Raw genomic sequence first — 288,358 nt, forward strand, 5'->3', positions numbered from 1 at the left:
GGAGCTGCTGAAGGAAGACACCATTGGACAAAGACTGGAGGATAAAAATAATTTATGTTCTGGGTTTTTTCACCCTGTGAATGTTGATCATACAGTAGCAGGGATAGTTTTTGGGAGAATAGGACTTCAATGACAGAGAGACAAGACAAGGAATGTATTTTACTTCAGGGCTTTTGGTTCATTTGTGAAAAACTAGAAAATAAGGACAGGGAAGGAGAAATTGTAGTTGTCTTTAGGGAAGATGGTACAAACTGGCCCTACCTCTTTGGCTGCGATCCAGGTGTTTCTTCAGACAGACCCTCTCAGTCAGCACAAGTCTTGTTCAGGCAGAACTGGAAGATTCCATGCATTTATCCAGGACTTCATTTTGGCAGATAAACAGCTCAGTGGGACAGTACATGTCAGAAGCACAGTGCTTTGGTCCAGGAAAAATTATTAATTCCTCCAGAAGGACAAAACTGCCAACAAAATGCACACATAGAGGCATTGTTAGAGAATTTTAAGAGTGGTATAATATATTAGTATACAGTGATACTTTAACGGCAAATTGCATCACCTTTTCTTCATGTTTGGCTTTGGGCACTGAGAAGCAAAGTGTGACATTAAGAATAACAAAAAGTTGGCGTTATTGGCAAATTCCTTAGTGAGAACAAGTTGAGAGCACTATAGCGTAACACCATTCAGCTGGTAACATAAAACTGTAAAATTACCCAAATATTAGAAGGCAGCAAACTGTTACCTAAAGCTTTTTGGAGGGAAGGAAATACAGACAGATTTATTTGAGAAGTTTTCTGGAAGGAAGACACCAAAAACTACGAGTGAAATTCAGAGGAAATAATAAGTAGGTGTGTTCCTGCTGAATGCCAGTTGCTCGCTGGGGTGGAATTCCCACCTATCATATTCTAATTAAGTGGTATTATTGCATGCAGCTAAAGCACTTTGAAGATGAGCAAATTAATATGGCTTTGTCAAAATAAGTTTGAAAATAATTGTATCATTTTCATCAGTAATAATTTTTATTAGAGGGTTTTTGGGGGAGGAAGTACAGTAATTTCACGAATACAAGCCGCACCAATTTGACCAAAATTTTGGTGGAAACCCGGAAGTGCGGCTAATATTCCGGGGCGGCTAATCTATTAACAAAATTCTAAAAGCTGCCAACACGGAAGTGAGAGCCCGCGGCAGCCCCAAGCCAAGCTGGAGCCCGGCCGGCCCCGGCAGAGGTGGGAAAGCCTGGCAGAGGCGGGGCCAGCAGTGTCGGGGGCGGGCGGCAGAGCCTGAGCCAGCAGGGCGGGGCAGGGAGGGCGGCAGAGCCTGAGCCAGCATGGCGGGGGAGCCCGGGAGAACTGGGGCTAGCAGTGCAGGGGAGCATGGCAGAAGCAGGAAGGCCGGCGGGTGGGGCTGCCTGGCAGCGGGGGAAGCCCAGCAGAATCGGGGCCAGCAGCGTGGGGGAGCCCGGCGGTGCGGGGGCCTGCAGTGCCGGCCAGGGCGAGGAAACGCGGCGGCGGTGCAGACGGGAGGGGGCGGCCGGCGAGCCTGGTGGCGGCGGCGGCAGCCCTGCCGGCGGGGCGAGCGAAAGCGGCGCTCGCGAAAGCGCCGCCGCGAGCCGCGAACCGCGAGCCGCGAACCGCGAGCCGCGAAAGCGCCGCCGCGAGCCGCGAACCGCGAGCCGCGAGCCGCGAACCGCGAGCCGCGAGCCGCGAGCCGCGAGCCGCGAACCGCGAGCCGCGAACCGCGAGCCGCGAAAGCGCCGCCGCGAGCCGCGAAAGCGCCGCGGGGCGGGCGCGGCGCGGGCGCGGCGCTCGCGAGGCGCGGCGCGGGGCGAGCGAAAGCGGCAGCGGGGCGGGCGGCGAGCCCGGCGGCAGCAGCCCTGCCAGCCGGGCGAGCGAACGCGGCAGCGGGGCGGTGCTGACGGGAGAGGGGGGCCAGCGAGCCCGGCGGCGGCGGCGGCAGCACCACCCGGCCAGCCCCGCCGAGCCGTGGCGCTGAGCTGGGCCACCCGGCCCCGTCGGCAACCATGAGCGGGCCGAGCCTGCCTGGCCCCGCCCCGAGCCAGTAAAGCCCGCTATGCCGCGATCCTGTTACTAATTGGCCAATTTGTGAAAGCTGCGCACGGATTCTCGCGACGAACGAAAGTGCGGCTAATATTCGGGGTGCGGCTTATCTATTGACAAAGACAGCAACATTGTCGAGGCACCGGGGGTGCGGCTTATAATCCGTGCGGCTTGTATTCGTGAAACTACTGTATGTTTTTGTACAGGGTCTGTTCCTGGAGGCGGGGGGTCAATTCCACCAAATCACACATTGCTTTGTGTCCAGACTTCCTCTGAAGGCATCTGGCATTGAACAAGCATGATAAGTGGGCTAAAAAGGGGCACACAGACTGATATAAGAGTGAGCATACTGAGGAGGAACATAAAGTTACAGCAGAAGAGGGACAGGAGAACATGGGTGCCAAGGGCTATGTACAGTCATAACAACTGATAAAAATCAGCAAAAAACACCACAAAACCCAAAAACACAGTGATGGGATGAAAGAGTGGAAACACAAGCAGTCTTGAGGCCCTGAAATGATGTTATCTCAGACAAGACAAGACAAGTCAGTAAATTTAATTATTTGCTGCTGCTTGGCCAGATGGCCTGGAGTTGTATCAAAAATCCCTCCTCATCACATTCTCCATAGGTCTGGATTCCAAACTTTTCATCTATCTGTAAATGCTTATGTTTTCAAAATAAAGTGATGTACTTAAACTTTTACAGCTCCAGGAAAAAAACCAAAACCAAAACAAAAAACAGAGGTCATCAGTGCAAGAAGGAGACAGAGCTGCTACAAGAAAGTAATTTAAAAATGTGCACTGAGGTGAGTTATCTAATGCAGCTTTGGACATCAGGATCCATCTCCAGGACAAATGGCTCAGCCCTGAATTGAGAAGACATCTCTGGCCTTGAGATGGGAACCAGACTTCCACAACCTGTTGTTAGGTATCCTGAGGAGGTTGTTCTCTGAAAAATCTCTTTCAGTTGTTGACCTTGGATAGTTTCTGGCTTATCAGGGGGTGAACCTTACTAATGAATAAAAAGCCAAGGTACCAAGCACTGACATTTGGAGCACTCTAAGAACCCCATATATGTAATTTTAGCATTGCAACACTTAAATCGCAGGATTTCAACTCTTTCTTAATTACTCTCCAACAATTTCTTCACAAAAGAAGTGATTTCAGAGCACATATATTTTCATGATTGTAGCTATGGAGAAAACGAGCTAAATACCCAGAGAAGATTCTCCTACATCTATGGTCTAGGATTATTGCTGATGTTCTTATTCTTTGTTATCTCATTTCACATATTGGTAAACTGGTAGTTATATCAAGCTTACACAATCAAATCTCATGCAAGCAGGACATGTGCAATTCAGTGAGAAATGTCGGAAGAAAGGAAATCTGTCTGAGGGTCTGTCACAACTGAGGTGACAGCAGGTACATGAAGAGGGATGTGTCTCAGCATTTTACACTAGGTAGTGGCCAAGAAGAGTTAATGACTGTAGCCAGGAATTTTCTTGGAAACACTGCTGGTTTCTGTGCATAGTCATCTACAGTGACCCTGAAAACATCCTACTGTACCTGTAATGCAGACATTTTGACAAAACTCAGGGTTCTTCATTTTCAGGAGACAAAAGAAAGAGAAGAGGCAACCTGAGCAAGTGAATAAGAGCACTACTGAGGTCTGTACAATCACACCCGAGAGAGCACAAGTACCTAACAACCAGCATCAGGAGACAGAAATCAACATGCTAAAAGGAGTCCAGGAAATCTCAGCCCAATAGCTGACACTGGCCATAATCAACATAACAAACTGCTAGTCACACACATTCCATTGTAGCACCTTAAGGCAACATTGTGCTCAGTGACACCATATGCCACAACATCAAAAGCAGCAATATTTGACTCAACATCAATATGATGGCTGAAATTTGACCAAGTACTCTTGGCTTGCTGCTCTCCATGACACAACGTTACAAACTTAAGACCAATCTGCCAGTGAATATTCTCTTGTTTCAGCTAAACTGCTCCTGTCAAACCAAGTTCAAGTGCAAATGTGATGACATTTTGCCCTAACTTGTCTGCTTTTTATCTGTTAACTAGCTTGCTAGAAATTCATTTCTGTGGGTCGCTGTATGCTAACAGTACTGAAATTTCATGAAAAGTTACTTGAAGAATGTACTAGGACACAGAAAACTTGACATAATGGGTTGCCCTAAGGAAAGTCACGTCCTTCAGAATCTGAAATGTGTGGTTCTGTCCTGCCGAGACACAGCACAACCTGCTGCTCCGTGTTTGGATGCTCGGCACACATGCTCACCCGGGGGATGTGTGTGCAGATGTAACATTCCACGATTCACCTCCACACACCCGGCAGCGGGAGCCCTGGATTCTTGCATTTAACATTATTACAGAAGGTGTGTAACAATTAACAATTAATACCTTTAGAGATCGGAATCTATTTTAACTTGAGATCAGCTTGTCACTCTGATAGTGCTCTACAGGTTTCAGGAAAAGTAAATTGCTGCTGGAATGTGTGTAATTTGCCTCGGATGAGACTTGCTTCGTTGAGAGAAGCTGGAGCACCGTGGGGTTCGAGCACCGAAAGCAGCGCGGTCCAAGCAGCTTCCCACGGCCGAACCGGGCTGGGGCGATGCAGCCATCCAGCACCTCGGACCGTGCAGCCATCCCGCCCGGCGTCTCCCTGCTCCCCAGAGGGAGCAGCCCCAGCTCTGCCCTGCTCTGACCCGAACCGGCCCGAGGGGCGAGCGCGCTGCGTTCCGCGGGGTCTCTCCACAGAGCTCCGGGCGCCCGTGGGCGCGACCAGGAGCCGCCCGGAGCCAGGCGCCCGCTCCGCGCCTCTCGCCGGCCCCGGGCAGCGGGGGCGGGCGGGGGCCGCGGCCGGGGAAGGGGCCGGGCGGCGGGGGTGGGTGGGCCCGGCCCCCCCCGCGGCCGCGCTGCCTCGTGGCGGGCGCAGCCGTTGCGCCGCCGCTCAGTGCGGGCAGGCGGGCGGCGCGCACGGAGGGGCTGCCGCGCCGTGAGGGGCGGGAGAGCGCGGCGCCGAAGCGGGGAGCCCCCGGCGCGGCCCGCCCAGCATGCTGCGCAAGGTAAGCGCCGCGCTCGGCGGAGAGGCGCGGAGAGCGCGGGGCCGCCGTCCGGCTTCGGGCGCCGAGCCGGGCGAGTCCGGGCGGGGACGGGAGCGGGGCAGGGGCGGGTCCGCCGGGGCCCCGCCAGGTGGCGCCCTGGCGCGGGGCAGTTGCGCCAGAGGGGCCGGGCGGGGCGCGGAGCCGGGCGCGGTCTGAGGGGCGCGGTCCCAGGTGCGGGCAAACTTTGCCTCTCCGGGCGGGCCGTGCTCCGACCGGAGTTGCCGTGGATGCCGGCGGTGGCGGAGAGCCGGGGCGCGGGGTCTCTCCGCAGGCCGCCGCCGCTGGCTGCGATCGTGGCCGTGGTGGCGCGGGCGAGTGCGGAGCGCCCGGAGGCGCCCGGGGCTGCGGGCGGGAGCGGCGGCGGGGCGGGCGGCCGGCGGCTTCCCCGCCGCTATTGTTCCTTGTACGGCGGCAGACGATCCCTTGGCTGCGAGATCTCGGGCACGGATAGACTGGGGCGAAGGGAACAGCTCTCCATCCACGCTAGGCAGCGGCGCTGGTGCTGCTGCGTGCAGGCGAGCGCAAGGCTCTCATGACAGCCGAAAGCACTGCTAAAGGTGTAGAAAAATAACCCGAAGCTCTTAGCCGAGGAGAGCGTGGCACCCAACCAGACCCCACCTTGGAACTGCTACCAAAGGCTATTAAAGTCACTAGGGATCCTTTTCCTGATATCCAGCTCCAATCACAATTTTCATTCCTTCCAAAAAGGGAAGCTTCCCTTCTACGTAGACTTGGGCTGCATCCTGAAACAGGCTGTAAGAGGATAGTACCAGTGTAGAAGGCACGTTATCAAAAGAATGAATCCCGTAACTCAGGCTTCTCGTCCTGTTGTTGTTCCTGTCTTACTCCCATTTGGTGTGATCTTTCCAAATTTTGTTGTTACATCCTTAGGCCCATTAGCCTAAGTGTGCGGTAGCTCAGACAACTGGAGTAGTAGGACATCTCTCAAAATTAATGTTAAAAGCCATGGCAAATCTCTTCCATCACTTCCTGGTGAATGAGGTGATTGGAGCCTGGGATCCTCTTCAGCTGTTCTAACCACAGATCCTGGTTGCAAAGGCTGTGCTTGGTTTGGCAGAGCCCAGGAAACACAGAACAAACAAGATGATTTCTCTTTGTTTTGGGAGGGACTCTCCATTTAGCTGGACTCCCTAAGCCTAATATTGCTAATCTCTTTTACAAATAGCTGTATTTTACACTTAGTATTAATTATTGTGTGTTTGTTATATGGTTTGGACAAGCTGGTTAAGAGAAAGCTGATTAATTCTATCCTCTCATAGTGAATAATGTGGAACAAATGCTATATTTGAATTTTATCTTCTTCTACTGCCCATCACAGTCCTTTGCTTCAAGGAGAGGAAATGCAGATATAGTCAAGATTTGAAATTAAGGGTTTATTAAAGGGCGAAATTACCTTGGGGATTGTGGATGCAAGGTATTTGAGCCTTGCTTCTTTTTCATACCTGATTCTATGGCTGTTCAAGGGCTGAATCGGGCTTTGAGGGTTGATTTATGCTGTCAGCCTGTTTTGTGCTGCATGTTTATGAGCTGCCCATCATAGCCTGACCTCCGTGTGAATTATGGGCCACCTGCACTAAATTCCTCTGTTGTACACAACTAGAGCATTGCCAAGAGATATTAAACTAAGATAATTTTAGTTTAAAGGGGTAAAATTTTTAATTCCTAATTTTTAGGCAACACCTTAGTGCTAACGAAGGCTACGTAACAAATCATCTGAGAAAGGAAATCTCTGTTTAGACAAATGGAGCAAGAAATAAAAATAAATTGCAGCTCTCGCTTTGAATCAGGAGTACTCTAATTCTACTTCAGGCATCCCACTGGGCAACCTTCCTCACTGATGTCATAGTCCTTAGCATGTCTTGGAAAAACAGTAGTCATGTGGGGGAACCAACAATAAAATTGATTTCATGTTATGGCTCTCTAGGATGGAGTAGGAAACTTCAGCATTGTTTGCTTTGTCTCCTCTTTATTTTCTGCTGTTACAGAGGATTTTCTACCATTTCCATCTTAGCATCCCCTTTTTCACTTTTATATCTGTCAGAAAGAGAACATAAAACACAGAGAAACCTCCGTTTTTCTGTTGTTCCCCTGTCATGTGATTTTATGGCCAGCAAGAGGAAGCCTGACATTTGAGATCCCTCTGATTTGCTGTTCCTAAATGCAGTTTATGTTTCAGTGATTGCTTCAAAAGTAAGTAAGTAAATAAATAAAAGCTGGGCCACTGAGTTGGAAAGCTCAGGCTTTTGCACAGGATTTGGTATGGGTCAAAAACTTTGTGTCAAATCTACACTTTCCATTTGGTTCATGTTTTCCAATGCCATCCGTGCTCATAAAGGAGCAATAAGTAAAAGAGTTGTTTTGGGTGCCTCATTAACATAAAAAAGCCCCTGGGGTTTGTGGCTGGAGACATGAAATAATGCCCTTTCCCTTTCTGTTTGGGGTGTACTGAATTTCAAGTGTAATGCAGAGAAAATGGGTCTGTGAAGATGGGTGGAATCAGTGAAATGTTGGTGCCCCAGGGGAGCTGCTGTTGAGTTGTGTGGATGAGTTGGGCTTTCCCTAAGCTGAGCCCTTGGCTCCCCAGGTGAGCTGATCTCCCTGAGGAGCCTGCCTGCTCCCTGCATTTCAGTCACTGAAGTGGGATGAAGTCTTCAGGCACTGATGACCTGAGGCCAGCAGTGGTATACAGAGGCTGACAGTCCTGGGGCTTCAAGAATGACACACCAGTGCTCTGTGCAGCACCTTCTGCACTTTTGCTCCTTGGTCCAGAAGAACATCTTTTAGGCAGACAGCCCTCCATGTGTTCCTCCGGTCCCTGCTGTAGTCTGGAGGAAAGCAGAGCAGTCCCGGCTAAGTGAGATCTGGCACTGTTTGCATCGGGGCTGTGCAGCATGGCACAGTGAGTACCATGGACAGGGAAGGACAGGCAGTAGCAATGCTCTGCTAGCCTGCTGCTTTCAAGATTCTCTGCTGGGCCTGGAGCTTAGCTCAATAGCTCTTACCAAGTGCCTGTCTCTGCTTACCATCCCTTCTGGCTTCTCCAGCTGCTTGTGTCTAATCTGTTCTTTGCAAAGGGAGCACTTTCTAAAATCCTTGGAGCACTAGTGAGGTCATTGATTATTAATTGTCCTAACACCGTATTTGAGATGTTTTATAGGAGTTTGATCTTTCCAGACAGATTCTTCCCCTTTCCTTATCTCTATGGACTCTTTTTAGACTCCAGAAATGTGATAGCTGTGTGTACAGATCCTTCTGGCCACCACTGCTTCTCTTGCTCTTCAAACTGTTCAAAATAGTTAGAGATGACATAGATAGCAGAGACATATCCAAGTACTTTCTTGCTTGTATGAACCCTGTTGTGTACTGTGTCGGTGCTGCAGCTGGGTGTGTAACTAATGTCAGCTGAGGCTGGTGCACTTGATTTCATTCCACATGAAAGATATGATTCTTTTTCTTTCACATGCCCCTCTTTTCACTTAATTTCTTATTAGTAAGAAAATACTAATGTATATTAGCAGGAGGAAGATCCCTGAGGTTGTTTTCCTGTTTTTGCATACCTCCTCCTTCCTAGTTATTCAAATACAGTAGACTGGCATTGTAGTTAATGGAGACAAGCTGTCTATTAGATATTGCAGGAATGTGGTAACAGAGAGGACAGACTACATTTCCAGGTAACAGATGGAAAGCCAGTTCTCCAGACCTCAACAGTCTTGTCTTTTTGGATTTGTTCCTCTCTGTTTCTCTTGCCAGATGACCTACCTGTCTTAATTGACCATATTAAGAGTTAATTTAGTCAGTCTCAGCAATCTGTCACCAGATCATTGAAGTACATATTAGTTATAAATTCTCACTTATGTCTGCTTATATTATCTCTCTGAATACCAGCTCTGTGTACCTTGCTCATTTTCACTAGGATAAACAAATTCACATGTCAAATACTGCCGGTGCTATTTCTTCAGGCAAGATGTACCTACACTTGGAAATTAATGAAAATCAAATCTACCAACAAGAAATTAGTATTTCAGAGCAGCAAAAAGAAGAAATTAGTATGAGCAGGATATACTGGAAATCCAGGCTGGGCTAAACCAAGTCTGTAACAAAGATGAAATTGTGTGCTACTTCTGTTTTTATTATGTACCATTTAATACTCTTAGATGGGTTTGGGCTCTGATACTCAATAATCAGTAACTAGTCTTGCAAGTATTTATGGGGAGGGAAAGGAAGCAGTCTGACTTATTAATGTTCTGTTTAATTCATAAGGTAGTGAGGAGGGACATATATACCTTGCCAAGTACGGAACAGTGCTTACTGTAAAATTTATTCGTCAGATGTTTTGAGCAGAATGAAAGCTTTATTTTTTACCAAATTATCATTGTCTGGTCTTTACAACTTGTTGGGCAAAAACTGGGACAATTTGTGCTAATGGGAAAGAGTGGAACTGCAGCTCTGCTGGGGAAGAAACGTGCCCTTTTGTAATATTTATTTGCTCAGAAATTGCTTTCAAATAGTATATAATACTGTCAGTCAAAGGCTAAATTTCAGGGTTGAGGTAATACAGAGATTTTCCTTTTCAGCTGTTTTAGAGGCTCTACTATGTTGACTACCCTCAGGGAATATGAAATGTGTTAGCAATTAAATCCATGACAACAGATAACTTACTTAAGCATTAGATTTAGCCGAGCTAACATGCAGTCAGTTTAACTGGGTAAGACACAGGCTACCCTGGCATGAGGGAGCACTGAATAAATCCTGGCTCCAAACACAGCAGAGTGGTAGTTCAAACAGGGGGCTCTTGCCTTCAGGAGAAACAGGACAGACAGACAGTCGGAGATTTCTTCTACTGTTGGGCATGCTGTGACAGGCATGATTTTAAATGGATTTTAGTGAATTTGCAGTGAATTTAGGTGCCTGCAGATGTTTAAGTGGCTAAAAGATCTCATGATGTGCATGAGGATTTCAGTGGGAGATCAGTGTCGGTTTTGAAGGACTGGAGAAGATTTCCAGCCTTTACCTCAAGCACTTCTCTTTGCTAAGGAGTTCATTTTTCCAATCACTGCTTCTGCTGTGGTTTTTTATTGTGAATCAACTGATTAGCAGCAGGATTCATCTCTTCCAACAGTGTCTATGATGCAAAACCAGATCAAAATGGGGTCAAAATTCTCCAGCTTGAAGACTTGAAAGTGGCAAGGATATAAAGGGGACCAAGGCAATGGGGCTGAGACTTCCGGCTTGGCAGTGATGTGTGCTGGGGCAGACAATAGATGATGGAAGGATATTTCATTCTGTTCAGCAATGTAAAATATTATGTTTTAAAGATACGGTGAATTTTCTGCAGTTTTCAAGGTCTTAAGTTGGAAGTGGCATTGTGGTGTAAAGGCATGTCAATGGGCTATCTCAGATATATCTACCATCTACTTAAAAATCTGTCCTAAGATTTATTTTCTTAAGATTCTAGAATAAATTTCTTTAAGGGTGGGCAATAAGGAATCAAAATGTAATGGAAAGTCAATGTATGTTTATGTTTATGTATCAAAGTCCCTGGGTTTACTTTCTAAAATGGCATGTTAATGACTGATGTGCTTTCAGCTTTCTTGTATTTTTATCTGCCACGTCTGTTGATAAGCAGAGAGAAGAGCAAGACATAAGTGACATAGGGAGGAAGAATCAGAAAGTGACTCTTCAGTCTCTGTCAGCAAAAGAACTGGGGCCATCAAATGAAACCATCAGGCCCCTCAGGTTCAGAGCAGAGGAAGGGGCTCTGCATTTAGCTATGAGATTCCTGGCCACTGGGTGTTAGGGGGAGCATGAGTTTCTATGGATTCAAATTCACATAGAATATGCCCCTGAGGATAAAATGAACACTGCTGGCTCAAAAACCCCTTGACCTGCCGATCTTCAGCAGCTGGGAAGTAGTCTGGGGAGCAAGCACTACATGGTTATTCTAGTCATGGGAGTCTTCCCAAGACATCCACTCTTGACCACTGTTGCAGCCAAGATACAGGCATGGATTTAATATGAACCACTATGTTCCTTACCATCTAGTAACACAGAACTGAGCTTTGTTTTCTGCTGAGCTTGCTTGTGAGATATTGAAACTGTTAGTCATACCCTTGATTAAGCATGTCAGCTGAGAAAAGTTTTGAGTCTGTGTTGTCTCAGGGAACACGTGCATAATTTGAGATTGAAATTGTAAGAAAAGAAAGGGAGGAAGGCTAAGATGTCATAAACATGCTGGCTTCTCTGACCTAAACCCAGAAAGTTTTGATTAAAGTACAATAATTTCACGACCATAAAGCGCACCAGACTATAAGGTGCGCCCCCCGGGAGTTGGCAAAATTCGCAACTTTGTAGATCAGATAAGGTTCACTGAACTATAAGGCGCACTTTTTTTTTGCAGTGAGGCTCCACCCCCAGCTCCCCCTTGCGCGGTTGCTGGCCGAGGCCCCGCCTCCACCCGGCAGCCATGGGCCCCCTGCCCCGCCTCCAGCTGGCTGCCATGGCCCTGCCGGCTCCCCCCACGGCTCACAGCTCACACTTCCAGTTTGGCAAATTTCGCAACTTTGTCCATCAGATAAGGCGCACCAGACTATAAGGCGCACTTCCGGGTTCGAGGGAAAATTTTAGTCAAAAGAGTGCGCCTTATAGTCGTGAAATTACTGTAATTTCTTTTGCTCAAGATTGCCATTCAGGGCAGGGTAGCTCAGTTGCACGTTTGTCAAAAGCTTACCTGTGCCAGGAATGAACATTTCCATTTCCTCTTGTTCTGAGGAGGAAACAAAGCACCTTCTAGCACAAAAGACACAGAGAAGGTCCAGTTAACATCTTTTCCTCTCTATATTCTCCACTGCTGGAATGTTGTCCTACTGACAAGACAATTAAATCTTAACTTCAAGAAACATATATGAAAAAAATAGGCATGGGGGGAAAAGGGAGGGATGAGCTAATTGAAGAGTAAGTAAAACTTCCAAAAACCTTTGATAGTCTCCAGTTGTAAGCTTAGAAATGGCTAAAGTTCCCCTTTTCTGCCCTGCTACAACATCTGGGCATATCTTGACAGATCTCATGAGGACCTTTAAAATCAGGACACTGGCTCTTTGGTCACTGTTTTCTTACTTCTGAGCAATTGATCTTAAGCCATTGTATTTAATGTAGTTGAACCTGACCTTGAATGCCAAAAACTGTCATAAAAGGAAATGCTTCACTAGCTCATACTATTCTTATCAAAGCCGTATAAGTAGAAAATTAGGTTTTTATTAAAAAAAACCCAACAAACAAAAACCATAAAATGTATTTCTGAGGAAAATATTATAATTCCAATGAAAAGTAACCTCTATTTGAAAAAAAAAAAAAAAAGGCGGGAAAAATGGCTTAAATCTCTTTATTCTCGAAGGGAAATCAAAATCTTTTCCAGGAGAAAAAGAAATTTCCCATGCAGCAATACAATATCAATGCTTGATAGTTTGATTCAGATATTCTACTTTTTGTCTTTTTATTTCTAAATCAGTTAGTGTTTTGGGTTTGCCTGTTTTTGTAGTTGTTGTGGTTTGTTTGTTTGTTTTATTATTATTGTTCATCTTGGGCATTTCCTAGCACACAATTATTCATACCAGTAGTCAAATTTGCAAGTCTCCTAGTAGTTCTCAATTTTTTTCAGGTGTCCTAAAAACTGTTTTGTTACAGGTTCTCTTTGTCTTTTCTATTTCTAGACAGATGAATAAACACACTTTTTAATGCATTTCAATTATCTTACTTTTTGTCAAGATGTACTTTCAGGTAATACAATTAATTAAAACTCAATTAACTGTTTAAAAATGACATATCCCCTGGTGGCAAACCTTTGGTATTGGCCTACTTGAGTTAATGAGTATGAATGGATGTATGATAAATACTGACTTGCTCAAAAATAAAGGGGATTTTTTATCCTTTTGCTTGCTTTTTATGTTTAAGCCTGAAGAGGTGTACTTTCCATCACTCTTTTACCACTTAGATTCAATCTGTTTGGATCTTCCTGAGAGTTAGAGTCTGTTTCACAAACAGTGTGGCCAGCAGGACTAGGGCAGTGATTGTCCCTCCATACTGAGCACTGGGGAGGGCACACCTCAAATCTTGTGTCCAGTTCTGGGCCCTTCACTGCAAGGAATACACTGAGGTGTTGAAGTGCCCAGAGAAGGCAACAGTGAAAGGTCAGGACAGTGGGTCATATGAGGAGTGGCTGAGGGAGCTGGGGGTGTTTGCCCTGGAGAAAATGGGGCTCCAGAGGGAACCTCATTGCTCTCTGCAACGGCCTAAAAGAGGCTGTAGCCAGGTGGGGCTCAGTCTCTTCTCCCAGGCAACCAGCGACAGGACAAGAAGACAGAGCCTCAAACTGTACCAGAGGAGCTTCAGGTTAGAGATAATGAAGAATTTCTTCATTGAAAATGTTGTCAAATATTGGAATGGACTTCCCAGGGTAGTGGTAGAATCACCATCCCTGGAGGTGTTCAACAAACAACTGGACGTGGCAGTAGTGATATCTTTAAGTTGGCATGGAGATGTTTAGTCAAAGGTTGGACTCAATGATCTTTTCTTTTTTCTCTTCCTTTCTCTGATGTTAAAAGCAGGGCTGGTTGTCAAGGCTTTCAGTGCCACTTGCTGCTGCCAGGTCAACAACTTGTCTGGGCAAACTGTGCTTTTATGGCTTGCAAAACACCTGCAGAGGAGGGCAGCTGAGCATGAAACTAAATTAATGAGGGAAAGGAGCAGGGAAAAGGTCCTTCTGAAGGGTGATAAGTGCTGTATTACATGAATAAATTTCAGTTTTTTCAATTACTGGGGAAAAGTGTAGCCGGAGAGCTTTCTAGGCTGCAATCCTGTGTGCTGTCATTGCAGAAATTGTGTAGAATGAGTTGAGGGTGTGAAGAATAAAATATCCCTAGCCCTGGGTGATAATAGAAGCCTCAGTTTTCTGATAGTTATTTATCATTCATTCTTTTAATGTGTGATTCAAGAGGGTTTTTTTATCCAAGAGTAGTTTTTAGCTTGGTCCTACAATGGGTGACTTGTTTCAACTACTGTTTTTAGATTCAAAAAAGTAGGAGTAGAGATTTAGCAACCAAGAATGTGTATCTACATATATGATACTCGGGTAACTCATGCATGTTGAGACAAAAATAACAGACTTATATCCTAATACACTGGCATACCAGTTCTAGGGGTGGGACTGAGTAATCAAAACTTTTGTACTTGGCACTTCTGCTGCCAGACTACAGAAATTGAGTAACTGAAGAAAAAGGTGAAGTTACTTTTATTCAGTAGTTTCTTACAGAAATACGGCACTGGTGGAGAATAAAGGAATCTGAAGTCTCTGGTAATGGATAGTAATCTAATGTAAATCCCCAGGCAAGTTAAGTTAATGTATTCTCGGCATGGTGCCTGGAGTAGGATGGGGGGGAGGAATGGGAAGGGATGAATCAGCTCTGATGTTTTGCAAGATCCTGCCTTCTAGTTCAATATTGTCTTGTTTTCTTTGCCTAAATTTATTCCTGACAGGTGGCGACAGAATGTTTTCATTAAAGAAAAGTTTCCTAGAATTGCAGAAATCATATAAAGTCTCCTGTGGCAAACTAGCGTTCAGACTAAAAGTGGCCCTGGTCTCTTTTCCAGCTCTTAAAAGCTTTGGAATTCCTCACTGCTGCCTAAAATCCCCTTTTTCCCTGGGCCCCATTATCCTGCAATGCACAGAAGTGCAAGTCCTGCTGCTGACCTGTGCACGGAGGGAGAGCAGCTGCCTGCAGGAGTCCTGGGCAGCTGCAGTCAGGTTGAACTTTGTCCCTGACACCACAGTCACCGTGATCCCAGGTGGGCTCGGGGCAGTGCTAGCATGTGCCCTGACCTGCTTTTGCACTGCTTGATGTTGAATTATATGGATCCTCTATGACATTCTTTCACTAGAGCCTCTCAGATATGGGTATACAGTTTTGGAACTGCTGTCAAGATGGGGCAAGCTGGTGCTTTGACAAGCTGGGCATAGGAAACAGTTCTATGAGAACACTGCTGTAAGGAGAACACAGGTTATTAGGACTTGTAAAGGGTGCTTGTGCCTCCTTTGTGCACAGCTGCTGTGGTGGAGCCACAGTAGATCCCGATGCTCAGGGGACAAACCCACGACTGTTTGGGTGGGGGGTTGTTGTGCCTCACTTCATATGTCCTCGAGAGCTGGTGGCTCGAGTTTATTGCAACCTGCCCTGCCTGCTCTGGTTTCTCAGTTGTAGTTCCTCAGTGAATTAGGATGAGAATGTGTGATCACTGTCAGACTGTGGCACTGAGGGGACAGATGAAAAAGACTATCTGTACCTGAGAAGTCACAGAGAGAGTCCCTGTTTCCAGCTCTAGGTCCAGGGACTGTATGTGGACCAGGTTTCCATGGGTGAGGTGGGACAGGGGAGAGGAAGAGATGCTGCCTGATGAACCAAGTGCTCGTGTAATTATTCTCAGCAATGCTGAGCACACTGGAGGTGGTTTTTGAATGCTGGGTCTGGTGTGTTGATCCACCACCTCCAGAATAGCCTGCCTGTAACAAGTGCCCAGGTGGTCAGGGTGTTCTCAGTGATAACTATATTTATACAGAATACAATTTAGAAATGAAAGACACGAATCACCAAATCAGAGGGGATCATGGCATTGAAGAAAATGAAGAAAAAAATAATACTTTCCCCAGTCAATTCACTTGTTTCTTGCTTCTGGGGTCTGTTTTGATTTCATAAACACATTTTCTTACTTGGCACTTCATCTGTAGGAATTTATAAAGTATGTATGTGTTCTCAGTGCTTGAGATCAGTGCTGTTAACTTTACTCATTTGCATGATTCAGTCCCCTGGGCCTATACAGTGGTCCTGCTGCTCCACAGGACAGATTTTGGCAAACAGCTTTAGAGCTGCTAACGAGGATGGTGGAAGAGGAGAGATACCACATGGCTGAGTGTGCACTAAAAAGCCTTTGCCTTGATATAACTTAATGCTTGTAGGACTTCTCATCTTCAGAGTGCTTATGAACAGTAATGAATCCTCATGACACCACCATGAAGTGATGTAAATATGTATTATCACTACAGTACATGGAGGGCAAGAGAGAAAATTTTCTTGTGCAAAGATTGCCAGAGAAACCAAGGGAAAAACGTTTTATATTACTGTCTTATCCAAGACAACTGGAAATTGCCTTTCTAAGTTGTGTAGGCACATGCATCAGTGCTCTCCTGCACAAAGAAATGTTCCTTAACTAGTGCTTGGGAAACCAGTGCAGCTTGGAAATAACTGCAGGGAAAAGCTGTGAAATTTTTGTATCTATTACTGAGCTTACTAAGGGCTTTTTTTATAGCTTGTTTAGCAATTTCAGACTTTTCTCATGTGAGTTCTCCTTCCCCATAACTCAGTTTGAAAAGAAGGATGAAGGAGAGGGAAAGGGACAGCACCTTCAGAATATGTGAGGAGTGGGCCTCGGGTCTTTGGGCAATATTTGGGAGGAGAGAGTAGTTGTGGTGGGGGGTGGGGTGGGGCTGAGGATGCCTGACAGAGCTGTGTTGTGACAACTCAGCCATTGGAGGAAGCAATGCTGGGACCTTGGGGACTCTTCTGCTAGTTCTGCTGGAGCATCTGTCACTTGTAGGTCCTGGTCTTTGTCCTCTCCTATTGCTTGCTATTGTCACACTTCACAGCCAATGCCATTTCAGTGTAATTCTACCCTTGCTGCATCCACCTCCTCCCACCTGTATTTGTTCTCTGCTCCTTGGCAGCTCCTTGGCAACCTGCCACATGAGATATAATCTGCAGCCTCACGCAGAGAATTACTGTACTCTGACCTCTGCTATGTTGCAAACTACTTCTGCTTCATAGGTCTTAATCCTGCAAAGAGCTAAACTCAACTTCAACCAGGCACCCCTATGGAAACTGCCTTCCCATAGGTGGATTTATGGTTTAGAGCAGTGCATGAGTGGAAATACATTGACCACTAAAGGATAGAAGTCAGGATGATGAACTGAGTTTTCCAAGTGAAGTCTGCAAACTAATTTTAGCTGTATAAAATAATTTTCTTTTTGGAGGGAAGGATCTTCTACGGCAAAAATGAAAACCTAGTGAGGGTTATTAATGCAAACAGCATAAGGTACAGTAATTTCACGATTATAAGCCGCACCATTTTGACTAAAATTTTGCTCCCAAATCGTAAGTGCAGCTTACATTCAGGAGTGGCTTATATATGAACAAATTTTGGAAATTTCCCAACCCGGAAGTTTGAGCCAGCAGCAACCCCGAGCTGAGGCAGAGCCCGCCCGCCGCCAGGTGGCGGGGCAGTGGCGGCGCAACAGCAGTGCTGCCTGGCCCTGGGGGGCGTGGTGGCGGCACCGGCCGGGCACGCCCCTCTCCCTCTTCCTGGCGGCACCAGCCAGGGACGCCCCTCTCCCTCTTCCCGGCGGCACCGGCCGGGCACACTACTCCCCTGCCTCCCGGCGGCAGCGATGAGTGGGGCTGAGGCCACTCCCTGGCGGCCGCCCCGAGCAGGGCCGAGCCAGTAAACCCTGTGATCCTGCAATTCTGTTACTAATTGGCAACTTTGTGAAAGTTGCACGTGGATCCTTGCTGCGAACAAAAGTGCGGCTAATAATCCGGTGTGGCTTATATATGGACAAAGAACAAAATGTTGCCAACACCCAGACCTGTGGCTTATAATCAGGTGCGGCTTGTAATCGTGAAATTACTGTATTTCTTTTACTGGTAGCACTAATATTTTCTGATCACCTTTCAGTAAACATAATTCAAGACTTTTATATATGTATTTATATAGCATAAATCCGGAGAGTCATGTGGAGTAGTATCTTGTAATACAAATACTGAGGTATACTGAAGAACTAGGACACAGATAATTATGTTTCTGATCAAATTAGGTATCTTCATATTGAAATATCCATAAAACAATCCTTCTGAGGCATTTTAAATAGCATAAAACTCACTAGCTGTATCCCTGCTGATTCTGATGTACGTTTCTATTCAACTTCTCTGAGCTCTACAGCCTGACAGTTCAGTTTGTTCAAAGGCTGATCAAGTTAATTTGCTCACAGTAACATTGTTTCAGAAGCTATAAAGGGCATTTTTCCTGTACCTTAGGTAGCTCCATTATAATTTTTTCTGTGGGCATTTCCCTTTCTGCTCTCCTTCCAAAGGAGGTGCTCCCACAAACTCTGCCTCCCACTTTCAGTCATATTGCTGTCCTCTTGGGGTGCATCTACCAGTGCTGCATCCTTTCAGGATTACCTCCAGGCTCTGACTGGCTTCTTTAGCTCTGGTCCCCATCTCCTGCTATGTGAAGTTTGTGTAGCTCTTCCCAATTCCTTCATGGCTTACTCTCTGGTCCTCTTCTCTGGCTTTCACTGCTGCTCCATGTTCTCTGCAGTCAGTGGGCTGAGGCAGGTATCAGATGTTTTCTTTCCCCTTTGTTTCACTGTACCCCACTTGCCCATTTCTTTCCTGCGAGGCCCCTCAGAGCTATCATCTCTGCATGGCCTTGTGAATAGGACTTTGGGTACAGGTCTCTCTCAGCTATCTTTTATTGTTAAGATGCTCTTCAGATAATTAGGTGTGAAAGAGAGACAAAAATTACTCAAAGTGCAGAATTAGATTAATGTATCCCCTGTCTTCCTACAAACAAAGGGGCAGTGAGAAAACAGATGTCCCAGTTTTCATAAACGCTGTACTTGAGAATTTTCTGTTAGCCAGGGATACATGCTGCATCCCAGGAACAAGATTCCTGTGATGCTTTGGCAGTTGTGAACCTTCCTATACTTCCTGTGGGTGCTTCCCAAGAGGATGGGCAGGTCAATGAGTAAAATATTTGGGTTTCCCTTAGACTTTGGTTGTGTGTCTTATAGTGAGTCTATTGCCTCACAAGAACTGTTGTGTACTTCTGTGTTTGGGGTAAACAAGTGGGATTGAATTCATATTGAGAACTTCTGTGAAGTCCTCACCATTATCTAGAAAAGGAGGTATATGAACTCACATGCTGAACTTACTCTGTTTAAGTATCCTGCATTGCTACAACAGAATGAGCATCTGCGTGTCACATTTTTGTAGTACTAGTTTAAACCAATTGAGCCATGTATCGTTTGCCTTCTGGACTTTCCCTCTTGTCAAAAACAAGTGGTGATTAGTGCCCAGTGTAAATTAGACATGACTAAAATGTTGTTCAGCTAAACAGCTTGAATAACATAACAAAATGGTGCCATTTTGCATGCCTTGTTGGAGCACAGAAAATCATTCTTCTTCCAAAGTTGGAGCCCTACCACTGGATTTGTGGCTTTCTAGAAGTTTCTGACTTAAAGCCCAATTTACCTTATAGTTACCATAATCATGCTGTCCAGCCATGAGCGTGTAAACTGCACAGATTATGTTCAGGAATTACATTGTGGAAATACAGACAGGTGTGTTTAATGAGGTACAATAACTTTTTGAATGAAATTTATAAACTTCCATTATCCATGAGACACAAAGGACAAAGGATAATTTTGATAATCAAACTTTCCAAATATGGCAGGAATATTCAATATGATGAGCATTAGGAATCATGACCTAATCTGGCATGACACAAAGCTTGTATAATTGAAGTGCTTCTATATTGGATTCAAAGGACTTAATAGTATTTAATGTTTGGTATCTGCTGTTAGTATCCAACTGAAAAAGTTCTGTAAAAGTCAAGTAGCTCCAAGAGCTTCTCAGTGCCAGTGGTAGTCTTCAGTTAGCTATGACTGGGGACAGAAGAGAGAATTTGGTAGCCTACTTTTTAAAGAGAGCCAATGTGCCATCTTTCCACAGTGTACTTGCAGACTTAAAAAAAAAAAAAGTCTTGCTTTCTCTAAAAGTTGTATTTTAAAGTTTTAAAGAAAAATACTTTTAAGGTTTGAAGCTCAGAATGTTTTGGAATATTTTTCTTGCTCATTTAGAGAAAATCCCCCTTCATTTGAATTGATTACTGCTCCTATAGCCTATAGTGATATTTGAAATAAAGACTATCTTGGATGATCAAAATAGGAAAAAAAATAGACTAAAACTCATCGCATGAACCTTGCTGGTACAATCTTATTAACTTATTAACTCTGAATGCTGGTATTCACAAGTTCATCCATCCTTCTGTCTCCCACTATCACTGTCTTGTGGTTTTTAAATGCGCTGAAGGTTTTTCAGCCAACTGTAGTTGAAATAAGCTTCCCATTACCTTGCCAGAATGGTAGGGATGAACTCAAAATCATACGAGTCACTACACTCATATGGGATCTGTGTTTACATTCTTGGTATGAAATAGCCTATTCTCCCAATTGAAATGTGAGTAAGGTAATGGTAGTGAGAACATCCTCATGTAGATATGTGTGGATGGTGTCTCTCCAGGTGTTTCACTTAACTGCTTTGCATTCTGCCAGACTCTGTATTGAGTGTGTCTTCTGCTCCATGGGCAGAGTGAATAGATGAATCCAAAGAGATACAGCCTGGGTCAATTCACTGGCAATTGCACATCCTGGAGTTGGCTGTAGTCTGACACTGGTTCATCATTCTGCCATGTGGTTAACTTGGAAACAGGTCTGTGGCCTGCCTATCACCTCACTGGCTTTTTGAACACTTTGGTCCATTGGTTGAAAGGGCACTACTGGGATGTAAAGTTAGATCAAAAGTAATTGTAGAAAGAAAATATCTAAAGCTAAACTCAGAGAGTTCTGCTGTCTCTCCCTAATGTGTTCTTCTGCACAGCATGTGGTAGCTGGAGGTGGGTGAGCCATACTTTGTGGTGGAGACTGCAAAAATAACAGTGGTTTAAAGATCTGGCATTGTTCATAGTAAAGGACTGCCTCAAAGCTGAGGAGTTCTTTGCAGGGCAGGAGACTGGCTGGAGACAGAAGATCAAAGGGGACCTAAACTCATGGCCTTGTTATTTTCAGATCAGTTAGGCTCTTACATGATAACCCAACAGAAGGTTCTGCAGTCGGTGAGCATTTATTTTCTGACCCATTTCTTTTTCTTGTGCTATGTAAAACTGCCACCGTACCCTGTCACAAAACTAGCAGCTGGTTCTCTGTGCCCATGGCATTTGGAGGTTCAGCAGGGTCCTTATCTTTGCATTCAGGAAGTTTGTTAAGATTTACACTCTTCTAGTATTCTCTCACAGACTGAACTAATGTCAGTCTTTATGTCCCTTCTCAGAATTCATTTAAAATGGTGGCCAGGTCTAACATGAAAGCAAATCAATAAATATAGGGTATCTCTGTAGTTCATTTTACCATAACCACTGAGAAATTGCAAAGACTGTTTTTATTTGACAGCTTGTCCTGCACATTAGATGTGAACTAGAAAATTACTTGTTTGATGTGTCTTTGTTGGCTGTTGCCATGGACAGAGAAAGAGCAGAATCTTTATGGTCGTACACGCCAGAGGTTGTATAAATAAAGAGAAGATGGGTCTGGCTGTTACATCCACAAACATAAACTTTGAAATGGGTGTTGCAGTGCTTGAACAAAAGTATCTGAGAAATTTTGGTTTTCAGAACAAAACGTAGGGATTTATGAGAAAATAAATGTGTGAAAATACATATGCCAATGATGTGCACTCTCACTGTATCACTGAGGTTTCTGTACTATGACTTGATTCACTTAAATTAAAAGTGGGAACTCTATGGGGTTTTGTAGAGCATAGAAAATGTTATGAAAAATCTTCTCAGGTAATGTTTTAAAGTACTGCCACCTTATGGTTCATTTCAGAATAGAGATGTTTGATGTCCCACCCTTGCAAAACATCGCATCTGGCTGGGGTCTCTAACTTTCTTAGATGGTCACTGTCTGTGTTTCTGATCAGGGGGTAGTGGACTATACCTTTCACTATCAGGACTAATTACAGAGAAAAAATGCAATTATTATCTTGCTTCTCAAAGAAGAGCTGTTCTCTCTGTACAATTACCTATGACATTGCTCTCATGGGCAAAAAATTGTGCTCGAAATCCATTCCTCCCAGATTCCTTGTATGGCTCCCTAAGGCTCCTGTTGCATTCCAGTCCAATGGCACAATCTATCATCTTGGTAGCTGCAGCCCATATTCATCATATCTCGTCCTGCAGTCCTGTCATTCATGCGATGGTAAATAATTTCTAATTGGCCAAGAGCTTTCAAATTCAGCCATCACTATTGCTCACCTAAATTGAGGATCCCTAAGCAGGTTGGGTTTCATAGATCTGATGTGATCATGCATCCAGGGAAGATGATCTTAGAAAAATCCTTGCAGAAAAAACTGGTCCTCTCAGTCTCTTCCTGCTCTTGTTCCAGCTTGTGGCAGGAATAGTTGCTGTCTGGATGCCAAAAGCTTGTCAGAGCTGCTTGCTTGTGTGGCTGCTCTGAATTCCCTGAGAAGTCAATTACGTATTGACGTATGCTCCTGTGTTAATTACAACTACTGCTGCAGCTTGGTGACCTCTCTTGTCTGCAGTAGCCATAACAGTTTGCAGATAATTCTGGTTAGCCTGTGAGAGAAGTATCACTAAATTATAGGAGAAAAAATCCTGGACATACTTTAATTAAATTTTAGGTTTAAAAGTAGCCATTTCTTCCAAGAGCTGCAATGCAGAAGTCCCAGAAGTGGTATTAAGAAATATGGGTTTCTTTGCTGCCCTGCTGAAAGCAGAAAAATCCATTTCTTATGGAAATTACTATTTGAGCTGGAATGAGAAGTGGCACAGGGATGGATGTGTTTGGAGCAGCTGGGACTGATGTTCAGCTGTTACTGCTCTGCTGCTCAATGCAATTCACACAATTATCGCCACCACCAATCCTCAGTGTTAGCCCACCACTGGTTGCAATGGGGTTAAAATCAACCAGGATCCATTAGTTAGGTTTTGACTCTCTCTGTTGGGCTAGTTTATACATATACAGACTGTTCTTCTTTCTTTTAGGCACATAGACACTACACTGCATCTTTACTGAGCATTGTGCAGAGATGGCCAACTCAGCATGGCTGTTAAATTCCCTCAGATTCCAGCAGCAATCCTATTTATTATAGAAGACAACCAAGCTTAGTAATAACAATCACATCATTAATATTAGCTTAAATACAGCAGTTGCTATAAATTTATCTTGTTCACAAAGGTGTGTATGTCAAGTCCTGTGGCTACAGAGAATACAGTGCAAACTCAGTTTTCTATGGTCTTGAGTCTTCTTGTTCACAGACTTTGAAAAAGTAAATTAAACTACTATTTTCTGGTTTTACCATGTATTCTATACAGTACCCATACTTTTTCTTACAGCCTTTGTTCCGTCAAATATTTTGACAGCTACATGCAGGCTGCCTCATTAAACTTAATTGGCCAACAAAATCAAAACCTTGGCATCCTTCACTCTGGTATTATAAAATACACACAGAACTCATCATATTTGAGATCTCCAGTATCTGTCTGGTTGGCCTGAAATCCACATTAGAAGTTTATTACATACATGTAAACAAACTGATCCTGGAAATCTGATTTTCATAGGGAGCTAGGCTAACTAAGTCAAGTCAAAAGTATTACAGCCAATGTATGATGACAAAACTGAAAACTGAAAGAATGTATTGATAGAAGAAAAGAGTCTAAAAGTGCAGGTGATGCTACACCAGCTGCCTTGGAAGATCATGTGAAACCCTTCCCCTCACTGCCTTCCATGATTCAAGGGATACCGTAACATTTATTTCTGAATGACCAAACTCACAAACTTGGGTCAGCGTTTTCTTGGGAACAGACGGTTTCAGCGACAGGTTCAATGCCAGCCCCATGCTGTTTGCCAGCTGAAGGTGAGCACATTTTGGACATGTACCTTCAATTGTCTATTTTTGTAACGCTTGTAAAAACTGTGCTGTTCTACCTCAGGGCATCCATAGCAACTTTAATACATGGTATTGGTTTGTCAGACCTGCCTATGATTTATACTTCTGCTTGACATTATTTCTGTTTAGTTGATATTTCCCTTTCATTGTAATAAACCTTTTTTTCATCAAACAGCAACTGTATGTGTTATACAAAAATGAGAGAACTCACTGACATGGAATTTAATCATGTTTCTCTGTGCCCTTGATATAATCTTTCAACAGCATCAAACACTTTCAACAGTGTATTCACACTCCAGTGCATGATGGGTTTGTTGGTGTGACACAAACTACTAGATACCAAAATTATATGTATTTGGGAAATAAAGTAACTACATTTGGAGCAGTTTCTGGTATGTAATTTCAAGGCCAATCTTCAAGGGTCCAGATTGAGGAGACTTTACACACATATGGTAGGTCATGAAAAACTTCTGAAATATCTAAACCTGCTGTGACAAGCTGGTGTGGTGATTGCATGGGCTAGATCCCAGAGCTCCCTGCTCAGCCAGGAAACCTTACTCAGCTAAATAGGACTCTGTGACTCTCTGGTGTATAGTGCTGATCATGCTCAGCAACATGTTTGCATTTATGCTCTCTCACACTGCATTATAAGATGAATGGAATTGTTTTACTTCTCCAATTCTTTGAAAGAAATGGGTTTAAGGTTTAAAAAATGCTTACTTCTAAAAATAAGTATATTCTCATTAGAAGTGGGATATTAATGGACTAATTATTATAGCTTTGTTTTGAAGTCTCGTTTGACTTATAATTCTAAGAGTGTAAATTTGTTGTATGTATTTTTGAGACAGCAGTTACTAGTGTGGCTTTTGTTTTTATAAACATATTTTGTGGAGACAGAAGGTTAATTTTATAAAGTATTTCTTACCTGTAGCATTATGTTGCTGAATTTGAGAGACACAGAAAGAAGCTTTTCGAAGATTCTGCCAGATTCTTCAATGCCAGCCTTTTATATATGAAAGAAGACATTTAGAAAGCATTCAGGATAATACAAGTAGAGAAAGTGGTTTTTGGATTGCTGCTGAAGAGACAGTTCCTGTGGCTCTACAACCTCCTAAGTTCAGGAGGGCTTACAGCTGTAGCAAGACTCATATTGCTGTCAAGGCACCACATTCCACAGGGTCTTCTAGTGGTTTTCTTCTATCTTTTCTATCTCTTCCTGTTTTTTCTTACATCAGAAAGAGGACCTTTTATCACAGTTGTTTGTTGTAACATTCCCTGGCATCAAAGCATGACTCAGGTATAAAGCAGCAACACAGTAGTTCTCCAGCCCTCTTGTTGGTGTTCATGACCAGGTATAAAGATGGGTTGACCTTTCCTTCCCTCCATCATCTCTGATTGCCAGCCTTGGAGGTTTGCTTACACTTGCATACAAGATCTTACCACTGCATGTGTATCTGAGTATTAGTTTATTTCTCTGCAATAGAAAATTTCTCAGCTTTGTGGGAGGTGAGGAGAGACTGAAAACCATGTGATGCCTTGCTAGGGGCACAAATGTACAATAATTTGCACAAAGTGATTAAACAGCCAAGTGATTAAACTAGCACATCACAGAGAGTAATGTGCTCTCCATGCTTTTCACGTGAGGGCATTTTGTTTCAGTTACACCTCTTGGTGCATCCCCTGGAAAATTATTATGGATGCTACAAGCTGTGGGGGAAACGAGGTTCTGCTAATGGGCATGGGTAATTAATATTATCAGCTTTCATGCTTGTATGGATCCTGCTGCAGGATCAATGCGTGAATCTGGGTGAGCTGCTCAGCCTATGAGGTGGATCCACTGGCATAGGGTCCAAAATGTAACAGAATGCGTTGTCTTGCAGTTTGTTGTTCAGGGCTCTGCAGTAAATTCTACCACTTGAATGCTCATTACCTGGTTTTGTCTTTCTTCAAAGCCCTGCTATGCTTGACAGGAGTTAGGATGGAGCTTTGGATAGTTGAGCTTTCAGCCTTCTGCTCTGTTGCATCCTTCCAACATGTGCTGCAAAAGAAAAAGAAAAATAATTGTTTATGAGGGAGATCTAGTAGCTGGGCTCCCTGCAAGGGACAGGCTAGCCCTGTGTCCTTGCAGAAACCAAGCCTATCACGTCCTTCACCCTAGATTCTCCAAGTACAAGTAGACCAAGCTGCCACAAGCTCTGCATCTGCAGTTGCGATCAGTCCCATTTGTTCTTGTACATTCAGTTTTCTCAGGTTTAGATTTTGAACAACTGTTGCCCTCTGAATCCAAAGCTTCCAGAGAGCCGTGAGGTACCTGATGACTTCAGAGGGCTCTAGAGCTGCTGTTAAATCCTAACTTCACTGCCTCTAAATGGTTAGATGAATTTATTTGGAAATTGATACATCAGCAAGATCTCCATGCAAAGTACAACATTTGAGTCCTTCTGCTTTACCTGTTCTGAGAGTTATTGCCTCCTCTCAGATTAAGGGATGCTGTTTTATACCAAAGTTAGTTTGTGATGTAACAATGCAATACAATATTCTACTTTGGATGGATGGATGGATAGAGTACATGCTCTGTGTAGATATATAATTACAGCAAGACCTTGGCTACTGAAAGACCCACAGAAGTCAAATGGAGTAGTTTGTTCTACCACTTCTAATGTGGTTTCAGATTAGGCTCTTACAAGGGACAAGGGCTCATGGTGTTGTTACAGGCAGGTTCCGTGTGGACTTTCAGGAGACAGGCTCTCTGCATTAACTTTTCTGTGAGCACTGAAGATGGCAGACAGGTAGATCCGTGTAAGGTTTAACATGCGTAAAAGGAGAAATAAAGTGCAGATCTGCATGTATGCTGCCAGAAGACACCAGTGCCTTCAGCTGGCCAGGAGTGTTTTCTAAGACTTTGGGGGCTTTGAAATGAAGCTGGGATGCTGGGAAGCTCATGGAGCAGAGAGTTTTGCCTGTATCAGCTGCAGTCAGTTCAGGCAGGTGCTGCATTTTGACTTCCCGAAAAATTCACTTCCTCAAGCTCTTGCTGAGTGTGAAGCTCACCTGGGCTCACCATGTTGCTTACAGGTACTTTCTAGACCTGTTTTTAAGGGCAGATGACAGTATTCAGAGATGTGCATATAGATTTTCATTTGAGGTAATTGAGCATGTAAATTCATGCTTTCTTAAACTTTATGAAAATAACAAAATCACGTTTATTTAACACAACAATAAGGATGCACAGACTGAGAAACCTGTGTGTTGTGTTTATAAAAAGAGACCACAAACTAACCTGATTAATGTAACCATTCCCTTTTCAGAAGAGCTGGAGCATGAGTGAACTGTAACTATATAGCTTTGCCCTTGAAACTAAAAAGATTAGTAAATATTTGTTTTATTATTTTAAAAAATCTTACCCAGTAGCACAGAATAAAACAGAAGTTCTTACAAGGAAATGCAGTGCCATTCTCTAGATTAACCAGTGGGATTGTATTATGTTTTTATGACAATTGTAGCTGTGGTCTCTTCAGATCCATGTTGACACCTCCAATATCAAGGCTGTATGACTATGGAATTCAGATCCATCTCCGTAACCAGCAGCAAGAGGCAATGAATTTTGAGCCAATTCTGTGTTTCTTCCAGTGTTTAGTGAAAGTCTGGACTCTTTTTTGTCTGATACTCAGGTCTCAGTTACTGAAGGCCAGGTCTTGTCTTTATACCCCAAAGAGTGGCTGGTGGTCTGCAATCACCACAGCCCTCAGTCCACAGAGCATCCTGAAGCTCTGTGACTTTTGCGGGGGCCATTGCAGTTTTCTGAGGATCATTTGCCCTTCCCCTCCTGCAAAAAGGAATGCCACTTAATGGACTCTGCAAGATATTTTGGCATATTTTAATGCAAAACAATCTGCAGAAATAGAAGAAGATTTGTTTACATTTAGCTAAGGCTAAAACTGGATATTTCAGTTTCACTTTGATGATGCAAAATTACAGGATTGGTAAGGTATGACAGAATAAATCTCCAAAGATCATCCAGTTCAAAGATTTATTTTATACTGAACAGCTTACATCTTGTGAAAGATTTGTTGATTATGATTGTTTCTGAACCACTCTATCCAAACTGTAGATCTAATCTATCTTTAAGAGCATAAGGCTATATAATTCTTTTCACCTACTCTTGCAGTTGAAAAGAGGATGCTTCACAGTTGCTCTTTGATCTGATTTCAAGGTCTGCCACAATGCAGAATTTTTTCCCCTACCTCTGCTAAAGACTCATGAGAGTTTTTTGAGCTATTGTTGCTTCATTTGAACAAAATAACAAAACAACCTTGAGGTCCAGCATTCTTTTCTGGAAACTATTCAAAGTCCATTAAGTCATTAAATAAATCAGCACCTAGCAACAGATTGCTTAGGATATGTATGGATGAAATATGATTCAGTAATAAACAACTTGGCAGTATATATATTGCCAGATATTTTTTCCTGTGCTACAGGACAGCAGGGCCACTTCAACATCTGTGGCTTGATTGTTTGAGTTACAGGTGGGCAGCAATTTTAATTTTCTATAGTTTGTGATGTTTCTGCACAATGTGAAAAGAGGAGGATCCCGCTGAATCAAGTTCCTATTGTGTCACAATACTGGTAAGTCATAAGAACTTCCTGTTGTGATGGTGCAGTGCCCATTTGGGTGCTGCTAAGTTACCTGCCAGCTGGCTTGAAGTGGAGGAGGGGTTGATATGTCTCCTTGTTTACCATTGATAATCAAGTGTTTAAGATTTTCAGAAGGTAAAGTGCTAGAAAAGGGCGAAAAGGGCAAAAAAGCATCGGGGATTTGTCCCTTCCCCTCCAGTCTTTGGCTGAAGAATTTCTCTATGGACAGTAGCAGTGACCAGTCTATCCGGGAAGAAGTGGTTGCTGGCCTTGGTTCACAAGGTGGATCTGACAACTAGGAGTACCATGAGCTGAGCTCACCTGTACTCCAGACAGGTGGGTCATCTAATTTAGTGCAGACAGAACAACAGGTCATCTCTGTCACCCTCAAGGCACTTGTGTAGTTTCACTGTCTCTCTTCCCCCACAGCAGAAGGAAAAACAACCACTGTCCTTGGAGGAGGGCTGGGAGGCCACCCTCATTACTGTTGGGAAAGACCCATGAAATACAAGTCAAAATAGCATTTGTTGTCTTTCACATTAGAATAACTCACAGTCAGAACTTCCTTCTAAAGAGAACTGTTTATTTAAAGATGTGGTTCATGGTGATGTTCTTAGCATGGTTTTAAAAGGACTTGCTTGTTCCTGTTGCAATATTTCTCAGAGTATTTTTCTCAGAGTGATTTAGTGAACCAAAAAGAGGAAGCTCTGAAAGCAGCTGTATAAAAATTGTCATCAAGAGCACAAAATAATTAAAAAACCAGACAGGCTCTGCTACTCTTTGTTAGCACCTTGTATTCCAATAAACCTAGTTGCTACAACTGTGGCAAGTAAAACCATGATACTTGTGTGTCTCTAACACAGTATTTCTTTCCCAAATGGTGTCTGAGAGGAGCTGAAGCATTTTATTTCTTTGTAGTATATATGACTTAAATAGCCCTTTTTTAGATAGCAAAGGTGATAGATTCCATTCATGTGTTTATCTGGGGACTGTTTATTTGGTTTGTTCTACCAAACGATCTAGAAGTAAGAGCTCAAACCCCTGAAGATACAGCACAGTATTTAACACAACAATATAGGAAGAAAATAAAGTTGCAGTGTGTATCTCAGCATGGTTATTGTATACAAGATGAAATATTATTTCCATTTACAAGCATAAGAACTAGTTTTACGAAATATGCAACATTAACAGTCCACAACAAGGGGCAAAATACAAACATAAGATTGGAGGAAAGATAAGGGAAGGGGGATGTTGCAGTGGACTAGCATCCTTCCTCATAGCACCAGGAGTGCCATCAGCTCATTATTCCTGAGGGTTGGTGCTGCCTCTGATTTTCTGCTGCCAGTTTATCTTAGTTTAATTCCTTCATGGAATAAAACATAAAGTTAAGTTAATCAAATCTTTAGAGATATAAAGTGGAACAGATTTTCTTCCTCGAGATAAAGCAGATTTGATGGCTCTATCACATTTCATATGAATGAGATGCTAGTCAGATTTTTTAGTCTGAAAATCCAAGATATAACTGGTTTTCTAGACACCTTATTTTGTTTTATTTTAATTAAATTTAAAATATTAAACAATAATGTATGATTTTGTTGAGAACACTTTGAATTTTTTGTTTTGTTGGGAATTTATAAAATGCTTGTTTTCACTTTGTAAATTGTCTTGAGGGGTGGGAGAAAAGTATCAATCAATTTTTCACTTACCAAGGCCATCAAGTGCTACAGCAGTGATTATTCTTGGTATTATCTTGCTCAAACGGCAAAAGCTGATACAGGAACAAATTTTACAGAATTCTGTGACAGGTGAAGTCTCTCAGTGTCTTTCAGTATCAGTGTCCAGAGCTGGCTGTTTTGAAAATCATCCCTGGGTTTCTGAAGAGCCTTTTCATGAGAGCATTAAGCAGAAAGTATCTAAGAAAATCAAGATGCACCATGTATGTCCCTGAGATAAGTGTGTTAGCTGCATCTCTTTGTTTTCAGCTCTTCACATTGTGTCAGCGGTTTCACTTCCTTTTGGTGAGCACTTTTCAGAAGCTACTGTCTTTGTTATGCAAGTGAATCAAATAAACCTAATTTAAAATGAGCATCCAAAATGACATTTCATCTTCAAAGGTAGAGCTCTGGTCTTCCATCAGTGCTTTAACCACAGGCCTGAAGCTTTGGAACAGCTCCTCCCTTTCCTGCAGAAATCAAGGGAATAAGGTTTCCTATATAAAAATGTCATATCAAAAAGTTCCCAGTTACTATAGTCTTGTGTTGTTACCACTGTGTGTGCACTGATAGGAGAGTTCATAAACAGCTTTTGTTGCATTGTATATCTTAGTGCAGCCAAACATGCTGCAGTGGAAATGCTGTAATAGCAGAGGGGAAGGAAAGAGTGTTGCCTTTCTTGTGTGCAGCACATGCAGGCAAGCCCTTAGCTGCTTTTCCCTTGTAATTTACATATCTCCTGGGTGTTGAGAGTCACACAATTTTAGTCTTCAATTCTAATTAAGGTGAAGGAAAGAAAGAATGGGATGAATAGCGCCATCAAGTTTCTCAGCAATGGACTGTATGACATAGGGTAACATTTTCTTCTTGCTGACAACCAGAAAATAAAATATATCAGGAAAGGTCTGAACAGATCATATTATCTTAAATAAATTATCTAAGTTCTGCGTTTTAAATGATTGAAGCTAAAAAAATTAATTCACCCATAGCCTTTCTTTTTCTGGAACATTTTTTAACACCTTACTTTTGAACTGTATCATTCTGTTTTACAAGAATAGTTTTCCAGTTGTTAGTGCTAAGATGCATTTCCTGATATCTTACTGTGTTTTCTTGTGTTTCCTTACAAAACACCTGGAATTGTATCCTGAGGCACAGGTTGTTTGATTTAAATTTCATGTTTTTTAAATAGTTAACTTGCCCTCTTGCTTTAACTGCCTTATGGTAATTGCTCCCAGATTCTTGGTATAAACTCTACAAGTACCTCAGGAAATAGTAAGCAAAGCCCAACCTGTGCCTTGGAGAGGACCACTGTGAGAGACGGACCATTATATGGGGCAGTGTCAGGAATGTTTCTTTATCACTGGAGATAAAGCTGTACGACTGTATGTTTCTAAGCCACTTAAATCCAGGGTTGTGTGGGTAAAAATACAGCTTTTAAAACTGGCTATTTTAATCTGAACCCATTAAACTTGTGTATGTGTATAAGCTCCAAGACATGCGCAGGGGATGTTCTGAACAGGCAGATATGTCAACAGAGCACATTCACCTTAAGGACTCATTCCTCATTCCTTTGCCTCCTATAGGATGTTCTTTTAATGTCTATGTGTAGTGAGTGATAGTGTTTCATACTGATTTTACCCAGAGCAACACAGTCCAGATTTTGAGAAAGTCCTTAGGCTGTCTTAGGTAGTCTGGATGTGTTATCCCACTTGTTGTGGAACATTGTTTCTGTTTCAAGCATGTATTGCTCTAGACAAACAGAACCCATCAAATGACATATGTCTTTAAGTATGTTTGTACCATAGGGACTGGAAGGGGGGAGGTATTTTTTTTTTCAATGCATACAAATTGAACTGTCATGTCCTTTAGTACTCCCAGATTCTACTGATAAATAGCCAGCACCTTCATCACCCTTCATCTGCTCTGCAACAACAAACACAGCAACACTTTTCTGGGTGCCAGGTAACGTTGCTGTGAATGAAGCTGAAGGAGTAAAGGGTGCTTGCTGTCATCTTTCTAAACTACAACAAGGTGGCAGCGTGCCTCAGGACATTGCTGATGCAGCTGGATCTAGCTGGCCATTAGCTGTCTGTTCTCTAGGACATTGTGGGGATATGTATATTCTGCATCTACTGCTGAAAAAGCACCCGTAGGCACTCAGGAGTCATGAGAAGAGATGCTATTGATTATCTGTCTGTGGTAGAATAATGGTCATACCAGGACACACTGGAAGTCTCTTGTGGCAATCAGTATCAGATACTAGAACACAGATTTAAACATCAGGCTGCACAGGTGTGTATATACAAGTAGAGTTATAGGTACATATGGAAGGGGTCACTGCTGCTATAGCCCTCATCAGTTGTTAGGAGAGTGTCCTGAGCCAAAATCTACATCCAAGCTGCCATTCTTACTTGCTACTGATTCTCACAGCCTCCATGAGGTTTCCACATTTTAGCCCCTTTATACTTTGGTCCTCCAGGCCATCACTGCCAACAAGTACCACAGTTAACCTGGGTCATGCAACAGGGGTGGCTTTTAACGACAGGAAGCTGGTGCAGTTAGAGGCAATAGATCAAAGTGGATGGTGGAGAAAAGTTTGTTTAATTGAGCGCTAAAGCTGTTGTTCTGTCTGCATTAAATTAGACCAGCAGGAATCTTAATGTTGCATGTTCCCTGGCTGCTGGGAAGAACTAATTTAGATGCCATTAAGGAGCCCTCACTCAAATCTCCGTGTCTGAGATCTCAGAGCATCTCAGTGTCACATCACATTTATTCCTCTCATCCATTGCTCACTTTTCCCACATGCTTATCTCTGCTCAGAGAGGACCTTTTTCCATATCCTCAGCTGAAGTCCTGTTTGTGGTTCTGCATGTACCAGCAAGGATGCACCAAGCATGGGGACTTCTGACTCTGTATGGAAAGATCTCAGGGCAGGAATGAGCATGTTTGTACCTGTGTGTGCAGACCATGAGCAGTGCCCAGTACTCCATGGGAAAGGAGAGGAGGAGATCATCATGTTGCTTTCTTAACAGCATGTGTTGCTCTGGATGCAGCATGCTGCTCAAGATGCAGCCACCAAAGTAGCACAACAATCCTCAAGAACTGCTTTGGCTTCTTGGTGGGCATAGATTACTGGGATGAGACATCCCATAGACCTCCAAGAAAAAAGGACTCTGATCACACCCCACAAAAGGGCTTCTTCATGCTTTCAGAACTTCCTTGCGCCTTGGGGTTGTCTTTCCTGGCTCTTGAAAACTCATTTCTTCTCAGCAGGGTGCCTGAGGATCCTGCTCTGCAGCTCTTTACATGGAGTTTCACTTGGCAATGCTGACTACAAGTGAGCTGCTCAGAGCTGGCTCTTTATTGCAGTGTCTTGTACATATTACGACAGATGAAGGTCTAGAAATCTACCTGAGGCTGACACCAAGGTGTGTAAGCACTAGAGAGGTGAGAAGTATAGAAATGTCTGCACCCTTCCTGAGGAGATGTCCTCGTCTGTGTTTTTCAGAGACTAAAGTAGTCAGCTGTTTTTTGTATTCAGATTGACTTTGCTTGGCTACATGTGGGCCCAGAGATGTAGCTCTTGAGAAGACTGGGGAAAAGTAGTAATTTGAAAACAAGATAACAAGAGGATAATAGGCATGATTTTAAGAATTGTAAATTGGAATGCAAATACACCTTTCATATTTTAGAGATGATACCATTTTCATATTCTTTTGGAATAAATTTTGGTTGTGTTTTTTTGTTGTTTGTTTGCTGGTAAATGAGCTTTTTCCTTTTTATTGCATCTACAGGATCCTGATTTACAGCCGTGTGGGAAAGTAGTAGTGACACTTGGTTAAAGCAAGATTCTTATCTGAGGTGTTTTTGCCTTCAGACTTCTTCTCAGGGTCAAAACATATTCTTTCCACTGGAACTACATTCTTGTGGTAGTTTCCAGCCTAGTTCTGTCCTTGGAATGAATTTGGCTATTCTTTTGCAATCAATACAAAAACTTACTTCTTCTGTTATTTTTGTTGAGATTGCTGTATTTGTTTTTCCCTTAGGACAGCACATGGACAGACACAAACTTCTCAAATGTACCTTTGGAATGAAACAAGCTGAAACTGATGACTCAGTCACACTGCTTTTTCTGGTATTTTTAAAGATCTTTTTCCTTAGGAAGGGGTCCTGTGGCTTCAGAAGTAATGATTGCAGAATTGGATTCAGGCTTGAATTCCTTGCAAGGTTAATAAAGGGATTATTAACAGCTGCTTCTGCTGAGAATTCTGTAAATTCTATCACAGAAGTTTGAGATTTTGTCAAAAAGGTGACAATTTCCTTTGCTAGAGTTATCTGAGGGAGATAGCCCTGGCTGGGAAAAAGGTGAGGTAGGAGCAAAAGGTTGAGTTCCTGTTTACCTGAATATTTCAGTAGTTTGCTCTAAAGGGATGCAAAGCAGAATTAAAGCTGTCCTTGGCTCCTCTGAGAAGATCAGATGGCAAAAATGCTACCTAAACATTCTCAAGAGAAGTGTTTGGTTGGTGAGTATTGATTCACTATGGAGCATTTGTCTTGAATTTTGATTTGTATCTCGCCTGCAGACTAGTGGTAGATAATAAGAATATGCAATCCTTGACTGGAACAAATATCTGTGACCTGTCTGGGAAGATGGAGAAGATGGAGAAATCGATCACTAGGTGACAAGTCCTGTGTTTGTTAGCCGCAAAAAGTATTTCACTGCTTGAAACTGCTTGCATAACAGCAGGGAGTAGACTCCAACTCTGAGGTTTAAAGTGTTTACCCTGTGAAAATCCTCTGAGTTCAATTTTCTTCAGATATTTATGATCCAGTGAAAATTAAATTGTGGTAGAAGGTTTATGAAGCGTGAACATATACATAAGAGAATGTGCACAGTTGGATATTCACATCTGCACATTTTCCATTAAAATCCTGACTGCCTACTTGGGGGAAAAAATAATTGGCTCAGAATTACACAACTGAATTTAGTTACTTGAAGTAATTAGGACAGTGTATATGGGTTGCAAAGGGGCCACAAGGGTGACTTTTTGTATAGAATCATAGCTTCTGACTTATTAAAAGACGAAGTGTATAGAGTATCTAAGAGTCTCCCTTGTTTTAATGATCTGCTGGGACTTGGGACTAATGCAACTTGTGGAACTGCAACTACAACTGCTCTGCAGTATGATAGTTTTTCAAAAAGAGCCTCAGAAATAATATTTGAGTCTATCAGCTTACCAGCTACTTTGGAGATTGTGTACAGCTGTGAAAGAGGGAGCACACTGCTCTGAAGTGGTTTGCATAGAATGGGGTATGAAGGGGCTAAGAACATATAGTTTTCTTCAGTAGTGTTTGTGTACTTTTTCACAGAAAATAATTTAATCTTTTGTGGCAATAGATCCTTTTGAAAATACCTAAGTATAGCATTCAGTCTGCCTTCTGTCCTTTTCCACTTGGGGGGTAACGTGTGGTGGTTATCTGTGGTAACATCTGGGGATGTTGTAGTTTAGAAATACTTACTTTTACCAATTTTTATTACAAGTTTGTTGTGTGGGGTTTTTTGATTGTTTGGTTGGTTTTCTGGTGTGTTTTTGGTTTTTGTTTGTTTGGGGGTTTTTGGTTTGGTTTTGGTTTGGTTTTGTTTGTGTGTTTTTTGGGCTTTTTTGTTTGTTTGTTTGTTTTTGAATGCTATGTGGAAGATGCTGTGCATACCATACATAGAATGGTAGCAGAAGATAAAGTGGCTTGGATTTAAAAAAAAAAAACAAATAGTCTTGGGAGAGATATAAATGCTAATTTTGAGCTAAATTGTAGATAATACAGTAATTTCACGACTATAAGGCGCACCCTTTTGACTATAAATTTCCCCTGAACCCAGAAGTGCGCCTTATAGTCCGGTGCGCCTTATATGATGGACAAAGTTGCGACATTTGCCACCCTGGAAGTGGGAGCCGTGAGCCGTGGGGGGAGCCAGCAGTGCTGTGGCAGCTGGGTGGAGGCGGGCCCAGAGGCCCTCGGCACCACCCCTCCCGGGTTCAGGCGGGCCTGGGGGCCCATGGCTGCCGGGTTGAGGCAGGGCCTCGGCCAGCAAATGCGCAGGAGGAGCTGGGGGCGGAGCCTCGCTGCAAAAAAAAAGTGCGCCCTATAGTCTGGTGCGCCTTATCTGATCTACAAAGTTGCGAATTTTGCCGACTCCCGGGGGGGGCGCCTTATAGTCCGGTGCGCCTTATGGTCATGAAATTATTGTAATTTCCTGGCATTCAAACACATATCTAAGAACACCTGTTATTATAATTCGAGCTTTATGTTCCAAGTGAATAGAACTCAATAAATACTACATTTTGTTCTCATTTTTGTATACAGACTTCAGTTTCAATTTACATAAACCATATACGGTGGAGTGTTTTTCTGCTTCTTCTATTTGTTCTGTATATTTTTATGCACATGGCAACACATCGAATAGCTTCGCTATCTCTCTGAGGCATACTGGATGAGGGGTTGTATTCCCCAGATCTATTCTCCCAGTGTCACTTGTTTTAGTCTGTAAAGAAATCCAGCAAGCCTAAAGCAGGATATTACGTTTCACGTTAAAGATTATGACAGTCAGGTGACTCGGCAAACATACAGAGCCTGTTTGTTCCATGCCTGGTGATACTTGTGTCGCCCTAGGATTCTAGACTGTGTGTCTTTGGTCAAAAAATCAAAATATCATACAAGTTTGTTCAGTCCATTCTGTGTTTTTGAGTGCCTCAATCTAGCATTTTGTGTAGTGCTGTGACAGGCTGGGAGCCTGAAGTTAGAGCATGTGGTGCAGATGGATAAAAATATTTGAAAGTTGGTACTACTGCATTTTCCCCCTTTCCTGCTATTTCTAGTTGTTTGTGAATTGTACTTTCCTACTTTTTCAAGTAATCCTTATTAATACAAATATTAATAGGTTTAAACAACCAAATGAGAGGATTTTAAAACTGGATTTTAGTTTCTGCATTCACATCATAATTTTGCAATTGCAACAGGGAGGAGTCAAATATCAGATTTGTTAGCTGTGTGAAAAAGAACTTTTGTTTATCTTGTGTTTTAAAAATGGCCATAATTAAATCATTGCTAACCAAGAAAACAAATTAAAAGTGCTTTCACTAAAGTATTTAATTTGCAATGTTCATTTGCAAAAACCCAGGGGATAATGGGGATTGATCCTGTGATGGGTGCTTAATTTGATGCTTCTGGCGCATGCAGTGCTCTAATCCTAATGACTTTCAAATGATGGAAGAAATGAGTTGTATTTATCTGCCATTGCCTGAGAATCTGGCTTGCATGTATCAAATGCTGCAATTAGTTGGGAGGACAGATAGAAACTGACAGCACATAATCTCATTCCAGTGAATTTATGTGCTCCCAGCAGGTTGTTACTGGGTTTCTTTCAACACCTGTAGATTTTGCACTTTGATTTTCCTGTTTTCTAGTCTTTCAAACTCTCTTTCCCAAACCCCTATCTCTTATGCAGACACAGACTGCTCGGCGATTGATGTCTTGCTATTTCAAGAGGGAGATTTCTTCTGTTAGAGTTTTGCAAAATATCTCTAACAGAGAGAAAAAGTCCAAAATGGAGGGAGATTCTTTGGTCATGTAGCTACTATACCATACATGCCAAATGACTGGGCATGATTTGATTAGTGGGAAGGAGAACTAGGGAGAAAAGGAGTGAGAAACCTTGTGGTCTTCCCCTTTCTCTTGTGTCCTATGGAGCAAATATTCAGCCCATAGCCATAAAATCAGAAATTAATTCCTTTTGTCCAGTTGATCAGAAATTTACTGCTGGCAACTACATATTCAATATGCTGGTTTGTGATGAAGATTGAGATCCTTTTCTTTGGCCTCCATGTCAAACTGAAGGAGAGATGGTTTGTGCTTGTCCTCCAGCCCAAGCTTGTTGATAACTAAGGACTTGGAGATCAGGATGTCTTTGTAAGCACAGTCCATTCTCAAGGCTAAAATGATTCTTCTCTTATCAGGCAGCAGTATCTGAAGCAAACAAAAACGGGCTCCTGAGCCGGGAGATATCTTGTATGACATGCATGCAGACAGAAATTGCTGTGACCTCTGGGTTACCTTTGCTTATGTAAGGCAGGGGATGGCAGAGCAGGAAGAGACTGCTGCCAGCCCCAGGGAACAGTGTGGGCAGGGCATACTCTGCCTGCTTCTAGTGAATTAAAAAACTTCCTCAGTGCAGAGTGGCCTTAACTTCCTACTGGCATTGACATAACATTATATCTGACTATCATAGCGTTTATGCTGTCTGGTCAGAGACAAACTTACCTTCTTCAGACATTTCCATAGCATTCTGTCAGCCTGAGGAACTGAGGTTCCTGAACCGACACTGTAACCCATTTCCTCTGAAGACATAGCATTTCCAGGCACTTAGTGAGCTGAAACCATTGATATATGGAGTATCACACAGTAGGAAAGAACTATGGGTATTTGGTGAGTCTTGTAAGTTTTTGACCTACTACTTGAGTCCAGCTAGCATGGCCCCTGTGAAATTCCATGCTGCTTCAAGACATCTGTTGCTTTTAATTCTTTATTGGTTTTTTGTATGTTTGGCTCATATTAACACAAAAGGATAAGACATGCTTTTATTTCTGTTGGAGCTCTTCTGGGTGCTAGAGTTGCCCATGAGCACATTTGGACTCCAGGACTCTCAGGCGCCAGGAGTTCTTCAGTTAACAGGGACTCTCTCCTGCCACTGGCTTTTTTTTGCTCTGTCTCTGTAAGTACACAACTCTTGCCTCTCCTTTTCCCTCTTAAATGATTTATTTTTCTTCTTGTCACTTTAGAGTAGAAGTTGTAATGTTACTGAACCACTGCTGTGCCTCTCTGTCCATTCTGTATCAATCAAGTAGTGGGACAGAGGCAATGCCTTGAAGGTCACAGCCTCCCCTTTGTTCTGCCTATACCTTGAAATAAAGGGTGCAGGCAAGAAGGAAATTAGCAGCGCTTTTAGTGGGGTGATCTGAACTCTGCACCTCAGTTCTAGTTCTGATGCTGGCTGTCCATTTATAAATTGCATTTCCCCACAAGGGCAGTGCTATGTGGTTGTTAAAAGAACTGGGATTCCTATAAAATAAAATTTCCCATGCTGCAATATGGAAAATCTCATCTGACCCATCCATGATGCAGGACAAGTAATTTGAATGGAAATCTTGTGGAAGATGTAGCATGGTGACGGATCCTGAGCAGTGGCAGAGAACTGAAGCATAAAAAGCCTGAACTAAATGCAACAACCCATTATTTCTCTCATGACATATAATTTTCAGAGTTCTTTTTTTGTTCACCCTGCTGTAGTGTTTTCAGAGAAGTGCCCAGGCTTGGTGCAGTACTCCTGCTGAAGCATCAATATCTACAGGTGAAACAAATGTCTATAGATTCCAAGCTGAAGTTTAAGAGTCATTGTCATTTGTTTTTCCAACAGCATGACAAAGACAGGTACTACTTCTGATACGGTATAATTTCCACATCTACCCATTTTCCATGTTGCATTTGTGCAACTGATACTTTGCACGTACGGTATGTTCATATGGTGTTATCATCTTATTTCAAGCCCATTCCAATAAATTTAAACTTCTCAGTCTGTCCTCCCATGTATTTGCAGTCTCTTCCAGATGCTGTCTGTACTGTGCATAGAAAATGCATGTTCTCTGTCTCAGTTGAGCCCTAAGTGAGTATCACACAATACAGCCTTTCTGTTTGGCAGCAAACCTCTGAGAAGGATATTCTGGTTTTCTATTGTGAAAGAGCATGAAAAAGCTGTGTATTCATTGAGGATGTAGAGCATCTCCTACTTCTGTCTTACTGAAAGGCCTTTTATCCTGTCATAGGAGGAAGAGTGGCATGATCTGTCTCTGATAAATCCACATTAGTACCTTTGTAACATTCTATAACCTTCTGGGTGTTTGCAAAGAGAGAGCTCATTTCCTCTCCTGTTTCTGTGTTTCCTGTGAACTAAAGTTCAGCAGGGCCCAGGCAATCTCTGATCAGTCAGCATTACTTGTTGCTCTCACAAAGACAAAATTTTCCACTGAATGGAAGTTCCCAAACAGAGTCTGCCTCTTATGTGGTGGTAGCTATCATCTATTTAATTTTTATTTTCACAGCATTTTTACAGACACTATGTTGTCTATCTATACTTTTGATGGAAAATTTCTGGAAAACTTCCTTTCAATAATCACTGCTGAATATACTGTCCTTTATTTGGAGAATTACTATGGCGGTGGAAATTGGGGCAGTCTATTTTCTGAAATAATTGGAGTTAGAGAGCAGAGTCCTCTCTCTGATGCAAAAGCATTGATCTGCCTGTAGCTGTTACTACTGGGAGACTGAGATACATTAGCCCCAATTCACTCCAAAGAATTTGAAGCTTTTAAATGACAACTCATTTCTCTTTGCCCAGAATATAGAAAGTGTCTGGGATAGTTATTTAGGTGCCACAGATAAAGAAAATAAGTCAGCTGGATGAACTTGGGCAACAGAGAGTAAGTAAATGCACTTTGAATTCAATTATTTACTGCATGAAGTGATGCAGTCACTTGACCTCCTGCAAAAAACATGGTTATCTCTCTAAAAGGGGAATGGCTGAGAAGGACTCCTTTTGTTTACAATTGTGATATCTAAATGCTGAGATTGAAAAACAGGTTGATCAGACAACTGATTTAGATTGTGATCCAAATTGCACTAAAATTAATGCATGGACTGCAACTTCAAGAGAGCTGAACTGAGATCTAATAGATAAAAGAATTCACTAAACACAGAATCAGAGAATATCCTGAATTGGAATGGACCCACAGGGATCATTGTGTCCAGCTCCTGACCCTACACAGGACCATCCCCAAGAGTCACACCATGTGCCTGAGAGTATTGTCCAAAGGCTTTTTGAGCTCTGTCAGGCTGGTGCTGTGACCACTTCCCTGGGGAGCCTGTGCCAGTGTCCAGCCACCCTCTGTGTGAAGAATCTGTTCCTAATATCCAACCTAAACCTCCCCTGACACAGCTTCAGCCCATTCCCTCATGTCCTGTCATTGGTCACCACAGAGAAGGGATCAGTGCCTTCCCCTCCTGTTCCCTTCACAAGGAAGTTGCAGACTACAGTGAGGTCTCCTTTCAGTCTCTTCTTCTCCAGTCTGAAGAGACCAAGTGACCTCAGCTGCTCCTCACACGGTTTCCCCTCAAGGCCCTTCACCATCTTCATGGCCCTCCTTTGGATGCTCTCTCATAGGTTAATCACAAGACACTTCAGAATATTTTTCATGCTATTTAAAAGTTTTATTTAGTTTTAAAATTTCAAGGTTTTTCTTAAATAAATATCTGCCTATGGTGACCTGCAAATGGCTGCTCTCATTACAGTGGAGCAGGAGTTAATGAAACTTTTGTCTGTTCTCATCTTTCCTCAAAATTTTCAGCTTAAGGTTTTTTTCTATATCTGAACCTGACCAAATATAACATCTTTTGACTGTTACCTTCATTACTTTTCACATTAATATCTTGCTCAATTTCAGCTTGCTAATTTTGGGGGACAGATTACAGAATCAGGTGGGCTGATGCCTCTGTTTCCCCCTCCTGCTCAACCTTGAACCAGTCACAGTGTCACTTCTTTGAGTGTTTGATACTGATTTGGTAGAAAACCAGTCTGAGTGCAGGCAGGAGGGGGAACATCACTTCCTGTAGCCTTCCAGCAAACATTTGGGATTGAAGCCTGCCATGGTACTGGCCTCTATCCCTGCTGAGCTGCAAAAATCCGTTTGAGGAGACCAGAAAAGCCCAGAGGAACTCTAAGGGCTAGGAATAGAATTAAAGGTGACTCTTTTTTTGCCACCCCACTAGGGCTTGCTTCTTACAAGATTTGCCCTCCATATTTCTCGAGGCTGGGCCCACTTTGCAGCAGTGGGATGGCAGGTAGCTGCCTCTTCCCCTCCCTGCTAGGATATGGCAGTACTGCAGCTCACACTTGGAGGGATGGAGGCTGCTTTTTCCTCTTACAGCCTCCTGGAGCTATGTCAGTAAACCATGTGCATTGTGTTTTGGGAAATATTAAATGCAGCAACTTTCTTAGAAGATTAAATTTTTTTCCCCTTGGTAAACATTATGTGAATATTATTAAATAAAATATTAGCTCAACAAGTTGCATGTATTACTAGCAGCATGCACTCACAGGGATGCTCATTATACTCTGCTGGTTTTAAAGGGTCTTGTTTTCGAAATGGTAACAGTTCACTTCTTGTATTTAAATACCATTTCTAGTTTCTCAGTCTCTGGGATAATATTAGTATTAAGACTCATAAACCAGAGGAAAAAAGCTGTAAAAGCATACAATCTAACATCTCCTGGTTGTTCTCTTAAAACAAGGTCTTCAGTCCTGGGGATTCTTAGTTTTTAAAAATACTGAAATTCTGCTTTCACTAGCCTTGCTCTGCAGCCTTGTACCTTCCATGCCCATTAAAATCAGCCTTGGTTTTGGTCTCAAAACTTGGATATTAATACTGCTAATTAACTTCTGGCATGGTAAAATGGCAAGAGTATTAAAATGTTTTTTAGTTTTGTGTCCCTGTGTTGACTGATTGGATTGTTTGGTAGTCATTAGGCTACTTATTTATAGCAAGAGTATGAGCAAGGCACTATAAGCAGAGGAAGTAATTCCTGGCTGCTTAGCTAGAAGTTCAAATGTTAATTTTTGTTAGTGTTTAAATTGAATGAAAGCATCATTTTGTCCAATTCTTCAGTATTCCAAAGAAATCGATTACACAAGTGCAATTTAGGCAACAACCTTAATCTCTCCTTTTATTATACAAGTTGACAGTGCCAGTATTAGCCTGCAGTCTTCCTGACATGTTTATGAATGTTGTACATTGCTTTGTAGTCACTTAATAATATTAAATTTCCTGGAACTGGAGAGAAACTGTTCAATTATTTTTAGAATAAGAGGCCAGATATCCACAGCATGGAGATAACAGTCATATTTTATTTTTAAAATCCTCAATTGAAGGATATATCTTGCAAAAGATGCCCTGATGGAGATAGTGTTTAATTTTTCTGTTGTCTCTGGATTTCATGTACATGACTGAGTTCATGATTCAGCACACATGCACTGTTACCACCCTTGCCTTCTTAACCACCCCATGCATTAAAAACCCAATACTTCCTGACAGGAAAAAAATTTAGGAGCAATCCTTCCCTCCTAGCAGAGGTCTTTCTTATAGAGTGATGCTCTTCCTGCACCAGAACTCAATAAAAGTCTCTTTTTTTAAGTCTAGCTCAAGGACTTTACCATTTGTATTGATTTATACCTTGAGAACTGTGTGTAAAACTTGGGATCAGCTAGGGAATTTGTTTTGTTGGGTCATTCTGTCATGATTTAATAGCTGTGGAGCTCTTCTAGCCTCTCTGAATGGAGCTTGCAAAATCTCCAGGGCCTTTATACAGTCTTCATGACTGTAGTGTTTATTAGAAATGGTCTTTGGCTGCTCAACAGCCTGCAACTGAGATAAGAGCAGAGTATCAGCCCCTGTAGTATCATTTTGGTTGTGCATCTCCTATTTCTACCCTAGCAGACAGGGCAAAGCTCATGCCTGGCACTTTTCTAGTCTCTGTAGTTTTGTGCCCTTCCAGGTGCAAAGTATACTTTGGGTCTGCCTTCAAGCCCAGTGGGTCTAAGACTAAAGGACTTCTCCTGAGCTTAACAATGACTGAAGGAGGACATTGATTTAATGATTCTGGTTTGTTAGATATATGGGGATATTGCTGCATGTTAGAAGCCAAGGATAGGTTTTAAGTTTGGGTGGGGGTTTTTTGAGTTATATTTCTTAAGGTTGCCTACTGATAACAGGTGGACATGCAGATGTAAGCTCTGTATGAGTAAACTGAAGAAGACCATGATGCCATCATTGATGGTCCATGCTTTGGTATTAACTGGCAGTTGTCTTAAGTGTTGAAAAGAGAGAGTGTTCTGCAATGTTAATAGGCAACTGACAGAAAACAGTGCAGAGAATGTATTTACAGGAAAAACAGCTAAAATTATTTTTTAAAAAGGAAACTTAATAAAAAGGAAAACAGATTGAAAGTACTGGTGAGCTAAGCACTGCTGGTATCTTTTAGCTGTCCCTCAAATTTTCCTCGTCAGGGGCTATGGTTTGGTGCAGGTTGCTGGTCAGAATACCAAGCAGTGCCCTCAGAAAGCAGATCAAAAATCTGTAAATCTGCTTTTAAAGCATGCAGAGAAAGGCACAAAAAAAATCATCCTCCTTTTCTCTATCTGTAATAAATGATAAAACTGGAATGGTGCAGGATGATAAAAGGACTAAATGAATGTGCTTAATGAATGCCTGTGTATAGACTTAAAAATAATTTGATGAAAACAGAAAAGTTCTGAGGTTTACTTTGGCTGCTGTTTTGCAGTTCAGACTGGCTGATGAATATAACAGTCTTGCTGGCCTTAATATTCATTAATTCAAATCATGTCAGTCATTATCTGTTCTTTTTACTCTTCTTTTTTTAGAAGAGGTGCTCATATATTTGATTATGTAGTTCTTAGTGAGGTTGCTCCATTTGATTTCTCAGTATAATTGCAGTTTGTGCACATCTACAAGTAGCAATTTTGAGTTTTGTTTTTTATTGTTTCTTGTTCCAGTAAATCAGTCACAGAAGAAAATTGAAGTCATCTGAGGGGAAGATAGCCTACTGGGCTATCTTCAAATCAGATATCTAGCAGACTGGATGGAAAGAACAACACCATCTGGATATGGAAAGAACTCTTAAGATGTTTTTTGCATCACAGAAGGTTATTGACAGGGTAAATGTGCAGCAGTAAAAACCTGCCAGAAATCTGTGAGCTGGTCCATGAGCTTTCCAGCAGCAGTGGGTGTTAAAACTTCCTGGACTAAAAGCTTGCAGCTGTGCTTTCATTAGCTCCCTGTGAATTTCAGCTCTCACTGAAGTTCAGTTCCTAGCTGTTAGGACTACTTGGGGGAAAAGCCCCTCATTTGATTTATTATTTTCAGTTCCCTGGTATGAATCTACCCTAAAAGTTTTTTGTTGTCAATAGATGAAACATAGTGTTTTATCCAATCTAAACTAGTGATAACTTATAAAGTATGTGTTTAGCCATCTAAAAAACCCCAGCTATTTTAACTAAAACTGTTCTTAAAGCCTAAAGACAAAATTTCTGCTCATGACAGTTACCAGACTTTTCCCTAGCAGGTGTTAAAATGTCTTCTAAGGAATAAGCCTTTGGAGAGTTGCCTTCCACCAATAACCTAGCAGAAGCTGAGATGTTACTTTAGGTTAGCATGTCAAAGGCAATGGGTGTCACATTTGGCTGGATTACTTCTATCAAGATGGATAGCTATTACTTACATGAAGATGCTTTGGAATAATGGGCAACTGGAATAAACTGCGCTTTTAGCTAGAGTGAGCTGCCTCATCAAGTCCACTCCTGTGATCAGCACTTGTTACTCATTTTAAGGTCTAAATCAGTATTTTGGTGGGACTGTCAGCTAGTGGAGCTGTTTCTTCAGAAGCTCTCTCTCCAGGCCTAGAGGAAAAAAATTATCCCTCTGATTTGAGGAAAAATTATATTGCATCCTGCTATTCACCTGCACTCTCTCAGCACACTTCAACGACTGTCTTGGATTTGGGGAACTGTAAAGGATGCTTTCAGTGTATTCTGTTAAGCAGAACCCTTTCCAATAGCTAACCGAATCTAAATCAAAATGTGGTGAAAGTGAAGTGGAAAGAAAAACGGCTTAAAAGCCAGCATGTGCTGTAATCACCCCGTGAACCTTTCCCCTCTCATTTGAGTTCATTATCCTAACCTGAGGAAGCTTAAAATCAGACTGAGTGCAGATGTTATCAAATACGACTGCATTCTGTATTCAGAGCTCTGTGCTGCCTCCTGACTGTGCTCTATTTTTAGCTCTGGAATAATGTAGCACTCGCATGATTTATTACACAAAACATTCTGGCAGCAGAAAGGATCAAGAGTAGGTGGGGCGATTATAGCTGTTATCTAATTCATTTTGAATGTTAGAGAGTATTTAGAAAAAAAAAAAAAAAAAAAGGCGGTGGGGGGGCTGGTTATGTGTGCTCCAGGATTTCCATTTTGTGTTGAAAAAGGAGTGGATTATTTAATAGCTAGTTGACCCTCGCTAAACAAGGTAAGATCCAAATGCTGGAATTCAAAACAAGAACTCCCAGTAGCCTCAGGAGGGGCAGGGGTTTTAACTCCCTTAAGTGTGACTATGAAAGAGACTTCTCCCCCATCTCTGGAGGGTAGCCTGGACATCTCCTTTCCCAGCCTGTGCCTGCATTTGTGAGACCAGAGGTGGTGCTGGAGGAAAACAGGCACTCCCTCCTGTGTCTCCTCCTGGTGACTCCCACAGCAGACTTGCCCAAATCTACCAGGATCTGTGGTGTGAGGAAGGAGGAGGAGGAGGTAGGTGTGGACGAACTCTTACCTTTTTAAGAAGCCTCTGCAGGCTGTAGTGAGTAAAGGACAGATAAACATGGGAGCATGGGAAGTACTAGCAGCTGTCAAAAACCTCATGTTCAAGCACAGCATTTTTTTTCCCAGTTGAGAGACAACTCGTGTTGGATGATGCAATGGGCCACTTGCTGTCATAAGAATAGGGAACTATCATAGCCCTGATCCGTGGGTTAGGTAGTGGGACCTAGGACAAGAAAGTGTCACCATCTGAAATATCCTCAGCAAGGAGATAGCCCTGCAGCCCCTCTCCTCTTGCATTGGATCAGGTGGCTTGAGGAGACTGTGTATCGCAGCAATGATCTGTGCATGCTACAAGTGCCAAACATGGCAGAGGGACCTGATAAAAGAGGGGTGGTGAGGTGGGAGGCAGCATGAGCCTTTCACTCAAGTGCTGTGTCCCCATGGTTCAGCTCATGCAACCCACAGCACCTCTCAGAGGCAGCTAATGCAGAGAGCAGGAATGAACTAGCTGTGAATAGTAGATCTAGAATATTTTGGAAAACTAGCACTACAAAAAATCCAGAAAGATGAGCTGGTGGTTGCACTTCTTCAGCAAAGCTTGCTCTGCAGTGCAGAAGCAATGAAGATTGCTTTATTCTTTTGTTTGATGAAAAAGTTCATTAATAAAATTATTTGGTTTATTCTTTGGCTCATTCTGCTAGCCTGAGATCAAGACATGGGAGAACTTAAGTCATCTACAATCTGCGAGCACTCTGGTCTGTTCAACTTTAAGCTTGATTGTGTGTGACTGTAGGGAGGAGGAACAATGGCTTTATTTTTCTTTTGTTGGCCTTAGTAACCTTGCAATGAAAAATCAAACCAGTTTACATCTTTTTATAGGATTTTAATGTAGTTTATAAAGAAAAAGTACATAATTGGAGAAAGAGCAAACCTAGGTCCTCCTTGCAGCTTCTGGTTCCTGCAGAGTCTCCAGCCTGTTCACTAACATTCGGCTATTAAAATTCATCCTGTAAACATTGCCCACATCTCTTTGGTTAGAAAAAGCAGCCTTCAGAAACACTGTTAGCACCTCAAGCCCTCCTGCACCTTCTATCCATCCTGGACAGACAGGGTGAGTGCAGTGCAAGCGGCTTTGCATTCATGCAAGAGAAGGAATCATCTAGTTTTGAGGAAGGCTCTCAGTCTATCTTTAACAGACAGACAACTGCTGGGTTGCATTTATAGAAATAGAAACAACCTTCTAGTCTGACTTCAGTGTTGTTGAGGTCCTTGCTGCTAAGCTCACATTTTCACTTCTCTCCAGGGATAACTCCTACAGCTGCTACAGGAAGGCAGAAACCATCTACCTCTCCATGTTAATGGTAACTACTTAACTGTTCTCAGCTTGTTGGGAGAAATTTATCATTCTGGTTTGCTTAGGGAACACTGTTGGCTCCCTGAGTACAAGTTAACTGTATTTAGACAGTGCTGTTATTTGCTTTTCCAACCAGGACTAGCTGGTCAGCTATGGTTGCAGTCTGCGAGTAAAGATGTTGTACAGATGCTCAAGCACTATAGTTTGATTTATGTCTTCTGCCCTCCCGCCTCATTTCCACAGCAGCTAGCTGTGCTGTGCATGTACTAAACAAGGAGTAATCAGCTTGCAGAGGTGACTGTTAATGTAGGATGGAGTATTTGTATCCTAAATGTCAAGAGTTTGGCAATAATAACTATCAGTGATTAATTAGATGACATGAATTGTATGTGATAATATCTGTATTTACCGGAGTTGTTGTACTTTTGAAGTTTATGAAAGATCAGAAAATAGGTTAATCAGTAATTTTGTAGTTCTTGTTTGCAGTTCTTGCTGCAACTGCTATTGTAGTCCTGTCATTTAATGTTAAGTAGTCATACAAAGAGTGGGGAGTTGGACTTGATGATCCTTTTAGGTCTCTTCCAACTGGATATTCTGTGATTCTATAAAACTTAGAATTATCCTTCATTTTGCAAAAACAGGGAAAGACTTGCATTTGCAGTGTTCCAAATATACTTGTCATGTTCTTCACTCATTTCTGGTTTTACAGGGGCTCGTTTTAGTTTTCATTGGTTGAGTTAACAGTTGATTCAGCTTATGACTTTAATATCATATGCTTGTGAAAAGTTGACCAGGAGATCACTTTCACTGTTGGTGACTCAAGTGCTCACATACAGAATTCAGTGGTATAAATGAGTTGTATAAATTTATGAACAGTACTTGCCTGTTTTAGCAAGTATTAATTTTTAAAGCAAATTAAATCACTATAAGTTGTCATCTTCTTTTCTTTAAAAGTCATATGGTTTTCTTCTCTGATGTAATAGCCAAGATACTCTATACCATAAGTGTATTCTTACTGCATTGTCTGTTAGAGAAGGCAACAGAAGATTTCTTCAAAATAAGAACTTTCTTCTGGATTTAGTAACTCTTTAGATTCTGAATAGCAGTTGAGAATGCAATAACCTGCCATTTCAATGGTGCAGTTCTTTTGCACAATAGAAGACATACCCTGAAAGTGGAACAAGTTTGATTTCTCATAATTATCCTCTGACTGTGTGGTCATCTGTAACAAATATATTTTGTGGCTAGGGGAAGGCTGATTTTTGTAAAGCAAACTTCATTAGGAATAGGAGGAGTTTACATGAGCAGGATATGTACAGAGAGGACAGAAAAGAGCTGGCATTATGTGGGTAAGAGATGGGAAAAATGAGCTGGGAAAAAATACCAGAAGTAGAAAACAAAGAGACAAGCACAATAAATTTTTTAAAATGTGTTTTTTGATTATGTTTTTTTTGTTGTTGTTTTGTTTGGGTTTTTTTAATGTGCTAAGCAGTGCAATGCTGGGAGATGGGCAACCCCCTGGGAATTCCCTGCCCTACTGTGGTGTATTTTGGGACTGACTGCCTGGCCCAAGGTACTCCTTGCCTAACTACAGATATCTGAACCTTAAATAGGGACAGCCCAGGTCAGTCACCTAATAGCCAGTGGCAATCAAAGGGCGTTAAATATACAAAAGCCACCATGCAGTGATGTCAGCAAAACAATTTACAGCCTGTTTAAAAGAAGATGATTTATAGCCTTTAAATTGTGTAGAAAGACACACAGAAGATATCTCAAATGATGAGGTAAAGGGGATGTGTATGACTGGTTTTCTTCTGGGACTGCAGGATATTTTTCATATTATTGGTATTTAAGCATCAGGCTCAGCTCACTGGTGAAAACCTCAGGCACCTCAGGGATACTTTGAAGAAAGGCCTCCTGCTAATGCTTTAACTCTTCTTTGGTCCATGGTGGGATCCCCAGCGAACATTTCCTCCCTGATAGATATTGCTGTCGTTAGTCTGTGTTATGTTAGCAAAACAGATGTTGCTCCTGTCAGTCCGTGGCTGTGCAGTGTCTATACAGTTTGGAATCTGGTGGGATCTGTCCCTGCAATACGATGCAATGCTGTGCTTGGGAGCACACAGGTAGAGAGGCCCAAAGACAGATCCTAGACAAACTCATTTTTGTTGGTTCATCTATCCTATCCTGTTTAATAAATGGGGGTATTTAATGACTGTTGCGTTTGTTGAGCACACTATGATGGTATTTTGCACTTTTTTCCTACGCTTTCATTTTTTCAAATGCAGCTCTCCTGTGGTGCCACACAGAACAGTGTCCTGACATGACCAGGTGATCCTGTTAGAAGACTGCAGAAAGCTCAGGTTCCACAGAATGGTATATCATCATGCCCTTGTTATAAAGATAGCCACTCAGGGATTAAATGCATGGATTTCAGTATCTTAAGCCAGCTCCTGTTCAGATCACTTTATTCAGTGTATCAAGTAGGAATAACCTGGGAAGTCAGTTCCAGAAGATGTCTGTTGGTCTGATTTAGTAGTTTTCTCTGTGCCTGCCTGTGAGCTGGAACACAGTGAGACTTGGGCTTGCCTTCCATGTTTCATCCACTCATGTATATGTAGCTCTCCATATGTATAGGGATCTCAGGACAAGAGGAAATTGCCTCACGTTGCATCAGGGTTGTCAAGCGCTGGCACAGGCTGCCCAGGGAAGTGGTTGGCTCATCATCCCTGAACATATTTAAACAAATGTGTAGATGTGGCTCTTAGGGGCGTGGTTCAGTGGTGGACTTTGCCGTGTCAGGGTAGTGGTTGGTCTTGATAATCTTGGAGGTGTTCTTCCAACCAAAATGATTCTGTGATTCTGAGTACAGGTAGTGCACTGCACCTGTAGTAAGGGGTCTTTTTCCAGCATTCTGGATGACATGCTAGGGCTCTCCTACATCTGCCCTGCAAGAAGGAAGGCTGCAAGGTCTCAGTTATTTCTTGGGTCTTCCATTTGTTTTCTTTGTAGAAGGAGAATTAAGAAACAACATCTCAAATCCACAAAAAAGGATCGTTAACCATAACAGAGGAAAATGCAGCATGTGTGTTAAAAACATATAGGTAAAGGGAGGCTCTGAAATCCTTGGAGAGAAACTAACCTGACTTGTGTTTGAACTTAAAAGTAATTCATTGTAACACTGTCATCATAGCAAATTATATCAAATATCAATGAGCAGTTGCTCTTGGCTTCCTCTGACTTAACATGATTACTCTTGAGAACATGAGACTGTAGCATTTACTTCCAGTTCAGTTTTGTCAGTCACTCCATCTGAAAGGCAGCAGCTCCCAATACGGCTTTGGAGCCTTGTCCGTGAAACTATTCATCTGTTCATGCCTCTGTGGGAGATAGAGGTATGCTGGGTTATTCTCTAGCCTTCTACTACTCAAAATTGAGATTCATGTAATGATGTAAGTCACAAATAGCAGAATACTGGAAATTTCAACTTCTCCTTGCACTTAAGGGCCTTGGAGAATCTGTGTTGAAGACTGAATTATATTTAAGAGAGTAAGAGGTTGGGACACAAAGCATGAACTGCATGCCCAGGAAGGACAGGACTTGATTCTTGCCTCTCCAATCTACCCTAGCGGGGTAAAAAGAAAAATCCTGAATGGAGGCCAATTTTAGTGCAAATCATAACCATGCTTGGAATATGCCTCTTCTATAAGCTCCTGAGGTCAGTGTTTGTTCGTGAGGCTCAGAAGTAATTTCTTCACTGCAGGGATTTCTGAAGGACTTCTGTGTCCCATATGGTGCAGGAGATCAGAGTTGTGTGTTGTGGTGTTTGCTGACCTAAAATGTGTGTGCTTCAGTGAATGGGAAAACACCAACAAATGGAGCAGTTGTTTGTCAGAAAGGCCAATGGACTGCCTCAGTGCCGAGTTTAATGCAAACCTTTGTCATGTTAATTAGATGTTGAGTTCAACAGGGGATGGAGTATTAACCAGACCTTTGTTGTGCTGTTATTTCTTTATTCAGTTAATGTGACACCAAGTCCCACAACACAGTTCACTCCATTATTAATGGCTTTCATCGCTAAACTATTTTTAGCCTTGTCAGAAAATACTTGAGAAAAAGAAAGGCAGATAAATGTGAATGCTTAAACAGGGCTTTCACCACAGCAGTTTCTTACTGCCTTCATTGCTGGCTACTTCATGTGTAGGGAAATAGGTCTGCATGACTGTGTCCTAGCTGGTGGCGCCTTCCTGTGAGAGAGAATTGAATTAGATGATCTGGCAGTATTGAGGAGGAATGTTCTTTTTTCTGTTAGGACAGGAAAAAATTCAGTAAGACTGAAATGATGACGTTTCTACCTCTGACACCCACTTGAATATGTAGCTGTCTTTTGGAAAATGAAAAACCTGATGGTGTCAACCACTTAGACCTTGTGAATTTACACTAGTCCTAAACTGTAAAAAACACTGCTTTCTTCTTGTTTCCTGGTTACAGGCTTCAGGCAGTGTTGCACGTACTTGATATGACTTGACCAACTGATTGTAGCACTTGTTAATCGGGGAGGCAGAAAGAGAGAATTTTATAAGAGGAATGGAGTCCACTTTTTGGAGAAGCAGGATTTAGTTGATGTTGCTAATAATAGTGATTTTTCTGCATTCATTGGCTCTGAAAAAAATTACTCTGCAGTTTTCATTATTTGAAAGAATGGAAACAGAAAAGTAGGGGGATTGTGATCCTTCCAGACCATCCGTCATCATGGTCCTTTGATCCTTTTGTGCCTTCTAGATAAGCAGTTTCTAGAAGGTAGTGGTACCTGTATGCACTTATAATTTATCAATATGACAGATGCTATGAAAGTGTTCAGACTTCTTTCAAAATCTCTTTTTTCTAGAATGTCTCAGATTATGGGGTTTTTGTTTAGTTTGGGTTTTTTATCTGTGGTAGCACATGAAGGTTCCCAAAACCTTGAAGATATTTGATTGTATCTTTTTCTTTTAAATACCAAATTATAGAAAAGTGACTTACTTCCTGTTTTTTTCTCAATTCTGTGAGTATTGCTTTTACAGATAGGTGTGTCTCTGTGCAGTAGTGTGGGTTGGGTATCATTACCTCCAAAAACAAGCTTCTACCACACACCCTTGCTTTCATGCACTGCTAAGCTGAAAGTTATGCACAAGTACTTGACATGGAAAATAATAGCATGCATGGCCTGAGGAAAAAAAGAATCATATGTTTTCAAAATTTGGAACCAAGATTAAAGCATTTTGGTCACTTTCTTATGTCTTTCCCAGACTGGATTCCATTTAATGATCCTTTTGCCTTTACAGAATGGTGGATTTTAGGTTAATAATGTTAAGAGATACAGAAAGCCTGCTGGATCATATTCTTCATCACTGTGAGTTCACTGTGAATTTTCCTACGGTCTTTGTGGCTCTTTTCACATTGTTTCAGCAAAGAAGCCTTCATCAGCTGCCTAAGGAAAGTGTCCCACATTTTGGTAGATCTTTCTGCCCCAAGGCTCATGCTCTCTCTCTGTCGGAGCCCTCACTCTTAGTTACATCCTGTGCTGAGATTGTACTGTATCTCATTTGGAAAACCTGAGCCGACCTTTGATGATGCAAACTTCTCCATGGAGTTTGTTTCTAGGTTTATTCCCTTCCCTTTCTCAGGCTAGCACAGGTCAGGGTCTGCCTTTGCTGTTTAGTAAAAGCAGTTGCCTTGGGCATTGGAGAGAGGGTGAGTTCTGCTTTGATCTTCCAGCAATACTTGCCAGAAGTGAAAACCTATGCACCAGCTGTGATGCTTTTCTCTTGTATTTCTGTCTTCTGGGCAGGGTGAACTCCTACTAGCACAGAAGGGAGAAGGGATCCACTCCCAAGCTAAATGACCTGAGTTCCTTCTGGCTGTAGAAATAACTGCTGCTGTTACCATTGCTAATTTCAATATAAATGTAATTTGCATGCTTTAAAGAGCAGCAGTAGGATCAGGCATTAGGCCACAGCTCAAAGTCTCATACAGTCAGGCCTTGAGCACTTTCAGGGAATGGGCAAGGATGTGTTTTCCTCCCACAGATGTTCTTTCAGGGAATTTAGAACAATCCTGCATTTTACTGGGTATAATATCCACACCGATGTCCTCCCATAGAGCTGTAAGACCTCGCAACCATTCAGCAATGCACTTCTCAAGAGTTTTCCTCATGAGTAAGAAGAGCAATGAGTCTGACTGAATTGCTAGGCTTGTATATGGAATGTCCTGTATTAATTTCTGGTTCCAGAAATTATTTTTAACAGCTTGGAAACTTTTTTCCTGTTTTATGAGTAAATCCTCCTTTGACAGAGAAACATGACTTTTCTACATAATGTTTTTCCATTCAGTTTTTATCTCCTATTCTGATCCCAGGTTTGTATCTCTTTCTTTACATTTATTAATCAGAGTAAGTGAACGCCAATTTAATGGGTTAGTCTCTGCTATTAGTGTAACCTGACTCTCCAACAATAAACTAGATAGCAAAGAATATTTTTTTTTTTACCTAGGAGATATGAAGTGGAATGAAATAAGAGTAAGTGGTGCTTTGTGGTGTTTGTGTTCCATAAATCACATTTCTTACTCTGCTAGCTATGAGTCCCTTCTTGTGTTGAGAGATGATTTCTGCAGACAGCTTTGAATGTGATTTGAGGGCAGGCTATGGCCCAAGTCCTGACCAAAGCCGAGGGAACACCGCGGTCTCTTCTAACAGTGGTCTTGGCATAGAAGAAAAAAACCACAATGTTCTTTTTTTTCCTGTTTCAGTAGTAGATAGGACCACATAAATAATTTCTGCTTATGAGAATTGCCACATTAAATTAATGCAAATAAGGTCCTATAGGTGCAAGAATGTTTGCAGGACAGTGCTCATAAGGAAAATGGCTCTGGCTCCACTTACAAGATGCAAATATCCTACTTTGTAACAAAAAAGAATGGCTTTAATTGAAGCGTGACTTTCACTGGCAAGTTCTGGTTTTGTTTTCAATATATGCTATTGTGCTCAATGAGGGGAGAAAATTTTCCATGAGCAGAATTCAAATGTATTCTTTTAAATTCATGTAATGGAAAAAGACCTATTAAATATAATATGGAAAGGACTACTAGGCATATTTTGAATTTTAGTGGGCACAGAAAGGGGAGTAAGGTTAGCATGTCATTATTATTTATCTGCTCTTTCATATTTATGACTAGCTCCAACTGTACTCTATTTCCTTTCTAATTTTTTAGAGTGCAGGTGTAGTTATGTTCTATACAAGTGATATTTTGGGGCAAATAGCAGAATTGCTGATGTCAGCTGTTTGAAAACTGATACTGATCCAAAAAAACCAGTTTTCCTCATTCATCTTATATTGATTCTTGAGCTATTGGATGCACTGAGATCCCATTTCACATTTTCTCTGGGAGAGCTAAAAACTTTGGCATTGTTATTTTTCTGCTGTTTATCTGATGACACTGATCTGGATACTGGGCCAGAAGTTATGAGAGCTGGAATAGTGTGTTGGAAGGATTAATATTAATAAGTTTGCAATCCTTTAAATGTCTGAGTGGAGATGATAATTCTGAATATCTGACTTGGGCTGAATTGTTTGTCTAGAATCTGAAGGGGGGGGAAAGGATTAATCTATTTTGAGGGCAAGATTAAAGCAAGTAGTTTGGTCCTCTCTGCTGGATTTTGACAGTAGGCTGGTGGGCAGCTAGGACTTGGTCTCTTTCTAGGAAAAGGAATAAAACTTTTTGTAATAACATGACAAAATCATTTTTGTTCTTGGAAGGAATGAAAGATGTGGCATGTGACTGATTGTTTTGCCTCCTATCTGACAGGCTTGGGGAAGGGATTTGGCTTCCAAGTTTGCCTTCAGGCTCTCTAAAACACAAATCCAGAAAGACAAATATCCATTCACTCCTTGTCCTTAGTGCTGGTGAATCTCTATTCCTATGGGGCAGCTAGGCACGAGATGCTGGCTACCAAGTGACACACCATGCTGTGCTAGTGTGCCTAGCCTGGGAGAGGGAGGGCAAAGATGCCTTTTCTTTGGGCTTGCAATTAGCTCTAGACCAGGTTTGAATGCAAAAGGCAGATGGGTGGGAGCTTTAATTCTGCGAAAAGCTTAAGCATTAAAAAATGTTTGAACAACTTAGCCTAGGGCTGACAATCACCAAGACTTCCCAAATATAAGACATGGGAATTCAGTGGGCCAGACTATTCCTGCTTTCAGAGAGCTTTCTGTCTTCTCACAAAATTTGTATAGAAGAACTGTGTGATCTAACTGGAAAACATATTGATTAAAGATGCATTTTGAATGTATTAAGTGCTATGAAAGTATGAAGTGCTGTGCAAAATGAAACCAAAATTGGTGGATATTACAGCACTGTTATTTGTGTATCTCATTTTCCCTTCTCTAAAATCATACCCTGCAATTTTCTAATGCATTTACAATAACTTTAGAAAAGCTTGAGAACTGTGGGATTTTGATGATCCCACAGTAACACCCTTGCAGAAATGCAGCGTACAGGGGCTGGAAAGTTACATTATAAAATAAGAAAAACACAGCTAGAACGTTAGATGGATAGCTATGGCAAGTGCCATTTTCTTCATTCAGGTGAAGGCAATAATTTTTTTAACCATTGCCCTTCTTTTCCATACCCTTCAGCATCCACCAAAAATACTGCTTTGTTGGTGTCTTCTGACCAAGTTCTGTGCAAGAGTAAGCAGAAGTCCAGGAGATGTTTTTTTTTTGTTCTGGGAAACATAGCAGAGCATGGTCTGCTCACCTAGGCAAAAGAAGTGGCTTTTCAACACAGATTTTATCCTGCTGCTCCCAAGAGTGAGGATGGCAGGGAGAAGTGTGGACAGCCAGAAAAAATGTGTATTCCAGGATGTGCTTCTTCTGGGTGCAGCTGAGCTTCCTTGTTTCAGGACGTGATTTCTTGCTTCCTTTTCACTCTTTGATTTTCTTTTTGCTCCTTCTCTGAGAGGGCTGACCATTCTCTTGTGTTTCAGGAGCACTCTCTTTGCCTAGTTTCCTGAGAAATGCACTTTGCCATTCTCTCCCATCTTTGACTGACCTTCAAGGTCTATTCAAGCCTCCCTTTTCATTCCCACTCCTCCCTTGTATGGTCTCTGCCTGCCTGTGGTACTTCCAGCTCTGTTCCCTTCCTCTCCTGTGCAAAGAGTGCTAAAGGGCACTTTTAAACCTTTATTCTTTGTGCACGCTGTGTCACCATGATCTGTGCATGTTGATGCAGCTTGGCTGTAATTACAGAGCACTCTGACCTGTGCTTGTTGAACCTCTGTTGGTAGTTAATGAGCAGCTCTGGGAAGAGGATTCCTGATGTGGCAGGTGAATCTGTACTATGAGTTATGAACTGTGATTTTGTTTTAGCCTGCCAAATCCTGTAAATGGAGGTCTAGCATTGTGGAGCCCAGTGTTGGCCTCTGAAAATTACTGAGTAGTCTTATTTATAAGTACTTTGGCACTGGTGTTCATATCAAGGGCTATTCAAAATAATTAGGTACTGCAGCTTTACTAATGGTTTAAGAGGTTCTCCTTGAATCTCACTATGAGGCTGATCTGATGCAGCTATCTTCTTGATAGTATCCAAGAGGTTTTTTTTCTTTTGCATACATCTTGTTCTGGCTCATTTCAGAAATCTGCTCTTAGCTCCAAGGTCTGCAATTGGTCTGCAATCTGTTGGCCTGTAATTAGTACCAATATTACAGTGCTGTTACTGCACTGGTCTGAACTGCTGGCTATTTTTAGCGATGACATTGTTCAGGATTTTGTTGCATGGCTAATTTCTCTCATCATCAATCAGCAGCATGCTGAGTATGAAATAATGCTGGTTTTTTACAACAGTTAGTGCACACTTCTGGGGATACCAGTTAGCCAGTATTTACACAAACTTATCTTTAGGTGGAGACTGTGGTGCAGTCCCAGGCTGAAGGGCTCTGGTCAGTAACTCCTTCTGGTAGCTTGAAATGCTCAGTTCCTGCCCTGCCTGTGGGCCAGGGAGTGAGTTTACATTTAATCTGCAACAAAATCAGATACTCAGCATGCTAACAAGTCATGTAGGTAACATCTGCCATAACAGAAACTGTGAACTCTCTGTCAGTAAACTAAATGCTATTAAGGTCTTATTGAGAAAGAGCCAAACGCATGCCTTATGGAGGACCAACAGGAAGCTTGATTTAATGAAAATTTTGATAGAAACTAGGACATGTGCTGTGTCTGAACCATGCAGCTAATGTCTGAGTTCTCTCAACTTATATCCTCTGTTTGAATAGTACAGCTTTAGCCCTCTGGTGGCAGTAGTATCATTGAGTCCCAGTTAATCACAGATTATGCAGCCTAAGTAAGTGGCAGCTTCATATTTCAAAGATATTCTTTGAATGCCATTGAGTTTTTTCACAAATGAAACTGTTTTGTCTTTTTCTTTCTCAGCACTATCATTAAAGTTAACTTGCTTTCTCTAGATATAAAAATTCACTGAGCGCGGTGAAGAAAAACCATGTAGCTATTGAAGATCCAGTCCTTGATTCTGAAGGAGAAACTTTTAGTACTTTAAAATCCCAGAGAGCAAACTGGTCTACTTATAGATACAGGTTGAATGAGAGGTAATTAAATCTAAATTAGAAACTTTGGCAGTTTTCATCTTTTAGAATCTTAGGAAAAACTTACATAAGGAAGAAAAGGATCAGGGAACAGAACTAGAAAAATAGAAGTCAGGACGTTACCTACAATATGAACATTCACTTCCTATGCATATTAAGCAAGTAATCACAAAGTAGGATAGAAATAGGATCAAAAAACCGAATGGGAATTCACTCTAAAATAAAGCTGGGTCTGGGGAGAAATTTTCATACTGGGAGTGTGAGCATAGTGTTAACCAGTTATGATGTTGCAATTAATTTTAATTATTTTTTTTAGTATTTGATAGCATTCAGAGGTATCAATAAATGAGGAGGATTTTTTCTATTAAATGTGTTATTGTTTTACTGGCAAACTAATTTTTGCTTAAATCACAGGAATATTATGAAGTTTAATTCATGTGAAAAGCTGTTTTTAGAACAATTAGTGCAGATTTATGAAGATACCAGTTAACCAGTATTTATGGCTGAACATTGTGACGTTCACTCAAAAAAGTCAAATGTATTCTAAGAGATCTGGTGAAAATGCAGGCAGGACAGTCTCCAGTTATGGCAATCACAGTCTCATTTCTCTGAGTGTGGAGATGAGCCTTCTCCATGGGTAAAAGAGAGACATTTATACCACTGTTAAGTGTCCTGTGGTCACTCCTGTAGAGGCCTGAAATACTGATGTGGTTTTTCACCAGAATGAAAAACAGCCTTTCTTCATCAAGGAACTACAGTTAACAGAACAAAAACCTTTATGAGGTCAGTTTTCCACGCTGATTACTGAGCTGTCTCCCCTCCACAGGAAAGCAGAAGAGAAACCCTCCTACAAAACTTGACTAATGGCTAAATCAAGGCATAGGGGCCTTTTTGAATTATTTTTGGAAATATCTCTTCTCTTTAGGGAAATAAATAACTTATTATTAACCTTGTTAGGAAATACTGCTGCAGATCATAATCTCTTTTTTTAATTTCTAAATTGCATAAATGTGAAATTTCTAGGCCTCAGTGAGATGTCTGAGTCAGTAGTTAATATAACTTCTCATTTCCAGTACTGTACAGCCTGCTTACCTTATGTTTGCTGAATCTGCCAGCTTATTTCTAAATTTTTGGAAGTTGTGTACACCAGCTAGGGTATTTGTATATGTATGTACACAATATATATGTACCCCAGCTGTCAGGTATTTCCAGACCTCATGCTACCTCATCCCCATCTCTAATTGCAGCTGATTAGGGCTTGTATCAGCAATAGTGTGGCCAGCAGGACCAGGGCACTGATTGTCCCTTGTACTTGGCACTGGTGAGGCTGTCCCTCAAATCCTATGGCCAATTCTGGGCTCCTCACTGCAAGGACATTGAGGTGCTGGGCATGTCTGGAAAAAGGCAATGGAGTTGGTGAAGTCTGGAGCACCAATATCGTGTGGAGTGGCTGAGGGAGCTGGCATTGTTTAGTCTGGAGAAAAGGAGGCTCAGGGGAGACTTTATCACTCCCTAAGACTACCTGAAAGGAGAGTGTAGCCAGGGGAGGACTGACCTCTTCAAAGTAAGAAGCAGTAGGTTGGGAGGAAACAACCTCAAATTGCCCCAGAGGAGGTTTAGACTGGATATTAAAAAAATTTCTTTAATGAAAAGGTTGTCAAACACTGTAACAGCCTGCTCAGGGAAATTGAGTTGCCATCCCTGGAGGTATTTAGAAGATGTGTAGATGTGGCATTTCAAGAAGGGATTTAGTGGTGCACTAGCAGTGTTAGTTCAATGGTTGGGCGTCATGATATTAAAGGTGTTTTCTAATCTGAATAAACTCTGTGATTCTGTGATACAATGAGTGCCTTTGTTCCCTTTAATCTGCTTGTGTGTGTGCTGAGGACAGAAGAACAAGGAGGATTTCATGGGTATCACATGTGCATCCTGTCACTCCTCTCACTGTGCCATGTCCCCTGCTTCCACCTGTAGGAGAAGGTGCACAGGGCAGACACCTCTCCTGCCACAGTCCTGCTGTGGCTCTACTTTGAGCATTTAAAGTAATTTTATTCCAGATCTTGCATTTTGGGCTCCTGGCTTTCTTGGGCATTCTCGGACATCATGAGAAGGTGCAGTATATGAGGAAACCAAGAGCCTACTGGAGTGTTTTAGGAAATGAAAGGCTGGTGACTCCTGTTGGGGTCCTCAAAGCTCCAGAATTGAGTACTGGGCACAGCAAGTCAGTCTACCTTTGTCCTGTGGCAAAATACAATTTGAGGATTAATTTAATACTGTGCAGGGAGACATCTCCAGCTGCTTCTAATTTCCTTACTAGGAGCCCATCTGTCTAGCTGTCAGGATGTGATACAGTTGTATTACTAGTTGCATTGATTCATATTCTCTTTTTCTAATGATGCATAGAGATCTATTACCCATGTGTTCTTTCCAGTGACTGTATCTGCCTTTCACAGAGTCTCTCCTGAGGGATTATTGGGAAATGGATAGGACTCCTTCAAGCAGACTACTAATCTATGAAGAGATCCTGAGGAAGGAGCTGGGAAATTGTTTCCCTTCCCCATGGTCTTGTGTGATATATGTGCATATGAGTTCTCTCTAAATGAGTTTCCACTTCTTTTTTTTTTCTTCTTTTTTTTCTTCATTCAAAGATGTGTCACACGTATCTTTGTCCTAATTCTTATGCATCTGAGCAAGTTCTTCAATATCATGTCAAGACTAGAAAATAGTGTGTTGGCTAATTCGCAGTGCAGATTTAAAAAGTCTGGGGAGAAATATATTGAATATGCTTGTCTCATTTACATCAAAGCAGTGGTTGCACTCATGGGCTACTGGGGCCTCAGTTAAATGCTGAAATATGGCAAAGAATCAGCATCGGCTCATATATGTATTTATTTCATTTGTGTTCATTTGCTACCATTTGCTGTACTTCTACATTAGAGATGTTTGCAATGAATTGTATTCTTAGTTGTTCCACTAAGGACTAAGCAATGTACAACACTGTCAAATGGAACATCTCACTTCAATCATACTATACTGTGTTTTGCTTTCTTACTGAAGGATCTTGACTGTTCATTAGCTTTTTAAAATACTGATGTTAACCCTAAGTGGACTAGGATCTGCACAGTGAGAGAGAAATCCTCTCTCAGGCCGTATTGCCACAAACAAAACATACATGTGCTCAAGCTCATTGTTTTTATTGTTCAAGAGAGCAACTGGCTAGATCTGCTGGACCATTTGCTTGCAGTGGCTAGAGCAGGATGGTGTGTGATGGGATCCAAGATATGGTGTTTATCAGTGAGGCTGCTCACCACTGTTACACAGCCTTATATCTTCTGGCTTCAATAACCTGCTGATTGCTAGATTAGAAAAAGGCTTCATTACACTTGTGACTTTTAGTATGCTTATTTTAACTGGACACATTGGCATGATAGCAAGCAGGACTTTCTGTACAGAAATGGAAAGTTAACATTCTTTATCTCAGTTTCTCTTTGCTAAAGCAGAACCATGACACAGAACTTAACTTTTACAATACTTGGACTTTGAGTATGCATTAGTTCTTACGTACATGAAACTTCTGTATGTGAAAATGTTCTCCCTTATTCTCAGCAAATATTTAAAAATGCTTAGTTCTCCCCTGATTTCATTTTTCTAGAGTTCTTACCACAATAGAATCAAAGAATAAATCTCATTGGCAGTGTTGCAACTCTCCTTATGGTTATATATGGTTTCCAGTCGAGTAAGAGACGACAGATACTCACTTATTAGGCTTGTTGGTCTCTTTTAAAGGAACTGAATTACTGTCTGAGGCACACAGAGCATATCAATAAATAACATTGCTGTCTGCAGATATTTCTGGGGTTTGGTTCACTTGCTCTTAGTTGGTTTTGTTTTGGGTTTGGTTTTGGTTTTTTGTTTTGTTGGGGTTTTCTCGTTTGTTTTTCTGTATTTATTACTTGTAATTAATGAAGGAAGCAAACTACTTAAAGGCACATAGGAGTTGCCAGTTTGGATAACATTGGTAGCTCACTAACTCTAGTTATGATCACAGCTAAGGGCATCTGAGAAAAGTATAATAACATATGCAGCATGGAGTGTATTTCACAACTTGTCTCCACAAAACAAGCTTCTTAAGCTTTTCTGTCTGCTTCCCTTCCCTCCTCCAATGCTGAGGATGTACTTTTTAATATTACTTTCAAATTTTATGTTTATAAGCTGCTATTGTTCCTAGGTTGTTCTCATACAGAATCATTTGTGTCCTGCTCATTCCTCTGTATGAAGCCATTTCTTAATCCTCCAGGTTAGGTCTTGACCATCTGGGCAGGCTGCAGGTGACAGCTGATCCCCAGGGAACTGTGACAGTTATAGGATGTCCAAGAAATATGTGTGAAGGAAAGGGGAGATATCTTTAGGACAGAACAACACCCTGCAAGAAACCTAAGAATAAGTAGAATCAACATAGTGAAGATAGCACATAAAAAATTGGGCAGGATGGAAACTTCTTTGTGAGTTTTATATTGTCAGAACACAATTCTGTCACGTGACAGAATGTCTCAAGCTGAGTGGAAATGCTTTTGCTGCCTGATATTCTGTGAGAAATCCGCCAACCTCTGGTGAGCATTTTCTTGCCAGCTCACGTTCACCACTCCTTGCTGCACTACCTGTGAGTCAGGAGCTCAGAGTGCAGTGTTGGCATTTCACATCATCCAAGTGAACTTAACAGACTTTAAGGTGCTTGATCTTATCCAGACCATTCAACAACTGAACATAGAGGTCATGAGCTTCATTTTCTCAATGCATCAGGTCTCTCTTTACACAGATATCAATAAATACCTGTAATGTGTTGAAACGTGCCATGTAGGAAGGCATCATCTGCAAGAGATGAGCCTGGCTGCATTGTAGAGACTGTGCACTTCAACTAATCCAGCTAGGAGGGGAAAAATAAAAAAAAAGCAATGGAATCAGGTATTTTTGTAGATTCTTGTAAATAAACAGAATTCTATCAGTCAGGCAGTAACCAAGGGCAATATCCTTGCTCACATCCCCAGCACTCTGGGTGATTCTCTAATGCTTCTGAAAGCTGCTTCTGTCAGCTTCTGCTGCACTTGTTTATCTGTGCTCAAGGCTTCTCAATGCATGGCTGGAGAGGTACCAACCACCCCTCTAGAATTCCATGCTCAGCAGTCACTCAGACATTTCTGACCAAATCACTTCTCTGCAGAGCTTTACCATTCAAGGTTAAACAGCCTTTGGCCTTCCCCAGTCTGGGATGGGAGTAGGGATGAATACATACATCTCTGTCAACAAACATCTGTCAAGCTTGCTGGTGGCCAGGGGAGCACTTTGTCACTTTAGCTCCTTCATATTTATTTACATTGATGTGAATTTTGGATTTTTTGAGTTTTCTTCTAATTGTCTTGGGAGACTAACTATTTGCTCATATAAGGAAGTGATACTACTGTCCTCCCACTGGTTTTGTGGAAGGTGTAGAAGTTTATTCTGACTTACCTGGAAGACTGAACACTTCCAGCCATAAATACTTTAAACTAATTGCTTTACAAACACCTGATTTTATTAAATTCAATAAAAACCTTTCAGATTATCAATTGATAAAAAAATTATTAATTTTATCCATTTCTCATCACTGTTATGGAGACACTGCTCTGGAAACATGAAAAGTGTGGGCATCTGTCAGAGTTTCGGTTTTATTAGAAGTGTTGAGTACTATCTGTTAAAACAGGAGATTTGTGAACTCTCATTAGAAACTCAGAAGCATTCACTGAAAGGTTAAGTAAACTGGTACACACAATGTATTTCCCTTCCCCCTGCTCTCTCCTGACTGGAAGAAGAGATGGATGTTATTTCCCAGACAGATGTATCTCGTAGATGAATCCCTTTAGAAATATTTTAGAATAGAACTGTGGCTTACAGTGTCTTGAATAATATTGAATATTTTTCATAAATATACAAGAGCCTGCTTCCATCTTTGCTAAAGATATTTTCTAGAGTCTGTAATGGTGTTGCTAAAAGCTATTTTCATTTAAATGGCCTTAAATGAGGCAGTTTGTATAATGACCAGAGAGCAAGAAAACCAAAAAATGTGCCATTAATACATACCCCAGACACATTCATATAATCTAAAGATATTTCAAGGATCTAGTTAGATTTGGCATCTTTTAATTAGAAGCTTAACATTGATCTGTATTCGTGCTGCAATTAACTTGGACTGTTACTAATGAATTCTCTAAACAGATTTTTGTGCAAGTTTGTTTCTACCCAAAGGCTGGGAGCTGGGGAGTGCTGGGGAACTAGACAAGCAGTTGCAATAATAATGTCTGGGACTAATTACCTCTTAGGGCTTGACTTTGTTAATTGCTTTGTTTTCATCACCTTCATTGTTTTTATTTTTTTTTTACCAGAATCAGAGCCAGAAAATACGTAAGCAATCAAGTAGGTTTGCTTTGGTCATCTTCAGCCTGTGCTGAGGCAATGGTATCTTTGGGCTGCTGTAGAGTGAGTCCAGTTCCTGCTGTAGTTGAACTTTATGATTTGAGTGAGTTGTTTCTGCCAGGACACTTGACAATATTAATTAATTTATAGCTACATCAAAGTTTGAGGGCAGGATGTACAACTTCAATACAGTATTCAGCTGTACTGCCTCTTAGCCAATTTTTGTACATAGCAGCCATGAATCAGACCTTCCGAAGTAGTGAGACTAAAAACAGTGACTTTTTTTTCTCATTGCTCTGTTTTATGAGGTGTCAGATGACATTAATGACAGTTTTTAGCTTTGTAATCACAAATTTACACTATTAAAGAATATGGAAGCTGAGAATCTCAGTTGGTTTCATCATTGCAGGACTGGGAGCTTTGAGAAACACTAAATGGCAGGAAATTTACCTAAAATCATGCTAGTTGCTAGGGCTGTGATGGGACAGTAGAGCCCTCCCTTGGTTCTACATGCAGGCCTGCTGGAAGGCTTACACACCTCTCCCAGTGCTATCAAGGGATCACAGTCTGTCAAGTGATCGAGGCTTCCTGACCCAGGAACACGAGAGGACACAAGCCCGTGGCAGACAAGTAAATGACACTTAATAGACACACACCTTGAGCATGGTCCCCTTGGACCATGAGTAAGCCACTGCTTACTCTTTTCTCTCTTTTTGCTAGCTGTTGATGGATGGGGAGTTGAGGAAGCTACCTACTTCTCAGCCATACACCATGCCTGCCAAAAACTGATCACTTAGCCCATGTGCAGCTGCACTGTAGAGACAGCTGGTGCCATGAGAGCTCTTACTCTAGTGCAGGAAAGGTCATGGTCTGACCTAACCTTTGTCTGGACAGAAGTGCAGTATTTCTCTGCCCTTCAAGAAAACAGAAGGAAGTAGTATCTGAATGTCCTCTCTGGTAGTGAGCATAGGGGTTTGTTCTTCATGGAGAAATGTGCAGTGTTAGAAAAACACTGTTTATAAGACAGAGCTCCTGGTGGCATTCAGAGTTCTCACCTGCTTATTGAAGTGACTTCAGTCTGAGTAAGGGGGGCACAAGAATAAAACCTAAAATTAGTAATAGTGGTTTGTAGGTGCATACAATAGCTGCCTACAATGAGGAATTGAAACCATAGGGATGCTGTTAACGTTGTATAATTCTTATGCAATGGCCAAATAGGAGAATGATTGATTGATTGATTGATTGATTGATTGATTGATTGATTGATTGATTGGAGAAAATGTCAAGAGCGAATTACTCTTGCATTCCACAGAAATAAAGTAGAAAGTTGTTGTCCTCTTAATTTCCATGTTTGCATCACATTTGAAACTGGTATTTCCTAACACAATTTAAATAGGCTGTGAATATTCTTATCTTATTTAAAAACCTGATTATTTTATCCCAAGGAAGAGCTGTGCATCGTTTGAATGACACATGTTTCAAAAGCTGCCTGTGTTCTGCTGAAAAGTCATTAGACTAAGGATGAGGAATGGCATATATTAGAAACTCATGCAATCTTTGTACTCTAGCATTGTAAGTATATGCAAGAACTCTTGTCATGGCCTTTGATGCTGAACTTCAGTCTAGGTCCAGTTCTTGAAGGTCCTGACAGTTTTATGTTAAGAGTTTCTCAGCCTGACACATTGCTGAACCTCTTCTCTGTAGTCTTGCTATGCAAGATGCTGCTACCCTGGGAGGATTGTGAAGGCAGTTGCCTAAAGAGCATGTGTGTGAAAAAGCCATTTCCTTTATGTGTACTGCAGTCTCACTTCCTTAATCTAGATGCATACGAGTTGTCAGGGTTATGTGCAGAACTCAAATGCACTCTCTTCAATCAACCAAGCTGAGACTTAATAACATGTACTAAAAAACACAGCCCCAACAACCAGGTGTCTGTCAGTTTAGGCATTTTGGTTATGGTGCACTCTTTGGTCTGTCAGGCATGTGGAGTCCACAAGCTATGTTCTGGAATTAGAAGCTGAGACATGAGCATTTAGAGTCAGACGTGTTGACTGTTCAGAAAGTTTGATTTCCCCACCCCCAATGACACTTTAGCTATGTATCAGCATGTGCTGTTCCTGACTCTCCATCGACGTGCTGCATGCCAGCAATCAGCTACTGTGTGGTTCTTGTGGAAGTGGGCTGCATAGAGGGAAGGATGTCAAGGAAAAGAGGCACATACTGCATTTGACATGCAAAAAGGGCTTGAAAGGAAGTGGCTGATCATTGTCTTCTGCTTCTGTACTGTCAGATGTGCCTTCTTAGATGTTACTTTTTTTTTTTTCAAAGCTACTAAATTGATAGAGTGATGAAAGCTTTAATATTACCAAGAAACTGAGAAGATCTGAGCCTCTGCTGAGATATGCAAGAGGTATCATATTTAATGTATGCCTGGAAGATATTTTTGTGGTGAATTGTCTTTTCTTCATATTGGATCCAGTAGGAATGCTTGGAGAAGATAGTTCAATCTGAGAAGATTAAAGAAAGTCAAAGAGAAAAAGGGAGAATTGGGCAAAATAATGGGAAATTCATCAGTCTGAATTAAGCTGGCTTTTTCTCAAAATTTAGATATCTTCAGGTAAAACGAGGAATCTCATACCAAACTTGTTACAGGTAACTGTTTATTTTTGATGTTTTATCTGACATGGATTGTTTTTAAAGGGTCTGGCACAGTTGTCTCTGTATTTTCTAAATTTTGCTCAAAAATAGTTATAGTTCACGATATTTGTGTAACTGTTTCCCTTGAAAAAATGGGAAAATACTTAGGTATTTCTCCTTATGGATTTGATTTGTTCATGTTAAGTGCAAGCCAGCTCTCCTTGAGGCTGATTATTCTACTAGAAGGGCAAATACTTGTCTGTGGATTTCATCAGATGAAGATGCTGGGAAAAACTGGTGTACTACAGTCAGGTGAAGGATTCTGGTTGTCTCCCTATCCATGCCTAATTTAAAGACTCAGGCAATTGGTAAACTGGTGACAACAGATATTTCAGCAATGCAGATTCCAGTTATGATTAGAATAATTCATGTCTAAGTGTGACATGCTGGTCTGCATCAGAGAGGTGCTTTGTGTATGTGTCAGAGTCTTGTTAACAGGTGACCCTGGGCTGCTCTGGTGGTAAACTTTCCTGTTGCAGCAGCAATCCTCAGCATATGGTATAAAAGTAGCCATAGATGGCCAGTGAGTCTGTGGGTTTGAGATCCCTGAGGAAGCAATTGAGAAGAGGCTGAAGGCAAGTTTAGCTGCTGTGGAACCCTTTGTTTTGACATTCGAGTGAGGAGCCTTACAAATGCTCTGTTTGCAAAGGACTGCTTTGTAGACTCCAGCCTTCTGCAGGTCAGCTAAAATCTATCAGTCTATTTTGCCTACATATCTCTGCCTTTCCTCATGCCTTGGAGAGAGTTTTTACTAGATAAGAAGCCAAGTCACAGACTCAGACTTGCAGGTGAATTTTGTCATTGACTCATCATATGCCTATTGATAATCCATCTTCAAATAAGATAATTTTCTGTAATTTGGGGTGTCTCATCTAAAGACCTCATTTTTCAGTGCTAAAAAATGGGATTAATGCAGATAACACAAGAATATTGAGTAGAAATACTGTGTCTAGCTATTGAAAAGCTATTTGCAGTGTAGTGTGCTTCTTAATGGCTAATTAGCATTATTTAACAATACTTCCAAAATTATTAACAATACTTCTAAAAATTCCATTGTTCCAAATCAAGCTTTTATTCTAACTTGCACATAGAGAATATTTTCCAGTTATAAGTGTGTGTAACTTGCCACATGCTCTCATCTGACCCACTTATTAACTCTTGACAGTGAATTTAGTCTTATCTGTCTCAGCAGCTCAGATGTTCCTAGACTTTATCCTGAAAACCATTGCACACAGTTAATGTAGTAAAAACCCCACTTTACCAGAGCAATTGTCCCATATCAAGCAGTTGAGGGCTGAGAGTCCTACTCAGAAAGCAGGGGTGCAAGTTTAAAAAACAGTATGTGCCATACTAGAAAAGAAATTTTCTTGACTGGTGGCAAAGGGACTTGATTGATTGACTGCTCAGGCAATGGGTCACCCTTTGCAGGTATCACAGAGATGCAGAGAGCCTTTCTCTAAAGAAACTACCTTCTTCGTCCGTTCAGATATACCCTGTAATGGCATGTGCTTCATCTCTGCATATATCAAGACACAGTGAACTAGAATAGCACAGGGTTTTCCTTATTCTTGGTTTCAGTGGCTGGAGAAAAGTTCCTTATTCATTTACTTAGAACAAATGACAGAGCAGTCTGTGGAAAGTAGTACAAAAATGATGATCATTATCTGTAATTTTCCTGTGCTGTTTATCACTGTTTTCATAAAAGTGATTTCTTTTGTGAGACAATTTCATGCCTTGCTAATTCCTAATGTGTCTTCCTGCATCTTCAAATGTACAATTTTAGCAGAAATTTCTACAAAATCCTTCACAGTTCCCAAATTTTAAAATATTCAATATACTCCAGTGTGAATGTCATTAGGCTTTTGAATCTATCAATCTACTGCATTGTCTTTTAAATTTGATTTTCTAGAAATACTCAGTTCCCTATATCAATAGGTGATTGATGATATTTCTGCATCCTGAAAGAATCCAATTACTTGATTTAGCACAACTTCACCTTCTGAGGGGGGTCACACTGGAAACACATACTGTGAGAATGAGTTTGGGGCATTTCCCCACTTCCTTCTTCTTGCACATACTGAAGTGTTTCAGCATTCATTGAGCTGTGCTGTCTCTATAAGAAAAATTTCTGCTCCAACTTTCCCTACCCAAAGCTGACATAGAGCATGCTGCCATTATTCCTTTCATCCTCCTGCCAAGTTTTTTTTTTCAGTTCAGCCTGAATGTCTGTTGTCTGATGTTTCTGCCATGGGATGTGTGCTTTGGAGTAAACAAGATTTGTTCATATTTCTCCAGGATAAATTATCTGTAAAAAAAATTAAATAATTGTTTGAAAAAGTTAATTGTGCTTAGTCAGTCTAAAACGCACCAGGTAGCATATCTCATTTCAGAGCTGGAGACGTGTGTGAGCCCCTTGCTCTGCTCTCATGTCAAAGGCTGTCCCTAGTGAGTGCCTCTGGAAAAGTGTATCTGTATGCTCACATCTGATACTAATCAAATTTCTTAGCAGTTCTGAATGATGGTGACTGAAAAGCTAGAACCCCATGAACCTAAATGTCCTTGTATCATGGGTAATGCTGCTAGACGTACCTTTAAATTTAATAATAGAATTTCTTTGTTCACAGATGAAAACACACCTTCCTGCCTATCTGCTCACATTGTACTTCTAAGTAGGAGGAATCACGAGAGACACTGTTAGATTTACAGTAACTCTTGGCTATGCACATATGATGCAATTATATGTCGGGCCAGACAATAGCTGTATTATGTCACCCCAATTAAAAAATGGACTGTCATATCAACAAGCTACTGCCTATCATGATGTCAGTCTGCACAATGCCATTGATTTGGCAGACAACTTAAAGAATTATAACCTCTTTCCTCTTGATCACTTTATTAAATCCAGACTGATCTTTCATCTGAAATGTCAAGGAATCTGCCAGCAGTTTAGCAATTAATGAGAGTAATGACCTGCTGTAAAACAAACAGCAGTGAATTAAAAGTATAGGTCATGTCTGCATTTGCCAACAAGATAGTTAGCTTTTTTTCAGTTTTTTTTCCCACCTGTTCTTAATGCTCTTGTTTTAGAAAAGACACTAAAGAGGTTCCTTTATAGTGCTCAAAATTTTGGCTCATAAATTAGGACAGCTTATGTTAAGTCTGCTGTAGCAATTCTGGCCCTAAGCTTTTTACTGTGTTCTTCGAAGACTTCTGCCCCTGCTGCTAGGATTGCTTGACTAATCATAGAGCAGTTGCAGATCTACTTAAATCATAGCTAGAAAGACCACATCATTGCTAGGAAAGATCAGAACTGATGCCATTTTACATTAATTTGCCACAGTGATACAGCATCATCTTCCCTAGAACCTGACCCAGTCCTGTAAGGACGGAGACAGGCATTTAAATGGGCAGATTGTCAGAACAGAAAATTATTTTAAGCCTTTTTAAGCTCATCTATATCTACTAATGAGTCAAAGGCTTTAATTCCCAATGAATTAAAAAGATAATCTGAGAGGGCTAAATTCTTAAAAATACTCGTTATTTTGATGGTAGGACTGAAGCCCCTGAATCACTCAGGCTTTGCAGTGTTGGATCTAAAACACTGTACTTCCATTAAAAATTTGATAAAACTCAGTATCTGTAAAAACTTTTCACTCAAAAAACATGCATACTCTGAGTGAATGTACTGTTTCCACTTCACATTTATAATCAAAATGATTTTAAAGGTTAAACACTTTACATTTTTTGACAAATAAGGAAGTGAAACTTTTAGCAAAATTTTATAGCACTTCTACTTTCCTTTCGTTTTGACACATGCCACAAGTTAGATTTTATCTGCATAAAAGATAAGAAAGATCCCTATTACAGTACCAGGGAAAATGGGTGAAAGTGTAATTTTAGTCAGAGGCAAAACTCTTGCTTAGTGTAGTGAAATCAGACTTTTCCTAGTGTGTTTAAGAATATATTAGTTCTTTGCAAAATAATTCTTGTTCTTTCCTTTAGGATAAAATGCCAGAAAATCTCCCACAAATGTGAGGAAAGAGAGTCACTGTACTAGGATAAGCCTGTAAACACCACTGGAGACATTATTGCTTGAATAATATGTGATTATTAGCTTGGATTACTCAGCATCTGAAGATATACTGGTTGTTTCTCTTAGGTGTATTAATATCAAAGCCAAAACTAATGTATGTTAGATGCTGTGGGGGAAAACCTTGGAGCTCCTTGCATATAAGCTGCAGCTTCTTGCTTGTTCTACAAGAGAATTAAAAGGCCTTTTTCATTTGTTTCTGAAGTACTCAGCCTTTCCTGTGCTATCATCTCAGACTCCTTCCAGCTGGTGGCACTGTCAGCATAACCCTTGGCTCCCAGCTGTTTTCCTCATCCCATATTCCTGTTGCACAGCCCCTCTCTTGAGGTGCCAAGGAGGGAAGCTGTGACTCTTTTAAAACTCAGTTTCTTGGTCAGTACCTTCATGACAGTTCAGAAAGATCACAGAATGGTTTGGGTTGGAAGGGATCTTAAAAATCATCTGGTACCATCTAATCCTCCTGCCATGGGCAGGGACATCTTCTATTAGACTAGGTTTCTCAGCACCTCATCCAGCCTGGTCTCTTCCAGGGATGGAGAGTCCAAACTTCTTTGGGCAACCTGTTCCAGTGTCTCACCATCCTCATTGTAAAGAACTTCTTCCTAAGTATCTTATCTAAACCTGCCATCTTTAAGTCTAAGAAGAAATTAGGAAGATGTTATTATCTAGGGATGTAATGGTCAATAGCTGTTTTGGCTGTAATGCTGGACCATTTAATCTGGTGCTCTATCCCAGCTGTGAGATTTACAGGGGTCTGTGATCACCTTCAGATGGTGCTTTTCATGCTGCTTGTATCTGTTAAAATGCTGTATGTTTTGTGCTGAGACATTTCCTGACTACTCAGTAGAAGTATCTGATTAATTAGATATCATTTGGATAAATATAGTTAAATACAGAATACAGGTAATTGCTTCAAGGATGATGCTTGCATAAATAATTTTTTCCTGTTGTTTTTCTTTCTCCCTAGTTCAGCTGTTAAAATGCAACTTGTTCTTTGTTTTGCCATGGAAAGACCCCGCACAAAAAGGAGACATAGCTAGAAATCAATCATCCACAAATATTGTCAAATCAAAGTGTGAGAAAATGAGGAAAAGAAAATAGTTTTTTCACTACCTTTTTCAAATCTAGTAAAGGGTCCCTAGTCTGGTAAAGTTCAAAGTTGGCCATTTACCATAGAAATAGAACACTGGGGGGAAAAAAGGTACTTCTAGCAAGGAATTTCTGTAATTTCTCTTTGTATATGTGAACCTGCTTCTCCTGAATAGATAGGATTTTGGAGATGTCCAGTAGTAACTTATGCCTGGTTTGTACCTTATTGTGTGGAGCTTCATATCCAGTTGGGTTTATCTGGTACATTGTATTTAAGTGGTGTCTGTGTTTCATTTATCAACTCCTAATTTTTTATGCACAAAAGCATGGTGAAAGGCATGCCAAAAGAAATATCCACATTTGGATTGAAATGATTCATTAATATGAAAGACCAAGATATATCAACATCATTTGTATTCATGCATTATTATGTGTTGTGTATTATGGCTTCCTGATTCTGAAATAATTGCAAGGCTCAGCTATAGCTGAAATATTAGTTGCGGTGCTTTAGGTCTGCAGAAACATAGGGAATATATAGACTGTTAATGTGGTGTGGGGCAGCAGTGGTGGAGATAAATCTGTGGCTGTGCTTATTATTCACCTTTCCAGACAGCAGCATCCATCTTTTTGTCAGTATTTGCACCCATCTACCTCTGTAAAACTGGGAAACACTATTAAAATCAGATTCATGTTTTCACTAATTTTTTTAAAATGGAAACCATTATATTATTTCGTTTTCTGTGATGTTATGTGCCACACCCATGCTCATACACCCTGCTGTCCTAATGCTTTCAGCACTATTCAATACTGTGCGTGGTAGGACTAAAATGTGCCAAAAGCAGTTTGTTTCATTATTCTGACTATTTTGCTCACAATTTGTTTTCTTTGGTTTTCTCAAAATGGTTAGCACTTACAGCTTCTTTTTTTCTTTTTTTTTCTTTTTTTTTTTTTGTCTGAAAATTGCAGTGCAAGTAACTAAAATAAGAATTCAAATAAGCTTAAGTACTTCATTTGGAAACATTTGCCATTGACTCATTCATAGGTGATAATCTGAGCAACTAGTATTGTAGTCCCCACCAAAACCTATGATAAAATTACCTTTCTTTTTTTAAGGAAAAAAAAAAAGTATGTTTCCAAATGAAGATAAAAACCTTCTAAGTTTGGAGAGGTTGCTTGGAAGTCACTTCTCACCATACCTTAAAAAAAAAATGAAGGCCATTGCACCCTGTCTTAAGCAGGGGACAGCAGAGAAAGGCAACCACGTTCTTGCACTTTGTGTTTTCAGCTGCAGCATTGGGTCACCAAACCTGCTAACTTGCCATTCAACAAAGACCTGAGCTACCTTTGGCTGCAGGATTTTTGCTGCCCCAGATAAACCTGAACACTGGCATGGTTCATTGCCTGGGCTGTACCATTGAGCATGGTTTTTACCTTCTGAAGAATATATCTAAGATAGTGTCTGATCATATAGAATGAGTATTTTTTTTTTATTTTTCCCTAACTAAGGAGAATTTATATTTTTAGCCTTCCTACCACTGAATTTATTAACTTTTTTTTTTCTGCATTAAAATTAGTAGATGTTCAGCTGTAGCTTTTACCCAGAGAACTGATATTAATCATCAGTGAATTACATGGTAGTGATTGAATTTATCAGAGTATAATGCCAGGACAGCATGTTTCATAGCTTTTTTTTTTTTTTTTCCCTTTCACTTTTCTGTAATGAAGGATAAGAGGAATATCTGTAGGTGGCAATAGTACTGAAGCTGTAGCCATATGCTATTTGTGGGTTTTAATGGGTAGGTAATCATCAAGTTAGCTTTATGCAATTCTGATTCATTAAATTGCTTTACTGATGCTGTAGACTGGGGCAGTGTGGTCCCTAATATCCAACTGCAAATCTGAGTGCCAGATTCTCCACACCACCAGCAGTATCTACCTTAGGCAAAGTCATCAATGGCTTTCAAAATGTCAGTGTTTGTCTATGTAACTATTTATTTATTTATTTATTTAGAATCACTGACTGTAGACATTGATTTCTAATTACAGCACTGTGACATTTGTATCATTAGCATGATGTTAATGTGCAGTACAAGAAGCTGCAATAATAGCCACAAATTACAGATTTTTTTCAATGAATTGGAAGCATAAAAAGTGGTGTGTACCTAAAATAAAAAACACCAACCATATGAAGCCCAAGTTGTAGCCTGCACTTGCTTTTCTGAGACGAACTGATGGTGCTGATGGGTAGCAGCAATATCTGGAGAGTGTAATGGTACCTGTGCAGTTTGGAGGATAGGTGAGGGAAAAAGGATGCCATGAGCATGAGCAGCAGCACAAGGCACCGTGTTTGTGGGCTCGTCCACTTTGGGTTTCAGTTGTGCTCAGGACAGACCTTAAACCTCTTATATATGGGCTGCTGGAACATGGAATTGCTGGAAAATACTCTTGGATGTGCAACTGGGTCTGCAGCTAATGCATTTGGAGCAGCATGACGGGTGTTTACAGGGCGTTCAGTGGGTTGCCAATGCCTTTTGCAATTCTCTTGCTGAGTAGGGGGCAGCTAAAGTGTCAGAAGTAGCTACTTCATTTGGTCATTGCACTATGATACACTGGATTTCCCATTGCAGTGGATAAAGACATGCCAGGGTTACAGAAATATTGCAAACAACTGCACAAAGTAATAAACAGTTCTTAATTTACAGTCTAACAATTTTTCTTCTGCTTCATTATTACTTGGGTTATTGGCCCACTGAAAATTCAGTAAGGTCTTTCTTTGACACAAGTGGTTTCCCTCAGATGAGGCAATGCTCACTGAATAGAAAAACCTAAGTTCTGCTTATGGTCTATTATCTGTGGTGGCATTTTTATTAAATTCCCCACAAAATGGGGAAATGATAAATCATTCAAAATTCTAGTTGCCACTAGATTGACTCTTTGTCCAGAATATTATTTTCTAGGGGAGTGTAATGTGTGCATCCCTATTACTTTGCTGGCTAGCAGTAGTTCAAAATAAAGAACATTTTGGCAGAAATGTAATCATTACATTTGGTTGTGAATGCCCATCGCTTGGAGAAAATTGTCCCTGTAATTGTGCTATCATGTTAACTGGTATTTTAACTCTTCTGCTTATCAGGGTAAATCCAGGGACCATTTGTTGTGCACCTGAATGAACTGCCTAAAATGTTGGGAAAATAAACTCTGTGTAAAATGTAAGAGAGTTATTTGAAATAATAAAATAGTTCCAAGTGCCAAACTAACATGTGAAATCAAAGCAAAAGTGAGTCAGCCTGTTGTGACTCTGGGAGCAGCAGATGAGGTGGGGACTCTGTGACCTACTTTGCTGCTCTGATCTATTACATTAGTCATCCCAGTAGCCAAACCCCAAAATTCCACATCTGTTGGTGTTATTACCCAGGTGATAGTAGAAGAAAGTCCATTTCAAGCACATCTGTGATTTCTCATGGTATGATTCACTGTACCTGACTAGACTCGTTCTAAAAGGTTAGCATGTTGCTGTCCTCAACATACTTCATCCCTGTTTTTTTCAAATACTTTTATTCTGCAGCCTCAAATAGTCCAAGCCTTTAGGAAAACTTTTATGATAGTGGAATTCAGTTGTCGTGTAAGGAAAAATCTAGCAAAGACTAAGCCTGTATGTCTTTTATTTAATTTCTGATCCTAAATTATCTGACCTACCTTGTACCATAGGCTTTCCTTCTCAGCAGACTTAGAGCTCAGGCTTCTGAAGGAACCACGTTACAGCTCCAAAGGTTAAGAAAAATAAGCATCCAACACACATAAGAGGAATTTTATGACAGTAGTGGTGGGTGGAAATGAGGTTAAAAACCTTACTGTGAACCAAAGATCAGACACTAGTTTCTGTTGTCAGGTTTCGAACTCATTTATAGAACTGACCTCAGCTGTTCTCAATTACCTTGTTGCATAATGATCATAAAAAAGGGAGAGTCTTGAAAACTGTCTTTGCTGTCATTGCTGGGCAAGGAATTACTGGATTATTCAGAATTTGAGGCTGACCTCTCTGTGTGTATGTGCATACTTCAGATCTGTGCTATTGTGTTTGTCGGGTTTTTAATATGATGACTTAAAGGTCACAGGACAGTTTAAAATCTTGACTGAATTACACGGATTACTCAACTGCTGAGGAGCCTGGGTGCCCCCCAACCCATGCAAATTGTGCTGCACAATGTAGATAAATGGTTTACAGGCCAGCAGTGATGTTCAAAACTCGTTGTGCCTTCTCAGTTTTACAACATGGGCTGATTGTATGCATAAGCTACAGGGCTCGTAGGGGACATCAAGACATCTTTCAGCAAGTTACAGACTTCTGTGTTTTGCTGTGCTGCCACTTTCCAGCTTGTCCTGCAGCTCTCAGAGAGATGGTCCTTCCTGGGCTGTGGTGGACACTGGAGCCAGGACAAGCACTCTATGAGGTGTTGCTCCAAGCTTTCTCCATGGCAAGCATCTTTGCCGTGCTACAGGTTATTTAAGGAAAGGATCAGGAGATTATGTTACAGCTGTTGGGAAGGACGGCACAGTCCCCTGGCAGAGCTAACCAGCCTGTGACACAGCTGCTCAGTTTCCACCTCTGCATCTGAGCCATCCTCCAGTTATGGTGCTGTCCAGCTGATGGAGCCTGCAGCCCTCTGAGTGCTGCACAGCCCCACTGCCATCCCCAGAGGCTGCCGACTCTGCAGGGCAGCCAAAAGTGACACTGGGTGCTGCTGCACGGTCCACTCTGCGTGTGCCATGGGCTGCTGCCATGTCTCACCAGCTCCTCTCAGCAGCCCAGGGAGCTCAAAGCAGGAGCTCTTCCCCAAGAAGATCACAACAATGATAATTGTGTACATAAAAAACAGTGTGTTTTTTGCTTTGAGGAATGCAAGCATAAAGCCACTGCTCAAGTTTTCCTTCTCTCTTCTCTTGCTCTTCCCATACTGCTGCTGCCTCCCCTGTGCTATTCCATGTGTTATCACTTTCTCCTCCCCATAATTCCAGATCATTGTACGAGACATGAGTTAAAAATAAAATCTTCCAGAGGAGAAATATGTTTGCAACAATGGAAGCTAATGTAAACAAAAACAAATAGAATGGTTTTCTGGTCCATGGTTTTATTATCTTTAGCTTTAAGGGGATTTGTGATTTTTGTGAGGTAAATGACATGTTGCAGGCTACACAGACATTTCAAGTTAAATAAAAATATTTAGGCATTATACAGTGTTCATGAATCCTCCTGTTGCTTGGGATTGGAAAGGTTACTGAAGATTTCCTTTCCTGTTGCTATGCATTTTATTTTCATTGTTGGGAAGTGTAGATGAAAGCAAAGGTAGCAGCTATTTCAGGAGGCCGCCTGTGAAGCAAAAAGTGTTTTAGATACCTTCTTCCATTCTTGTTCTCCCGTGCACAAAAGCAGATGCCAAGTACCACATGCTCCCCTATTTTGTCTGTCAGGTGCTTACGTAGGATGAATCTCTGCTTTTGTGTAAAGGCTTCCAAGGAAGTCTCAGATGCTGAGCTGAGTTGATTCCTCTGTCACCATCCCCATGTCCATTTTGTCAAAACGCATCTGGAGAAGCATCATCAAATTGTATGTGCCCAGGTAGCTTCCTGTGACAGTCCCTGGGGTCCTGTAATGTGAAAATGTTTGAAAAACAACAGCAGTGAGGTGGAGCTACCTGTGGTGCACCTCTTTCCCCCCTGAGATGAACTGGTAACACTGTTCTTGCTGGGCGTATATCCAGGGTAGCTGGTGTTAGAAAATAAGTCTGCAGGCAGATTTAAACAGAAAAAAACTGCTTAAAGATTTATCATGTCAGTGGAGGCAACAATGTCTCCCAGCAGAGTTTTCACCCATTCCATGAGTGGACAAAGAAGGATGTGCACCTGCAGGTCAGCTCCCCTGAGTACATGGTAGGAGAGATCTTCCACCCCAGGCCCCTCATCTTCTGCTCTTGCTGGCAGAAAAATAAGACTCTAACTCCAGACTGAAAGTTTGCTGTCCCTTGCCCAGGATAAAAAACCAGAGTTTTTACCAGCACTGCAGTCATAATGTGCACTACACACTGGTTTCAAGTTTTTAGGCTTCCAGTGATTGATATGCATTGAGAAATAAATTTTTACAAATATAAGCAGATTGTTTACATTGAGTCTTTTCATCTCAGAGCAAATTTGAAACATGGCACCTTTACATCACAGCATGCCAACAGCTGGGATGGATTATTTCAGGCAAGCTTTTGTGTGTCTTGCAGTATCACCTACACAGCAGATTGCTTAGCTTTGTTCCCATGTTTAGCATCAGTTATAACTTTCTCAATGCCCATGTGCTTTTAAGTTCCCTTGAAAACTGGCTGCTGCCACAAAATAACCCCATTTCTGTTATAACATTTAAATGACATAGCATGGCCAAAACCAATCTATATTGAAAAGAATTTCCATCAGTACACAGCTGAGGCATCAGCCTTCAGCAGAAGTGTCCAGTTAACAACACCTATCTTTCTTGCAATTTATTTCAAATTCAGCTGTCTCAGGCATCCATCCACTGTCTTTCATCTTTTAGAGAAGTTGACAGAAATGTGATTAGTTGTAAATTGTCTGAGGAGTGAAATTCATCCTGTTCTGACAGTGCAAAAACGCATGACAATACACCTGGTGGTGATATGGAGCTCAACACAGCTCTCGAGAGTTTCTGCTCCGAGGAGAGGATGACTGGGGATATGCTTAGCAGTAGCACTTTGCTGTATTTGTTTAGGTTATACTAAAGCACAACTGCTTCAGATAATTTATATATATAGTGAAAAATATCCTTCAGGCTTTATTTGAAAGATCCCTGTACATATCAAATCTTTCAAGTAAACCACAAAATCCAAGGGTGTAGAAAGATTGAGGCTGAATGTTAATAAGAGGTTGCAGCAGAAGGTAGGCCTTTCATACTCCCTGTTTATCATGTTAGTACTGGGGCTTTGTCTGAAAAACTCATCTGGTGGGTTTTTTTTCTGTTGTTTTGCTAGTGCCTCACCTTGATACTCTCCAAATCTCTCTTGAGGAAAGACATTCAAAGTGAAGTGAAAAGACCAAGTAGATTTAGACAAATGGTGCTTGTACTATAGCCCTGTGTGATGGATAATTTTGTAAAGTATCAGTGTGCCTTTGAAATAACCTTACGGAATAGCCATTGGCCATAAATTAAGTCAATGACCTGTATCAGTGCATTCCTAAATTCTCAGAAATGGTTTCTATATTCTATCCATGTGCCACATGACCTGAGAAGGTTATCAGATTCTTCAGTGTCTGAAGGGAGGGTGTCAAGAGGATGAAGCCAGACTTTTTTAGTGGTGCCAAGTAGTAGGACAAGAGGCAATGGACAGAAACTGATGTACAGGAAATCCCACCTAACATGAGGAAGAACTTCTTCACTGTGTATGTGAAGCACTAGAGCAGGCTGCTCAGAGAGGCTGTGGAGTCTCCTTCTATGGAGATATTCAGAAGCCATTTCAACACAATCATGAGTAATGCTCTAGCAGACCCTGGTTGAGCAGGGAGGATGGACTGGATGACTTCCACTGGTCCCATCCAATCTTACACGTTCTGTAATGCAATATTTGCATAAACACATGGGCGTCTGCAAATCTACATGCAATCTGAAGTCCCAAAAATTAGTCCTGAGTATCCATTGCAGCAGGTATCTCACCTATGCAGTAAGTTCTGCCCTAGCCTCTTCAGAGTCTAATGCTGACCAGTACTGACACCATGATCTAAAAGGTCTAACTAAATTGTGATGTGTCAGGGGTAGAAATCCTCATTTGTCAAAGCAGCAGCATTGTATGCTGATCAAATCCTAGATGATCAAAAACAGTTTAATTACTGTTGGTAAATTTGCATCAGGAAGATAACATACATACAGAAACATAGAGACATATTTCTGAAATTTCTTACAGGGAAAAACTGTCGTCATGGATATAAACCTTAGGTAGATTTTCTGCACTTATTCAATTAAAGCCTACTAAATGGAATTAGGAAAAGCCAGCTAGAACAAATTATGTATTTCTTCCCCCCTCCTGAGACACTGTTCTGATAGAAGTGCTCCTGCTAGCTTGCAGCCCAGCTAGTAATATGAAAACATAGTATCTCTTCAGTCTTAAAACTGCAAGAAAACTTCATATTTCTGATTCAATAACTGATACTATTGCATATTCTTTATTTTGTATATAGCTATCTATATATGTATTGGTGCGTTTATGTGCACACCTATAATTTATGTATCTAAATTCTAGCTTGATACACACAACTAAGTGTAACTGAGAGCTCCATATCTAACATTCAGAGGTATCCAAGTGCAGTGGAACTTGTAGTGAAAAGCATTTCAAATTTACTAGTGGCTGAAAACAGGATTTTAATGCACATCTGCAGCAGGACTGTAGTAATCTAGAGAGACCAATGCTGTGACTTCTTTGAATGGTTCTGCAGAGCATGAGAAGCACTTGCTCATTCCAATTACTAGACTTGCTTGCTTTAATGCCTGCCTTTAATGATTTATAGAATTGTCCATACCAGATTTGAAAGGGTCCTTAGTTGCTGAAAATTGATAAGGTTCACAAAAATCTAAAGGTTTATCACAACTTCATGACATTTTAAAAATCTTTTGCAAGAATTGGTTAATAAAAATCAGCTCAGAAACCACTCCAGTCAACCTGTAACAAGCAGAACAAGTCCACTTACTATTTTCTTTTTAGGGGTAGAAATGTACCAAGATTGGTACATCCTTTCTCAAAGGACCTCTTCATTTTCTTCCCCCTACCCTGTTTTCTTGTCCATCCAATAGACTGCTCCAACAGCAGCTGAAAACTGCTCAGCCTTTTGGAAGACTGAAGTCAGGGCTGCATGATGTAGGTGTTCCCCCTGCCCATCCTGCAATGCCACATGTAAACTGCTCACTCTGCCTATGAAATGTTGTAAGCGCCAGGGAGGCAAAAATTTATAATGTGTGGTTATACATATACATGTCTGTAGAATATCTCATGAACAAAGAGAAGGGAGCTTGAGCAGTATATTTTTAACCTCAAAGTTTTCTGTCTAGTGTTGTTCTTCTTTCTGAGTTTGCAGGGCAATATGAGGATGTTGATGATAGGCATGAAGGGGTTTGTTTGCTGAAGTGTCATTCACAACTGCTGAGGAATACTGAGAAACTAAGAGAGTGGGAAATGCTCATGTGCATGTATTTGCCCACACATATTTGTACGTGTGCAGGTCTGGAAGTTAGAAAAGGAAACAAAATCGCAGAATGTTCTGAGTTGGAAGGTATCCACAGGGCTCATGGAGTCCAGCCCATATGCGGGTCACACCTGTGACCTTGTCATTATTACCACCACACTCTGACAACTAAGCTAATCTCAGGGTCAGATGGGTTATGTCAAGAAGTTCTGGGGGATTCAAGTCAAAAAAAGGTTTGCTGCAATGCAAACAAGCTGCAGCGAGTTCGGATCTGTGCATGCAAAGAGGACATAAAAAACTGGCTCTAAATACAGAACACACCTTGTGGGGAGAAAACCTGATGATGTGGGGTCAGTTAATCTCTTCTGATCTTAAATTGCTTTATAATTTTGATTGATGGGTAAAGATGTCATGCTGAGAGTTACTGAACATTTGTTTTTATTTCCATCTCAAGATGATTCACTTCAAGCTATTTGAATGCTTAGGGACATTGTTTACCTTTTAATGTTTATTTGCTGTTGTCTCCATTCACTACAGAGGAATACAAGAATTCCCTGCTGATTTAGTTGAACTTAGCTACTTCTTTTCTCCATCAGTGAAGCTGAGTTGTGTATACATACACCCTCATTTCATACTGTTGGATGCCTTAGAAAAATAAATGCATTACAGTTTTGGAGACTGACCATATGAAGTCCAAATAACTAAAGGAAATTTATCAGTAGCAAACTTACCAACATCAGAGGGGAAAGTTTGTAGAGATTAGTGAAGCATCTCCTGGAGATGACTCATTCTTGGAGAAGATGAGCATATTTCTGTTGGGTCAGCTATTTAGTTATATAGAAAAGTTTTTTGTCTTTTCTTGAAAACCAGATAATTGTTTATGTATGATGCTTTATCTCCACAGATGTTCTAATGCCACATTTGCATTTTTGGTCCTTCAGGCAGTTCTGCTAGTTTTCATCTTTCCCTCATCTTAGTTTCAGCAGCTGGTATTATGATATTCAGATATAACTGCTGATCTCAGCTCTACCAGAAAATTCACACTGAAGCTTCTTGCTAGGTTTTTGTTTGGATGAAGCTGTTTGTTATTTTTCCAAAGCCTGGCTGATTCAAGCTGTTATTGAAGTTCTGTTAAGAAAAAAAATTAGGAAAATAGTTTGTTCTAAAGGTTTAATAGTTCATTTTGGAGTGCCCATGATTTTACAAATTTTCATTAACTAATAGATGACTTAACATTTGACTCCATGTCTTTTACACTGAGTCTTTTAATACACATGTACCCTATGTGCTATGTCACAATTAAAACTTTGTCAGCTAAGAATGTAATTGCACGATCAGCTTTAGTTTTTACTTCTGACGTCTGCTGTGTTCTGCCTTTTGCCTTCAGGCATGATTCCCTGCCCACTTTCCTGAGTCAACACCACAGCTTGAATAGATGTGCCAGTACAAGATAATTTATTTTGTGTTTTGACAGAAATAGCTCTCACCTGGACCAGCTCTCAGAGCAGCTCACCATTGTTGAGTCTAAATTACAAGCCAGCTTTAAAGGATAAGATTCTAAACTAAACACAGGCATTAGGGGTACATTTCTTTGCCCTGATAATACATATACACATAGCATTACAGGCTACCAGCCATCAGTTCTACATACTCACTCTGAAGCTGTGTCAACCAAGCAATCAGTGGTTTTTGTTGCAGCTTAAGTACATAGTCTGAATACTCCTGTGCCCAAGTTACTGCCTTGGGCAGCTTGCATGGGCTGCTTCCACACTGATATCACCTCCCAGGCATTTCTTTTTATGGCCTCGAGGCCACAGATACCTTCCCATGGCCATAAATTCAAGGAGGCTGATGTCAGCTGGTGGCTGTGCTTAGGAGGCCCCACCTGTAGCTGGGATCATCCTTCATCTAGGAAAGGGGTGTGTGTGAAGAGGGCTCTTCTGCAGCTGCTGGCTGTGCACTCAGCAGGGCTATAGGCGTGTGTCCAGCACAGCTTTGCTCACCAGCTAAGGCAGAACTTCAGGCTTTCAGCTCAAGCAAATCCTCAAGCCATGTCTAGAGGTTCAGTGTAACAAAACAGAACTGCTGAAAAATGGTAGGTTATTTTTGTGAAAACTTGTGGCAGAAATGAAAAATAATTTTTAGTAATGCTTTCCTGTTAAGTTTTCAGACTGGGTAAGGTTTATGACATGATATGATATCTCAAAGGACAGAAAATGTGAGGTAAATATACTGTTTAGTAAAAAGACAGACTTTCATTTTAAGAAATGCCAGATTTTGGTGAGTGTAAATGAAGACTATGCGCTGTTATTTTGTAGTTGTATCAGACCTCTGTGATTGAAATGCTGAAAGTCACTGCAATTGGTGAGGGCCAAACTTGCAAAGTAGGACCTGTCAGGTCCCATGTATTTGTGATACCACTTTTTTTCTGAAGGGTCTGCAAGTTAACGAATATTAAATATTAATTAATAATTAATTTATGTAACAGGAATTTTTCTTGGCTGTTACTTTGTTGTAACTTCTATGTGCCTGCACCCTAGAACTCTTAATTACTGTTAATATATGCCTTGTTGCTTTTGTGTTCTTTATACTGCTGTTAGTTTATGTACTGCACCAATATTTTCTACTGAGACTCCTAACTTACAAGTGTTCCAAAACCTACACGAAATATTCTGTATTAGTGAATGAACAAGCTGAAGCATTACATTTCTCCCCTGACAATACTTAGAGTTGTTGATAAGGCCGTGTATTTGTGTGAGATAGAGACACACAAACACAAATAAATTTAAGGGAACCTGGTAAAAGAACACTGGTAGGCCTGTAACTTTAACAGTTTTTCCTCTCCTTTGATATATAAGTGTCTGAGATTCTTGTTGATAACATCATGCTTTTATTCTGTCCGGGCTTGAAAATTCTGGTATCTGTAAAATTGTTAGCCTGGGGTGGTTACAAAACAGAAGCAGGGAGCTATTTGTAGCTCAAGCAGAGGCAACTACTTTGCATCCTTCCTTATCATTCCAATTCAAACCCTGCTGCCAAAACAGATTTTGTTTGATTTTTCTTTTTTAAGGCAAGAAGAGGGGCAGCTTTGTTTTTCAGTGACACTTGAGGCCAGCTGGTGATGAGTACATTGGTGGGCACTGAAAGGGAAGAGCGTTTCAGTTTATTCCAGCCCCAGAGCAGCCTGTCTACTGCAGGTTGTCTTCTCCTGTCCTGTCAGGTGTCTTTGGACTCTTTATTTTTGTTGCCTTAGGATTGCTTTATGTATAAATGCTTCATTGACATAGCTGTATTGGTAAGGAAAAATAAATCCTGCCCTTCATACATATAATTCTAGTAAGAAAAAATAGGTTACAAATACACTGGGGATAAAGGCATTAATTTTGTTCCAGAAAATGGCATTACTATGTAGCAGAATAGGAATTTTTATTGGGAATTGTGTGTCTTCACTGTTCTGTTTTCTAGTGATCTCATGCTCTAACATCTTCCAGTAATGGAAGTTCAGGGAAAACTCCCTCTAAAATACTAGGACTCTACTGTGTTGATACAGCTTCCAAAAATATTGCAAAATAAGTTTCTGCTTATATATTCTTACTAAACTCAGGTCTTAAGGATAAGAAAATGGTATTGTGTGATATCTCATATAATTAATTGTTTTTAAAAGAATGAAACTGAAGACTTCAATCTGTCAAAAACTGTCCCCCAAATTTTGCAATGAAAATACCTTATTAAATCAGGATTTTAAAATTCCTAAAGAATCATTATGAATATTGTTTAAAAAACGTATTTTTTTCTGCTTAACTCTCTTACAGACTATTCTGAAGCATCTAATAGCACCCAGATAGTTAAACATAACAATCATGTTCTAACTTATGGCTTGCCTCCACAGTCAAATAGTTTCATGTCTAAATTACTAAACCTAAATTCCCATCTAAAACATTATTTCAGTACTCAAAATTGTATAGTCAAGTGCAGGAACATATGCATCTAGGTGTTTCAGTTTTAACAACATGCAGGAAGTTATGAAGCTCTGCTCCTGTCTTTGGAACAGTAGTAGTGAGTAGATCTGCTGTGGGATATGCAGAAGTGTGTTATAAAGGCCTGGCATACTGAAGCTAGTGGCAAGACTTTGGACCTGTATTTTTGCCATAAAAATTATAATATGAAAGTAAAATGTAGTATCTGTTAGCAATTAAAAAAAAAAATGAAGCAAATACCACAAATATTTTATTCATTGAAAACTATTCTGTAAAATGACATAGTAATAACCCAGGAGTGGCTTCTCGACATGTTACTCTATTTAGATGTGTAAAGGGAGTATGTTGGTGGATACTTATAAAAAATGGTTGATAGCCATGTACTTGGCATAGTAGAAATATCTATGCTATGCTCTGGAGTGTTTTGTTTGCAATTTTTTGCCTTTAAAATATTTGTTTTTAAAACCAGGCACTTGAAAAATTTCCGCAGTTAGATGAGTTACAGATGATCACCTTTTACATTTGAGTTTCATGACCCTGTAACTTGCATCTCTGTACATAGCGAGTCACTGTAATAAAACTCAAAGGGCTATGTTGCAACAATTCTTACCAGGAGAAGGTGTAGGATTACTTGTATAATCATTAATTTTTCTGTCTTCTCATAACCCATCTGTGTTTTCTGGTTGACTGGTGAGTCCTAATTCTGGATTCGACATTGTCAATTCATATGGAAATAATTGATGTCACACATTTAGCATGACATAACTTATGCAGAGCCACCACCATGTACTTCACAGACAGAAATCACCAGGTTCCTGTCCAGTACTGTCTGCTATCTCTGTGTGCAGCCCTCAGCCACAACCTGGCCACAGAACAGTAGGGTGAAAGCTGTAGTGTATTAATTTACAGAGCCTTTAGCAGCTCAGATGTCAGCTACCCAGCTACATGCCACCTCAGGGGGACTTCAGGCTCTGCTGCTCACTGAGGGGGTTAGGGTGGCACATTGCAAGAGCAATTCTTGTACTCATGGGCTATGTCAAGTGTGCTTGTTTTAATTTGAAATAAAATCTTGTCCTGATATAACCACGAGAATATGAAGTAATAGGAGATTCAGGCTGGCTGTCTTCTGGCAACAGCCTGAATGGCTTGGATGCAAGTTCGTATTTGTGTTTTGGAAGGGAGTACACCTCTATGTGCCAGCAGGCTGCAGCTGTTGGTCTTGCAGGCCCTGTGACAACGTCAAAGTGGCTGATTTGGGACAAAGAGGCTGCATACATTCATTCTCAGGCAGCCACAAATCACATACTGTGAGGTAGAAGAAAATTTGTAAGCTGATGAGTAGCAACCATTCACATCGGTAGAGGGAGAATTCGGTACTTGCCTCTGCAACCGTGGACTATCTTTAACGTAAATAGCTGGGCTCCAGGCAAGTTCTTGGGTATACAGAACAGCTGGCATTTCAGTCTGCTACAAAGGTGGCTCTTATTCACAGTATTTGAAATGCAAAACACTGCCACCATCCTGTAGGTACTGTTTGCACTATCACTGTCACTCAGCAGCAGCAGTGAGGACTTATGTAACTGAATTTTCCTAGGTTGTATGAGAATAAGGAAGGGCCTTGAAATTGCCTCTCATTGCACAGCAAGGGACATACAATAGTACACAGGGAAAAGAAAAGGAAGGAGAACTGTTACCCTGAACTGGAACGTGCTTGTCTATACTTCACTCCCTATAAGTGCATCTCCCTAATACATGAAAATCTTTGTTTTACAGTTTTTTTACTGTATAGAAAATGCATACTCATAGAATGTCCAGAATGTCTATGCATACTCATAGAATGTCTATTCTACTGTGAATGCACATAAAACATTTTTTAATCAGGAGAGGAGAGGGGTTAATTTAAAATTTTACTTCGATATCTGAATGTTTATCAAAATCTTCTGAATGCTTATCACAACTTAGCAATACAATGTTCAGGTATTAGCTTGTGCTGGGTACAAACAAGCAGAATATCTCTTTTGCTGTGGGTGTGAAAGGCTCATGCTTTGGCAGAGGAACTGAGAACCATGACAGTGCACTCAGGGTTAACTGCAAGACCAATGCCGCTCAGGCACTATCCCACTTGCTCTCACACTTGGCAATGACTAACAGTCTCTTTTCACGTAGACTCTTTCCCTGGGGGTTGGTTGATGAAACCTTTTGGAAGAAATATTTGGAGGACAAGTTAAAAAGTCTCTCAAAAGAAACCCCAGTATCCTGTTTAGAGTACAGATGTTACCATTGTGGGAAAAGGGACCTTCGTCTTCTTCCTGATTGTATCTTTGCCAACATAGCTTTGACATCAGATATTTAATTTCTCCCCATGAACATTTAATAATAGCACTTTTAATTCTGGAGGAGCTCAAGGTTCTCCACATGAAAAAGATTTGCTGTGCTTCTCTTTTTACAGGTAGGGTAGTGGAAGTCTAAAAAAGTAAAGTAAATTGCCAAGATTCAGATTCATGATAAAACTGGAAAGAGAATGGGGCCAAACCTTCATCCAACATCCAAATGAAAGAGTTTCCATGTTTTCCTATAAACGTTTGTTTCACATTTTTTTTGTTACTTCCCAGTGTGTGCGCATGACACCATCTAGAGGATTGCATTGTGTGGGAGTTGGATTTTGTTAGGAAATCCCACAAGTGCACTGGCACTTCTGCTCTCTATGGCCTATGCATAAGTCAGTATGGATAATTTATGGCTTGCAGGTGGGAGTGCTGTGTCTTCTGTGCAGGCATTGCACATGGTCATGGGACAAAAAATGGATAGCAAAGATGCAGTTCCTGAAGAGAAGAGTAAGACAGGAATCATCTCAAGAAAGCTCAGGCTCCAGCTGACAGGCCTTCTTTGGACAGTGCCTCTGCTCCATCTCCAGAGATTTGATTTTCCTAAAACATGGCAATACAGGCAAATGCAAAATTGATGTCTGTCCCTCTGAAAACCAAATTCAGTGGTGAATACTCTTGTACAGTGACCATAAGTCTTTACTAGACCTTCTGTTTCTAATAGGCATCACTCTTTAAAAGGTCACATTAAAAGTGTAGGCAAAATAATGTAAATGTTAAACACTGTGGATCGTGCCAGCATGCTGAAATGAGGGGAAGGACTGGAAAATAATGGGCACTGACATCTGGGCACTCAGTAAGGGATTTTGAGGTATTTGAACTTTAAAATTGGCAGAATTGATGGACAGAATGATTTAACATTTTATCACTAATTTAGGTAATAGAAATTAATTTTTAAAATATTTTCTGAAAAGAGCAAAGGATGAGAGAATGAATCTATGGATTACCATTTCTGTCTATGTTACTCTGAGTCCAGCCTCATGCTCCTGCCACTTTCTGGAAGAATTTGCTTTAGCGGAGTTAAGGTTCAGTAGAGAGAGCAGGTGCAGTGTGTGGGAAGAACATTTATTTAAACTCTGTGGGCTTTAGAAAATAACAGTGAGAAGTACCCAGCGAAGCTCTCAGTAGTACTGTGCTGTGCAGTATTCTGCCACATTCAGGGCATCACATCTCTGTTTAGGAGTGAGGAAGGAGAGCTGTACAAACCAGCTGTGTGTGCAAGAGGGGGGCAAGTGGTCTTTGTTCAGCCGAGCCAAATGAAATGCATTCTGCAAATGTGCCATAGGATAAGAAAATGCTCCTGCTCCAGCTCAGGAAGAACCTAGTGGTCTGTGTGAGAAGGAAAGATAAAGGGGGAAAAGAGCAGCCTTTGGTCAGAGAATTGCATTGCACCACAGTTTGACATAAATTCTGAAGACACAGATTATTTAAGTCTAACATATGAAAACAACCATTTCTTGAGATGTGGCACTTGCAGATACTGTAAAAATGACAATGGCTCCTAAATCAGCTTTTGGGGAAGGACCTTCCTGACCTGTGGGACAGACACCTCCACCCAAGCAGGTATTTATCCTCCACTATAACTTGCTGCTGTGTGCAGCAGTTGTTCCAAATTTACTGGTCTGCTCCCAGGGTCACAGCTCCTCCAGGAACTGCCCAGTGCCAGGGCTTTTGCTGCTGGCACAGGAGCTGGGAGCTGTTGTTTCTGGTATGCACCACTGAGAGCAGTGCCCAAGCAACAGATCCACAGGCTTGGTTGGAAGGTGTGACTACTGCAGCACTGGGGTCTTACAAGACCAGCTGGATTATGTTCTCTTCTTAGAGGCTACATTAGGACAGAGCTTTCTTTGTAAATTTAGTAGTATGTATGTTGATACTACCTCTAAATATATATTGCATATTCCTGCCTCTTTTTAGCTTGAAGAGAAGTTTCGCCATTTTGTGGCTAGTCTGCTGGTACTATTTAAATAAGGCTGATACGTAAATAAAACTCTTAAACTTTTGAAAAAAGTATGATTTATAATAAGCCTTCTATTACTAAAACATCAAGCAGTTGCAGTGTTTTATGTGTCCCTATTCCAAGTGCTTACCCTTTCTATGCTTTGATCAACTACATCTGGCAAGTCTTTAAAAAAACCCTGAAAGTTTCTGAGGAAATAAGGGTGTTTCATCCTAGATGCTGAAAACCACTCATTCCTGTTTGGAAATGTGCAATTATTACTTCATGAAAACTCCAAGCCCCACAATATTTACCTATTTAATTTTTTACTCGCCTTTCCCTCTAGAGTTCTTCACCCTCTGGCACATGAATTAGTGTTCATGTCTGAGCTGAAGGACTGAAAAAACAGTTTCTATTTCTGTTTTTTTTCCCAGCAATCTTTTAACTTCAGACAACTCATTCAGCTTCATAAGAGGTATAGGAAGGGTGGCAAGTCACCATCCATGTGCAGTACCTAGTGTTAGTTTGATACTTTGAATACTGCATTAGGAAAATAGTGCTTTCTTTAGTAAACCCACTCATTGTTTACTTTGGGATAACTTTGTTAAAACTGATGTTAGAGTTGAAGAAGAAACACACCTGCCAAGGAGGTGAGGCCTGGTATTTCTTTGTATTTTAGACTTCCAGGTCTTTCATTTATGAAGACTTCATGTTTTGAAAACACTATCAAGGTCCTCATGTCAGATATTTAACCTCTGTACTAAGTACTAACAGTACTAAGTACTAACAGTACTAAGTACTGTTACGTTGGAACATACAATTCCAATAAAAAAAAAACAAACGGTGACAGGGAAATATTTTTTTAAAGCTGCAAAGTGCTCCTAGGATAGTTAACTATGTTGATATTTAAGTATGTTTGTATACCCACATGCCTTGGGACTGTTGCTGTCTCCAACTAGATAAAAAAAGCAGTGTGACTCGTGCATGAGCATGAGAAAACTCTACCTAAAAGGGGAAGTCCTGCTACTCCTGCAAGGGAGTTGGCCTGAAAGAACTCCAGATTTACGTGTGTCTTAATTAGAGGTGGTAACTCAATAAGTCTGTTTATTTCAAAAGAGAAAAGAAATACATTTCCCCTACTACTTACTGATTATAAAACAGTGTTTTACTTGCACTTTTCAGTGGGTTAAAATGTGTTAAGTGTCACTTAAATGCATTCCTCAGCATAGAAAGTCTGAAGATAAATGTGAAGATCAGTCAGAAACTCGACTCCTCTTAGGAATTTAAGTGCATTGACATACGCATGCCCTGGAAACAAGTTTTCCCTGAGCTTTCAGAAGTATCGTTTGAAGATCCCCTGTGCCAGGATATTGAAGTATTTATCTCACATACGGAATGTGCAGAAAATGGGGCTGAATTGCTTGCTGTGCTCCACGGACCACTTTGGAAAATGCTGATTATTTAGCTGGTTTGACAGAATGTTTATACCATCACATTGTGAAAACTTTTCGGTACCAAGGGCTTTCAAGCAGCAGTGCTCAGTTGAGTCCAGGATCCCTTAGGCTACCGAAGTCAAAACCTTACAAGTGAGTGTGCCCAAAACCGACAACACGATATTTCTGGTTTCTTCCTTTCTTTCCCCTTTGGACTTCTGAACCTTCAGGCTATGCTGTGCTTTGTGAGGTTTCATTGTAGCCACAGGATTTAGGTTTGTTCTAAGGGAAGTCGAGATTGCTTGATGGTAAGTCCCTCCCAAGACCTGGATCGGACCCAAACCAGCGGCGGTCAGCAGGAGGAACTGTCATCCCTCTGTTCAGCCATTCCTCTGGGAGGGAGATCATCGTGTCCCAGCTCCTGCTGTCCCCTCAGACACGACGGCCTTGAAAATTAAACAAGCGAAGGCACTTCTGGCCAAGCCCCTCTGGCTAAGCTGTCTCCCACCTTCATCCGCTGTCGGGAAGTTGGAAGGAGGGGGCAGCCCAGGCGCGGCCCCCCCGGGACCGTGCGGCGGGGCCGCCCCGGTGCGTGCGGGCCGGGCAGCAGCGGAGCGGGCGCGCTGCGGGCGGGGCCGTGCGGGCGGGGCGTGCCCGGCGCTCCCTCGCGGCCGCCGCGATCCCGATCCCGATCCCTGTCAGTCCCGCGGCCGCGGGGCTGGTGCTTGGGCGGTCCTGGGCGGCAGCGGGCAGGAGCAGCAGCGACAGCAGCGCAAACACAAGCTCAAGCATGCCGGGCAGCGACACGGCGCTCGCCGTGGACAGGACGTACTCGGACCCCGAGCGGCACCGGCGGCGCAAGACGAGGGTAAGGCGTGAGAGAGAGCGATCAGGCGAGCTTTGGGGTTTGGGTGCCGAGCTCTGACAGGCAGCCGCCAACCTGCGGCACGTTCCCCGTGAGGTCTCCACGTTTGCTAGGCTGACGATGTAAAAGGAAGGGTTTTTTCCTGCGTGATTCATTCATGGTCGTACTCTGAACGCTTTTTGGTATAGGAAAATGAAATGAAACTGGATATTGACTTCATAGAAACCAGTGTTCGAAGTATCCCCTCAATCGAAACTACAGGGATACAAGTGTAATAGAGAACTTACTCACCCGAGTCAACAGCGCCGATGATTTAATGCCATGACTCCGTCTCGATCACAGCGGTGAACACAAGGGTTTGGTTCTGTTTTTCAAGGTTTGTTTAATAAACTCGAGCAGGTGATTGTATCTGGCAGCAGAGAACTATTATGGTTCCTTTTATGAAGTTAAAAGAGGGCTGTGACAGGAATGGAACTTAACAGAAAGAATGCACCTGTGTGTTCCAGGGATAAAGTAAGAATATACCATATATCCATGATGAATGGCTTTATGAAATAGTTTTTCTTACAGTCTCCTGGCAAGTTCATATTTCTTTATTTTTATGTTTTTATTCATATGATATATGTAAACTTAAACATGTATAGGCAAAGCTTGTGATCCTTTCATGTATTTAGTGGCTTTAATAGTAAGTGTTCTGTTGATGAAGGCACTTGGCTTTTTAGTTTAAAATTCTTACCTAAATGCTCAACTCAAAGATGTGTAAAAAAGTGGCCCTTTCTTCCCATGCACTGCAGGAAATTAAAAACGAGGTTGCTCTAGCTGACTTGGGATATTGGCAGAAATTCTGTTTTCTATGCTGAGATCTTGGGTCTGACAACAAATTAACTCTATGGTTTGAAGTGTAAGGATAACTATTTGTGAGGGAAGATCTTTCCTAAGTGGTGACTGAGGTAAAGTTTTTGGGTTTGGGGGTTTTTATTTTCCTGTGCTGCACATTGGCAGTATCCTCTATCCCTCCAGCCCATTAATTAACAGTGATGAAAAGGAGATGGCGTGATTCAGATTGCCTCAGAATAATGAAATGCTTTAAAAATAGGTAACCCTATACACTGTGACATTACTACTGGGATCTACAATGCTCTTCACACTGTAAGGTAGACGGAGTTAACAATCTTGAGCATTTCTTTTGTTCTTCTCTGTGGAAAGTTGAACTGATTAATTTCTCCTTCATTGATCTTGCTGTAAGAGTAGTGGGCTCTCTACCTAAGCGTGGCCATGAAGAAAAGTTGCATATCTTCATAATTTTTAGCATATTTAAGGGTTAAACTCTACTCTGTAATCTAGTTGATTTGCTTAAAAGTATAAAGCATTGTAGCTAATGCTGTGTTGCTTACTGTACTTGTGTATTGACTTAAAAAAAAAAATTCCCGCGTTTAAGGCAATTTTATAAAAACATTGGTCTTCTGTCTGATTTTGGATTTCTTTTAATCAGAATTAGTGTCATCTTCCCTTCCTGTGACCATGAGGAATGGAAATGCAACTCTATACACCTGTAGAATTGTATGTAATTGTAGTGCTCCAGGGTTTGGGCTTTACAAGTTGTGTCAGATATCACAGAACTTGTAATATAATTGCTAGGTATGGTAGCAGCATGGTGTATGTTCCAGATGATGGTAAAACCTTGTATTGAATCTGTTTGTGCTTAGTCCAGACAAATTGGTATTGGTATCCTGGGTGAATTGCCTGGATAACTTCAACATTTCTCTTACTGCCTTAGCTGTAGGGGTAGAAATGGTCACGCACAGCAGCAGCAAGAACTGACGGTATTACGTTAAAAAAAAGCAAGAAATTAGAATGCTGTTTTTTATTTAGAGACTGAATAAAAATCATCAGAGCCGCTGAAGTTAAAGCTGCTATTCCCAAACATGGATGGAAAATAACAGTGCAGTGCATGAACACAACAATGCAGAGCTGGTGGGGGGGATTCACAAGAACCTGAGCAGTCTAGGGAGACTTACTGTGTGAAGAATGCCTTGGAGCTGCATTTGGTAGCAGGATAGGACATGTTGTAAGTAAGCTGAGATCCATTTAATAAAGTCTGGGGAAAAGAGAGATGTCAAAGTAGAAGCTGAATCTCCTAGTCTGTATAACATAGGCTACTAAATCCAGTTTTTATGTGTGTGGGTTTTAAAGGAATTCTCCAGCCTATAGGTTGCTGCACGTATCTTTTAAGCCCAGCTAAGGACTTCCTTTATGAGAAAGTGGCACCTTTTCTCTGGACAGGTAAAATGACAGTTCTAAAAGTGCTGCTGTATATACTGTAGGAAGGCATCATTAAATTCAGTTTGCAGAAGCACTAGAACAATTTACTGTGAATATAACCTTCTGAGTTTGCAAATGGTAGAGTCTGAGGGAATTTAAACATTTTTGCTGCTGCCGAAAATCTTCTTCAGTGTATAGCAACAGGTCTGTTCAATACCTTCTCCTTTGAGGCCATTAGAAGTATAAGATATTGTGTGTTCTGCTAATAACTCTCCATATGTCACCTTTTGTGTGAAGTTCCAAGTGACTGAAAGAGAGAAAATACTTTATTGAAGTACAGTTGGGTCATTCTTAACTTAGGAGAGTCACTACTGTTGCTGAAGGCAAAATATTTTGAGGGAGAGGCTGTTCTATCTTTGTGGATGTTCTCTTCCTTGGATGAATCACAAAAAAGTACAGCTATGCTGTGTATGGCAGTACTGAGTGGGGCATAAAACCACTATTACTTGAAGTGTAATGGAATTAGTGCCTTACAGTTCTGCTTTTATGTGGTGAGTATAGATTTATTGCCATGTTGTTGCCTTAATGCTGGAAAATCACCCGTCTCAAGATTTAAGAAGGGTGCCCTTCCAGGAGACTTTGCCTGCCTCTCCTTACCAATAGTACCTGGTCACTATAATCTGGATTACTGCAGATTGCTCCTGTGATGCTGGTAGAATCCGTGGACAATGCAGCCGTATAAAATGTTTCCGGTCCTCTCTGCTAACACCAGTTGCTGCAGCTTCACTGTGCATAACATCCACTACTAGCTGATTCGTGCAACACTTCAAATGCAAGTCTTTGAAAAACATTCAAAATCAGGACATAAGATATGAAGCAGAACAAGATTCGGGAATAGAAGTTGCAATTTTAGTTGCCATAAACAAAGTACTGCTCTTGCTGGAATGTAGTTTGTGGGATAGTTAAAAAGTGTCATAGTTCTTTCTTCAGGGACTTGATTTCGCAGTAAGCATTGTGGAAGACTAGGGTGTTCAGATTCTGGCTACACTGTATTTCTTGCTCAGTAAATCCATGCAGAGGTCTATGCAATTACAGTAGTTAATATTCCTCATGCTCAAACTAGCCTGGCTATGCTAACTCATACCTCACTTTGTTGACTTTTGCTTCAAGAGCACTGTGTCAGGACTGCCTTTCAAGGCTCTATAGGGGTCTATTAAAGCTATCCTTTTTTTCAATCTGCTAATCTGGACATTGCTCTTCACTCTTGATGTCTTACCCATTACTGAACAAGAATCCTCCACATTCCATCAGGACTATAAATTTATATGTATAGCTTTGGAGGAGAAAAATCCTTTTTCAGTAAAACCAAACCATGTGAATTCCTTTACTGCATCCCATCAGAAGTCTATGTAGAAGTCTGCTTGCTTTTAACAAGTACCAGATGCATAGAGAGAGACACGGGAAGTCCCAGTTGATTTCTTGCACATTGGAGCCTGTTCAGAACTTTCTCTTTATTAGTGGAAAGCATACTTAGAATAGTAAGATTTCTTCCTCTATGTAAAACAAACAAACAAACACAAAAACCTTACCTGGAACAGGTGTGGTTTATTTACTAATGAAAAGAGAAACTTAATTTCAATCTTCTTGTTCTTTCAGTCTTAGTGAGACTAGCAGCAGAATCACTGGTTTTTTGGATGATTTAATTCTTATGTGATCACACATGTAAAAGGCTTACACTATTTAAAAAAGCAACAAACAAACAGAAATTCACTTGCTTTCTACTGATGAAAAAACATTCTATGGAATGTCTCTTCTCATTTTCTGTGTCTCTCTTATGATCCCTCCCATTCATCTTGTCTATAGGCAAGGCAGACTTTAATAATCCCTCCTCACATGTGTGTCTTTCTAAGCCTCTAATCACTTTCATCATCTGTCCTTGAATTCCCTTTATTTCTTAAAATCTTCAGTTGGTTTTGAGGAAATGACATAAAGGAACCTAAAAAGATTAAAAACAAACGAACAAAAACCCCAAACAGAATACCCTACTAAAGCAAACAAAGCAAACAAATCAAACAACAAAACCCCACCAAGTCTAACCAAAACAAAAACCCACCCCACCCACAGTTTTAGGAGATTTAATCTCCTGGTGTTCTTTTAAATACAAAGATGGCTGTGGAAGACATACTTTTGGACTTTTGTAACCTGTAACCAAGCCTCCCAATATTTTGTGCTCTAAGACCTTACACACACTTTTCCCCACAGTTCCCTCAGGTTTGGACATAAGGCGAAAATAATTTCATGAGACAAGTTTGCTAGGACCTCCAAGCTTTGGTTTTAAATCCATGGTGTACTTAGAAATGTGTGAAACCTGCATGATCCAGGAGTACTGAAAATAAGAGAGAGAAGCCAGAATTATAGTACGAACGCAAAAAGACTGACTAGTTTGTTAGAACTGAAGAAAAGGCTGGTTTGTTTATTTAAGACAGTAAACTATTGATTATTTTGTCCATTCAGAACTGTTTTAGAAACCTACTTTTTGATTCCGTAGTGCCAGAAAGGAAGTTTCCAAAGTTGGTATGTTTTTTTCTTTTTTTTTTCAGGGGGTGGGGGGAGGGGTTGGGATTAAATACATCTAAAAGCTAAAGAGCAGTGTTAGGTCAGACAAAACAAAAGGGGAAATCGTTTCTGTATGGTTTAGTTTAACATTACTGTGCTCCCCTGATCCTGCAAGGTGAACCTCTTTGGTAGACTTGTAGGCTGTAAAGGTTGTCCTTACCCAATTCATCTTTTTCCTCACCCAAGAAGACAGTTTTAAACAGTAAGTTAAAGGGGGATGCATCTTCTTTTTAAACTGATTTTACGTTTGGAATTTTTATGCTTAGACCTTTCATAATTTTTTGTTTTTACCAGGAAAATTCACGTCTGAAGATTGTAGAGTCTTCTTTGCTGTGCTGTTGATCCATCCTCATTGCAGTGGATAGTATTACTCAGGACTAGGGAATTTTTATCCCCTTTTAAGTATTAGATACATGTATTTTAAAAAGTCATTGGGGAAAAATTGCCAGCCTTCTGATTTGCTTTCCTTTTGAAGGGTGTGTAATTGTTCTTCTGCTAGGTTGCCAGCAGTGAGGCTGTGGATTGGCAAGAGCTCTAGATCTCTGCCTGGCTTATTGTCATCATCTCCATAGGTAAGGCTTTCATTAGGCACCACCAGTCACAAAGTCTGCACAGAGGCTGTGCCTCCAAGGTTTTGGTGGATTTGACATCTAATCTTGTCCTAGCTGAAAAGATTCCCACTGTAATTATCCCATTTTGGTTCTTTTGGGAACATTAAAAAGTGTGCAGCTTTCATCTTCACCCCACAGTTAAGTATGATTTTGGGAAAGACTTGTGTGGTAGGTGAATTTCTATGTAGTGTTGGGGAATGGTGGAACATAATTTTCCCTTTTCACTTATGTATCCAGGTGGAGAAACTTTACAAAAGATCATTGCAGTATTTACTACTGAAAGTTTTCTGGTTTTCCCTTAGGCTGAAAGAGGGATGATTAATATGCAAAGACAAAAATTAACCTGCTGATCTAAAGCCTTCACATATGGTATCAAGTATGTAATAGAATGTCTTGAACCTTACCAGACACTCAGCAAGTGAGAACTCCACTAAAGCATTTTTTAATATCGTCAGACATAATTTGAGCTTTGATTTAGGGAGGAGAGCAATTTCTCTACCAGATAAGGTATGAAGAATACCTACAAATTGTGAACCATGATACAGTTACTCTAGAAAGCTGAAATGAGGCTTTTTGTTTTCAAAAAAATTACAGCAAAGCTTAATATTGAGAGCTTGCTCACTTCATTATAATTTTGTTTAGGGGTAACAACTGGATAAAATTCAGGTGGAAGTTTTGGTAGTAATATTTCCTCACTTACCTCTGTATTAGTGTATTTCAATGGACCTTTGATATAAAGTATTTAGCATCAATTCTTGATAATTCTCAGTTAACCTTTACTATAGTAGACATATTTTCCTTCATTTTTCCTATTTGTGTACAGTTTAGGTAACAGTTCCCTTCCTTTGTAAATACTTGTTTCAGTAGCTCTGGATGAAGAAGTTATGCTGGGATGCGAATAATTGACAGTGTACTATTGAATTAAAATGAAAATGTGATGTAGGTAGTGCTGAATTAATTGGAAACTTTTGACTGACATCAGGGGCCTATGGAACCAATCTGTAATGAATTACAACAGACTTATGAAACTTCGCTATATGTTAAGTGTTCTTTACAGGATGGGAGATGCTGCTTCCAGTTGATATGACAGTCTCCTTTAGCTTAAACCAGGATGGCATAGGTGGGTTCTTTACTTTGTTTTTGCTTTGTAAATAAATGGTCTTGTAGTGGGTTTGGCTAAAAATGTACAGAAACCTGTTTAGTTTCTTAGCAAAGATTGTGATAAGAAGAGCAGCCACTGTGTGTGCATCTAAGGACTGCAGCAATTAAACAGTCTATGTAATGTGATGTTTTTTTTTTTTGTCATATCTATGTCATGTGATTTTTGTTAAAGTTTATAGAAGTATGACTTACAAAAAGGCTACAACATGATTGGCATCTCAAGCACTAAATAAGGGTGGTTTTTTTAATTGACTTGCTCCTCCTGTTAAAAGCAAGCTTTTTCAGTTGATGATGAAGCATTATGATGAAAGTTGGTGTTTTAAAGACAGGGAAGATGACAATGCTCTGGAGTTAGTTTATGTATTCAAGAGGTGTTGATTTATAAGGTTAAAAAAAGCATTAAGTAGAGCTGCTGGAAATTTAAGACTTCCATTCTTAAATAAACAAACCAAACCTGATATTGCCTACTGCAACCTAAAAAACAAGTAACACAGCTTACAGGAAATGTGAGGAATCAGGATTTTGAGGTCTTGGGATTATTAAATCTAAGGGAATTTCTAAGTGGGCTTTAACTGCTAGACTACAAGAATTACTGTTACAAGAAGAGAAGCCTTGTCAGGGTAAGTTGATGTAGCAGGTTTCTCTGGTTTTACAACATTCACTCCCTTTATTCCAAGTTATTCCAGTACACGTAATACAGAAATTAGAATTCAGCTAGTGCTCATTGTTCAAATGCAAAATGATATAAATATGCAGAAAATGTGCTGCATTATACCAGCATGTCTGTACAGGTGAGTGATGTGCAAAGAGCAAACTGACAGACCAAGTACAACTGGCTCTTAACATTTTTCTAATTCAGGGCAGTAAAGCTTAGTGGCATACTGTACTTTAAGCGTGCTGATGACTTGCTAAGATTTACTGCTTCACCCTCACTTCCTAGAAAATTAATTTGTATGAAATGGGAGCTGACTGTGGGACTCCAGTGGCCACTGACTGTGTTTTGGATTATTACAGACAAGAAGCTTTGGTTGAAGATTGCAAGGACAGGTGGAAGCTTTGGAACTTAGTAGGATCAAACCCAGTACTAGTCTGAAAGAGACATTTAGTGTTATGAGAATTAAATTAAGAGATCTTGTTAGTAAGAGTTGCCTAGGTCAGGTGTAAAGCACTTTTCTTACCTAAGAAAGACCAAAGAAGAATTGAATGTTCCCTGATTCATGGCTGCTTCTCCAGGCTGTAGCACTGCAGGGTGCTGCTTTCACCCTGACAGCTTTTCCCCAGCTGCTCAGAGCCGGCTTGTACTCAGCCCATTAGGGGCACCCAGCCTGGGCTCCTTCATCCTCCCTGTGGTCATGCTGTGCTTACAGACTCTGCACAAGCCCGGTGCCATACTCCCTCACTCCCTGTCCTGGGGCTGTGGGGCAGGGGAAGTGTCGGTGTGAGTGGGCAGCCGTCAGCAGCTTTGGACATGTTCAGGGCAATAGCAAGGAATGGAGAAGATAGTAGGGAAACATGATGAAGAGAGGAATAGAGGTGGGATTCCATGTGCTTAGCCTAAAATGGATACACTACCCAGAATAAAGCTCCCTCCAAAGACCAGATGTAATTTTCTGTTTCCCCTTCTTTAGCCCACACAAGCTGACTTGAAAACAAAGTATTTGGTATTACTCCAGCTACTGATTTGATATCAATTTGATATTGATTTCAGTATTTGATATTACTGCAGCTACTGGTAGATGTGCATAATATGGGATTGCATGGCTCTTACTATGTTAGGAATCTTGTTTTACTAGAGGTTTTGCCACGAGTAACACAATCCTGTGGCATGGTTGTCCCTGGTATGTTTCATCAGAACAGCAAAGTGTCTCTTCACTTTATCAGGTTTCTAATTTATTTCTTCTCCCATTCCTGACATGTCAAGGGAAAGAGGCCATCTTCTTCCATTCCCCTCTCCTGCCATACATCTTGTCACCTGTATCCAGTACTTTTTTTGAGCAAATTACTAAGTTTCACTTTGATGAGAAAAAGAATTACAGCCTTCTCCTAAAATAAGAGTTAAAGGGATGTTCTTAGTTCTCTCTTTTAAAGCCAGATAGTAAATGTCAGCAGGCTGATTCAAGCTGCCAGGCTTCTGGTCTGCTAAAATGGGTCCACAGAAGGTTTACAGCGAGTTTGCCATTCTCTTATGTTGTTGATCTGATCAGCTTTTTGTGCAGGACCTACTGTGGAACCCTTTCTTCACATGTGAATTGATGCAATGGGTGACTGAGGCCCTTGTGATACACAGCATCATCACAATCAGGTATTGCTGGTTCTGGTGAGGGACTATGATCTGTACCAGAGTTATGCTCCTCCTCTCATGTGAAAGGGGTGTCGATTTAGCAGGCTTTTGTACCAGAGGCATAGGAAGGCTGGGGATAAGAGAGAGAGCAAAAGCGTTTATAAACAAAATCTGAGGAAGATTTAAGAAGAGGGTAATAGTGAAGACAATGAAAAGTTTGATGATCAGTGAGAACTCCTCTGGTTGCCAGTAGTTATATGAAGAAATTCTGAGACTGTACTTGTTGACTCTTGCATGTTTTGTTCCTATAAACTGTATGGGTATGGTTATGAGTAGTTTGTCTTGGGAAGCACCAAAAAGCATTACTGCCTGTAAGAACTAGATGCTTATTGGTACTTATAAAAGGAAGTGTGCCGTTGTCAGGTTATTCCTTTGTGTCTTTCTGGTGCTAACTCCTATGGTATCTACTCTCTAGTGCAAAGAGAGATCTTATTGAACTGCTGAAGTGCTGATATTTAAAAAACTGGTTTCAATGCTTTTCTACTTGAGGGACATGATTGTGTCTTGCAGCATAAATTTAATGTAGAAAAATGTGCACCCTTATTTTTTATGAGCTTTTATTTTGCCTGGAAGAACTCCATTTCTTTTTTCTCACAAAGTAACTGGAAGTGCCTAAATAGCAGCTGAGTTCAGGAGGGATGAATAAGACATGACCTAACACAGCTCAGTTTGAAAGTGATAGAGGGAAGTCTCTGGTGACCTTCATAAAACTTGGTGTCAAGTTTTGGTTTGTGTTTGTTGATGCCGGAAGCTATGATATTTTTGGGGGTTGGGAAGCTGGACTTTGAGTGCAGGAGCTTAGAAATTTTTCTTTAGAAAGATGCTTTGACCTATGTTTGCCCCTTTTCATGCATACTTTAGATGGAATTTCTTGGTTTTTAGTGACTATGTATATTACTACACTGTAGCCTATGTGCAAACTGCTCTTTAATTTTTAAGAATTTCACTTGCAGTAAAGATATACCCATTTGTGGTGTTTTGGAACAAATAGCCAAGCCTTGTTTGAGATACTCTTTTTTGGACTTGAGAGAGTCAGCTAGAATAATCTTTGTGTGTACTGTGCCATTATGCAGTGTGGCACTTAATGTCAGAGAAGGATGAAGTTCAGTGATTTCCTTGAAGAAAATCTGTGTTTTGAAATGAAGTCTAGAGCTGTGGTGACAACTCTAGCCTAAGGCTCTGGTGACATGGGCTCAGGCTACTGTGTCAGCTCTCAGCCCTTGTGTAATGGTGGGAGTCATTTACAGAGTGTGGTTTCTCCCAGCATGCACAGGGGAGAGGATAAGCACTGTGAAGGATACATATTTCAGAATCATTAGCCATCCAAGTGGATACTTGAAGGAAAAAACACCTCTTACTATTTTTGGGCTTCTAAAAATATACTGTGGGTGCATATCTTCTTTCTACATCAGGCAGCTTTAAGACTATCTGCCATAGGTGCTTCTTCCCTCCAAATTGCGTAAGTCTTGTGTAACTGTTTGAAATGTGGCATTTTCTCTTAAGGCAGATGTGCTCCCTTCGTAGTTGAGAGTGGGAAAGCACTTGCAGTGATCTGTCTAATCTCTGTTGATTTTGAAGAAGCTCATGCTGCATCACTTAAAGCTGCATACCTGGAACTGGACAAGACTAAATCTAGTGTAAATAGCTGTGAGAGTGAATATTGCATACACTGCATAAAAGATGCAAGTTTCACTATTTTTCATGCATTATAGAACTAGATGCATGTACTGAACATCTAGACATCAGACATCTGTGCCAAATTGCTCTTGAGTGGGACTTAAAGTTCTTTCTATTAGGCAGAAAAGCAAAAGAATTTTCTGGCTCTCTCTCTTATACAGTGCATTCTTAATATTACTGATTCTTCATTTCACTTATGCATAATAGTTTTAGGAAAACTTAAAAAAAACCCCAACACTGTCTTTTTGCCAGCTTTGCCATTATGCAAAAAAATCATTGGTCTCTGATTGTTCAAAAATTTGGCAGTACAGGATGTTACCTTTCCTTTCTCATTGCTTTTTTATATATAAAGGAAGAAAGGTGAAAAAATACCAATATGTGACTTGGACAAAAGGAGAGGACTCTTAAATTTACCTTATTGTAACTGCAAGGATGTCTGGTTTTAGAAGAAGAAAAGCCTATGATTATTTTGTAGACCCCCTGATAAGATAGCTTTAAGGTGTTTCCGTTGTGGTTTAACCCAGGCAGCCACCAAGCCCCAGGCAGCCGCTCATTCACCCCCCCTCCAGTGGGACTGGGGAGAGAATTGGAAGGGCAAAAGCTGGAAAACTCGTGGGCTGAGATAAGCACTGTTCAATAGGGAAAACAAAAGCTGCACACAGGCAAAGCAAAACAAGAATTCGTTCACTGCTTCCAATGACAGACAGGTGTTCAACCATCTCCAGGAGAGCAGAGCCCCACCAGTTACTTGGGAAGAAAAATGTCATCACTCTGAATGTCTCCCCTCTTCTTCCCTCTTCCCCCGCTTTATAGACTGAGCGTGATGCCATGTGGAATGGAATATCCCTGTGGTCAGTTGGGTACAGCTGTCCTTCCTGTGTCTCCTTCCAACTTCTCATGCAACTCCAGCCTCGTTGCCAGTACAAAAAGCAGAAAAGGCCTTGGCTCTGTGTAAGCCTTGCTCAGCAATAACAAAAACTTTGTTATATTATCAACCCTGTGTTCATGACAAATCCAAAACACAGCCCCATACCAGCCAACTGTGAAGTAAATTAACTCTACCCCAGCCAAAACCAGTGCAGTCGCATAGAGTTAAATTCAGTTTATTTATGTCCCTTGCACATTGCGATTAGTGTCTTAATTTCTAAGAGGAAACTTTTCTTTCTGATTTCGTCCAGTATAATTTGCTAATTTTAGAGCTGTGAACTCCTCATGGTTTAGTGAGACAAAATTTTAATAGCTGTGTCTGAATTATTATTTAAAATGTATCACTGTGTGTTTCTATGTAGGGCCAAATATATTGGTTATGATGTGGCTGTTTTGGTGACTAACAGTTTGATGGACTGATAAATACATATTTTAGTGGAGGAATGGTTAGTGAATTGGAAATGGAAATAAATTCTCCTTCCAGTATGATTTTCATCAAGCTCATGTCATAATATACTGAACCATTGTATTGGTGTGGTTTAAGGTTGCAGAGCAGCTTAGAAATATTCTATTTGAACTGAGCTTCTGAAATTCCAATGTAAGGAACAGTGAACTTTCCATATATTTTATGAGCCAACACGTGAAGCAATGTCTTTACTGTAATAATCATTCTTAACTGAATTTGGGGAAGCTTTGATTTTAGAGTGTAATGCCTTGTACCATTCACTGCTGTTATTAACACATTATCAAGATCCGGTTCTGAGACTTGTGATAAACTTGCATTGTTCTCTTAAATGTGTTTTCTTCCTGGAGCAGACAGGTCTATCTGTTGTCATTATCTTCAACAGCAGTAAGATTTAGGAGACTGTCATATTAACAAAGGTACAAACTGTCGTCCACTCAACAGCTCATTTCCAAATGCAAAAACCCCTTGGCATTCTTACAACACATGTGCTTGTGTTTTTTTGAATGGTGAATGCTCAGAAGTATTCCTTAGACTAACACTATGTTCAACTTTCTTCTGTCAACACTACAAGCACCATAGGCGATTCAATTTATGAGACTTCTGGTTAAAATCATGGTGTTACATGCAAGAGTAGAATCCATCTGGCCAGTGAAATACAAGTGTTTTGAATAAAAATAATTAACATGTTACTATTGTAATTTATATTGGCCAATAAGTCCCAAAAGACGAATATCCCCTGAGCCTGTATCAATGTGGTAGGTCACAGATGAACAATTATTAACAGCAACTTCCTAATCTTCATAGCCCTTATCTCTGTTCTACCAATTTTGTTCTTTCATAATGATGTTGATAAAGTGCAATATCTCTACAAATTTCCCCAGAGATGGAAAGGTGCAGGGACTGGTATGAAATGAGGTCCCAGAGAAAAAGAAAAATAATACTATTCTATGTGTTTCACATGGTGTAATTTAGCAATATTTTTTCCCCACAATCAAAACACTGGAGGAAAAGATTAGTCAGATTTGCTAAGATAAATATAGTATTCATCCTTCTGTTCTGTTTGTGCTCATTTTTGTAAAAGGAAAAGAAAGGTTGCATACAAATAAAGTATGGAAAGGGTATAAATATTTTATATGCTTGTGATGTATGTCACCTATGTTCCAATAAAATAACAAGGAGGAGTGGTTGGGTGTAGAAGAGAAAGATCTAACTGCAGGTAGAGAGAGTAAATCAAGATAAAATCTTTATTCATAGTAGTTTTCGAATTACTTTCCAAACTTGAGGAACAGCAAAAATGCATTACTCCCTTGGAAAGGAAGCCTATTAAGTTTATGAATGTAATTTAATGTTAGGAGCAAGGAATTTCCTTTAAGTCTTTTGTTTCTCTCCTGGAAAATATTTTACATGTTTCCTGAGGCTTTTTTATCATTTAGATTTGTTTAAGTGAATTATAGTCTGCCTAGTAAATATGGCAGGAGAGTAGAGGCTTCAAAGGTAATGAGCCCAGACATGTCATGAAAATGATTTTCATGTGTCCTCACCAGGCCCCTATCCATTCTTGTAGGGAGTGGAAACCAGAGACAATTTTCCTGTTATCCACTGGCTGGCATGCCAGTCCACCAGCAAGCAGACAGTTTAAGATTATCTGAAGAATATGCTTTCTTGCCCATTTGTTGGGCCAGAAAAGTTTTGCAAGGGATGCTATTGAAGGTGAAGCCACTATAATGGACAATTAAGGACACTGGAGCAAGCAAAAAATACTCTATAGCATTTTGGGGGCATGAAAGAATCTGAGGGGTGGGCTGAGGAGATCTGGGAAGGTGCTGCTGGTGTTGTTGCTTTAGGAAATAAATCTAAGGTCCATATGTTACCACATTTTATTGTTTTTGCTGAACTAGTTTTTCTGTGGGATTGTGAGGGATTATGCAGCAGACTGTCCTTGCCTCTTCTTCTCTAGCAATTCACATGTGTTCAAGGGAATATAACTCTTCTGTTCAAGCTGAGCTAAGGCTCAGATCTGTGAGTGGTGCCTGTTCAGGTGTAACATGTGCCCTCTGATCACAGAATCATAGACTGGCTTGGTTTGGAAGGGACCTTGGAGATCACCTACTTCCAACCCTCCTGCCATGGGCAGGAACCTTTCACTAGCCCAGGTTGCTCAATGCCCTGTGCAGCCTGGCCTCGAAGTCCCTGATAGGGTCACTTTGTGTGGTGCTTGATGTTACTCAGAGTGCTTCCTGCAACAATTGATGGGCAGCATTAATCCTGTATCCACTCCATTTTGATGTGCCTCTTTTTTTACCTAGTCATTGCTCTCTTCATTGAGAACAAGAGCTGTAGGAAGTGCTTATGTCTTTTTGACCATTTCCATGGTTGCATTTCTTGCTTGAAACTAAAACTTTAGTGTTTAGTTTTAAACAATTGTTGGTCTGGATTTTTTCTGTCCATGTTTCATGAGCTAATTTAAGATTCACAGAAGCTAGTGTTAACTAAATTTGGGAATATATTTAATCTAGTAAATGGAAAAATCTTGTCAATCTATACTTTAAATTCTTTCTCCAAGAATACATAGTATTCATTGCTGTCTAGTGATTTGTTTGATTTGGGCTTTTTTTTCTGCCAGTAGATGCATTTAATTCTGTTTGACAGTGTTTCAGTGTCTTCAGGTGCACAGTATAGTAATGTTCCTGATAAATTTTTTTGAGAAACTGGATTGTTCTGTGCTTGTGGACACAAATAGCAATTGATATTGGTCAAATATTTGAAATGCCTTTCTCCACTGCTTAGCTGCAACACAGTGTGGAAGAATGGCCTTCACTGAAGTAACTCTGGTTGCTGCTTCTGAAACTCTTGATCTAGAGGTCTTGACAGAGCTCTGGCATTTTCAGTATGCTTCATTCCTGTGCATATTTCATTTTCATGACCAATGAAGCTAGAAAATCATAACTGTCATTAAAAAATTAAAATTTTGGGGGTTTTTGGAACAGATTGTTATGTGGTATCTTACCAAATATTAAGTGTTTTAACAGTTTGCCTATACTTTGTGCATTTTCAACAATAATAATAAAAAAGTGCAACATAATACATGTTGGACTTTGTTGCATGCAGGGCTGGATACTGCAGGTAATTTTTTAGCTCTGGTTTGGTTTTTGCTTGCAAACTTTAGACATCCATATTAAGATTCATAACCAGAAGAACTGAAGCTTCAGGTGAATAAATAACTTTTATTTTGAGAATTTTCCTATTAATTTTACCAATACAGAGCAAGCTTGTCCAATAAGATGTACCAAAGGATGTAACCTATTTTGTGCAGTTACTTGCTGTGCTGTCTACTTGATGAAAATCTCTTTCATGAGTATATTTAATAGAAAAAACTTAAAATCAGTAGAGTTATGAAAGAACATGAAGTGTTCAACCAGAACAGTTAAAATTGTAACCAACAGTTCAAGTTCTTAAATATGTAAATATACACAGAGGATCTCAGCCGAGATACAAGCTCTCATGGCTTGATTTCAAACTGGAGAGCCATCACCTCTCTTCAGTGCTAAATTATTCAGGTATATAAGCCAGTTCAGTCTACCATGATTTTAGAGGTCACTAGATGCCAATGATTCTATTATGTGTTTGCTGAAGATGTAAGAACAATGTTTGGAAAGCAGGTTGTGCCTGCAGTCCATTTAAATGCTCTAACTTGCATGCAGGACTTGCATGTTTTCCAGGTTGTTGTTATCAATATTAAGTAGTTATGGATGATTTTTTTATAAGCTCCATTCATATCATGGCTGGTAGGGCATTACAGCACAGTTGCTCTTTTAATGGGAGAGATGTGTGGCTTGGACACTGCTGATTAATAATGTATTGAAAAATGGTCCAAAATAATTTTTTACAGGAATAGAATAGAAACTAGACCGAGCATGTGTCGTGGAAGTGCTGCAGCATAAGTAAGCTGCTGCTGAACTAAAGGAAAGGAGTCTGTTGGTGACTTGAATATTCCCTAACAGATTGTTTGCTGAGCTCCATGGGAACGTGCATTTCTGAAGTGTGGAAACTGACTTGAAGCCTCTGTGTTTCCTGAGCACAGGTTGGTTCCTGCACTATATGGGATCAGGGCAGCAAGTTCTCTGCTGAATAATAAAAAAAGCAAGCCCAAAAATGCAAGGCAACATGCTCTTGTGCCCTCCTGCATTTCTTCAGAACACATCTGTGGTATGAGAACAGCTTTCCCTCTTCCTGGGGCATGTCCTTGTTGTCTTACTATCATTTGTAATCTCTCCACATATCTTGACCTCCTGGGGCCCTGATTCTTTGGGGAATGTCAGTGTCTTAGCTCACAGTTTTGTGGTTGGGATGTCCGCCTTGAAGCCGTGAGCTGGGATAAGTCTAAGCTGAAGAGAGCTTAGAATCCAACTGTTCCTTTCTTAATGGACAATCTTGGCTGATAAGTAAACCTACTTCCCCCATGCCTTTTGCTTGAAGGCACATATGACTGAACATTAATTCATCTGTGATTAAGTATTTCTTCTCCACTGATTTTTGCAGTGAAGTCATGATACATTTTGCATCTGAATTGATTCACCTGGCAAGAGATTGTGGTACCAGTGCCCTCATTAGTGGACTATTATGGAGTCATTGCAAAGGAATCTCTGGAGGAAAGGAACAAGTTATTCAGGAATACACATTTTAAAGTATAGGAAAGAAAGGAGAAAGAAATCAGGAAATGACTAAGTGCATCTCACTTGGCAAAGAGACATTTATTTTAGTACAAATTCTTCAGACTACCTGTGTTAGTTCTCTTGTGGGTTATTTAGAATCATGACTCTGTTTCAATCAGATGCTTTAAAGATATTATTACTTCTTTACAGTCTTTGTTATTTGAGTGTCACAAAAGAGAGACAATTTTTTATTATTATTATTATATAGGTATCACAGCCCTTTAATCCTATTAATTTCTGTAAACTAAAAAAATGTAAAAATTGCAAAATTGCAATAATGTCCCTGTCCCACAGTATCTATAGCATGGTGCGCTGGTAACTTAAAGCAGATGTTTTTGCTTGGCAAACAAGTGGCAATCTGGATAGCCTCAAAAGTAGATTGTGTCTGAAAACTTAATACTTAAGCTTTCCATACTGGCCTATGTTTGTTTGTGTTTTGTTTGTTTTGGTTTTATGTATGATCCTTTTCATACTTTTTCGTGTTTCTGAGAAGCAAAGACACATACATAAGAGCTTAGAGAGGAAAGTTTCTTCCAGGCTTGTGAGGATTGCTGAGTGACAGAGCTTGCTACATGGTTTTTGGAGATGCTTGTTCTGCTTTTGCACTGGTTCGTATTCCTGCAGCTGCATTGCATTGCTGCAGTTAATATTAGACTCCTAGAGCTCCTCTTCCTTTCCTTGTAACCTTGTGTAACCTGAAGAGTATCTTTACGTTTGATAAGGCATCTTTTGAGACACTAAGAATGACCCAGAAAGATCGTGCTTGGATAGGGAGATTATTTTCTTCAAATTTCCCAATGTCGATGGATACTGATATGATATACAGGAAGTTGTACCACTAGAGACAAATTATATGGCTCTGATAAAATGGTAAATCCTAGCTTCAAAACCCCTTGTCTCTCAGGTGAGAAAAATCTAAATTGAATCAAGAAATTTTTGGGAGTAGGTAGATCTTACAGTTCAGCTTTCAGCTACCAAAGTGGCTACCATCATTACTCATAAATGCCAACCATGTCATGCATAAGATACAGTGAAGATATAAGAGCCTAAGTTATGATTTTTAGGTAGCAGTCATTATGTACAAGGTGTTAGATTGCTGTGGTATCAGACTGGGGATGAAATTTCACCTGAAGTGGCTGTGTGGCATCTAAATGTAAGCACAGATCAAGTATCTGTAGTTGTCAAAGACATACTTTATTTACTTTAGGCCCATCATGAGTCCGTGGATATTTCAGCATGTCAGAAGTTGTGGAAATTGCTCTTCTGTGGACAGGTGATCAGAAAGTCTTGATCTTAAGAATTTATGCTGAATTGAACTCTCTCTCCACCCCCAAAGCACACTTAGGAGGAAACACTGACCAAAAAGGAAATAAGTAAATCATGTTTTAATACTTAGAATTCATAATTGGTTTGAAGTAACAATGTGATAGTTAGATTTTTTCATCTCTGGCTCGTATTGCCTGTCAGTGTGTCGATGTGCTTTGGGGTGGGGAAGGAGTGAAATTCCTGTGGAACAGATCACTGAATGCACCTGGCATGACTATCTCAATGCAGGCTTTGAGATACAGTTTGTCACAGGAGCTTCTCTTGCAACTAGTAGAGTTTTTCTAGGATTTGCCTTTTTGCACATCAGAAGTACAGCTCAAATCATTGTGGCAGTTTGTGCCAGAGACAGGTATCTAGAACTACCAGTTATAACTTTTGAATTCCTCTGGGAACAGTGTTAACTCTTCAAATGGAGATTATAGACTTAAAATACCCCAACTCTGAAAATATTACTCTAAAAATATTTTGACCTTACTAGATTTGTTCACTGTAATACTGGCAGGCTGCCAAGTCTGTGGGAGTGATTTTATGTACATTCATATGTAGTAGTCTCTTAGAAGACCAGTCTGTTAGTGAATCTACTGAATCCCTTACGCTGTCTTTGAGTTACACTGTGAGATTTTGTCTGACAGCAAGATAACTGCTTGTAGCTGGGTCTCAGCATTCATGGCAGTAACATAATTTCCCTGGTTGTTGCTACGTGCAAGGAAACTATAAACCTTCTGAAACAATGTTCTTTCCAATAAGTACTTCCAGGATAATTCCTTTCCTTTCCCTACAGATAACAGTAAAACTTGATGAAACTTGTGATCAGTCCTGACACGTTTCTTACGTTAGATAGCTAAATATCACAATATTGTGATATTTTAAACATGGTAAGAACTTCTATTATCTGTTACCTTATGTGACCCAGAAGCCAAGTTCTAGAGAACTTGAAAAAGCTGTATTAAAATGGGATACATTTTTTTACTATACCACATTGTAGGTGTTTTCAGCTATTTACATGCTGCTAACCCCCACCTCAGCTTTGCATTCTAAACAAGGATGCACTCACCATGTTGTGCATGAATCTTTTAAGACCTGTATTGGGAAGTTAGTACCAGAAACAAAAGGGACCTAAAACAGCTCTTCAATGAAAAGCTAAATAAATGACAAATAATTGGTTTTGCTAGTCTATTTTAAATTATTTTTAGTAGTATTTTTAACTGTTCAATGTGCTTATGAATTGTTACATGGATATACTATCCTACAGTGGTCCCAGTACCTCTGGCTAAGCATCTGAAAATGTCTGAACATATCTCTGGATTTATTTTGGTGAATCTTTGACTTTCAGCTAGCAAACAGCCCTAAGGGGCTTTTTCAATATCTTATATAGCTTTCAGACTATATAACTATTGTCTAAATATTGTTAAATTATGCAGAGGAACATAACACCTGTGCATTTATTTCTGTACTGACCTTTATTTTTATAACAGTCTTGATAAAACAGTAAATGAACAAAAAAGATAATAAAAAGCACATAAAAAGCCTACAGACCAAATGGGATGAATAATGAAGTACGTCAGTTTATTCCATAAAGTTAAAATGTTGCAGTGTTTCCTGGTTAGTACCAGAAGCATATGTAGGGACAGACTTAAGATCTAAATTTGGAGAGCAGAGCACTAAAAGCTGCGATTTGCTCTTTCCATTGCAAGAGGTCAGAGTTCCATACAGTCATATTTGCATGGAAGTTTTTGTTCAGTGCAAATCACTGCAATTCATTAAAGTTTCCCAGAGCATTTAATGAATGTGCACATATCTAAAGACTTCCTCTCTAGCTGAAATAGAATAAAAGACATTCAGGCCATTTTGAGTTGCTGAAAAGTTAGGTAATTTCGTTTTTTGTTTACCACCTGCTTTTTTTCCCCCCTCAAACTTTTGTTTTATTATAAGTAATGCTAAGTCTACAGGAGCTAATTTTTAAAATCAATTTCTGCCCAAATCTATGTGTTTCTTCCACTTGCTTACCTGCAGGCAGACTGCTTTGCTTGTAACACCAATACCAAGATCTAGAGGACTTAAGCTGAAGTAGCTTTCTTTGCAGTTTGTGTTATGATTTCTTGAAGTGATTCGTGTTTCTCAAACCTGTCAAGTAACTGACTGCAGAAAACATTTGTCAGTTTGTTTCTTTAGGAAGAGAGTCTGGAAAATTATTTTTCAACATGTAGCACTTTCAAATATTAACTGTGTGTAGTTAGGCTAACATCATTTGGCATAATCTTACAAAGGGCATATTTTTGAGGGTTTAGTAATGGATATAGATCTTCATCTGTCTGTTGAGACCTCTAAAAATCTGATTAAGTAATACTTTATTTGAGTTAAAATTATTCTAAGCACATGACCAGGAGAGATAAAGGGAAAAAATATTTAGACAATTTTCTAATGCCTTGATCAAAATGAGCAGTGTGGTTTGGGTTTTGCTTTGCTTTCCACTGTCATGGAATGAGCTCTCTTGTGCTGAATGTTAGGCTGTTTACAGCAGGATTCTGGAGCCAAGCACAGCTCCGTGCTCAGGTACAGAGCTCTGGCTCAGGGCTGAGCCAGTAATCATGGTTGGACTCCAAGGACAGCCTGACTCTTATCTGCTTCCTTTCCCACTGAACTCTGCTTTGTTCCTTTTTATCTGTGCTGTTGCTATGACTGAATATGGTAATATGTTTATAAGTCTTTTACACCAAACCATGTGATAAAGCATATCCTCTTGACTGTCTGAATAGAAACTTAAGAGAGGAAAAAAAAGAACCAATATAAAAAGTTCAAAGGAGAGAGAGGGAGACAGGCAGGCAGACTAGGAGCAGAATATTGATTTCAGTTTCATTCTAATCAAATCATATTGGTAAATAGGCCTCTAATATCACCACAATTCTAAAAATAGAAAAATCTAATATGAATTTAATATGTAGGAACTGGCATTAAGAGAAAATTGGCAACTAGCATTTATGTCTGTGTTTCTGAAGAAACCCTCTTCATTTAGCTTGAATGTAAGATCAACACATGCCTTTTTCTGTTGATAATTTTTAAAAAACACTCTGAATTAAGATTACAAGCTGCTTTAAAAAGACCATCAAGTTTATTGTTGTAATTATTGTAATATTGTTGTATTATGGTGTAATAAAATTATATGGGGAACTTCTGTTTCCTGCTTTAAATAGTTCTGTTGTAATGGCCAAAGAACTTGAGTACAAATTACTTAGGCTGGGCAGCCTGTTGCTTCATACAAAACATTTGCAAGGAGATAAGAGCAACAGTTTGACCATTGCTTGATAAAGGCTCTCCCAATTCCCTGTGGTTAGGTAAGAGAGGCAATGGCTTTCAACAAGCTGAAAATAGCTCTTAAAAATGCTGTGAAACATCTTCTATTGTTTTCATACACTTGGCATGGAAGTTGATGGGTGAACTCTGTGACTCAGTTTGTGGGACATGTAAGTCATGGATGGGAGTGTGTGACAACTCGGCCAAGTAGAAAAGCAATAGCCTGAGCTCCTGTTTCAGAAATCCTGCCCTGGTCTAGCTATTATGGATTACAGCTGTATAAAAATATGAAGTACCTATGTGCTTAATGAAGTTTATGTTAGATATATGAATAACTTTTGTTACCATTTCTGCTTAGACCGTATAAGCAGCTTTATGTTTCTTCATAGCAGATGAAGCTTGCCAGTAGTGCTGAAAGAGATTCTTGAGTAAAGCAGAGGTGTGTATTAATAGCTAACTTGAAGATGGTGGAGTTTATGTTAAGTGTTTATAGCAGTTGACTTATCCATCATTATGGATTTGATAATGGGTATTACTGAAGATGTAGCAATTCTATTTTAAGATTGTATTTTAATAATTAATCAGTATCAGTTGTTATGTCAAGTATCCATGTAAACTAAAATGTATGGATTCCATAAAATCATGTGCTTTAGAGTTCACAGTATCCAGACTAAAAATTCATTGTTTTTGTCACATAATATAAATTATCACTACTATTTTAAAAGAAAAATTGTTCTGGGATAGTCTCAAGCACCTTATAGAAGGAGATAAATGAATTTAAGTTATATTAATGCACAGATTGGCAATTTCTGTAAATCTTGTCAAGTATTCTACAAAGTAAAATATATCACAGATTAAAAAATGATCAAACTGATTTAAGATTAAAAGATGCAGTTGCTACTGTTAGTTGAGCAAAAAGAAAAAGAAGATGCAAGAAAGAAAAATGTACAAACTAAGAGTATGAATAAGCACATAATTGTTAATGTAGATACTATTTCTACAGCAAGCTATAGTTGTTTTTATTTATGTAAAGTTAACTGCACTACAATATTCTGATGAAAATATTAAGGTTTCCTTTCCAAAAAATCTTTGTGGTTCTCAGTGAGAACTGACAAGTTTTGTCTTTAGAGTCTAAAGTGTGACATCTGGCCATATAAACATCTTGGTCAACTAAACCACTCTGAACTTTAATCATGTTTCTACAAGTATTATTTGATAAGTAATTTTATAATTTTCTGAGAGACATTATCCCCATGAAACATTTTTAGTATTGCCATATTCAATTAAATAAATAATCTCTGTGACACCATCACATCCTTTGTAGTGCTGGAATGAAACACCTAAAGTAATGATGTTGAGATCTAAATTAAACTGTGACTCTGAAAGCATTCTAAAGGTTTTAATACCCTCTGTCCTCCTAGGGAGAGTTTGAACAAAATCAAGAAATCTAAGAGCCATGAAGGATATGAGTCCAAAACACTTATCCAAAGGCAAGAAAATGCAGTAGGAACAATAGAGGCTGCAAGGCCATCTTTGCTTGCCGCTTTTTTATGTGAGTCTTACTGTTGCTGGTGCATTGTTGGTGTTGCTTATTCAGCCCTGCTATCTCCTGACATAGGTCTTTACTACATCTGTGCCAAATTGAATTAAATTTTGCATAAACATATTAATGAAGCATGAAGTTGGTCTATAATATTTTATATATCCTCTGAATTAGAACAGATAGGAGGTAGGATAAGCAGGTTTAATTTCCCTGCATTAAATTACTTTTATATTAGCAAATGGTTTTAACAGATTAAGAAATATCAAATTGAAAACAACTTTTCCTACTGAATCTGTTTTTAACAGTTTATTGTGCTGTGGAACTGTACAGTTTCTGAGCACTTTCCATTAGCCTGCTAAACAAAGTCACTACTGTTTCTTGCCTGTGCTTCTCATCCTGCAGTCCTGGCTTTGAGAATGGTTTTTGTGTTGGATGGCAGAGAGATACGAGTGGGGGGGTTTGTTTGGTTTTGGATTGGTTTGTTTATTTATTTAGTTTATAAGCACTGAATTTATTACTAAAATTTTATGCATAATACACATTATCCTGTATATTTACACTACATGAGGAGATGTTTACCAAATGTGCCCTGTAGTTAAGAATAGAGGACAGTGAGTTTTGTAATGAGTTTTTAGAATCAGCAGGACTTCCTTCTGCAGGAGTTCATTTTACCCATTTAAGTTCTGGCAAAGCAGAAATAAATGTATTTTCAGTTTTCAAACTTCTCTTAGGGGAAAAGTCTGCTTTCACTTGCTAGAACTACCATGGCAAAACATAATGGTTGATAAACAAGCATCTTCAAAATGACATCAGAGGATTTATACCATATAGTAAATATTTAATGAATCCTCATTAAGGCAATTGTTTAAAAATAATTTTTTTCTTTATCCATAAAACTTTTAAAAACTGTGATTTAACACTCTCATTGCAAGTAATATGGTGACATAAGAATAATAATTTAACCTAGTTTATCTTTCAAAATCATCTGAATTGGTTTCTCTAAGTAATTCAGTTTAATAAAACTCAATACTTGGGAAGTGTGTTCTCAGAATAGGAATATTTTTAAGAGTAGATAAAAATTTTACTGTAGGGTTATCTTTCTCACTAATTGGGTGAATCGCATTGATGTTCTTTTCAGTTAGACAAGTCTTTTGAATTTTGAGTTTTTGATTAATAGATATTCTGTTACTTATGGAACTTCTCTATAATAGACTTTCTTTTATGGATTGAGATATTTGTGTGAGCTGTATTAGTATTTGAAGTGTACGGTGTATACAAAAAATTGAAAGGAAAAATGGAGTATAAAGATGGCTCATAACTATTTACAAATATTGGATTGATTCTATAAAATTGATACAACAGTCTTAGCTGAATTTTGTTCAAAGAGAATAGAGTGACAGAAAAGTTTCTTATATTTTTTAGAAGACATACCTCCAGCCTCTTATGGGAGTAGTTCATGCTAATGCCAGCTCATAAACATTTAAAAAGATTATATGAAAAACTTCAGCATCGTGTGCACAACAGAACATGTTGCACACAGCATTGGCTGAAGTACGACTTTGATGTATTGGTATCATGTGCACATGGAGCCTCTTTAAAAGATCCAGGAACATCTGCTTGTAGAGGCACACCCATCTTCATAAAGTGTTCTGTTTTGGTCTTTTTACTGGAAAAGTTATCTTTTTTTTTTTGGTGAATTCAGATTTGATTGTAATTATTTGAGTAATTTGTTAGGGTGTAACCTTAAAATACCATGCCAAAAACAGGTTCTCCAGAAGGTGCACAGCAGCTGAAACACTACACAAGCATGAGATTTTCTATGGGCTAGTACTCACTTATAATGACAGTAACTTTATGTATATTTTATAAAATGTTTTTAAAAGCATATCTTTACACATGTATATTTATGTAAATAACAAGATAGTAAGCATACAAATATTTTTTGAAGACTTTCTCCACAACAAGGACAATTGTAGATCTATTAATAAATGAAAAGCATCACTTGTGACACACTTTAATGGCATAGTCACAGCATAGTTTCTGCTTTTCAAAACAATATTATTTATATTAACCTGGGGGACATTTCGTTTTCTTCTGGAAGGAAGATATGCAAAGAGCAGAAAACTGTGGTTCTGATGCCTAATGCTTCATATTGCCCTTCAGTGAAAAGAAAGTGAAAGGTTTTTGCTATTAAAAAAATAAATTTAAATAACAAAATGCTTTAAAGTTGTGTTGTTGTGATCCACAGGAGGATGATATGATCCCTTGATTCTGCAATGATTTTTGGTTCTTAATGCACTGCAATTAGAATGTTTTCTCCAGAATTAAGACGGAGCAGTGTTAATCAGTTGTGTATAGTGGCTTAAAATACCATTATTGCAGCAGTGATATTGAATAACAAATGACCTGCATAATGTGCATCTGTGTGATTCAAATTCTAATTGTCTTTATTTTGCCCAATGAAATAAGGGATTTTTTTTTAAGTAGTATTTTAAATAAAAATTTTCCTCTCTCTTTTCTTTCTTTTCTTGGCTTTTTTTGGTTTGGTTTGATTTGGTTTGTGTTGTTGTTTCGTTTTTTTTTTTTTTTTCTGGTTTTGTTTTGATTTGTTTTGTTTCTTTCAAGTTTTGTAGATCATGAAGTATGCCCAAAGTTTTTGATTTTTGGTGGCTGAATCTTCATGCAGTTCTCTGCCTTTGGGCTTATTTGTGGTTTGGGTACAAATAAAAGCCTTGGATATCAGGTGTGGACCCAAAGCATGCACTTGTAGTGTAATACGGCAAATAGTGAAAGTGTACGTGTGTATATAAGTAATGAAGGTTTGATAAATACAGTTGCTTTGTCAAGAGATGTACTAGGTATTGTGGAGAGGGAAATAAGCTGCTTAGTCATGTAATGTAGTAAAGCAGGCCCTATCTTTTGGTTAAACCTTTTATACAAAAAAAATGAACTAAAACTCTTGGGTTTAGGCAGAACTGCTGATGTAACAGATATGTATTTTTGAGATTTGATTTTATCAGCCCAACATGGAAAGATGCAGGGCAGGGGGAAAGGAAGGAGCAGGCAGGCTCTTTTAAGTAAGCAACTCAGTTCATGTACAGGACAAGATGTGATTGTTTATATGCTCAGGATGTGCTGCTGCAGCATTAACGCAAATGGAAAGATCCTATGCCTGATGGAGCCATTGTTCTCTTGTTTATGAACGGAAGTTTTGCCATGGTTTAAACAAACAAAATCCCCATGTCTTGAATCTTTTGCCTGTGATGGCCAGTCTATATGGATTTAGAGTGTTTTGTCTCTCAGTGGTTACACTTCCAAAATTCCCTGCTACTATAAAGCCTTAATGTTCCTGTTACAAAATAAGTTTTATATAATGTTGCCAGCTCAAAGTAATAAAAGTCATGAATTAGACTAAAATCAGCATTGAGCTGCAGGGTTGATTTTTGTAGCACTGTAAATTACATATTTAAAATTTCCCTAAAGTTGTCTTTGTTTTGGGGCAAGGAGCACTTGGTTGTTGACTATGAAGTTAGATGTGAGAGTTATTTCTCTTTAACTGAAGGCAAGAAACTTCATAGTATTTCCTGGAATTCTCTCATATGATTTTACAGTTCCAGGAGCTGGGATTTCAGAAAGTGCTTAGACTGTCTGAATAGCAATGAAATTAGGAGTTGACTGTGAAACAGAAAGAACCAGGTAGTGGGAAAAGGTGACCAACTGCAACTTTATCAGTATGGAATGGTTTGTGATGTGAAGTTAGACAATGCAGTGATATGAAGGAAAGCACACTAAATCACAAATGGTGAGAGATCAGAAGCATATGCTGTAACTATGAGAAGTGATTAGTCATAGCAGGTATGTAGCTGTCTTTTTATCAAAATCTCATTGATGGAAAAGAATTTAGTAATTGAAAATGTGTAGCAGGCTCACTTTCCACAGAATGTTTCAGAGCAGTCTGGAAAATTTCATTATTGCCATATATTCGGACATCTTTAGAAAAAGAAAGCTTAATACTGAATGGGAGGGGAAGAAAAATCTGTAAAAACTGGGAAGTGGGAAGGGAGAGCGCTTATTGGAAACACTAAAAGTAAGTTGTACAATTAATCTGGAAGGGATACAAAATGTCTGGCATCACTCTTCAAAACGATGTCACCCCCACACTGTTTCATAGTGGTAGTACTTTGAGGGATTTGTGTCATGGGACTTGTGTCATGAGAAAGGCTCTCTCCTTGGGGAATAGGAGTCCAGGCTTCTTATAAGCACTGCTTGGTGGAACCACCCATTTAGCACCTGGAGCTCCCAAGCAATTCCTTATGTTGCTGTGTAAACTTGAGACAGAAGGAATATGCAGCTGAGTTACATTTATTTTGATCTGAGTTAGGAGAAGGTATTTTATTTACTTCTTTTTAATTAATGGTGCTTATCTAAAGAGGAGGACTGATCTGAAGCAAAATATTTAACCAAGGGGTGTGGAATCTACCTTTTGCCTACTTAAGAAACTTAAGCTTAGTAAATGTGAGTATTGGTTCATCACTGTATTTCTTCTCTGGCCAGGACAGTGATTTTTATTCTTTTTTTCTTTACATGACTGTGGGACAGTAAAGGGAGAGTAACTTGCTTACTTTTATAGAGGCATGTTGTTTTCAGATGTCTAGGCACCGAAATTATTTGTGTTGGAACCAGTTTGCTTATGTCAGTTCTGTGCTGCCAAAAAACTAGCAACTGGACTGAGTGTGAGTTATGATACTGGAGACTTTTCAGTGGATATCCTTGGGTTCTGGAGGAGCTGGTGTTACCAGTGAAGGAGCAAACTGCCTCTTCCCTCCATTGTTCTCTTCTCCCATTGGTCTAATTTGAATTAGTACCATACCTAAATACTTATTTACACACAAGATGTGACCTAGTAAATCTGGCTTTAGTTCAGTCCTTTCAATAGAAATTAGAGAAAAGGTTCTTTCTGGGGTATTTCTGGCTTGAACTGTAGGATTCATGTAGGTATTTCTGGCCTACCTTTAGGATCTGAGGCAAAGCAACTTTGGTATGAAGTTGACCATTTGGGTCACAGGCTATGCAAGAATATTCAGCCTTGATCAGATTAGAACAAGAGAGCAAAAGCTGTATTTCTAGTCACACCAGAACTTCAGTTCATGTACTTTCTTTCAATTGCTTTCTACAGATTTTGTTTCACAGCATTTTTACTTTGGGTGATTTTTTTAATTTTGGGAGTTTTTTTCACTTAAACTAGAATTGCAAGTACATTAATATCTTTCTTGAGGTGCCTGTATTCACAATTCTGTGGTGCTAATGAATTAATATGGAGTGAAAGATAGGTGATCAAACTGACCCTGAGAAGGACTGGATTCAACATCTGATGTCTTGCCTAGTATGCTTTGAAGTTTAGTCTATATCTGAGGTCTTGCTGCAGTTGCTTAGTAGAACAACTGCATTTTTGTAATTACCAGAAATGTTGGCATAGTGCAGAAAATTTTCAAGAGGATTCAAATCTCTACAGCCTACTCTGCCCCTGTAGAATACCTTACTTATGGAATGGCCTTGAAGTTTCCCAGCCTTTGAGTATTGAGGAGCAGATACTTTCCAAAGGGCATCTGGGATTACCTTTGCCTCCTATCTGGAATAAACTCCTAATGTGTGTTAGTGAAATGCCTTACAGCTTCAATGTTTTTTTGAGGGGAGGTAGGGAGTTAGTAGAGGAATTGTTGATTATGAAAGAGACACCTTCAGTTATTTGACTCCATCAGCACTTGCTGGGTGGTCTCAGACAAATCACCCAGGATCTTCCATTGACCCAGTAAAAAGTAGGAACAAGTTTTGCTGACTCCCTCCATTCCCATATACTCTCAACCCTTTGCATCATTATTAGCATGGTATTCTGAATGTAGCCACTTCTAGATATTACTATTAAGTAGCTCTGTAGAAAAAACACAAGCAGAAGGCGTTTTGCTGTAACATACTGTATAAAAATGTTGGGGGCTGATTTTACGTAACTTAAAATGGTTTATGTTGCTTTAGCTCTATTTTAGGACTCTGTGAAGGATTGTCATGTGGATTTTAGAAGGAACAGTGAAAGAGATGGTAAAAGTCTCTCTCCAAATACATTTCTGCTTTGGAATATACTGAAAACTTATTAAAATCCCCTCTGCATGTTCTTTTACCCATTGGAACACCTATGCTTCTGGCATATGCATATTATGATAAAAAGAGAATTGTTCCTGATGGTTTTTGTTGCTATTATCAAATTCTAAGAGCTTTAAAGCTGCCATAATCCTATTTTGTGTGCTCCTTATGGGATTCTGTTTATAAGCATTCATCAGGAACTCTTTCAAGATAGACTTAAATTATCATCATAAGCTTTTGTTTAGCTGGCACAGCTATGACTGGTGATGGCAGTGAGGTTGTTTAGAGAAAGAAAAATAAGGAAACACCTGTAAGTTGAGCCTATTTAAATAAGTAGATAATTTTGTGTCTTCATGATTTGTCTCTGTTAGGCAACCCAAAGGTGTGGGCTTTCTGGAGCCTGCTGCATATATGCATCTGTCTTGTAAATGCTTTTTTCTTCCCTCTATGCTTTTTAAAGGTACTTTTTAAAAGAGCATAAAAGAAATCTATGACCTAGTGTAGCCTTCAGTTTGATACCTTAAACACAGGGGGTTTAATCTCTCACTTGTTAGTGGAGAGCCATTGGCACAGTCAATGGAACACAGGAAGTGATTCATCTGAGCAACCATGGGGTGTGGGCTGCAGTAGGGTGGGCCGCATTGCTCTTTGTGCTCTATTCAATGTAGATTTTTGCTCCCAGATTGATCCCCCCCAGGATCTTTGGGGAAGTAATAAGGTCTTCTAGGTCTGCTTTATAATTTCCAATACAATGACCAATACAATAGACCATTAAACATGATATTTTCACCTGTTCAGCAGATCCTGTCCATGTGGAATCCCTTTCCAACACTCTTGCCTGGGGCATTGGGGAACATGGGTTCTACTGTGCCCTGGGCTCATTGATAGCATGGCCTGTAAGTCTGAGCTTTGTGCTCCTTTTGCAGACAGTAAATGAAGAAACACATGCATCATTATGATGCCAATGAAATCCGTATCCTTGCTTCCGTGATTTGGTTTTCAAATCACTATTGTGCTCTGAATGCTTGTTTTTGAATGGCAGGCTGCCTATTTTCCAGTCCTCCACTTTACATTTAAGACAGAAAGTACTGAAGGGTTCCTAGCAGTGCACCTGAGTTCATTGCACCAAGCAGTGATGTTGATGTCTCTTCTGAAGCTCTGGACTTTGGCTTGGGATGGGTTGCAGCATGGTCAGGCAGCTGGAGATCTTCTTGGGCCCTTGAAAAAAGGGAGGCTGGGGCTTCATCTCAGAGTTACCTATCTAGTCATGTGTGGTGCTGGCCTCTGATGCAGGCAGGGAGCCTCAATTGCTTTACTTGCTTAAGTCACTGTTCTTAAAAACTTGTATTTCAGCAGCACAAACATTACTATTAGTTTTCAACTGGGTTGTAGCAAAGTATGTTTGTGAACTGCTCCATGAAGTGCAGTGGTCTCTCTGCAAGGCCCAGGTTTCTTTTTTCAAGCTAACATCAACTATGGCTATCCCAGGACCATACGGAAATTGGTTTTTTCCCTGTTTTTATCTAGAAGACAGATTGAGGGCATGTCTCTGGTATTTCCTCAGACTATGGGCTAGTGCTTTGACTCCTGTCTAGCTGGTGGTATCACATATATCAGGGCTGCTGCTTCTCGTCTACTGCTAATGCCAGCTCCCTAGTAATTACCATAATATGAGATGCATACAATGAATCTTTTTCTTAAAGTGCTTCTCATTTCCAAAATGATCGCTTATCCATTTTAACTGTTGGGGCTGCTATTCTGTGTAAATGTATTTTTCTCTTGGCAACCACAATGAAAATCTTAAAAAAATGAAATAAAAAAACAATCTCTCAACAACTACTTTATTATTAACGGCTTGGTGGCCCTGTGAGATGCTGGGGACCCAGGAGTCCCAGAAGGAACACTGACATGGATGGCATTCCTTATTTCTTTCCATAGCATAGCTGGAAGAGCACTCACATGGTTCGAAGGAGACGTGCATTCCCTCTCCTGCACTGGGAGGATTTCAGCCTGCATCCCAGGAGAGGGCACTAGTCCCTGCAGGGATGAGGAAGCATCTCAGACTCCTACTGGCAGTCCTGTGCTCAGTATAAAGAATGAGGCATTTGATACAGCAGTAAGTGAAGCTAATTCTTCTCATCACAGGATGAAACTTGCAGTAAGAAGGATTTGGGGTAGGATTTGAAGATGGAAATTTGATGTCTTGGAGCAGCATTAGTGCTGAGCTATAAAACAATCACAAATGGATCATCAAAGTAGAAGAGAGGTGACAGGCCGCTTGTCTAGACATACCTGGCTCCCCAGTGTCTGCTTGCTTCTGATTTAAAGTAACAAAACCAAAAACCCCTCAACCCCACAAAACCCAACCAACCAGCGCCCACCTAAAAGACTCCACCCCACACTACACATCCCCTCCCACCAAGAAGATGTATTCCATCAGCAGAGGATTTCAACAGCCTCTGTTGCTTGGCATAGCCTTGCAACATGATGGCAGAGGACACCTGCCATTTTGTCCAAATACAATCAGACATAAAAATATGTTGGGTATGACTTTTTTTTACCCTTAGTGAGCTCTCAATCCAGTGAGTAAAAAACCCTACAGTCAGCAGTGCTTTGGGAATTGAAACACAATTCTTTTCTAAACTTTACTGAATTTGAACTGACCCTATGATTGGTTTTATTCAGGAGCAGATTTGCTTCACGCTAACAGATTTCCTCATGTCCAAAAGCACGACAGCATTCAGCAGATGTATTCCTTCAATGCTATTGTTCTTTTTATCTGTATTGCTTTTGTGACCTTGAAGTTTCAGGAAGGCAGAGAAGGCTGACCAATAGAGAGTCAGTAAGGGAGAGGACATAAGGGAGAAGGGATCTGGTTTGGGCTTGTATCCAGTTATTACAATACATTTCTAGACTATTTTTTACTGAGGAAATAAACACTGCTGTGTAAAGGTTAGATATAGACCCACCCATTCCTGGAAGTTATGTACAGCTTGTCCTGAGTGACATCAGTGATGGATCTGTTTTGTGTGTATATACAATTCTGTGACTAATTACAGTGTTATTTTGTGCCAAAGCTTATTAAAAAATGTCTGAGGTTGTTTCAAGAAATTCTTGTTTTATACTCAGCATTTGGATCTATACCAATTTTATTTAACAAACTGGTAAAGCGTAGATCTGTTAGACCACAGCACTGATTTAATCCTTGGGATAGAGTCTTAAAAGTCATCATTAACCAATATTCTCCAAAAGAACTCTTTCAATATGCATTTTTCAAGTGCCTTTTTTTAAGGTATTGGTGAATGTGAATTTTTATATTACCTGTTTTGTGCCCTGAGTGATGCAGTAGCAAAAGAAAAATCAAGAAAAATCCCTGCTGTAATCCTTGGTAATCTATAAGGAAAATAATATAAAGTAGTAGAGATGATCTTGTCTCTGAGATGGCCAGATCCAGATTTATAGGTGCATCACCCCCTCTGTATTTGTACTCCAGTGCGGTAGAGACAGAGTAGTTCTCCTGATCAAGCTGTGCACTATGCATGGTATTTACAGTAGGAAGCTTTATCTGGTTAGTGAGCTTGTATTTTAAGAACAGTACAAGAATCCTTGGGTGAATTTCCAAGAAACCTGCCAAAACTGTACAAGGATGGGAAAACAAATCTTAGAACAATATTTAATGATGGGCTTATGGTTTTTTACTCAAGAAAAGATTGAATGGTGATCAATGGACACATACACACAGGTCTGGCTGCATGATCATAGACACTGTAATTGGAAATCAAACTTTTAACACAGTATCTCAGACATTCTTTGCTCAGAAACAAAGAGTAGTTAAAGCATTTCACAAATGCATTTTTAAAAGATACTTTAATATAGCTTTGGCTTTGTCTCTGCAATAATCTTGCCTGAGGAATTCTATTGGTTTCCTCTGGTGTAAAAGCTCTGAAAACCCATTATGGCTAGAGCATTTGTTAAGCAGTCTCTACAGACATGACACTATGGCAGCTGCAATGAAATGCACTTTCTTTGTCACACAGGCTAAACCAAGATGATAACAGCGATGAAGCTATTTTGTTTAGATTATTCTTCTCATGCCTCTCCCATAACTTTGACTTTACATACGGAAACACTTTAAATGTTTTGTATCTGACTACCTGTTGAGAAAGATAAAATCATCTGTTGTGGTCAGTGTTGTGACTGAGTTGCCTAACTGTTTTTGTTGTGCTTCCAGAGAGCATTTAAGGTGTACAGATCCTATACTGAATGCAGTTTTCTTTCCTGACTTTCATCCTGTAAATCCCACTCAGTGAACTTCCTATTAAAACAGAATTAGCACAGCAGATCAAGTTATTGTGCACCTTCATCAAGTTGAAAAGTCAAATACAGGCCAATTCTTTCTCTATGCTCTCTGCTTTAAAAAAAAAGCAGTTGCTTCTAGCTTGAGGAATATACTAAATTTTCAAGAGCTTTCTTTCAGCTAGTTTTGCAAAAACTTTGAATTGTAAGAGGAATTTGAATGGGATGGATCAAAAAAGGCATTAAACCTGGGAAAATATACTGAACAATATAGCACTGCTGTACAGGGAGAAATCTGGTTACATCTCCATTGACATTTGACCACTTCTAAGAGAAAAAATGAAATTATTATCAGCCATGGTCTCTTATAGACAATATATTTAAGAATCTTTTCTAACTAGGTGTTTTTCTCCTTTTGTGGAAAACAGTAAGTAATTCTGTAAGCTATTCTGAATAATTTCTCTCCAATTCATCTTTATTTTAAGAGAGACAAGCAGTTCCTTGGACTGTTTATTAACCTGTAGAAATAAAGAAAATGCTGTTTAATTTCAAAGAAAAGTTTATTATGCTTTGCTGGTATAAGCTACTTTATACTGTGTACTTCATATATGTGGAAAAGTAAACCAGATGCTTGATTTTAAAATTAGAATTCAACTTCCATTTACCTCTTTTTCTTTTCTCTCAGGTGGAAAGACATGACATGAATACCCTGAGTTTACCGCTTAACATCCGCCGTGGAGGTTCTGATACCAACCTGAACTTTGATGTACCAGATGGAGTCCTAGAATTTCACAAAGTCAAACTCAATGCAGATAGCTTGAAACAGAAAATCCTCAAGGTTACAGAGCAAATCAAGGTTGAACAAACAGCTCGAGATGGAAACGTGGCTGAGTATTTGAAACTGGTAAACAGTGCAGACAAGCAACAGGCTGGGCGCATTAAGCAAGTCTTTGAGAAAAAGAACCAGAAATCTGCCCACTCCATTGCCCAGCTGCAGAAAAAATTGGAACAGTATCACAAAAAGCTCAAGGATATTGAACAAAATGGATCTTCCAAAGCTACCAAGGACACTTCCAAAGATAACTTGAAAGATGTTCAACATGGAAAGTCTCGTAGCAGTGGGCATGGAACAGAGAGCAGCAAGTCGGGTGTGCCAGGTGTATCTTTGACACCACCTGTCTTTGTTTTCAGCAAGTCTAGAGAGTTTGCCAACCTGATCCGAAACAAATTTGGTAGTGCAGACAACATTGCTCATCTCAAAAATACCCTGGATGAATTTCGGCCAGAAACGAGTTCTAGAACCTATGGGGGCAGTGCCACCATTGTTGCCAAACCAAAATATGTTAGTGATGATGAATGCTCAAGTGGGACCTCTGGATCAGCAGACAGCAACGGGAATACCTCCTTTAGTCCTGCTGTGGCAAGTACCCTGGACAGCCAAGGAAAGCTTTCCATGATTTTGGAGGAACTAAGGGAAATCAAAGAGACACAGTCCCAATTAGCTGATGATATTGAGAATTTAAAAACCCAATTTAAAAGAGACTATGGCTTTATTTCTCAGATGCTACAAGAGGAAAGATATAGGTATTTTTTTTTAACTGTTCTCTTCAAATTACTTTTGCACGGGTATAGAAACTATTTGTAAAGTGTGAGTGTGTGAGAGAGAAATTTCAGAAGCAAGAGGAAAAAATAATTCCAATCAATATCTGGTACCAACATGTTTAATTCCTTCCAGCAACTGAAAATACACATAGAATATTTATATTTCCTATCAAATGGTGTAGTGCCCCTTACCTTTTGTCAAAGGTGGATCAGAAAACTCTCTCCTCTGACATAGTTTGTATGAGAATTATATGAGTACCGTGTATATGAGATGCCGATGGTTTTGTAGCTGGTGGAAGGATTCTCATCTAATATGGCTCAAAAAAGTTAATCAGTCTGTGGTGTAGCAGAACTGACAGCTGATAAATATACCCTTGACTCCTCAGTACCTTGGCTGAATACTTCTCACACACATTGCTATCTTGTGGATGCAATGTCACTCTGTACCCTGGTGTAACACACAGCTGGGAGATGTAGTTTTAAGTGCTGTAGCACAACTTCATCTTGCATTTATTACTTGACAATTAATTCCTTTATCATCCTCCGTGAGAAGTGGATGATATGTTCTACAGAGGGCTTTCTCCTGCTGTAGCTACATCCCATTTTTCCTATAGCTTGTTAAAGTGACAGTCAATTCTTGAAGTCTTTACTACACCAGTGGGCAAAATCTTGGTATGAAGGGCAATATTTCATCTTTCCCTTGCTTATAGTTCTTGAAATACAATGAAAGGCTTGATACCATGTGGTAGTATAGGGAGGAAAGAACAATTAAAGTGGCCTACTGAACTCATGACTTGGTTTCAGGAGAAGACAGAGCGACCTTTTCTGACAGTACTCTGCCAGTAAAATCTCAAGCCTCCTGCTACCCATTTCTAGATAATTTTGCCTCCATCATTTTGGTGCTGACTGCAGTGTTTGCCTGTTGGTGTGTTAAATCAAGTGACAAACTCACAAAAAAAATTCTAGTTTGCTGGTTATTTACTTGAACTGCTTTACCATGTAGAAGCATGCCAGAACAGACTGTACATAAATGGCAGAATCCTGCAGTTGTGTGTGAGAGAGAACATATTCCTCCTGTCATTACTTGCGAGCTATTAACTGGCTCAAGTTTACCTATGAAACGCTATCTTCTGGGCTAAATGAAGACTCAAAAATATGAGTTGGATATCCTTAGCCACTGTTTATATTTAATCTAATTTGCCAATGATGTACAAATATTTGGTTTTTAGCACCTACTGCCAGCAAGAAGCATTTAAAAAAGGCTTTCAAATTACTGAATAAATGTTTATGGGAAGTTTGCAAAGTTTTTACTGATTTCTATATGTGCTTTGTAATGCCAGTCAGATGAATTCATCGTATACTGAGAAATTACCTTTTAAAATGTGCAATTGTTTTCATGATTTGGCATTACTTGAATAGAAGGCACTAAATTTAGACCTCTTTTCCTAAAAAGATACGAAAGATTGGAAGACCAGTTAAATGACCTCACTGACCTTCATCAACACGAGACAGCAAACTTGAAACAAGAGCTAGCCAGCATAGAGGAGAAGGTGGCGTATCAGGCCTACGAGCGATCTCGAGATGTTCAGGTACTTATTTTCCTTATCATAATCTTCTAACATTTTGTAGGAATCTTGTACCATGAAACACTCACATTTTTCTGCATCATTTAAAATAAGGCATATGGGGAAAGATTTATGTTTTCTCTGTTTTAAGGTGAAAATCCAGCATGTTGAATCAGTGACAGTCTCCATTTCTTTCTCTGGGTTCAGGATTTTTTCTGCTGGAACTGATGATATGGCCTAGGCAGACTTGTGGTTGAAGAATGTTTTAATTTCTTTCACAGAGGAGGAAGGAATTGAGTCTCATTTTATTGTGTGACATAACACTTGTGACAATGTCCTGACACAAACTTTTTGCTCAGACTTTCTCCAATATGTAGTTTCATCACTGGCTAAAACATCAAGGATTATTATTAAGCTTCAAGTAAAAAGTATGAGAGCTGATTTATAAATAGTCTTGTAGATTTGCCAGTTATAATTAGAGAGTTTTAAGCCATGGTCACAACCACCTCTATAATCAAAGCTGTGGGGTGTCTTCACCTTAGTGATCAGTTGTAGTCGTGTCTGACTTCAATCAAAAGCCAATAATAATGTCTACAAGTATGTCCTGACAGCATGTGGTTACATGTATGTACTTGAATATTTATATACAATACAAGCACTTGCATAATGCATAACATTTCCACTCAAAGTCTGATGAAGTGGTGAAAAATAGTGACAACATAGTTATGCCCTACCTATTCACAACAACGGGAAGTGCTCTAAGACTGTCTTCATGTTGGCTCAGATGGTAAAAGAACCTAAAACCTGACCTGTATACACCTGTGCTCACATTTCTAAACAGTGCAGGCAGCAGGATGATGACTGTTTCCTGTGAGTTAGGAAGATCCTGGCAGCAGAATGGGAAAAGGATGGCACTGAATCTAAGCATATCATAGGTTTCATTGTAGGTCTAAACAAGAGACGTCTCTCACAGATTTAAAGAAAAGAGGGCTCCTTTCTGTGAAGGCATCTTGAGGATGTAAAAATGTAATGCAACTTAAGTTGTCCAACACAAGGGTTGTGTGGAGGGGTGTCAGAGACTTTTAAAGGACTCCTGGAGGGGTGTCATAGACTCCTAATTGAAGTGCTATGTTGGTACAACCTTGTTTACTTTATCTCTGAACAGTTAGGCCTGTTTAAACCTAGTTCTTTGGGGCTTTGGAAAATTATCTAAAATAGAGCAAAAGGATTTAAGCTCTGGATGTTTTGAGTAACAGCCTGTCACTAAATGTTGTGCAGATAGTTTTAAAGAATTGTTCAGCCTCTCAATGCAGAGCTACAGGTATCAGACTTTTGCAGCTGCACTTTCTTTAAAGCAGCACAAGACAATTTGAGAATAACTTACAGTCAGAGTGGAAGAAACACCAGGGAAGTTCATTAGTGTGTAGTGGAGAACATGCCTGAACCACAACAGACTTTGTGCCACCCATTAAGAACTGTCTTCTATATGTTACTAATTCCTAGAGCAGTGAAAGGAAGCAGTCTTGTGTAAGGTACTGTGCCACCCTCTGTGATGACCTTGGTGCCTGGCCAGTCCTTGGTAAGCCAGTTCAGCTTGCTGAAACAATGAAGAACTGACCCAGCAAGGGAAAGCTGATAACTCTCTGCGTGTTTCATACTCAGAAGTTTGGTTTGAAACAGCTTACTGTGTGAACAACCTTGCTACTGCAAGGAAAATATCTGGAGTTTGAGAGTGGGGAAGACAGTAGGGATGCTGGAGTGTTGGTTGTCTTTGTCACACAGTGGTAAAAGGTTATTTCAAGCCAATTAATCTCATTAAATTGTAGCTTTGCACCATATTATGCAGTGGTGCCCAAATCCCACCTCCAGCAAAAAGCTGGCCTTTTAGCAAATAAGTGAAGCAGTTGGAAGTTTTTCTATATTTTGCCTTGGGAGGGCTTAAGCGTGGGGGCAGTGTCTTTAGGAAGCATTTTACTCAAAGACCACTTTTAGTCCATTCTCAAGCAGAAGAGAAAGGTCTGCTTTCTTCAGAACAAATTGTGAAGCAGAACAGATCATGTGAGAGAGAATCCCATAAAAGCATCTCCACAGTTGTTCCACTGTCTTCACACTGACAGAGGGAGAAGGCTAGATCTCACAGAGGACTCAAGCCCAATATTGTAGGATGGGTAACTTTGAGAGCAAAATTAATGTAGACCATAGAGGCAGTGTAAACCAAATGCTACATATTGCAAAGTAGATTTAATTACTATCACAGCAAGCCCATCCTAATGTTTTCTATAGAATACACAAAGAAACTAATTTTCTTGCTGTTTTGATGCAGTGATAGTTGCTGTGGCAACAGCTTTACTCATACTTTATATCAGCAGTATATATAGGAAACAACTGTTGTGAGCATTAAAGTTATGATACTTTTTCTCCAGCATGAAGAAAGAACAAACCTACATTTTGGACAGTGTTGTTTGACTTGATTATGCCTTAGCAAACAGTGGCACACTCATTCAGATGTATATGTACATTTATTTTTTTAAAAGTTGATGTTCATTGAAATTTTAGCAGTCTATAATAAATTGCACTTCTAATCTAGCTGATGGATAGCTCTGCAGCTAAAATGTTAAGAAACATCGAAGGGAAATATGGTTGCCCTAATTCTTGTTTTCTGTCTCCAGGAAGCCTTGGAATCATGCCAGACCCGGGTTTCCAAACTGGAACTCCATCAGCAAGAACAGCAAGCACAGCAGTCTGAAACAGTTAATGCCAAAGTGCTCCTGGGGAAGTGCATAAATGTTATCCTGGCCTTCATGACTGTCATCTTAGTGTGTGTTTCTACTATTGCAAAGTTCATTGCTCCTATGATGAAGAGCCGTTTTCATATCATCTGCACTTTTTTTGCAGTGACGCTGCTGGCAATATTTTGTAAAAACTGGGATCATATCATTTGTGCTATAGAAAGGATGATTATACCAAGATGAAGCTGTTGGACTGGCTGCTTCCTTTTTTTTTTTTTTAAAACTTTTTTATTTTTCCCCCTCTTTCTTCCCCTCCCTGTTTTTTAAGCACTGTGTGTATACAAATTCTGGTGTAAATATATAAAGTATACTTGTTGGCAGTCAGTTGCCTGTTAAATCTGATTTTGTCTAACTGGCTGTATCTGTGATGAACTGCTCACTTAAGTCAGTCTTCTGCCTTAATCCAAAAGGTTTTCCACTTTCCAAACCCATACCCACAAAAGATGGTATGATCATCTGGGAGGGATCCCAGCAACTGCAAGTGTCAGGTGTGCTTTTGCTTTTTACCAGGCTGGAGTGCAAAGAGTGTGATCAGGAGGGAGTGCCATAATGTTTATCAGCTCTGTTGGGCTGATAGTTATTTTTCTCTCTGGATCCAACTAGAGTGATAAGCCAAACTATGCAGTCATGTGTATTGATAGTTCTAGATTCTAAAGTAGTGGGTATCATTACATGGGATTTTGAGTTTTCAAGACTTACAAAACCTGATGCTTCTGCTAGCAACTTTTTGCACAGAGTTTATTGTTTTTAAATGAGACCAGTGATGACTATTGACCACAATTAGGAGTTGTTCTGTTCCTTATCACATTCGGGAAACATACATGTGGCATCAGACCTCCAAAGATGGAATGAATTGAATTATAAGATCCCCAGACAACTTTGTGAAGGATTTAAGAAGCAAGTAACTGGTAGGTAAGTTGTCATCCACACGAAAGCACTCACTTGTTCAAGCCCTGCAACCTGCAAGGGGAAAGAAGTACACAGAAAGGCAACACTGAGGTTAGCTCTGTCAGCACTGAATTATTGGGGTGTTCTAACTGAATGCAAAGCATACAGGTGGTGGGACCCTGGGTACAGTGGATTTCTTTCTTCTGTCAGACTAAAGAATGTGGCAGAAGCATGAGGGAACAGCTTCTAAAGAGGAGCAGGGAGTTTAATTTCTGTAAATATAGGAACTGTAGACACTCAACAGAAATAGTGTATTAACATGCAGTACCACTACTAGGAGACAGGGTTGGGTTTGTTTTCCCACTGGAATTTATTTTGCTTGATTTAAGAACTGCAAAAAAATTTTCCTGAAATCAGCTTGGCTTTCAGCCATGATGTAAAACAAGATCTTCACTAAAAATAAACAAACAAAAACACCACAAAACAAACCATCACAACCAGAATTATTCTTCTTTCTCCATTAAGTAAAAAAACAGTGTCTCCAATTATTTGATGTTCAGTGTTAGTAACTGTGAAAATAATTGTCATGATATATTTTCTTTTCAATTGCAGTATTTTTTATGCTGGTGTTATGGGAGGGAGGGCACAGTTTGATGTGTATATTTCTTTTTAATCAAGTGCAATAGTTGGTATAGAAGTTGTGAAGACCTTATTCTGAGGAAAGGGAGTGGGTGAGGAGAAGGCAGGGAAGTACTTTTGACATTTTACCACGGTCAGATAAACAGTGAATCACTACTATCTGTGGCTTCAGGAACTGAAGAAAGGACAGAATTAACTTAATAAATAATGATATAACTTAGCATTTAGAAAATGCAATTAAAATACTTACAAATATTTAAAGAATTCTTTATGTGTGCTGTCTTTGAACTGAGAATCAGGAAGGACTGTGCTGGTTTGCAGTCACTGGAAATGGATCAGATCAGGCACACCCATGTTATCCTAACCCAGCCCTACCTCATCTCAAGAGGGAAGTGAAGTGGAAACCAAAAACCAAACAAACAGGAGCCCAAACAAGACCAACAACTGGTTCTGATCCTAAGAATGCTGTGACTCTTCATGGTGTTTTCTTGCCATCTCTATTATAATCTCCATTCTTCTCTTCAGCTTGCACAGCCAACTTCTGCATTGGCCTCTTGAGAAAATAGTTAGGTTAGCATTTTGTTAAATGGGTCAAGAAGGGTAGATGTGCAAGAAAGGAATGCCATATGTTTACATAAGAAAAACTCATTTGCCTGTTGCAAATTATAAATGTATAAATTATAAATGTATATAATCCTCCCAGTGCTATTTCATGTAGTTGAAATGTTTCATCAGGTAGCCTCAAGGACAGGCAGGAAAAATGTTAGTATTTTCCTTATAATGAAGGAATTGTTGGTGTGGTACAACCTGGGAATGTGAAGGCTTGTGCTCCAAGGGCATCTTTTTACCATTCTGGAAGATGGCCTCAGTGCAAAATGAGGGTAGAATCTAAAATAGATGGCTCTGCAAAAGAGCTCACTACTCACTGTCTTCATAGAATCTGACTGGGCCTAAATACTAAATTGGAAACAGAAAGGTCTTGTATTTCCATATTGGCTTTACATCTGGCAGAGGACACAGAAAAAGCCATATAAAGGCTGCATAATGTTAATTATGTAAATTAAAACAACCTAATTGGTGAATGGGTGCATCACTTCTCTGGGTTATTTTCTCTGCTGGGTTTAAATCACTGGAGGATGTGACACACATCAAGAAAATAATAAAAAACGTAAAGTGAAGGGCAAAAGCCTTTGAGTGAAACTGTTGTAGTTTTGCACAGAGTGAGACTGCAGCGCCAGGAGCTCTGCCATGTGGAAGGGCTCCCAAGGTGGGAGGTCTCCCATCCTGCCTTTGCCCTCCCATTTCATATCTTGTGCTAACACTGGTATAAGGTGAAGTCTTCCATATGCCATGTTAGCTCACTAGACTGGAAGAAAAATCTGGTGAAAGAGGTAGATGGTTCTCCACATCTAGAGACTTAAAAGGACAGGTAAAAAGATCTCATGAGTATGAAGCTGGGATTTTAAGGAAGATGAGCCTTTGTCATCTTGTTGGATTAGCTGTCCATAAAACTGGGTTCCAGGCAGACTCTCTGCAGATTGTTGGGGCAGCTCCGGTGTAAAAAAGTTTTCCCTAGCTTTTTCCTACAGGGAACAGATACAAACAGCCCCATGTGGTGGGACAGGCTAGCCAGCTGTGTCTATATGCGGGATCAAGAGAAGGCTGGTGCCTGAACTAGCCAGGGCTGATGCCTCTGCCATTAGCTTCAGTATGGGCATCACTTCCCCCACTTTAGGCTGGGATTATGTATTTTACATATTAGTGTGTGTATCTGGCCTGCAGTCTGAGCTCTGCTTCCTGTGAAAGCATGCCTAGGCCAACCCAAAGAATTGCAGTTCTCCTAATGAGAACTCTATTCAGCTTCTCAATCAATTAACTGTGTTCTGTCACGATTTGCTTTTATATTCTCATACAACACATCATACATTCTTAGGATACTCCTTACACCTACTCATCATGAGCCTCTAAAACACTCCCACTCAACAAAAAGTTGCCAGACAGTGTCTTTTCTGCTTGGTGCTGCCTGGTAGGCAAGTATTTTCCTTCACTTTGGTAGTAGTTCTCTGATGGAAAAGCCCTTCAATAAGTTAATATCTGTTCTATAGTCTTTTGGCAGCTTTTGCTTGGAGGTTTCTGGAGATTCGGTTTCTTCTGAAAGTTAGCAAAATTTTCCTGATTTCTCCTATTTCAGCATTCAGAACTAAATGAGGTTTCCTCTAAAAAATATCTAATGGATCCCTCTGACAACTTCAACTATAATTCCATTATTGTTGAAAGCCCAATTAGTGATTGGCAGGACTGATTGAGACCCAGTTTAAATTCCTTCTTTCTCCTTTACAGTATATGCATTCATGCAACTTCTCATTTTATTGCACTCTGTGATGTCTGTTTGCTCTGAATTTTTAGAGGCACTAAAAAATTTCACTGCATTTTAGTTTAATATCAAAATGTTTGTGTTATGCAGTGCCTCTGCTGCAGGACATCTATCAGTATAGATCTGATGTCTACGCTCCAGGAGGATATGTAAAAGCCAGTGGTTTTCTTTGAACAAATCATGACTGCTTACCTGGGAAATAGCAATGCAAAAGGTGAAGACAATTTGCTGTAGGAAAGACACGTGATTGACTTACTAGAAATTGAAGCTAGACAAATCCAGTGTAAGCATAAGGTTGCTTTGTAACCGTAAGGGCTGCTGGTCAATTATTAGCTACTGAATGACATAATAAATAAGGACTTCAACATTTGAATTAATTCAGGCTTATGTTTGATACAAAGTTAACTGCATAATAACTAGGGTTTTCTGAAATCAAAATCACTGAACAAGAAATTCAGGAAAGAATCAAGAAAACACAGAAGCTTGTAATTTACTTAGAAGGTACGAGAGCAAATTTTCTTGTTTGGTTGTTTTTGTTTTGGGAAACCAAGTCCCTTTCCACTGTGATAGAGACATTTTATTGCTGGACCCAATGGTACAACAGAAAATAAAAAGAGATTAATATAATAAAACAATTTAATTTTGATAGCAGAATTTAATCCCTTCTGAAAGTCCATCTAGGACTAGCAATTAGGCAAATTTATTCTCCACTATATTTAATTAACCAAATATATATCTGCTTTCTTCATTCACCATCATGAAGAACATGGCCTTCCAGTACAGGAGATCATAAAGGGCTTGTTTTCAGATAAAGTTGGAATGATCTCTCTGATGCTAATCCTGCACAAAATATCAGACAATTTTACATTGCAACAGTGAAAGACTAGGAAAAGTTGTATTTTAGTCAATGAAATGGCTTATTTTCCCTGAAAAAGCCAACTGAGATGATGCTGTATATAAGGACTGCATGAGGCCAAGTCAAACTGTCTTGTATGGTTGATTTGCTGTACGTTTAGCATATTACGTTGTATTGTTGTTGAAAAGTTTTGCACAAAGCCACCTTTCTTTTTTACCCAGGGAACCTGGGTCTGGTAGTATCGAAGTGTACCAAAAATTGTCTACTTTTATTGACTAAAGTTGATTGTCTTGGTGTGTGACCTGCAATGTTTCTCATACTATTTCCATTTTGTGCAGCACTGTGGAAAGATTCAACTATGAAAACGTAATTTTTGTATATTTGGTTGTGTAGTCATGACTGCCTTTAAGGTGCCATTAACATTTTTTTAAATAAAAATATTTACATTTATTTGCTGATTAATATTGTCTCCTAAACTTTGTCTGATTACTCAAACCCCTATCAGTTTTCCTTTCTCAGTAACAAATTATTTAATTGACAGTGATAAAGATAACCCATTGAGCAGAAGACCCAGTTTTTAATATACTGACAAATCTGAGCATTCTGCTCTGCTCAGTTTTGACCAAAACCTGTTGAGTTTCACTTACAGTTGACATGGCAAAACTGCAAACATCAAACTAGGTATCATCATTGCTTTTATCCCTAGCTTGTGTGAAATTTGCTGTGCAAGTGTGCTATTGTGCCAAGCAGCTGGATTTTTCTTTTCAACTTAGAATTAGAAACATAAGAAGTATTTTTATGTTACTGCCAGAAACCTTGGTCACATGTGCCAAAAAAATAACATAGCTGACATAAAGCAAAGCGTTTGCATTTATTATTCATAAAGCAGAGGTCTTGTCAGCTGGCACTGGCAGCCACTGGGAATGATGTTATTTTTATTCCAAGAACAGAGCAGAAACAGTGCCATAACAGATTGCTTTGCAATCATACTGTACTTCCTATTTTCTCCTATTTGACAAAATGTTGTGAGGGCTGCTCGGTCACCTGCAGACTTTACAAGGTCTTGTCATGCTGAGTTTCACAGTTTTCTGGAAATTGTTCTAAAGTAAGGCTAGCTCCATTCACAAACAGCAGCTTCTCTCACAACCACTAATGATTTTGCCCATTTCTTGCATGGGCTGAATAACCCCTGCTAACCAGGAAAACCAGACATAAAAAAATGCACTTCACTCATCGTCAGTTCTCTCAGTTGCTCAAAATTCTGGCTTTGGAGAGTGCATAGCACACCCTTGTAACTGCGTTAACACCCAAAACTAGAAAGGCAGAGAACAAAATACAACAGTTCTGTTTGACAGCAGAGAAAGAGAAGTGTCACTTGTCACCAAAAAGTGGCCACTATGCAGTGTTAGCAATCACTGGATGAAACCAATTCACCCTTACCAGCAGCGTACTCTGAAAATACTTCGTGTTGGTGCCCCAAATAACTCCAAGAACCAAAGCTGAGTGACTGTGCCAGAAACCAGCTGAAGGCACCCAAGACTTCATCTGCTGTTATGGTACAATTCATTTTGCAACACCCAAACAGCTCTGAACTAGCTAGTTGAGGCAGTGCTAGCAGAGCAGTTTATAAACTTAGTGATAAATTCTTTCTGAATGTGTGTGCTTATTTCTCTGCTTGTGCTTCTGCAGAAGATGCAGCAGTCAAACGGTGGGTTCTGCCTTCCCTGGCAACTAGCACTGCACTGATGTAATTGAAAGGAGAAATGTTCACACTGTATCCTCCTCAATTCCTGCTTGGACTGTGACTTCGGTGACAACTCATTAGTTTTGTGAAGTTGCCTAGTGGATCGATACTATGTCACCTTTTATGTGTAGCCTACCAGATTCAGGCAGAAGTAAAGTGGGGAGGCTGAACTACTGCTCAGGCTGGTGCTAGTTGTGGGGTTCTGCAGGACTCCATCCCCTGCCCAGTTCTCTTCAATCTAATTAACAACTTGGATGCGGGACTCAAAGGAATACTAAATAAATTGGCTAATGGCATAAAATTGGGAGGAGCTGTCAACTCCTTCGAGGGTGGAGAGGTCCTACAGAGAGATGGCAACAAATTAGGGATGGGCAATCACCGACCAAATGAAGCGTAACAAGGGAAAGTGCCAGATTGTGCACCTGGTACAGGGCAATCCTGTTTGTGTGTGCAGAATGGGAATGAGAGGCAGCACTGTGGAAAGGGACCTGGGGGTCCTGGTCGATGGCAAGTTGAACATGAGCCAGCAGTGCCCTGGCAGCCAGGAGGGACAACCTGGAGTGTCCTGGGGGCATCAGGCACAGCATGGCCAGCTGGGCAAGGGAGGGATTGTCCCTCTGCTCTGCACTGAGGCAGCCTCACCTCAAGTGCTGGGGGCAGTTTTCGTTGACACAATATAAAACAGACATTCAGCTATTAGAGAGCATCCAAAGAAGGGCCACTAGGATGGTGAAGAGGCTGGAAGGACAACTTTATGAGGATTGGCTGAGGACACTTGGTCTGTTCAGCCTGGAGGAGACTGAGGAGAGACCTCACTGCAGTCTGCAGCTTTCTTGTGAGAGGAAGTGGAGGGGTAGGTACTGATCACTCTCATGACCAGCAACGGGACTTGAGGAAATGGCATCAAACTGAGTCAGGGCAGGTTTACATTGGATATCAGGAAAACATTTTTTTATTCAGAGGGTGGTTGAGGACTGGAAGGGGTTCTTCTGGGAAGTGGTAACAGCACCAAGCCTGGCAGAGCTCAAGAAGGGTTTGGAAAATCCTCTCAGACACACGGTGTGATTCAGGGTATCCTGTGCAGGCTAGGAGTAGGACTCAATGATCTGATGAGTGTCTTCCAAGTCAGCACATTCTATGATTCTGTGATACATACACCTTAGGACAAGCTAGAAGCTGGCCAGTGCTGAGCTTCTGAAAGAAGCACAGACACGCTTTTGACAGAAACTTTAGGAATTGAGCTTGCATTTGATGTAGTTATGATCCTGTCAGCTGCTGAGTGTGTGGTTCTGCCCACCTGTATGAGTAAATTTGGAAAAACTCTTCAGTTATTGTGGCTAGGATGCAATCAGTCTAATGGAAATGAAAGCACAGTCAGGACTGAAGCCTGTAATACATGACAACAATATACATGGGGAAAACACGCTTGTAGCCTAAAAGATTCCCTGTATATTTTTTCTGTAGAATATCATTTTAATGAGTTGGTACTGGTCAGGAGAACATCCTTTTCCTCTGTAGTCATAGACACTTTGAGTAAAGACAGAAGAACAGCATGACATACTATACATCCAGGCTGAACAGAAAAAGAGAGAACACAATGCCTGTGTGGTCAGCAGTTTCATACAACTCATCTGTCTGAGTAATAGCTTAATAAACTGCCTTAGGCTTTATATCTACTGATGTCGTCTATGTTAAAAAATTGTACTCTGGCCCTACTGAGCTTAATGGTAGAAACCCCTCTGAGTTTAACTGGGCAAGAATTATAGCACTATGGTGCTTAAAAGCAATTCTCTCTTTTGACTTTGTAATGCCAAAAATATTAATTTTCTCAGGCAATCTACCCACTACAATGTATGGTTTTAAGTCTCCACTACAAATAGCATACTTAGTTACAGATATTTCTGCCACAATTGTATGAGATGGTGAAACTATTTGGATGCTTTGAGCATCTGCTGGCTCAAATGCTGAACAGAGCTTGTACGCCCAACACTAATTCCCCCCTTGGCCTCTATCCTGCCAGGCTGGATTCAGGTCAAGGTGACATAGACTAAGCATGGATTGAACTACAGGTACAACCAGCAGGATGTGTACATAACAACAAAACCTTCTCTAAAGATATGCCACTGGGCGACAGGAGCTTGAGGATTTATCTAATCTAGCAACTATTTTCAGCTTGCTCAACTAAGGCAGAAAAGAAGTCTAAATGAGCTTTCAAACTCAAGAGTTTTTCTGACCATACTTTCTCAGTATACTCCTCCAAAGACAGTATCTGCAAAATGCATTGAAATATTTTCCTGGGCTTCTTTACATATTTTACAGCTCTTTATACATGGCTTTCTATGTGTGAGGATGAACCTTGCTGTTCTGTGAAATGTTGACCTACCCAGAAATAATATAATAGACATTTAAAGAGTCACAAACAATCTCTAATACTGTTGATCAAAAATTGTAAGATCTCTAAATGAAATCTCTTTACTTTTACTTGAGCCACAGTGAACTTCAAGGGTCCCTTAAACAGATTTTACTTCTTTTTTCTTTTCTTTTAATAAACTACTGTAGCTGCATGATTTTTTTTTCTACAAAAAAAATAAAAAACACCCAAAAAAACCAAAAACAAAAACAACTCTGCTGTGTTGTGGGAGAGGTTTCAAAAAAGGGAGTTTGCCACTGTTTGAGTAATCCTTTTTTAATATAAAGGTGTTACACGTTTCCTTTATGTACTGAGCTAGAAGACAAATCAAACAAACAACTCCAGTATGTGCTTCCCCTCTCTTCCCAACAGGATGGTTTCACATTTACTTCTCCCTTTCCCCCCTTATTTGTCTAGTAATATTTAAAGTCCTAATTTTCTAGCTGTTTCTGCCTCTTGCTGTCCAGATTCATATCTTGATTGACTCCCTTTTCTTTCTTTGCTATGTGCATTAGCTCCACTTCTACTCCTGTAAACTCTGCTTTCTATTCTTCCTTCCTTCAGCCATTTCCTCCTTGTGCCCTTGAACTCCATCTCAGTTCTTGCTTTTCCTCTCTCTCCTGGTACACTGCAAGATTCCCATCTGAGTCATTACAGCAGCCCTCCTTTTAAGCCAGCGGAGGTAGGATGGTCACTGTGATGAAGAAGAGTCCCATTACCACCCACACTTCAGAATCACTGGCCATCAGTGAGTAACTGGAATTATCTGACTCAGTGGGTCTCAGAAGGAAACAAGTACCCTTCTCTGATCAACGTGAAAAACATGGAGCCAAAAATAAAGTAACACAATTTCCACTGTCTTGAGTTATTCTGTTGTTATCCTCTTAGAAAAAGGTTACACATTGGAAATACTTGCACAATAATTATTCTCTAAATTAGCTGGCAAGAGACACCGAACCCTGTCTGTTGATTTCAGTTACCTAAATAATTTTAGATTTTGTAGGTTTTTTGCTGTGTCTGCTGCAGAGCTCACACTGAGTGATCTAGATTCTTGGTGTTATGTTTCTCATGTAAATTAATTGTTTTCCAGTGGATAACAGCTATGTAATCCTGCTGTGAACAGACACTAATAGAACCAAAGAAAGAATCTGTGCCATTCTACCATTCCTGTTAATGCAGCTGTAAAAAGGAGAAAGACTTCTGTTCTTAGTTAATATTTGTAGAGCTGATAGTGAAAACAAAAATTAAAAAAAAAAAAAATTAAGGAAAAGAGCTATTTGGATACAGAAAAGCAGAGTGCAACTTCATAACACTTTCTAGAAAGATTTCTTTGCAGTGTAAAACTGTTTATATCTATGTCTTTTAATGCTCATATTTTTAATCAGAATTTGTTTTGAATAAAAATTAATTTTTAATTCATTGCAGAGTCTTGTGGTGTCATTCGTTTCCCTACAGGTGTGCATTGGTATAGATGGAACACTGCTGATATTTCACTTCTAACATTGCAACAGGTGCAGCATCCATGTAAACCTGCACAGTGACATTGGTCTGCACAGCCAGGCTGAGCGCTAAATTCTCTCCACGGTAGCTGTGGAAATCACGGATTCAGAACTTAATTAACTCGCAGCCACCTCTGGGGAGTGACTGCAGCTGTAATCTCCAGCTGCTGCCAAATGTGACATTTGGCTTGGGATTTTTTCCCTTTGGGTATGTGTGTGTGTCATCACCAATACCCGCCTCCTAATATACTAATTGAAAGCAATTTTAATCCTTATTAAAGCGCTGTTAGCTTTATTAGAGCAATGCCAATACCGATCACGACGTTCAATCTCTTGCTTCATTCAAAGAGGTTTTAGAGGGAAAATGAGGATGTTTACGACAAGATGGTGTTAGTATTTCAGCTGCTTGTAGCAGCCGATCTCTGAGGGAGAGCAGCTGCCCCGGAGCGCACCAGGGTGTCCAGGCCGCCCTGAGCGCTCGGCCCGCCATGACGGAGCCCGCCCGTCTCCCCGGCAACGCTCCCAGCGTGCCCCGCGCGCCGCGGGCCCGGCGGGCGGCGCTGCCGGCGGGAGGTGAGAGGCGCCATTTTTAAATCGCTCGGGCCGGCGGCAGCCAAGCCTGGCTGGGCTGTGGGCGGGGGTTCCGCTGTGCGAGGGGAAGCCGGGGAGTGCGGAGGACCGGGCTGTAAGGGGGGAGTCGGGCTGTGAGTGGGGCCGGGCTGTGATGGGAGCTGGGCTGACCGCGGCCCTTGTGCGTGCGTGGGGCTGCACCTCTTGGCGATTGGGCGGGGAGGCCCCTTGGCCCCTGCTCGGGCCCGGGCCGCTGTTCACCGCGCAGCCGGGACGGGAGAGCCCCGCGCTCCGCTGTGCCCGCCGCTCCGCCTGGGGGAACAGGGGAACAGCCCGCTGCGGCCTCTGTGGCCTGCTGCGTTCGGGATCGCCTGGCACAGTTCAGGGGCAGGAGCCTCCTCGCTGCAGGCTTTCAAGTGTTTATACGCCTGTCTGCTCCGCTTTCCACCAGCGGTCCTCAGCCACGTTCGCTGGGAGGGAAATTAGTATTTTTCTGTGCTTCTGGATGTGTCAGCCGTGTTACTTTTGTCCGTCTCACCGAGCTCCTATGTCCATAAGTCGAAAAATTAACAGTAAAAAGGTCACGATGACTTAAGCAGCTTGCTTGGTCTCTCACTCGATCTTTGTCCACATACTGTAGAGTGTATATAAAATCATGTTTCTACCTACAGGAGGTGTGGGATATGTATGTCAATGTGAAACCTATGCCCTCCCTGAACATCTCGATTTTTAAGTCAATGTGAAAGGGAAGTGATTTTTCAGAAGGGTTTTGCTATTTGTAAAAAACACCCATTTGTATGCCCGAGTAGAACTTTGAGTGAGATTTTAGTGATGGAAAGTTTATGTGTATTTGAAGGTTTCTTGCCATGAAAAAACATACGTGGCGTATGTAGACTGGCTGCTCTTGAGTACAGCCCAGTTTACTAGCTGTCGCTCCCATTCAAAATTCAATTTGATCCGTAACTGCTGTCAGTTTGACTTGGTAGTGTACGTGGCTAAAGCACAAATTTTAACCCTGAGTTAAGAGAGAACCTTGTTTGTTGTTTTTCACCTAATAAGCGGATCTGTAGTATAAGACAGAAACTGAAAGGGTAGTAACATGTGCCATGTGTAAGGATAGACACTGCAATAATATATGGCTAATTGTTGAAACTTTTACCTTGAACAGGGTTGTGGAGGGAGTGCTAGTAGCTTGCATGAGGTTGATGTCTTCTGTAATGCAGCTGTCCTACAGATATTCTCCAGTATTTCTGCACTTAGGTGCACAGAAGTGTTAAGTGTTTATTTTCCCTGGATTCTCTGCAGTAACATCTGAGCAGCGTCTAGGTTACAGAACTCTATAACACAGGTTTTCCTCTTTCTCTTTGGTTTTACTTCCCTAGTTTTTTGGGTTTTTTTAAGGTGATTGCTTCGACTGTTGTGAGTTGCTGATGACAGATCAGTAGAATATGGACTTTTAAAGTAAAATGTGTTGTGCTATCACGTTTCTCAAATTACATAGAAGGAGGTTTGGGATATTTTTTTTGTTGCACGCCTGATGTTCATGGGAAGTCTAATCTCTTATGAGTTGCATATTTTTTAAGATAAGGTTTGTTTCACTGAATTATGACTGTCTAAAATCAGGTATCTAGTCCAAGACTGTGATTTTGTGAACATCTGAGCTCTGTGTTGTGCCAGCTCTCTGCTCCTGAAAGGAGAAAGGCCCGCTCCTCCTCCTTGTCTGTTTACTTGGCTCTTTGTTCCTTTCCTCTAGTCCGTACCAGCTGCCCACTTTCACTGATGATGTCGCTTGCTGGATTTTTCCATGAGCTCTTGTGACTCACTGACCTCACAGAAAAACTATTGAGTGTCTTCTGCTTGTTTGAGTGTGTTGGCTTCTTGAGTTAAAACAGTTCATGAAGGGGTCTGATGAATGACAAACACAGGAATGGGGATAAAGAAACGAGGAGTGGAACCCTCCCGTTCCTGGTGACAGTGAGCTCTTGTGTTGGGTTACACTTCTGCATTAGTTCATTATCTGGTCTTACTGTAGAGTTTTGAGCTGGGATGAGAAGGGGGTGGTGTTTGAAGAGCTGTTTTCATGAGGCTGTGCTTTCCTTGAGTTTTTCACTCTTTCAGGCAAATAGTTCATTGTTTCAGAAGATCTTGGCTAATTCAATTAGAAAAAAAGAAAGCAAATGAAGAGGTCTGGAATTGTTACAGAAGCAGGCAGAGGAATTAGACCATGAGTTGTGTGAAGAAGCTCTTTGCCTTTCACAGTTTTTACTGAGAATTTTACTGCTTGAGCAAAACCTGGCACAAGGCTAAATTCTGTCGATTTTGTCATTGTTAGTTGTAAAATTAGATTCCTTGTATCATTTAGCTGTTTAAAACTGTTTCAAACGGGACGAATTTAAGTGTTTTAAGTGTAGCTGTGGTATGGAAAAGAGAACCATGAGTGAGTTATGTGTGACACTCATGGAAATTACCAGTATATGGTAATGCCAGTTATGGCAGGTGAACAAGAAGGAAGCCTTGGCTGTTGTAAAGAAAATGCCATAAAAATTCATATAAAGAAGAAAATCATATTGATATATTTTTCTCTAAATGCAAGTGTTCCCACTTTTAAGAGCAAAGCTTGCAGCAAAGAAAAAGTTAAAATAATATAGCTGAAAAATCTTGCAAAAGAAAAGCCTTTTCATGATGTGCAGCTATAAAGAGGAGAGATGTATAGTAGCTCATTCAGGAGTATTTCTTTAGGAGCAGAAATAATTGGAGAAGAAAGGCAAAACAAAGGTGATTCTTGGAAATGTAATTGATTTTCTTCACTTAGCTATTCTGCAGTAAGTATTGCCATTTTACCTATAGAGTGTGCACTTCCTAGGTTTCAGGGCCCTGCACCAATGCTTTTATATTTATACCTGTGGAAAATGATGTTAAGATTTCATAGTATGAATTTGGGGTGACTGATACTAGTTTGCAGTTCGGTAGCTTGATAAAATTTGGCAAGTAAATAGGTGTAGAATTAAGTTTAGATATGATGGCAAGTTGAGTTTCTTTAAAGTATGTTTTATGCTTCTCCACTTCTTGAACACATCTCCAAGAGAGAAAGAACCTCATGTTCATTTAAAGTATTTCTCAAAAATTATAGATAGTCTTTGTGTAATTTTGAAGATTATTTAAGGTCTGTTCACTGACTGTGAGCAACTACTGTTAGCCATTCACATTAGAAGAGATTCTGGTTGGTAATATACTTGAAGTATTTGTATCCCTAAATGTTGTTGGCTATTGACAGTTTACTGCCAGAAATTTTTTTGTGATGTGGGGGGAAGAACCCCAAAGCAATAAAACCTTTTTTTGCATGTGAATAGATTAAATATTACAAATTGCTCTCTGTGTTTTCGAGGAAAGAGCTGTCATGAAGTAACGAAATCTTGTCTATTTTCAGTTGTCGCCAGGAGTGCAAATCATGTCATTTGCCGCTAGATGTCCCTGCAAGCCAAAAGAGTTTTGTTTCCTTAAATACAACAGGTTTTTGCAGTCTGGAGCATTGTTTTGTCAGCTGCAATTATCTCCCTCTCTTTTTCTCCTTTCATCTTTTTAATGAAAATCTTCATGCATATGAATACGTGGCCAGGTGTGTGTCTTGCTTTGTAATTTGTGTCCTTTTTGGTGATAGCAAAAGCTGTGAAGAGAGAATATACTTCTCACCTGCAGCAGCTTGGAATGGAGAGTACAAAAGGCTGTGTTTCAGCTTATCTTTTGGCTGATGTGCTCTCAGAAAACGTAGTGTTTTCTTGGTATCTTTGCCTTTATCTCCAGCATGCCACTTCAGAAATACTACTTACTCAAGTAAGCAGCAGGATTCAGACATGACTTTTAATACTGTGTTCCTAATTCTGAGCTTTGGCTTACAGTTTGATAGTTACGTTTAGTATCTATGGTATATGAAAGCAAAGTACTATTGCCTGGTTGTTGGGGTCTTTTTGTTGTATTGGTTTGTTGGTTTGGTTTGCTCTTTTTGTTTCTGTGGGGTTTTTTGTTTGTTTTTAATAATTATCATGTTGATTCTGTTGATATGCTTTAAAATTCTGAGGGACGTGCTGCCTTGAATTTTCTCTGTGTACCAGAGCTTTCCTCTCACAGGATTTATTGTCTTTAGCATCACTGACCTGTTCTCCTCATCCAGCTGTTGGTTTAACAATTGAAAATGTCTTTATATTGAGTTTGAGAATTGCTGTTGTCCTTTGTTTCTCAACAGCCAACAAAATTCAGGGATGAAAAAGGGATTGTATTGATTAGAAGGGTCTTCAGAACCTATGTCATTAATGTTTGAAATTGGTTGTGCATTTAGGACAGGCACAGAGGAGAATGTTCTTTATTCTGATTTCTTCCTCTTCATTCTTTCAGCAAATTTGGGTAAAGCAGAAAACAAACTTGCTGTTGTTGCTCTGCCTAGACTAGTGTTATAAGTGGTAGATTTCTCTCTGACCTTTTCTCATTTAACAATGAAGGAGGAAAAAATGTGAAAGGAAGTCTTTTATTTACATTTTCTTGACATCATCATGTCTTAGTGGAATGGGTGTTTTTTTCCCATATGAAAGACAGATTTTCATCTTGCTTATAGTTCAGGGGTTTATAAAATCAAATTTTAAGTGTTTAAGATACATCCATGAAACAGTGCAGTGGTAGAAAACATGCAACTATGCATGTAAAGAAGGTGAGGTATTTGTAGCGATAGTAGAGATTTATCATTTTTTCCGATTGATTTTTACTTCAAACAAAGGTACACTTTGCACACTGCAGACACGGACTTCTTAGAAATCCGTCCAGCTGTGCAAAAAGCTAAAATGGCAGAGTAGTTGTTTTCAAAGCTTTCTAACTTCCCTAAAAGTCAGTTATGTTCCTCCCTCCCCCAGATCCTGTAAAAGTGTCAGTAGTGATCAGATTTCTAATACCTATTGCTTCAAATATCAAAAAGCACTAATAAGACATATTAGAATACTTCCTTATTTCTCAGGAGCTCTTGATTTGCAGCTTTCCTCACACCAATCTGATATCACATTTCGCAAAAGTCTTTCTGGAAGGGTCACAAAAAACCACAAGGAAGTGATTTATTTCAGGACTGAACTGTGGGAAGGTGTCTTCCAGGCTGTCCCTGACACCTTAACTCTTCTCCAGAGATGGCTTGATAGAAATTCAATAGAGAATTATCTGCTTTTCTTCCAGCTGAAATACTGGTGTATTGATTAATACAACCTGTAGGATAGTGTGACAGACTTTCACTGTAATAAGGAGTAAGAAAAGCTGTGTGTCTGCTGTCTGTGACCTCTGCTTGAACTCTGATTAAAAAGGCATGATTAGGGCATCATAGTTGGAGTCTCAGTGTATAGCATAAGTAAAAAGTAGCATTTCATGCAATCTTTCAGATAATAGTGCGTGTTCTTATTTTGTATTGATTCACATGACCTTCATATTTAAGTGTATCCTATGGCCTGGAAGGGTTATTACTTCTCAGGGCAGGCTGCATGAACAGAGAAGCGTTGCACTTTGAGTAAAGGTTTCTAACCTGTGTTACAGCAGAACCAGGATTCTTCCGTACTTAAAGCAAAAGCAGTGTGTGAAACCTTTGAACTGTGAATGTACTTGAATACTAATTATATGTCCTTGTATTTCTTCAGGTGTCTTGATTTTCTGAGATGTCACAGGAAGGAGTGGATGGTCTTGTAAATTAGTTATACATTAATCTTTTCTTCATACTCATCGTGAACAGTCATCATAAAATGGATGGCTTGGGCAACCTCCTTCCTCCTGTGGGTGAAAATGGTGATGCAGCTAATTCACAAGAAATACTAAAACTTTTGATGGATGAAAAAATGCGAAGCGAACACCATAAAGCAAATTATCAAACTCTAAGGGCAGAACATTTAAGGTACATCAATTTAAACAAGTTTCTTTCTGTGAGTTGTTAAAAGGTGAAGCTAAATTTGGATTGGATTGGTTGGAAGGGATTTATTTTGGGATTTGTGTGACGTGTGTTAGCTATTTCTGTGTGTAAGGACAGATTTTAGTGTTCTTTGTATTAGAAAATAAACAATTCAAAGTACCTTAAGACATTGCAAATGATATTTCTGCAGTACTTTTTATGCTTGTAAGTATGGGATAACTTTTCAGTATATTACAGGAAGAGGATATTAATAGCTTCATTCTTATTTGGTGTTTGGATGTTTGCTTCTATGTATATTATGAGCTTTAAGGTCTAATTTTACAAGTTGAATATAAAGTATGTATTTTATCTTCCAGATTACAAGAGGATTATACCAAATCACAAGATGAACTGAAACGCTTGTTAGTTGAAAAACAGACTGTACATGACAAATTTCAGCATCTTCTTGCTGACTTTCAAGAGCAGTTGCTGGCTAAAACACAAGAGCTGGAACAAGTGAAGCTGCAGGTGAGATAATTTACTGGAAGGACTTAGTATGTATTTTTATCCTGTAGTAGGGCCATGCATATTTTTCTGTTAATGCAGCATGCATATATCCAGCTTGGATATATTTCAGATGTCTTGAAATTCACCCAATACAAGTAATGGCTCTTCTCTAGAGTGATTATGGGTTGAAATTACTGTTTCCTTGTTTAACTGAATCATCCAAATCCTGTTGTTAGGTGCTGTGTGAGACTCTCAGTCTCCATCTGTGCATGCTTTGCTGGTAAGGGGAGAATCATCTACCTTGGAGGGTAACTGAGGTGCCTAAACCTGTTAGAATAAGTGACTAGAAAAATAGATATTTGTTTCTTTTCGTGATGACAGCTTTCTTCATTCTTAAAAAATCCCAAACTGAAATCAAACAAAAAAACCTCCTCAATATTTAATATAACTTGGGTGACACTCTATGCAGCTGCTTGTTTCCTTATGCAGGGCATGTTCTTAGGAAACAAATATAATCTCTAACCAAAGGATCCCAGACTCTGAATGGAGAAGATGTGCTGCAGTACCATAACTAAAACTAGTTTCCAGGGACTTCAGGGTATAGATAAGTGAAAGAAAAGTAGAGTAAATAAGAATGTGTCACAGTTGTGGATGAAATTTTTTGTTTTAAATTGTGTTTCTTGGTAGATAGTTTGCTATGTGAACCATATCAAGAAATTTTAACAAAATACCATACAGACTGGAACTTAAGGCAAGGAGTTTTTACTGATGTTTTTTTTTCATTCAAACCACTACCCATGTATCCAATGGAGAACACTGGTGTGCTTTGCAAATAATTGTTTGGTGTTGCTCATTTTGATTTTATTGGGTTGGTTCACTTACTGTTTAAGTTAGACACTAATTCTTTGCTTTTCCTTGCCCCATCCCCCACAAAGGATTTAAATCTCTTGGCAATTCAGCCTGAAATTGTGTTGCTTCTACTGATAAATGCTGACATTCCAAATGCTTCTGACATCTTCCCAGAATATTTTTAGTTCACCAATATGTTTTTTTGCTTCTGTAACTATTGAAATTTCTTTAGAAAAACATAGAAAATTAAGTAGATTTCCTAACATCATATTTGAAATACTACCTGGCTATATGACCTACCACAGTGTAAATAACTGAATATGACTAATTATTTGTGATACTTTTCTGTTTTAAGGTGCTAACTCCTCAAAATTTAGAACGGTTAAAAGCAAAAATCTATGAGGAAATGATGTCTCCAATGAGAGAGCGTTATCAGAAGCTAGAAAATGTAAGTCATAAATATTGAAATTTTATTTCATTTAGAGTAGTGATCGCTGCTTTGTAGTTGTACTTAAAACCTTAGGAATTTAAAGCTAAAAGGGGAGCAAAGTATGACATTATTTGTCTGGTACTGTTGTCCCAAGCAGGGAAGGTTGAAATCATGGAAGAGGGAGGAGGCAGCATTCAGTTAATCAAAGATAATTTATGAAACAATAGGAACATTGTTTTATGGACATTTAAAGAAAATGAATTTGAAAACTTTTAATTGATTTTTTTTGGTCTAACTTAGGAAGTAGAAAAATACAGAACACTATATAACAAACTTCGCTATGACCATACCTTTCTGAAATCAGAATTTGAGCATCAAAAGGAAGAACATGCACATATTTTAGAAGAGAAGAAGATAAAATATGAGGCTGAGGTACGTGGAATATTATAGTAGCTTAGAAAATATCTCTGACAAAGATGCTTGAACAGTGTGGAACTGTTGGTACTTGAAAGGTTGTCAGTTTGACTCCATTCCATGTTTGTTTCTATTCTCTTAATTCGCAAAACACTTCTGTGACTTAGCCTAAGGCTGCCTCTGTAATTTGTTCAGTGGTGGGTTGCAATATTATTTGTGCTATTAAAAGCAAAAATAACTTGCTTTCTGGTAAATGACTGCCAGTACATTTGCTTAATGCTGGTTTTAATCACATTTGTGATGGAATTCATGACGTGATGCTAATTAGAAATTAATAAATTATCTGGGTAGCCAAATTAAGTTTAGAATTCAAATTACTTATGTGGCAACTTATTGAGGAAGATATTGTTAATAGCAGATAAGTGCACATTTTGCAATGTACCTGTCATGATCATAGTTTTGATCATGATGATGATAATCAAAAGGATACTGAAAACTTTGGTAACTTTATTTCAATTGTATTAGCTCTTGAAGAAACCATTCATTCATTTATTTGGACTTTCAAAAGTATATATAGCTAAATAAATTGCCAGCTTATTTACGTTTTAAATATATACAGCATTGTAAATGAGCTGCAGATGTTATTTGCATATCCATTTGAGTATTTGTCTGGAAGCATATATTCTAAGATGCCAGATTTGAATGTATTACTCCAAACATCAGACACAAATCAAAGCAATCATCACTTCCAAAATCAATCCAAGTTTGCAAATGCAGTGCATTAAAAACAGAACAGTTGTCCTTTCTGGAGCTAAACCCACATGCTGCTTTACAGCCTGCCTCTCTCATGGGCTTGTTGAGTTTTTCCTAGTCCTACAGCTAATTAGCACACTTAGACAGAATGAAACTACCTTGAGCCCAGGGCACAGTGTGATCTGGTTTCTCTCAAAGGCTTTTCAACATTCCATGTCATCAAGGAGGCTATAAAAACATCCTAACTCTTAAATGATGGCTTGGGCATATCATGCAATTAAATCTTCTCATAAAAGGCATTTGGAGGGCTTTTGCTGCAGAAATCAGGTTTGTGGAGAACACTGGTGAAACTTTTAAAAGGACTGTTGCAGATCAGAGTTTGGACTAATCTCCAAATATGGAGAGAATTCTTACACAACTTTTTCACTCTTTTGCCCCCACTATTATATTCAGCCCATGTAACTTATTTTGAAATATAACAATCTATGTGTTTATGGGTTTGTTAATTACAGTCTCCATATTGGTTTGTAACTTTTGTACTCACTTGTAAGAGAGAATTGAGGTTGTTGTTATTGAGTTTTTGGTTTGGCTTTCTTGGGTGTTTGTTGTGGGGGTTTGTTTGTTTGTTTGAGTTTTTTTTAATTTGTTTTTTTGTTTTGTTTATTGTCTGTCAGGGCCCAGTCATGTTGGCTGTCTGGAGTTATTAGCAGATTTGAGTTCTGTTGTAATAATAAAATAGTGGAATCATATGGTATGTTGGAAGAGACTTTCTAATCCAAAATCCTACTTAAAATATTGAAATGTAATGAGATCAGGTTACTCAGGTCCGTGTCCAACCAAGTCTTGAACGTCTGCAAGGGTGTGGATTCCATAATTTTTCTGGCCAGACTCTTTCAGTATTTAACCATCTTCATGGTAAACTTTTTTAATAATACATAATTGGAACTTCACGTGTTTCAAATTGTGCCTGTTGCCTCTCTTCCCATCACTGCACATCTTCTCTTCTCCGAGCTGAGGCTGAGTTCTCTCAGCTTCTCCTTGTATGTCATGTTCCTCAACCCTCTGAACACCTTAGTGGCCATCTGGACTTGACACAAACTCCAGATACACCTTTACCTGTACTGGAAGGGGGACAAAGGATCACTTCCCTCGATCTGCTAGTTATTCTTCTGCCAATCTGCCAGGATTGAATTGGGTGCTCTGCTGACTAATGTTTAGCTTATTGTCCACTAGGACCCCCAGATCTCTCCATGGAGATGCTTCCTTGACAGCTGCTATGGGACTGTACTGTTGCATTGGATTACTCCATCTCACATGCATGACTTGCTCTTCTTGTTGAAGAGGACCCAGTTCTGTCCATTCCTTCAGCTTGTCCAGATTCTTCTGGATAGCAGTTCTGCCTTCCAACAGATTGACCATTTCTGCCCAGTTTGGTGTTACACTCAAGTTTGCTGAAAGTGACTCCGTGCCATCATCCAGCTTGCTAATGAGGACATCAAACAGTATTGCAGTCTGTAGTGTTCTCAAAAAGACCACAATATTAACAGGCATTTAGGTAGTCTTGCTTTGAATTTCCTACTCTAAGCAAATGAATGTTTAAATGTCCACTGCTGCTCTTTTCTGAATTATTAACTGCTGTTAATTGTTGCTGCCTGACACCTACCCAATGTAAGAACTTTTTATTTTTCTGATTAACAACTATTAGATTACAAGACTGGATAAAGATAAGGAAGAACTCCATAATCAGCTGCTTAGCATTGATCCAACCAGGGACAGTAAACGTGTGGAGGCACTTTCTAGAGAAAAGGCACAACTGTGTCAGAAATTAAAAGCCTTAGAAGCAGAAGTAGAAGAACTAAGAGCAGAAAGACACAACTGTGTTGTGCAAGCAGAAAATGTTCAAAGAGTACAAGCACGACAGTTAGCTGAGATGCAGACCATGATGCGGTCTCTAGAGGTAAGACTTTCTTTTATTATTTTGCCTCCCTGTTCAGTGTAGGAAGCATAACACTTGGTCTAACACAACTGTCACTGAAATCACTGATAATTTTGCCACTGACTCCACAATTTGAATTTGTACATTTCAGATTTAAAATCAAATTGTAGTTGACTGGGAGTCATGCACTGCCAGTTCAACTTTGGAAAGTCTCTCTACTGAGAGATTCTGCTGAATTATCTTCTTTCCAAACAAGCGAGTCATATCTGTATTTGTAGCCAGTAAGAAGGTCATATCAACACTTGCCACTTAGTTGAAGTTAGAAACAAATATGTTAATAATCTGCTGCAGTAAATTCTTTATTGTTTTCAAAAATGTCACATGATGCTCCTCTCTTTGATCCTTTCCTCATCTCTCATCTTTTTTGCTTACCTATGCCTCTTCTTTTTCCAACACATTACTGCAGTTGTTTAGTACTTGGCTGTTGCTTCTTAGACAGCTTTAAAGAGAGCCCTGCCAAATATAGAAGTGTTCAGAAAAACAAAGGTGAAATCATATATTAGATTACCTTTTTGATATTCAGTAAAGATCAGGGTCTTGTCTTGTAAAGATCAGAATCTATAATACAGTAATTGCATTTTATTTCTTCTCCAGGATGTTAATTGTTCCATCAGTATAACCGCATAGGCCAACATATTACACCTTTTTGAGCACCATTTGTAGTTACACTGTTTACAGCCCAGTAATTTACTGGTAAGCACACTTGCTGCCTCCTAACCAAGTCAGAATGCCACCACACCTTATCAAGGAGGATTGAAAATGGGAGTGATTCTGTGTAGGAAGTGTTAGTAAAAATTGTTGTGACTTCTGAGTAAAGTTCAAGATCCTTGTTGTATTCGAATACATGGTTGAACAAAGATGAGTATTTATGTATTATATTATAATGACTCAGTAGTAGCTGAAAGCCCAGATCAATCAAACATTTCAAATTAGTAACAAGAGGCAACCCATCTCCAAGAATCTTAAAAATACTTCCTTCATTCAAGGCAGAAAAGAAGTCTGCTGAACTACAGATTGATCGAATTGAGAAAGAACTGCAGACAAGTCATGAGCAAAACATTCTCTTAACTAACAAACTTCACAAATCTGAACGAGAAGTCAGCTCCTTAGCTGCTCAAGTAAGTGCTTTTATGGTATCTGAAACACATTTTTTCACATCCTGTTAGGTTTTTCTGCTTATATTTTACACTAAGAATAAAGTAATAACATCTTCTGCTGCGACTTAAAATAGGTCTGAAATTTTCCCCTCAGTTTCAATTGAAAGACAAAGAATATGTGACTTTACAGGAGAAATGTCATACCTAGAAGTATCTCTAGAGATTGAGGTTATGTTCTTATTATTCCATTTCTAGATATTTTTCCTGTATGTTTTTAATGGTCATGAAAAGTAATCTTCCTTACTTTTTTTTCTTCTTCTTTTTTTTTTTTTTTTAATGGAACTATGGCTTCTGGAGATCTTAAGTGTCCTCTGAATGGGCTGTGTTAGCTACTGGAAGTAAGCTGCATTGGAGTTACTTGTGGAGACTTAGGTTATATTAGAAGTAGGGTAATCATGTTAGCATAGTGACTTTTTCTTGGGCTAATGTAAGCACAGCTTGTACAGAAAAAATTCAGTACAGAATTATATCACAGCATTTTAAGTTGACCATTGTCTTAAAACATATTTGAGTAACTTTGTTGAGTTGGCACCAGATCTTAGAGGTTTTGTTCTATGTTTATACTCTTTTTCTTTTCCTTTTTTTTTTTTTTTGAGATCTTTTTACAGTGCTTATTTATGAGTGCAAAGTATTAAATTTTGGTCATTAATTTAAAAAAGGTCTGATTGACCATAGGAATAAGGTATAGCTATACCACTATTTAAAGCCTCTTTGTATAATATGCCGTACTTGGCTCCCATGAATGCTAAATAGGAGGGAAAATCTGTTAAACAGTTTTCAGTTGTCTCCCAGAATACATAGAAGATTGTTATAGTCTTTATTTTTTGTATCAACTGGTCTTCTCTGCTCCCCTCCAGAAGCAGGACAAAATAAATGTTCCAATGATGTTTCTGAAGGGGAGGAAAATAAGAGGCTTTACTAGACTAACCTCCACCTGCTTCTGCTCCCACTCAGACCTATTCCTGAGCACAGGTGCATGTGTTTGTCTTCTGGATTTTCTGCCTTAAAAAAAGCCACCTTAAATCATTTCAAGTTGTCCTGAATTGCTATCAACTTAATATATAAGCAACTAAATCTTCCATGTAGTTACTTAATAAGCTACTGTGTCATTCTTAACCTTTTGCCACTTGTATATGCTAGCAGGTTGTAATTACATTTGTCACTGTGAGTGGATTTTCATTATAAGTGCTTTCCTCCAGATATTTAATTCGCATTGACCGTGTAATTACGGCGTTCAAATGCCTAAACTATAGAAAGTTTCATGCAAGCAGTAATTTTCTTTGATTTGATGTTCTTAAAGCTCCTACTTTTATGAGGCCATTTGATGTGTCTGTAGAGCAGTATTATATTTAAAATGCACTTTAAAACTATGAAGACCTGGATTTTGGCAAAGTAATGTAATGTAGCACTCCAGGAGTAAGTAGTTATCAAATTGAAATTACTTGGTGAAGCAGTTGATATCTTGGCTTTGGACATCACTGTTTTGATTTGCTTAGGGAGATCAAATTTGTTTTAGCTTGACTCTGAGGTATCTTTAGTCAAAAGTGAAATAAATATATATAAATTTATTATAGTTAATTTGATATTGGTTTGTACTAATTCATAGGTAAAAGAACTTAAACATTCACACAAGTTGGAAGTAACAAATGTCAAACTGGAGGCAGCAAGAACAAAGAGTGAAATAGAAAGAGAGATAAACAAGATTCAAAGTGAAATGGATGGTAAAGCATGAAATTATTTTGTAATTATTTCATCTGTTTAATTCTAGTTAGAATAATACAATTATTTTCTTCTCTGAATGCTCCCCAGCAGCCTTCACCTTCTAGGTCATAGATCTAACAATTCGTTTGGTATTTGAAATAATTATGTTGTTTCACTTGCTCTACTAGGGAAAGAACAATTGAGAGTAGTTTTTCATTTATGTAAATTACTGCATTTGTGACTCAACTTGAGCATAATCTGTTTCAAATTATATACTTCATATGGTTATTTTTTTTCTATTATTGCTAAATTCTGAGTCTTTCGTATTCTGCTTATCGTTTCTGCGTATCATGCCACAAAGCTTCAGTGGTTGGGTTTGTTTTTGATTCTGTGTCTTTGGAATTGATACCAATTCCATAAGGCTGCCACATGAAACAAAATACAGCACCTAGCTCGTTCTTTGAAGGAAATAGGCATTGCTCTAAAATACCTGATGCAGCTGAGTATGTAGGCAACTTGAAACAGCTTTCCAGAGTGAAAAAGGCCAAAACTTTCTAGTACTAGTTGTGTTTAAATCACTACACAGCTTTAAAGAGAACTGTCCTCACTGATTGATCATAGCCTCAAAATAATACCTTTGTCTTCCTGAAATAATTTTGTTCACTTGCTTTAACATTAAGTTTACTAAGAGCAATGAAAAAGTGGTATTTTCTGTATTGAGAATATCCTTACAATGTATTGCAAACTAAAAATGTTGGGCCCTATGAAATATGAAACTGAATATAGACAACATTCAAGTTAACTTGAACTTACTGTGGAGTTCCATTTGCATCACAGTACTAGCTAAATAACCAAGAGTCACTGTTAGAGCATGTTGACTTATTTGCCAGTGAACACAGGTGTCAGTCACAAAATTTTTGTTTGTATCATTTGTCCCTGCCTATAGAGTCATAGTTTTAGAAATGCCTCATTTGGTAATACAGGTGGATTAAAATGTGAGATTTGTTGGAGCCCAGTTACTGGTTTCATTGATAACCAGTTAGTGTTTACTGTAAACTTTTCCAGAAGATGAAAATTTTCTTGCTTGACCTTTACATAGCTATTGTGGAACACTTTTTAAAATCAGACACAAGTGCTTTGTATAAATTGCTCTAGAGTTTGAATCTGGAATAATATCAACTGTTTAATTACTTTATTAAAGTAAGAAACTCTTGTAGACAATCATTCCAGTGGAATGGTTATGTTTCAAAAGTCTTGGAAATATAACTGTTATACTAAGAAAGGTCTCTTCTGGTTTTCTTGTTTTGTTTTTTTCCCCTTCCCCCATTCATTTGGTCATTTAAATTGAGATTTTTAGTTCCCTTTTGTGAATTTATAAAGTTACTTGAATATGAGATCCTAGCAGGTTCTTATCAATAATGACATGTTTACCTTTTTTAATATATAATGCAGGACTGCTGTCTGACAAGGAAATTCTTACTGCAGCTGTTGAACGTCATAAAGTGCTTTTAGTAGAAAAGGATCGGGAGCTAATTCGTAAAGTGCAAGCTGCCAAAGAAGAAGTTTTTGACAATATTGCAACCTTACAGAATGAAAAGTATGTCTATTGGTTTCCTCCTCAGCTTCTAAAAGAGGACTGTTTTGTGTTACTTTTAAAAATGTCACTCTTAACCAAACACTTCTGGCATTTTGTAATGATTCTTGTGTGCATGTTGAATAATGTCTTAGGTTAGAACTCGAGAACAGATTAGCTGATCTAGAAAAGATGAAACTGGAACAAGATTCTTGGAGACAATCTGAAAAGGATCAGTATGAAGAAAAACTACGTGCTGTGCAGATGGCAGAAGAATCTAGCAAAAAGGAACTTCAGCGTTTGCGGTAGTGTGGCTTTTCTAATCTTAGCACAAATTTCTTTTTCCCCCCTTAATGTCTTTATAGTAGACAGTATAAAAGCTTACTATTCATAGATACAAAAATCTTCATTATGAAATGTTCATTATAGTAGATTAAACAAAATTATCTTTTGCATTATGTAAAAAAGAGTGCAGAATTAAAAATGAACTGTTGGAAAAGATAACACTTTTTATCCGAATCTTTAAGCGTTTTTTTCAATGACTGTTTTTGAAGTAATAATTTGGCAATACACGTTTGATAAAACTGGTTCAGTGCTGGCTGCTGGCATAGCCCCAGTGTTAGAGTAAACCATTTCTCCTTGTACAATGGCACTACAGCAGCAATTGGCAAGCTGAGATCCTAATATGATGTCTCCGAGTTGGTCATTATGGTTGGGAGTTTACTTAGCTTACTCTAGTTTTAGTATGAAGGTCAGCATGATAAAATGAATCATACTCCAAAAGTCTTATTCCTATGTGAATTCTAAGAATGAATAGAAATATATTTTAAATACTTTTTTTGTTAACTATTTATCAACCTTTCAGATAATGCTATTTATTTGTCAGGCTGATTTGTCCTAATTTATAGCATCTGTATTTTGGTTAAATAAAAATAAGGATGTCTTACACAATTTTAGATTAAAAATTCAACAGCAAGCTATGCAGACAGCAGAGCTGGAAGAAAAGAAATGTGAAAATGCGAATCTTAAACAGGTAAGGTTTTATTGCATTGTAATGTTTCATAGAGAAACACATTTTTTCCTGTAGTTACCACGTCCTACATTTTAAGATTAGATTGAATTTTTAATTTTTTTTTCCCCCCACTGAGGGACAAAACATGTACTTCAGATATTTAAAGGAGAAGTGTTCAGAAATCAGTTGTGCTTTCCTGGACTTCTATAAATGGATTACAGCTTTTTGCTTTATGTGTTTTGTGGGTACCAGAAATTTCAAAGCTGAATGTTTATAGACTGGTATATTGAATATGGTTATGCACTATTTAACTGGAGATTCAGTTGCCATGGAGACTTATAAATTGTTTCTAGGTAATGCTTTGCATTTACACTGCATCTCTCATCTGAGGTTCTTCAAGTGTTTAACAGATGTTTCGTAAATGAACAAACTAGTGTAAAGAGATATATTTCTATTGCAGAGTCAATTGATGGCAGTGTTGAAAAATCAAACCTATTTTTTTAACTCATGCTTGCCTGTGATGTTTTTTAGTAGATAATAACAATAGCTATGCATCAAAGTATTCTGCAAGCTGTGTACTTGAAGTTCAAGACAATTATTTTTTTCTCCAGAAATTGAGAGATCTAAGTGTCCATATGGGGGAAAGAAAAGGAAAGGGAAATGATCATTTCTATATGCTGGCTGCAGAGATTGGACTTTTCAGTGCCTTCTTGTTCTGTGAACTGATTGGTACAGTCAGTGATGGCTGTAACACATGGTGTTGTATTATGAGATAGAAGAGCCTGGATAGCTCCACAGCTCTGCTACTAAGTATTTCATGGTCAGCTGAAGCGTTGGATTTCTGAAGTTCTGGGGGACACTTCAGTGATAGAAAAGTCCTGCCTTTCTCATTTTAACTACAACAGAAACCCTTTGTCTCATAGTGGTTTACTGTAAAGCTTCTGGAGAAACTGTTGAGTAAAGAGAAAAGAAACAAATAAAAAAGGCTAATGAAAAGCTAAAGCTAGTTGGTGTCTCCATTTTGCATTGTCTCCAGCATCTCAAAATCAACTGTTGGTTATTTGCATACCTTCTGAAATGGAAAAAATATTTTTTGTTTTGGTAGCAAATAAATGATATCCAACTCCAGCTTGCCTCACTTTCTCAATCAGAAAATGATTTGGTGGAATCTAATCAGAAGTTGAAGGAAATAATAGAGAGATTGAAACAAGAATGTCAACATGCAAGGACTCAGGCAGAGAAAGCTCAGCTGGAAACAGAGAAGTAATATTTTTCTTTTGGCTTTATTTTCATACTGCTTGTGATCTCACGAGGATTACTTAACTGTGGATTGTAGATTCTGAATAAAGTCAAAGTTAAAATGAACAGGAAATATTTGACAGTTGTAAAAAATGACTGAACGTTCTGTGGAGTAGTATGTATGAAAGCTTTCCTCATGTCAGCTTTAAAAACAGGAGTTTGTTTTCGTTCTATTCAACTGTTAAAATTAATTATTGATTAGTGAGATACACTACTGGCATAAAATGAAATTCTACTTATACTGAAGTGAGTGTTGAACTTCTATAGGTATAAATGGATCTAGAGTTGCAGACAGTTCTTTAAAGAGAGTTCAAGATGTATGGGTGAAAAGAGCATTCAAGCATTGTATTATACATGGGAAGGTTCCATGGTCCCAGTAGGTATATGAGTGAATACTTCTTCCCCTTTCCTACTAGCTACTTTTAGCAGATATGAGGTAAGTAAAAGCTTATAGAATATCTTCTAGTTCCTCTCATCAAAATTAAAAATCATCACTTCCCTTTTTTTGCACAAGTTTGACTGCATACCATCAAAGTATGACAATAAATGATGAAGGAAGCCAAATTTTATTCAGATTCCATGTAGAAATGAACACTTTCCTGGAATTTAAAGATTAATTTGTTAGTCTGAAATGGTTTTTCAAATTTTCCTAGTTCAGTAACCAAATATTTGTCTAACATGTACTGGATTATTGTGCAGTGGGTGCTTTAAAAAGTCAGTATCCCAGATTAAATATAAAACTAGCAAAGGGTATAATGTAACTTCTTTTTGTTTTAACATCTCTTTTTTTTGCTAATTGGTACTGCAATTGCTACATTGTCATTAGTTTAAGTAGTGCTTTTCAATTTAACGTGTAAAGATACTGTTGTGTTTGAACTGCAGAGCATGCCACTTGCACATTAAACACTTTGGATGTTTGCTTTAGGGAGGTGTACTCACATGTTGAGTGAGATCATTGCTGTTACTTGAATGAGACTGTCATTGTCATTTATATATTTATGGATCACAAAACAGTCAGGACTAGGATTTTCTGGGAAGGCAGTGGAAGGAACTTGTCAGTCCTCAGAGATCATTGTACAAGTATGTAGGTACTGAGAAATGCACTAAATCTGATACATCAGGCTACAAACCTGCTTCATTTCTGCAGTAAGTCCTGCAGGTCTGTGCCATTGCTACCCTGGGAGCCTTGGGTCATGTTTCCATTGTTTTTTATGTGAATCTGTGAGTAATAGGACATCCTTCCTCAGTTCAGTAAATTCTTATGAACACCAAAGAGTCAAGTCACACCAAAGCAAGAGGAAGTGAAATAGGGACCAAAATATGAGAAAAGATAAGTTTCAGATAAATAAAGTAGTGCCAGTTGAGCACTGAGTAGCAGCTGCATGTCTGGCTGTGTCAATCTTAAGCTTGGAAATGAAAATGTGAAAGGAGAAAAAGAACTGAAGGCAAACTATGAGACTGATACAGATCAGAGATGAGCTCAAACAGGTGCTTATTTAGCATTTTGGGAACAATGTCAGTGGCATTGAAACCAAATAAACAACAACAAAAAACCCCAAAACACCTTAAGAAACCCTCACACCCACCTCAAGCTTTTAACCATTGCCTCAGCTGAAATCCTTTTACTGCTAAGCAGTGCTTGTCCAGAGTGCTTTGGTTCCTGGGGACTAGTAGTTATTTACAATCAAGAGTGAGGTACGAGCCATGCTGCATCTACTAAAAGAGCCATGACAGGTGACACATGGGCCAGCACTCTGTTTCCCAAATGAAAGTGGATGATGCCCAGTACTTCTGCTGTGGGGAAGAGAGAGGTGGTTTGGTGAGAAATTTAGGGAGATGCATTCAGAGTCCCTGTAGGGAAAGTCCATCTGCTCAGGACTGAAATACTGTGGATGCACTAATACCAAGCCTTAATCTTCTTAAAATCTACTACATAGAATCTCACCATTTTGTTTCAATTTTTAACAGTAATGTAATTAAATATGCCAATAGTTCTTGATTTGACTCAAAATGCAGGTAACCCAAACAAACAAGGAGCACAGAGAATCTGGCTCCTTTCCTATACACTGCTAGAGAACACAGCCTTATTTTAGTGTGTTATAACCATGCAAAGGTCTAAACAGATAATTTATGCCATTGATGGTGTGTGTGTTCAGCTGGAATGTTGTCTAGAAACCATATTGGTGGGAGCTTCCTGTTGAGCTGGTGTTTGCTCTGGTTGGGAACATGTCCTAAACAAGTCTGTTACAAAGAGTTAGTAGCTCCCGTAGGGCAGCACCCTGCTCTCCCAAACAGAGAAGGTAGTTGTCAACTCTTCTGACAACTGATGTTAGGAATAGGCATCTGCTCTTTTGTTCCACTGTGGTGGATTGACTTGAATTGAGGAATTTTCTCTGGGTGGTTTGGCAGCATGCCAATCCAACAAGGCACTAACAATTAGCTTCTTGGAATCAGTTTTCAAAATTTGCCTCATGGTTGAAGAAATCTTAGGATACTGTACCGGTTCAAATGTCACAGTCACAATTAAATTTACATCAGATCCTTTAAGTATATAAGAGTTGTGAAAAGATGTATCTATTTTAAGAGCCTTAAGGCATTAACTGAATGTGATGCTTTGTTTGTATAACCTCTTAATCTTCTAACCTGATTTTTCCAAAGGACTTCAGTATACCAACGTATGGAATGGCTGCAGGAGAAGCATGTGCTTACTCAGCACATCACAGAGTATGAAGAGAAATACACGCAAATGAAGAACAAGCTATGTCGAGCTGCTGTTGCTCAAAAAAAGGCATGTTGTCTCTTCTTTTTTGACTGTTCAGCCTCTGTGAAGTTCAACTTTATGTTGGCCAGCTAGAATTGTTTCAGTGTTAAGAGTTTATTTGCAGTCTACTATATTTAAATATTAGGTTCTTCAAGATTAGCATAGAAATAGGTTGAAGTGACATGCAAAAGAGTATTACAGCTGACAACTTTGTTATAATACCATCAAAGATTTTACGAGGCTTTCTTTGCACACATGTGTGCATTGATGGTTATTTAAGAGGTGGACTCCTTGATGAGGGAGGATGATGTTTCAGATACTAGACAAATGATGTTCTACTTTTCCTTGATAAAATATCAACATTTTATTTCTTCTCCTAAGCTTACTTTTTATGAAATAATTTGAAAGGAAAGACAAGTTGTTTGTAAAACTTCAAGACTAATTAGTGGTGTTCTACATCGAACATAGGTTATTAAACCTACCAGTGTCTTTTAAGGTCATGGTAAGTTAAGATCAACATGAGGGGAAAAAAAAAAAGAAGCATACTCTTTTGATTATGCTTATACTCATTTATATGTGGTCATTTAAAGGATGACTACTGTGATTCTCAGATACCGTTAATGTTAGTACAGCTGGTCACTACCAGTGAGTGAATGGCAGCTGTGCCTCTTTCATTCACAACTATGGATCATTTCCCATCTCTTCTGCTTCCCAGCATGGCAATCTAAGCACCTTCAAACAACACATCTCTTCTTAAGGAAGGAAAATCCTATACAGTGTCACAGCTTGAAGCCACATACAGTTTAGATTAAATTTTTACAGGCTCTAATCTCTTAAGGTATTACTCAGCTGTTTGAAACATCTGTTTGACAGAGAAAGACTCTCAATGACAATAAACAAAGGAGGATGCGTGAGAAAATAGAACTTTTGGAAGCCAAGATGGAAGAACTAGAAAAAGAAAATCAAGTGTTAAATAGGTAATAAAGTTTGCTTTTTCTTCCCTTGAAAAATGGCATATGCTCAAGGTATGACCTACAAATATGAAATATTTTTGAAGATACAGGTTACCTAGATTAGTAACCAAAGTCCAGTCTAATGGCCTTTACAGCCAGAATTCTTTGAATAGATGCTGTAGAATTATTTGAATATATTGTGTTTAGGATGGGCAGCTGAGAGCTTATGAGACAATTGCAGAGCCGTCTCTTCAGGAAGAAAAAGAAAAAAATACCTGATAGGCAGAGTTGCAGGAATCCCTTTAAAAGAAGAAAGTGAACAAGATTTCAGAACTGCAAGAGAAACTGACATGGCATCCTCTTTGAAAGATGAAGTCCTTTTTTTTTTGTCTTCACTGAGCCTCTATGGAGGGCTTGATTTGAATAATTAATTTAATGTGGCTGCTCTGTCTCACTACTGTGAATGGTATTAAAAGCTTAATTTATTTTATAAATGAACTCCAATCGTTAATAGAGCAGATAGCTAAATATGTAGAGAGACATTTAGACAGATGTGTAGGCAAAAGAACATACACACATCTACCTTCCAGTTTTCTGTGTAAGGATAGGAAGAAACTGGGTGTGTTAAACAGCAGAGCACTCATGGAGAGCTGTGCTGGGATAAAAAGGATCTTGAGCAGTAAGAAATCTGTTATTTCCTAGACAGAATGTTTCCTCTGAAGAATATGCTCACCTCCAGAAGAAGCTAAAGGACTTGCAACGCCGGCACAATGAATTCCGGAGTATAATTCTGAATCCTGACATACCGTCACTCAATCCAGTTGGTACAACACCATTGTCTGCCTTGCCTCCTGGGCCTGCAGCATCTTTCTCCTCTCTTCAGGTGGTGATATATTACAAGTTGTGAAAATAATACAACAAAACAGGGTACTGAAACAGTTTGTTTTTACTGACCTTAGTCTTAAGGAAGGTGTATTTCATCTTTGAACAGAAGTAAGAAATTTTGAGTTATCTAGAGATGTTCCCTTCCTCACAATAGGAAGTAATACTTGAAGGACAAAGAATATGTTACAGAATGTAACAACCAGGTACAGTAATTTCACGACTATAAGGTGCACCCTTTTGACTAAAATTTTACCTTGAACCCAGAAGTGCACCTTATAGTCCGGTGCGCCTTATCTGATATACAAAGTTGCGGAATTTGCCAAACCGGAAGTGTGAGCTGTGAGCCATGGGGGGAGCCAGCAGTGCCATGGCAGCCGGCTGGAGGCGGGCCCAGGGGCTCACGGCACCGCCCCTGCCGGGTGGAGGTGGGCCCAGGGGCCCATGGCTGCCGGGTTGAGGCAGGGCCTCAGCCAGCAACCGTGTGGGGGGAGCTGGGGGCTGAGCCTCGCTGCAAAAAAAAAGTGTACCTTATAGTCCGGTGTGCCTTATATGATCTACAAAGTTGCGAATTTTGCCGACTCACGGAGGGGTGCGCCTTATAGTCCGGTGCGCCTTATGGTTGCGAAATTACTGTAGTTTTAAACCAGTTCTCCATACTTTGTCCTTCCCCTCAGAGGCTTTAAGTGGCTCCTCCTGAGCAAGAAATGCTAGTGGTTTTTTTCACACCATAGTTTCATTGTTACAAAGCAGTATGGCTGATCTTGATTTCTTGTGTGGTTAAAAGTGCCTTAGGCTGAGCTGCTGAGGGTAAAAATTTCTCTGGCCGAGGTTGACCAAGTTAACTTTACAGTTACTGAGACCTCAGGTTTGTGTGCTCCTTCATCTGAGAGGAGGAACAGCTACAAAAGTATTTCTTCCTGATGCTGTTTATCAAGAATGTCAGAACAATACCTACGAAACACTGATGAGTAAAATTTAACAAATAAGGATGTTTTACAGTTTTTATTTCCCTTAAAGCAAATGAACGTATTGCTCATTTTGGTCCCTTGTAAGTGTGCAAACTGTAATAGAGCCACTTTTTTTCCCTCCTTTTAATTTCAAGGAGGAGCAGCATCAAAGAGAGCTTGCCCTGCTTGGCAAGCGGTTGGAAGAACTAGAAACCAGACAAAGAAAACAGCTGGAAGATCTTGGACCATCTAGAGAGCGGGTAATGGTGGGGTACAGGGACTTGGCAAGAAATAAGATCACTGGAGAAGATGAACCACAAAGCGAGGACTGCAAATAAATTCTTCACACTTCTGATGCTGTTAGCTTTCAATAACTTATCCTTTGTACACGCTTTTCATATTTTGCCAAAAACGTGGTTGTATGTGCCTGAATAGCATGAATTATATTCTGCATAGTTACCCCTTTGTGGCTCAACTTGTTTAACTGCTGGGTCTAAGGACAAAAGTACCTTTTCTCACTGGGAATCATAAAAAGAATATGCAGAGTTGCCATTCATGAGGGGGCTGCACCCTGAGTTTGTGTTACCAGTGTGGTGATGTTTAGCATAGCAGCAATTACAGGCTCAATATTGGGATTCAATTGCAGACAGTTTGTTTCAGGTCCACTAGAATTCCCACTCCTCTGGGCATGTGGGGGGGAAGTGAAGTCCCTTTCACTATAAGCCAAGAGCAGGTTTGGGATGATTTGATGAAGCTGAATAGCCACAAGTGTATGGGACCTGATGATGTGCATCTTAGGGTCCTGAGGGAACTGGCTTATGTTGCTGCTGTGTTTGGAAGTCATGGCAATCAGGCGATGTCCTCAGTGACTGGAAAAATGGAAACATTGTTCCCTTTTTTAAGCAGGGGAGAAAGAATGAACCATGAAACTACAGACCAATGTGCCTTACCTCTGTGTCTGGGATGATCACAGAATAGATCCTTCTAGAAGATGTGCTGAGGCAGTAAAAGACAAGGAAGGTAACCAAGGCAGCCATCATGGCTTTACTATGGGCAGATTTTTTTCCTAAGCAATATGGCTGCCTATGATGGAGTGACAGCAATGGTCGACAGGGGAACAGCAACAAATGTCATCATTTAGACTTCTGTAAGGCATTTGATACAGTCCCACATGACATGCTGATCTCCAGATTGAAGAGAGATGGATTTGATGCATGAATACCCTTTCATTGGATAAGGAATTGGCTGGATGGACACAGCCAGAGTTGTCTATGGCTGAATGGACACAGCCAGAGTTGTCCATGGCTCTGTGTCCAGGTTGGTGAATGGTGATGAGTGGGGTCCCTCAGAGCTCACTCTTGGGACTGGTGCTCTTCAGTACCTACACTGATGACAGGTTTGATGACAGGAAGCTGAGCTCTGCAGTTGACACAACAGAAGGAAAGGATGTCATCGAGAAGTAGGCCTATGGGGCCATTATGTAGTTCAGCAAGTCTAAGTGCAGGGTGCTGCATCTTGGTAGGGAAGATTCCAAGTGTGAGTATAGACGGAAAAGAAGTCACTGAGAGCAGCCCTGTGGAGGATGGAGGAGTTCTCATGGATGAAGGGCTGGTCATGAGCCAGCAGCGTGCATTCACAGCCTAGAAGGCCAACCACATCCTGGGCTGCAGCAAAAGCAGCAAGGCCAGCAGGGAGAGGGAGGCTTCAGGGAGACATTATTCTTCCAGTACCTAAAGGGGGCTATAAAAAGGAGAGCGACCTTTTCTATGTCCAGTGAGTTGTCAGGAGAAGGGGCAATGGTTTTAAACTGACAAAGGGCAGGTTTAGATATTAAGAAGAAATCCCTGTTGGGGTGGTGAGGCACTGGAACAGGTTGTCCAGAAAAGTTGTGGATGCACCATTCCTGGAAGTCTTCAAGGCCAGGTTGGATGGGGCATTGAGCAACCTGTACTGGTGGAAGGTGCCTGGCCATGGCAGGGGGATTGGAACCGGATGATCTTTGATCCCTTCTATCACAAACCATTCTGTAATTCTGTGAACCATTGCCACGACTCCTTGATAAGGTTTGTTTTTCAGTATTTTTCCATAAAGTCAAAACATTAAATAATCTCAGGACAAGAAACTTTGAAAATTGTTTTTCGAGATTTGGATTGTTTAAAATAAAGCTGACATTTAATATAAAAATTTGAAACAATTTCATATAAATCATTTAACACTTACTTGATAATATCCTCTTATTCCTTCAATGTGAAAGTTAATGTATGCTATTATGGGTTGCAGCTTTGATCACTAACAATGCTGTAATCCACATCTAGGTTGGTATTTTGATGCAGATAAGAAGGATAGAATGAAATTTTAAAAGCTCTGAAAACTTCTATTTGCTACCCTTGACAATGTGCCTCTTGTATTTCTATAATGGAAATAGGAAAAAAAAATTTAATATAATATAGCAAAGATTAGTATAAATTGCCTTCACATTATGTAAATACAAGTCTGTACTTTTTCCTACTCTGTTAACTTTATTACAACAAAAATATTTATTTTAGGTTGAATATATTTTTTCAGTTTGTTATCAGCCCAGTAAATTTGTGAAGGATCAATTATTTATATATATATATATTTTAACCTGATAATCTAATAACGATTACTTTCCTGGAATTGTAGGATTGTTTTTATCTGGATTTTGTTTGTTTGTACTTAGCTTGTTGTTATTGTTTTCAAAATACTGCAACAAAAATACAGGACAGTGAGTATACACTGTGCAATCTCTTGTAACAGGTTATTGAGTATTGGTGTTAGACTGTAGGAATAGCGAAAGAATGACACTGGCGTTGACTCAACCATTCTCTCCAGAGACTGCATTTTTCATTTGCCATAGTGTGTAAGTAAAAGGATTTGTCTTGGTTCCAGCCGGGACAGGGTTAATTTCTGCCAGTAGCCAAGGGGCCATGGCTGGGAGCCGGGATTACTCTACACCACCTCATTGTCCGGGGTCAGGGGATCCTTCTGGGTCATGTAGCATGCCAAGCTCCATGTGGTGAGGAACCACGTGTGAATCTGCCTCCCTTCTACCCTCTGTCATTAGTACTGTTGCTGTTACTGATCATTTTCTTACCTCATTGCTCTTTCCATAAGTTGTTCTTGTCTCAACCCATTATCTTTACTTTTTCTGCCTCCAGTTCTCCTCTCCATCCTGCCCCGGGTAGAGAAGGTGCGGCAGTGGGAGAGCAGAACATGGTTTCCAGTGTGTCAGTGGGAGCACTAAACTGGGGAATACCATTTCTAAACCAGAGCTATGCATTCTTGGGGAATTTGTTACACTTCTCGGAGGAAAACAGTGTAGCTATTAGAAGTAACAAAAGCTACTTCTGCTGCCTTCTATAGAATAAATTTGTAGAAAGTAACTTTCTGCCCAAGCCAGCTTTGCCAGATGGGATGGTCACCAGTATCTCCAGCATGGAACGGTTGCAAAGATCAGCGGGCGGCAGCTTTGTGCTTCCCCAGCTGTAGCTATGTCAGCAAGGTGCTCTCTTATGTCATAGGGCAGGAGAAGTTTATACAAACCAGGTTAAGACTCAGAGGGCAGAAAAAAGGTAATAGCAGGAGGAAGAATGATGGTCAGCACCTGGTCTGTGGGCTGTCTTTTTCCAGCTGGTCTCAGGTTATTTGTGTGAAAGCTTATTTCCTGTCCCTTGTGCACCTTCTCCTGAAAGAAGGACTATTGGGTTATCATCCTTTTTTAAACATTCTTAGCTTTTTAAAAATACCATCACCCTCACAGCGTTTAAACAGGGCAGTTGAAATGCAAATCCTGAAGGCTGTGTGGAGTTGTGGCAGGCACTGCTCAATCAGCCTGGCCTTGGCCTGTTGCTTCTTCCCACGGGTGGGAAGGCAGCTGGGAATCCCCCTCCATTCAGGCTCTGCAGGAGGTCATTGCTCAGTAGCTGGTGGAGTTTAGGCCAGTGCCTCCCCTCCCCAGGAGACACAATGATCAGATATTGTATTCTACCTTCCTGTTCCTCTTCTTCCCAGTTTCAGTGTGATGGAAGTGTGCTTTGCTGACCTGCATGGCTCTGTCCTGAAGCCTTGCAGGGGTGGAACTGCAGCACTATTTCTCACCAAATGCTACTCTGTGTCTTACACTCCATTTCTTGCATTGTTACCATCTGTGTTTGCTTTCTTGCAACCATTTATTTTAAAGTACACAATCAAACTAACCTCCAAATGCTTTTATTCTAGATAAACCCATACAAACACCAACATGTATTTGTCATTTGCACTTTTTTAACCATTCATTTTAAACAACAGATTAACTTCTGTACAACAGGAATTACTTTACACATCAGTAAGGTTTGACTTCAAACTAGATGACTGCAAAATAATGCTCTGTAAGCTAGTGTTAGAAACACGCTGTTTGCCATAGCAGTTTGCCTGTAAACATGGGAAAGTAAGTTGAAGAGAAGTTTGCTTTTCATTTCTGAAGATGTGATTAGAACTGTTGTGTTGTCATAATATCCATAATAGTCAGAGGTGATTCTTTCTCTCTGTGTAACAGTAATGGCAAATTGCAGATACGGAAGGTGTGCCAATGTTTTGTGTGCTTACCCAAACCTACCAAAAGAGCCACAATCACTTAATTATACTCCACATCACTTCGTGAGATCCACTTGATGGGTTACAAAGTCCCAGTATGACTTAAAAATGGTTTACTAACAGAGTGACGCTGTTTAGGAGGCTTGAATAAAAGGCAATAATCCTATTCCAGGCTGTAGGTAAAGCTACAGGGCCTGCTTCAACACATACTTAATCTCTAGAAATCATTAAAGCTATTGTAGCAAACAAGCAGTAGTACAAATACAGAATAGGACTGATTTTCATTTCCTCATCAATATAAACACATATAGTGAAGTTCACAGGATCAGACCCACGCAAACAGATTATATTTTACAGCTTTTCAAGCAGAAATGCTGGAGTTGTTTTTTTCTGCCTGTACAGAAGGTTACTGTTGAACAAAACTATCACAGTTCATTTGACTGCACTGCCAGCAAATACCTGAAGTAGAAGAGAACTAACTGGAAAGTGTAATCCACTCCTGCCTCTCCTTCAATATCAATTACTGTGCTTTTTCTATTTATTTGATGCTGCTTTAAAAGGTTAGATAAAGAATAATAAAAATCAAGCCCTTACGTGCAGGTATTCCAAGCTTAAGTGCTAGTCAAGCCACAGTCCGCTCCTTTAGGACAGAGGGCAAGATAGGTTAGAGGTGAGTGGGTTTTTTCTCCAATTAAAATTGAACTTACCAAAATACATTGTGCCAGGCAGAGAACTGCTGAAAGTACTGCAACACTGTAGTGCAGTGTCCTGAACAAAGCCATACATTCCATCAAGTATAAAGTGTAAACTTAATAGCAAGTGTAAGACTTGAATTAAAAAAAAACAACAAAGCCATCACAGTATGGGTTGGTTGGTGGCTGCCCTCTCTGGTATGCAAGAGGAACAACTTGTGCAATCACATGGTAGGGAGGGGGGCAGACCAGCAGGACCGTGTTTTTGTGTTTGCTTTTCTCCACATTAACAGTCCGCCTTGTTTCTGCCACAGGTGATTGGTATGTGCTGGCACTGGTCAGCCATGGGATTGTGCCGGGGGCCAGCTGTCTTTGTGACCAAAGCAGGCAGCATCAGCACCGATGCCTGAGCTCTGGGGCTCCTCCGAGGCAGCACCGTGTGACCCTCCGCGGCCTGGGAGTCCCGTGCATCTGGCTCTGGCTGCTCACAGCCCCAGCCCTGGCTTTCTGTACCAAACCTGGGCCATCTATGCCATTCACAGCGCATGGCACCTTTCCCACTGCCAAGGCAGGTGACAGCTCTTCCCTCTCCTGTGGGCCACTGTGCTACACCACTCACCTCCAGCCATGGATCCCTCCAGAAATGTCTAGAAATGTATCTCCTTGTCATGAATGCCTTACCTCAAATGTAAGGGCACGTGATAGCCTCAGAACATGCCTCCTGTGACTGAAGCAGAGTCCATGATGACAAACCATTTCAGCTCTGTAGTAGAGGGTAGGGTTGTGCTGGTGCTGTAGCAGAGCCGAAGCCACAGCTGCTCCGCTGTGGCTTTGTTCAGTAGCCACTGCACCAGCCTCATCCCAGCAGCACAGCCATGCCCTTGCTTTCCAGCTGGGCTGACTTTAGCCAGCAATGCAAATGTAATGGACACCTTCCTTCCAAAACAGCCAAGCCTCAAAAAACCCCAGCTGGACTAAGGCAGACAGTTACTCCTCCCCACCCCAACCCCAGCATGTTTGTATCAGTGTCTCAAACACCAATCTTCCTGTTCTTAAGTATTAATAAACCAACCTTTGACCTGACCCCTCACATGCTGGCTTTAGGTCTGTGAGGCCCTTGTATCCAGATGGCAGGGCTGGCCAGGACTGTCAGCACTGATGCATGGGCTGATCATGCACCTGAGTACAGGTTTGTGCACCAAAGTGCAGCCATTGTCAGCTGCATCATCAAATCGCAAGTGTCCTGATGCAGTGCAGTTTCAGCTGTGAAGCTGCTCACAAGTGTTTCACAGCTTATTTAAGGATGGAAAGGTCAAAAATGTAAACACAGACTGATGGTGGCTGAATGCTCTTCTCCAAAAGCCTCCCCTCACCTCTTCCCCTCAGTGGTTCGCTTCACTTTGGACATAGAATTTCTAACCTAACAAAGGGAAATTCTGCCATGTGGCATTTGGCCTTCCAACCTCAGACCCACTGTTTCTGCTAAACACACTTATACTAAGTGCCAGTTTGGTGCCAGGTTGTTACTGGGTTTTTTTGATGTGTTTGGGTGTCAGTTTTTGTTGTTCTTCTGAACAGGAACTAGCGAACATTTGACTGGAAGGAAGGAAACTGCAGCTGACCCGTATTCTGAAGCCGGAGCTCACCCTCACAGTTTGCCAAGCTGCTGAAAGGATGTGGTGAAACATCAGCTTTTTCTCTTAAAAAAAAGAGGTAAGCAACTTGCAAGTTCATGTGGGCAACTCTGAACTTACAGTGTAGTTTACACATCTCCTATGACCTTATTTTAAAGTAAGCAAAAAGCTTACTAGACAGTATTTTTGAACCAAAGGGTTATATGTGTTCAAATACCTAAAAATGCTGACCCTGCCAACATTAGGTCACTTTCACATGCCCCTGTGTGAATATGTAACCCTGCCCACATTTCAATTGTAGATTACTTGGAATGGTCAGAGTGGAGAAGAGTGTCCAAACGTTTCAAACCCTGTACATAAAGTCAGTCAAAACAGTTCTGGGAGCAGTAGCGCTAATATAAAATGCCCCACAGTGATCCTGTGAGTCAGTGCTCTGCTCAATGCCATTTGCATTTTTTCTTTTCATCAAATAAGGCTTTTACTTGCTGGAGCTGTTTCTGGACTTCTTCAAACCCCCGTTCTCGCTCAAGTTTGCTGACAATCTGTTAACAATTAGCAAAAGAGAGAATAATTTTTTAAATGCTTGTTTTACTTGCTATTTTTTAAAGCCTGCTTTTCTGTACTCTTAACAACTACTGACAAAAAAATCCATTGAGTGCCTGCCTATCTGTAATCATTATTTTCTGGCTTTAACACCTTATTTTGGTAGTTTTCCTTTCAAGTCATTCCGATCACAGGATTTGCAACACTTTCACAAAGAATGACTGAGCCAAGCAAAAAAAAAACCCAAACAAATTCAACACATGCTCATCGCTCAGAGTGTGAGGCAAGGCCAGTGCTCCAATTTTTACTCTAGAGAAGATTTGCAAATAATATTTTATTTCTCTTCCTCTGCCTTATAAGCTGAGGGCAATAAACTGCCTCTTTTCCTCAAACTCACCCACTTGGCTCTGGCCCAGGTGATAGAATGGAGCACTACTGCTGTCTGAAATCTCTGCTGGCAACGCTACACAGCCAGGTCTCAGTAAACAATGAAAGAGATTTAGCTGCTCCCAGTCAAAAGCCAGAGAGGGAAGAGCAGAGGGAAGATTTCCTTCTAAGGATGGGCTATGATTACCAGTACTAGCTTCCAAAAAGGAAAAATGGGCACTAAGAGTAGAAAGTACACTGAATTCTCCCGTATCAATCATTTTAATGAGCTTAATAAAGGGTGATGCCATTTTGAGTATCATCTCAAGCTTGTTTCAAGAGGCAAAGATTTTGATGCTGAATCCAGGTAATTTGGGATGTTGGAGATCAGAAGTGGTAAGCCAGCTAACAGGTGACTGAGAGCTGGATGACTACAGCAAGTGCTGGTGCTGCACTGCTGAGGATGAAAGAGAGAAAGGCCTGGTTGCTGGGAAACCCAGACAACCTGCTGGAAGCATAAGGGGGCCTTCAGGCAACACACCCCAGCTGGCTCTTATCTGAGTCCTTACACAGGCACATGCAGCCTCTGTTAAGGATGCTGAGCAAAATGGAGTGGAGAATCCTATCATTCAAAGTGGAGGACAGGGATTTTCTTACAAAGCAGCTTAGAGGTAGCCTGTGTCTAAGTACTTTCAGCTGAGAAAATATTTCTTTTGTTACTAATAGCAGGGACTGAAAATTATAGCGGCTTCTTTTTAGGAGAAAGACTATTAGAGGAGAGCATTAAGATGGCTATGATGGGAAAGGAGCAGACAGCTCTTGCTGTAAGGCTGTGTGCTCCACTGAGGTGTTTGCATTGACTGTTAAACTGAGAACCCTGGTGTTACAGTCCAATCTGATTTCTGAACCTCCAGGGAAATGGAGTGCGTGCACAGGGGTTGTGACAGGCATTTGCAGAGACTCTGCAAACACAGTAGAACAAGAAGCCTCGACTATATAGGGACTTCCTCAAAACTGCAGGGAAAATGTTATTGCCACTGTCTCTGTGCAATACAGCAGTGACAGTAAAGGTGCACTGACAAACCTTTGGCCTGTGACGCCTCAGAGGGGTGGGGGCTCCCGCAGCCCTGGGGGCTGTGCTGCTCCAGCCCCTCACAGATCAGCAGAAGGAGCAGCCTTGGCTGCATTACGGAGGAGCTGCCTCTGGAGTGGCACCCAGCAGGTTGCACAGCAGCCCAGCCCTTGGTTACTGTGTCAAGCCCCATATTAAGGATTAAGCAGAAATTGCAGATGTGCTTACCTCATCATAGTATTTCACTATGTATTTGTAGATTTCAAACAAGGCCACTTTCTCATTAAATTCATTTTCATGTTTCTAAAACAGACAACAATTCTGGTCAGATACTTCTCCTTTAAAAAAAGACCAACTTAATATGAAAGCAAATGAAATTGCTGCTTCTCAACCATACCTTAGATTCCTGAGCTAGAAATTCTTCAACCTCTGCAGTGGTCAATGGAGGCAGATCCCTGATGGCTTTGTAGTACGCTTTCACCTCCTTCTTGTAGAGCGGAATGTCCTTAGCATAGAGAAGTTTATTTGTTGGTGCTTCCTTAAAAGAAAAAAATTGAAGCCTTGTAACTTTTCACAGCACAGATTTCCAAACGTTCCACCTCCACATAGTTAATTGCATCTAATTGTGTCTGTGTGACTCATTTTTCTTTGCTGTGGTTATACGCAAGGAACCAAGATTATGAAACAAAGATGCAAACCAGAGGCAGGATCTCACTAATAGTGTATTGTGTTTCATGACAGTTGCCATGTAATTATTTCTCTTGACATCAGGACTGATGACCTTTTGTCCCTCAAACTTATTTTTCTTTCTCACTTCTTCCTTACAGGTCCTAGACCTGAAAGATTATGAAAGCTGAACCAAAGGCTCTGAGGCTGATACTCAATTTTCGTTCAGGATTCAGCAGTACTGCTGAAAGGGAAGCTCCCAGCAGTGACACACCAGAGAGTCTTCTTAGATGGTCTCCTGGCAGAGGTTCCCCTAAATCTCTTTGGTCCCTACTACTCCTTTCCCTCAGGGGTTTGAGAGCATGGAGAGCTGACTGCCAGACATGCACAGCCAAAGGGAATTTTTTTTCACTCCAGGACTTCAACAATCCAGGTCAGCACTGACCTACTCAGGAGCTTTTGGCTCATTCAAGGAAATAAGTGCTGATGGTTCTGATAGGAGCCAATACCCCACCTGGAAAACTGATATTCAGAATGTAAAAGTGGGGGCTGGTAATTTCCCGTTTACGTTCTGGGCAATAAATGACACAACCATGCATTACCTTGTCACCACTGTTTCCAGTGGTTAATCGCTGTGTGATTAACTAATTTAAATGTTTGTTTTCTAAATGGCTAAAAGATGTTTCAAGATAAAAGCCTAAAAATCATGAAAGTAAATATGTTTTGGTACTGAAAGGTCACAAGATGTTTACGGCATTGCAAACCTTTATCAGATTTCAGCATCCCTTTTCAAATAACTATCAGGAGCTGTTGTTTCAACAATACTGCACAGTGGATTTTAAGCACATAATCCTAACAACCTAACAACTGCTCACTCATTTTTCCATCACGGAAGTGATGTGATTAGCTTTAATTTATGATACTTCACTCCTAAAGTAAGATAAATAAGCACATTTTTTGTTATTTACCTCTAACAGATGTGCAGTTGGATTAGATTACATAGGATACTAGTCCATTTTTATATAAATTCTTTTAGGCCACAAAGTCTCTAGCCTGTTTTTCTTGGTAGTATGAGCCTGAACAAAAGCTTCTGGCTTTGGTACAAAAAAAGGAAAATACCCTGGGGAAAAATGAAGTATTCCTGATCCCCAGAGTTCTGGACACTATACTAAAGAGTTTTTGAATGTAAGATTCCTGAACTTGTTGCTGCAGCAAATAATTTTGCATATAAAAAGGGAGCAGCTAATATCTGTGAAAGGAACTGTTTCAAACTTCAAGGGTCTTTCAGTATTCTTACAGCTTCCACTAGCTTATTGTGTGAGTTTTCTGCACACTGGTGTGTGGCAGACAAAATTTGTCTACTATCAAGTAATGTTAATACATTTAAGACCTTTGCTTAAAACTACATTAAAACCTTAAAATTTTCACCTTCTGCCACCTATTGTGTAAACACACTGTGCAGAACTGAACTGCAGAGAAAACAAGCAGCAGTTAGCTATAAAAAAGGCATTCTAATAGCTGTATCTGTCTACTGGTGAATTCTTCAAAGTCCCAGGAGACAGAGCAACAAGGAACGGAAACCCAGCTTAATTAGGCCCCTGACAATTCTGCCCCCAGTATCAGCAGATCCAGGATTTCATCATCTTAATCATTATACAGTTGAAAAAGACATCAGTTGAGAAAGCAGTAGAAGACTGGAGGGGCAGCATTACCTTCCCCAGTGTCTGTTCTGCGAGAGAAAAGGCATCCATGAAAGCTTGTGCGATTACAGACAAACAGCCATCTATGTGTGAAGTCTTCTTAATATCAAAGACAAACTGGGGATTCTTCAGTATGTTCACCCAGAAGCGAAGAGGAAGACTAGACAGGAGAAAGAACAAATATCTTAAAAATCAACCACTCAAGTAGCACAACTGCTTTAAAATGGTCCCTAATTGCAACTGCACTCATGGAACGAAGCACATTCCTGGCTGCTTCTTCACACTAAAAAGGGGTCAGGGAACAAAGGCTACAGAGCAAACACATCTGTCAGGCTCCCAGCTTCAAATAATGCTCTCAATCTGCAGCTGCTTCTTTCAGAGTGTGAAGTTGGTTTGCAGACTGTACAGACTGGAAGCTCTGGTGGTTTGTGTTGTATTAAATCAATACATTAAAATCACTTTATCTACAAAGCCAAACCACATCTTGCTCCCATACATGCCAAAATCTCATTCTTCTGATCACGTGACACCTTCCATTTTTGCAACTACATTTTCAGAAAGCACATGCACCCCTGCATGTATCCCGTGGGCATACCTGTTGGTTTTCCATATGTGGACCACATCAGGATCAGTAATTTTTTTGCTCTCAGCCTGGGCATCCAAAAAGTCAAAAAAGTACTTGATGGCAACAGGTGCTTTATTGTTGGGCAAACTCCAAATGCTCCTGAAGAGCTTTTCAACAACTGAATGAATTGCAACCTGAAAAGTAACCAAGTTAATGTTTTGTTACTATTACACAACAAAAGAACAGGATATATTTACCTCAGACTGTGTGTGCCCCTAGACAACCACACATAGAAATTACAGTATGCTTGTGGCAAACAAACATCAAGGCCATAGGTTATTGGCACACAAAACAGTAACAAAATGAAACTACAATACATCACAACAAGCTCCTTCCATATGTCACATATCCTGTTGCTCTGCTTATAGGAGAATCATGGTGAACTCTGATAAATCACAGGTAGGAAGAACTACTTGGGGTAATAAAGACAACATCAACTCTTTGGATACTGTTGTCACTGTTGCTAAAAGCATTTGGAATTTGTGACTGGAATTAAGAGGGAGGTGAGAAAAAGCAGTTTAGCCAGTTTCCTAGGGCACTGGTCTTCCAGGTGCCATCTGTGACACACGCTCAACACATGTGCTTGTCAACACTTCACAGCCAAGTGCTCTGGCACTTGATCTAATTCTAGGTGCTATAAGACATTAATACTATAGAGAAGAACTGAAAACTGGGTATTTCTGATACAAAAGTGAAGATATTTGGCTCACTAAAGGAAGGGTTTGGTTGCTGCTGGACTCACTGACATAACCACAGAGTATTCGTCAGTAGAGGCAAACAAAGCAAAATTCCATTCTGTGCTTTTTTTCTTCACATCTCTTCTGAAGTTCAGTTCAGCCCAATCTTCTCTCAACAAGAAGGATTTAAGCATATCCCAGGGCCTTGATGAATACTGGCCAATTCATTTCATGTGGTAAACTCTGCAATTGTGTCTGTGTTTGTGTATAGAAGAGAGGGGAGCAGAGAGAGATGCAATTTCCTTCAGTGCACAGCCTGTCATGAGAGGAATTTCACAGCAAAGGATATCACAGCTCTGTTGTTCAGGGCAGTGTCCTACTTTGGAGAAGGAGATGATTAATTTAAAGATCTTTGAAAGGACTGTTTCCAAAAAGCCTGATCTCTTCTGTAAGCTCAGTCTTTCACTGTAAGACATTACTGGTTTACTCCAGCATTTCCTGAAGGTTTATGTTAGTTTTCACAGGTAATGAGAAATGGCCAATCTTCACTCTTACTTTGGGGACTGTCTCAAATTACTTCAGATATTATCAGACACCTAATTAAATAATGATTGATAGATTTTTAAATGCAGTAAGGCTGTAATCATCATCCCTTCAGGCCTCTTGCACAGCTCTCAGTGTTGTGCACCCATTAATATTTTATGCAATATGCTGCTGCAGAGAGTTTTCTAACCATTTTGAGTAAGTCAGAAACAAAACGTTACCAGAGGGAGTGAGCAGGACTTACTCCTAAGCAATGCAAATTGTATAAATTATGTAGTTGTACTGTAAGTGCTAAAGACTTTCCTTTTAAAATTAATCTAGTTATTTTGAATGTTTAATCTGAAACCCTAACAGATAATTTCATTTTGTGAGCAGTATCTTGTGAAACTCAGGCTTCAGTAGTTGCCTCTAAGCTGGGCAAACTCTGGAGCAGAGTGAGAAGATTGTTTTCTGAAAGTTGTCATTCCAGAAGGGTTCATTCTCACTCTATGGAACTTTGTGGTTGAACTCACTTTCCATAAGCTAAATAACAACCTTTTTTCTTTAGCCTGAGAGAAACGCTGTGCTTACTCAGGAGATACGATGTATAATCAGACAATTTTAGAAGTCTAGTATTAGAAAATCTGAAATGTGTCTGTCTTTGTAACTATGGGTCATATCCCATAGTTAGCACAGTGATTTTTGTATGCTACCTTTTCAATTGTTTTTTTCAGAAGGAAAATTTATACACAGGAAGTTTGCACAATTTCTGGTTTAATTTGTCTTTCCCTTATGCCAAACTAGTCAAGCCAGCATCAGCCCTCCCCCAAAATAAAGCTTTTACAGTTTACCTTGGTTGACAGAAGTTTTGTGAGATACATTTCTTTCACTTTGAATTTTTGCTTTCCTTTGTGACCTGCTCCCTTCACATCTTTGTTTGCTTCCGAGTCTGGTAAAATCTGTCATGAATAGATTAGAGACATTACACAGATCCAAATACAGCTCAGTATGAAATCTATCATTTAGCAGTGTAATGATTCAACTCACCAAATGACAGTGTTCATCTGAGTAGTCCACATCTAAACAACAAAAGCAGAAAGCAATGTCATTAATGAAACACACAGCTACAAGTTTGTCAGTTCTGCTGGGCTCTGGGCAGTGCAGCAGCGTGCATCTGGGATGCCAAGCAAGGAGAGTCAGTGTCATCCTTTCCTGCCTGCAGTGTGGGGGAAGCCTCTGGGAAATGCACAGACCTTGTGTACCTCCTTAATGCCAACCTGTAGCTCGGATCACTAAGCTACAGCATCCTATCTGCTGTTGGGGTGAGCTGGCAGCAATTACAGCTCCTCTGAAAGGAGGATAACATGAGATGATTGCAGTGGTTTAAGTCCCTAAGAGTGCTGAGTGCCGGTGGGCTAAGGTCAGGCTTGAACACAATGGCTGGGAACAGACAACCTCAGTTTTGCTAAGGGAGAGCCACCCCAGTGAGATGCACATGTCTCTCCTAACTTTGATGATGAGGAAACACATGTTAGGAGTGTGTTTCTTCACAGGGGCTACAGAAAATTCTCCCCTCATCCACCAGCTGAGTGGGAGCAACCTGCAACACAGGGCTAGGTGAGATGAAGTGGCCCCCTGTAAGCACCCTTTATCTCCTGACATTCTATTGAGACAACCAAGTCAAAGTCAAGAAAATAAGGAAAACTATCAATCAGTAAGGGTTTTATCATTCATCTCTCTGGACAGTGCAGTACTATGTCTGTGTTGCACAGTTCTGGGCACCAGGGAGAGAGAGGCATGTTCTATCTCTTTGTGTCACCTGGGCTTCCCCTGTCCTGCTTTCCTGCCTATGAGTCTGTATCTCTAAGCAATCATTTGCTGAGGACTGTAAGCCTCTCTGTCCTTCTTTCCTCCTTTAAGGCCCACTGTGCCTGCCAGAGACCCAGAGCCAGGGCTCTTCATTTGGCTCAACTATATGGAAGTACCAATTTCTCCAACCTTCAATTGACCAAGATACAATCTGTCACAGCTCAGTTCTCTGCATTCCCAACCATTCTGCACAAAAGTTTAAATTGGTTGCAGTCCCTTTATTACCTGATCGGGTATTTGCCTTCTTTTTGAAGACTTTTATGGTTGCTCCATTTGAAATCTGAAAGAAAAATAAAATACATCATGCTAAAACAGAAGTGTTTAGAACTCACAAAAGCCTCAGTTTCATTTCCTCTGTCCCTCAGGCCATGACAGTGCAGAACAGCCCACCCCAAGTGTGCATGGCCTTCAGCAGGCAGCCAGGGCTGGGCTTTCAGGGATGGGAAGTAGCTGCACTTTGTCAGCATCAGCCAGCCAGGTGGGAAGGCACCTATTCCAGTGCACCAGCCTTGAAGACCTTTCCCTTCCTTCAATTTTTCTGGTTCAGCCCATATGTGGACATTTTCATGTACTGCTCTGTGCTGTTTCTTGCATCCCTTTTTCTATAGATTGCTCAGGTTAAATTCTCTGCATCCTGTGCAATAGGGCTATGGAAAGGTGAGGCAGGGTGCACACAAAGGTGAATTCTCTTCTGGTCCCCTTTTTTTCAGCTCAGTCTGTTTTACCCATGTCCTGTGGAGGGGCCACGTCGGGGGTTTAGCCTGGTGCTCCCAAGAACTATTTTCAAACTGAGCAAAATATTTATACACCATAAGATCAAAATTTGTATCCTACCATCTTGGGATTTCTAGGAAAAATCTACCTCCTCCTTCCTTGAATTTAGAGTGTTGCCAGGATGTTACACATTATCTTTAAAACAAACTGGCAAGCCATGCTTTTATTGTCAAAGAGTAACTAAACATGGCTCCCACTGAGAACTACACCACTGCTCTGCTATCAAATGTTGAGTCTTGCCAAGTGCTAGTGTACTTGCCTCTATAATTACAAAAACAACCGGCCAGTTCTAGGAAGGGATCTCTGCCAAAATAATTTAAGTGTTTTTTAAACCTTGGCAGCCAGCCTGGTGTGAGAAACCAGTTTAAACATTAAGATACTCTATCAAAAGCTGTGTCTCGTGCTAGAAAAATCTACACTTACACTTGCTCCTGGAAAGTAAATGCAATCTATTTTACAATTTTTTTGCAGAGATGCCATCTATCATGCAGACTTTCAGAACTATTTTAGATTGCACAGAACACTTGGAAACCACACTATGAATAGGAATATGCTCTAAGGCTGTCTTGTGAGGGGATACAAACACCCAGACAGTCCTCCTACTTGGCCCTGAACACAGATAAACAGGAACAGTGCTACCCAGCAGCTTATCCCCTCCTGCAGCAATATGGGCAACATGCTGCCTCCATTCCCTCCCCAAGAAGTAGGAGGGCAGCTCAGCGCTGAAATGTGTTGACTTCTATCCTGAAGGAGATGGGCAGAGCTCAGAGGGAGAACTGTGCTTCCCTCCAGGAATCAGAGGCACTGCTGCAGAGCAGCCCTGACCAAAGCCTGCACTCTAGGTTTAATTTTTGGGACAAATTACGCTTTTAGCAGTAAGCAGACTATGCTTTCCCTTCTTTATCATTACGGCAGCAGCCAATACTTGCTGTTTCTTTTAGTGTGATCCAATAAAAAATAAATTTTAAAAATGCTTCTTTTTGCATCTTGCTATCCAAATAACTTTTTGTGGTGGGCCGCTCCTATGGACACTTCAAAATATCTCTGCTTTGTCAGGTGCATTGTTGAGGGGGACAAACAGGGATAAGAGAAATCTCTTTCAGGCAACACGGAATACATGGAATACTTTGCCAAACAGAAGACATGGTAGTGTGTCTCCATGCCTCTTGTCCCCCAGGCCTCCTATCCTCACTGTAATCCAGTCCTTGACAGTCAGCTCCTGGGATAACATTCAGTTTTGCTTGATGGGGCTCTGCCTACTCCTGGAACGTGTGATACTCTTATCAGTTGAGGAGCTGGAGATCTGTGCCTGGACAGCAGATCTGAAAGTGACTGTCTAGCTCTCTTCTTGTGTGGGGAATAGGATGTCAAGATAACTAACAACTTTCTTGTCATGGCCTGTGGTTATTCTCATGGAAGTGATAGTACAGACCTCATAAATAAACATTTTGATAAACCTCCTAAGAGCCAAAAAATAAGAGCAAAAGTAGTACACAGGCCAGAGGCACAAGAGAGTCTAACAGTACAGTATATCTTTTTCTCTTCACAAACACTACACAAATATGCAAATGTACCGTTCTTGCATATTTTAAAAATCAGTGTAGAAAAATCAGTTTCAAGATCAATTGGTGACTCTGCAACCTTCACAACACAACCCTCATGCTCTAGGGTCTTAAAAAGACTTGTTGGTACTTCCCAATTTCAAACATCTGGTTACTTTCTAACATTTAAGGCTGGCAAACAAAAAGAAAAATTCAGGCTTGCCACAAAACTCGAGGCACTGTTGAAATGTAAGTTGGAATTTCTCAGGCAATGTTACTGCCCTCATAGAATGTATGCAATGTTCCTTTTTCCTTGCTATCTAGATACTTTTACTTTCATTTTTGTATCAATATGCACACAAGCAAATGGCGAATACTTGCCACTAAGCCACTGCCTAAAATACCACTGAGTTTTTGCCTAAAAAGGTACATTACTTTTTCAGTGCCAGAAAATGTGAACGAAAATATCGAAGAGACATGCAGTACAATTTCCATAAGACAGCTGCTAAGCTATAATTAGTGTAGTTACAGCTTTGCAAAAACAACTGAGCCTCCTACCTAACTTCTATCTGCAAGAAATCCTTGCCTGCAGAAACCTCAGACAAAACAAGGGCTGGGACAAAGATACCCAGGGATGACAGAGACCAATCGAGCAGACTTACTTGCCACAAGGCCTGACACCCATGAGCCACAGCATGGCCATGAGCTCCAGACGTGCAAAAGGCCGCTGGGAAAAGTAGGGGGCACCTGCAGTAGCTGCCTGTGGCAAAGAGAGCAGGTACTGCCACATTAGGCTGCAGTTCAAACACCTAACCTAACTCAAATCTATGCCGACCTTGCTGCACAGGCTCAAACTGAAACACTACAATGTCCTAATTCGTACAAAATCTCTACAAGTGGAGTGGAGGAGTTCACATGTTCATCTGTAGACAAGACAGGCACAGGAAAAGCCACTGGATAGCGACTCAGACATCTGGGTTCACTGACCCGTGTGAGATAAGGAGAGCAACAAACACCTACAGAAATTCAAATGAACTTCCTTCAGATCTAAGCAGCCTTGTACTCTGCCCAGGATACAAAGTCCTGCTAGGAATCCTTGTTTCTCTATGGATGGCACAGTATTTGCTCATGCCAACAGCAACACGTTCCACGTTGGCTCAGGTTCCTCAGCACCATACTGCACTGCATGGCACAGACCTATGGCAGCAAAACTTCTAAATAAAAATTTACGAACATGTTAAAAGCCAGACTTTCAAATTCAACGAGGCAGGAGGAAAGATCTGTATGCTAACCTCCATTTCCAAAATCTATCTGTAAGCATCACATGTGAACTTCCGTATCACCTGAGGCCAATCACCTGCTGCAAATTTTCCTCCAACATCTCACTCTCTATTTTGACTGGTGTCACTGAAAACTCCTTAGAGAAGCAAAGCTGATTGCTGCACTTTTACAGCATGCTACACCCAGGAGGGCTCTGCCACCAGTTGCAGTTTTGTGTGTTGTTGCAATGATGGACAGATTATTGCAGCATTGCAAACAGCTGCTTTACAGGTGCAACTGGAAGCAGAGGGGAAAATTTATGGCACAAGTGCCAACAGCAGATGGAAGCAGAAACAGAGAGAGAAAAAGGCAAGGAGACTGACATAGGACGTATCAAGAAAAGACGGAGAAAAGCCATCAATCCTTTTTTTTCTGACTTGCAATGAGATTTCAGAAACATCAATACTGCCTGTTCAGATAATCAAAATATGAGGTGAGATGAGGTAAACAGTTGCTCATGGTGCAACAAAAACTCAACAGCAGAGATTCAAAAGGACCCAAGGCAATGTTCAAAGCTGGAAATCAGATTCTGTTTTAAATGAAATGTTTGACAGAAGTAACAGGTTACCTGGTATATTTGAACCAAGCAACCCTGCAACAAGGAAACCTCAGAAAAGTAACAGAAAACATGACTCAATGGCAAGAACGTTGTGTGCCACACAATTCTTTCCTTCTGTTGATGATGCTCAGCTATGACTTCAAGCTATGCAGACCACATTTGAGGGCTGTGGAGAAACATCTTCTCAACTCATTGGTCTGGTTTTTGTGCTTACCTCATAATGACCGATGGTATTCAGCTTCCTTATCCCATCCTCCATCACCTCTGAGGAACCATCAATATCTAACAATTCTCTTTGGTGCTCCTCAGAGACAAGTTCTGCAGTATGACAGCAACAGAAAACAATCACACCCCAATGGCATTCTCACTGTACAGATATTTGCAAAGAAAAACAGCACCTAACAATTTTTGGACCAGTGACTCCCAACTGAGCTACTTCTCTCTATCCTTGTGCTAGGTCACATGAAAGTAGTTTTGTGCTCCCACGCCTCTGATTCCTTTTCTGGGGTGACAGCCTGGGTGGCTTCCCTTTCAGCAGGTTTTTGTGCTTCACTTTGAGTTGGTCAAGGCAGAGTTTCTGGAGGTGCTTTCACCTAATCTCTACTCTGCTGCACAAGTGTGCCCTGGTGTTAAGATTACATTGGGACTAGAAGAAAGGTTCCACAAGCCACTTCTAAGAGATCACTAAAATGATCTGTACAAGACTGACATAGTACTTGTGAAGGGTGGTCAGGCACCTGTAAAGGATATAGACATCAAGACATCAGATATGAAAGTAAATTATGAGCAATTTCCCACACAGAGTCTGAGAAGGTGAGGAAGTGTTGGCTGATCTCCATAAGGAAGTACTGACATCTTAGGGACCAAGTCTAAGAGGTGACAAATGCCAACAATATGGAGTTTGTTAGGTTTTGTACTAGGGTATGTGGGAAGTGGTATGGTGATGGTAGCTACAGATCTTGGGCTTTTGAAAACCCAACAAGGAAAGGTGGTTTGACTCATCTGCTGGAACAGCTTTATTTACATCTGTAGATATTTGTAGGTGACGTTGTGAGTCACAGGCAAACTATTACATAAACCCAATCTGACTATAAATAAGATTTATTTGAAGGCTCTTCTGATCAAGGGCAATGTAGGCCGGTAGGAAGGAAGGGAGGTAGGAGGAATAGTAGATAGGGACTAAAATACTTGATAATCATGATATGCCATCTTATCCACTGATAAAATGTAACAACCAGCTGTACTTAAGGGCCAGCCACCTTACTTAACCCAGAAAAGGAATAGAGAAATTATAAATGCATAAAAAATAGCATCTGTTTGTTAATTGCAATGCTCAAGTCCTTGCAGAGGTGAAGCAGACATAGCTTCAGTGCTCTAAGTGATAACATAAATGATATAGTTTTTGCCTTGAAATTCCTTACGAAAGCTACATTCTATATGAACTCTGACAAGAATCAAAGCCAAAGACAGGCATTCATAATAAAAAAACTTCTCAACAGACCAGTAAATGACATGAAGATAAAACATAGTGACATTCTCTTACCAAGACCAATTTCATCCAGCTGAAGACCATAGAGAAAGCCATTCTTATTAAAGAAAGCCTGAAGGCTCTTCTCCTTGGCTTGGCCTATGGTGTCACAGTCCAGAACATTAACTGGAATAGTTTGACAGGCATCTCCACTCTCATTTTCTGGGATTTTTTCGAAGATAATGTTCACCGTCTAGGGAAAGAAACACATGTTATTCTGATTTACAGGGAACATCTGGCATAGGAAACCCACAAACTCCTGACAGATTTTCAGCACCCAAGAGATTTTCAGCATATTTATTATTAAAGTTGTTTCAAATAAAGATTATTTGAAGGAATTACACAAAGAAGCATGTTGAATTCTTCCTGTTCAAAAAAAGAAAAAGAGATATATATATCTATATATTTCCAAGAGTGTATTTTGTCTTCTGTTTTTGTGCAAATGTGTTTCAGTGAATTACCAAAAACCAACAAGAGACAAGGAAGAATTACAATGCATGTTCTAAAAAAAAGCAGATCTTTTATGTAAAATGAATGCCTTAACAGCAAAACTGTAAGTGACAAGAGATCTGATAAGGTTGCTGAGTAAGTAGTCATGGTAAGCATGATTGATTCTGAGTGGAATTAAAGCAGTGTTTAAATGCATATTTACACCAGCAGATTATGCTGAGTGCCTTATATCACACAGAAAGTACACCTCCCCTGGAGGTGTCTGCGTCTGTCTGCGTGCAGCCCTGTCTCTGGAGGCAGCACAGACAGGGTTGCCACAGAAGCAGTGAAAAAAGAGAGCATGTTGCAGCAGATAGAATCCAAAGCGGCACAGATCTGCACAGAAAAGTGCATTGTGCTCTATTAGTTGTTATTTCAGGTCAAACACCCATGTCTGGTCACAGCACCCCTGTCCCTTAGCTCACAGCTACTCTCGGCTCACAGCTCCTCTGCTAGGCTGCACACAAGCTTAGTAGGGGCTGGAGGGAGGTGCCAGTGACACTGAGCAACCATCTCCAGGGAATGTTTTTTTTGGTCAGGTCGTATTTTTCTGATCAGTTCCGGCAGATTAACTGCTTGAAGGCAGGGAATAAGGGATGAGCACAGAATTGCTAGTGCCAAGCAATAACATCAAAAATTCCAAGTGCCACAGCTTGCTCTGTGCAGTGAAATCACTGTCCAGCTCCATGGATACAGATGTTCTGGTGGAGATGTCTTGGGACAGAATTACAACAAGTGTTTCAGGTGCCAGCACTTGACTGCAAGTGGCATAGGAAAATAAATGTACTCAAACTATTCTGGCTACTGAATAGTTCTGGTACAAAATTTATCTTCTGACTGAAATGAGAGGACTGCAGGTGTGACTCTGTGAAGGACTGAGCATTAAAAAAAGAAGCAAGTAAACAATTTTTTTTCTCTGCTGTCATGTGAAGGACAGAATTTCTATCCAGGTTGTTGCAGGGACAACTTTTCTATCTTCTTAGAAAAATGGGTAGTTATCAATAGCCATAGAATAGTATTTTCTGCTTTTTACTCAGCAAGAGCAGAAATTACAACATGTTGCTGGTGAAAAATGTAGTCCAACGCTATAAAAATTAACTTTCTCTGTCTCTACAGAAGCAATGGGAGTATTAAAAACAGGATTGCAAAACTATGAAGATCATGATTTCAGAAAGACTAGGATGTAACTGAAGTAACAGGGAACAACTTAATCAGGACACTGAGATGTTTAATTGTGAGGAAAATGACTCCACGGAAAGGACAGATGGAAATAGAGACAAGGATATGTGGGAATTGCAGAAGGAGAAGCAGACTGGACACCATGCCTCAGGTTGGGATTTCATGCAGAAAATTAGTAAAAAATATATTGGCACAGCAACAAGGGAGTCATGCTTGGTTAGGTCCACAGACCAACTGAACAGACAGCAGTCCTGTCCTTGACTGTGACTGCCCTGAGGTCATGGTCTTATAGGATTAAAATGTGGACAGGGACTAACTGTTATTTTGTCCTTGGAAAACTCATTTTAATCAGTCTTTGCCCCTTCTAGTCTCTGAACTGATCTTTCTGAAGTAGCTCCTCGCACTTTCACTGATGTTGATTTGGCTCTACGTTCTTGGAAGCGTTCCTTCCTTCAGATGATCCTTTCCCTCTAACATTGTTCCTACATTGCAATATTCATGTTCCTGCTTCTGCTTCACTTTCCACTCCTTTCAGACCATCAAGAGGAACTGTGTATTTCTCTTCCTCCTTTCCTTTTCAGCACATACTCTCACACAGGCTGCACAGGAATGTGCAGCCTCTTCAGCCCTTAGCACATGAGAGCCCTCCCATTCCACTCCACTCCACTCCACTCCACTCCATTCCACTCCACTCCACTCCACGCCACTCCACGCCACTCCACTGTAGGATGACAGGACTGTAAAAAGAGAGTAGTCATCCTTCATGCAGGTGGAATACAAGTCATGTATGGACTCCTCAAGTGAAAGTATTCACAGAGTGAGGATAATAGGAATGCTTTATAACTCAAATAAGTGGTCAGATGGGAAGGAGTATTTAAACAACTAAAAGTCTCTAAGCCATGAGAGCCAGATAGTTTTGCTGATATGATTTCCTGCAGAAGTCAATCTTAAGTGATAAAGCAATTGATGGGGAGCTAGGAAAGCCAATTATTATTAAGTTGTCCCTCGGCAGCTGAAGTTTTCATAAATCAGATTCAACCTGCCTGACAGCACAATCCCTGGCTTTAGAAACCATTAATCAGAAGCTGACAGTCACAATCACTACATTTAGATAGAGAGTATAGAACTAGAAAAAGAAACAGAAGTTATTGGAAAACAAGAAAGCCTTTTTATGATCAGCTCTGCAGGTCAGAAAATGCATGAGAAATCACAGGAAGACATGTGAAAGTCACAAGAAAATATCATCAAGCCTTTTTCTGAGCTCTCTCACTTTGCAGAAGAAACAAAAATACTATTAACTTAGGGAAAGGTTCAGCAGAAAATTATAGGACATGGTTCAAGCTAATAATATCTAGAGATGAGACTTGACACACTAGAAATTATGACAGCAAGACAAAGTCACAGTACTCTTCAGAAAAGCTTTAACATGAGTTGCAAGAATTGTTAAAGGCTACTTGAGGAGAAGGTGGCACCTGCAACTACTTGTATAGGAAATAGCTTGAAACCTAGCTACAAGACAGGAACAAACTTAAAAAATTGCATTTTCACCCATGCAGACACACAAATAATGACATTTGAAGACAGTGTTTGCAGATGGCTTTTCAGATCTACAGTTTCCTTGAAAATTAATTTCACACAATTAATTATTCAGCAGAGCTATTAATAACCATGGCAGATAATAAATGAGATGTGGTTTAATAAAGCAATGTGATAATATCATATTTTCTTAGAAATAAAGAACAATAATCTGGGCTATTCAAGGACTCATATTCATTACCCTATGCATCAGCTATGCATCTGAACAAATCATATTTCCATTTATCATACAGATGAAAAAAACCCAAAAAATCCCCTTTAGATTGGTGAAAGTTAGGCAATTTATGTGAAGAGGCAGTACCAGGACATAACATGTAACAAAACTGCCTTAAAACTGCTCCCGTCTCCCAAACTATGAAATACAATCAACAGGAAAAATAAGATTGACTGCATGATCCTTTTGTAGCAGCCAGAACAGTCACCTGTGAAGAGGTTATAGAACAGTTTATAGAAGAGCTAGCCAATTAGAACAGAAAATGGTGCAGCAGTTAAATTTATGCTGGATGGGCACTACACAAAGGAAGGATTGTGCTGTTGATGCTGCAGTGTGTGACACTCAATCTGTCTCTAATCTAGAGGATTCTCCTGTAGCCAACATCTGCACTGCTCACTTTGTAGTGAGGATTGCTGTGTTCTTTTCTGCTGACAAAAATCCCCATACGTCACATGCTTTTAATAGCTTCCTTATCTCTCACAAAGTGTGACTAATAATACAACAACCATGATGTCTTATTAAGAAATCGGTTTCCTTGTCTCTGCTTTACTCCCTTACAGCCCACCCACCTTTTTTTTAACACCCCTCTTTTAACTCATAAAGCAGTTGAACACTTTAAAACAACCTTCCACTACGTGGTTTTGCTTCACTTTTAATAAAAGGCAGCTGGCTGAACAGGTGAATTAGATAATTTCTTCCCATCTGAAAATGCAGACACATTTCTGCAAAACATTCAACAGCCTAAATGCCTTTTTAAAATAAGCACTGACTACTCAAAAGAATGCCGGAGCACCAAGTCCACTACAAGAAGTCTCCCCTGGCTTCCCACAGGAGTTATACCACTGAGAATGTCTCCCATTCCAGCCTGCCATTTTCTATTTAAAATGAAACTCTTCAGTGAAATGCTAACACTCAGCTGTGGAGTGCACTTCTTCATCAGGCATTGAGCAAATTATCTGCAGAGGGGTGCAGCTGCTTGTCTGCCTGTTAGAAAGCAGGCATGCTTCCTCAGCCTGAGAAAAGGATCCATGACACATCCAAGTCTCTTTCAAGGCAGCTTTATTTCTCAGTACTCAAATATAAGCACAGCATGAAAGAGCACAGCTTCTCAGCCCATACTTGACCAATACTTTTAGAAGCATCTTTCCTTCAATTCCTCCACTTGAGTATGTACTTCAGCAGCCTCACCCTTTCTAGCAGACAGGGTTAAAAGCAGGGCATTGGGTGATCCAAGGTCTGTGACCTTCTTAGAAAAGGCATGGGGCCCTGCCAGGGAACAGCTCTAACACAATTCAAACACTACATGTTTCTAGGTTCCCTTTTTTTTCTGGTTACCAATAGCCTGCAACTTTAAAAAACCTCTCCTGATCTGTGGAGCTCACCCTGATTTTAGGAGCCTGTCTGTATCCTGCTTTTACTGGTTTGGAACTGAACTCCCACTTCTGAAAAGAGAGATTGCTATGCAGAGCACCTACACCCTTGTTTGTACCCTCTTACTGATTTGAGAATTGCACTCCCTACCACATGTATCTCTGTATCTTCAAGTGCCGACACAGCTTAAAAAAATCTGAACACCAAGTGTCTGTAGATTTGTCTGTACCATGTCCATATCACCCTCTTTTAGGCTGTATTTTTATGCTTTGCTCTGGAGAGGTAGATTTTAATGTACTGCTACTATAGGGCTGGGGAAAGGGGAAAGACAAAATACTGCAAGACTCAGAATGTAATTGCAGTGAGCAACTGTAAAAATGAACTCAAAACCTCAGACCAGAATTTATTCCATTTAGAAAACAAATCCTGCAATCCTTTAGGCAGAAATGTTCTTCCACAGTAAGGAGAAAACACTTGGTTCCCAGTGTGTAAGCTCACAGTTCCTGCATGTCAATGCAGTGCATCTGAAGTGGTGTTAAGAGAAGAACACTGACTACTTTCTCTTTAGCCCTGTTAAATGCTATTTTTGAAGGGAAAATGTGCACAGCTGGCTTGCTTCCCCAGCCCAGAAAGCCTTGCTACTCCACCTAAGTCTCTTTCACAGCACAGTTTTAGCTTCCAGCGTAAAGCTCACATACACCACCAAACAAAACTGTTTCCCAGTCCAGTCAGAACTATAGCCCTTGAACTTCATCTGCAATTTTATTGCAGGCTTCCTCTCTCCTTTTGTGATCGTTTTAAAGGGATCGTTTTAAAGCACTTCTCAGCGAAGCCCAAGGAATGCTGCACATAAACAGGGAAAGCTGATCTAGATTAAACCTATAGCTGTATCATTATCTCCTATTCAAAAAGCAGGAATACAAAGTACAAAGAGAGGAAACGAGGTTCAAGAAGGGCTGTGGGTTCCCACGTCCTCATCCATCTTTAGACACCGTTCCACAAGTGATAGCAAATCCTTCAGATCACTTACCTTTTCTCCTCTTCACTGTAGTCTGACCACAAGACCCTATCAGTGACTGCATGCAGAGAAGTAGCTCTAGAAAAAGTATTTAAAGTTCTTCAGCATTTTCAGAGTCAGCTATCCCCTACAAGGGGCTCCCAATATGAATGTGTGCTATAAATAAATCAATTACAGTAATTTCACAACCATAAGGCGCACCGGGCTATAAGGCGCACCCCCCGGGAGGCGGCAAAATTCGCAACTTTGTAGATCATATAAGGCGCACCGGACTATAAGGCGCACTTCTTTTTTGCAGTGAGGCTCCGCCCCCAGCTCCCCCCACACGGTTGCTGGCCGAGGCCCCACCTCAACCCGGCAGCCATTGGCCCCCAGGCCCGCCTGTACCCGGTAGGGGCGGTGCCGCAGGCCCCAGGCCCGCCTGTATCCGGCGGGGCCGGGGCATGGCCGCCACCCCTCTGTGCTGCCTCACCGGGGCCAGGCTGCGGCCGCTGCCCCTCCGTGTTGCCTCCATGGGGCCGGGGCGTGCCCGCCGCTGCTCCGCCCCACCTCCACCTGGCAGCCATGGCCCTGCCGGCTCCCTCCGTGGCTCGCAGCTCTCACTTCCGGGTAGGCAAATTTTTTGAACTTTGTCCATCAGATAAGGTGCACTGGACTATAAGGCGCACTTCTGGGTTCCAGGGAAACTTTTAGTCAAAAGGGTGCGCCTTATAGTCGTGAAATTACTGTACTTCCACAGGACCAGACGTTTCTGTGCAGTCTACTAGTAACAGGCATATTGAACTTGCTTGAAAATTGTTGCTCTGTACCACTACTGTGTTTTGCAACCTATGGATGCATACAGCAACATATTTAAATTTACTCTGGATCTCAAATACATGCCAGAATGCAGCACACAAACAATGAAACTAAAGATCTTGGATTATGTATTTGATTTTTAGTCATGAACTTCCTTTCCAAATGCACACTTGAAATACCTTCAAATGCAGTATCTAATAACAGCTTTGTAAGAAGAAGATTTGACTATTACTTTAACAGTTTGAAGTTTTCAGTGGAAAATGAAAATTCAGAAATGATTCACAGAAATGCTGCCATTTCAGTGAGTTTCCTATGTGGCCCAGTGAGGTAAGTCCAGTGGACTGCTGACCAGCCAAATTTTCCAGGGTCATGTAGTCTACTCCAGTATACAGCATCTTAGTACCTCCAGGTTCTTGCTTCAAAACAGAAGACAGGCAAACCGGGAAACTTCAGCCCAACTTAGCACATGGGCTCTGAAAAGGACTGAATTCTCCTCCAAAGTCACTAGCACTTGAACTGTCCTGGCATGGCTATTGCTGCCTGCCAGTTTTTGCTCCCAAGGTGTGAAGTCCACTATTCAGCAGCACTTCTCATACTCCTCTCATTATGTCAGAGAACTCTGAATGGAAGCCAGGAGTTAAGAAGCAAGGTAGATACAAAAATGGCTGGAAATATGCATTTTAAAGTTCTCAGACCTAAAATCACTTGGAAATTTTGGAGCAGAAGAGTGCTCTGGCTATTCTGAAAACCCTTTTCAGACATCCTACTCTAATAGTCACAATTTTTACATGCTCCAAAGTGCAATAACCCTGCTATCCCTTTTCATCAGTGTCACAATGACAATCAGTAAGGGAACTCCAGCTTTCAAAGTTTGGGTGCAACGGGAAAACAGGAAGTACTTCTTAGGTGCTTTGAGAAAGGCAAAAAATCTATGGTAAAATTCAGAATCTTAGCTGGACTTCCCAGATATCTTGTTTTTAACCAAGCAACTAAGTAAAATCCACCATGCTGTAACCTTGTTAATTTGAAGCTGATTTGGTGCTAATAATATGGAAACCCACAGCAAATCATTGCCTGAAGATTAGCCACAAGTAAACACAACAGAAAAATAAAACCTCCGCATTCCATTCTTTCATTCATTCATGAAGTGTAGTTTAGTTCCAATTCTAAACATATTTATATTTTTGTAGTATACTTTAAAATAAGAAGGATTTTTTAATACCCTGAGACTTCATTAAACCTACTCTGGTGATTAATGCATGCTGTGAAGTGAGGAGTAAGTGCTATTTTTGAAATGTGCATCAGTGAAACACCAGCTAGTTAAATTCCTAGCATGTTTGGAAACTTTGTCAGCAATAACAATTTTACTATCTGGGTACTTAACCACTACCTTAGTGTCTTAAGAGCCTTATTCTAAGAGCTTCTTAGAAACAGAGAAAAGATTACAGCTGTTTGTGCCTGGAGGGAACACAAGCTGGCAAACATACCACTGTTTTGAATTCAGACACTTGCCACAGCAGCCAGTCCTCGTTAAGAGTGTACAGGGCTTTGCAAGTTATTGCGTCAACAGGTCCTTTGTTTATCCTCTGATTGAGGGTTGTCACCAGCAAATAGAAAGGTTCACCAATTGTCTCCTAGGAAAGGAAAAAATGCAAGAAACGTTTATTTTGGTAATCATTAAATAAGTATGAATAACTAGAAAATCAAGTGTAACAAATGGTGTTACTTCCTTTTAAGTAACTCATTATTGTGCAATTAGAAAAGAAAATCCCTCCAAGCAGATTTATCTCATTATTTGTTTAACCTCCATCTTTTGCTTTTCAGTGTGAAAGTCTCATGCAAATAGCAAGGGACATCTGGAGTGAGTGGCAACATAGCTCACAGCCCCTTGCTGTGCACAAGCACGCTGCAGACAAGCTGCTCCTACTCCACCTGGCAGACACTTCCTAGTTCCACCAAAGAGTGGGTGGGGGGTAAGACATGCACATGTTCACATGCATACTTCAGCTACTTCTTCCATTTTCAGTCTTTTGAGAAAACAAGCTAACAACCAGTTTCCTTTTGAATTGTGTCTCTCTTCCTTGCCTCTGAAAAATATCTTGGGAGCAACCTTGTAGGACTTACCCTGGTGTATCAGCGAAAGAGGAAATGAAACTGGGGATTTACTCTCCTGCCTAAACCCCAGGACTCAGGAAAGCACCTGAGAAAGGAAGGATATATCTCTATTTCCACGTGACACTAATCTTTAGCAGCCCAGCTAAGGCATCTCACTAGCACAGCTCTGTAAAAATGTCTGGTCTATTGAGAATGTATCTCTGACAGTTCCTTGGCACTCTCCTCGGTTCCGGGAAACCGCTGTGAGCTGCTGAGCCTCAAAACAATTCTGCTGCTGTATTAATGCAAGCACTGATGAGAGTGATACCAACAGTGTGATAGCATCACATTGATAAGAGAGACAGGAAAAGTAACCAAGCACTGAAACTAAGAACAAAGTGCTATCAAGCTGCTAAAACAAACATGCTTATTTTGTTTTCATTTGAAGTAATTTAGGTCTTGAAATCTGCAATACTGCTTGGAGGTTGAAAAGTTTGGAAAGAAGTGTAGTTTTCCAAAGGATGGTGTTCCTTAAATCTCCATTTCTTGGTAGCTTTCCAACACCTTGCATAAATGGGTACAGCTGCATTTTAACATGTGTATCGATCTTTTAATATGATCGCAATACAGCTTACTGGGCTGAAATACTTGGTATGAGAAAAGGATATGCTGGAATTACAAAATTACCCAAATCTTGCCCAAATAAATGACACAATCATTGTTTGGAGGTGTGCTCTTTGGCTGCATTCCACTGATGACAGCCAGCTAAGACACCTAAACCAGAAGAGCACACACTCATAATGTTAAATGCTAGACTGAATGCTTTAAACTGATCCCTCTAACAGCTCCAATGGAAAAAATCAATTAAAGAAATTCTCTGCAGATCTTATGTAGTGAAAAGATGTACACATACCCGGAGAAATCCAGAAAGGCAGACAGACATCCAGTTTGTCAGCAATTTTTCTACCACAGATTCAGTTCGTCTGAGCAGGAGCTTAGGCTGTACATTGCTCGATTGCTCCATCAAGTCCCTTGTCAATACTTCCAAAATATGGGTAAGATAAACTAGCTTAGTTTGTAATGCAATAGTCAAGAAGGATGCGAACAAGCACCTGTGGGGGGAAAAACAGTAATGATATAATTCTGGAATTTCTCTTCCCAGTCATCTTTAATAAATGAAACACAATTAAGTGCAGTTCATATCCTAAGTTCTCCCTCCTCAGACACATAAACTGTCCACTGTTCTCTATAAAAATATAAAAAATGCAAGTCCATCTGCTCTTGTGATTATTTTTTAAACACAGAATGTGTGTCTCTAAATTTAATTTTGCAGAACAACACCTGCTTCAGTGACAGAACATTTCTAAACTGTAGAACTGTTGATCTAACTGCAGGAAGTGTTTACAGTTTTGAACTGAGTTTTCCTGCTCTTTTGCTTCTTTGTTTATATGCACCAACATTCCAATTTCTCTTTAATTGCTTGTTTTAATGGCAATGTTTTTTCTTCTGCAGCGTGTGCAGATGGAGAAGGAAAAATGCTCCAGAGTACTGCAAGCTTGTTTTGCAAAAAATAGAAAATACATTTGTGTGCTACAACCCATGTTGTTTTAGCCTGTTAATTCTTTTTCTTGAAGATGATAAGCATAGTCATACTATACCTGTCTTTCACTGAGAAATTTTTCTGCTTTTCAAGGGTGTGAATGAGAGTAACAAGAAAGTTCTTGTTACAAATTAAAGCATGCAACATGTTGAAGCTTTCATCCTTGCTCGTTTGGTCTCTGCTCTGGAATAGTTAAACAAAAATAAGCAAACTGTAGTTTGGCTATGATGGATTCTTAATGCTCAGAAAAAATGGAAAGAAACATATGGGATAAGATCCTGGCCTCAATCAAATCAGTGGGAATTTTGCATTTATTTAAGGGGTCTCAGGATTTTTTAAAAATGCATTTTTGTTTGTGTACAACACAATATAAATGTGCAGAGCACACATTTTCTGCCCTATACACAAAGCAATGCCAACAGTTAAGTTTGCCCATCACTTCCCATGATGAGATTCTGTTTTATTTAAGTAAGTCAAATACGCATTGGATAACAGCATGTTATAATTCAAACTCCTTTTACATATAAATCCATGTAACCCTCCTCATAGAGGAAAGGGAACATACTGAAAATGCAAGCTGATGTGTTCACTGAGAGAAGGGATACAATCACTCTAGAAAAAAAAAAATTAAGGCATATCACAGTACATCAGCTTACCTGTGGCATTTCTTCACTGAAGATGGATGCAAAGCCTCCTGACTAAAATATAAGGGGATAATTATAATCCATAAATACACCAAAAGTTTCTAACACATGTACACTTAACATGCCAAGCATGTTCCTGATACTATTTGAAACAAAACAATGGAAATGCCGACTTTCAGCAGATACAATATAAAAACAGACACATTAACTTCTGCAAAGGTGCTGCCAAAGAACCCAAGAAAGTGGACCCAGTGTCATCTTCAGTGTGCTGTGTGTGTTACTCGATACTGCTGAGCTGCACTAGCACAGCAGTCAGCCAGTGCTCCCCAGGAAGAGCTGTGTGCCACTGTGTCACATCTGCAAATGTGCTGGTGTGCAAGGGGTGCTGCAGGCTGCATCCTTCCTGGGTGGCAGCGACAGCCCTTGGTACACAGGGCTGTTTTAACGAAGTGACACTTGAGCTCATCTGCTTCCATTCATTTCAAGGCACTCTGTGAATATTCACTAATGAACTCTCCAGGAGATCCATGCTGGCAGTCTCCACTGAGGCACAGGTGCCACCTCACATCCAGCTGTAGAAAAAGCTCTCACACAAAAAGAAGCCCCCAGTTCTCAAACACTTTGTCAATGCCTCTTGAGCAATAGATCTACAGACAGATTTCACTTCATCTGCTTTTATCTGTCATGCTGGTAGCCCCCAGTTTCCTTATAGAATCACAGAATGGTATGGGTTATAAGTGACCTTAACAATCATCTAGTTCCAACCCCAATGCCATGGGTAGGGTTATCTTCTACTAGACCAGGCTACTTACATCCCTGTCCAATCTAGCACTGAACAATCCCAGAGATGGGGCACCTACAACTCCTCGGGACAACCTGTTCCTGGGTCTTATCACCCTCATCATAAGAAATGTCTTCCTTATGTCCAATTTAAATTTATCCTCTTTCAGTTTAAAACCATTAACCCTTGTCCTGTCACTACAGGCCCTGGTAAAAAGTCTGTCTCTACCTTTCTTATAAGCCCCATTTTAACTGAAAGGCTGCCTTCCTTTCTGAAGGAAGCTGAATCACAGCTTGCTCAGACATTCTTCATAGAAGAGGTGTCCCAACCTTCTGAGCATTTTCATCACCCTCCTCCGGACTTGCTTTAACATGTCCTTCTTGTGTTGGGGAACCTCAGAGCTGGATGCAGTGCTTCAGGTGAGGTCTCACAGGGGCAGAGAGGGCAAATCAGCTCCCTCAGCCTGCTGGCCACACTTCTTTTTGATGCAGCCCACGGAATGACTGACTTAGGGCTATGAACATACATTGGCATCTCACATCTAATTTTTCATCCTGATTGTTCATCCCTCCCTTTCTTCATTCCTCCTGTTCTATTCTACCCTACCAAACTCTTCCTCCTCTTCTTCCACTGGCTATTCCCATTTCTCCAGAATTTCTTGAGCAACCCTAACACCAACTACCAATAAAACTACACATACACACACACAGAGGGAAAGAACCAAAAGGTTAAAGTTTAAAAATATCTGTGAACAGGGAACAAGCATTAGAACATTAAACCAAACAATGTGTGAAATTGAGGGAAAACAGAAATAATTAGACAAATTTAACAAGCAAAGCAAAAATCAGGCTTGGCATTATGAACATTTAAAGAATAGATAGAATATCCATTTAACACCTACAAGCATTAAAAGCTATTAAGCCGGATTAAATACAGAAAACTGAAGCATGGGGTCCATCACTCTTTATTTTAGGTATGAGAGTCCCCCTTTAAGCAACTCATCCCATCCTAAGGGAGATGCCTCAGACAAACGGGATGAATCACTTTCCCAAGCTGCCCATCTCTGCACTGACTACAGAAGATGTTCAGTGAACAGCTTCAATTTCCATGCTTAAACAGTTTAGATTAGATGAGACAAAGCCCATCAATCACACTGGAGGACACAAAGGTTGCAATGTGGACATCATTTAAACACATGTGGTTAGTGAAGGAAGTAGCGGTTTGTCACTTTGACCCTTCTGTCAACCCTTCTGACACTCTGTTGCAATATATACTCCACTGGCTTTTCTGTTCATCTATAATATTTGTTCAGCAGAGCACTGTTTTTCTGCCACATTCAAACAGCACAAGGTATGTTTGGACACTCCTGCAAAGTAAACAGTAAGTACTTAGCAGAAAAAATTGGTATACAACATGGTAAGTAACTTACCTAACACTGTATGTTTGTAGAGAGCTAACAGTAGCAAGTGTACCTTCATGGGGTAAGTATTTCAAACTGAGACAAAATCCAACAGAAATAATTTCCAGGATATGCAGTGGCATGAGACTCACCAAGGCAAAACAGAAGCCCTTTACATTTGTACTTTACAGAGCAGAGTAGAATGGCAAGCTTTATACCTTTTTTTCTAAACTTTTTATTTGCATCGAACACAGCATTTCCACTAAGTCAGCTTCTACAGACTATTACTGTTTTGACAAGGGAAAGTATATGAAAAGGTATATTCTTAAGAATATAATCTAGGCTAATACGCCTGGCAACAAAACAAACAGAAAGAGATGCAGGAAATGGTGTCTCCTTTCCACTTTCTTCAAACCACTTGGTGATCCTCTAAAAATTAGGCTGGGGGCATAACAGTAGTACCAGCAGAGACATTCCCAGTATCCTTTGGTGTGAGAACTGGATTTAAAGTATACAAGGACTTTGCACATGTAATTGCTAAATATTATTCTGGTATTTGGTGTTGTACAAAAACCAAAGTCCCTGATTCTGACTATCACATGTATTTCACTTTATGACAATGAGCTTTTACTAGGATCACAAACAGCAATAAAGACAAGCAGTGTAGAGACGAGAGTGCAAGACTTGGCTGCAGCAGTGATGAGTGTTACATGAAGCCCAGTAGATAATTCACATCCTAATTACGCCCTAAACTAACCAAGTTTCTGCCTACTGGTGTCAGTCATACAGGAAAATATCACCACTTGAGATCACAGCTTCTGCCAATTGAATAAACGCTTGTAAGCACTGGTTAACATCATTATATAATATTGAAAGCTATGGCAAAGGCACTTATCAGCATCATAATGTGCCACACACGGAAAAAAAATAGTAAGAGAAGCAAAACATTCAAGAGAACACCTCTGGTCATCTGATGCAGTGGCACAAACTGTTTCAACTGAAAATACCTGCCTCTAAACTGAAAAATACTTAAGTACTTATGTAATTTCTAAGCATTTGAGCTGCACCCCTTTGAATCAACATCTTACCATTTCTGTCAGCACCTTGGTGTAGAAAGTCAGCACCATCTTAGAGCTATTTCTTCATCCCATAAGTCTAATTAGGAAGTGCCATGATGTTAGCTAGCACGTTAGCTAGCCTGACTGTTACTTTAATTAGCTATAGCATTGGAAGTGAAAGCACGGGCACAAAAAAAAGCAATGGATAAATTATAGTTTAGTTAAGATGGCCTGAAAGGCAAGCAGCTTAGTGAGGCTGAACAAAAAGAAATGGATACACACACAACCCTTGAAAATTCAAGCATGTTGCTTTATCGACATCAAGGCTTGGCTAAATATAGAGATATACAGCTTCAGGTGCTCTTTTGTAATTCTTGATTTAAGAAAAGTTTCTTGTGAGAACAAAGTGCAATTACGGTGTAGTATTTTCTATAGTTATTTGATCTTGATCTTCCTCAATTTTTTTACTATTAGTCGAGGCTGACAACTGAAAAACTTGCAAATATTTACCTCTGGAAAGAAAGTTCTAAGAGCGAAGTGTTTGTAGTCAAGGAAGGGAACTGTTCCAAAACTATCCACCACATCTAATTCATCCATCTGCAGTTCAGCAAATCCTGAAAAAGCACCCCCCATTCCCACCCAGAGAGTTAGTTTAGTTGACACAAAATCAGCTTCACAATTACAACTTGGCCCCCGTAGACATTTCTTAAAAAACAGTTTCAGGGAAGAGGGGTTGCTTTTATAGCTGAAGCTCTTATGAGCTGGAAAGTAGCAATTTACCTTTTTGTTGAAAGAAATACTACATGCAATCCTATTAGCTCAATGCTATCTGCTACTGCAGAGCATACAATATTAAACAGGAACTCTGATACAACACAAAAATATTCTAACAGCTACAAAATGAAAATGTTTATATAACGTGAGCTTCTTGACAGATTCAGTTCAGAAAATATGCTGCAGACCTACCCTCGCGTATTTCCTTACGAATCTCATATTCCAGCAGTTCAAGTTGCTGACTCTGCTTACGAGTTAACTCTTTGGATTTGTATCTAGTAACTATAAATGCCGCTAAAAAGGAAGAAAAAGAAATGCTGAGTATAAAAATCAAAAACCAGAAAACTCCTGTACAAGACATATTTTATTATCAAGAAACAAAAAGATTAACGTACATTTGCACAATTAGTGTTTTACTGTTGTCCCTGTGCTAGTACCCATGAGCCCTAGTTACCTGGATCCATACCCCAATTTTTAGTAAAAACCATTCCTTTTAACAAGGTCTTGAATTGTCAATCCAACTTTATTCGAAAGTGTAGCCAGCCCTGCTATATACAGCCTGCACAGTGAGACACAGACTCTAACATTTCTACTAATAGCAACCTACTCAAGGTAGCACTGATTAAACAGAAAAAAACAGTTGTTTTGAACAGAAAATCCACTTACAAATCATTAACTTTTGTAAAGCTTATTTAGAGAGAATAAAGGCATGATGTATGGTTCCTTTTTAAAATGAACTTAAAAAAACCCCAAATGAACAAACCCCTATATTTATTAAAAGAAATGAAAATTTATCAAATATATAACCAGGTAAAAAACACTCAGAAAAAACAAGGGAGCACCAAGAAGAGAAGGGGACAACTATTTACCTCCCTCAGTTTAGTAATGACCCACAAATTCATGAATGATCCAAATGAGACTGAGCAGAAACACCACAAATACTGCCTGAGGATAAGCAGTTTGTTAGGGAACATCTGCCCCAGGGACAGGAGGGTAGCTGAGTTCTGACAGCTGGAAGGGACCAAGTTGTGACACAAGGATGTCAGTTCTGTGGCTTGCTTCATGAAGTGAAAGTGAATAATCCCAGCAGAACAGACAGAAATACTGTCTTGTAACATGCCTGTGATGTGCTGCAGTCTGACAATTTGGACTTCACCACCAGAACAGAGCTAACTTTGTCCACTCTTATTGGGAACAGGATAAAATCACCAGACTATTTGTGACAGTTCCAGACATGTGAGTATGTATAGTGTTTATGTCATGGTCATACCCTTCAGCAAATCAAAAGCTGATAATACATTATTGTACTTACCTATAATGACACCCACCACAATAGGTAGCAAAATAAGAACATATAAATATATGTGTGACGATGTGGGTTTGACTTCATGCTCAAAATTTCCTAATTTTACCTAAAGAAAAGCAATGGCTATGTTAATAAAGGACAGGTATTATATCAGTGTTTAAAATGAAATTTAACTTAATTTTTTTATAAAAATATTTTAAGGCATATAAGGACAATGGTAGATTATTGGGAGAGGATCAGCAAAATTCATATGAACCAACATTAACTTACCTTTTACTGCATTTGATATTTAAGCAGGGTAACAGAGCAATGATGAAAAAATTTGGAGGTCCTTATGTACCACCAAATTTTGCCATGCTCTTGCTGCAAACTAGAGCCCTCACATGAAAGGCAAGATCTGGCCTCCAGCTGGCCAAGTGGCTCGTGCACTCAAGAGTTGCTGCTAAATATTTTGGTATTTTGAAACATGGAAGGCATGTGTTTGCCATCACAGTGTTACTCTGCTGAGCAGATAAGTAAGATAAAACTCCTAATAAGAATGAGGGAAGTAGAATTTTTCATAGACACCTGACCTACAGCCCTCTTCTCCATTTCTTCTTAGGAGAAGTTTCAACCTCTTTATGCACGATGCTGTTCCTGAAGATTGATAAGAAAAAATGCAACATACGATACATGTAAAACATGTACATGAACATGTTACAACACATGTACAACATCCCCCAGCAGTGGGCTTGTCAAAGGCAGGACAGGCATTAATTCTTAGGGATACATGAAAGTGCTGGACTTTGCCAAATGCCAAACTGAGGCATTCACCACTGATAATTATGGCAGAAGAAATTTCACAAAGGAGGATCTGAAAGAGGACTGCAAAAGCACATAAATAAAGGGTAGCTAAAACTATAAACAGGCTAGACATAAAAATATGTTCTGACACACAAAAAGAATACCACCAAGTGCCAGGGATAGAAATGAGCTTGAGATAATTGAAAAGGAGGGTTGAGTTGAAATTATTTTGGGTTACAGCAGGAAAGGCAGAGATCTGGTGATTGCAATCAGTGGCTTGTCACAGGAGGTGAGCAGCTAGGGCAGCTGCAGACTGCCAACTGGATACTCACATCACAGCTATACAGACACAAGCAAGCAAAAAACCCCACAGGCCTGGAAGAACACAGCCTTTGTGTTTCTGGGGCTACAGAGTACACAAGACAAAGCAGATCTATTTCCTTCATCAAATGTTACTTTTTCCTCTGATGTTTCTATGTTTTCACAGTTCCTATGCAAAGTTCTTACGGTCTGTGCCTTCCTAGGATCCCACTAGCCTTTTCCAAGGCTCAAATGCATTAATGGTTAAATACATTGCCCATCCTGTGACTAATACATCTACTTTTCTGGACTTGTCATGTACAACTGAAGACTTCCTAAAGCAGAAATTTCTGTTTCTCATCCTTGTTCATTGAAAACTGAGACAAAGCATTCACTTAATTTTCTGCTCCTATTTTGATTATCTTTATTCTTCACAATACCCTTCCTATCTAGTGGCCCCATTTGTTTCCTTATCTTTTATCTTGCTTACAAATCACAGACACCTGTGATTAAGGTACATCTGAATTAATCCAATTCCTATTCCTAAATGAATTTCATTTTTTTCGCATGACATTATAAAACCTTCTCTGGACTGGCAATGCCTCTGGGCTTTATGTCATCAGCAAGTGTTATTAATGCATGCCTTATTTTTGTGTTCAAGTCAGTGGAGATATTAAAGAATATCTGTATGAACATCAGCATTGCCCAGAGTCAGCTCCCCACACATGGCATTCGGTTTTTCTAACCCCTGGTGCTCTCATAATCACCATGTTAAATAGTTTACTGAATGACTTCCAGGTACATGCGATCTATCACTTTTTTGGTGTTGAGGAAATCACTCATCTTAGGAAATAAAGATATCTAGCATGATCTGCTTTCATTAAAAAGAATTTGACAATTATCTCATTTACTTACCTCCAGGTCTTTCATGAGTAATTCAGAATACGTTATAAAGTTTTACATAGAGCTAGGATTAAATCAGCTAGCTTCCATTTGCCTAGGGTTTGGGTTTTTTTCCAGTTTAAAATACTGATTTTTTTATTTGCTGCTCTCCAGTCATACAGTACATCTCCTGACTGCAGTTTTAGTTAAAATCTTTCCTACTAAGCCTATAGTGTCATGTGTCAGTCCTCCCTCAGTGCTATGATGGGAATGATCCTGTTCCTGCTGTCTTGAGCCCTTTGATCTACCTGAATCTTGCTTCTGTCATAAGAATGGCATTTTCTGCTCTGACACCTTCATGCAGACCGATCATTCTGTCTTTGAACTCAATACCTTCTTTCTTCTGGAAAACTAAGGCAAGAGATACATTTATTCTTGAGCCAAACTTGTCTTTTATACCATCTTATCCTTTTTTTCAGTGGCTCTGCTTCTTCTATGATGATCTATTCATAAGGTTTAAAAAAAAAAAGTGAGGATTTGCTACTTCTATTTTTTTCTTACGTTGGAAAAAAAATTAAGGTACTAGAAGTGCTATGTTACATGATAACTATGGCATTTGATTTGCTTTAGTAAAGTGGTGACCTTTCTATGACAGTCACTTCTATGAAGTTTGCAGGATGAGCATGTGATAGAGCAGGGCAACACTGATTTTTAAATGCAACACCAAAAGCAAAAGGCTTTTCCACGCCACAAACTGGCTCAGACGGCAGGATCCACAGATGGAGGATCAGTTAAAAGTGATAAAAAATCAAGAATAGCTTTGTTAATCTTTACTATGAGCCATATGCCTTGAAGTCAATAGAATTATTTCAGTTTTATACCACCACACACTGCAATAAGAGTCTGGCATAATTCTTTTCCTTCATAAATAGTAATCATAGCATTTAAAAAAATTCGTGTCTTTATCTTATTCATGGAGCAAATATCTTAAGACACAATTCAGCTTTGACATCCATGCTAATGTCCTTATATTTGGGCCTGGCTTTGTGCCACATGCTCAAAGCATTTTAGCTTTCCCAGTGAACATTGAATTTCACCCCCTTTTTTATGCAGAAATGCCTTCTGTCTCAGTGGTGATCCCTGAGACAGATCCTTACCTACTCCAGTAAGAAAGATTGTGGGAGAACACAATCCTTTTCCTCCTGGCCACACTGAAGAATTAGATTGCTTACAGATCTAAGATGAGGGGCTCTCCTGGAGACAGTGATGCTGTGCCAATGATGTCTGTTCTGCAGATAGGAGGTGTGACAAGCTACTGATCTCCTGGAGTTCAGCAGCAGTGAGTGCAGCTTGGCCTGCAAAGCTTACATCTAACACCACCCCAGCAACCAGACAGAAAATTAACTCGGTTCTGTCAGTGGTGTCTAAGCTAGGTAAGCATGCTCAGGTATGAGGAAGAAAACTGTACTACCAAGTACCATGACAGTATTAATGACACATTTTACTACACTTGTATAAACATTCAAACACCGCTGAATTGCAACAAAAGGGATTTCTACTTACAAAAACTTTCACTGTGGAAAAGTCAATCTTGTCGGTTCCTTCCCTTTTGAATTTGCACAGTATGGTGCTACGATCTGGCTTTTTGGTAATATTTTGGACACTGAACCATATCTTTTTGGTCTGTGCACCAGTCATATACGACAGATAAACCTCTACCTCCGTTTTAGAAATATTCAAATTATCATTTTCTTTCTAGAGGGAAAAAATTGAAGACAATGATCAGTCACTAAATGCAGTAAGAAAAATAATTCTCCAAGCACTATTTTAAATTAGGTACAGTCGTTTATTATCTCAAAACTTACATATATTTTTAATTCCAGATCAGGATCCAGTTCAGTGTGCAGCTGGTAGTTAATGAACACTGGGTCTGGGTGATAGTGTAATTTGACACATGGTATAAAGGTAGTATCCACTTTTAACATCATATCAACAACTTTACCCTCTGTTGAATGGCTCAGGCTTGGCGTTAAATAATGATACTCAGACGCATTTCCAGGACACCTAGAGACCTAGAAATGCAATAGCAAAGCTCTAACAGTCATTAAATACTCAACAGTGGGTACAATTACAAACTCAAATTCATTTTAATGCCTTCCTGACTTCACACAGATACCTGCTAAACCTCTTTTCTGAGATCAGGGCTGCATGCAGAGCATCTGGAAAAATTTCTGTGCTGTGCCCATGTCTACCTTTAAGTGCATTTGTCACACACTCTGCACGCTCCTTTAAAGCAGATTTCCCACTGCTAAGACAACTATTTCCTGCAATAAACAGGAATTGTGACAATGATATTTCCTTCTTTCCCCTCAATGCAGGTGACAAGAGAAGAATAAGACAAGCTCTCCATTACTCCTAGGCATTTGCTCTTTCTAACTTAACTCCTGAGAGAGGGGGTTGCTACAGACATCTTAGCATTGGGTCATTGTATGCTCTCATGGGTGATGTTGCTGTGTTCTGGTCTCTGTGCTGCAAGGGTCAACAAAGTGCTTACCTTCACCTCCTTGCAACCTTGGAGAAAGGGTTTCATCCCAACATCAGCTCCAGCCTGCTGCCCCTCAGTGAGGCAGTGGCACCATTTGGGCTTTCAGCACAGAGCCAGAGGGAAGTATAGCACCCCCTCCTCCAACACACCCATATGTGGAGACTAGGGAGACTCAAAAAGGACAGATATGGAGCAAGCCCCTAGACCATAAAAAAAAGCTAAGGAATTATGCAGGAGAGCAGCTTATGTGTATTTGTGATTCTGTACTAAGAATGTGTACAACTGTAATCCTGTAAGTGGTCATATTTATTTCAGCAAGGTGACTGACATGTCCCTGCAAGTGGTTGGAAAACACTGGTCTCCTCAAACCTTAGGAAGAAAACCTAATGCATCAAGAGACCTCTATTTGGTATTATAAAGGAGATTCAGACTCACTGTGAGGTTTGATCTCTGGTCATCTGAAATAATCACACTGTCCACCACATTAAAATTTCTACCAGTTGTAGTAATTTTGCGACCACCACTGCAAAAACCAAAGTAAAACAAAAACAAACATAGAGAGAAAGGGAGGTTAATATTATCTGTATTCCCACAGACATGTCCTGCATTAAGGTTCCAGTTGTGAATAAACTATTCAATTGCATTTTGCTTTGGTAACAGACAACATAATAAAGTTGAACTGCAGAACAAGATAATCTGAGCTATACAGTGTACTTCCAACCTTTCCTCATAATGCAATGGTAAATACTTTTGCTACCCCAAAACTACATTACTTGATTGCATACTCATGTATACTCCTTTTTAGGGACTCTTCACCTTTTTTTCTATTTATGCAGCCAAAGAATTAGATTTAATATTCTGTCTTGAAGAAAGAGCATCATGGTATTTCACTGCCCCAGCATAGCCCGGCCTATGCTTAATTCTTGCCTTCTTCACGACAAACCCATCGTGCCAGGCACCTCACAGGAAACATTCTCGGCAGTGTTCAGACCATCTGTCTCAGTACACAATGGTGCTTGTGTCTGAGGGCTCACAATCTCTGCTGTACAGAGTTGGAGTGGTTTAAGGTATTATTAATTTCCAGCTGCCTGAGCTGCCTCTCACCTGGAGATGAGAGCATGCATCCTGGCTGCTCAGCTGCTGCAGCTGCCAGCCCAACCCATTACCTCAAATCCTCACTCAACAAGATATCAGATTCAGAACGTGAGAACAGGTAAAAACTGTGAAAACAGAGGGACAGGTGGAAAGCTGTGCCAGAGAATATCTTTAAAACCACTCTGTAAATCTTTCAGCAGATCTGTGAGTCTCCCACGGAACACAGCAAAGGCTTGAAAAAGGCTCTTTTGGCTTTAGGGAATCATACTGTAAAGCAAGTCTGTGTACATCAGCACAATGATGATTATTCTCACTTCACTTCCAATCCACTGATACTTTATACTGTTTCACAGTATATAGCTACAGATTAAGGCTATATTAGCATCAAGAAATCAGTTAATTTGAGTTAAAATTTATGCATGGTATCCATAATTTGGGTTTAGGTTTAGTAGGAATAGGCTACTTTTGACTTCTATAAAGGAGACCTGAGGTGGGCAGAAGAAGTCTATGGAATCCAACTTGCAGCTACTATGACCTTATCTGTTAAATCATTAAAGCATTTCGCAGGTTTGAATTCATCCAACACAACAGGTTACAGCAGTCTTCCAGGCTTGCTTCAGCTGCAGTCTAGCCAAGGAAGAAGGCTCATATTGGCTCAGTGCAACTACATTTGAATAAATACATAGAAAGTACAGAAAGACAAACTGACCTGATCCAGGAGGTATTTGGTGTAATTCTAGAACATGATGGCAGAGAAACATAATGCAGGGTCATTGGTGGTGAACATTTTTTCCCATTAGCCTGGATACATATACTTTTGGCCTCTTTACGCGTTGGTGGGAGAGCAAATGTCATTTGTGTATCATTTAGCACATTTCTGACTTTAATGCTAGAGAAGAAAGAAAACAAACACTGAAACACAGATGCCACTCATTGGTGTTACTACACGAAGCCTATACCCTAGAGCAAGTGATAAGGAGAAAAGAGAACTGAATCTCTGTCTAAGCTGCCAGATGGAGGGGGAAAGGGAGAGCAGGGAGTGGAAGAGACAAAATAGGGCATCTTTTGAATGAAGTTGCCATGTGACACAATAATCACAGGAAACAGTATAGATGATCAGCCCTGGGATGAGGTTATGCAATGCAACATGAGATTTTTGCTGTTTACTGTGTACTTCTCCATGCTACCAGCATAGTCCAGGAGATAGTCAAGAATGAGAATCTTCATTTTAATTTTCTTTCTTTTTCTTTCTCTCTTTCCTCCTGTTTATTCACTCCTTCCTCTTTCTCTCTACTTTCTGTCTTACCCTCCTTCTCTCCTTTTTTTTCCTGTGGTCCCCTGAAAATTCATAGTTGAAGTAAAAATTGAACACTACCTTTTCAATGCTAGCTATGTAAAATGGGCGTCCCAATCACATGCAGTGATTGCAGCTGCACCTGAAAATAACTGATTCAGAATAAGACTGCCTAATTATTTAATTACACTGTGTGATCATCAACAGAGAAAAATAGGAGCTGTTGTATGAGAGATTTCCTTCCCTGGCATGGTGTCTGTGCTAGGATTCAAGCAGAATCCTAGAATATATGAGGAATATTTTGAAGCAGAGAAGATTCAAACAAAAGCTAAGGCTTTCCTGTGACTTAACTTCTTGGTGCCTGCTAAAAAGCATAGAGAACCACAGATACAAAACTGTCCTACTGCTGCTACAGATTGAACTCACAACCCATGCATCCCTTGTGTTGTACCCAAGCACCAAATTAATTTCCATCCTTTGGTAATTTAAAATGGAAGTATAACTAAAGGAGGGCAGAGCATCTCCTGTTTTGCTGAGGAGAGGTACATGACAATTGTTGACACAACTATATCGCTAGAGCAAAATGGATATAATTTTCACATGCAAAGTAGTTAGTGTTATTTTTTGGTTCAACTCACACATCTGGTTTACAGCCAGTGATTCCAGTCAGTATCAGTTTTATGCCTGATGCACGTGTAAAGTTTTCTCCTTTGACTGTTATTTCACTTTTGCCTAATGTAGAAATCCACAAAGGTTCAATGGATTGAATGCTGATATGCTATTAGGAAAGAAAGCAAAACAAGATCTAGTTATGAAAAGGCTGGGCAGAGAAGTAACAACTGTAAAAACAACCACCACTCAGGAATGTGGATTTTATGGCACTGGGATACATTCCTATTAGTAATTTCAAATCCTGTTAAACTTAGTCCTGGGCAGTACTGTCAATCACAACCTCATTAAAAGCCAACTACTTTTACCTACATATTTTATATTTCAATTTACCTCATAACAAAGTTGCCAAAAGGAATCACAGTCTGACATACTAGAAGATTGGTAGCATAAAAACCCAGCTTGAAATGATACATTTCATGGGACCCCTGAAGAACTAAAATACAAGGCAAGCCAAAACCCATGGTGTTGTCACTAAGAGAGATCAGATGAACAAATGAAGGCATCTTTTGTGACCTGAAAAGGGGAAGCAGGGTCAAATCCTCGAATAAAAATTTGAGAAAGCGCCCTAGAATTAGCTTTACTAGAAAGTCTTTTCAAAGTCATACATAGAACTAAAGGTACAAAAAAACTGCAGGGGAGTCCTTTGGCATCTCATTTTTACGCTAAGAAGTTCTCTAGCATTTAAAAATAACCCTAGTTTGCTCCGATGTTGTCACAGTCTTGCAGAAAAACTGTGCTTTCCTTTGTCTATATTTACTTATTCTAACTTACTAACACTTCTGAGCAAGAAGAGATATTTTTTTCCCTACTGTATTCACTTGATACTTTTGACAGCATCTCATGTTTAATCAGTTTTGCTGCTTCCCCAGTTTTACAATCACACAGACAGCTTCCTCTCTGTCTATCTTTCAGAAAACAAACTGAAACATTTAAAAAAAACAGGAAAATACGCATGTGAAACCACAAACTGTTTGGGACCTTCTCACCATTTTTAGCTTAACTTAAACTGCCTGTACTACTAGTTTAAATTGAGTTTTTAGAAAATTGTGATTAGCCTGATTTTTTCTATGCATCTGTGGACGCATTCACTGCGTAGTTCAGTCTACCTGATCCTGTTAAGGGTGCTGGTGCAAAGCTTCTAGGAAATTCCATCCCACAGGTTTTTCTCACCATTGATCATTTCATGTACCCAAAACAGCACTAAGACTTTGGGCTGGTAGCCTGAGGGGATCATCAGGGTCACAACACTTTGACCATTTCAAAAAGGTCCTGGTACATTGTCCCCACACGCTACCATAGCTCACTGAATGCCAGAGCACTACAGAGCAAATGAAGGATCTGTCACTACAGATTGAAAGCTGCAACTTGTGCCTTAGGAAAAGGCCAGAGAGTGCAAAGGCTGGGGCCAGAGGGCCTGCAAAAGGGCCTCCAAGATGACCTCTTGTATGGATAATAGAGGAAGGCAAAGGAAATCCCTCACAAAGAGCCTGAGGGGGAAAATTCACTCCCACGATGATCTGGAAATCAGTTTAATCCTTGGGACAGGACAACCAAAGCAGAAATCTAAGAGATTAAAGCCTGTTTTTCTTAATCTATATTCTGTCCTTCTGTTTGTGTCCAGCCTCTAGTGCACCAGGGACAGCCAATATCCTCACACAAATCCAGAAACCAAACCAGAAAACCACAGAAAGGAGGAAAACACTGCTTTGGGTTCTCACTGGTAAGCACTGGGGAGCCCTGAAGCACCAGAATACCACAGTACCACACAAACACATGGGGATCCCCCAGACTGCATCAGGGCTGTGAACCCAATGAGGGAAATGCCAGGCACCCATTGCTCAGGATGCAGCAGGAGGCTGCACTGCTTCAGGGCTCCCACTGATCTCTTTGCCAGGCACCACACACCACAGAGTGCTTCAGATTACCTGCCTTGCTTCCTCTCTTACACCATGAAGAAATCATGGAAAGAATTGCTCACTCAAAAAGTTTCAGTCCCCTCTGAAATCACGCCTTCCCTGAGGCTACACAGTGCAGAATCCCTTGCAGGGCATCCTGCCTTGGCCTCATGGAGTCAGTGCAGTCACAGCACTGGTAAGATGACCTCAGCTACTCAGGAGTCTGATTCCCACCCAGCTTGGCCACCATAATCTGCAATAGTTGCCTCAGCAGCCAAAGAAACCACTAATTTTCTCATGGAAAGCAGGAAGGGCCTAATGCCCTCACTGGGGTCTGTAGTGCCCATTTCCCCAGGCCAGACAGCCACTGACCTTCCAGTTGCTACATGGCAGGGGGAGCAATGCCCAGTGGCAAGAGAGGCCACAGCAGAGAGGCAGAAGGATATTTATAAAAATCACTAGTTGTGAGGCATGTGATGAAAGTGTAAACATGCAGAGAGACATTCAGAAAGCATGCACCAGGTCCTCAGGTAATGAAAATCAGCACAGCCCTGTCAGCTTCAATAGAGTTCCGTATTACTGAGCTGCAGCCTCCTCCCCTGTCGCCTGGACACACTAACACTTCCCTGGGCTATGTGAGCCATGGCAGCCACATCCTCAGAGGTGTGGCTAGCATGGCTGCAGGTCTCAGAGAGGGATCTGGCAGCAGCCCAGGTTATGCAGTGTCTGCTACCCTGGGGAGTCCCTGTCCAGCACAGCCCCTCCTGCACTGCTAACACAGGGCCCCAAAAAACTGGAGCAGGGAACCAGACTGGACAAAAAATAACCTGCAGAAAGATAATGGTTATTTACAGCCAAATCAGTTCCCCAGCCAAGTATACTCAACCCAACCACTCCAACTGCTGCTCTCGCAAGGGAGGGGGAAGGTGTAAGCATAGAAACCAGCAGCTGGAATTAGGAGGAGGGCTGGGGCTGGCACTGAAAAAATGTATATTAATCTAAATGCTCAGCTGGGGTTGTGGGAAAACACAAATCCTCTTTCTCCACTCTCCAGTATGTTCTCCTTAAAGCACAAGCAGTCAAAGGAGAGCAGGATTTCAAATGCAATTTCAAGCTCTCTGAATGGATCAATCACTTCTAAATAAACATCTGCCTTTGCACTGCCTCTGGTGCTTTCACTGCCTTGTCCATCACTGTCTTTCCAAGATAAGGCATGTGGAAGAAAGCCATCTCCCAGGCAATTCCAACTATTTACCAATGTCAAATTAATGCACTTGGAAGCAGAGCAAAGAAAAATTTCCTGTTTCACTAGATATAATGCTTTAAATGCAGATCAAATCCAGAATATTAATGCTCAGAAACACAAGTATTACAATCCCACACCTCTCTGTGAAAAACAAGACATATTTTGCGATTTTGTTTAAGAAACATCAGCTGAGCAGTTGAATCTAATAGGTAATCCCTGTCTTGAGAGGTAAAAGTTTGGGTAGTTCTAAGGAAACACTTAGAGATAGAACACAGTCACTATTTATAACAACCACTCACAGAAAAACAGAAACCAAAAAGTGTAGGCAGCAAATCTTTATGTACTTACTCATCAGTCAATTTTCTCTCCACTACTCATTTCTTTCCTAACACCTGCATGTCATAAGTAATCACTGATAAAAAGATCACTCAGTTTTCTGAGAAAATAAAAACATTTTGGTTCCATAAAGAATGAAGGGATAACCTTGTGGTCAAAGGGTGATCAGAAGGTTAAAGGGCTGACCTATTAAACAAATCATTTAGATTGTATGGACACATACACTCTATATGAATTCTGTAGAGAATTCAGTAACCAGATTCAGCAGGTACTTTGGCAGCACTAGTGACACTTCTTCCTTCCTAGTGATCCAGCTTGTGTGGATCCATCTCCAGTTTTGTCTACAGCCTGGAAACAAGGAAAGTTTTTCTGAAAGTGTGAACTAGAGATTTACTAACACTCATGAATTTCAGTTCCTGGACTGATCCTCTAGCCACTTCTCTGTTACAGAGAAACTGTGTGGCACATCCTCCCCTTCCTTCTGCTCCCCTGGCAGCTATGTTTCAGGAGAAGCTGTGATCTGGCTGCATAAAATGAGGAAGAGGTTTGAGATTCTCAAGCCTAGTTTCCTAGAGTTGTCTGTGACAGAAGAACTCAAACATGATGTTAAGTCTAGGTAAGATATTAAGCCTGAAATGGTCTCCTCCTTTTTTCCAGTTGTTGTTGGTCAGCTCACGTGTTCCAGCACTCAGCATACAGGCTCCCGTGCAGTGACTAAATACAGCATACAGGGACTTTGGCATTTAAAGCAGTGCTGTAAACACTGCATCTCGAGGTAGCACATGACAATTGCAGTGTTCACTGTCTCAGTGCCTCCATCTGAAACACAAGTTTTTGCTGGTACCTTTTAACGCCACCAGACCACAATGAAAAAATAGCATCAACAGCTGATCAATCAATTCTGCATTACCTTCCTTTGTAAACAACTGCCTCCTCATCCATTTCTCTGTTTTTTCTGCAAAGTCCTCTCATTTTGAATAAATTTCTCTCCCAACCCAGAGAGCCTTAATTACGCTGATCTTAAAATGCTAACTAACCTCTGTTTTCTGCACAGTGGTGATCCCCTTGGAAACAGTTGCATTGCAATCATCCTGGAAAAAAATAAGCATTTCACCATGTCAGGATAAAAGAGATGGATTGCTGCTCAGATGTAAAAAATACAAGGAAAAGGCATCACAGGGGATTCCAGCTCTCCCCAGCAAACTTCACCTGGCAGGTGGTGACAGGAGAGACACGTATCCATTCACAGCTGGCACACTCACCCTTGTGTATACACCGTGAGCAGCTGGTAACACAGAAACACAGTTTTTGTAAGACACAGGAACTCAATCTAGATTCAGTCATGAATGTCAAATTTCAACTGACAGAAAAAAAGCATAAACCCAAGGGAACAACCAAGCAAACATGTAATGAAATGGGTAAAAGCCTGTTTACCCTCCAAGCCTATTGCTCTGCTGTACTTTTTCTGAGATGAAATTTAGTATGAAATACAATCTGTATTGAGATGCTGAGACTCATTAATTTAAAAAAAAACAGGAATCAGAGGAAACACTTTGGGTTACATTTTACTGTGATTTGCTCCAGTACATGAGCAGCCCAGTAGTACTTTTTAGCCATAAAAGGGGACAAAACCATCACTGATTTTTTCCAGTTTGTCTGAAACTCTGTTTCATGCATGTTATGCTAGAAAGTGTTTCCAGTTTGCTATTGCCTACATCTACCAAAAACTACACCTGTTGGGAGACTAGTTTGTCCCTATCTTGCTTTCCAATTCTTCTATCAATATGGAAGAGAGCCAAGAGCAGCACAGTCTCTCTCCAAACATGCTGAGAAATGTTCTGGTTTAGAGAAAGACAGCTCCTTCCCCATGTTCCTCCAGGGACAGGGAAGTGATGTGCCACTTCCCAAAAAGCAAGAGTTTTCTTTCATCCCAGGTGCTTATGAATTAGCCTTTTTGCACGGGGGAGGAGCATTCTGAATGGGAACACTGTAGGTACCTACAACCAGATCTTTCTAAATATTAACAACCAGCTATCATAAAGTGTTAGGCCACATACTGGGCATGAATGCTTCCCCTGCCAGCTCTCAACAGAGTCTGAAAAATAATGTGTAAAGAAGAAAAGCCATTCATTATTCCTATTAGCAGATTAGATGTTATTTTCTGGGTTAATTATATTCATGTTATCTGTGGACCATATTTAAATTACATCTGGGTCTAATCTAAAACAGCTTCATGAAGTGATTTTAAAGAATATCTTGACTCCTCTAATCTAGGCCTTTTACTGAGTACCAGGGGCCCACCTTTTACCCAAGGACAAAAAAAAATTTAATGTCATTGTGACATCCTTTATTATCTTTTCAGGCACTTGTCATAAATTCAGTCATTGCAATGACTCTCCTACAGCTAGTTTCCACGGTCCCATTAAATAACAGTCATCAGAAGAAGTAGTTTTTTAAGGGAAAAAAAACCAGAGAAGGAGGAAGAAGAGGGCCAAGAAAACAGATCTGACTATCTTTAGCAACATGTAGTTTCTTGATTTAAAAAAACCAAAAAACAAAAAGATTAATTACTTTAGTCACTTCCCCCCTCTCATACACATCAACCCCACAATGAACTTTAACAAGAATCAGGCTCTTACTTTTTCAGTTGAAATGTTTGTGTGATATTCCAAGAGCTTGAGGACAGTGATGCTTCGAGAACTAGACAATCTGGAAAAACAAACATGTTAGGTACATGCTGGATATTACAAGAAATAGCTGTTTAAAAGTAATTTTAGTTGAAAACTCAAAGTATCTTTAGCTTGGTATGTATCTTCTCTCATACATTCACTCACACTTTTGACTGATAAAAGTAACCAGAGTTTGTCCTTCCACAGCATTCTTCAGCTGAGTTATGCCAATGCTTTATACGCACATATTAATTAAGTTTGATGCCACCACCACATGACAAATAAAAGTAATGTCATTGTCAAGCTATAGATAAGGAAATGCTACTGTGAAGCTGGGATATAAAATCATCTCTCGAAGAGCACACAGTGATATATACTCTGGTATAACTAGACCCTGAATTCAAGTCTTATAACACAACAGACTGTTCTAATGCAAGAGACCTCACCATACCATACTTCTCTCTCTTTCTGTCTCACAGACTTGGTTTCAGAGTCTCCTTTTGTAATCTATGCAGTAGCAATTTTCATCCTATTTAAATCTTTTATGATTGCATGAGTCAATTTGCCATTATTTCAGCTAGCAATTACTATACCAACAATTCACTGGCAGCTGTGGTATGAAAGAGTATCTTCTCTTATGAGCAGAATACCATATCCAACAGTAGAATTAGATATATACCACTTAAGCCATGGTCTCTTTCATCTGTGTGCCTGCAGATGTGTAGTCTGTGAAATGAACGGCTGCCTGAGATCAAATGAAACCCGTGTTTGCAGACTTTTCTGATTTCTCTACCCTAGAAAGTAGCTAGCTTTTTAATCCACAAAAGTTACAGAGATTTTAAGTGTATCTACCCTGCTAAGGTAGAGAAACCCTTGTCTTTATCACAGGCTGGCCTGTTCAGATGAAAGTCAGCTTTGGCTACATCTACATTGTTAATGTAGGTATCTCCTACCTCCATGGCAGCATGGCACTTGGGTGCTCACTGCAAAGCTCATCTGAACCGCTTGTTAGAAACAGCCCTTGGGACCATTCACGTGTTCAAACACCTTACTAAATGGATAACAGTGTCTGACTTTAACAGCATTTTTATGCTTAAAGATATGGATGAGTACAGACAGACATTCTGAGATCTTTCATCAAACACCTATTTGCATCTCCAGAAATCTAGTTATCAGCAGAAATCTGATGTGTTGACACACAATTGCCTAAATCAATATATGAGAAAGGTCTCATGCCGTGAGCTACAGAAAAAGTAAAATACTTCTAGCATTTTACTAGGAGTAGTAAGTAAAAGTAAGGAATTTATCTCCTTCTAGAAGAACTTTTCTTTTAAGCTTGTATAAATACTTTAAAAACAACACTGTCAAATATGCTTTCCTGATTCTGTCTGTGTTGAAATTAATGGAACCTATTATTTTCTGTATGGTCTGGTCTGACCTTTTAAAATGCATTAGACAGCACTACCATTAGACTGGTATTTTCAAAATGCTTTTTCCAGTAAATGATACCTAAAGGAGTTTTGCAAGTGCATCCTCTCGTGAAACTGAGGTCACTTTACAGGAGATACCACAAATAGTCTATGTTACTTCACATTTGAATTATCCATAAGACACCTCAGCTCACAGGAGCATATGAGTGGCAGTAATACTGGCAGGCACAAGCTAACCTCACAGCTTTCTGGTTAACACTGCCAAAGGGCTCATTTTTGGCACAAAGCACAGGCAAGGTCAGCTGGCTTCCATAACAACTGTTCTCTGAAAACCTGCTAATGGAATTAAGAGAAAGCTTTAGTCCGTGAAGACAGAGAACCAAACTATATAGTCCATAATTACAAGCAAACATGGCTTTTGGGGTTGGATCAACAAGGGACATTTCCCTCTTAAAAATCCACTAATGGTGTTTACTAAAGACAGCTTAATAGACGAAAATGCTCATGGATATCTCTCCAGCTGTCATCTTCTAGTGACAGTCTTTACTTCTCAATTCCCAGTGCTGGACAGGAACTTGACACAACATTTCTGTGATGCTGGAAGTGATTTTCCCATATAGCCTCCTGAGATCCAAGTATTCCAAAGAACCTTCTTCAGGGGCAAGGGTTCCTGAGAGACAGCTCTTTGTAACACTGAGCTCTTCAGAACAACAAGTCCTTGAAAACACTTGGTAACATTTCATTCCTCTTCCTACACCAATGTTTTATAGGAGAATAAAATTCATGCACAGTACTCCATGTCCTTCGGGCTCCATTAATGAAGAAAAGAGAGGCAAGGCATTTGTGGAAATTTTCTGTTTCCTCTTCAAGTCGCTTAAGAACATGTGGGAATCCTTGTGTTTGTTATCTGTTCCTCAATTTAGATTAAACTCTCTTTCACATTCTAATATAAGCAACTTTAAGAAGTTGTAAGAGCTACCTCTGTTAAAAAAGCTTTGTGCTTCTATACAGAGTCTTGAAGAAATGCAAAGGGGACATTGTCCTACTATTAGTCAAATAAGACTCCACTATGAAGGATTATGACCTGATCCTTGAGCCTAAAGAACAGTTCAAAAGTCTAGACATTCAGTAATTTACCACCTCATTCTAAAACTTGTAGCTGCCCATTAGATACACAAACCAGATCACAAGCATCGTGCATGCAATACAAACTGCTCAGGTATCTGAGAACTACTGGTGAATAAAGTAATGTAAGACTTACTGCAAAAGGATTCAACCAATAATTCAGAAGGATTAATGAAATCAAGGCAGAAGAACGTACCCACCAAATTGCCCCTGAGCCATCTATTTTTCTGCTAATCCTCTACATTGCAAACTTTCTCACAGTGTCTAAGTCAGGTTGAAACAATTAAATGTTAAGATTATTTATTGTACAGACATTCATAATTATATTCTCCTCTTATTTATGCCAGTACAGTTTCTTGCAAAAACAAATTCTGCTTGCAGATTAGAGTTAAAATGGGTTGTCAAGGCAAAGCACTAGACCAACACTGCTTCCATTGCTCCAACCAGTTTGATTGTCATTGCATTTATCTTACGTTTCTTTAGACAGTTATTAATGGCACCATGTAAATAACTATTCTAATGCTAAAGCACTGCACTGCCACAGGGTCAACTGAAGAAGCTGCTTCCAGCCACAGGGTAATGTGTGTTATTACTTCTACAAAGAATTCCATATTAACAAAACTTTAATCACCAAGAACACTGTGAATATACTCAAATCATTTGACAAAATATGAATTCTTTTTCTTTCATGACATTTAATAAAAAGCATCATGTACTTTCATACTCATGAGGTCTGTATTTATGCAGTATTAAAGGACAGTGAATAAGCATTAAATAAATGCAATAGTAAAACATACCATTATCAGTTATCATCGGAGTGGTTAGATTGCAGAAACAGGATGAATTTTTCAGCACTACGTTTTCATAAAATATTTCAACAGCTGTTACAATTTTTATCATACAGAAAGTAAGGATTTTGCTTACACTTGCATTCACAACAACCTATAAAACAATAAAAAGAAGAATAACATGGGGGGGTTTGTTATACTTGCTAAGTCATCACCTTGTCTTTACAGAAAATGACAAACTATGAAATGCACAAAATGAAAATTTTTGTGGTGAAAGCAGACAATTCAGTAGACAAACTCGCAAAGGAGAGTGACTCTCTCAACTGAAGAAGCAATACAGAAAGAGTTCTGAAAGTAACAGCACCGCTTACTTCCAGAAATTAAATGGACCTGTATGGTATGTTAACAAGCAATCTTTAATAATTTTGGATTTTAAAACTAGAATTTTGCTGTGTTATATGCTGTTATATTCCTTTAAAAATATTTAAGAATCTTCACATAGAGAAAGCGCTTACATCCATAACCAAAGAGCACTTAATTATGAAACAGAACTTATATTGTAATGAATTATCTTTTGTTTCTGGCTGAGAGTGCTTTACAAATATGATTACATTAGTGTATTCAATCAGGAAATCAGAAACAATAGCATGCAGATTAAGTGGCCAGTCACAATAGTTGATAATCAGATATTCAAGGCTGCGAGTGCTGTGAACAGATACAGAGTAAAGACTAGTATCAAGCACTTAAGAATTTGTGTTAGCATATGTGTCCCAGTGAGTGTTTTCTAACTTGTTACAAAACTCAGAACTTCCATACTGCACTTGATATACAGTTACTGGAAATATTAAAATAGCTGATACAGTGATTCAATGGAAACATTGCCTGAGTTAGCATAGTGAATATTTGAATTTTTGACTTAACATCACGAAGTATAGCTTCAGAATACATTTCATAGGCGAGAGGAGAACATCTATCTAATTCACACATTCAGCTTACTGAGATTTCCAAGATTGCCAATTGCTGGGGTAAGAGGAAATAATATATGGAACAGGGTGACAAGACACGCTGCAATACGCAACAAAATTACATATTTTAAGTCACAATAAACAAACACATATAAAACTGGGTGTACATACCTGATGTTTGGCAGGGAAACTTAGCAGGATTTTCAGATCTCTATCAGGTGAATGTGAAATATTATACCAACCATTTATGCTGTTTGAATGTGTACAATTTTCTTTTAATGTGCACCTAAAAGTATACATAAAATTATACTAGCCACCTTATTGTGCCTTTGACTTCAGACACTGTACTTCAATTTATTTAAAATTATTGATTTTTTTACAGGAACACTATTGGTTTTTTAACAGGAATATGGTTATAACTGCAAAAACCTTTAGGAAAACAATCAGTAAAATCTTCTGCTTATCAAAATTAATTACGATGCATTGATATATGCTCGAGGGTTTTGGTTAAATCAATGGGACTCAAGCAAATATGAGGTGCTTGGCCAGTAACAGTGGAATTGGTAGCCTGGGACAGAATTCATCATCTCCAACTTGACTGCTTCATTGTACAGCTCTAGATCTGATCCTCCCACTGCCCCCACAGCCCCCCTCTACACTCTTTGGGGAGAAATACATTCTTTAGGGTACAATTCACCTGCCCTGTTTTAGACATTCATACAAAAATGAAATGAATCACACTACAGAAGCTGCTTGTTCTCTCCAGCGGGTATAAGAAGGGATGTGAGTGAAGGTCAAATGTAAAGCTATAGTATGAATGTGCATAGTTGATGAGATGCATCCTCTTCCCTGATCTCCTTTGTCACCCACTGATATGAATGGTAATCCTTTCCTTTTTTGTCAGTGTACTTGGTTAAAAACACCAGATTTGAAAAAGTTCAAAATAGACTTCTCTGTCTTCAAGAACAGAATTCATTTCAGAATTAAAATAGCTCAAAGTAAATACAAATGTTAGAGATGCCAAATTGTAGGAAACAAACTCTGCAACAAAAAATTCAGGAAGAATGAGGAAACATTGTGGGAATACATAAGTACTACAAAGATTACACATATTAAAAACACATTGTAAGAAAAAGACAACACAGGCATACAAATTAGATGGACAATCAATGAGTTTGAAAGGTGAATTATTAAAATGTTGTCTGCTATCTACAGTTAATGAACAATTAATAGATTAACTCCAAGTAATTTCATACAGTTAGCAATTAAAGACAAGTGCTAACTGAATATATCTTAATATTTTAATACTAAGATTGAATATTTATAAATAAATGGAACATTTAATAGTTTTAATTCTACCTTTCTACTAAATGTAAAAGCATGTATAGCTTCACCCCTATGAATAGTGACATCTGCCTTAATGAACCATGCCTTTGCTAAAAACTGGAAATGAGTAAAGTATGGGCCTTTTTCATGAAGAGCTCACTGTAAAAACATCTCACAAACAATGTGTTTTTTCTCCAAAATGAAAAACATGTTCAACAAAAATATCCACCACATTTTGAAATGCCCAAAATAACCCCACAAATCTTAGGAACCATAAAGTCATGCTCCCTGCAGATCAAGATGTTGGCAATTGGAATGCAGTTAAGCACAAGGTCACTTCCTTTGTGGTCTGACTCAGGAAACTGAGTTCCTGCTGCACAAGAATCTGGTGGGGCTTTGCATCTGAATACATTCAAATAATAATGATACTGTAAAAAATTGGGACTATATATGCCTTATGTTTTTCAAACTGCCTGAGCTAGGGTAAATTTCAGTCTCATTTCTATCTCTCTTCACCCTACTGAGATCACAAAGGCTCATTAGCACCACAGTTTTAGAGCCACAGAAGATGGGATCTGTCATCAACTGATGTGCATAAACCACATTCTCAGATGTGTACAAGCAGGTAATTCGCACTGGTAATGAGGAAAGATAAAAGAAGAATATTCTACAGTTTCTGACAGGGTAAGGAACATAATAGTAAAGATGCAAGCCAACACACTTGTAGTACTTGGCACTAAATAAGTGTATGCATTTCAGTGATGTTAATATCGAAATATTAAAAAGAAAACTGTTTATCAAGCTGAATATTTACAAGCATCCCAAGAAGAAGCTATTTGCTTTCTTAGACTGCCTGAGGAACACAACCAGTGAACCTGTTTCCCTCATTTGCAAGGAAGAATCTGAGAGCTTAATAGCAAAACCAGTAATGCCACCCAGGGTTACGCTTGTTTTTATGTGAGGGAAAAATGCATCTTCTGTTGCTCTAAAAGCTGACCTTTAACACTCTAACAATGTGCTGTGGAGAATGGTCATTTACACAGGAAGCAGTCGCATCTGATGCCCTTCAGCATAAATTGCCCTGCAAAGGCCACGAGCAAAGCGATTTCACTTACCTAAAGACAAAATTATCCTGTAACACCCCTATTTTTAGAAATTTTATATTGATTGCAAGTACAGTAATTTCAACCATTATAAGCTGCACCATTTTGACTAAAATTTTGGTCCAAACCCAAAGTGCGGCTTGTAATCAGGTGCAGCTTATATACGGACAAAGAACAAAAAGTTGCTGTTTTAGTTGGGAGGACAGGTGTCTGCTGAGAAAGGTAAGAACTTCTCTTTGAAATGGAGAATGTAAACTCCCTCCCTCCAAATTATTATAATTTTGAAATCAAGGGGCTTTCAGGCAAAAATATGGGAATTAGGAATAACAGTTCTTTTCTAGGGAAATTAAAATAGAAATAGAGTACTACAAGGAAACAAACTCCAAATCCTGACAAAGTCAGAGTACAACCTGACACCCTGTCAGGCAGGGTGTTGGTAGCAGTCCCATGAAATGGTGGCTGCATCCTCCTGCAGTGACAGATGTGATTCAGTTGGAGCAGTGCTCCTGTACAAGGTGCAGTTTCCCTCTAAAGATCCAGTGGTGATGTGGAGAAATCCAGTTTTCCTCTGGAGTCCAGTGGAGAAAGGGGCTCCCTTAGTGTACCAAAACCTCTGTTTTTATTTGGTAAGAAATGCTGGGCTCTTCCCCCTTCCCCCTGGTTGGAGCAACTTCCGAAGGGATGAAGTAATTTTATCAACCACACAGTGGGACTCAATGGGCCATTAGCAGAAAATGACTGGCTGGAGGAAGGATGGGTTGTGAAAAGATAAAGAACAATGCTCTGCCTGGTTTCAATGGATGGCCCATTAGCAGAATATCTGCCGTTGAGATAAGGATCACTGCCCCCACCCTCAACAGGTGGTGATAGAATAGATACCTTTTATCACACTCTGTATTGTAACCTGCAGCTTATAATCAGGTGTGGCTTATGTATGGACAAAGAAGGAAAAGTTGCTGGCACCCGGAAGTGCGGCTTATACTCAGTGCGGCTTATAATCGTGAAATTACTATACTTTGAGTGAATATAATAGATAAATATTATTTGTGAACCACACAATTCTGGAAATTAACATATAGAGTCAGACAACTAAGTCTGGCTTCCTTGGAAAGGTGAACTGGACCTTATACAAGTATGAAGGTGTAAGGTATGAGACCTTAGGATTAGATTTCAGACACGCATAAATATGTGTAGAGAGAAATGCAGAGCCAAGTTTTGGGGTTTTTTTTAAATTCCACAGCAAACTAGTTCTTTATACTACTAAAGATTTCTCTACACAATTGGAACTGAGCTCCTCTTATTTCCCTATAATAACACAATACTTATGCATACTGGTTCATTCGTATTTACTTAAGTCTCTGCTTCACTAATCTTTGTTAATTACAGATCCCAACACTGCCTTCTCTATCCTGCTAAAGCATACTGATTTCCTCATGGAATGAGAACATGCTGTCAGAGAAAGCTGTGGCTTCCTTCTTCCAACGTACCAACCCCTGAATGAAGTCCACAGACATCCCGCAGACTGACTACATTCAAAAGTAGCTTTGGTTATGTCAGATAATATGTTGTGTTGTTTTCATATGGAAAATGCATGTGAAACAATACCTTGTATTGGAATTGTATTTCAGCATAATTCTGGCAAATCTGATTGATCTACAGAAAATCTATAAACATTAGGAGAAATCACACAATGCTATGATTAACTGGTTTGAATGATTGCAAGCGAAAAGGAGAATTAATATATTTGTCCCCATGGAAGAAAGAATAGAAATACAGACAGTATAAATATTTTGCTTCCTTTTGTTTTCACTTGCAATGAGATGCACACATTTTTTCATTAAAGGACTGGATTTTAATTCACACCGTCCTTAAAATAAAGCACTAGCTTTGCTAGTAAATTTTACATAAAACTGGAGTGTGTATTTTATTTTACAGAAAACTTATTTACCTGTAAAAGCAGAAAACATATAATTGATCTCAAAATTATTATGGAATGTATTGCTTTAGTGGACACATGTAGACTTTGACTCAAATACTGGCTAAAAATGTCTTCCTCTTTTCCTAAAGTTTCACTCAGAGGTGTCTCTTCATAAAGTCAAATATTTAATGACATTAAGTATTTAACAGTGAAAAATTATGTGGGTGTTGAACAGGACTTGTATTATAGTAATTAATTTTTTCTCCAAAAGAGTAAATTATTTCTGTTTCAATCAAATGGAAACTTTTGGTAATTCCCCTCATAAACAGGGGATTTACAGAATAAGAGTTATTCACAATCTCTTTGTAAGTAAATTAAAAGCCCAAAAAGCTTAGCACTGCAACACACACAGCTTCTAACAAGGGAGCAAAAGAGATTTTGAAGAACATACATTACAGAACAAATACCTACTCTCTTCCAGTAACTACCTTTGCAAACATAAAGTAGCAGATTTTCAGCAAAATTACGCTAACACCAGATGGGTAAGAAACTAAAATGAGTATTATTAGCCTTCTAAAAGAGTCTACTAGTGGAATTCCTCAAAAATCCACCTTACAGGCCCTTCAGTTTAAGATTTTAATCACTGGCAAACTGGCATAAAAGAAGGTTTACACTGTAGACATCTGCTGATGATACAGAGTTGGGAACATTAACATGCAAAGGAAGATAAGAATATCACACAGGAAAATTTGGATAACCTTGAATTGGAATGACATTTCAAAGCATAAAGTACAAGAACATGTACCTACAGCAATAAAAATCTCACAACCCATATGTGTTATAGACTGGAAACTCATCATTTGGAAAGACAACAAAGAAGAAGAAGGACCTGGGGGCATTATTTGATCATGGATGACTGTGGCCCATCAATTGATGCTGTCATGAAAAAGACATTTGTGATCCCAGAACACACTAAGGTGCTTCCTGGACAGACTGATTAAACAACATTAAGCAAGACACAGCTGAAATCTCTTCTGGAACACTTTGAGAGTCCTAGCCATCCTTATCTTAAAAGAATGCATAAATTTCATGGAAGGATTACTGGAGTGGAGGTAAGAAAGGAGTGTCTCATGAGAGGACCTTAGTGAAGTTCACTGTTTAAGCACACCAAAATGAAAGGAGAGAGAGACAGAGAGAGAGAGAGAGAGAGAGACTGCTTTCACAAGAACATTGAAGAGGTGAGTGTGAGGGATTTGGGAGGGGGGAGTTTATTTAGGCAAAGACGATGTTAACACCAGAATAAATAATTACAACCTGTTCATACGCATGCACAGGACAAAAATGAGCAGACATATTTTTACCAGCAAAAAATGAGACTGCCAGGAAGCCACATAACCAGGGCAGGAAGGACAAAAAGCCTCTCTACATTTAGGATGATCCCTTTCAAGTTTTTAGTTTTACATGATGTGGTTGCCTGCATTTGCTAGGACTAGGCCTGATGACCCAGGAATTTCTCCAGTCCAGGCCCCAGATGTAAAATAGATTTCAAACCTGCTTCAAAGTAAGTGTGGAAATTAATGATCCAAATGTGGGAATGAAGTATTTAGAGGGAAATTCTCCTTTAGCCAAACCAAAGTCAGTGGCTCCAAAAAAAGGAACTGTCAATACTGAAGACAATTAAGCCCTCTTTTCTCATTCTTACATACAAGATACTCCCAGCTATTAAGATGTTTCACACACAAGTATACAATTTCATCTCTCAAGCTGGAAAACAATAATATTGCTTCTAAAAGCAAAATTATTTATTATTCTTAGCCCAACATATATTTTATGGGTAGATCTCAAAAATCTGAAGGTTACATAGTCTTTCAAAAGTGCTGAGTTCCCTTTCATATGATAAGAAAGTGTCTCACATTTATGGCTATGACTGATTCCACAAAAAATCAGTAGATACAATCTTGATGTTGAATAGCCCCAAACCAGTCAAAATGTACACTGACTAATAATGCTCTGCTTTTATATGACAGTCTAAAATACTGAAAGATACCTTTGATTGAAAGAACACCACCCACAGTAGGGGTCCTGTGCAGATAAGCATTCTTGCTCAGAAGCAAATCTACCGCAATTTGCAACTGGTATTCTTCTCACCTGAAACCAAAAAATGCAATAACACATTGAATTAATACAGCCTCCATAAACAGGGAACTTGAAGGTTACCATTAAAAATCTGACAGCAACCAAGCACAATCCCTCTGGGGAAGTCTCCTTATGGATTCCCCTCTGCCAGAAGACCTTTGGATAGAAATATGCAGCCTATTTTGCACACACTGTATTTTGCCATCAGATAATGAAACACCTGTGACAATAACAATTTGGTTCTACTACTCAAAGGCCAGCACGGGCAGATTAATGCAAGAAAGACTGAACAGCATAGTGAATTATAGATAATAATAGAAAGGAGATATATTTTACAAATAGTGCTCTGCTTAGCAGAACACCATTTTCCTCTCCTCAGAATGGAGATATTTAAATGATTGATGAAGGTGCATCCAAAAATGCATGCGCATAACAAAATGCATCTGTGTTTGCATCACCATGTCAGGTTACTGCATGTGCACACCGGAACAAACGCATGCAACTGCTTAGCATGCATGAAAATGCCATTTCAGTAAGTAAATGTAGATAATTGTGGCTATATTGTATGTATCTATACTTGTACATTCAGCTTGAATATCCTAGCCAGCCATTTTCAGAAAAGGAAAGGAAAAAGAAAAAGAGAAAGCTGATTACAAATACTGAATACAGATACAAATAATGTGATTTATAACAATGTGAATTAATGATCTTAGTAAGAAAAACTAATTTGAACCATATTTTACAAATTTGCAAGAATTAGAAGTTCCTATATTTTGTCAACAGAAACAAGGATACACTGCTTCCTGCAAAATTATATTTACTGTTTTATCCGTCCATATATTGTAAAATTCAATTTATCTGAAAGTGTATGAGATAATTAACTCAGAAACCAGTCATAATTCTAGATTACTACCAAGTTAAAGAAGACAATGTAGAGTCTTATTTCAGCTCCCAGAGATGATCATAGAAGTGCATTTATTCCTAAAAGCTGTCTTTCCTCTATAACAACTCGGTCTTTTACCAAACTAAAAGAAAATTCAAGTCTTATTTTCAATATCTATGTATACTTTTGACTGAGATTTTGCTTCCTTCTATATTTGTGATAGATGTTTTATATCAGTCAGGGTTTCTCCTACCAACTTACCCCTGCTCTGTAACAGCAGGCTAAAACACTGTTCACTGCCAGAAAAGTGATTTTATTGTAAGTGATGGTAATTAAGTGCTGGGTGAAATCCTGTTCGGTTAAGATGGACAGCAAGCCCTTAAGCTTTCCATGCCATCTTCCCCACTGCTGGCGAGACAAAGAGATTTTCTGATTGCTGCTCAGTAGCCCTGCTGCAAGATGTGCTGCAACAACTGCACCGGCTCCTGGGAGCCACTCACTGCTTGACATGCAGCTCCAACACGTTTGCCCACAGGCAGCAGCTCTCAGCCACTGCTGAACTCCTTGGCCTCTCTATGCAAACACACTGCTCACTTCTCATTGTCCTTTTGTTTTGCTCTTTTGAAGTCTACACCTAACTGAAGACAATGGGCATTTTATCACTGATTACAGCTTTATCACTGATTTAATCAGAACTAAGACTTTAAAGCCATCTCTCAAATTAAGAGATTTCTTCACTTTAGAAACTCCTTAGCTGACTGGCAAATCCTAACCTACCAACATCTGGATTGCTTTGTCTCCAAAGAGTGTACAAGTCTTTTGCTATCTCTAAGCTTGACTTTGCATGAGCTACATTTTCCTCCCTCCAGGAAAAACAGAAACAAACACTCCCTTGGCAGAATGGCATAAAATAAGCATGGAATTAAGGGTACTGCTAGATCATAGCAACACTGGGTAGCACCATGACAGCAGAAGCTTTCCAAGCTCTGTAGGAGTGCAGCCCAAACTTAGACAACATACCTAGATATTAGATGTAAAGTTGGTAACTGCAGTTTGCATATTAAAAGGCTAACTCTGACACAAACAGATGCTTCACTTATAAAGAGGTAGAAATCCTTAAAGTAGTAGTTTACATGAATTTAGTATTTTATTAAATATTGTACTTACCTTATTGCCAGAGGGCAGATAGATGTAGTTATTATTCACTGGATCAAGTCGTAATTTGGGGAAAATGGAAGTTTCTTCCTCAATTTCATATAAAACCTCTGGGCAACTAGATTTCATATCTTCATTAAGAATAGCCTAAAACACATGTAATTAAATTATTTCCATGTTCTTTTATTGATCAGTCAACACCTTAAACAAAAGCCTAATTTCAGTTACATCAAAGCTTCTGAGATGAATTACCGTGCCATGATTCAATTCACCTACTGCACTGGTTCTCATACTGGAAAAGTATGAAGGATAAGACCATAAGAACAGAATTTCAACAAAATCCATGCCAGACACATTAGCACTGAATTTGGCACTGGTTTAGCATATGAAAAATGCCTTTTTCCAAGACTGTTACTGATTGATTTGGAACCTGAATGTGGAAGAAATGCCTCTATCCCAAAATCACAACCTTTTACTCCTATCAATGGAGAAGAAAGTATTAGCCTTCAGAACACAAACTAACATTCAGACACCCATAAAGTAAAAAGGAACTTGCACAAATTTCTTTGTGGCTTCTCTAAGTGTACACCTGTGATGGTATTTCTTTTTCTTACCTTGGCCACATCTACTGTTTTCCACCACCCTTTGCACAGAATTCAAGGAAAGCAGAGACCACAGAAACTTCATTTTACAAGTCAGTAAGCACAGCAACATTGGCTTTTCATGACTAAACAAGGGACATGTGTTCACTGTCTCCACTATGTTAAGGAGACATGGAACATTTCAATTTCATTTTTTATTATCAAAAGCAAAATGAAATCAAACGGACAAAGCTTTTCAAGGTCTCTACTATATTCCTCTCCAAACGTCTGCTTAATGAAGACAAAGAATGAGAGTCATCCTTTGCAGTGTAGACAGGGAATGCACATTCTCGCAAAATCCAGAAAAAAATTAATGTTAGAAAATGAGATGACTTCCACTTTCAAGTCATGGATTTAAATTAGTGTAGGTCAACTATGCAGAAGCTAAGGCAAAATGAATCTTGACTTTTCTCTCTAATGGACAACTTTTCACATCACACAGGCAAACAAATAAACAAACAAACATGCTTCCAAAATCTAACAATATTTAATATTTCTACTGAAAATCAAAGCAAGAAGGGAAACAAGGTAAAATTACTGAGAACTCCCCAGTCTGTAAATGAATACTGTGGGCATGAGCATTTTAATGAAAAGTTTACTTGAATTATAGCAGGGTACGTAATTGCTTTTGAAAGTTATCTTGCTCTCCAAATGACCATACAGCCTTTATTTCACTAACAAAAAACAGATACTCAGGGGATCACATTTGTTTTTAATACACTAAATAAACCAGGAAATATTTACCCACTTGAACACAGCAGCAGCTGGCGGAGAAGGGAAGAACTGCCACACCCAGCTTACCTTCAGTAACTGTCCATCATCTGTTCCCAAAAAGAGAACGATACGATTCAAAACAACTGTGCCATAAACAGCCACTAATCCAGAGTGAATCAAGGTAGGTAATTTCTTGATTGATGGTGCCTCCTGAGAACCAGACATAAGAAAAACATATTAAAAAATCATTTACCTGTACTCCAAAACTTTGAGGAAAAGAAGAATCCTTGGAAAGGTTCTCAGAGAACCCAACTTTAGACAATACTTTGAGTAACATTCCAATTCTGACTCAGTTTCAGAGCAACACATTATTGGAAATTACACACAAAAACAGTTTTTTGTATATGACAACTGGCCATATCTGTAATAAATATATCTGCTGCAGTTAAATCACTGACTTCAGTGGGATACAGACTCAGCATAGCAGCAGTACATTACTTTGCAATAGGATTTCTCTTTTTTGGGACATGAGTTCTGGGGTTATTCTGAATTTCCAGTTCTTCTCAATGAAGCCATGCTTTGCCATCAGCTGAAGGCTAGATACACTCAGCAACCACTTTCAAAGACATGCTAATATTCTGGAGAAAGAAGACACGTCAAACTGTGTCTGTGTGTATAAAAACGCAAACCTTCATCTTCCTTGACACTAGAGGAAGTAGAGACTTGTGTATTACATAAACATGAGACAAAGCAATATAAAGTTCATGTCATGGAGAACATAAATGTAGCTGTGTGAGCTTTAAAATCAACATGTTACCCTCAATTCTCCATCCCACCTGGAGGAAATTAAGTGGCAAACACATGTAAACAGCTCATGAAAAAAACATCATGCAGGAAATCTCAGTATCTTGTGGAACAAAATCCAAACCAAATAACTCTTATCGTAGATAACTGAGTGTTGAAAGGGAATTTACCTGTGTGAGAATAGGACCATTTAGAAGGGGAACTCCCTAGGAGCCCATGTATCTCCTTAGCAAGCAGTAACTCACTTTTTAAAGTCCTCTAATTGCTCTGTCAATCTCTGTGGTAGACATTACTAAAGGTATGATCCCAGCTGCTCTCCAAATGGATTCAAGCCCAGCCAAGCTTTACTTCACCTTCCCTGTATAATGTTGTCCAGTGAGCTTAGTTAAGGCAATGATGTGCCTAGAACATGCTCTGTAAATCTACCTACATCTCCATTTGAGTCATGCTCCACATCACATGAACATGTGCTGCACATACACCAGTGCTGGCACAAAGGAGTGGTGGGCATGGAGAGGTAGGAGACAAGAGCTTAGGTAAGACCAGGTCCTTGGGAACAAGCCCTGTAGGTTAGCTTACAAAATCCAGAATTTCAGCCTCAAGGACGGCTTCCTAAATGTACAGGGACCCTCTGAGTGCAAGAGCCTATTTCACTTCAATGCACAAAACAAAGTGTGGAATGGACCATCAAAACTGACGTTTAGAAGAAAGATGAAGGCATTTCTCAAAGCTATGAAGCAAACCCATAACACAGTAACAGCTGAATTCAATTCTCTTGCATGTTATGATGCTGGCTTAACCCTAAGAAGTCTTTCCACTAGAAATGTTTTTTTCCTGAACTGCAATCCTAAATCAATTAAAATGTTCTTCTGAATTATTTTTATTAGCTTGAAAGAACAGCCACTTCGAAAAAAAGAAGACTTCATTAACTTTAAATATTAAAGTCACTATTTTTTTTTTTTATGCAGCAGGAAGAAGATGCATGGAACTGTTATGCACTGGCACAGACCTTCAGTAAAACTCACTTGGCCATGAGAATCCAGTACCCTAGAGTTATGTGTTACATAGGGAAGTGGGGCAGGATGTGACTGCAAGCATTTTAAGGTGGAAAAAGTTAGCTCACTTTATTAATAGAGCAGAAGGTAACAAAACTCCAGAATTAGTGCACAGTCTTCACTCAGGTTAGGGAGTGAGGAAGTGGAGCTTCCACACTTTCATTTCCACCAAAATTAGGAATAGTTTTTCCACAGTGCACCATGTAGCAGTGTAAGAGAGACAAACTACCCTAGGTTCCTCGCAGACTCTGTACAACAAGATCACAGAAGAGAGGAGTACTCACCCAGTTCTGAAAAGCTTTTAGACTGCCAGATTTTATTTTGACCCACATACTAATAAAATAACCAGTGTCATATCAGTGCATCCTCCTCATCTGACTGAAGAACCAATACTGACAAGTGTGGAAGTCTCCTCCCCTCCCTCTGCTTGCTAGAGGGAGGGTCAACATGACATTGAGCTAATATGGATCAGAACAGGGGGAATTCAGATGGTGGACAGTCACAAAAAAACCTGCCTTCTCTCTTTTGCAACCTATTTCTTCAGTTTGCCCATTTCCTCCAGGGTGCAGCTGCTGCTTTCATCCTTCTGTCACCCCTTTTCCACATCCATTTATTGTTTTAACAAGCCCTTTTACCTCTTCCACTGTGACTAATGGGGTTACAGCACTGTAGAGCCTTCCCAAGCTGCTTCTTTCACAGCTAAATCCATTCTTAAAAATGCATTTACAGTCTAAATTTCCTTTATACTTGAAGAGTCATTCATCTCCATGGTCATTTGTTCATATCCTGCAACATTTTCAGGTGCATACAAAAGCAAGAAAACCAAAAGAAAAGATAATACCACTCCCTAAGACCTCCTTTTTTTAATTCTTCAGTTCCATCCTCTGTTCTATTCTGTAGTCCCTCTACAGTCTATAGCTGCTTGGTTATTGGCATGGAAAGTATTTATACTAGTTTTCTATTTGGCATTTCATTTTCAGATGTATCTCTGTATGACTCCAGCTGCACCAACCATATTCACACTTCTACTTTCTGTCTTGATTTCCTCCTGATTATTTTACATTGCGTGCCTTAGAGGAGAGGGCAGCATTTTTAGCTCACACAGCACTCATCATATGCAGCTGTCCAAAAAGTAAAAATAAAGGTTTGAGCATCTGAGTGAAAGAACAGATGCAGCTATACAAAAGGACGCAAGATTTGTAAGTAGCCTATAGCAATAGTCAGCACTGAAACAATATATGCTTTTCCTAGGGGGAAAGAACTTTTGTAACCTCATTCTTCTTTCTTAAATTCACCATCCTTTAATCACCTCCATCAATTTTTATTATACCAGAGGGTAACAAATGGCATGCAGCAAGCCCTCACTAGGGCTAAGGAATGAGGAAACAAACTGCTCCAAAATTTTGTTTTCAGAAAGTTTTTTGATTTGTGCATTGCCCAGCAGTGTTAGGTGGACAAGCCTGCCCAGGTGAACAGCCTTCAAAAAATCAAGGATGACCAGAAAATCAGTCTTCAGTGAGACTTTGCAGAGGTAAATCCTGAGGCTCATGATGCAAGGCAGGAAAATAGTCAGAGGCTATGGTGGAGTGAGATGCTGATGGAGACTGCTGACATGGGGAAGCTTGAAACTTGTGACTTCTTGCAGCAGTAGAAATAGTCCTTCTCTGTCCTCAGATCTAAGTTCACAGAAGTGGTAAAGTGTCCCAATAACCAGTGAGGGAAAACAAGCTCCATTAAGGAAGGCTTTGAAACCAACTGAGCTTGAACAGTGCGTTAGCAGAGAGCAAAAGGAAGTGGTGGGTGACTGTGAGGGATGAAGGCACACAATTGCTCAACAGTCATGCTGTTACAACAGTCTGGGGCTTCTTTTAGAGGACCCTACCCATTACAGAAAGACTGTGGTAATTTTCCATTCCTTAGACCACTACCCATTGCTGCACATTCATGTGGACACCAAAGACGTAGCCTAGTACAGATCAGGACTACGAAGCTTTGGGGGCAAAGAGAGTAAAATGGGACCCCAGGCTATGTCAACCTGTGGGGTCAGACAAGACTGACGCTCTTCTGCATCTGCTACTCAAAACCAAAGAAGAACTGACTGAATATGTGATAATCCAAGCAGAGAGCTGGAGACTAGGCTTCAGTGTGTTCAGGGAAATCGTCAGTGGGATCCCGAGAGTCAAATTTGAAGGGAAATAGAGCTCAGGTAAACTAGCAGGTCTTTCAGGATAATCTCTGTCAAGCACAAAACTCAGGAAAACAAGCAGACTTATCACGAGATGGCCTCTAGCTAAACTGGGAAGTCAGGATTGAACCACACTGCAGAACAACAGCACAAAGGAGGAGGAAGCAGGACTAAGGAGGAAGTCTCTGGACACGCAGGAAAGCTCACCTGGTTTTGGAACTTGCAAGGTATGATACGAGCAACAAAAAGAGTTTCCACTACCACATGAGCAATAAAAGAATAAATAATGAAAATACACATCAGCTGCTGAATAGCTCGGGAGATTTACTGGCAGTGGATGCAGACATGGCTCTGGACTTCACCAGCAACATCTTGTGGTCCTTTGTACACGCTCCTTTGTTCAAGGAGGAGATAAACTACAAGTACTGGGAAAGGATTAAGCCAGAGATCTCTTAAGGAATCTCAGTTTTTACAAGTTTTAGGGAAGACAGATGGGATCTGTAGGAAGATGCTGAGAGACTGTCAGATGAAGCTGAAAGGTTATTCTATCCTATTTCAAAAGGTGTGGAGAACAGGTAAAGTCACCAACTGAATAAAGACAAATACTGCACTGATATTCAAAAAACCCAAGGTTTTTTTCAGAGAACTACACGTTAGTTGGTCTCACTTTTTTTCCATGGAGAATCATGAAGAAAATCCTCTTGGAAACTGTTTCTGGACACAAGAAGACAAACAAAGTGACTGAAAAAAGCCAGCATAAATTTACCAAGGATAAATCATGCTTGACCAATCTGAAGTATTCATAAGACTTGTAGATGTGGTGCTTAGGGACATGGTTTTGTGGTGGATAACCTTACAGATCTTTTCCAAAACTGGACTGGTTCAGCCTACAGAAGAGACAATTTCAGAGGGACCAACGAAACAAAGCCAGGGCTCTTAACCGAAGTGTACCTAAGGTAACGAGATAATAACATGAAGTGAAACACTGAGGGTTTCTAGTGAACAGGAGATGAAAAAGCACCACTATGAGGGCAATCAAGCAGAACAGGTTGTCCAGAGAGGTTGTACAGTCCCCATCCCTGCAGTGTGAGAGTTGACAAGTCTTCGCTGGCTTACTTCCCAGACTGAACAGGGATGAACTAAAAACTCACCATAATGAGACAGAAATATTCACTTCAAAAATCTTAACTCTAGAAAGCCATCAAGCATTCAGATGCAACACTGTAAGTCTGCAATGCTCAGGAGACTGACTTTTTTACTATAAAATTAATTACAGGATCAATTTTGATATAGAACTATATTTAGTAGTCTGTATTTCTTTCCTTAAATAAAAGACCACTAATTACTCTAGAATGAGTTATCACACAAATTTAAATGTTGTTCCTGCAAATTAAAGGCCATAATTAAACTTGACTTTAAAATCTCATTTTGGTAGAGCTTACACCAGCTAAGATTTGTCCAAGGATTCCAAACTATGTTTGATAAATTAAGGGACACATACCAACCCTCACATGTATCAACCACTGAAAAACAAAAAAGTTCAAAGAACAGACTGTTACAAGTCTTTACTTGCATTAAATAATAGATGAAAATCCAACCAAGATAGCTTATCTTTTAGTAACTATCACAACGACTTAGCCTTTTCACATAATAGAATAAATAACTTAATATAAACTACAGCAATTCTCTTTCTTACCCCTATATGCCTTATAATTTTGGGGGCATTTTCCACCTGAAAATTTGTGAATCCTTGAATCTCTCTGAATCCTTTTCTTCTCATGCAACATTTTAATGGCAAAACCAGTTTCCAGATTTGTCATTATTGTGGTTAGGTAACGCTCTACATCACTCTCCTGTTGATGCTCTCCAATTGGAACACTTTTCCTGCTCATCTACTTGGCTGTGACTCAAAACATCCTGGCTTGTCTGTAAGAGACCTGAGATCCTTGTAGGTCCTGTTCTGTTGTAGAACAATAGAAGAAAAGCAAGTTTGTGACAAATTCCAGCATTCCTCATGTGTTTTTAAGTAGTCATGTTTCTGAAAAGAAATTGAGAATGAGATGTGGCAAATTCACATTTATTAACTAAGGAAATTGTGAAAAAAATGCACTTGTGTATATGTAGGATATGCTAGGGAGTCCAGTAACACATACACCCTGATAGTGCATGTAAGTAGATATATTCAAAACTGAGATGTGGATCAAAGAAAAAAAAAGACCTGAATATAAAAAAATGTTTTCAGAGTAGTTTCATCTAAACCACTTGCCTCTTGCTAGATAGGGATCCCATCTCTGGGAATCAAGTAGTGCCAATGTCCTGAATAAACACATCCAAGTAGGACAAACTTCTTTGTGCATGCTACAGCACAAAACAAAAAAGGTGTTACCGACTTCTTATATATGTAGAAATTCCAGAGAATTTGTAGCACTCACATGCTTTTTGACAAAGTTGCTAAGCAAGGATCTTAAAAATTACTAGTTTTCAATGACAGACTCTAATCCAGCATTAAAACTTAATGCAAATAAGAACTTCGGCCTAAGAGGCAAAGCGAAGCTAAAGAGATTACACACCTACAGTGAGTTCCAACAGGATGCAGAGCAATTTGGTTCCAATCCAGTGAAGTACTCAAGTACATGCTTTACTTTAAATGCATGGGCATGGAGATGATGGAAATACTTATATATGCCTAATGTTAAATATGTCATTAAGTGCTTTACTGGGTTAGGGCCAGAAAGCTTAATACCTTACAGGAATGAGTTTGGAGTACACTATGTAGCACTGGCATAACAGGGAACTCAGGATCACAAATACTCTGGGCTAAACCTGTCTTGCTGTCTTATTGAGAAATGCAATGTGAGTGGAGACGGGTAAGAGGATGTCTTGCCTAAAGGTAATCAGAGTAATAAGAGAAATCTGAAGGATGTCAAGATCAGAAGGAAAACAAACTGTCACTACTCCCTAATGAATATGCTTACTATAAATTGTACTCCTGCAGTGAAAAAATCCCTGTATTTTCAATTCCTACATAGTCCAATTCCTGATAGTCCATGTCTGGGATCCACATACCTCATCACATCACACCTGAGCTCCTGCATTCAAGGGTACCCAGCAGAGAAGGCTAAGACCTGCAGCACTCTGCAACACACAGTATCTGCAGTGCAAAAGCCAGATTGACATTCAGCATGATCCATTCACCACAAGCACCAGAGAGGTCTTGCACTTAAAGCACTCTTAGTGTTGCAACACATTCCTTTGCTCAAGACCAAAGACTGGACTTGAAAACATGTCCTAAGTACTGTTGCTTGCTGCCATTCCTACACACCCTATTACCACATACCCCTGACAGCTCCATGTGAGACACTCCAGTCTGGCCAGAGCCACTGCTAGGATTGAACACACTGCTGCAACCTGCACACTGATGGACACAACACACTCCATCTTCCTGTCAGCTCTGAAGCCCATGTGTTTCTGAGTCCAAGAACAACATATTCCATGATTTGTAGGGACTCCCATACTTTGGTGAGAGACAGTAGAAGGATCTGGTCTAAAAAAAACCAGAAGCAGCAGCATATGGGCCTGTCATCTCCAAACTTACTCTGCAATAGCCTAGCCTAACCTTCTGTAGTATAAAAAAATATTAAAGCTGAATTACATGCATTTATTTCTATGTTTATACACCATAAGCCCATATAATTAGCTCAAAAAAGAGAGCTAATTAGCCATGTAATGTTATAGGTCATATTACTTCACAGGACCCACATGTCCTGCTATCTCACTGCTAATATTTTAAAATATTAAAATACCACTCTTCTCTCAGTGGTAAACTGCATTTATTGTGCCAAAATATTACAATCAATAACATCATCACAGTTTGGGACATAAGGTTAAGTAAGCAATCCTTTTAAAGTTTATTACAGTTGAAATTCTTCACCATTGTACCCAAATATAATCTAAATTTCCAGGAGGCATGAGCCTTTTGGGCCATGAAAATAACTCTGGAGTCACAGGAGTCTGATCTGAATCAGACCAGTCCTGAAACAAGTGGATCGTTGATTTTTCATATTCAGGCCCTGAAAGGCAAGGGAATTGTCCTTACCTGCATTATATTACTCTACAAGATCTATGAGGTTCTTCTGAAATTTTTTGCATGAGGTTTTGTGAAGTGTTTAGAATGGATCTATTGCCCAGGGAGCTTTTTTTTACTGTTTTGTTTAGCAGGCTCAGAAAGCACTCTACTAAGAAACTTCACAAGTAATTAGGAACAGACAATACTAAACAGACAAACTAAAATTCCAACAATCAAATAGGCATTTTGAGATCAAAATGAGACTTCAAAATCATCCAGGAAGTTTGCCTTGTGGGAGCACAGAAATCAGTAAGCAGTAAGCTAGCACTGGAAATCAAAGGATTGGCTCTGGCTCCGGCTCCGTAGTGAGTTTCACTATTTACTTCAGCACAGTTGTCTCACCCACATATGGGGCTCTCATTCACAACCACGTCCTCTAACACTGGCAATAGTCTCACAGCTCAGTAGGGAGATGAGCAGACTGAATCACACGTGCCCTCTGGTAGTCTGTTTGGAAAAATTTCAGCATTGCACTTCACTGTGAGTTAGATTTAGAAAGCCAACGAGTGACAGTAAAACTACCACACTTCTTTCAAGGAATTTCGCAGAAACTCCTATCGTAACACATCAAGGATTCAGAAGTTTAGCTGCAAAGACCCCGGATGGTGTGGGAACTGCAAAAGGCTTAGGGCTTGCTTTATGACGCCTTGCCTGATCCCCTATAGTCCTCCTTGATACTTTTCAGTGGTCCTTTTGCCACAGCTCTGGAAAGTCTTCTGACTCAAAAGCATGGACAGGCCTTTCAAAAGCATCTTCTTCATTTGAATGACATTTTTATCTTCCTGAATACAATTTTTAGGTAATTTCGTTACTACTGAGGCCACAGCAAAGCCAGCAGCCTTGCCTATCCCACCCTCCATGCGCGCAGCTCACCCTGAAAAGGAGGAAGGAGCTGAAGACAGTGTTACTGAAGTAGGTAACAGTGGGGAACTCCATGGGATACCACTGTCTGTGAAAATGTAACCACTGCAACAACAAAGAGCTATCACCTATTGTTGTCTGCTGCACACAAGGATTTGGGGAAGTGGCTGTGACAGCCCTCCCAAGCACGACCAATCGTGAGAGGCCAGGGCAATACCTACCACTGAACAAGCAACCACAGATAACTCATGATAGGGATAACAGTGCACACAGCCCAATGCACAGAGCCAATTCAACGGGCTTTTATTTCACTTCTGATGTAGCTGCAATGACATGAGATGTGAATGCACAGAATAAGATAGGAGATGCTTTATCTAGGTTGTATGGAAAATAAAATTAAATATGACTAATCATAGGCTGGAAAGGACACATTGAGGGGGAAGCCTAAGACTCAGGTCTGACCCAGGATGCCGTCAGGTGGAGCTCCCTCAGACGTGTCTTTCCCAATAGGTAGGTGGGAAGTACACCAAAATCTGGCAAAGGGTCAGCCTTTTAGAAACGGAACGAGCTGGAGAAACCACTAGAGCTGACAGAGCAAGGGCTGATGTGCAAAGCCCAGTGTGGCTCTGTAGTTTCTCGCTAACTTCACGCGCCTCCAGGTCAGGGACACCCCATGAGTCATGCACAGAGACACGAGCCACAACAATAAGTGTCAATAAGGGCGTGCAGGACGAAAGCTTAGCAAACGATGCCCAGACTTACACAGTTCTTCCCGTTCATACTGAAGTGTGTGGATGCACAGGCTTGCTTCTTCATCTCCTCCATGCCAAAGATGCAGACGGCAGTGCTGTTCCACGCCTTGGCGTTGTGGCTGTGGCGGAACACACCCACCCACCAGCCCCGCTCACCCTGGCGGACAAGGCTGGAAGAAATAATGAGGCTTCTGCACCCGCAGTCCAAATAGACGTGCCCTTGCAAAGTAAGGCCACCTTTTGAAGGGAGCAGCAGTTGCAGGACAGCCATGCTGGGTGGCTCCGTGTTATTGCCCAACCTGGCCTTCAAAGTGTAGTAGGGAAAGAAAAGGTGATCCCCCCACTGGAGCGCGTCAACAAAGTGCAAAGGTTCCTCCCTGCGCTTGATGATGCCCAGCTCTTCCATGGACCTCAGGTTGACCATGCTGCGCACCGTGATGACGGTCTCCTTGTCCGACTTCGAGGGTTCGCAGTGCAGGTGGTTCGTGTCAGCGCTGGTTGAGTAGGTGGCCGCCACGGCCAGGTACCAGGCGCCAGCCTGCTGGAAGACGACGCCGGCGGTGGAGCCGTCGGGCAGGCAGCTGACCACCTCGCTTTGGTTCAGGCGCTGCCGGTAGGACGGCTGCTCCCACACCTGGCAGGCGCCGCCATCCTGGGTCCAGCCGGTCAGCAGGATGCCCACCCCGCCGGCCTCCTCGTAGTGCAGCAGCAGGTTGCTGCGCATGCCGGGGGGCTCCCCGCAGCCCTGCCCCGCCGCCGGCACCACGCGGAGCCGGGGCCGCAGCTCGGGCCGCAGCTCGTAGAGGCAGCTGCCGCCCGCCACCAACACGGCGCCGCCGCTCACCTCGATGTTGTCGATGGGGGCCCCCGGCAGCTCGAAGCTCTGGGGTCCGGCGGCGCCCGCCAGCGCCGCCAGCAGGGGCAGCGCCCAGCTGAGGGCGGGCGGCGGCGCCGCCATGGGCGCGGGCTCGGCTCGGCGCCGCGGGGCGCCTCAGGCGGCGGCGGGCGGCGGGCGCTGCTGCGCCATGGTGCGCGGAGGGGCCGGGCGCGCTGCCGCCGCTGCCGCCGCTCTCCCTGCGCCGCGGCCGGGCTGCGCGGGCGGGGAGTTCCTCTTTCGGGGCGGGGAGGAGGGGGTGCCTGCACGGGAGAGGTGGGCCGGGCTCCTCCGGGAGGGCTGCCGAGCCACCTCGCCGCCGTGCGCCGCCGCTCCCCCTCCGCCCCCCGGCCCCGCCGGCCCGCCTTGCCGCGGACGGTGGGCGGCGGCGGCGGCGCTGCGGGAGCCCACCTCGGCCGCCGGGCTGCCGGGGGCGGCCGCCTCGCAGCGGCGCGGCGGGACTCGGAGGGCAGCGAGACCCACCGCGCCCAGCCGCGCTCGGCACCCGGACCCGCACGGGGCACCGGAGCAGGGGAACCCCTCCGGGACAGGGCGGCCCCCTGCACTCGCTCTGCCTCGCTCCCGGCCCGGCTGAAGCCCCCCGCGAGCAGCGGTGAGGGTGCTAAGCGGGGCCAGCCGGTGGCGAGGTCCTCTGGTGGTGCCGGGTGTGGGCGTAGGTCAGACTCTGCTGGGCATCGGCAGCGCCCGCTGCGAGCCTGGAAACCCGTCTGGTTCCCGTTCAAATGCACCGCAGAACCGCCCTGCTAAACAGCACCCCCGTCAACCAGTCGGCCGATGCCGCCTTGAGCGGGAACGTTGAGGGGTCAGAGATCCCTCCTGAGATCTTGGTCTCGCCTGAGGCAGAACAAAGGCTCTCGGCATTCTCCCGAGTCCTGCAGGGCGCACAAAAAACCTCTCCCTTTCCAGCTGCGCTGCTGAGAGATGGACGCGCATCCGACGCGCGCTGGGGGCAGGATGGGCCGTGTTGAATGGCAGAACTGATTTACTTCATTTCCCACTCAGTAACTGCTGGCTGAGGTTCAACCATGTGAAGGATAGATTTCATGGTGAGCTTATGGTAAATTATCGTTTTGCTGAATTTTAAATTAAAAAAGGAAAAGCATCAAAGATGCCTTTCAATGGTCTCTTTTGGGTACCTCTGGAAACTCTGAGTGAGGATGGGTGTAGGGTCCATTGCCTTACTGAGAAGAGGATGTAATGTTCAAAACCGAGAAATCATCTGACCCTCCACTGACACTGCTTTAGTCTTGAAGTAGCTTGATAGCAGGAAAAAGTGGGACTGTAAAAATTAGAACAAAAGTAACCTCTGTATGAATCAGCCAAGTGCAACATTTTCAAGTAGGAAGTGCAACAAAGTTAACAAATTTTGATTATCTTTTTCCATTACAGTACCCAGCATCAGGTATTGTGCAAGAATTCGTGTTGCTCTCGTCAGCAAAAATATTCAATAATTTTGCAGTAAAAAGGGTTCAGGACAAATATTTCCATGAAGTCCAGAGCTCTCCAAAGCCCATCTGCTTATCTCTTGTATAGTGACTCCAAAATGCTTCCAAAATCTGCAAAATTCTGGATCCTCCCTAGCAGAGCATGTGGAAGAGCATCATTGCACAATTTTTCTTCTTGCCAGATGCAAAGAGATGCTCTGTGTGGTAACACTGCCTGCAGCTACCCATGGAGGACTGAACTTCTAATCAACATGTAGGCAAAGTAAATCCTCATGCCCGTATCACCCATATAAGTTGTGTATGGAAATGTCATTTATACATACATCTTTGCAAAGAAGGCTGAACATGTCATACTGGAGTGCATTGCACACTACCTTGCCTTCTTGTTTATTTTCAGTTCAAATATAAAACTGACAGCGATCTTCCTCCTGCTCTAAACTGATGAGGCTAAACTGCAAAGCATATCAGCATCCTAACTGCAAGACATCTCTTATTCAGACCACAGAACACGTCCAGCAACAGGTCATCTTCTGCAAACATCTCTCCTTTTACAAAACCACCACACCCTGTGTGTATTGCAGACACCTGCTTCTCAGGCTTTATGTTTAGAATAAGCCACATGTATTTCACTGAATGACTGGCTTGTTTAAATGAGTGAGGCCAGGCTTGTTCTAGTCTTAGAGAACAGCAACTACTTCTAGGACTGACTACTGATTGCCAAAACTGCCAAAAAGCAGTGTTCTCTTCAGTTTTTATCCTGAGAGGACTGAACTGCATGCATTAACTGTCACATGAAAACAGCCCAGCTGTGAGGGCTAGCAGGTTCTACCGGGATGGGATGGGATGGGATGGGATGTCATATCCCTCCTGTCACAGGGACAGCCATCAGAGCACAGCTCTGCAGACTGTTGCCTGCCTGTCACTTTTCTATTTCTGACTCTTCCTCTCTCTTTCCAGTGAAGCAGTAGCTTGGACCAGATTCCCATCTTGCAACATTTAATTCTGCATACGCTTCTGAGAGCCAGCTTTGCACTGAGAGTTAGCGCACAGAGTTTTGCTCATGAGTGACCCAATTCTTGAAGCGGCAAATTAGTTTCAATTCCTTTCAAAGCTCCTGAAGTAAACAGGCGTTTATATCTTCGACACATTCTTCTAGAGATACCTATCTGGACACCAGGAAAGTTGAGCTTCTACTGCTGTTATGGAAATAGAAAGGGAGGTTACAGATTTATTTTGTACTGCTTCAGAGTGTAATATTTGTTATTAACACAGCAGACCAGAAAACATGACTGAAATGATTCCAGCATGAGCTGATGCTCATGTTGGAGCTAGATGATCTTCCAAGACACCTTCCAACCCAAATTATTCTATGATACTTCTATAAAATCTAAGCAGACAATGGCAAATCTTATTGCTGTATTCCATTGACTGTCAGTTGGTGTTTTCATCCTATTGTTGTACTGTGTTTTATTTTTCAGGCACTGAAGGGAGAGCAAACAAGGTAGTCTGCCTGTACATGTTAGACTTTACAAAGCATTGCTGTCTAACTCTGGCATCCCAACCAAAATTTATAAAAAAAAACAGGAAGCAAATTGAGCTTCCTTTGCTATCCTAAGCAACATTTATGTACTTCTGTATGGTCATGTTAGATCTGAAGTTAGAATGTGAATCACACCAGGACTTGTTTCTACATCTACAATTTAAAGAGCTCTCATTTAGATCTTTGACAGTGTTAAGCAGAACACATCCTAAATTTAACTTAAGATTGCTTTTTCACTACAGTTCATGCTTCCCACCTCCTTATTTCTTATCTGCATGCTAAATTTATCTGAATTTATGAATCCATAGACAATCTTACAAAATATTACTAGTAAATGAGCTTTCTTTTTTATGCTTAATTTATGTAGCTTCATTTCAATATTTCCCCTGTTTTGAAGTTTCAAGACCACTTAAGGTTTTATTTGTTTTTTTATTAAATCCATGTGGTTACCTTAGCTTAATTCTGAAATGGTTATTTTTGCTTTCATTTGCAAAGTAGTAATAGGTAGCAATAATGTTAACAGGAATTTTACCTTTGGTGTAATACTTGAAATACTTGAAATAACTGGGTTTTTTTCATTATATAGTTAGGACAATTTTCTACTGCAACTGCATGTTGACAAAGTAGAAAGGAAATGCTGGACAGTTTTTAAAAATGCTTTTCTGAGAAAGATTCCTTTCCTGACAGAGGCATTTGAATACTGAAACTGGATTTACAGATTTGGATTTTACTTCTGCTTTTCAGTCTAGTTTTTTTTTTCTTTTTTTTTTTTTTCTTTTTTTCTTTTTTTTTTCTTTTTGGTTTAGATTTTTGTTTAATCTAAAAGCAAATGACCATTTTGCATTTTTTATTGGTCTTCACAGTGAGGAAATTGCAGATTCAGGAGCAGGGCTATGCTATTATAGCTCTTTGGGGATCTGTACGGGATGCTATCAGCTTCAGCCAACTGTGATATGTCCATGAGTTCCAGGGAAAATGTTACTTTGCTGGAGTCCCACTAATGCATCTGATCCACTTGCTCCTTTGTGATGAGATACTGGAGCTATACACAATTCCTGGGCATCTCTGGTGTAGGAAAATGTTCTAGATGCTGATTAATGCTGCCCTTCATGGGACCAGAACGTTATAACTGTACTGGGTTTGTGTGGCTGGGATTTGGCAGGGGGGGCTACAGGGGTGGCTTCTGTGCCAGCAGCTTCCTCCATGTCCAGCAGAGCCAATGGCAGCCAGCTCCAGAATGGATCTGCTGCTGGCCAAGGCTGAGTCTCAGGAATGATACTAACACCTCTGGGATAACGTGTTTCAGAGGAAGGAAAAAAAAAAACTTTATTGCACAGATAAGTGCAATTACTTATCTGTGCAGATAAGCACAGTAATTGTGCTCAGAGTGAGCAGAGTGAGAATATGTGAGAGGAACTGTTCTGCAGACACCAAGATCATTGCAGAAGGAGGGGCAGGAGGTGCTCCAGGCATCAGAGCTGAGGTTTTCCTGCAGCTTGTGATACACATCGCAAGAGAAGTAGCTATGCCCCTACAGCCCATGGAGTGCCACGAGGGTACAGAGACTCACCTGCAGCCTTGGAGGAGCTTTTGGGTTACTTTTAAAAGTAACCCAAGCACTTGCCTTGGCAGTGTGTTCTGTCAGAGATAATGATCATGCAGTGGTGGGGCCTAAGACCTAGAGCAATGTCTAAAGCAAGAGAAATTAATGTGGCCCTTCCTGTATAAGCCAAAATACAAACCAGAAACTTCTGCATCAAGTCAGTTCCTCAACCTTAGGCAAACACCATTTGTCAAGGAGAAATTTAATCTGCAGCATCTATCTGTGCCAGTAGATAAGGATAATGATCAAAACCCTCTTTTTTTCCCCCTTTGCATATTTACACTTGCAGAGGAGATACTCATCTGAAGGCTTACTAAAACATTAGTTGGTCAACATGTTTTTTATTTCAGATGTCTAAACCTCCAATTTGAATGAGTCAGCTGTAGGAGAGCTTGTGTAGGTTTTCCTGCTTAGATCTGAAGGGATGCTAAATTAAGCAGAGGGTTGTAGCATTAAGCTGGGCATGGGCTAAGAAGTAGCAAAGGAAATGGTGGATGAACCACCAGGAATCTGGGTGTATCTCTGTTATTTATGTGAACTGAGGCTGTGAGATACATATATCCTTTTCACAGATGCTTTGAGTGTTTCTTAGTTGACCTTTTTATTAAAAACACATCATCTGTTATTGCAGAAAAACTTCATAGTAGTGCTTTGCATCAGCTTAGCCATTTGCAGAGTCACCATCTGCCTAAATCCTTGATGTTTTCCTGTCTCTGATACCTTTCTCCTATGCAGTTTTGTCCTCATCCTATTCATTTGTGTTCTGGTTCTGACCAGGACAGGGTTAATTTTTTGCAGCAGTCTGGAGTCTGAATGGCTGTGGCCCAGACTTTATGCTATACAACCTCATGTTGGGGACAGGGCAGGGAATCTATTCCAGGGAGGAGGGATTCCTTCTGGTTGAGTAAATGTGGTGGAGGGAGCCATCCGGTATTGTTGGGATGGTTTCCCATGTGAGTTGTTTCTCTTTTTGTACCCCTTGTCATTAGAATTGTTGCAGTTACTGTTCCTTTTCGTATCTCGTTGCTGTTTCCAGTAAACTCCTTATCTCAATCCATGATCTTTGCCTTTTGTACCTCCAGTTCTCCCCTCCAGCCCACTGCAGGGGAAGAGGGAGGGGCAAAGCAGGGGAGTGAGAAAACTGGCATGTGGTTTGGAGAGTCTCAGTGGGGGCACTGAATTGGGGAGTACCATTCCTAAGCCACAATAGTTTCTAACAAACGTAACATTTAATGACTGCATTGAGAATTTTTAATGCAGAAGTGTGGCAAGAACTTAATTTTTTTTTTTTCACGTGAATTCAGTAAATTTTCACATACAATTTGAAAAGTCTGTGTGATTCCACGTAGAATCTTCAAGTAATAGAAAAGTTAACATGCATGCTAAAACACACTCATGGAATTTATTTCAAATTAAACTTTGAATACTCATGCAAAATTGAAAAAAACCCAAGTGTTTAAAGTTGGGGAATAAGATACCCTAATCTTCCTCGAGGATAAGCAAAATGACTGTGTTAAAGAATAATCATCTTAACTTTAATTATAGAACTAATGCAAGAGCCATCCACTGTAGTATTATCACATACTGATATGCTCCAGGAGTAGAATAGGTTCTGAATGGATCAATTACTATTTCTTTCCACCATTCTTTTCTCTGATTTCCCCAAATGGCAACGATTAAGTGCATGGCCACTGCAGATGTGAGTAAACATACTTACTGTTATTTATAACTCTGCCTTTTGGCTGTGGTCCTTAGTCTGGTCACAGCCAGAGTTCCATAACCTGAAGCAAAATTATTACTTGGGAATTGAATCAGATTACAGATAAATGCCACTGCAGCAGATGGATAGGGGTATTTGTTAACTTTAAGAGAATGGTAATAAAGGATATGAAGAACAAAGAAGTGAGCCATAATTATATATATGTTCCAAAGTATTAAAATACCCTGCCACTAATCCTGACAGTCACTTTTAATATGAAGTCTTACTCTTGCTTGCCATTAGGCCCACTAGCATCAGCTGGATCTAAATTCAGGTAGTATTGTAAGTCCACCCTTCAGCACCATAACACTGATGTCACATCTTTTACTTTCTAGTACGTTGACTACAAGATGCCAGCTTACCAAACCTGCTTCTGTTCCCTGTGGAGAGGTCCCATCTGAAACACAGGCTGTGGCATTCAGTTGTTACCAAGTATACATGCCTCCACATATCCTTATCAACGAATTAAAACACTTGTCTATATTAGATGAAGGTCAAACATGTCTGCAGAAAGGCATCTTGAATTTTTCTTTTGTTAGCAAAGCTGAAAATGAAATCTTGGTGCTACATAGGCTAACACAGAGAGATTCATGGAGCTAAAATTGATTTTTAAATAGAAAACAAAATGTTTTTCCAAATGCATATTCATTTAAGGAACTGTGTAACTAAGCACCTGTTTACATATATATCTACTTCTGCTTGCCTACTGACTGCTGTATTTTGAAATCCTGTTGGTGAGAGAAAGAAAAAGAACTGTATTGTTTCCCAAAGTTAAAGATCTATGTGATTATGCTGTGAAATTAATGATTTATCAGAGAAAAATAACATTGCAATTAGCCGTGTTTAGGAAGGCAATTAAAGAGGTTAGCTCCACTCGGGGGATAACCTGAAAGCTCTTCTAGTGCTCAGACCAGTTTTGATCTCTCACTGCTGGTGCTTGACCTTCCCTCCCTGACTCCCTGGCTGCTTTCCACGAGCAAGTCTTCAAGGAGAGGTGAAAGCTGACCCAAGTTTAACTCATTCGTTATTCTGGCAATTGTTTTTTGTGTATCTCTGTCTCACTTCCCCCTCTCTGTTTGTCCTGAAGAGATGTTTTCATGGAAACAGGATGTTAGAAGCAGAGAAATTAGCCCAAGCTGCAGGATATTCAGTGCCTGCAGGCTGTGGTCTGCCAGCTGATAAGCTTTTTCTTCTGAAGTAATCTAAAAAGAATCAGAAAGGCAACAGACTAAAAGACAAGCTTGGTACATAAAACACCTCCATTTCTATAGAGAACATTTCTCAAAGTTGTCTGGGTAGGGACAATCTTTTAATGAGTATATTTTAAAAAAAGATTATCAACACATGAGCAGTACTTAGTTTCTTTTTTGTTGGTTTTAATGAAAATCTTATTAATTAAGTCGGCCAAATTAATTAAGCTAATGAAATTAACCAAGAGAACTTTCAGTTTTGTGTCCAGAGGCTACAAAGACATCTTCTGTCAAATAATCTTCTTAGTGTTCCCACTCTGAGTTAATGGAAAGACCCAAGATACAAACTACCTTTGCCACCAGAGAGCAGCGGAATTAAGTATTTTAATTATAACTAGAATTGCTCTTAATTAGGAACATGCTCTATAATGCAAGAGCTTGCCTTTCTTTGTTGAATAATGGTGTCTCTGAGAGAAACAGGGACAGAGCACTCAATATGATATGAATGTGCTTGATGTTGTTTGTTTTTTTCCTAACATCTCCCTTTGCTGTGTTCACTCTGAGAAGAATCTAATTAAATCGTCATTGTCTCTGATGATTTGCCAACAAATTTGTTCAGAAAAGCCTGTTAGTGGAAGGTTGTACCCTAGCCATCATTGTGCATTATTGTATGCTCAACCATTCTTGTACATCAGTCTGGAATACCATTTGGAAAGCCTGTCTTCAGTCTTTCCATTGTTGCCACTCTTGTGATGAAAAGTCCAACAGACAGGTTATTCTGCCTCTTTCTTGCTTTCTCTCTCTTGCTCTCTCTTTTTGTTCTTTCTCTCTTTTATCTTTTTTATTTTTCTTTCTTTCTGTCCTCCTTGCTCTATTTCTATTTATCCTGTTATTTTTCTCCTTTTAACCACTCCATATTTCAGGTATATTTATGTTCATGTTCATAAAAATGCCCCATGCTCCTTGCAAATCCCCCCTCTCATGGGAGATGTTTACAGCCCCTTATATGACCATGTTCCCACTGATACACCCATTCCTCTCCTTTCGATATAGCACATTGTTCAGTGCGAGGTCTGAGCAAATAAACCTGTGCTGCATGTGCTATTTGCTCTCTCTTTCAAATGAAGTCCACATTGTGAATGTGAAGCCAGAGGATTATGTATTGTCAGAGGAAAGAGGGATGGTGGATTCTATACCTGAGTGAAGGTCAATGGAAGCAAGACACCTGGAGGTATGTGAGATCAGTCAGCTTCCCAATTCCAAATGTCATTGACCTTATTTATTATCTGTAAAAAGGTCTTGCATCTCTTCTCTCTTATTACAAGTAACTGTGGCTTTTCTCATAACCTACAAATGTATCCAGGATCCCTTATGTTCCCCATATCCTCTAATTTCAGTAATTCACCAAATAATCTGCCAGAAAATCTCATATCCAAATAGCCCTCTAGGTATTATAATGACACCACTTATTAGAAATGAAATGTTTACTGTACAGTCTGAAACTGAAATAGAGCTTAAACGGAAGCACCCCATGCTTTAAAACCTTTCATTGCTTAATCTACATGGAAAGGACACCAGATGTTGTTACTTTTTTTCCTTCTTCTTCTTCTTCTTTTTTTTTCTTTTTTTTCAAAGTATATTGCTTTTAATATTCTAGCTGAAATATACCAGAGGCAAGTACTCAGCTGGTATAAAATGTCACAAGTCTGCTGTGGTCAATGAAGCAATAGCAGTTTATCCCAAAGGAGGATCTGAAACAAAAGAGGATATTTAGTCTGAATGGATGGAAAAATAAAGTCATAATTTGTTTGCCTGCAAAATCAATGCCTGAAAGGTGATGGTATTCTCTGTATCTCCTTATCTTCACAATTTTGATAAACTTGTAATTTTATATCATGATCTCTGTGTTCTTTAATTTATCAAATAATCTAATGTTGGAGTTCCCATCCAAACAATCCTCCAGATAACACGGCACTTAAACAAAGATATACAGTAATTTCATGACCATAAGGCGCACCGGACTATAAGGCGCACCCCCCGGGAGTCGGCAAAATTCGCAACTTTGTGGATCATATAAGTAGCACAGGACTATAGGGCGCACTTGTTTTTTGCAGCGAGGCTCCACCCCCAGCTCACCCCGCGTGGTTGCTGGCCAAGGCCTCGCCTTAACCCGGCACCCATTGGTCCCCGGGCCCGCCTCCACCCGGCAGGGGTGGTGCCGCAAGCCACCGGGCCCCCCTGGACCCAGCAGTCATGGGCCCCCGGGACTGCCTGGACCCGGGAGGGGGGGATGCCACGGGCCCCCTAGCCCGCATTCACCCGGCAGCCATGGGCCCCCTGGCCCGCCTCCAGCCGGCTGCTGTGGCACTGCCGGCTCCCCCCATGGCTCACAGCTCACACTTCCAGTTTGGCAAATTTCGCAACTTTGTACATCAGATAATGTGCACTGGACTATAAGGCGCACTTCCAGGTCTGAGGGAAAATTTTAGTCAAAAAGGGTGCGCCTTATAGTAGTGAAATTACTGTACATTTAATTAAAGGCTAGTCTATGAAAATGTAAATTATGTGATAATGACCCAGAATCTAAGAGCTCATCATCATCCTAAATGTATACTAGTGAGAACTAGTTTTCTGTGACTATTCAATGTGTACAAAAATCCTTTGAATCATTGTCTTAAAAATGAATAGATAACATGTAGTTAGGCCAGGATTCAAAAAGACAGTTTAAAACCAGATCTGTTACAGAAGAATGTGGAAGTCAAACAGAGGCCCAAAAAACAAAACAAGAAGCTTGCTTTTTACGCAGGGAAGAGCTGCAAAAATTACAATCTTTGCAGGACTGCTCTGTATTAACATTGCTTGCCAGCCCATATGTCACTTTCTTTAGAAGAGTAGCAGTAATGAAGTCATGAAGACTCTCTGAAGACAAGGTACTTACAGTCTCTTAATCCAGGCTAAGGGAAGCACTTCTCAAAACTAACTCACAGGTGAAAGCAAAAAGTCAGCTTTTAACAGACGTGTACAAAAATCTCCTGGGGTCATTGTTTGCAATTTTCAAGGGTGAGATTATAATTTAAAATGAACTTTAAAAATTGGAGAAGTAGCTTTGGGGAAATAGAACAAAATAGAACACAGGAAAAGAAAAACCCACATGATTTCTTCAGCTGTAAAATCCTTGGCTAGAGCAATGGTGCATGTTCCTGGAAAGTAGAGGATTCCACGTCACTGAAACAACTAGTGTTGGAGGCAAAAGCTTGGGAGGAACATGGTAACCCACAGTTTTATAGCAAATGATTCATTGGGTGGCCTGCACAAGCTGCAAAGGAGTCAACAGCATCACACTTGTGGAATATCACTCAGAGATAAAAATTCAGCCTAAGCAGAAGTATTGCCTACAAGAGCACTCAGCAGTGGCAAGGCTATAGCTGATGTGTTGTGTCAGTTTTTGAGTTTCTCCTCTTTGAAGGAGGAGAAGAACCAGTCAAAAAGCAGAATAGTTCTTTGAAGACAACGCTGGATTAATTAGAAATGGTTTTAATTTGTTTTTCTCCAGAAAAAGAAAAGGATGAACTAAGGAGGGTTGCAATTATCTTCAACTATGCAACAGAAGAGGAAACTGTTTGTTCCCCTTGTCTGTGGTTGATTGCATGACAGGAAAACTACGGTGAGTAAGGTTCAGCTTTGACATTGGGAAAAGTCAGGAAAGTGAAGTCTCAAAGAATCAATCACTGGCCAGTATTTAAGAATGTAAACCTTGGTCAGGAATGGCAGGCAGTTTGTCTTGCCTGTGTGGTTCCACAGTGTCCCACCAAATTTGCAATTGGTGTTCTGACACAAAATTGCTGAAAATAATTGGACCAGAGACAGGCACAGAAAATGTGTAAGAGGAACAGGGATGACAGCATTTTTTGGGCAAGATGTTTTATGCTTCCCTGTTTCATATCTTTGTCACAAACTCCAGCCAGTAGTGTTCTGTATGGTGATAGGATAGCATTTTCTTTTGTCTCATTCTCTGTTAGTCCCCTGTGTTAATAATTCCTTCTCGCCATTCAAACTCTTGTTTTGGGTGGGGAATTGAGGAAAGAGATTCTCACTCTCTCATCCTGTCATGACTTCTGCATTTTACGGGGATTAAGAAGACGTTCTAGAAAATCGACCTGGGGATGCTGGCCTCACTATAACCACTGTGAGAAAAGGGAAGGTTCCCTCATGCTGGGACAGCTGCAGAGACCACTAAGCTTCAGCAATGCAAAAGAAGGTCAAGGTTTTGGAGGTAGAACATTTGCAAAGTATTGCCTTGGAAAACTGATGAGAAAATATTTTACTAATACATTTCATTAAAGGTAGAAGAATTATCTCAAATATGACAACATGAAACACGAAAATACTGAAACATGAAAAGAGGATGTGAATCTTCATTAAATTACAATTTTAAAAGAAACACAAACTTTATATGTTAATCAGTACTTTTTGAACTGTCTTTAACTAATCAGCAAATATTTTTCTGCATTTAATGGACTTTAAGCAGGAAAAAACCTGACATTTGCTCATAAGAAATAGCACTGTTATTGGGATACTGGAAGGGTTTTTGTTCTTTTTCTTTCTTTTTCTTTTTTGGTTTGGGATTGTAATCAGTGTAAAAAATCCCTTCATGTCAGTCAGAGAACTTTAGAGACTGAAAATTTCAGTGACAACTAGAAATCATGAAAATAGGGCTGCAGAGTACCTTGAGAGGTCTTCTAGTCCATCCTCTCTCTCATAATGGAGGAAGAACTACTAGTAAATAATTCTCAAGAGATTTTTTATCCCTCCTGTTTGTGAGAGTCATCAGTAGTGAAGAATCTTCTGCCCCCTAAAATGAGCTGCTTCTGTGCTACATTAATCATACAGGCTGAGCCTGAATGCATGAGCTGAACCTGGTCTTTGGTTATTTAGGAAACTCCCTGTAAGGTTTCATCCTGCTCTTTAAGGGTCTATCCAGCAGCTGGAGACTGAAAATGGAGAATCAGGCTCATGATCCAGGCCAGTGAAAGTAACCATGAAGATGGGTGACTGATATGAATTTGCTTCTGCCATATGAGAAGGAAACCCTGGAAAAGCGGTGAGAGTTAGAGATGTTTGCTTCTTCCTAACTCCAACAGCTTCCACTTAAGAAGTGAATGTTTGTAGTTCAGGATGTTCTCTCAGCCAGTGGTTTCCAGAGGAGGAACAATTCACTGAAGTGAGAATTGCATCTGGAACTATTTTGAGCGGTAGATGTGTTTCTCTCTGATGCTGAAGTCTGGTGTGGTAGGAAAGAGACTTACAACTAAGAGGAACAACTGGAACAGAAACCACTTTGGAAACTTTCCTGCCAGGCATTTTTCTTCGTGCACAAGGAGCAGAACAACATGACACTTGCTGGTGTACATTTTTAAGGCTCTTTATGGTGAGAGTGCTTGACAGCTTCCCCTTGAGCTTCACAAATGAGTCTGAGAAGGCAGCAGTGATCTGTCATCTGGCCTTAAAACCACAAGCCAGCAGGTGACGTCTGTGCTGAGCCCTCAGTGCTCTCTCTCACTTCCTCTCACATCAGCCAGCTTTTCCAGATTTTGAACATTGTGTGGCACTTTCTGCTGCTGATCCCCAGCTTTCCACGCACAAAGTTACTGCTTTGAACTACCACAGCTGGCCACACATTGGTAACCACCTGCACCTTACAACACCTGTGTTTATTATCTCCTATGAAGGGTGTGTTGGCAGTTTTCATACTACTGATCTTACACTGCCTTGAGAATGTTATTTTACTTTTATGTGGTGCACTAAGAGCTTTAACTGAGAATATACAAACACATTAATTTTTATAGCAAAAGGCTTCCAGCTGCTACTGTCAGAGTAGTTGTCCCTCTGTGGACAAACAGCCCGAGGTTCAGCCCTGAGGGTTCCTGAAAGGGTCTTGGGGCTCAGTCTCCTGGCTCAAGGCCATGCAGTAAAAACCCATGTCTTGGGGAAGTCCATGAGACTTTTGCTGACAGTAGAGAAGATATGGCAGCAGAAGCTTTCCTACACACACTTAAGCGATAACAGCACCTCTCCAGGTAACCTAGGTCACAGCCGGTGCCACTGCACCCTGCTGCTTCTGTTACCCAGACCTGGGGCATGAAACCTGCAGTGGAGAGGAGCATCAGCTGCCTTCATGCTTATGTGGGATGGATGCTTTCAAGGGGCCAATATTACAGCCCCAGTGTATCTTCCACAGACATGAAGATGCATGTCTGATTTATGAGGCGCGGTGTTGTTACTGTACAATCTTATGGCAGCTATTAAATTGTAAGCAATGTGGACCAGCAGATAGTGGACCCTTTGTATCAATATTCTTGGGTGCTATTTGTTTTCCCACAAAATACATGTCCAAACACACACACCAACACACATCATTATATGTAACATATATGTATATAAAATGCACATACAAGTGTAAGCAGAAATATATGTAGTGTCAAAGGCAGAGAATATTATAGTATGCTATAGCATAGACTATATGTAGGAAATCACTGAAGATATTTTACTTCCTATGAGGATCACATCCCTTCCCACAAGTTGTTATATAATCCTCCCATGGCAACTGCAGCATTTGCACAAGGAAATGTTAGGAAAATATGTATATTTAGCTGTTTCAGTGCAAAAGGGAATATTCCAAGGGTACACCTCAACATCTAACTCTTTCAATACTCGTGAAAGAGCCTGGCAAGAGTTTCCCTTTGTTTGCAGCTCCCTGAACTTAGCTGGAAGCTTTTTACCGGATGGACATGAACACAACCGAGTTGGGAAATTTTGGGGCTAGTAGGTTTTGCAGTCTGTATTTTAGCCACTGGGTGCCGCTACCAAATCATTTGTCATAACCAGTTTCTCCAAATACAAGATTGCAATTTTAACAGCATGCCTTGATTTACCTTAGTCTGTGACAGTAGGTTTTGTGGGACTGCCTGTTATCCAAAGATTCATGCAATTACTCTTTTCTCAGAGCTGCCAATGGGCTTCAGTCAGCTACAGTAAGATATTTCCTCAGCTTTTTATTAAAGTGCACAAGTGAAAGGTGAGCAGGATTAATAACAAAAAAATCGAAAAGAAAACTATAAGAAGTATTTCATAAAAAACAAATATTTATAGAGGGCTAAAAAAGCTGATTTTTATGATATGAGAGGAATTTGCTGAAATGCATCTCTGCTGTTACATAGACTCTCAAAAACTATTAGTGAAACAAGATGATTGTTTAATCCTATTCCAAATTGCTAGCATGTCCTCCACCATTGTTAGAGAAGTGTTGTTTCAGGTATGCTTTTAATCAACTGCAGATTTTTTCAAACTGATTCTTCACATTATCCTTACTTTTTAAAGTGACTATTGTTCTGTTTGGAACTCCTGAATATAAGCACAATACTGTCACAGTAGTCTAATGATATATTTAGACCTGAGAACATTTATTTGCTGTCCTCAGTGGTCATGAAAACGAACATGAAAAGCACATATCTCAACAGATTCAACTACTTATTAAAAAGCCCACCTGCATTTTGCAGTATCATCAGATAAAAGAAGAAAATATGATGGAGTCATGTCTCCAACAATACCTGGACAGATGCCATCTGAAAACCACTGGCAAATCAGTGACAAAACTCACCTGGTTCTCCTCTGAGAGGCAATGACAAAAGAAAGGGAGGACATGGCGGGAGTCCTGTGTTGGATTGCCAGAGAAGAGGGGAGTGGTGATAGCAGCAGCACAAAGGACAAGTGACAGGAGGAGAAGCAGTGGGGTTTTGGGGATTGAAGGCAAGGCATGTAATACTACCAATTTTATGCAGTGAGCCTTACAAAACATGGTTCTGCAGGTGATAGAGACTACGTCCTCATCCTGGAAATCATAAATTTTTTCTTGGAAATCATAATCTCTTTTATGTTGATGGCAGCTGGCCAAGTCTGATATAATTTCACTGATTCTCTGTCTAAAATCAATTTGTTATAGTGCAGCACGGTGAGGGCCTGACAAATAACCTCAGAGAGCTGTTCTTGATTGTGGAGGGAATTTCATACTTTAAACAGAAATTTACCTCTATTCACAACCAGTTGTTTTCACTTGCCTGATATTAGCTCACACAAGAATGACTTTCAGGCATGCATTTCAATGTTAAGACTTTGAGAAGAGTTTCACATTTTTCTGTTAGTTTTATATCACCTTGTTTCACTTCCCCTGTTTCACTCCAACACCCTGGATTTAAGAAACTAAAGAAAAGGAATTCAGGGTGATTTAATGTCACTTCTGTGCGAGGTACAGATCTGATGTTCCCAGGAAAAGAACAGGAAGATGTTCTGCTCAATTCCCTAAATGTGAGCTCAATAAAAATCCCCAGATTCTCATTAAATGGCTGGAATGTGTCATACTGTAGAACTTAAAACACTGCTGAAATCGTTCAGACAGAAGTCTAGCAGTCTCTTGCCTAATCTGTGTGTGAATATGCACATGTATGTAGGCACAATCCTTCTCCTGCCCTACTTCATGGAGACTCAGCTGCTGGACTGCCTTTGGTTTTGGATAAGAGCAGTCCATGGTAGTTACTTCCTTTCAAAGGGCACAAAGAGCTTTGATATCTGTTCCCCAATAGGATGAAAACGCCCTCCAAGACACTAAAATTTCCTTGTTAGCACATTCATGTTGCTTTGGCAAGTCCAATCACCATCTCAATTTCCTTTTTTCCCTAGAGAGGTACTACAATGAGGTTTTATTTGTATGAGCCATTTAATCACAGGTGAACCAACACCATGTGAAGTCATTATTGCTGTCCCTGAACTTGTGTCCTGAGGGAGCAGATAGACCTCTCCAGACCCATATACTGGGGCAAGCAGCAGCTTTTGAAGCTGTTATGGCTGCTCCAGATCTCTGCATCCTCTTGCTTCTCCCTTGTGAGGACCTTGGCACAGGGGACTGGTTTCATTGGCAGCTAAATAGGCACTGGGAGAGTACTGGCCACTACTGGAAAAGAAGAGCAGGTACTCAGTTCCATTTTTAAGTGTAATGGTTGTTGTGTTTTCCCAGACTGATAACCATGTCCTCTTTTTTTAAATAAAAATCTCTTTGCTTATGTTCTTTCTCACCTGCCTGACTGCAGCAGGCATAGAGGCAGGCTGGATTGGTACCTTTAGCTTTTGCAGGTCTTAGGATGTGGGCTGTAGTTGCTAAGGCACTTGGCAGATGATTAACAATTACATCCACAATGGTGAGAAGGAAGGACATTCATTTAAAGAATTAAGCTAATGAAAAAAAAGTGGGGGACAGAAGGATAGGGGACAAGGCAGTCACAGAGCCCAACTGCCACAGGACCTGCCAGCACATAGCTATAGATAAACCATACATACTTGTGCTAAACAAAGACAAGAACTGCTGTCCTTCAGAATTTTTCTGGTTAGAGCACTGGTCAAACACAACTGTGCATTTTTTAGATCTGACAGGAGCAAAAGTGCAAAAGCATGGAAGGAGGCCTGACTCAGTCAGTCGCTTTTTATTGATGCCCCATGCAGGCAAATTGGCAGGAACTGAAATGTAAGATTTCCTGGGGCGGGAGGGGAAAATGCTGCATGGTTTTCTGTAGAGTAAACTGGAGAATAAAACAGTGAGAGATCTACTAAACTCCACAGCAGGGGAAGAGCCTGCCCACCTTCACATGCACAGCTGAACAAATAGTTTGCCTTCACTGTGATCCAAAGATACAGGGTCTGAGCCTCCTTTCCACTATTCTGAGCATGGCACAAGAACAGCAGGCTTCAGCTCAACTCTTGCAAGAAATCACTGCTGTTGCATCTTGGCTAAAGCTGGTTTGGATATTCCTGAAATGCATTGTCTGAATGAAATCATAGTCTGACTGCTTCTGGAGATATGTTCTGACCCAAAACCAACAAAAAGTGGAGTTTTAGGCTAATCCCTGTGCTTCAAACAGTCTCACTCCGTGTGGATGGTCCCAAAACTGGGGCCCAAAAGTAACTGCCATTGCAATTAGTGGCTTCAAGAGAACAAAGAAGGGGCTCTTTTTACTACAGTGAAACTGCTAAGATGATCTCTTTTCCAGACCTAAGCTCCCACAGGTCCAATAATAACCAATAACTGTGATTTCCATCACTTGCATCCTCTGGGAGACACTTATGTATCACTGATTCATATTGCAAGTTTCCTTGTTATGTGACTGCCATAAGCCTGGCAAATCAAAAAGCGCTGACAGCTTACTGAAGGAGGAGATACTGAGCAGAGACAGACAGGAATTTTTCAACAAAACAACATGTCAGCACCAAAACATTTAAAGGAAACAAGAGAAGTGCCAGTGAAAGTTTAATGAAGAAGGTGTATTGGAGAGAGGTACATCCTCGTAACACCATAGATGGGCAGATACCCTCTGGGGAGGGATGTTTTCTGGAAGCAGAAAACTACCACTCATTGAATCTCTGCCTGGGTGTCTCTCACTGTCCTGACCCTCAGGAGCTGCTGCCTGCAATAGAAAATGTGGGCATACTTTCTTCAAGGCTGGTATGCCAGATGGATCATCCCTTACTAAATTAGAAGATGAAGTGTGTTGGCAGAAACTCCTTGGGAAGCAGGAAATGCCTCCACAATGCTTCCCACTCCCTTCCTAGCAGATCTCACTGCCTCAATGCTGCCTCAACCGGCAGCTCCCAGCTCCCATTGGCACCAGAACCCAAAGCTCCTTAGTTTCCTGAAATTACAGAAACAGAAATGTATAACTGAGCCCTCCATTCCCACCATTTTATTTCAAGTGCTTCCAGGCCCTCTTTGATTACCTGCTACAAAGGCAGTAGTACATATGGAGGTTTACTTTGATACGATATAGTTGAATCCTTAAAAGTAAGTTGTTATGATAATACCTAAAAGCAAAAACTACCACCTTTTAAAATACTCTTTCTATAAACAAGTTTCTAAATTTTGAATTATTGGCAGGAAGTTTCTACAATGAGATATTTGGGACCAAAATTTGCATTTGACAAAAAACAGGAGCTAAATTAGATATAGCATTTTGATCATGTGGCACAGGTATTATAGTCATGCTTCCAGCCCAGAAGTGTTCACCTGACTTCCAAAGGCACCACTGGAGAGGAACAGCCAGTCTATTCCCTTGTGGAAAGACCAACTTTCACGTATTAACTAAAGCACTCGCAACAGGTGTAAACAACTTTCCATTAGATGTAAAGTTCCTGGTACATTAGACAACATCACACTTTAACCTTCCAAGATCTAATTTAATTCCTAGGATCAAGAGCTCATGTTACTAATACATTTTGCCAAAACCCTGGGATCATGTCCTACATATTGCAGTAATTCTTTCCAGAAGAATTTAAATTTGTAAATAATGAAGAGCTCGTACAACTCCTTCTGTTAGCAGCACTGCTGGGCCTTTTGCCAGTTTGTAAGCTGAAGAATTTTGGTGTTTAGTGCTCCCATCTGTTCGGAAGGCCTGAGGGTGAGTAGTTATCAAAAGCAATATGTGGGCTTTTTTATTCCATGTCTGAGATTTTATGACATACTTTTTCACAAAACAGGCCACTGGGGAGAAGAGATTTCCCTCCACCCGAGTCTCTCTGCCTGGGGAACCTCTGAAGTCCCACGTACTTGATTTTTGCCCAGTCTTGATCTAAACAGACCAAAATTCACACAAATATATAATAACTCTCATCCGATACCTCAGATAGAAATAGGACCAAGTGTTTCTCAGTTATGAAAGAATTAAAATCTCAGGCATGTGTACACTCAGTGCAGAGGAATTCAATAAACACAGCTCTGTTTGAATGAGGGTTTTGAAGGCAGTCCCGCTGTCAAGGTATAAGGAATTTTTTGTTCCCCGAATAAACACTTCAAATGTGCCTTTCTGCTGCATCAGGGTTTGGAAGGTGAGGGCTCCTGTCCCCATTGGGATGGCCAAGTGCACAGGGGGACATGGGGCTGCAGGCAACCTGTCTGCTCCAGGGCACAGTCAGCCTGCTGCAAGCCTGTGTGACTGAGCCTGTGAAATGGCATTCTCACTGAATGGGATGGGCATTCTCACTTCAACCCTCCTGGCTTGAATGCACTCCAACAAAAAGGTTATTTTCCACAAGTAGCCGTTTCATTAGAAACCTCTCAGGACAGCTAAGGGCAGGTATTTTGGCACCTATGAGCTCTCTGTGTGCTGTGTCCAGTGGGCAGTTTGCTGTCTGGCCTCTGTCACACAGTGAGGATGCCCCTCTCTCCTCCTGTAGGTGATCTCTGCCTGTTCCCTGGGGTCAAGTGAGACAAAAGGGAGTGGCATTCACAGTGCATCTCCTGCAAGCTCTGTCTGTACATTAATCACAAGACTAAAGGTTGTCGACAACTTCTGGCAAGACATGAGCCGACACAGATGTTGGTGGAGCCATTCTGCAGAAAGCAGAGGTGGGAGATGGCAGTCTTTGTAGAATCCTCTTCCTGATTCATCAAAACCAGTTACTGCACCCAGGAAACTTCAGTGAGATGCCAGGGTAGAGATGGAGTAATTCCTCCCTCTGCTTTCTATTTCTTCAGGAAGGTTTAACTTTACACATTAGGAAACTGAACTCAAAAGTTGGACAAAACAAGGCGAGAACTCTGAGAAATCTTAGATTACAAATAGATTTTTAATTGTAATTTAAAATCTACAGTTTATGGACATTGGCTTCTTTGGAGTTTGCCCTTGGCCTGCTTTAACTCAGAAGAGTCACTGTCAAGATAATAAAGATCAGGATCCAAAATGTTTACTGATGTTTCTGCTCTGTTTGTTGCAAATGCTAAGTGTTGTAAGTGTTGTAAATGTTGATAGTTTTTGTTAGGTTCTTCCAGTAGAAAACTGGTGGTTTCCTGTAGCTGTGTTTTAGCATAGCAGAATCCAGAAATGAACTCTATTACTAAAATTAAAAGCAGTACTAAGAAAACACAGCATTCAAACAAGCTTGACATTTGGAGAAGCCTGGCATGGCAGGCACAAGGTGACAAAGAAGAAGTGTAAAATCACAAACCTGAGAAGGAGCTCCAAGGTACCTTTTTAAACACATTTTATTTCCAAATCAACCGATTTCCATATTCGTTAAATATAGTCTGTAAGTATAACTCCACAGTTAATTCAGAGTACCATGTTTGACTGGTTCCATGTAACTTCGCCTGCATTTATTTTGCAATATCATTACAATTATGAAGCCACTTTCATTCAATCCAGCACAAGCCCATTGAACATCTTGAAAGTCAGGCCAGCTAACCTCATTAAGAAAGCTCTCATCAGTTAAAAGTGTCAGAGCTGCTTTTATTTTCCTAGTCACAATGCATTCCAGTCCTAATGAACCCAGCACACAAGGTTTATTACCATTTTGCTCGGTTAAGAAACAACAGGAATCTTCCATGTCAGTGCAGATCATCTAAAAACCCTTCTGCTAGGTATTTGTTATCAGATTTTCTAATACACCACAGCTAATTAGGCCTTTGCCTTCCAGACCCCCGTTCTTCTACTGCTGCCCTTCAGTTCCAGTTTTACTTGGCTTATGTGCATGGAATTGAATAAGCCTGCTTTTGTTAAATTTCCCGGCTTAAGAAGAGTTGTTTGGAAAGTGATGAGAAGAATCTAAAACCAGTACCTGAGTGAGATTTAGGCACTTACTCTTTTTCAGGTAAATGAGAGGCCCACATTTGAAATACAGTAGAAATTCGAGGCCTTTAGGGCAGGAAATTGCACATTTAGGGTTTTATTCTCAAGCTGGTAGAAATCATTGTAACTCCAGCCGTGCATCCGGCTGGAATAATGAGTAACACCACAGCCGACCACGCAAGAGGCTGCTGCAGTTCCCTGCTCCAAGGGCAGTGCTTGGCACTGCTGGGGAGCCTGAGCTCTGTCCATTCTGGCACTGTAGCAGGTTGAAGAAGCTCTGGCGCCTCAGCAAAGGTGGGGTTCAGGACAGGTCACCATGAGCTGGGAGGTTCTGCTGCCCCTGGAGCCCACTGAGAATGGCAGGGTGAGCTCCCATGTGATGTCTTTTGGGAAATGGTAATTTTACCACCCGCAGTGCTTGTGGAGGGCAAGGTCCAAGAGATAAGGAACAGGCTTTGGCTCCTTGCACTGCTGGGAAGGCTGGTAGGAAAGCAATTGGTTCAGGTGGCTGCATGGCTGGTTTAGCCAAGTCAGCTGTGGTGCTGCCAGCGGGCTGCCCGTGGGAATAAACGCACACAGCACTGGCACGGGAAGGTGTCAAAAGACATTTTATTTGCTTGCTTGTTTTTGTGTTTGTTTTCAAAGGGAACCACCTTTCCCCCTTTCTCCACGGGGTTTCAGCATGGGCAGAAAGCACGTCTGTAAAGCAGTGTGCTGTGCCATGAAAGCCTCACAGAAACGTCCATTCTGCAATTGCAGCGATTAGGGATGGGGGCACTGCGTGTCCCTGGGAAAGGCAAGGTCTCTGGAAGTGCAGCTAAACCAGGTGAAAGGGTCTCTTTCAGCAGCCAAGAAAGCATATCAGTATTGACTGGAAATATTAAGTTTGTATCAATAGTTATAAACTTCAGAAAGTTTGATTTCCTAGAAATTAATTGAACATTTCTTTTCTGAGTATGAACGCAGTACCCCCTCACGGATGATTCAGTGGATGAATTTGTATTTTTGCATACTGTACAGAGTGGTGCTTGCCATCTGTGTCACTTGGATATGCATTCTCTTGGAGACTTGTTGGCATTTTAAAAATAAAGGTTTTGGTGTGGTTTTTCCCATCTGAAGATGCACTACAGGAAAGCTAATTTTATTTCATTGGTAAATAAATTAAATGCATGTGATTTGTTTGTCTTTGGTACTTAATATGTCAGCTTTAAACTTTACAGTTAACAGCTGCAAGGAGGCACGAAATTGGAGCTTTTATTTCCCATCCACTGTCCAGACAGCTGCAAACTCAAGATCTGGGTTCTCTATTTTCAATAGGTTGTTCCAAATCTTGAGTTCTAACCTGTTCCTTTCATCTTAATTGAATGCTGAGCCATGGTGGAGGATACAAGGGGCACAGGGAGCTTCTACATGGAGTGGTTAAGTTCCCAGGAGTCATCCCCTCCAGAGATGTGAGTTGTATCTGCTGAAGTGAGTGTGGAGTACAGAAATCATATTTAAGTCAAAGTTCTATCTTCAAGGCTCTTGGAAAGCTCCAGATTAAAACCCAAAGGCAACAAATCTTCTATGCAAGGTGCTACCATTTGCCACAAAATTTTGCTTTTAAAACTCCCTAAAGAACTCCATATACAGAAACACATTAATGACATCATTTTAGAAGAGATTTTTAAAGTAGCTATTAAAGATTCACAGACAATATGAAAATTACTAGTGATTTATTAGAGAACTAGAATAACATCTTAAAACTGCGTTCAGATTTTATCCTTCTACACCTTATCACATTTTGCAGTGGAAGCATCATGTTTCTCATTATTTTACTAGGCATTTCCCTGAGCAGAAGACTCCAATAAGGTCTGATTACTTGAGCCTTAGTAACTATTGACATTCAGCACCTCATACAGTGCAATGGAAGCTTTTCCTATGGCTGGAACATTTAAACTTCCCTTCTCCTGGGTATCTTCCTTTCACGCCTTGTAGTAGTTTTCAGAGCTCATAGGAAAAGTATTGTCTTAGGCCTCTCCTCCCCACCCAGGCCCAAAAGATAACAAAACCTGTAGGAATATAATTACTTTAAGGATTCTTAACTCTCTTTTGATATCGCTGCAACTGGCCAAAAATCATTGAGTAGGACAAAGACAAATGGACCTCTAGGCTTTGTAATCATGTCAAGCAGCCAGATATCTGGCTAAAAATAGTTTCTCTGTGAGTTCTTTCTGTGGGACTGGCCTACCCAAGCCACAGGATATCCTCATTAAAGGACTACTCTAGGAAATGGGAAAACTGACTTAAAAGCTCTGTCAAAAGTCCAAAACACACTATATAACACTTGATTATTTTCTCCAGTATAGTCATCCTGAGTATTGCTTGTCAGGGCTCAAAGTTTAGAAGATTAACCTTGAAATTGCCATGCTATCTTCCACTCTGTTGTTCTGATAAAGTTTCCTTTCTCCTCCCTTTCTTCATGGCTAATGTATCTATAAATTCTACTGGTTGTGTGAATGTCACATAGGTGCACATGCACTTATTAAAATGCGAAATTCATACTAGGAAATTCTCCATGTTAGGTTTCTGTTTCCAGCACAGCTAATAATAATTCACACTACATATATATGAGTAGATACGTAAATAATAATAATAATAATAATAATAATAATAATAATAATAATAATAATACAACCCCCCATATATATGAACATATTTGTTAACTGTTCCTTTAAGTTGCCAGAAACAAGGCAGCCTGGGACCAGTTTAGGCAACGTTGTAGGCTGTGTGTAGGCAGTGAGAACCTAGAATATGAACTCGAGCTCAGCTTTGATGTAATCTCCCCTGGAGTTAGGGGAGTTGCTCTGGATTTACACATTTATGAAAATGGAGCCTGGCACAGAGCCCTGTGGCTCAGGTTTTATCATACATACAAAATATCACCTCACTGTATACTTGCTTCTACAAGATTAACCTTGATGGTGAGATTTCTGCATGTAAACAGCAGTGAAATACATTGCATAATCCCCGTGACTGATGGTTTTGAGCAGGTTTTAGGCAGTGCTGATTTTAGTGGTGTCTGATTCCTTATCTACTGGAGGGCTGACAGTATCAGCACAAAGGCTGCTTTGCAATGTCTCCTGTGCAATCAAATCAAGACAAAATGAACCACTTCAAAGCAAGGATGTATGGAAGGCAAAAATTTCTGATTCACTCTCCCCTGAAGGAGAAGGTGTAACGCTGACATGTGTGTAGCTTTTGTCCTACCTTCCTTTCCCCGCCTTTCCCTACTGATACATTAACAAGCTTCTTGACACAGAGATAGGAATTTACATAAATACACAAGTTCAACAGCTCTCACTACTTGTTCCTCAAGTGACTGAGAAGACTCTTTGCAGCATCACAGCTTCTTGCTGCGAACATGATCAAAGATTAGGTTGACACGTGTGAAGATTTATGGCCAAAGATGGGTGGTTTTAATGGGAGGGTTAACTATGATCTTATCCTGTCCTTGTTTGTTCCCAGTTAATTTTGCATGGAGACTCAGCTCAACTCTCTCAGAGCTCCCAGCTTTGTGAACTCAGAAATCACAGCTGAAAAAAAGAGAAGTCACATAAGACTCTGCCCTTAGGTTACACATGTCTTGAAAGGCACAAATTTGGACTCTTTTACCTAGAAAACCCTAGAAAGCATGTGGCAGATGCAAGCAGGAGCATGTGAGCATGTGATGAAAGCTGAGTTTATGACAAAAGCCCAGCATCAGGTGAGCTGCATAACAAGCTTAGTTAGAATTTGAAAGTCTAATTAAGCAGCAGCCAAACAAAGGACAAATAGCTTTGTGCTCATAGTGTTCTACTGAAAAAGAGTAAAGAATCCACCCAGCTCCTACCAAAATTAAAGACATATTTATAAACAGAATTGTTTCTAACAAGAAGACAAATCTCATCCTTGTGTAACTGTCCCGAGGTCAATGGAGAACCCTGAGGGATTAATTAAAATCAGAAAATTCATGAAAGTCTTCTATGATGTGCCAGCTGGTCTTAAACAGGGAAGTATATTAATGGTTTCTCAACAAACATGTTGCAAGATTAGCTTCTTTTATTCAGCAATTCTTGTGTTCAGAAACTGTATCTTTTTTTTTCTTTGCAGAAACAATATTCCCCAGTACTGCTGGAAAAAGAAAAAAAACAAACTAATACTCTTTGGATGGATTTGAAATCTTTAATTTGTGAAGGCATTGTTCTGGAAGTTGTGGAATCTATTTTGTTTTTCTTTTCATTGTAATTTGCAGAAAAATTCTTGCTCTATTTAGAAAATGATAAGGACTTTTAAAAGTTGTTAATTAAAAAAATCATTGTTCTGATGAACTGTGTCTTGTCAAAAAAGTTGGAATAAAAATGTCACAGTCACAATCCACTCAGTCCTTTGAGCCAGATTGTCAATATGAGACTTAAAGTTTATGTATCTAAAATTATTTTGAAAAATGTTTTGAAGTTTCAATAGGAATTGCAGTGTTTCTTTAAAAAATTCTCTTGAACAAAATTATTTTTACAGTTTCTCTTACTTTAAGTGCATAACATCTACAGAAATCCACTAAAACAAATCGAGTAAAGAAATTTAGTCATTAAGAATATTCTTACATCTTCTCATTTTGGTTTAGCAGCTTTAAGAAATAGCTGATTATGTATTTACTGTATATCAATAATCCTATTCCATATGTAATTTTCCTTCAATTTTTATTTTTTAAATAAATTAGCTTTACTTATTAGGCCCTCCCAGTTCCCTGAGTTTCCAACAAAAAATGGTTTATTTAAAAAAATAAGAACCTATTTCCATTTCAATGTGTTATAGTAACTTGCTATTTATATTAAAACTGAGGGGCCAGTACTATATTAATGTTTTCTAATAACCTCTCCTTCCTAAATCTCAGATTATTTCTAACACAAGTTGAATATGAACATATAATACAGTAAAGCTGTGTGTGCAGGAGCAAAAGGGCAGAACACAAGTAACAGAATAGAGAAACAAAAGCAGCAACAGTAGAGACAAGATTTACTTTTCTGAAAACTGAAAACTTCCACTTATTTTTCTATCTCTGCTCTCCATCTTTTTGGAAGGCATGAAGACGTCTTCAGGAAAGACAATTATGGGAAGACATGCTCTTGTGTGAAACACCATTGTAGTATACGGTTGAGAGATTACATGGATTGCAAAAGAGGCAACACCCGACTGTACATTTGTAGACCTATTTTGTGACACAACAAAAAAATCTCTATAGAAACATTACATCCCACAGCACAGTTCCTGGAAGTTTAAGAATTGGCTGCAACTATCAGAACTATACTAAGAACTATAACTAATTTATTGCATAAAATCATAGTGACTTATTACTGGCAATTAAATTTAAACTGTAAGAAGTTCTGCTTTAGGAATGTCTTGGTTGGACATTCAGTGGCTTATTTGTACAGACAGAAAGCAAGCTTCTGAGCTTCAACAAAATCCAGAACCATCTAAACTACATTAGTACTGAAGGTCTCACTTCTCAAAGCTGAACATTTTACACAAGAAATGTTTTCAATCAGTTAGTGGCTCCATTTCTACCGGCTCTGTGCAAACAGCAGCCCACTTTTCTCCAGGCCGGTCCCATCACATTCTTGCAGTAGCAGAATATGATGGACAGCGGTCAAAAAAGCCTTGGACATCCAATTGCCATGGATGTTCAATGGGAATCTTTTATGCCACCAGTTTTGCTTGGATTTGATCAGAAGCAAAAGGATTTTCACGATAATTTAATCTTGGCATAACTATCTTTTCCAACACCTGTTCACAACTGCAAAAAAAAATCTGTAAATGTGGGGTCACTTGAATGAATGCCCAGGGGGAGACATGGAAGGCAATATTAGGCAATACTCCTCACCTTCTGGAGCACGTCTTGGGGTTTCTCAGGCCTTAACCTCTTTCCCCTTCTCTTTCATCACCTTGCTCCTTACCTTTCCCATATTATCTATCCAGGTCAGATCCTCTGATTCCATTGCTTCCACAGGCCCACACCACATAAGAAAAAACTGCAAGCAGGAAAAGAAGAATACAAAATTAAGCCAGACCTCGCTCTTCCTGTCCACTCTTTGGAGCCAGGCATGGTGCAGGACAGACCAGGTCAAGATGTCAAGCCCTCTCCTCCTTACAAATACTCAAACTGCAAATCTGAACATGGAGATACACATGAAAAGTTTTATGTGAGTCCATAAACCTCAAACAACTGTTGAAAGTTATGTGTCTAGTACAACAACTTCTTCATCAGCAGGGCAGCACCAGTGAACGTTAATGATGAGTCAGAACTTCTGTTGCCCCCAGCATCCTTTCAAACTTCAATTTCCATTGATATAACTCTTAATTTCTCCTTCCTCATAGATACTGTCTCTGTGTCTCTGTCTTGTATTTCAGGGTTAGTTGCAGGCTCTTTTACCTACTTCACCAATGTTTACCTTGTGCTCATTTAAGGGATACACAATAAGCAAGAAACAAGAGCTTCCTTGAATCCACTTTTCCCCCACCCCCAATCACTCAGTAAATTATATGGTAATTGTTTATTGGAAAATACCTCACAGTTTCCTAATTTTGTAGGATGATCTGAAGAACAATTCTATTAAAACATATAAATGCCTTGGAAGCATTCAGCTGGAACCTATAACTACAGATGATTCCTGAGTTGCTGGCAGCTAAAATGTAGCCCACATTTGTTCATGGCAAATTTTATGAACATAATAATATTTTTGGAGACAGATACCCCAGAACACATGATGCAAAGAGACAACAAAAATTATTGTGTAAGGATGATTTGGAGAAGCATTATTTATATGAAGTGTCTGTACATTCAAAAAACCTCCCCAAATTAAACAGGATACTCCTCTGCTGACATTTTACAATCAGTTAATACATGACAAGTGTATTTTTTAAATTTTAGAAGTATGCATAAATTTTACCAGCCCAAGCACCTCTTGCTGCTCTCTTCCTCTTAACTCCCTAACTTTCTTATTGTATAGGTAGTAGGTAGGTAGGAGTACACAATTTTTCTGTACCTGAAATTAGCACATACAATATTTGAAAGACAAGCTTTTTTAACAAAAGCAGCACAAGTAGGAAATAGAAAAATTAACAAAACCTCTTGAGAGTTATGACAAGCAATGGATGTTGAAATCACTGTGAATAACAACATAGGATGTTTTGGTGATCAACTAAAGGTGAACTAAACACTTCTAGAGTTTCTGTTGAATATAATTGCAGTAGCCTAGAAAGCATGAGTGCTGCTACTTTCACTAAATGCAACTGTTACCCTTCCCAGCATCAACCTCTTAAATCTTTGTAATGAGCAGCAGGCATTTTGGTAAAGTCAGAAATAACTATGATTTTATAAAGTATCGCTGTTTCATGCATACATCCATCTTCAGCAGTTAAAGACACTATCAACAGTCCTTTTTTCTACTTACTACCTCTGATTTACTGGCTGACTTTGTTATTTCCTTTGTGCAGTTTATAGGACATAATTATCTAAAACGGAAAGGAGAGAACTTCTAATAGACATTTTTCTGCAGACAGCTTCTGCTTTATATTTATTTAGTTCACCAGCCTCTCACATTGAGGAAGATGTACTAGCTTGCAGAGGGAATAAAAATGGCAGAACTGTGATGAAAATAAGCAATAAATAGTGAAAGATATATTACCAAATCATTCATTATTTCAGCCATGTAGTTTCTGTACTATAAAATCAAAACAGAAATTAAGCCATCACTTGCAAAATGCATCAAAGGTCCTTGTGACTGTAGGGACCCAACACAAGATTTATACTCCTTTTAAAGCAAACAGTCTCTTTGAGAAACGGTGAATCAACCATCCAGCTGCAAAAAAGAGTGCTTTGTTTCATTTTCAGCTTATTTAACCTCATTTTCAAGATGCCTCCATCAATTTCAAAATGAAAATAATTTTGAAATTAGGAGTCCAGACATGCTTTGTTGAAAATGTTTAAACTGGGCTACCATCACTGCTAAAATTAGAATTTTCTTTGCTCTTTATGTCACATGCATAGAAGACACCATGCTGCACAAAGCCCAATCTGTAAATTGACTGAATCTCATTTACATATTGCATAGCCCATCTTACAATTCAAGGGCACATTTTTTCTCAACACTTAATTAGAAAGGATGTGTGTCTGAACATGAGTTAGTACTTCTTCATTCTTTTCTTCATGAGGCAGTTCAGTAGCAACATTGAAAGCAGAGTGAAGTGAATGAAAGGGAATTTGTCCCAGATTTTTGTTTGGAAGATGAGCACCAGAGAGCAGCAGTTCCCAGGAGTTGAAGAGCTGTCAGCCAGCAGACCAGCTTCCACTGTATTCAGTATTTGTTATACAAAACAAAGCTGCAACTTGTGTTTAAAAAAGTTGCTATTTGTGTACTTCTAACAAGCTCTTTTTCTTTAAAAATTAGAATTTGTGTCATTAAAAATGACTGTGATTATTTTAGAGAATGGTATTTTCTATGTGAGGCAGATCCAGCTCATTACAGCTTTCCCCTGTTCCTATTTCAGGGATTTCTATATCTGTGAATTTTCCAAGTTTGAAAGGGAAGGTGCTAATCTGTACACTAGATATGGTGCAGGAGAATCCCAAAGTGCCTGGTGATTGTGCCTGGCACTCAGCTTTCAGTGCCATTAGAACTTCACAGCTTAGGCTTATGTTATTAATTTTCCTCCCATCAATTACAGCATACTCTTGTTTTCTACCCAAACCTGCTACCTGCACAATATTCTGGGTTGAGGGATTACTGCCTTTTAACGGGGCAGACTCCAAGCTTGGAGAATTAGTAGCTATTTTGAGCTGTTAGGAAGTGTGAGAGAATCTTGCTCTTTTCCTTCAAGCTTTTCTGTGCAACTGAGCTTCACCACAACCATCAGGCCATCCTCTCTTGCCTCAGCACTGCCAGATAACGGGTTGCTGAAGTGAACAAAAGCACACAGAGAATTTAAAGATAATATGCTGGGTCAGAGCAAAGGTCCATTTATCCCATCTGGCCATAGCAGCTGCAAGGAGAGTCCATGAGAAAGAGGCTGATTATAATCCCTACACTGTTGTATTTTCCCAGTTTCTAGAAACTGAAGGATTAAGGGCTTGCTGAGCAGTGTTACTGTTTAACACTCAAAGATCTCACTCCATAGCCACCTGATTTTATTTAAAAACTCTTCATATGCTAAACCTCCTTGGCATCCTTTGGTACTTCCATAATTTTATGTGTCCTGTGTGGAAACCTATTTTTGCTTGATTTAGGTGTGCTGTTAAAAGTTTCTGCTGAATGATCCCAATTCTTGTATTGGGAAAAGCAGAATTGTTCACTCCTCCTGTTCTCCATATCATTCAAGATTTTTATACATCTTCATATAAAAAGCTCCACTTTGCACAGAAGCCTCTGCTCCTTTTTGCTATCTTTCTTTCTGAAGTTTTCTACTTCCACCTCCTTTATGAGACAAAGGCTGACACGCAAGTCAACCCTGTCTCTAAGCTGTGACGGCATTGTTAAAATGATGCTGCTTTCTCTTAGTCCATCCCTAATATTGTTCAAATTTTTGACAATGAAAAGTTGTCAAGCAGATGTGTTTGGAGAACCGTCCTGAGTTGTCCCTCATCTCCAAAACAAAACCAGCTAAATTTGGATCTGATAATTGCCAAAACGTGCTTAGAACTGCATTCCCATGTGTGTATTACTTCACGTTTATCAAGGACTAATTTTATTTTCCATTTTATCATCCATTCAGCATGATGCAAACTTTTGAAATTCTTCAGTATGCTTTGGTTTCAATTGTTCTGACTACTTCCAAAAGAGCAGTAAACTTTCCCCTCTCAGTGTCCTTCAGCTTTTCTAGGTGATTTGTGGCCATTCGCAGCCAGATCCCCCTGGGATTCCCCAAGTTACTGCTCCAGGAAGAATAGCAACCATTTATTCCTGCCTGCTGCTCCATCTCCTTTGAGCAGTTATTAATGCACAGCAATCTCCCCCTGATGTTAGGTTTCTGTAAGATTGTTTAGGAAGGGATATTTTAGAAAGGTTTAGGAATCCAAAGGTAATTTTTTTTCTCAAGTTGCCCTTGTCTACAAGGGCAATGATCTTTTCAAAGAACTGTACAGGATTTGTGGGGCATAATTTCTTTATTTATGAACCCTGTCCACTATCTCCAGTAAGCTGCATATATTCATGTCTACTAATTCTGCTCATTATTATAACTTCCATCAGTCTGCCTCAGCAGGAAGTCAAATTTACCATTCTCTGGTTTCCTGGTTCCCCTCCGGAGATTATTTTAAAAATTGAGGCCACATTTGCCACCTTCCATTACTCTGGAACCTGGGCCAATGTAAGCTATAGGTTACACACTCCTGTGAAAAGTTCAGCAATTTTATATTTGAATTCCCTTAGATCCCTCGAGTGATTGTTACCTGTTCCTGGCAATGTGTTGCTACTCACTTTATTGATTTGCTCTAAAACCTCTCTACTGACAGTTCAATTTGACATAACCCCTCAGCCTCAGCCCTGTAAATAAAGACTTGTTGTGCAAACTTCCTTAAGCCTCTCTGTGCTGGATTCTGACACAAAGAATTCTTTTCCTTTTCTTCTTTTCCTTCTTTTCTTCCTTTTCTTCTTTTTTTTTCCTTCTTTTTCTTTCTTTTTTTTCCTTCTTTTTCTTGCTTTTTTTCCTTTCTCTTTCTTGTTCTTTTTCTTCCTTCTTCTACTTTTTTCTTCTTCTTTTTCTTCTTCTTTTTCTTCTTCTTGATGAGTTTCTCAGATTTTGTCAACCACCCCCCTGTGTGGTTGTGCTGTAAATTGACTTTTAAACATTTTTTTTCCTTTTAGAGCATTAAACTTTGATAGTTTAGACAATACAGTGTATCTTTTCTATGATGTTATCTTGAAATGTATCTGGTACAATGCTTTCTTTCTCTCTCTATATACACAGGATTCGTCTAGACCAGTTTGGGGACTTTTTGTTTTCACTTTTCTTGAGAAAACACAGTCATTTACGATGTCTTCAACTACCATCTTTGTGTGGTGCCCACCATGACATTTCCCCATGGTCAGGGGGATAAGCAGTGACTGAAATTTTCCATTACTGTTCTGTTTCTGATCCTAGAAGCCACTGTGTTCCACTGATGTTGCCCCAGTATTCACCTATAACCTACAATTTCAAACCAGACTGATACCCTAGGACTTGTTGATGTGGATGACTTAATAATATTATTTGACTGCCAAGGATTTCTTCAACAGATACAGTTTCTCCACCAACAGACAACTATGCTTTCTGTTATGATTTTTACCTTTGTGCTACACTAATTTTCTTTCCTTTCTCCTAGTTCGCATTAAATATCCTGTGACAATATCTTCATTTAGACTCAACTATTTCCCTTCATCTGACTGTTTTTTGACCATTACCTTTTCCCTACAGGCACTTTACTTTTTTTATCTTATTCTCATTGTATGTTCCATTTGATTGCAACTTTATTTATTTTTCAGTATTGCTCAATGGTTTTACAGACTTATTTTGTGTATTCTTTTTCCAGAAAAGAGAATCATCCTGGATTGGGTGTGATTGTTGATTTTTCATCTTTCTTTCACTTTCACACCTTTTCAAGTGAAGTCTTTCCACTTGCAAAACAATGTAAGAATTACATTAGGCTGATACTAAGGTCATTCTGTTAATAAACTGGTCTCTTTAATTAAAGGTAGAAATAGTCCTTTGTGATGAAGTATCTTTGTTCTTTTCTGATTTATTTGATTGCTGACACTTATCTAGTAAAAATTTAAATGTTCCCCATGACCACTGTATGACCTTATTTAATAAAATCTGAACTGCATATATAAAGCCACCCAATCAAGAGCAATAGCAGAGCTGAACTCCATTGGAAATGCATGATACACCCTTTAGAAATTTTAGGAAAAACCAGTGGAAGTGGCCACATCACAGTGGCCCAAGCTAATGTAAATTATACCTGATACTGCTCTCATTTGGACACCACAGTCCCTTTCCTATCTTTTTTTTGCACCCCAGAGAAGCAGGCTACCTGGTGGAACTTTTCTTCTAAAAGATTGCTTTGAGAGCTTCATTGACTTCAGCAGAGCAGTTTTTTCTTCTGGCCTTGATCCTGTGAAGTGACCTGGTTCAGAGTAGGCAGAATCTGCACCAGCATGGAGTCCTACTTTGCCTGGGGTCCTGGGAGAAGGTGAGCTCCCTGTGGTCATGAAGGGGTGCCAGTAAGAGCTCATCTCAGTGCTGTTCCTTTTCCCAAGGGGAATAAATTTTCACATTCTTATCAGAGTTCCTCAGTTCAGAAACAGAATAAATATACATAAAATTACTATTTCACTGTTTACTTCCAATTGCAAAGTATTTTTAATAACAAGCAATATTTAAGGTATCTGTGTGTACATGCACTTATATACCCACACACATGCATTTGTGGATGTAAAGCACACGGGAACACACATGCAATACATGCGCTGGCCCTCACACACAGAAAACCACTAATTATACCTTTGAGAAGGAGAATAGAAAAAGAAATAAACTTTTTCCAACCTGAAGAAAAGTCTCTAGATGTGCATTTTCTTATAGCAATTTACTTAATCTGTTCCTGGGTACCTAATTTTTGGCTAATTTTGCATAAATTTTGTATATCTATTGTTCACATATATGTATTTATGATAAATATCTAACTACGTATGCTCATTTATCTATGTGTCTTTAGACTCCACACTCTCCACAAGCAATACGCCTTTATAATGCAAAGGCAAATCAAAACTTGCATATATTTAGGGAGCTGAAAGACTGTTCTTTTCTTTTAAAGACAAAAGGTGTTTTTCAGGGCAATACCTAACACTCAAGTATTGCAGCTTGTGGAATGTGAGACTAATTGTTGCATATGTGAGGATGGAAAAAAATGCTCCAAAATTCCCCATGGAAGAAGGTCTAGCATGGTAGGGAGGGAAAAAAAACAGTTCATAAAACCAGCATAAAACTGAAACGGGGTAGTATAACTCCCTGAATCTGTGAAATTAAACTCTTAGGTGCTTTGAAGTCAAAGAGAGATTCCTGTCTTGCTAAACTTGCATTTGTTTAGTTGTCCTTACATGATCCAAGTGCCAAAGTGAGTCACAACGTTGTGACAAGGCTGAGTAAGCTGCTTAGGATCATTGTCAGCAACAGATAAGCAAAAATCTTCTCAAGATCCTAAGGGTCTTTGAATATAACAACAGGCAATTAGCTAAAAAAGTCTAAATTAAAAAAAAAAAGTTGTTACTTTCCTTATTAAAAATAGTTTTCATGCATTTAAGCAATCATCATGACCTGTGATAACCCCGATATTACACTACTAAAAAACTTCAGGTTATATAAAGAACACTATTTAGCCAGTATGTATCTGCTTAAATGAAATCTATATAGATGTCAATTTACTCATGAAATTGCTATCTGAACTCTGGAAATGGACTTTGCTAAAGCATGAAATTTCTTTTTGACCATCTGTTGTCTCTTCTACTGGAAGGATATTTTCTTCCTATCAGGTGTGCTCAATCCAATAGTTACTTCAATAATGTAATAGAACTTGAGAAACCAGTTGAGATTTGAAAAAAGCCAAGTTTCCTCTTGCAATTTATAAAAATGATGTGTGAGGGGGTGACATCTATTATTTCTACAATGCTGAAAAACATACTGATCAGAAACAATTAGTCTGATTTAATGTCTATGAATAATGCTTTTTTGTCTAAGGTATCGTTTGTTATAAATGTGTAGCCTGTTCCAATTAAAACTTTTCTCATTCATTCAGCACAAGAATTGCATTTTAATGCTATGTATCTAGTGTGTATATAGTATATCATCTTGGCTACCAAAAAGGAAATACTAGTTACAGTTATGGGCTACTTTTAGTAACAAACCAACATACTTTAATAGCTACCAACCAGTGAGAATCAGTCTATGTGTAGGAAAAAAAATCTAAGATCCAAATATCAGTAGAAAGTCAAAACGAAAGAGAAGTATTTCGTTTATGGTTAAAACTATTTCAAATCATCTTGTGTTGTCTTGGCAAAAGAGGTCTCTTGTCAGCCAAGAACAGGTTCAGAGAGAAACTGGTGTGCCCTGTAATGAGCTGAGTACTACCTGGGAGTGGGGTTTCCCTTCTTGACACGGTGGTCAGCAAAGCTGCTGACTTCTTCTGTGTAATGTCTGCTGGTCCTGAAATAACCAGAAGATACATGGTCAAGCCAAGAACTAAGAAAAGATTCTGTAGCCTTCAAATATCATTTGGTATTAGAAAAGTCAGTTTGGGACTTAATTTTAGTACAAATACAAAAAACCAAATTGTATTTTATGGGATTGTTGGATGATAGATTGATTTCAAAAAAGTGAGTTGGTGAGTTTTATAATAGACAGCTAGCATGGCAGGATCACAGAGACACTTGAAAGCAGTTGCCTAACTCTGTCCCCCAGTCCAGCTCAAAACCTTTCATTCTGATCTGCCTATCATTTTTTGGGAGTTTCTTCAGAGAGCACTTCATTAAAACATGCCTTCTGCAAAGTTTTGCACTTCTGATATGAAGACATCAAGAGATGAAAACTTCACCATGCCTGTGGTCTGCTGTTAAACAACATCATTAATCAAAATCTAAATTTTATATCTCATATGAGTTTGTATGGTTTTGGCTTCCAGCTGCTGAATTTGTGCCATTTCCCAGTTGAGCATAGAGCATTTTTGTATTTCCATCTAGTATTCCCATCTAGTATTTCCATCTCCTGAAAGCATTTATATGCTACAATAAATTATTATCACATGCTTTTCTGCCTAATTGTTTCTTGATTATACGATCTCTGTTACAGTAGTCAGGACAGACACCAGTATATTCTTACCTTGGATGGCAATGCAAACCCTATGCTCACATGTGTAGATGAGATACCAGACTTTTGTTCTTGATAAAGGAACAAATCTTCAGAGTATTAGAGGGCACAGCTTTCTATTGTTGCTTTCTGCACGCAAATGGAAGTATAAATCAATGAGAGGAGCTCAGGCACTACCGGGAAGGTACAGCTCCCTAGACATGTGTAATTACTGCCTCAGCCCCAGACTTGCTGCTTTCCCTCTGTTTTCTAAAATCACAGATAAGAAACTTGTTCAAAGTGGATTGCCAGAGTTTATTTATTGTACTTTACTAAACTTCCCCCTTTTAAGGTCTTTAGACAAAGAGGCACTTCATAGCAAACCTCTGCTGGTTTGTCAGTCAAATACTTTGACCTTTAGCAGCTCTGCTGTGATTGAAGGGTATTTTTTGAGTTCAAAAGGCTCCTATGGGATCTCAGTAATTGCTCTGCATATCACAGGGAATAACCCAGGCAGCCCCTGTCTCTCCAGTCTGCATGCTGGTTTAGTTTGGGGTGGTTTGGTTGCTCTGTTCCCCAGATATAAATCTCTCAACAAAGCCACCTGAACTAGCTCCTTGAGGTGTATCTGTAGTATGAGACGAGTTCAGACCAGAATTCAATGTAAAACCTTCACACCCATAGCTTGGACAGCTGCACTCTTTGCTGGATTAAAAACTGGTTCGCTGACCTGGCCCAGAGAGTGGCAGTGAATGCAGCTACATCCAGTTGGTGGTCGGTCACCAGTGGTGTTCCCCAGAGCTCAGTACTGGGCTCAGCTCTGTTTAAGGTCTTTATCCATGATTTGGATGAGGGGATAGAGGGCACCCTCCTGTCAGTTTGCAAACAACACCAAGTTGGGCAGCAGTGTTGATCTGCTGCAGGGCAGGAAGGCTCTGCAGAGGGATTTGGGCAGGCTGGATCCACGGCTGAGGTTCAACAAGGCCAAGGGCTGGGTCCTACACTTGGGTCACAACAACCTCTGCAGTGCTACAGGCTGGGGACAGAGTTGCTAAAACGGTTCTCAGAAGAAAAGGACTTGGAGGTGCTGGTCAACAACAGCTGAACAGGAGCCAGCGTGTGCCCGGGTGGCCAAGAAGGCAAATGGCATCCTGGCCTGGATCAGCAATAGCACGACCAGCAGGACTTGGGGACTGTACTCAGCACTGTGAGGCCACACATCAAGTGCTGTGTTCAGTTCTGGGCTCCTCACTGCAAGGAAGACTCTGAGGTGCTGGAGCATGTCCAGAGAAGGGCAGCAGAGCTGGGGAAGGGTCTGGTGCACAAGTCTGATGAGGAACAGCTGGAAGATCTGGGATTGTTTAGTCTGAAGAAAAGGAGGCTTAGGGGTGACCTTATCACTCTCTACAGTGACCTGATGGTTTTCTAGGACTCCCTGTAAGTGAGACCTCAGCCTGTTGCACACCATTCTACTCCGTTACGCTTCTTTTATTACAGCCCCATTACACGGAAATTGAGCGTTAAACGAGCACAAAACCGCTGGAGTGGAGTGAGGAATTGGGATCCTCCCATTTTTACGCATACAGTTATGCCACAAGCCAAAGTGTGGGTTTCACATTCTGAAGCTCTTGGCCTTAGGCTTTATGTATGAGTTGCTGTGACACAGCTGTAGGTTTGATGCTTACTAGGTGGTATACTGGCAAAACACAGCAAAATAATTTGATTCTGGGAAGGGATTATGGCATAAGTAGACAAAAAACCCCAAAAAAACCCCAACCATGCAGTGCTCCTGACAGCTCCTCTTGCTGCTGAAGGGGCTTCATCTTGTCTCACAGATAGCTGCCATCCCCTGTCCAAAGTAAGGGAAAGAGGAGAAAAAGAAAATATGAAAGCAAAGATGAATACAACAGTCCCAAGCACGACCACAGCATTAGTACTTGGCACTGCACAGCCAGTCCCCAGGAGGACTAGGGATGTGGGTGATGAGGCCATCCCGTGGGAGAGATTGACATTGCCTCCTGCTTTCTCAGAGTCTCCTCAAGCACTGGGAGTTTCTTCCCCCTTCACATACTGAGAGTGATTGCTCCTCCCTGAGCAGAGACAATTTGCAATTATGCAATATGAGAAAGCCAGATGATGGCATGGGTGATGGTGCAAGAATGCGCCCCTGAGGTGGCCATGCAGCAGCGAAGAGGGCGGTGGGAAGGAAGGGCCAAGGGAAGATGCTAGGTCTGCTGGTTCCCAAGGCCAGCGCTTGATGCACAGACACCACAGCAAGCCTCATGGACAAGCATTGGCAGAAATGTTTGGTGGTTTTGTTTCTTGAAGCATGGAATGTCTTTCTCAGGATGTCCTGCCAGCTTCCAAGAATGGTCTTACATGTCACCATTGCTCTGTGACAGAAGAATATTGTGCTCTAGGTTAATTATAATGGACATTTGAATTTTAAAATCCTCCATTCATCACCCCACCGATCCCTTTGCTATTTGATTCCAGTGTGCATATCTAAAACGAGGCTTTTGAAAGTACTTCATGGCAGGGGTTGTAAATGGTATATTTTCATAAGCCTGCTGCTCTTGAGGCTTATGTTTTGCCATCTTATGACTTGGCCAATGGCCAGAATGCATCTGCATAAATTTGGGGCTTGAAGGCTTGGTAATATGCTGTGACTTCAATAACAAAAGGACTGAAAAAATTCCACTGAAGTGTATCAAGCTTACTGAAACAAAAAGCATTGTTATTTAGCCCTTACGTTTGTACTAGTAAGAACATGGGAAATAAATGCACAGCAGTCAATAATAGACCAGGGTTTCAGCGTGGCATTATCCCCCTCCGAGGTTTCCTTGAAACATCCATGTGGACATTTTCACACATGCCACATAATCTCGGTTCAGTACTGAGCAGATGTAGTTGGGCTGGCTGCCCCTGTGTGCCCAGGACAGGAGAGAAATTGCCTTCTCCTTTACTGCTAACAGCCCAGGCACCCCACTTTGACAACCTCTTCAGAGCATGGCAGCTTATTTTTATACATTTCTTAATGATAATCTATTACATAAAAATAAAAGAATAAGTCACCAAATTATCTGCACAAATAAGACAAGTTTTACGTAGTCAAAGATTTGGCTTTGGATCACATTTCAGTGGGGCGTTGCCCAAAGAGTATCTCAAAATAAAACTAGGCTATTAAAAGAAACATTGCTCTATTTTTGTAATTAGTTTCTAATTTTAGTCCCCACTGCGGGCCCCAGGATTCATCTAAGTTTTGGACCAGACGTGTGCTGATAAATAGGGGTTGAGATTCCCCATGCAATCTGCTTCCTCTGATTCAGAGCTTGTTTACTGGAAGAAGGCAGCAGTGTGCGTACTATGGGTGAATGCAAAGGGCAGTTCCCTTTGGCATACATAGTGTGTGCGTCTGCAACACATTCCATTGTGCAGTTTGTGTTGATATCTCTGGTAGCAGATTGCCACAAACTGTGAAAAAGCACTTGCAGCAAGGAATAAAGGTGAAGTACACTTGCTCTTGTTTTCTCACTCCCTTGCATTCCTGCCTGTGCTCCATCCCGTTTTTCTTCTGACGTCAGGGTAACACCGCATTCGTTTAAAATCTCTAGTGTGTGGCATGCAACAGAGTCCTCTGTGATGCTATATTAGCCATCTCCTAGCCTGCCTTTTTAGGGCTTCACTCTGCTCCCTGCATTTTAGCAGCCCTTTACTGTGGCACCATTCTCGTCATTCCTTCTGATATTTTTGTCTTTGAGCTTCTCCACATCCTGTCATTAAGCGATTTCTTGAAGCCACACTACTCACCCCTGTTATTTTCTTTCCTTCTGAGTACTTGTCTTTGTCCACCATCTCAGCTAAGATAACCAGGATAATAATTTGGTCTTTACAATTGCTTAAAAAAGTGAAAACCATAGAGGATTTAGGCATACCAGTGCTGTGATTTCACTACCAAATCATTGATGGAAGCAGCATGGCCCAAAGGACAAGGGCTGGACAGAAGGGCGGGACATTTACCCTCCAGTTCTGATGAGACCCAGAGCAATAGCTTAACTTGCCCTCCTCTGGTTTCCCCAGCTGTCACATGAAGCTGATGGGGTGCTGTTAGGCTGCGCAGGAAAGCGGCACTATAAGTGGCAGATAATTATTAGAATTGCTTGCTTGATTTCAGGCCATGACATTTTGTCTCTCTGGAGACAGAGGTCAGGGAGGGGGTTCATGAGAAGGAAATTCCACATTGCTTGAAAGCATAGATGGCATTTCCATTACTGATGGAGAAGTGTGTAAAATAAATAAATCACACATGAATGGTGTTATATATAATAATTTTCTTGCTTTCTATCCCACTGGTTTGAAGTGTTTACTTTGTTAGGTAGAAATCCCCTCAGATTTGCAAACACAGCTTTTGGTTGTGAATAACTTACATTGCTCCACTTCAAAGGAAGGCTGAGTTTTTGCCTGTATCTCTTCACTAGCTTTAGCCCTGCTGATACCCTTCCTACAGCTTTGGAAGACCTCAGCAGACCAGACAGGCTCTATGCATGCCCTAGGGTCTGGAGGAGACCTTATGTCCCCCTAGGCACCGAACTCTGAGCGTTCCCTGCCTTTGTGCTCTCCAGGTTTGCACTGTGGAGATTCCAGGTCCCCACTCCCCTGAGGGTGAGTGCCAACATTTTCCTGCCTGTCCCACCTGCTGCACCAGCCCTCCATATCTCCACGCACTTGCAGGCAGACAAATTCACACATGTGGAAAATCTCACACCAGTGCTTCTGGCATGAAGACAAGGTCATATAAAAGCACTAAAAGGCTCCAAAAAGAGGGGGCCGGCTGTGATGGGGAAATCAGGCAACCTTTTAGCTGTCAGAGTGCTGGTGTTCAGAAGTGCTATTGTTGTCTTCTCATCACCATGAAGCATGTCACAGTTTGTGGGCTGGTCCATCATGCTCCTGCTAGAGCACACCATGTGCGTTCCCACCCCAATATCTCTGAGCTGACCCTATCTGGGCTGATAGCAAGATGACCATAAACAGTTCTCCCCTCTCCCTGCAGAGGGGTTGTGCCTCACTTCCACAGCACTGAGTGGCCACAGTCCCTCTTCCAGCCCAGGGTCCACTGGTCAGATTGATATGGGCCAAGTTTACCACCTACAGTGCTTGTGGTGCTGGGGGCCCCAAGGTTTCTCCATACATCATGTTGAAGGAGAGAAAAGGCTTTTGGGATTTTTTTACCTTTCTTGGATACATCCAGCTTACTGCACGTGCATGGAATGATGTTTCTGCTCTGACTGAGCTGCTTTATATTTGGCCAGATTTGTCTTTTTCCATCTGGACAAGATTTTCATGCAGAAGAAAAGGATATATCCTAGAAACTCTTGATACAAAGTCAGTGAGGGAATGGGTCATGTGCCTCATGGGCCTCTGAGGAAAAGTGCCAGAAGGTGAATGGATAAACACCATTGGGCGAGCAGGAAAAGAGGAAAAGAGACTTTGCAGAAACCCTGCAGAGCCAAGATTTTGAAACACTGGATTTGGCAAAGAGAGCTGGAAGTTTTCACAACTGGGGAGACTAAATAATTTCAGGAATCCTATGTCAGGGTCCTTGTCAGTGGTTCTGCAGGTGCAGATCCAGTGCACTTCCCTAGGACTGGGAGAGATGACTTCCCTTCAGGAAAGTGTCCTTTCCTGGCTAGCTCTCATCTGAGTATCTGCATGGAACAGAACAGGAGATCAGTCATTGCTGGAGACACCCTGCTGCAGGATACAGAAATCTCTGCCTGCCAACCTGCATTCTTGCATCTGAGAGTTGGAAGAGATGACCAAGGGTTGTCTGGCATCAGATTGTTACATTAGCTCACTTCCGCATGGGAAAAAATATTACAGACAGGAACTTCAAGTGTATCTGGAGAGATTACATGGATTTTGGGGTGCTGGTTAAGGGCATGCAGGCCCAGATAATGTCTCCTCAGTCTGGTTGGTGAAGAGGAACTGCACCACTGTTGAGTAACTGGGACTTGTTGAGACAATTCACAATTGGAGTGCTGTCAGCGGACACCAGGTCTTCAGTGAAGAGGGGCAATGAGACAATGGGGTGTGGATACGTGACAGAGCACCTCTGGCCTAAGGAGTTCTTCAATGGGCCAGGGGAGAACCTATGGTTTGGGACAAGTAATCAGTATTTGCTTCAGTCTGGTGGGAGTTTGCTAATGGCCACTTAACTGGCATGAGGAAGAAGGCAAAGCCTTCCTTGAAGAACTTGAAGATATTTCTGGATCACATGCTCTGCTTCTTTTGGGAGATTTTAACTTCCCTGATGTATGCTGGAAGAGCACTAGAGAGGGATACAGGCAAGCCAAGAGGTTTCCAGAAGACATCAGTGCCAACTGCTTGACACAGGTACTAGATAAGCCAAGCTGGGATTGCACTACCATAGACCTGTATGAAGAAAGCATTCACACTGGCTGGGGGAATAATAAACAATGTCAGGTTTGGTCATGGAGACACTGAAACAGTGGACCTAAAGATACTGAAGGACATGAAGAAGACAAGTACCAAATTAAAGACCATGGACTTCAGGAGAACACGGACTTCAGTTTCTTCAAATCACTAAAAGTCTGTATCATGTATAAACCAGCTCTGAAGACAAAAAAATCTTAGGCAAACTGGCAGGTCTTTACTGACAAACTCTTCTAAGCACAAAATAGTCCCTAGTATGCGGAAAAACAAACACGTATAACAGGAAACTGTGCCACTTACCAGAAAACTCATGACAGAGCTGCAATGCAAAGACTGGATGTAGGAAGAAATTTCTTCATCAAGACAGTCAAGAAGTGACTGCCCAGAGAGGCTGTGCAGTCTCCATCTGTGAAAGTTTAAAGGTCCCAAGTGGCTGAGTTTCTGAGCAAGCTCATTCAATCTTAGACCAAGCCCTGCTTTGAACAGAGTTAGACTGGAGGCTTCTGAGGTCCTTTGCAGCCTGCATTGTTTTGTCATTATGTGAAAGAGTTAACTTGGTAGACTACCTGGCTCTTTATCATCTAAGTCATTATGATCATAGAAGCCAAGTGAATTTTCATCATAACACACTGAGTAAGTGTGAGTTTAAGGCTCTCTTTTTAGCCTTTTTATGTGCACATTCAGGAAGGCAGCAGCTTTGGAAAGTCTGGATGTTGCAGATACCAATAACACTGCCAAAGAATGCTGGAGTGATGCACAAATGCCAATATACATCTACTAATTCTCTGTCTTTGTACAGAAGTTGTTATAAGACCTACCAAAAAGTTAAATGATATTTTGGCTTAAAAATGCAGAGTCATGGCATCACTGATGTTACAAAGAGAAATGAACGGCTTCTATTACTGCCCTCAGAGTCTGTATCAAAAATCAGGTCTTATTTTTCCAAGAACAGCCCTTCATAGAGTGGTGAGTATTGTTGGTTTTTCAAGGATTATGGAGTAAAGCTTCATATCAGTCCAATCTCTTTAATATTTGGAGATCAGCTTATCTTACTGGGCAGGTTGCCATAAATGATTACAACTGCAGAAATTCTACATTTGAACAAAGATTTTATCAAATCACTCACATCTGGAAAAAGGCCAAGAAAAACAGTGACTGGAGAGAAGGGAAATCATACTTCAAAAATGGGATGAGAAGATGTGCAATTATTCAAAAGCTATGTGACTTTATGTGTACATCTGCCTGGTGACCAAAATTACCATCTGAATAAGGCATAATCCCCAGTGAGACCAGGTTTAGCTAAACAAACCATTCCACTAGGCATAATTTGACATTTTCCATCCTTATAGCTTTTTTATCACGCATGGATATCCCAAGAGCACTGTAAATTCATACCCTAACTTAATGCACACTAGCCTCTCCTTTGCAGACAAGCCCTTAGAAGCAGAGGTACCTCCTCCAGTATGAATGCAGAAGTGCTTATTTAAAAGCTGCAAGATGAGGAAGTAATTCATGGTCATTGCAAACAAAGGGGCTAAGTGCACCACTGTATATTGGAGTAGATTACTTAATTTAGTAATTAAGGCATCTATTACGTTTGGATTGTTTGGCCAAAAAATGCAGAAATAAATCCATAGGCATCCACTTCATGTGTCAGTGTGTGCTCTCCACAGCCTGTGAGAGCACTGTGTGCAGAAGTACAAGTACTTCCTCAAGCACTAATGAAGGCTCTCTTTCCACTAATGTGAGAAAAAGGGGGAAAGGACGCAAGACTTCTCATATGCCAGTTGTGCTCCACAAAGCAGCTGTGCCCAGTTGTAAGGGTCAGGCCTGAAGAACACCTGGGGCATTGATGCCAGCTGTTCAGGGTGGAGAGGAGTGCCAGCACCAGTGGCAGCAGGACCAGCCCTGAGCACAGCACCAGGGAAGCGCTCTTTGAGGATGGCGTGAGACCACTGCTCCAGCCTGCTTTTTGCTAATACTCCAACAGGAAGTCTGCACCAGCCAGAAGTTCCCTGAGGATTCAGGGGCAGCAAGGGTTGTAAAAAAACACGCTACTTGGTTTCAGGCCATGGTCTGCATCTGCATAGCAAGCTGCTGTTTGCACATGGATAAATTCAGGATCTGTATTCCCTTTGCTCATTTCAATACAGTCTGTGAGTTCACAGAGTGAACATTAAATTCAGATGTAGCTGGAAAAGATTGCCTTTTGAACTAAAACTGCTCTTTTGTTGATTCCTTCTGGAGTGTATTGCCTGGGGTAAAGCATTTACAAGGGCCAGCTTTTCAATTAATTTCACTTACATCACAATTCATGAATTAGAGATGGCACGTGTGGTCAGGTCATCTATTTTATCTGCCAGTACACCATTCCAGAAAGAGAGGATATAGGCTGCTTATCATTTGCTTGCCCAATTAGAAGGGAGCATTTTTTATACACAAAAAATAATTCATGTGGTATTTTTGCGCTACTTGAGTTCCTGTAGATTATAATAGGTATACAAAATGGGACTGTGCACCCGTATTTGTGTGCATCAGGAGAAACAACCAACAGGAGGGAGAGAACCAGAATTGAGTGCTTTATATGCATAAGGCATGTCTACACAGATCAGTGCAGACAGATGTGGGTTCCTCTGCAGGGCATGTTAGCTTGGGCATAGAGCTTCAGCAAAGTGGCTCGATGACTTCCGGATCAGAACCGGCTCCCATTTGATCAACAGATCATGGCAGATGTGTGTACTTGTCTGGGCTCATCCATGTAAGCATGCCCAAACTCACCTCCAGGCTTTCAAAATATCCCTGGAATAGAAAGGAACTTTTCCAGTTAGGACCTAAAATAAATATTTGCTGGGCTAACAAGCATACTTGATCAAGTGTTTGAAGTGGAGAGAGACAAAAAGGACAGTAGAAACCAAAATTAGATGATGATGAAACAGGTTGTTTAAGCAGGACCCATTTATCAGGAAACCATGGCAGGTCTCCAGCCCAGGGTCAGGTTCCAAAAATGAAGAGGAACATAAAATTCAAAGAGTAAAATTTGGAAGGGTTCAAGGAAGAAGAGTGCAGAAGGAGGGAAAAAAGCAAAAACTCATTTCCTTCATGAAGCTTACAGATTGAGCTATGCTTTGGGTACCTTGGATGCCATTAGCAGTGTTTGTCTCCTTTTCTGCTCTCTGACTTCTTGGGAAAAGAAAGTGTAGAGTGATCATGGACATTAGCATGATCATTGATCAAATTTACTTAAAGCCTCATAATGCACACAGAGCCACTGACTGAAGTCAGTGAAGAGGGCAAGTCACTCCTAGAAGCTGCATTTAGGGTGGTGAGAAAGGAAATTTAGCATAAGTAACATGAATTACACCCTATGGTTGGTATCTCTTTCCTTCTTTTGATCTAAGTCACATGAAGTCAGGGGAGATGAATCTCATCTTAAAGGGAGTAACAGAAGGAAGTACAGCAAACAGTTCACAGAGGATTCTGCACGCACCAGATCCATCTTATCTCTGGTGTAAGCCTAGGAGTAACTCAGTCATCAGTGAGGGTCAAATTCTGTAGATAATGAAAGGCCTCAAATGAATGTCCTCGATTAAAGCAGAATTCAGAGGTAGCACTGTTGTAAGAGGCAGACTCACTTTTGACCATCCCCCCATCTGGCAGACCACATTCCTTGTCTAAATAAGTATCTCAGTCTATAGAGATACTACAAAGTCACCATTTCTTTTTATGGTGGTGCTGCAACTCAGAGGTTTAATAAAAAAATCACAACTTG

The 288,358-nt window shown here is 40.3% G+C and overlaps 3 protein-coding genes across 12 annotated transcripts; 2 read left to right on the forward strand and 1 right to left on the reverse strand.

The window, feature by feature from the left end:
- Positions 1-5,081: 5,081 nt before the first annotated feature.
- TMCC3 (transmembrane and coiled-coil domain family 3) lies at positions 5,082-137,565 on the forward strand. Of its 3 annotated transcripts, none has more exons than XM_033058039.1 (4): positions 5,082-5,146; positions 127,076-127,974; positions 129,446-129,581; positions 132,227-137,565. In XM_033058039.1, the coding sequence occupies exons 1-4, from the start codon at positions 5,135-5,137 to the stop codon at positions 132,527-132,529; spliced, it is 1,350 nt and encodes a 449-aa protein (XP_032913930.1). In that variant the 5' UTR covers positions 5,082-5,134; the 3' UTR covers positions 132,530-137,565. The 3 variants fall into 3 exon arrangements, with proteins under 3 accessions (XP_032913930.1, XP_032913931.1, XP_032913929.1); XM_033058040.1 differs by lacking the exon at positions 5,082-5,146 and adding an exon at positions 48,191-48,254; XM_033058038.2 differs by lacking the exon at positions 5,082-5,146 and adding an exon at positions 92,837-93,029.
- Positions 137,566-143,291: 5,726 nt separating this feature from the next.
- Positions 143,292-171,513, forward strand: CEP83 (centrosomal protein 83). Of its 8 annotated transcripts, none has more exons than XM_033058833.2 (17): positions 143,376-143,441; positions 146,754-146,942; positions 148,987-149,237; positions 149,609-149,759; positions 150,943-151,035; positions 151,318-151,449; positions 153,890-154,141; positions 155,167-155,298; positions 156,944-157,058; positions 158,491-158,635; positions 158,767-158,916; positions 159,569-159,644; positions 160,729-160,886; positions 163,581-163,710; positions 164,557-164,660; positions 165,339-165,519; positions 166,624-166,927. In XM_033058833.2, the coding sequence occupies exons 3-17, from the start codon at positions 149,089-149,091 to the stop codon at positions 166,804-166,806; spliced, it is 2,151 nt and encodes a 716-aa protein (XP_032914724.1). In that variant the 5' UTR covers positions 143,376-143,441; positions 146,754-146,942; positions 148,987-149,088; the 3' UTR covers positions 166,807-166,927. The 8 variants fall into 8 exon arrangements, with proteins under 8 accessions (XP_032914725.1, XP_032914724.1, XP_032914727.1 ...); XM_033058837.2 differs by lacking the exon at positions 143,376-143,441 and adding an exon at positions 169,247-171,513 and having other exon boundaries at positions 166,624-166,728; XM_033058838.2 differs by lacking the exon at positions 143,376-143,441 and adding an exon at positions 167,375-169,233 and having other exon boundaries at positions 166,624-166,728.
- PLXNC1 (plexin C1) lies at positions 170,683-241,934 on the reverse strand. Its single transcript, XM_033058829.2, has 31 exons — positions 241,165-241,934; positions 231,459-231,581; positions 230,029-230,163; positions 227,890-227,990; positions 221,667-221,781; positions 220,540-220,684; positions 217,158-217,227; positions 215,728-215,803; positions 215,556-215,609; positions 211,008-211,147; positions 209,785-209,964; positions 208,416-208,503; positions 207,301-207,507; positions 206,999-207,190; positions 203,477-203,576; positions 202,357-202,458; positions 201,901-202,004; positions 198,165-198,206; positions 197,567-197,691; positions 196,822-197,020; positions 195,302-195,448; positions 187,165-187,342; positions 185,836-185,939; positions 181,653-181,707; positions 180,606-180,637; positions 180,410-180,517; positions 178,330-178,493; positions 177,747-177,894; positions 175,766-175,906; positions 175,597-175,671; positions 170,683-173,929 (listed from the first exon to the last, which is right to left on the reverse strand). The coding sequence occupies exons 1-31, from the start codon at positions 241,876-241,878 to the stop codon at positions 173,825-173,827; spliced, it is 4,269 nt and encodes a 1,422-aa protein (XP_032914720.1). The 5' UTR covers positions 241,879-241,934; the 3' UTR covers positions 170,683-173,824.
- Positions 241,935-288,358: the final 46,424 nt, after the last annotated feature.

Source organism: Catharus ustulatus, chromosome 4 (genome assembly GCF_009819885.2).
Source record: "Catharus ustulatus isolate bCatUst1 chromosome 4, bCatUst1.pri.v2, whole genome shotgun sequence".
In the NCBI taxonomy this organism is placed as follows: domain Eukaryota; kingdom Metazoa; phylum Chordata; class Aves; order Passeriformes; family Turdidae; genus Catharus; species Catharus ustulatus.

Bases quoted from the DNA above. Each gene is read 5' to 3' on its own strand.
- TMCC3 (XM_033058038.2), top strand. From the start codon at position 92,952: ATGCCGGGCAGCGACACGGCGCTCGCCGTGGACAGGACGTACTCGGAC. The intron at 127,975-129,445 runs GTATTTTTTTTT...TTTCCTAAAAAG, and splicing joins CTACAAGAGGAAAGATATAG to ATACGAAAGATTGGAAGACC. The intron at 129,582-132,226 runs GTACTTATTTTC...TTCTGTCTCCAG, and splicing joins AGCGATCTCGAGATGTTCAG to GAAGCCTTGGAATCATGCCA.
- CEP83 (XM_033058834.2), top strand. From the start codon at position 149,089: ATGGATGGCTTGGGCAACCTCCTTCCTCCTGTGGGTGAAAATGGTGAT. The intron at 157,059-158,490 runs GTAAAGCATGAA...TATATAATGCAG, and splicing joins GATTCAAAGTGAAATGGATG to GACTGCTGTCTGACAAGGAA. The intron at 158,636-158,766 runs GTATGTCTATTG...ATAATGTCTTAG, and splicing joins GCAACCTTACAGAATGAAAA to GTTAGAACTCGAGAACAGAT.
- PLXNC1 (XM_033058829.2), bottom strand. From the start codon at position 241,878: ATGCGCAGCAACCTGCTGCTGCACTACGAGGAGGCCGGCGGGGTGGGC. The intron at 208,504-209,784 runs GTCAGTTTGTCT...TGGTTTTTGCAG, and splicing joins CCAAATACCTCCTGGATCAG to TGGTGGTCGCAAAATTACTA. The intron at 178,494-180,409 runs GTAAACTGTAAA...GTTACTTTTCAG, and splicing joins CAAAACTTCTGTCAACCAAG to GTTGCAATTCATTCAGTTGT.